Here is a 288,358-nt window from a genome sequence, read left to right as displayed (position 1 = left end):
GTTGTTAATTAGAATCATGTCAATGCTCATGTGAACGGCGATAGAGCTCTCACCGACATTATGCAGACATCCCAGTATTATCATCGAATTAACATGAAAGAAAGTGATTCATCTGTATATTAAATAAGGCGTGATAGAGAGGTTAGTGTGGGCCAGCGTCGGAGAACCAATCGTTCCTCGCAGTGTGGAAGAAATCATCCTGTGAATTCCCGACAGGTGAAGAATAGGAACAGAGGTAAATTTTTCCGTGTTAGTGAAATCAAGTCTCTTACAAAGTTTAGTGGAAGATCTGATGATATACCAGCTAGTACATTTATAAAGAAATTCGAAGATAAGTGTGATTTAATGGGGGTGGATGAATCTAAATTCTTAAAAATTCTGCCACACGTTTTATTACCTCCCTGTTCAACTTGGTTTAAGGCTATCAAAGTTAACCTGCGTAATTTCTCTGAGTTTAAAGAACGCGTTATTATCCAACTTTGAAAATGACTATCTTAGCTAATAGGGATGCATTAATTCGTAATAAGCATTATCATCCTAAACTAAACCGGAGTATCCCTGACTTTGTAATATCTGCTTATAATGAGTTGAAATCAATTAATCCTTTTCAACCTGAATCTAGGATAATAGCATCCATACGTATCTTATTAGCCTTTAAGCTACAACTAATGTTAATTTCGGCTCAGTGCTCTTAACTTCAACCATCTCATTATGATTGTTCAAAATTTTGAAAGCCCATCTATGATGCAAAATAACAATAGAGGGCAGGCTAACCCTAATCGTAGCCACGTTAGTTATAGGTCTCTGTCCGTAATATGAATGTTCAAGAAGAGGGTATTTCAAATGTGCGAAATAATAATAGATTTCATTCTAAAGGGAGAACAAATGAATTAAATTTTACCGGTACTCGAACCGAACCTAATTACAGGAATAGCAATAGAAATAGTAATCGTAACACGTTTTCACGAAATCGATTTCCTAATAGATTCACAGGTGGCAGGAATTCGCAATATAGAATTCAGAATACCGATGAAGTACGTAATAGACAAGACTGTACACAAGATTTCGCTACGCAATGTAACTTAACTCAATCCTATGGTAACATAATTTAAGCTAATGTTGTGGCGTCCGAGAAAGAATATATTCACTTGATTCTTGTTTTATTTCATTGTAAATACCGTTATGATTTCGTTTGGTATTTGTATTTTATTTGAATTCTATGAAGATAATTCAATGAATCAATAAATGGAACAATTCGTACATTCATGATCTTGATAAGAACTTCTGTTGTTCAAACCGTAATGCTAATTTTTGTTGTGATGTTAATTATCGTGTTTTGTTCTGGATATTGTCGATATTTCAATTTTAATTAGTATTTTGTTTGAATATATCATATATTGAATCCTTTCATGTTTAAAAGAGCAATTATGTAAATGTCATAATAGTGTCTTTTTCACAATCTTCTTAGTTTTGCCCGATAAAATAAAATAGATTTCGTTAATCTTTAACTTATAACATGTATCAATGGCCTCAAAAGGACCTAAAATTAAAACAACTTTTATGCCGTTATTTGAATGTACCTCTTGTTATCGACGTTGAAGAGTATAAATATTTGAAATGAAATTAATTAAGAGAATTAAGATAAAATATGAAAATAATATTGATATAAAAATAAATATGATATATGATTATATGAATTGTAATTTTTATATATACGAGGATTATTAAAAGACTTAAGTAATTACTATGTAAAATTTAACGGTCCAGAATTTCTCTTTTTTATTTTTAGAAAAAAGGTCCTATTGTTCGGGCGCCACATACAACAATACTTGTATTCTAACATCTTTGTTATATCTTTATTTGTATTTGTGGACAAAATGTATTTTTTTATTATGCCCAAGCTGTTCAAGAAAGGAAGAAGAAGAATATGAAAAGAGAAATAAATGTAATTTCTTTTATGGTTGGTATGCGATTATATTTTGTTATGATAGTGATTCGACGATGTGAGTTAGTTGTCATGGCAACGAAAAATAAATAATGCACAAGAAAGAATCCATGTCGTGAAACTTACATGTACGATTTTTAAAGAGTGTATTTGTTTAACTTGTTTAGCACTACAATAAAAGGTAATATCTTGATGAAGTGTGTAAAATGGATTTTGATATATCAGTAGCCTTGTTTATATATATATAAGAACTGTGGTCGTTATAGTCCTTGGGAATTTTAAAAAAGCGACTATATTTTTTCTCATATCTGGAGAACTCATTTTCATTCGGGAGACCAATTTGTTGCAACAGAAACTCCTCATGATGGTAGGCTTGTACGTAACTGTAAAAGTTATAAAATTAATGCACATCCACAAATAAACGACATAACAGAAATGAGTGCAAGCTATTAATTTTCAACTAACTGAACCCGCGCACTCTACACAGCACATCATTTACATATGAGCATGAATCTTCATGTCATTCCTCATATTTGTACATATCCTTTTACAGATAAACCTGAAGGACGTCTTCATAAAAATCGGCAAGGGTTATTATAAAGGGGATTTTTTCGATTATTTTTTTTCAATATCTCACATTGTTACCAAGATTTGAGCCCACTTCTAGTTTTAACTTTTAATTCATAAATGACCAGTGTTTTCTTTCCCTTTGTATGCAGTATGTAATAAGTAACTAAATTACAGTCATTATCTCACTAAATTACAATTAATTATGTCAGTGTTATACGGTGTTCATTGGTCAAAACACTCCAAACAATGAAGATTCATCTTAGACTGGAGAAATGGTTATCCTTCATTTTTCATTATCATTCGGCTATGAAACAAACACCAGATAGATACACAACCACTACATACAACTATGTGATTTTGGAATATATAACACGTAGGGTTTGATGCTTTACTTTTTTTTAAAATTTCAGTACTTCCAGTGTACCCTTAAGAATGTAATAAAAAACTAATGGTCATGTTTTTTTAATATTCAATTAAAACTGGACAAATTACACAAAATTTGGAATCGACCAATGAAAACGGCATGTTTTTAGCACTTGTGGGTTTCTAGATATCATTGTCGAAAGGATTGGAGACAAACATATAATTTTTTCTATAGGGACAGACATATAAACCTAGTATTTTAATCTATAGATAATAATTATTTTATTTTTGAGTGTTTTTTTTTTAATATTCGCAATATTGAAATTTCTGAACTTATATTTTTCACGCGTTTGAAAAACAAGATTCCATTACTAGTAAAAATACCCTAATACAAACATTTTAATTTCTTTTTCAATTTTTCCTGAATGAAATAAAAAAACGGTTTTTTACCAGCAGGTTCAAAATTTCCGTAAATCTTACAACAATAGTTCAGACACACTTGCACTTTGCCCAGCATTAAACTCCAATGTTAGTTCCGTCACAGTTCGCTGCCTGTCCTATTTTACCAGTCTGCCCAGCCTACGACGTCCGAAATCTGTAATGAGGTGGGGGCGGCCAACCCCTCGACGTTTGGACGTCGTTTCCCCTTGGTTTCGGCACTTGTAAAAGAAACTCACCACAGCACTCCTCGAACACCCGACAAGTCCTGCAATTTCCGAAATTCTCGTGCCGAGTGTTTCTGAGTGAATACTTTCTTCAAAATAATATTAAAAATTATAGAAAATTTTTTGAGACATTCGAGTCGAGTCTAGATTTTTGGGAGCTGTCTCGACTCGTGCGCATCCCTATTTGAAACTGGACTGGAATTCGAGTCGAGTTTTAGCTCGACTCGTGCCCATCGCTATCCACGAGATACAAGCGAGTTAGTGGAGATAAATATGCGGATAAACTAACATTTCATTACTAATTACTGTCACTATAGCTTTTTGAAATTATCTAGTATTTATGTTTCCCACCTGTGATTGGTATGCTTATTACCAGACAAATTCATGCACAATCTTACTACAAGAAATCAGTACTATATCCTCGCATTGTTTGCACCTAATACAGTGCTTTGGTAGACTACATTTAATGCAAAATCACCTCATGTAATCACTATTTGCACTGGGATATTATGGAAAACATATGTTGGCAACAAAGGGTATACCGAAAGTTGGACTCGTCGATATTTGTATATTTGTCCATCTGAACGTCTGTTCCAAGATAACTCTCATAAAACTTATACGATTTTATTGAAACTTAAAATTTGTCTTTTCTCAACGTCCAGAAATAATCATACTGTATAAGGTTGCAATCTACCAACAGTATGGAGTAAACAGGAGTAACAATCACCCTATGTTGGAAGTTTTCACAAATGCATATAGAATAATTTTCCAGGATAAACTACAAAAAAAAAAAAAAAAAAAAAAAAAAAAGATTTTGATAAAACAGTCTATATTTTCATTACGACATTACAATCAGTCGAATATTTATATGGAATATACCGACTAAGTTATTTTTAAATATATATACGGAGAAAGGATTGTAAATTAACTGCCTCATTCTTGAGCAATTTTAAACCCAAGCAATGATGATTATGAATTTTCTATAGTAATGGATAAAAATGACACAAAAATCGAATATCTTTACGAAAGCTACCGTAAAACACCTGTTAAGTTGGACGTTAATATTATACCCTCGCGATGTAAATTCGCCCTTAGTTTAAAAAACAAATATGTAAAAAATGTGAGCAACAAATCAATCATCTTCAGGTAGCACACCCTCATGGAAGTTTGCCTTTATTAAAATATATATAGTAAAAATTAAATCTTAATATTTTTGTTTCCATTGAAACATTTCGCCTAGTATCTTTGCTGTTGTTGTTGTTGAAAAATAAAAACTCTAATTTCAGATGTTCTTGCCACATTATTGGTGTGTTTGGTACATTCACGGTGATAATTTTGCCTACTTATGCAGATGCTGTAAGCAACTACATGTGGTACAGAAAGATTTGAAAGGGTCTGTAAAAATTACACATTCCTTTGTAACTCGTAAAAGTTATTAACTTTTAATGAAGTACATATGTTGTTGAAAATTTATACACAGTTCTCATTGCTTAAGATTGAAACCTTTAAATTGCCTAGTAGTGAATTATTCGGAATTATTTATAAAATATATTCCAAGGAAACTCTGATTTAAAAAAAATAATAATAAGATTAAGAATTCCTTGTGTTAATTTGCATTTAAGTTGTTGAGATGTAAGGTGATAAAAACATTTAGGGTTAACTGGGGTATTCGCAAACACTGGGGTAATGCCATACACCCAAATTTGCGCCCAAGGAAGTGTGTTAGTTACCAGACTATTTTCCTGTATGCTAGCATAGAGACCTATGTAGCATAAATTTGGTGACAGTCAGTTGAATGGATTGCCAGGAAGAAGATCTTTTGTTGTTTTTGTAGATTCACTTATAACGTTGTTTCAACAATTTAGGCAAGGTAAGTTGGCTCTCATCTTATCTATATTGTTACAGATAAGGATATTTATTCCCCTATATTTGAGCATTAGTTCTTAGTAATCTTACTAGCCTGTATACAGTCATAAGTTTCAACTTTAACAATAAAATTGTGTGTCATGGGGAAATGCCGGACAGAATATTTACCATACCCCGGAGTGTTCAGGATTGCCCCATGGTGTGAAATAAATTATCATTTTTTTAAATAGTTCTTTTTTCTTGAAAAGTAAATAGTAAGTTAATAAAGTTGGTTTGGAAAATAGATCATGTCTTGGTAGGTAATAAGAGTTATTAGCTTTATTAATTAGAATAGTTTGTTATATTTATTATTTTAAACCATAAGTAGCATACTTCATTATTCTATAGTCAGTAGCCATATTTTAGATATCTGATCCTTAATCATAGGCTTCATTTTTTCCAGGTGTCATTCCGAGAGTTTTACAAGTTTATTTAGCCTATTAGCGTCCATTAGTAGTTATCCAATTTTGTACAGCATATTAACTGCATTTGTACATTGAACTATTAATAATAAAGAATATTGTCCTTGGAAGCAAAACATTAATGCATATATATCTGTGGTTTCTACAATTTCAAATAATGTTTTCACTTTAATGAATATTTTACTTAATTCACGGATATTTCTGAATTTGTTTCTTAAGAGTGAATGTTGTTTAGCCTATTACATATTAGCTTTCATGTATAATAGTTTCAAAGATGATGAAGTCTGGTCATGCTTCTCATTAGCCTGAGTTATGTTTGAAATTATAATTCTTATTAAAGATTTAAATACTAAATAACGGTATAATTTTAATGTATTTTAATGCATTTCGCTTCTTTCGTAAAGGAAAGTTTAAAGTAAACAGTATGTTCGGGTTTACCTCGACCACTGGGGCACTCCCGAACATAGGTACATTTTTAAAACATTTCACTGATTTGTTGAAAAATGTTACTTTTAACTTTCCTCTGCACTTTAGTAAATAGGATAAACTCCAAGCTTTCTATACATAAGAAACCTTAACTTTATCTCTAAAAACAAAAGAGTTATTTATAGTCAAAGCTTAAGTCTTCGTGAATACCCTGGTCTCCCCTAATTGATTACAAATATTTCGCTTCTACAATGTATTGGTTTATGTATTACTAGCTGAAATAGCCTTTCTTTGCATGAAGAAGATAGGTTTGTGGAAAATATTTGAGCTGAGTCCCATTCTTACGACACGCATTTCAGCGAATGTGTAATCATACAATCTAGTTAGATACTCTTTTGGTATAACTTTTGAACCCTTTATAAGTTAAAGATATACCCTTTAATCAATGTCGCATGATGAAACTCAGTGTGAGGTAAGTACTGTTTCGAATTTCACTTCAGAACAGATCAGTCTTTTGTCGCGATGCCAAATTAAACAACAGAAAAGTTTATATTAATGTGGTAAAATAAAATTTAGAAATTATCCCCCTCCCTCACCCTAGAATTGATATTTTCGAATACGCTGTTACACTGGTAATTTTATTTGTAATGAGAAATGTATAAGCCGAGTTTCATCTTCCTAACTTGATTGACTCATGCGCCAAGTGGGCTTTATGGTGGACAAACATCGTGTTCGTGAGTATTATTGGGGTTCTCCTGTTTCCTCCACTTTACTTATTCCACCACTACATTCCTTTCAACATCACCGCCTCCTTTTGCCTAGCCGGTATAACTGTGGAACGTGAAACTGAATTATTTTATTTTATCTTTGATTGGCTCACGAGATATAGTTTCTTGTGCAATATTTGACTCCCTATCTCACTAGAGTACGCATTTTAATCGAAGTGACACGACATAAAACTCATTTCCAGGTACGTCATAACTATATGTAGAAAATTCTTTTCATACCGTTCAACCGCTTCCCCGTGATTTGATTCCATACAAGGCAATGATTTCTCTTAAAAGAGAGAGAGAGGGAAGTTAAGAAAACTGTACAAATGAAACGAAAGTAAGAAATAGTTGACTTTACTTGTGTTTCTGCAGCGTGGCCATATGAGACGCGGACCTACTGATTAACGTGGAATCCGAACCACTGAGTTCACGCCGGGAATTAAATCCGGGTCTCTCTCACGCCTAAGACGCGTACGCTAACGCTTACCCACGAGGAAACTAAATGTAAGAAAGAAAAAAATATGTGAGGGAGATTAACAAAAAGTATTTATTATTATTATTATTATTATTATTATTATTATTATTATTATTATTATTATTATTATTATTATTAGTAGTAGTAGTAGTAGTAGTAGTAGTAGTAGTAGTAGTAGTAGTAGTAATAGTAGTAGTAGTATTAGCAGTAATAGTAATAGTAGATGAAGTAGTAGCAGTAGTAATACTAACGCTGGAGCTCAATCGTTGCTATGTGGTTAGCGTATTCGTCTTCAGGGGAAACTCTTTTTACGATCCCGGTGGAAAGTAATGTGGTTCGTATCACATGTTAAGCTCTAGGTTCATGTCTCATGTAGCCTCGGTGCTGAGTGAGACACTAAACCCTAAATCAGTGGCCGGGAAACTTATAAAGATTCTGATCTACTGTATTGTTTTTAAATCCTACTGTGAGCTACCAGCCAGAAGTAGGTTCATGTCTCATGTAGCCTCGGTGCTGAGTGAGACACTAAACCTTAAATCAGTGGCCGGGAAACAAAGATTCTGATCTACTGTATTGCTCTTAAATCCTATTGTGAGCTACTAGTCAGAAGTAGGTTCGTGTCTCACGTAGCTTCGGTGCTGAGTGAGACACTAAACCCTAAATTAGTGGCCGGGAAACAAAGATTCTGAGCTACTGTATTGTTTTTAAATCCTACTGTGAGCTACCACCCTTGCCTATAAATATAATTTTAAGGTTAGCCAACCGGTGCGTTAATGCGATGTATCGAATGTGTCCCCGCTAGCTACTACTAACTCGCGAATGACGGTTTGGGAATCATTATTCTAAATCAACTAACTAATACATCTATTATTATTATTATTATTATTATTATTATTATTATTATTATTATTATTATTATTATTATTATTATTATTATTATTATTATTATTATTACTTTGTCTCTAATTGTTAAATTTTTAAACAAATTACATAAACCCTAAAAGAAAGCTTAAAATTTTTAATGTTTTAATGAAACTTTTGTACTAACTATTCTTTCCTAATTACATGTTTTCCATAGCATTGTATACTTATTCTAATACTGTTTCCACGTTGTTGTTGATTTGTAAATATTAGATTGTATTAATATTATATAGTGTTTTTTTGTGTATCCTTCATATTTGTATCAAAATTATAAATCAAGGGGGAAAACTTTAAAAAAACGATACTCTATAAGATGCAAGAGGTCTAAAAAAATAATATAAATTACCTTAACTTAAAGCAAATCTTCCCTTCAATGTGTAAGAATATCATCAATCAGAGCAGAGTCATACAATTTAGAATTCTCTTCATTTCTGGTAAACTATTATCCTGATAATGCAATTAAATACATAAATGAATACATAGTTACAATACTCTCTACTATCAATGATTTTATGATTCAAATACGGGACTAAACCTCAAAACAATAACTATATTTTGACTTGTCGTTAATAGTAGGGAAAATCCCGATATCTGAGTACTTGATTTCAGCTATTGGCTCTTTTATATTTTGACTTTCGCTTTATTTGACAAGCTGTGTAAATTCATGAGCAGTCAGAATGAGGAAGAAAACAGCCTTTCTTTAAACTTTTAAATTACTAACATCCTTTCAATACATACCTGATACAACAATTTCTTCTATAGTATATCGAATAATCAATTCACTGTGCTCCAGCAAAAATAGCTTAATATAATTTGTGTGACCAGTTCAGAGCAAGGCGCATGCTTATTCCTGTTTCATATCGGACGGGAAATATGATTACAATGGAGTAGCTCATTTTCCGCTTCCTCTTCAACTATACACAATAGAATAATAATATATGACTGCAGCATGAATTTTAACACCATTTTCCGTGTTGATTCCAAATTAGTTGCTTTAACAAATTAGCGTATATTTAGGTTTCTAAGAAACTCTTAATTTAACGAAATTACCTTGCGTTAAAAGTGTTTTCCACCAATCTATCACACAACGAATACTTCACTATGCTGCCACACTAACAACGAACTTTTATCGATTTTCTTGAATACCATAGCGTCACGAAAAAAGAAGTTAAAATCACATAAGTACACAACAAGTACTCTAGTAGTAAATATGTAATCACTAACACACATTGGGGCAATAAAATATATCTCTACCCTAATTGCTTCAAAAAACATTTTCGAATCATTGACAGACAGTTAATGTAACTAAGACACTTCATTATTGCTTGCTCGGTTGTGTTTCATCATATTATAAATAAGGACTGTTATGCATGGCGCTCGTGTACATGCAAAAACTTTGTAACATGTGTTATGCCTAAGGTGTGGTGGGACTAGTCATTATCTTATATATATATATATATATATATATATATATATATATATATATATATATATATATAATTACAATCTTGCATGTAAAGTCTCCGAGTGTGTCCCCTAAATTGTATGAAACGGAAGTCTGCGCGTACATTATCGGTGCGGAATTTTCACATGCTTTTTCTAAGTAAAAAAAAAAGGAAAAAGAAAAGAAAGGAAAAAAAGCCAAATGTTTGATTGTTGTTTGTTCAGATTTCTTTCGAATCAAATGTTACTCCTATTGCTTTTGTCTTCCAGAAAATTTTATGTCAAATAGATAAAATGTCTTAGTTATTAGTATTAGGTAATTAGTTTGAAGCAATTGAAGGGTGATTCGTACCACAGTCAACACTAAACAATCAGTTTAGTAGATTGTCTAGACCAGTGGCGGCGATTGGAGGTTGAAAGTGGGGGGGGGGGCAAAACATGAATATTTGTATATCAAAGTTAGTTTTCCTGGTTGTTTCTAACACTTTGACGAAAGGTTGTATAACTAATAGGATACTGTCTTTTTTAGTTAAAATACCGTATATCGTATTTCATATTTTATTAAGTAAATTAACAAGAGCAACGCAAGTGGATACTAGCCCTTTGTATTCTTCAACAACGAAGGTGTAAGAAGAGATTTGATTCCTTGCTCATGAACATCTTTCAATTATATCTGGAAAATTGTGATAGATTATTTAATAAGAAATTGCAAAATAAATGAATAGAAAGGATAATGTTAATAATAGTAATGAATAATGAGGCCTGTTTTGCAAAATTATATTTAAACTAGGGACTAATGAACAACTTACATCTTTAATTTCACACATGCTATTAAATGTATGTTATTACTCTTAGAAAGACAGCAAATGCTACAAGGTACGCTACGATATTTAAAGAAATATTTTTGCAGCTTCCCGAAACATGTTCGTTGCCATTAGGTGGAGTTTTCACTTTCTTGAAATACAGCAAAACTTAACAAACCTTAGAAACACTCCATAGTTTTACAAAATAATCCTAAACCTTAGAATTATGTCGAATTCACTAAATTTAATTATATATATACACTCGTACACCCCTAAACACACCACTGCACTCGTATATGACACTACAAAACAATGAAAAAGGTAGAAGTTGTTTCTTATTACTCTCTTTTTAATCATTTGGCGTGGGATACCTGGGTTCGATTTACGGTGGGAGCTCATGTGGTTTGGAGGTCCCGTTTCATATAGCTTCAATGCTGAAATGGACGTTAAACTCAAAATCAACTCTCTTTATAATCAATACTCCATACTACTAGAAAGAAGAAAAGACATTTTAGGAACTATCGGTTTTTTGTAATTAAAGAATAACTTCTGAAAACCTTTATTTATTTATTTATTTATTTATTTATTTATTGCGAAATGTTCTCTTAGTTAGTTTCAAAGAGCCTGATTAACATATCGAACCTTTGTGAAAGTACGCTGGAATTGTTGCGTCCAATAGGTTAATTTTTGGACCGTTTTCTGTGGCAATGGAAACACAATTCCTGTAGCTTTCTTAATTCCACCGGAAGACAACCAATACGGACACACACAACGGCAAATATTATATGAAACTATTTTTTTTTCTATGAACCAGTTATACGTACAAAAATTTTACATTTCCAAATGAAACTATATTCATTAGTGAGTCACTTCAAAAAAGTGGGGGGGGCAACTGCCCCCCTTTGCCCCCCCTAATCGCCGCCCATGATCTAGACTTTGTTCACGATGAACTGACAACTGCAAAACGAAAAAAAAATGTTGTGAATAAATTTTCAACATTGCCAAAAGTAAACTCCGTTCCTAGAGTTACAATTCTTAGTGAACTGATGCTGGCAAGCTAGATTTTAAGCTTCGTTATGTGTGACCTTCAAAATCAGCTCTCATCGCAGGTATTTCTAGTCTTTTACACCGATGTTTGCTACCATATAATGTAAGTAGCTTCTCAAATGCCTCTATAACAATACTGACAATAATGAACATTCTGTACTCCACCAGAAATCAGATCAGAGACCACGCACAAACATCTCATGGACTCTAGAAACATGTTATTATTATTATTTTATTGAAAAGTTTTACATTTATGCTACGAGACTGATCACATGTGTCTCCTATATCTTAAATAACAACTTTGAAAAGACTCAAGGAAAGCAACATTCTTTTGTGCTTCAAATGATATACTCACGCGTGTTAGGATAATTTCATTTCAGTTCACTTATTTTAAAACGAAGTCCTTCTGTGTAACTTATTTTTTCATTATCACAAAATTCTTCATTACTGTAGTTACACTCTTCCCGCAGATCTAATGGCAATCGTTTACACCATTGGTGTAAGTCGTCTAAGGGTTCGATTTTCGGATGGAAAATCTTAAAGTTCGAACGCATTACAGTGGTTCGGATTAACCTTAAACTGTAGGCCGGCGCTGAAAACGAACGCTAAATTTCAGTTAATTAACTAATCCATTATTCCAGCAGGAAAGTAAAATATACCCTACATGTAAGGTACACATACCTGTAAGGGTGGTAAAAAAATGAAATCTTTAAGACGAACTCAAAGAGATATAAGGATTATAGAACTATTAGTATCCTAACTCATGTAGCAAAACAATTGCTTCGAATCCTGAACAGCCTATCAGAATGTTATATAGAAGTGCAAATGAGAAAGTTGAGAAGTAAAAGTTCGGGTTCAGGAGAGGTAAGGGACAAGAGATGAAATTGTATCATTAAAGGTGATCGGTGAAAGATTTATAGAAAAGGGGAAAGAAGTGTATGTTGTATTTATTGTTCTAGAAAAGGCTTTTGTGCGAGTTAAGTGGGAATTGTTTCCTGTTTCCTGTTTCCTGTTTCTTATTGAACTTGGCGAGGTTGTCATCTAACGAAGAAAACTCAAATCTATCTCCACACTGCACCGCACCTCATTCCAATTGTAAGGTACTTGAAGCATGGCCGATATTACTCCGGATGAATTTAAACAAGTAAATATAGTCCCACAAATCTCCCATCCTTCCTTGATCATTTGCCACAAACCGGTTGAAAATCGGACTTCAGTTTGAAATTCTAGACCCAAATGAAATCCGTGAGTTTTTTTTAAAAAAATCAACCACATTATTACTACTATGATACGTGAACGTGAAATAAAAGCAAGGTTAAGAATAGTGAAAGAAGTCTTTAGAAAAAAGAAAATACTATTTTGTGGGACCTTGGATAAAACGTTAGGAAAAAAACTCATAAATTGCTTCATGTGGAGTTTTTTATTGTATTGGTCAGAAACATGGACATTACGGAAAAATTATGAAAAAGGACTAGAAGCTTTCAAAATGTGGATGTGGAGAAGAATGGAAAGAATTTGCTGGGTCGAGCGCAAAATGAATCAGAGTGTGTTACAAATGGTGGAGGAAAAGACAAATTTAAAATATTATTAAAAAGGGGGAGAGAAACTGCTTGGAATATCGGCTAAGAAGGAAATTTATCATGAGGGACGTGCTAGAGGGTATGGTGGCAAGAAAGAGAGGGAGAGGGCGAAGGAGACTACAATTAATGGACACGAAGAGGTTAGCTAAAGACCATGGAGCATGATAGCTTTTCAGTTGCAGCAAGTGTCCTGCCAATAATGGCAGAATACTTATGATGATGATAGAAGTATACGTTCTGTTTTTCCTTCGATAAAATCACATGTCATATTCTACAGTTTTTATTAAATGCATCCTATGTTGTACACCCAGCCACAAAAGTAATCGTCCTCCCCTAAGCGCTCTAATTCCATTACTTGGGGTCTAGGTCATTTGCGGTTGTGAGAACGCCTAGGAAGATGCAACCCAACTTACACGTAACTTTTCTCGTCACTGGCAGCAGTTGGTAGCACTGAGTCAAATCTGTATGGAAGTAAAATTATGAGTAGATGACGCACGAAACACTTCTCCATTCTAAGATCAATCTCTCTGGTTCAGAGCGTGTTGTCAAATGAACATCATATGTTAATCTCAATATTGCTGTGTATGTAATGTATTTTTTTCATTATATACTGTATATTCAAAGAAATAAAAACACTGATCACATATAAACCGGAAAATGCTTGAAAGTAGCTGAAAATATCAAATCTAGAACAACTACTGGAAATAACTTTGTAAAGATTGCCTCCATTGAGAGACCTTCTCCATTTCTCCTGATTTCAACATCATCTTCTTTCTGGAGGAGAGATCTTGCTTATCACACTGAGCATGCATTGAAATTGAAATTGAAACAAGAGAACTTGAAAAAGCTTCAGCCTAGCCGGGACTCGAACCCGGGTCCACCAAATAGAACAGCGATTCCCAACCGGTGTGCGGCGGTACACTGGTGTGCCGTGAATGCGCCTCTGGTGTGCCGCGAGGAATCGAAACAAAATTATTAATTTTATAGGAATAAAATTGCAAAACGTAGGGAAAATGTATATTTGTATTTCACATTACTATGAACCTCTACTATGAAACTACAATTTTAAGTTTCATGCCGAGTTAAGTTCTGTACATTTCTAATGTTGAGAAAAGTGTTTGTTATCATTGTTATGACCATTATTGCTTCTTTATTGTTGCAGACTGTTTCCTGACTTGAAAATTTAAAATATCATTCAATCCTTTCGACAAATTACCTACATTTGTGTTTTAAAGGTAAAAGAGATATGTTTTTTCGTTCCTTATTTAGTAATCTTCCTTCTTATTAAAAGGTTGGATACAGTTTTTAAAAAGAAAACGCATATTTAAAAACCTGAGTCCAATATTTGATTGCAGTTGTTTTCTATTTTTAAATTAGAATGAAAAATAAACATAGTGATTTACCACGGGGAAAACCCAGTGATAGAGCTTTCTTCTCTGTGAAAAGATGAACAATTATCACAGAAAAAATACCACTGTGCTTAATGTTACAAATAATAATATCTATAAGTGTGCCACGAGAATCCAAATAACACTCGTAATGTGCCGCAAGTTGAGAAAGGTTGGGAAACGCTGAAATACAAGTTCAATGCGCTAACCACTCACCCACGGTGCCATTTAAACTTCCACCCAAACTGATACATGGTTAAAATCATTTTATGGAAAAATATAACTATATATATATATATATATATACAATATACAGATATTCAAGTAAAACAAAAACAAACAAATATAAACAAAATATATATAAAAATATAAATAAGAAAACGTACGCAACTTGTATGAGTGTCTTAATGAGTTACACGAGATTTCTTTGTTTAACTCAAAAGCAAGTTATATAGACATTCCTCAATGAGGAAAATATCACGAAACGTTCTACAAGTTGAGGCTACGCCATTGGAGGGACATAACTTGTGGGGGAAGGGGCATTTGCCCCCCCCCCGAGAAGTTCCCCGCCATTCGGAGGGGCCCGTTTTGAGTCAACATTCTCTTACCCCATATACGATAGGAACATAAAATTAGAAATAAAGCATCAAATAGTGTCGCCGCATTACACAAACAAAACAGCACGCAAAAGGTAAATAGAACAAAAATGAGTCTTGTACCCATTTAAGTAAAAAAAAATGTCCACTACTAGGGGCTCTAGAAATAATATTTATTAGTATGGCTTTGAGATTTATCAATATTGTCCCCTTAATAATTTTGTCATGTATGGAATGGGAGTAACTAACGGAACCGCAGAGCTTGCCGTGCGGGAGGGCCCACAGGCTACGGGAGGCCCATAAAGATTAAGAGAAAGTTGGAAAGAGGGGACCCAAGAATCAGATGAACAACTTTTTCTAGGAGGCCCAAATAAGATTATTAGTGCTTCGCCCCCCTCAAAAAAAATCTAAGTTACGGCGCTGGTCATCGGTTGCAAGGGACTGTCCCGATTTACATTACATTTCTTCTTTTACATAACTTCTAATTTCCAGAGAAGGAAAGACGACAGAAATTATTTTCACACTCTTTAAATTGCATCAACACGTGTAGAAATAGACAGTTCTATGTTTATGTTCCATAACTACTAGTTTATGTTTTTATGTTCATATGAGGAATTTGTGGCAAATTGAGGCCACATGATCATGAGGCGCAATCCACTAGGGGTTCGAATTCCTCTGACGAGCAAGGACGGAATTTTAACTGTCCTCAGTATTTCTGTGTTCGTGTTCCTGTAGTGTTTGGAATACGTCGAAAGGACATGAGGTGCCAGTGGCGAACAGTACTTCGGTTGGGGCGATTTGTTTAAAAGAAATTGTGAAAGCAGTAAACTCTCATTGCAGCTACTTGGGTTCAAATCCGGTCGTAGCAATTATTTTTTTCTGAATGGGAAGATAATGTTTATGTAATTGGTATTGTAATTATGTCATTCCTTTATTATTATTATTATTATTATTATTATTATTATTATTATTATTATTATTATTATTATTATTATTATTATTATTATTATTATTATTATTATTGTTACCACAATGGAAAGAAGAAGTAACATAGGCGAAGGTATACATAGGAACAGAAAAGATATAGAGTATGTCAGATGTTTCTTAGGTTTAAACATGAACGGAATAATATTATTACGTTCATAATATTATTACGTTCAGTGGTAGAGCGTTCACCTCTGGTGCTTGGGGTCCCGGGTTCGATCCCAGCCCCCGCCAAGTGAACTTTGTGGTGGACAAACACCGTGCTCGTGGGTTTTCTCGGGGTTCTCCCGTTTCCTCCCACTTTCTTAATTCCACCATTTCACTCATCTCTCATAATCACCGTCTCCTTTAGCCTAACCGGCATAATCGTGGGACGTAAAACTTAAAGAATTCATTTCATTTTTTCTTTTCCTCAATTTATTGCAAGTTCTATAAATGACGTTGATGTAATACGTTGGATATTACGTTGATGTAATTTATACGGATTTTCAAAAAGCAGTTAATAAATTAAATCACACGGGTTTAATAAATAAGCTTCTGGCTATGGGACTTTTAACCTCTTTGATAAATATTATGATCTCTTATTTGTGAGGTAGAACATATTTTGTCAATTATAATTTTGTAAAATCTTTTATTTACGTAGCTAATTCAGGTATACCACTAGGATCAAATTTGGGCCCATTGCTATTTTAATTATTCATTAATGATTTACCAAATGTTGTAAAATATAGTAATTGTTTATTATATACCGACGACATGAAAATATTAAAGCTATAAAAGTGAATAATGATCGACATGAACTACAAAGAGATATTAATAGTTGTCTGCAATGGTGTATCAGAAACAACTTATATTTTATCATAAAAAATGTAATGTTATAACGTTTTCAAATAAAATTAATTGTCCATCTTTTGAGTATAAGATTAATAGTGAAAAGTTAAAAACAGTATATTCTGTTAATGACTTAGGTGTATTACTAGATCATAAGTTTGCACTTAATTGTCACATAAATAAAATTATTGCAGAGTCGTACAGGGCACTAGGGGTTTTAATAAGGACTACAAGAGACCTACATAATATCCAAGCTTTAAAACACCTTTTTGTAGCGATGATAATTTGTTATTCTCCAAAAACCCTAGTGCCCTGTAGTGGAGTTGGTTATTCTACAACGGTGCGATCCGCTTTCTGCACGTGTCCTAACCGTGTATCAAATACCCCTTGATGTTGCGTTCCTCGTGGTTTTGTTCGGCTAAAGAATGATAACTTAGGAGTCCAATGAATCGGGAAGTATCAGGCTATACTTGAAGGTATGCGGAAAGGTAATAAGGAAGATAGTCGAGTTTATTAACAAAAATGTGTTTACAACAGGTGCCTGAGAATGTACAATCCTGATCAAAGTTTTCTTCCAATGAATTTTCAAGAGTTCGTGATTCTGTCGTTGATAATGCAATTTAATAAAATAATCGAATTTAACGAATTAAGTTAAGAGTTTACACAATTATCTCATGGTCACTTCACATCTAATACACAGCTACTTCACAGAAGTAAGTTGGAATACTGTTGTGTTCTTTGGGATCTTATTCACAAATTACAAGCAAATAACATAGAACGAGTCCAATTTAAATTTTTGAGTCATCTTTATTTCAAATTGTATCATATATCAGCAACTAAAAATAAGATCTTTTATTGTTCTCTTTTACTTAAATTTGATATGCATTCTCTTTACAGTAGACGTTTCCTTATTCAACAAACATATTTGTACAAGACAGTAAACTCAGTAACAGAGAAATGTAATTTGCTATATTAATTTCAATATACCAAAACGACCATTGCGTAAGAATTTAGTATTTAACATAACGAGACCTCATATTACAATTCACCAGGAGTCATTCATAGTCAGAGCTTGTAAGAATTTCAATCAGCTGGTTTCATCAGATTTGGATAGTGACTTCTGTTATTCTATCTCTGTATATTTGCGTATACTCAAAAATAATATTTTGAAAAGACATTATGTATGGATTAATTAAATAATTAAGAACTGTTATCTCTATGACTTGTCTCTATGAGTTGAACCTATGCTGGAAACTTTTTTATTCTTCATATTTTTCATTTTCTTTTAAATTTATACTATTAATATTTTAATTTGTTTTTATTATTTAACTTGTATTTTTCCTTGTTTACATGTATTTTTATTTCTTTCAGTATATAGATATATATGTATTTCATATGTAATTATGTGTGTATACATATGTTCCTGTGTAAGTGGAGTTTGGCTCTGTAGAGGACTAATATAAATAAATAAATAAACCTGATAATTTAATGTTGTTACTACGCAAAGTTCATTGATCTCAGCACTTATTCACTTACTCTCTTATGATCATCACACCTCTTTAGGGTGCCATCCAGTAGATATAGAAAGGCGAAATGTTGTATCCAGGCTTGGTGTAGCATGGAAGTAGATAAATAAAAAGCAACAGGATGATATTTCCCTCCGCCAAGTCCCTTTCAATGGAGTGTGTTGTTTATTCAACAAAACGACGTGAAATCCAATCAGAAAATTCATAAAATATAAAATATGTAGTCAAGTCTCGACTTTGCAATAATAATAATAATAATAATAATAATAATAATAATAATAATAATAATAATAATAATAATAATAATAATAATAATAATAATAATAATAAAGGAATAACAGAATTACAATATCAATTACGTAAATAATACCTTCCAATCAAGAAAAAATAATAAATGCGACACCGGGATTTGAACCCGGGTGACTCTAATGGCAGTTCTCGCGTCTCACACTTTGCCATCAATACCTCAGACAAACATAAGAAAATAAACTAGTAGTTATGCTAGATAATCATAGCACACACTATTTCTACACGTGTAGATATAATTCAAAGAATATGAAAATAATTTCTATCGTTTTTTCTTCTTTGGAAACTAGAAGGTAAAGAAGAATTGTAGGGATGGGCCGAGCGAGCTCGAGCGAATTTTTACTCAAGCTCGTCTCGACTCAAAACAGACATCTTTGAGCTCGACTCGAGAACTCAACTCGAAAACTTTCCTTCAATTTGACTCGAATTTGATTCGAGTCGAGTCAAAACGAAGAAAATCGAGCCTAATGCTGTGTGTAGTTTCAAGTACTTTCTTTAAATATCCTATATAAACAATATAACTATTATCAATAATGCTACTACTACTACCACTATTACTTCTAATTATTATTATTATTATTATTATTATTATTATTATTATTATTATTATTATTGTAGTAGTAGTATGGGCCCCACCCTATCTTACATTTGATTATCTTCAATGAGGGGCCTCAAGGCCAGGGATCAATGACCTAGAGGTACTTAGGACCACCCCCTCTAAAATTTGGTAGTGGTACCTTGGCCAACCCCTAAATTTTGGCAGGGGTACATAAGACCACCCTCCTTAAATTTTGGAAATTCCCAAATCTAAAAATTTTGTGTGGTAGCCTAAGACCATAGTATGTACCTCTATCAGTATTGGGGGTTTATGTCGTTCCCTTTCATGGCTAAAAAATTGCCAAAAAGTCAAATTTCGGGGGTTTTTGACCTAATTTATACCCTTTGATGAGGTGTTATTACCCTATATGGTTATATGGGCGTATACAGGGGCCATCACCTTTCATAAGATATGGGTATATTAATGCACCCCTTAAAAAATTTGGGAGGGGTACCTTGGCCCACCCCTTAAATCTTGGAAATTGACCACTTTAAACATTGGGTATTATAGTACAGGACCCTAATATGTATTATGATAAATTTGGGTGGTCGACCTCGTTCCCTTCTAGGGGTACAAAATTGCCAAAATATAAACGTAAGCAATACGTTGTACCACGTGTTTGTTCTTTTGGCCCAATTTATTTCCTTGGCTGACCTCCTATTGCCTTATATAGTTATATGGTCCTGTATAGGGGTCCATTCCCTTTCATAAGACACAGGTATATTAATGCACCCCTTGAAAAATTTGGGAAGGGGTACTTTGGCCCACCCCTTAAATCTTGGAAATTGACCACTTTAAACATTGGGTATTATAGTACAGGACCCTAATATGTATTATGATAAATTTGGGTGGTCGACCTTGTTCCGTTTTAGGGGTAAAAAATTGCCAAAATATAAACGTAAGCAATACGTTATACCACGTGTTTGGTTTTTGGTCGATTTTATCCAGTTTGATGAGGTGTTATTATCCTATATAGTTATATGGTCATGTATAGGGGTCCATTCCCTTTCCTAAGATATGGGTATATTTGTGCACCCCTTGAAAAATTTGGGAAGGGGTACCTTGGCCCACCCCTTAAATTTTAGAAATTGCCCAATTTAAACTTTTGGTATTATAGTACTGGAGCGAAACATGTATTATGATAAATTTGGGTCGTCGACCTTGTTCCGCTTTAGGGGTACAAAATTGCCAAAATATAAACGTAAGCAATACGTTGTACCACGTGTTTGTTCTTTTGGCCCAGAGCTCGCTCGTGGCTAAGCGTTTAGCGTACACGCCTTTGGCGTGGTAGTCCCGGGTTCGATTGCCGGCGGGAGCTCATGTGGTTCGGATTCCACGTTAATCAGTAGGTCCACGTCTCATATAGCCTCGCTGCTGAAAGGGACGCTAAATTAAAATCAACTAAAAATCAATTATTTTGGCCCAATTTATTTCCTTATATGGTTATATGGCTATGTATAGGGGTCTATTCCCTATCATAGGACATAGGTACATTTGTACACCCCTTTAAAAATTTGAGAGGCGTACCATGGCCCACCCCTTAAATTTTAGAAATTGCCCAATTTAAACATTTGGTATAATAGTATAGGACCGTAATATATATTACTATAAATTTGGGTGGTCCGCCTCGTTCACTTTCATGGGTACGAAATTGCCAAATTTTAGTACAACCACGTGTTTCGTTTTTGACCTAATTTATTCCCTTGGATGAGGTCCTATTACCTTATATGGTTATATGGTTATGCATATTGGTCCATTACCTATCATAAGACATAGGTACATTTGTGTAACCCTTTAAATTTTTGGGAAGAGTACCTTGGCCCACCCCTTTAATTTTGGAAATTACCTATTTTATATATTTGGTATTGTAGTATGGGACCCTAATGTAGATTACTATAAATTTGGGTGGTCCACCTCGTTCCCTTTCATGGGTACAAAATTGCCAAACTTTAGTACAACCACGTGTTTGGTCTTTTGCCTTAATTTATCCTCTTGGATGTGGTCCTATTACCTTATATGGTTATATGGTCATGTATATTGGTCCATTTCCTATTATAAGACATGTGTATATTGATGCATCCCTTTAAATTTTGATTTAAGCATTCGCTATCATAGTACATGACCTCGACATGTATCATGATAAATTTGGGTGGTCCACCTTGTTCCCTTTCATGGGTAAAAAATTGCCAAAATATAAACATAAGCGATATGTTGTACCACGTGTTTGTGTTTTGGCCCAATTTATTCCCTTTGGCGCGGTCTTATTACCGTAAATGGTTATATGGTCATGTATATAGGTTCATTTTCTATCATAAGACGTGGGTACATTGATGCACCCTAAAACAATTGTAAGGGGATATCATCTTGGCTCATCCACTCAGTTTTAGAAATGGTTTAATATAAGCATTTGGTATCATACTACAAGTCTTCAATATGTATCACTATAAATTTGAATGGTCCCTTTATTGGGTAAAGAACTACCAAAAATCAAATTTCGGAGGTTATTGACCCCTTTGATAAATATTTAGCACATTATATTGTTTATTACCTTTAAATGTGTATGTTCCCTTTTAAACTTGGGAATTATCAAATAACAAAATTCGGTAAACGTTTTGTAGGACCCATTGTAGATGTTGGTGTTCCTCTTATGGCCAAATATTCAAAATTTAAAGGTTATTGACCTATTTTTGATACGGCTTTATTATTGAATGAGTACAGGATTTATTGCTTTTTCATAAAACAAAGGTGTATTTGTGTACCAATCTTAAATTTGGGGAGGGGTACGTTTCTTATTGTCATATCAATAATTGGTAATTGTTAGAATTGGGTGGTATCTCTTTCTTTGGATAAATCATTGTCGAATATGAGTATGATCACGTGATCAGTTATTGACCTATAATGGGATTAGGAGTCCAGGACATTGGTACATTAAACTTTGTAGGATAATTTGAGAATTGTCAAATGAAATTGCGTCATTGGTTTCGATTATTACAGCCAAATATAAAAGTAAGCAATGCGATGTACCACGTGAATGATCTTGATGAGGTAGTGTACAGGGATACATACCTAACCTTATTGAATCTTATGACTCATAGTCTTAAGGGAATACATGCTACAACACTGGCAAAGTTATTCTTGATGCAATTTGATTGGTTAATCACTATCTTTCGTGCAATCTGATTGGCTGATAACTATCCTTCTTGTAATCTGATTGGTTGATGAGTTTCAAATCTTTGATGCATTCAGTTCTGTTTTTAACATTTAAAAAGTTTTTGAAATTTTTGTTTGAAACTTTAGTTAGAAATTTTTTCGTTTGAAATTTTTGTTTGAAAATTTTGTTTTAAATTTTTTTTGAAATTTTTTCGTTTGAAATGTTTAGATTGAAAAATTTGTTTCGAAAGTTTTGTTTGAAATTTTTGTTTGAAACTTTGGTTTGAAATTTTTTGATTGAAATTTTAGTTAAAAAATGTTCGAATTTTCTTCGGTTTAAAAATTTTTGTTTGAACAATTTTTGTTTTGAAAATTTTGGTTTCAAATTTTTAAGTTTGTGCACTCATTAGTAAAGAACCGGAACTGTTTAGAAGAAAATTTGGTTTGAAATTTTTTTGTTTGAAAATTTTTGTTTCGAATTTTTTTTGATATTTTTGTTTCAAAATTTTGGTTTGATATTTTTTTAAGTTTGTGCACTCATTAGTAAAGAACCGGAACTGTTTAGAACAAAAACATCTGGGATCATTGTTTATCATGGTGCAATAGTACACGTCAGAACATGGGGTTGTATTTGAAATGAAAAAACACAAATCATTGAAATGGATCATTTTATTACACTCCCAGATATAATATCTGGATATTGTCGATACAATGTATTTTGAACTTCTTGCACTAGTTTGTCATTAGCGTATAATTTTAATTCCAGTTGAAGTCTTTTAAGGTCTATATCAATTTGTGGAAACTCAAAGTCCATTTGATCACAATCAAACTGTTTATCAATACAGGTATGCACCCACGAACGATGTTGACAACCATCACAACATCTAGATACATGTTGTACAATATGCATGACACATTTTTCAAAATATTACTTTTTCAGAAATATACCTGTTTTGTTTCACACTTCCACTGCATGTTTCACACACTGGAATACGTTGATGCATTTGTTCCATTCCGTTTGCGTTAGATACACCATGTTGCGAGGGACATGCAATGTACTTTTTTTACGTAACAGCACCATCTTCTCTTGAAGGACTGTACGTAGCACCACTTCATGATTTGAGCCTAATGATTTGACTATGGTCACATTTAGCTCATCATGAAAATAATCATTCCTTTGGTCGATTCGTGAACATAATATTAGCCATTCTTCAAAGTTCAGTTGTACTCCAAATTGTTCTGCTTTGCCCAATCAAATCACTGGTTCAAATGTTCTAGCACTGATACCAATCATCACGTGTTTTGTTTGAAATATATTTATTGGATAATAGCTTGTGAAGAGGAATTCTTTATCGTTAGAAGTACACATCTTTTCTGCTGAAACGCACTTGCTCAAATGATTTCATGGGCTGACACTGTATTTGCTCATTTCATAGTTATTGCTAACGTCACTAGAAAGGAATGTGCTGACGTTTGAATTCATGATTTCATCACAGTTGCTGACGTCATGCTGACAAACTAAATTCATAGATCGCATTCTGTATACAGCTACGTCTGACGTCAAGGGAATGTGCTAACGTTTGAATTCATGATTTCATCACAATTGCTGACGAAACCGGCTGTGTACTAAATTCAAATTGATGACTTCGACCCAATAATCCTTTGTAACATAAAGATACAGATCCAGTATTTAAGAAACGCAGCAGTTCTTCTTGTTTTGATGCTTCCATGGGTAAATATCTTGCTGGTAGAATTATATTTTTTTTATCATTTTCAAGCTTCACTAGGATTCTTAATCCAAACTTTGTAGGGATTTTTTGGCTAGCTAAGATAATATAAGATACATTCTGTTGTAAATCAGTAATCTTGGTAAATGATTTCATCACATCACGTGTATTTAGAAACTGCAGACAAGTAGACATGATGATGTTATCATGAATACTAACTTGAACGATACTTATATATGATGGAAAACTGATGACGTTGCATTATCATGTTCTGACGTGTACTGTTGCACCATGATAAACAATGATCCCAGATGTTTTTGTTCTAAACAGTTCCGGTTCTTTACTAATGAGTGCACAAACTTAAAAAAAAATATCAAACCAAAATTTTGAAACAAAAATTTCAAACAAAAATTTCGAAACAAAAATTTTCAAACAAAAAAAATTTCAAACCAAATTTTCTTCTAAACAGTTCCGGTTCTTTACTAACGAGTGCACAATCTTAAAAATTTGAAACCAAAATTTTTCCAAAACAAATATTGTGCAAACAAAAAGTTTCAAACAAAAAATTTCGAACATTTTTTAAACAAAAATTTCAAACAAAAAATTTCAAACCAAAGTTTCAAAAAAAATTTTGAAACAAAAATTTCAAACAAAACTTTCGAAACAAATTTTTCAAACAAAATTTCAAACGAAAAAAATCAAACAAAAAATTTACAAACAAAAAAATTTCAAACCAAAGTTTCAAACAAAAATTTCAAAAACTTTTTAAATGTTAAAAACAGAACTGAATGCATCAAAGATTTGAAATTCATCAACCTATCAGATTACAAGAAGGATAGTTATCAGCCAATCAGATTGCACGAAAGATAGTGATTAACCAATCAAATTGCGTCAGCAATAACTTTGCCAGTGTTGTAGCATGTATTCCCTTAAGACTATGAGTCATAAGATTCAATAAGATTAGCTATGTATCCCTGTACACTACCTCATCAAGATCAATCACGTGGTACATCGTATTGCTTACGTTTATATTTGGCTGTAATAATCGAAACCAATGACGCAATTTCATTTGACAATTCTCAAATTATCCTACAAAGTTTAAATGTACCAATGTCCTGGACTCCTAATCCCATTATAGGTCAATAACTGATCACGTGATCATACTCATATTCGACAATGATTTACCCAAAGAAAGATATACCACCCAATTCTAACAATTACCAATTATTGATATGACATTAAGAAATGTACCCCTCCCCAAATTTAAGATTGGTACACAAATGCACCTGTGTCTTATGAAAAAGCAATAAATCCTGTACTCATTCAATAATAAAGCCGTATCAAAAATAGGTCAATAACCTTTAAATTTTGAATATTTGGCCATAAGAGGAACACCAACATCTACAATGGGTCCTACAAAACGTTTACCGAATTTTGTTATTTGATAATTCCCAAGTTTAAAAGGGAACATACACATATAAAGGTAATAAACCATATAACGTGCTGAATATTTATCAAAGGGGTCAATAACCTCCGAAATTTGATTTTTGGTAGTTCTTTACCCAATAAAGGGACCATTCAAATTTATAGTGATACATATTGAAGACTTGTAGTATGATACCAAATGCTTATATTAAACCATTTCTAAAACTGAGTGGATGAGCCAAGATGATATCCCCTTACAATTGTTTTAGGGTGCATCAATGTACCCACGTCTTATGATAGAAAATGAACCTATATACATGACCATATATCCATTTACGGTAATAAGACTGCGTCAAAGGGAATAAATTGGGCCAAAACACAAACACGTGGTACAACATATTGCTTATGTTTATATTTTGGCAATTTTTTACCCATGAAAGGGAACAAGGTGGATCACCCAAATTTATCATGATACATGTCGAGGTCATGTACTATGATAGCGAATGCTTAAATCGAAATTTAAAGGGATGCATCAATATACACATGTCTTATAATAGGATATGGACCAATATACATGACCATATAACCATATAAGGTAATAGGACCTCATCCAAGAGGATAAATTGAGCCAAAAGACCAAACACGTGGTTGTACTAAAGTTTGGAATTTTGTACCCATGAAAGGGAACGAGGTGGACCACCCAAATTTATAGTAATCTATACTAGGGTCCTATACTATAACACCAAATATATAAAATGGATAATTTCCAAAATTAAAGGGGTGGGCCAAGGTACCCTTCCCAAAAATTTAAAGGGTTGCACAAATGTACCTATGTCTTATGATAGGTAATGGACCAATATACATGACCATATAACCATATAAGGTAATAGGACCTCATCCAAGGGAATAAATTAGGTCAAAAACGAAACACGTGGTTGTACTAAAATTTGGCAATTTCGTACCCATGAAAGTGAACGAGGCGGACCATCCAAATTTATAGTAATATATATTACGGTCCTATACTATTATACCAAATGTTTAAATTGGGCAATTTCTAAAATTTAAGGGGTGGGCCAAGGTACGCCTCTCAAATTTTTAAAGGGGTGCACAAATGTACCTATGTCCTATGATAGGGAATAGACCCCTATACATAACCATATAACCATATAAGGTAATAGGAGGTCATCCAAGGAAATAAATTGGGCCAAAAGAACAAACACGTGGTACAACGTATTACTTACGTTTATATTTTGGCAATTTTGTACCCCTAAAACGGAACAAGGTGGACCACCCAAATTTATCATAATATTTGATAGGGACCAGCACTATAATACTAAAAGTTTAAATTGGGCAATTTCTAAAATTTAAGGGGTGGGCCAAGTTACCCCTCCCAAATTTTTCAAGGGATGCACAAATATACCCATATCTTATGAAGGGAATGAACCCCTATACATGATCATCTAACTATATAGGATAATGACACCTCATCAAAGGGGATAATATCGACCAAAAACCATACACGTGGTATAACGTATTGCTTACGTTTATATTTTGGCAATTTTGTACCCCTAGAAGGGAACGAGGTGGACCACCAAAATTTATCATAATAGATATTAGGGTCCTGTACTATAATACCCAATGTTTAAATTGGTCAATTTCGAAGATTTAAGGGGTGGACCAAGGTACCCCTTCCCAAATTTTTCAAGGGTGCATTAATATACCCATATCTTATGAAAGGGAATGGACTCCTATACATGACCATATAACTATATAGGATAATGACACCTCATCAAAGGGGATAAAATCGACCAAAAACCAAACACGTGGTATAACGTATTGCTTACGTTTATATTTTGGCAATTTTGTACCCCTAGAAGGGAACGAGGTGGACCACCCAAATTTATAATAATACATGGTTTGGTTCTGTACTATAATACCCAATGTTTAAATTGGTCAATTTCCAAAATTTAAGGGGTGGGCTAAGGTACCCCTCCCAAATTTTTCAAGGGGTGCATTAATATACCCATGTCTTGTGAAAGGTAATGGACCCCTGTATACGCCCATATAAGCATATAGGGTAATAACACCTCATCAAAGGTGATAAACTAGGTCAAAAGCCCCCGAATTTTGACTTTTTTGCAATTTTTTACCCATGAAAGGGATCGACATAAACCCCCAATACTGATAGAGGTACATCCTATGGTCCTATGCTACCACACAAAATTTTTAGATTTGGCAATTTCTAAAATTTAAGGAGAGTGGTCCTATGTACACCTGCCAAAATTTAGGGGGTGGGCCAAGGTACCACTACCAAATTTTAGAGGGGGTGGTCCTCCGTACCCCTAAGTCATTGATCCCTGGCCTTGAGGCCCCTCATTGAGGATAATCAAAAGTTAGGTAGGGTAGGGCCCATACTACTATTATTGTTACTTTTACTATGGTTCCGTATACAAGGTCTGTATGATAAGTAATGAGACTCGCCGCGCCGCGGCGCGCGTGTCGCTGGAGCGGGTTTGTCGGTGATGGAGGATGTAGGGGGGGGGTCCTAGCAAAGCAACGCACCGCGCGTCAGTTGGCTCCGAGCCTTAGTGGAGCGCGGACAAGCCTTGGACAAAGCCCTTGTGAACATTCTTGTCACGGCGGAAAATCAACAAACATGGAGGGTTCCATCGAACAGCGTTATGCGATCAAATTTTGCGTTCGCCTGGGGAAAACGGCTACTCAGACGCTTTCTCTCATCACGGAGGCCTACAAAGAGGAAGCCCTATCCAAAGCCCAGGTGTTTCGTTGGCACAGTGCGTTCCGGAACGGCCGGGAAAGCGTTGAGGATCTGGAGAGGGCTGGACGCCCGACAACAGTGACTACGGACGAAACTGTGGCAAAAGTGAGGGATCTCCTGAACTCAGACCGTCGATTATCGTTGAGATTGATTGCTGATGAACTCGATATGAACCACACAACAGTGCACAAGATTGTGACGGAACAATTGGGAATGAGAAAAATCTGTGCGAAACTGGTGCCGCGAGTGTTGACTGACGAACAAAAGCAACGACGTGTTGATTGTTGTCAGGAACTGTTGAACCTCATGAACAGTGACCCTAACTTTGAAGATGACGTCATAACAGGTGACGAGTCGTGGGTGTTCCAGTACGACCCTGAAACGAAACGTCAAAGCGCGGAGTGGCACACTCCTGCGTCCCCGCGCCCCAAGAAGGCCAGAATGTCGAAGTCAAAGGTGAAAACAATGTTGATTGTTTTTTTTGACAATGTGGGGGTGGTCCACAAGGAGTTTGTACCCCAAGGACAAGCCGTCAACGCCGCCTTCTACAAACAAGTCCTTGAGAGACTGCACAGGAGCGTCAAGCGGAAAAGACCGGCGATCGCTAGCCGGTGGAAGTTGCATCACGACAATGCCCCTGCCCACACCGCCTTCTTAGTGACCTCCTTTTTGACCCGGATTGGGGTGGAAGTCCTTCCACAACCACCCTACAGCCCAGATGTGAGCCCGGCCGACTTCTTCCTCTTCCCGAAGCTGAAGCCACGCTTGAAAGGAACCCGTTTTGCAGACGTCACAGCCATCCAAGCAGCCGTGACCACATTTCTAAAGGACATGCCGGCTGCTGACTTCCAGGGGGCGTTTGCAGCGTGGAAACATCGATTGCAGAAGTGCATCGACGCAAGAGGAGAGTACAGAAGTGCAAGAGGAGAGTACTTCGAAAGCTTTTAAGTCCCTGTACAGATCAGATCAATAAAACAATGTTTCCAGACCTGGTCTCATTACTTATCATACAAACCCTGTAGTACAACTGCAAGCTTATTTTAATGAAGAAAGTGTTATGAAAATTTAAAAAATCTTTGAGCAAGGTTTGAACTCACACCAAAAAGTATTTTCATTCCTAGAACTCTTTTTTTTTAAAAAAAAGAAATCTTCCTGACTATTTTTTTTCTATTGTAACCACTTCTCAGGACTACTAGCCACGACAGGGACACGAACACAGAAACATCGAGGACAGTTAAAATTCCATCCTTGCTCTTCAGAGGGACTCGAATCCCTCAATGGGCTTCAAAGTTGATCATCAGCCTAACGACTCAGACCACTCGGCTACACCCACCGGCTATGAACACTTGGCCATGAACATATTTGTATCAACCTTCATAACTGTCTGGCAAGTAATGTGTTTGGACAAGAATTCATGAACACATAAGGGCTAAACACGTCCTTACTGCTGTAGTATGGGCCAAAAATGAGTTCCAAGAAATTGTTTGTAGCTGTGCATAAATTGCAAATTGTGATCGAACTTACAACGCTAGTCACGGGAATGATCCTATTTAAGATGTCACATCACCTTTCTACCTAGAAGAAGGTCGAAACAAAATGCGTTACTGTTATCAGCTAACAAATCTTTATATTCCATTTCTTGTTGTCATAAAATGATAATTCTATCTTTAAATCCATATATATTATGAACGTAATAATATTATTGCGTTCATGTTTAAACCTAAGAAACATCTGACATACTCTATATCTTTTCTGTTCCTATGAATACCTTCGACTACGTTACTTTTTCTTTCTTTCTGTGCTAATAATAATAATAATAATAATAATAATAATAATAATAATAATAATAATAATAATAATAATAATAATAATAATAATAATAATAATAATAATAATAATAATAATAATAGTAGTAATAATAATAATAATAATAATAAAGGAATGACATAATTACAACACTAATTACATAAACATTATCTTCCCATTCAGAAAAATTAATAATTACGACGACGGAATTTGCACACAAGTAACTGCAATGGGAGTTTCCTTCTTTCACAATTTCTTTTAAACAAATCGCTCCAACCAGAGTATTGTTCGCCACTGGCACCTCTGTGCTTTCGACGTATTCCAAACACTACAGGAACACGAACACAGAAATACTGAGGACAATTAAAATTCCGACCTTGTTATTCTGAGGAATTCGAACCCCTAGTGGATTGCGCCTGATTATCAGCAGCCTCCTGATCACGTGTTTCTACACGTGTTTATACAACTTAAAGAATGTGAAAATAATTTCTGTCGTCTTTTCTTCTTTGGAAATTAGAAGTTATATTAAAGACGAAATGTAATGCAAATTGGGACCATCCCTGCAACTCATGACCAACGCCGTAACTTAGATTCTTTTCTGGGGTGGTCTTTGGCGTGGGATACCCGGGTTCAATTCCCGGCGGGGGGTCATGTGGTTAGGATTTCACGTTAATGAGTAGGTCCACGTATCATAGCCTCGCTGCTGAACGGGACGTTAAACTCAAAATCAACTCAACCCTTTTCTGGGGGGGGGAAAGCATTAATAAGCTTATTTGGGCCCCTAGAAAAATTTGATTTCTAATTACTGGTCCCTCTGTCTCCAACTTTCTCTTAATCTTTATGGGCCCACCGGAGCTTGTGGGCCCTCCCGCACGGCAAGATCTGCGGTTCCGATAGTTACTCCCTGGGCCCATTCCATACATGACAAAATTATTAAGGGGACAATGTTGATAACTCTCAAAGCCATACGAATAAATATTACTCAAAGGTCCACGACTCATGTTTGTTCTATTTACCTTTTGTGTGCTGTTTTGTTTATGTAATGTAGCGACCCTATTTGATGCTCCATTTCTAATCTCATGTTCCTATCGAATATGGAGTAAGAAAATTTTGTCTGAAAATGTGCCACCTCCAACGGCGGGGAGCTTTTCTGGGGGGAAATTGCCCACCCCACAAGTTACGGCGCTGCCGATGGCGTAGCTTCAACTTGAAGAACATTTCGTGATGCTTTCTTCATTGAGCAACGTGGTTATAACATGTTTTTGAGTTAAACAAGGAAATTAGGAAGGAGTAAGTCATTAAGACACTCACACAAGTTGCTTATATTTTCTTATTTATATTTTTATTTATATTGTGTTCATATTTGTTTGTTTTTGTTATATTTAAGTATGTTTTTATATTTTTCCATGAAACGATTGTAAATAGGTATTAGTTTGGGAGGAAGCTTAAATAGTGGTTAGCGTATTGAACTTCTATTTGGTGGTCCCGGCGAGGCTGAAGCTTTTTCAAGTTTTCTTGTTTCAATTTCAATTTCAATGCATACTCACTGTGATAAGCAATATCTTCTCTCCTCCAGAAAGAAAAAAGATGTTGGAATGAGAAGAATTGGGGAAGGCCTCTCAAAGGAGGCAATCATTTACAAAGTTATTTCCAATAGTTGTTCTAGATTTGATATTTTCAGCTACTTTCAAGCATTTTCTGGTTCATATGTGTTCAGTGTTTTTATTTCTTTGAATATACAGTATATAATGAAAAAATACATTACATACACAGCAATATTGAGATTAACATATGATGTTCATTGGACAACACGCTCTGAACCAGAGAGATTGATCTTAGAATGGAAAACTGTTTTGTTAATCACCTACCTTACAATTTTACCCACATAAACACCTGGATCAGGGCTACCAACGGCTGTCAGTCCCGAGAAAAGTTACGTGTAAGTTGGGTTGCATCTGTCTAGGCGTTCTCACAACTGTAAATTACCTGGACCTCAAGTAATGGAATTAGAGTGCTTAGGGGGGTGGAATTACTTTTTGGCTGGATGTACATGGAGCATGAACTAAATCCTTTGAAGTGTTTTCGAGAAATCGTAATAAATAACTTTTTGATGGATAGATTGTCATGAAACTTGTAAATTCGTTATATTTTGGCATTCTTTTCTTTCTTCAGGATCACAAGCACTGGTGCCAATTTAGCCTATTTCAGGCTGAAGCTGACATACTTGGAGAGGCATTTAGTGTGCTATTCCCTAGCCAGCCCTCTCTCTTCTTTCCTATCCATCCGCCACCTTTTATACACAGAAGTAACAAGTAAGGTTAGAAGAGAGGCTTAAGCGGGAATCTTGCTTCTTTAGCTCTCCAGGGGTATGTTAAAATAATAAAAAAGTTTAACTAGTCAATAAAGAGTTATTCCAAGGCAATTTCAGGTTGTTATTTAAGCTGATACTCTTTGCCGACCTTAGTTTATAATTTTTTCCTTCATAGGCGACGAAGGGGGAGGTATTGCTCATGTAATCTATGAATCTTGGCTTCTTTTTTATTTTATTTTTTAAACAAAATATCTGTACCGTGGGGTTACTCGCTCTGTAACCGAAAGCTCTCCTAAAAGCAGAGACTTACACTATTAGGCCTGCTATCTAATAACGAGATCCTCTAATTTCCCTAAAGATCCTTAATTATTATGGACTCGAACAAGAACAAGCCCCACTCCAGCGTTCGTGAATTCCCGAGACCTTAAAATCATTTTGAGAACCTCATTAAAATTCTCCTCCAGGCGAGCTCCGAAAAGGTAACTGCCCAAGTCACTCTCTCAGACAGAACCAGTGCCAGCTTTAAAATCTAAACAGAAACCCTCATTACGGGATACTCTGGCCTATATCTCCCCCCAAAAAAGAAATCTAGCTATCATTTACGAAGTCGCAGGCTTCATCACTTAGAAACCTGCTTAAAACTATCAGGAGCAGCTCATTCCGCCCGCTCCGTCCAAAAATACTTAAAGTAAAAAAAAGTATTCACCTATGTCTGAACATAAAGACAACTCTCTTACCGGAACAAAAGAGTCCCCGAAGAAATTCTTAAAAGAAGTGAATCCTGGCCGAAGCGATGGGTTGACTTATATAGTCTCAAGCCTCTCGCCAATTGGTCAGCTTTCCACACAATTTCCCCCTTCTTCCCTGTAAAAGAAACAAGCAAACAATAGAAAGCGAAGATTCCCACGGCGTATAGGGGAGTCAAGTCCAGAGCTCTTTCTGAAACTTTCTAAAACTACTAAATTAAAAATTATGTTAGAGGCATAATAAGATTTCATTTACACAAAATTCAGAACATTTTTAAAATATATAAAAGCAAAGCAAAAAAATAAAAATAACACTATGCATAAGTACCTTGGCCAAGATTTTCTTATACTACTAAAACAATACTAATATTATATTAAATACTAATTTTATTCCAAAAAAAAAATATACAAATGAAACAGCTATACACCAAAAGTGCTATAGCAAGCGATTCAAATCTACGAAATGCTTATAGCTTTAATAATATAGCTTATTTTATGAAACTCTTTTTCCATTTTTTAGCCGTTAAATTAATTCTAAAAAATACGTTTTCTTTCAAAATAAAGTGTATTTAAAAACATTGCCTATTTCTCATTATTTATCGTATTAATTGATTTTTCTGGACAGAAGATTCTTTATAACGCAACAATAAACTCGTTTTTCATTCTTCTCTCTCCCCACCAACAGACTTACAACTACTTAAATAGCTATCAACTCAGAAATAATTTTAATATCGATCCCATAACGGGCCCGCTTGCTAGTTTTTAATTATTTTAATTTTCGCATTTCATTGCAATAATTAAAGTTTTCTAATACAAATCTAGTAAACTGTTGGGTTCTTCAAGCCACAGAGATCGTTTTGTTCATCTTTGTAGGAAAGAGATAGGATATCTAATTACCTTGAAAACTCTCAATGCAATCATGATGATTTATGTGGGTGTATGGAGAATTAAGAAGTGTTTGTAAGGATAATGACTTGCCGATAGAATTACTGAAAATTGGGACAATGAGTCGTATAAATAAAAACAAGAACTTGCTCCTGAGTATTTGCTCATGAACAAGCTGCTCATCGATCTCCTAAATTACCCATTTTCCCTCGCTGGAATTTCGATAATTTTTGTACCGTTGTGTTTGTCTCGTCACATACTACAAGAATCAAGCAAAAAAGATTGGGCCCAGTTTTCTCCCTCCCCTTCATTATCCATATAAAACTACAAAATTACCCAATGTACCCATGTTCCCAAGGTGCAATTTCGGTAATTTTGGTACTGTCGTGTTTGTCTCGTCACATACTACAAGAATCAAGCGGAAAAAAAAATGGAGCTTAGTTTGCTTCCCTCCAACCGAACATTTTTCTCAAACAACACACACACACACAACTGCACAAACACTCTTCAAAGTACAGTAGCTAATAGGGAACTGAGCTCTTAAGTCGGGACTATATACAGTGTTGCCACACTTGGTATAATTGTACCAAATTCAGCCCTTTTCGTCATTCATCGGCCCGTTGGTACCACGCTGACATTTTCAGCCCCTTTTGTGAAAAGTTGCTACAATTCTACCCAATTCGGCACCATTTAACAAATACTTGGCACATTTTCAAAAATTTCAGTAAACCTTTTCTTACTTCTCACGTTACTCATACTGTGTGTTGGACTCTTAAAATGCTGTTGAACATTCATTCAGTGACGTTGTACTGCATAACGCTACAAACTTTGTTTGGAATATTCGTAATACAAACTGCACTGGAAAACAACGCTAGATGGGCGCATCCGCGCCGCGCATGAAGGAGACAAAAATTTTTAGCTTGAAATCTAAAAAAAAAGGGGGGGGGGCACATACAAGTTAAATTAAGTGTTGAATATTCTGAAGAAGACCAGTGTGTGCTCAAGTACGTATAATTTATGTGTCGTTGCAAAGATTCTACACTAAGTTTGTTCGGGTCCTCCTATTTGGATGTTTTTAAAAAGTAATTTTTAAAAAGAGCACTTTCTTGATTTAGACTCTTGGAAGACAGAGGGGGAGTATTCTAGAATTTTACCTCTTTTAGTTTCGTGTTATAGAGCCATATATCACACTGGTATAAAATAATGAATTTGGCCCTTTTTGTTTCAATTTGGTACTATTTTTCAGCCCACTTCAGAGCTAGGACTGTGGCAACGCTGGCTGTATACCACTGCGAAGCGGGGCAAGTCTGGACATGAAACACTTCTATCTGAACATGAACGCAGGTGTGACTATCCAATCGTTCCCAACGTTAATAATTACTTCTTTGTAGGGCGGTATGTTTATTGTTATTAACATTTGTTGACAATATTGAAAATTGGCCATTGTTTAAAACAAGAATGCCAACGTTCAACTTTTAAAGGAAAATTTTTCTTGTGTCACAATGAGCACAATACTGCTTATACATTATATCTTCATTGGTTTATGTCTCACTGTCTCAGTGTTCTTGTATGGCTTTAATTTCAGTAGAATCACAGAGCTAAAGTATACTTTAACATAGAATTAAAGGATACGTTCGAATTATTGCAGGCTGTAAAGTATTATAAAACTGAATGGGCCCACATGTATTTTACACCTTTACATACTAACGTTTTTGCGCCCTGGACTTATTTAAATAACAAAATATTTGTTAATAGGTGCTGTTTTGATGCTTACGTCATTTATTTGCACCCCACCCTCTTAGGCATGCGACTTGTGCAGTCCATGGGTGACTGCTCATTGGTTGATATGAAAGTAGATTGCAATGTATTGTCTTTAGTAATTTCATTGATAATCAATGTCTTTTTCGTGTTTACCAGTGTGATTAATTTTAATAGAAATTTCATTCTTAAAAAAAAACTCGATTATGTTAAAATTTCAAAACATGGTAGCGACACCTAAAACATTTTTTTAAAAATCTGAAAAATGTTAAATAGTAGATCAAAATAAGAGTGTGCCCCAGGTAAATTTTAAAAGTTAGTTTTCAAGGATTATCCAAATATACTGTATACATACAGAACCGGATGTTAAAAATTAGAATAGCACCATTGCCTATAGATGCATGAAACTGGTTTATGATGTGAACTGACCTGCATTATTATATCTTATTATTCCAACAGAAGCTTAATTACAAAATATAATGGAAACAGGAAGGGGACGTTTAGGCAACCATTGTAATCTAGAAATAATTTTACTCTTATAATGCTTCTGTAAATCGATATATATTTGTGAGAAGTAATAATCATAATTAGTGGCGTATTTAGGCGGCTTACGAACTTAAGACCTCCTCCAATTGTATTTACCATATTACAGTAAATGAAACATCTTACATAATTTTCACGTTTCCAGTAACAAAATCAGCAATGCCCCCCGAAACAAACTCGTAAATACGCCACTGGTCATAATGGTGAGAACTATGAGATTCATGAATACGTGAGTAATTCCTTAGAATCAACTTTTACTCAGTTTGACAATTTACGAAAAATTCTCGCAACAAGCAATAGTATAAAATTCATAGTGCGAAAGAAATCAGCAAGACTGAAACTACAATGCAAAAAGATAACAAGAAGATAAAGAAATTCAACAAAAGAAAGGGAAATTGTATGTATTTCGGTTATATCTTAATATAATTTATGCCCAAATAATGTTGGTAACTACAGTATTTTAATACTAATGAAGATAGCGTTCAAAATGAGCTAAAAGCAGGATCTAGTTTGTCTGAATATACGCTTTCTCGGAAATTCTTAGTGAAAGAAATAATTTTTAAAAAATATATATTGATATAAAGAGATGCATAGCTGTATTTGTAACTAAATAGTCACTTGTGGACATGGACGCATAAAATTCCTTTATAGCAGTAAATAACTTACAAAGAATCGAACTTATATTCTTTTTATTAGGAGAACCCTTTGTATTTTGTTTCCATTTACACATATATTATTAGTTGTATATGAGTATTTGAATGTTATTTTCCGATTATTCCTATGCAAGATTATCTCCTTGTTTTTCTCACAAAACAGTTATCAACACTATTGGATAAAATTATTTCCAGTTAGTATTTTAAAGGAATATCTTCCTTAAATAAACTATCACAGTTGGACAGCTTCTGCAGTGCATCCTGTATTCTCAGTCTTGAAGTTATCTGAAACTTCCTCTGTATAGCACTAGTGATAAAACCATACTTCCGCTTACAACTCAAATGATTTAAAATAAGTCATCATCGGATGACATAAGTACAATATTTGTCAGACCTAGATAACTTTAAGTGCAGTCTCTAAGGAAGCTCACATATTCATTTTTATGTACAGTTGGGAACCAAAGAGTTTCCTTAGTTTCTTTTCTCAGTCACGATAATGGTATTTTCATAGTCAACTATTTGTTACAGAGCTCTGTGCAACAAAATAAGGAATTCAACTAGGGGCTCACCCACGGGGCTGTTTACTGGATTCGACCCCTCCTAAATAGCTTCGTAACTTCATATGTGTGTACACTTTCTTAATAAATCTGTACTCCTTTAGCAGAGAAATAATTGATATAGACTACAGATTTCAATTTACTTACGATCTGTACTGATAAAACAATATACTTTTATAATTTTCCTTCAGAATATAGGTGTCAGTACTTAAAAATTACTTATCGTTCCTGTTTTTCTCCGTAGAAACTACTTAAACATAGTGTCTTTTATTATCGGACCCCCAAACCTTGGGCCCCTCCCAGTAAAAAGTTCTGGATACGAGCCTTGTTTCAACTAATAGAAATCTTTCACTCAAAGGTACAGGTTGGACCATGTATCTTGATTCGCCCTCGAAATTTTTAAACTAATAGATACAAAACGTTTAAATTTTGTACCAAAGACATATCGCCAGGAGGACACTGTTTGACATACTCTTATTTATTACAAGGTTTACAATGTTGGCAACTTGACATAAAGTTATACTTCATCAAGTAGCACTACGTCAGGTTATTAGATATTTCAAAATTTGGATAAAAAAACAATAGATACAATATTACAGTTGTTCCACAGTGTTGCAAATTAAGTGTAGCATCATAATCATCTAAAGTTTGGTGGGCATTGCAGCAGTAATGACGTAAATGAGAGCATAACACATTCAAAGTACTTCAGCATCTAACACAATGATCATGATATGATTAATTTAGAATAATCAAGAAAGAAGTTACAGGGAATTGTAATTTTGACTTTTTCAGAAGCCATTATTTCCAAAACTTGCTTAGATAAGTACCTCTTCCAATTGTATATGATATTGCGAAGATCAGAATGCTATATACGGAATTTGATATCTCAAACTGTTCTGGAAGAATGGTAAAAATTTTGAAGTTCGCAACACTGCTGAAAATTATATAATTCCTAGAATATGATGTGTTTATACTTATCAAAAATATTGTTGTATGCCACAGAAGTAAAGTAAATCAAAAAGTGTCTTACAAAGTTCCCACAAATACTCCATTTTAAGCAATATATCACAATTTCACTATTTTTCATATCTCCCGAATGGTTTGAGAAATTAAATTGCTGTAAACGGCATTATGATTTTTATGTCTATTCAAAACCATCTATGTAAACAGATATGACACTCACATGAACACTTTTTCGAAATAAAATACTTTGATGAAGTAAAATTTTTAATTCCTTTGTAACTTTCTACTTGTTTGAAATACGTCATCTGATGAACGTAAAAAATGAAGTGAAATCTTTCAGTTTTATATCCCACAGTTATGCCAGTTAGGCTAAAGGAGACGGCGATTATTAGAATTGAATTAAATGGTGGAATGAATAAACTGGGGGGGGGGGGGCGGGAGAACCGCGAGGAAACCCACGTACACGGTGTTTGTCCACCACAAAATTTACTTGGCGCGAGCTGGGCGCGAGTAGGAACCCCATACACCAGAGGTGAACACTCTACCACTGAGCCACCGCGGCCCCTCTGAGAAAAAATCAAGGTTTCTTGTCTGTCGGTTTAAAAGTTACAAGTGCGTAGCAAAATTAATTGTGCACCTTATATATAGCCACGGAGGTACACCTTAGCAAAGATTCTTTGACAAAGAAAATCATTTAGTTTAACATTCCAAAATTATGCCCGTTCTCCAAACTGAGATGGTGATAAAGGCAACTCAATGATGATGGAAAAATTGATGGAATGATAGTGTGAGATCAAACGAGAATACTTCGAGAAAACCCTCAGATACGGTATTGTCCACCACAAACTTATTTGGCTAGGGGTCGAACTAGGGAACCCATGCACCAGAGGTAAACGCTCTACCACTGAGCCACCTTGCTCTTTCTATTTTTCCCTTAAGGGAGAGAGAGAGAGAGAATAGAATGTATTGGATTTTATCTTTGTTTCACGCATTCCGTATCTACTTTTTGGCTCTCCTGCTGGACTAGTGGCTAGTGCGCACGCCTTCGGTACACGGAGCTCCTGGTTCAATTCTACTCGGTGAAGGAGCTTTATACGGACTACAGTGGTTAGATTCCACCTTAAACTATAGGTCTAAGTCTTATAGACCTTTGTAGCTGAAACAAGTGCTAAACTTTAATGAACAAAAAAAAAAAAAAAAAAAGTTTTTGCCTTTTATTCTAACAGAAACGATTAGGAATTAATCACCATAATGAAATGAATTATGGCAAAGGGAAAACCAAATGCGCATCACCCTGTTATGGGTGGGATTCGAACCAACGAACGACCGCATATCATTTATCAACCGTCATCTGAATATGAACATAAAATCAATGTTAGTTGCTGATTCGCAGGCACAAACAAATCAGCTATAATTGGCCCACATGAAGATGGCATCATTATTATCATCAGTGGCGTATTAAGGGGGGTGGCTTCGGGGCTTAAGCCCGCCCGAAATTTACTTAGTATAATAAAGTAAATGAAGTATCTTGCAGAATTTTCACATTTCCAGGCAAGGCCCCCCCCCCGCGAAAGTTAGAATAGCCCCTCCCGAAACAAAATCGTAAATACGCCACTGATCATCATCATAGATATTCTGCCAGTATTGGCAGGTTAATTGCTCCAACTGAGAAGCTTCCATGCTCGACGGTCTTCCGCTAACCTCTTCGTCTTCATGTGCGATTTTTCTCTTTGATACCGTCTACTAATTGTAGTCTCCTTCGTCCACTCCCTCTCTTTCCTCCAAGCATACACTCAGGCACTTTATTCAATATACAGTTCCTTTTTAGAAAATGTCTCAACCAGTTTCTGTTACTCTTCTAATATCAAAAATTGTTCTTTTCTCTCCCACCATTTCTAAGCCTCTCTAATTCGTTTCCCGTTCGAGTCAGCTAATTCTCTCCATTCTTCTCCACAAACACATTTCAAAAGCTTCCAGTCGTTTCTCATCGTTATTGCGTAAAGAACAGTCTTCTTTAATTACGTGTCGAAAGAAACATTTTGTCGCACCTGTGTACAAATTCTGAAAGTAGTTGGTAATATTTCCGTCTCTTCTTGAAATTCCCTCCCTTCCTCAGCCACTTCTTTTCTATCTGCTTGTAAACATTTCTTTGTAAGCCCTCTGTTTTCCACCAGTTTCAAAGTGACCACCACAAGCTTTCTTTTATAAACGGTTTCTTTTATAGAGGCGCTACTAATGGCAAGGAATTTAAAGAAAACGGCGTCTGGCGGTCAGAAATGTGTAATACTTTTGCCGGAAAAGAAGATTTATATACAATCTTAATAGGGGTCGGTTCTGTTAATTAAGCTTGGGATCATTGGTTAATTAAGCTTGTGCTCATTCATATACGAGCTCATATATCGTGGCTGCACCTTGTAAAACTGTTTGACAATGTTCGTGGAAAATCAGTTCCATACTACAATATAAGGTGAAAATAATGTTTCATTTACTCTTATGTCTCCATATGTGAATTTTTATTAAGTGTGATATTTAAACCACTAAGAATGTAAAAATCTGATGCTTTTTATCTCCTTTGTGACAAGGAAATATCGGTTATTAAAAAATAGTATTCCAGTATAATTAAACACCTGCCAGCATGTGAATACATCCTGTAACACAAGATATACAATAATAATAATAATAATAATAATAATAATAATAATAATAATAATAATAATAATAATAATAATAATAATAATAAAAGTTGTTAACAACCTTCCTTCAAACAAATGTGACAGTATTGTCTGTTTACTGTAGCTTGGCGCTGTGTTTTGACACAAAACTGGCCAGCGAATCTTAGCAGCCTTCCCCTACTTTCCCCTTATAGCAGTGGTAACAGTGGCACTAACTCATCAATTTTAGCACTAGTAGTGTTTGGTATTTGCAAGTTGCGTAAATTTCTAGAGTTTACTTTTTCTCTAATCAGGACTGTAACTTGTGTGGGGCAGGGGAGGGGCAACTGCCCCCCAGGGAGGTTCCCCGCCGTTCGCAGGGGCCCATTTGGAGACAAAATTTTCTTAATCCATATACAATACGAACATGAGATTATAAATGAAGCATCAAACAGTTTCACTATATTACATAAAGCAGCGCACAAAAGGTAAATATAACAAGTGAGTCCTGGGCCCACTTCAGTAAAAAAAACGTCTATTATTAGGGTCCCTAGAAATAACATTTATTCGTATGGCTTTGAGATTTGTCAATATTGTCCCCTTAATTTGTCATGTATGGAACGGGCCCAGGGCCGTAAGTAAGGGTCCTGCAGATCTTGCCGTGAGGGAGGGCCCACAGGCTCCGGGGTGCATAAATAGTAAGAGAAAGATAGAAAAAGGGGGCCCAAGAATGAGAAAAACAACTTTTTCTAGGAGGCCCAAATACACGTATTAATGCTTGCCCCCCAGAAAAAATCTAAGTTACGGCGCTGCCTCTAATGAAAATTTATTGTTACAGTTCTGCTAATAGTTAACTATATCAGGTTGGTTTCTTTAAACTTTGGGCCGTGGAGAGAAACAATCTTACAGGAGGATAGTATTCAAATTTTAAGAACATGGGGAAAGGAGAGTGAGGATGAGAAAGATGAGAAGAAAGAAAGAAAGTAAATGAAACACTTCTACATTTACTTCATAATGAATTTAAGCACATATAAACGAAAAACGGATATTGGAAACCACTACGATAATATTTGTGGAAGTGTTGGCAACATATTCTGAAGGAATATATTTCCCGCCAATTCTGGGGCCTCAGTGTTTGGCCCAATTCTGGCCTTGCAGCAGTGGCGGATCCCGGGGGCGATCGTGGTGATTGCCCCCCACCCCAGGAAAGGAAACTTTCTCATTTTATATATTAAAAAAAAACAATCCCAGAGTTTGGAGCTCTTAAAAGTAGCTCTAAGTAGCAGTATTAAAACCTACCGCCCCCCCAGAAGTCCGTCCTGGATCCGCCCCTGCCTTACAGAAGCTACCATCTGGGCATTCATCTCATGGGACTGAGGAAAACCTTAATAAGGAATACCGGCCAGAGCCGGGTTCATGCCCACGCTCGATCTACCTATTTTAATGCCTTTTTTGTGTTGCACAGTGTCTGGTAAGGGCACCCAAACAGGGCAAATGTGTACAACTTTAAAATGTTTAAATGTTAAAATTCGCTTTATACTGTACTTTGAACACGTAATTCACTGTGTATTATATTCTTCTTACAGCAGCATGGTTTATTTCCTAATACTTTAAGTCTATGGTTTGTAGTATATAATTATTGCATCATACTAATCCTTCTCAAAGCTCGTTCAATTAGTATGAAATTCTAGACTTAGCAGTTTGCAACATTGCAAACATTCACCAACAGGCAATATGTGGCGAGAATATATCCACCTATACTCGCATCGAAATTCCCAACCCTTATTTACAATCAGCACAGTATGTTTCTGTCGCCTTTTCATGAAAACAACGCTGTCCAGCGAACCTAACGGTCTTCTCTCTCTCTCTGTTTATTGTTTACAACAGAAACTGCCATCTTCCAATATTGCCAGGCGTACAAGGTTTTTTCACACTTTCGAACAAGAACACTTGTTCAAAATTGAGTTTGCACTATATGTAAGATTGTATTACATAATCACTAACTCGATTTGTCATAACGTTAATATCTCAGTCATCTCAAAAGCAGCAATTTATGTAGTAATAGCACTTGGTCCACGACTGTGCAGAAGTAGGTACATTCGGTTCGGCGATTCATGTGCCTGGCAACCATGAATTAACCATGTAGTGGTGAGAAGCTAAGTTTTGACGCTCGCACTACAATTGTTGTTTGTAAACAATCTTCCATCCTAGAGTGAACGAACAATACAGCATCCCATCTCCTAGCTCCTTACGGTTCTATTTTCGAACAACAATAGTTCTTATGATGCTGAAAAAAATTTATATTTGGCAAATTTACATCCTTCATGTCTCCTAAGCGTCAAAACGTTATTTTTGGATGTCCATTCGTCCCAGGGTGTATGTACACACGCCTACAGATCATAAACGTCAATATATCTCGTAAACGTTTTAGATTTATAGCTTTTATTATCGAGACATTTCTCTTCTGCCAACATTCTATAAAATCCTTTCAAATCTTCAATTAGCAAGACTGACCCCATACGCAGATGAAATTATTGGAGATTATCAGTGCGGATTTAGACGAAATCGATCAACTATCGACCAAATATTTACCATTCGCCAAATACTCGAAAAAAAAAGTGGGAATACATTACCCCGGCACATCAACTATTTACTGATTTTAGAAAGGCGTACGACTCGGTTAGGAGAGAAACATTATACAACGTTCTTACAGAACTTGGAATACCGAGAATGCTAATTAGATTAATTAAGATATGTTTAAATGAATCCCAAAGTAAAGTCCGGGTAGGAAAATTTTTGTCCACGAGCTTTCACGTCGAAAATGGCCTGAAACAAGGAGATGCGTTGTCGCCATTACTATTTAACTTCGTTCTGGAATACGCTATAAGGAAAATCAAAGATAGCAACCAGGGTCTAGAATTGAACGGTATTCACCAGGTTATGGCATATGCTGATGATGTAAATTTAATAGGGGATGATAGAAGAACAATAGAAAGAAATGCAGAGATTGTATTAAACGTTTGCAGGGACTTGGGTTTAGAAGTAAATGCAGAGAAAACTAAATACATGGAAGTGCGTCGGGACCGGAATACAGCAAATTATGGATGCGTTAAAATATTAAATAATACTTTTGATAAAGTGGATAGTTTCAAATATTTAGGATCAATATTAACAGAGGAAAATCATATTCACGGAGAAATTAAATGTCGACTAAAAGCAGGGAATTCGTGTTACTATTCGGTTCAAAATCTCTTGTCGTCGCGAATTCTGTCGAGGAATTTGAAGCTTAAAATATACAAAACGATAATCATGCCTGTTGTTTTGTATGGCTGCGAAACATGGTCACTTACTCTGAGGGAAGAACATAGACTGAAAGTATTTGAGAACAAGATCCTGAGACGAATATTCGGACCCAAGAGGAACGGGAATGGGGAATTTCGGAAACTTCATAACGAGGAACTACATAATTTATATGGTTTACCCAACATTGTTAGGGTCGTCAAGTCTAGGAGGCTTAGGTGGGCAGGTCATGTAACTAGAATGGAAGAAAGGAGAAACGCTTTCAAAGTTTTAACTGGAAGACCAATCGGGAAACGACCATTAGGAAGACATAGGCGCAGATGGGAGGACAATATTAAGACGGATCTCGCAGAGATTGGAATACATAGTAGAAACTGGATGCAGTTAGCTAATGATAGAAGTCAGTGGAGAGCTTTTGTGAACGCGGCATTGAACCTCCGGGTTCCATAGGCCATACAGTTAGTTAGCTTTTATTAGGTTCTTCAATGGGGGAGTTCAAATTATCCTTTTGTTCTGAAATTAAAAGGAGCGTACTTGAGAGTGTAAAACGAACAATTCGATTTCTCAGAAACAGTTCAAAGAATTTTGTTGATGTTTCAAATACATCAATATTTCATGATAAACTATGTAAATAATATAAGATATTCCTTTGGGAAAAAGACACAAGACTTTAATTTTGGGGTTGTTTTTCCGAGTGATCATCTCAGAAGGCTCCTGAGATATTGTTTCAATACTACATATGGGAGATTATTTAGTAATTAACCCTAAATATGGAGTAAGATCACCATCATCATCACCCTTATGAGCAGGTCAAGTATCGTAGCTGAGAAGCTTCCATCTCTACGGTATTCCGTTAACCTCTTCGTCTTCACGTATGAATCTTCTGCCTCGGTTACGTCATAAATTGTACCGTCATTCGTCCCCTTCCTCTTTTTCGTGCCACCATAACCTCTAGCTCGTTCCTCATGATATAGTTTCTTCTTAGGCAATGTTCCAACTAATTAGGTTCTCATCATCTTCTCAATAATATCTAAAGCTGTTCTCTTCTGCCTCACCATTTCTAACACTCCCTCTCGACCCAACTAATTCTCTCCGTTCTTCTCCACACCCATATTTCAAAAGATCAGTCGTTTTTCATATCTTTTGCATAATGTACGTGTTCTGACCCATTTAGTACAACATTCTACAAGAAGCATTCTACGAGTCTTTTTCTCAATTCTTTATTCAATGTTCCACAAAATAGACCTCTCTTATTCCTAAAGGCTACTTTCACCATTCCTATTCTTGCTTTTATTTCAACTCAGGTATGCAAAACTAGTCAACTATTCTATTTTCTCTCCTCATGTTTGTATATTTGACACTGAACGCTTCGTTCCAACTATCATGGCTTTTGTCTTTTCTAACATTTACTTTTACCCCATATTCTTCACTGCCTTTTGTCGTTTTCTAACATTTTACTGATTTTCTTTTCAGATTCCGCCATAAGTACCATATCATTTGCAAATCATATACATTTAATCATTCTGTCTCCTTCCGAAATGCCGGTTTTATGTTGTAGGCTTTTTTTCAATATCTCTTCTACATAGATAGAAAATAAAGTTGGCGAGTGACAGCACCCTTGTTTAACTCCCCTTCCAATTGCACTTTCTTGTATCATTTCCTCCTCTGTTCTAACACTTACTGGTTGGTTCATATGTAAGTTCTTATGAATCTTCTATCTTTCCATTCCACCACAACTTTCTTTAAAACTCCCAAAAACAATTCCAAATTCACACAGTCAAAAGCCTTCTCTAGATCAATAAATATGACGTACATCTCTTTCCCTTTTTGAATAAATAAACTTTTCACCGATGATGCTCAATAATCCAATTTCATCTTTACAGAGTACAAGCATGTTCTAGAAATATACACAAGTAATAGTTTTCTCTTGGACTCGAAAGCAGATCAGAAAAAGTAGTCCCTATTGCGAAAATAAATACGTGACATGAGTAGCGTGTATTTATTAACCTACTACCCCACATTATAGCATGTTATTTTCTGAGATAAACAGAATATACTTTACAGATAGAATGAAAACTTTACTTTTCTGCAGCAATAACACGTTTGTATATTTGATTGGAATTTAGAGTCCCTTTTCAGAACTGATGCTCTGTGTACCTACAGTTTAAGGAGAAATCCGAAGCACAAAATATTATTACTTAAGATATAGGAGACGCCTATAATCGGTCCCGAGGTACAATTATAAAATTCTTCAATAAAATAATAATAACAATAATTTGCTCCTTTTGAGTTATGATTTCGCTCTGCGTGACCCCTGATCTGATTTCTTTTTGCTGTTAGCCCAGTATTTACCAAAATGCATCAGTGGACCTAGTTATATTAAGTACCGCGAACACCGGTCTCAAAGACTAGAAATAGCGATGGGAGCTAATTCAGGGAGAACATGTCACAAAGCTTAAAAGCTAGTTGGTCGGTATCAGTTTATTGAAGACTGTAACGGCGGGTTGGAATTTATTTCTAACACTAATGAAGATTTATTCATAGCATTTCTTTTTACGTTTCTTGTCAATTTATTTACAAAAAAGTCTAGACAATCTACGAAAAGTGATTATTTAGTGTTAACTGTGGCACAAATCACGTATTACTGTAAGTGATAGATTGAAATTAGTCGTTTAGCAATACTAATAACTAAAATTTTCTGGAAGACAAAACCAATTTGTTTGAATTTGATTCCAGCAGAAGGGAAGCAAACTACAATCAAATATCTTACATAAAAAAAAAAATAAAAATAAAAAGCATTTGAATTAATCACGCACTGAAGCTATCATATTCAGCACCGACTTCCGTTTTATACTATCAGACGACACAATCAAAGAGTTTACACGCGAGTCTATACTTATGAAAAAATAAGTTGACTATCTCCATTACACTTCATGCGTAACACATGTCACTAAATTTTGCCATGTACGCTAGTGTCTTGTATAACAGTCCTTATTTATAATACGATGAAGCACGACCGAGCAAGTAATAGTGCAGTATACTCGCTACGTTAACTGTGCATGATGTTTCGAAAATATTTTTCGAAGCAATTTCAATAGCATTATTTTTTAGTGAACCAATGAATGTAAATGATTACATACTCAGTTATAGTAGGGTAACGTGAACTTTTTTCTGTGACATTATGATATTCTGAAAAAAAAAAAACATCTATGACTGTTAGTTGCTATCCTAGCAATATTGTAATATATCCATCGTGTGATAAGTTGGTGGATAAAAAGTTTTGCGGAAAGTAATTCGATTAAGTTAAAAGAATTGCTCAGAAACCTAAATATACGTTATTATACTAAATCAACTATTGTCCACACAATACAGAAAATGGTGCTGAAGGTCATACTGCAATCCTATACTATTATTCTTTTGTGATAAATAAAGCGGAAGGTGATTGGCTACTTCCATTGTAATCATATTTCACATCCGATATAAAATATAAGACTACGCATGCGCTTTTCACTGAGCTAGTCTCGCAAAGCAAACTGAACCATGTTAGTTCACGCAGAGTGAAAATATTAGTCGATATACTGTAGAAGAAATTATTGTCACAAACTATTATATCGGGTATGTATTGAATGTGACATTGCTAATTTATTAGACTAAGTTTCAAAAAACTACTTTCTTTCTCGTTCTGTCTGTTTATCAATTCACACAATTTAACTGACCTGTTAAAATAACCAGAAGTCAAAATACAAAAGAGCCAGTAACTAGAAGCAAGTGTTTAGATATCGGGATTTTCCCTACCAACGGCGATAACTTCCCAAAATTTATCAATGGATAATAATAATAATAATAATAATAATAATAATAATAATAATAACAATAATAATAATAATAATAATAATAATAATAATAATGTTTATTTCTGTGTCATGAAAAGCCTAACGGAAAAATACAGCATACAAAAAAAAACATGTTGCATACAGTGCAACCTACCTGCTGAAATTATGAAACATAATGATAAAATAGTATTGGATATTGGATTAAAAATTCTTTGTCAAATTAATACCAAATAATTTTAGTCTCAAAATAGATACACCGTCAAAAATATTAGATATACTCTTTGTCAAACTCTAAAACTTATGTTTCTGTACTGATAAAAATAAATTAAACAAAATTAAAAGAATTCGTCATTTTTCTTAAAATTACAGATTTTGGATTCAAAGAAATTAAAGCTGATTTCTCGTGTTATACATTGGTACCCTTATGTCTATATTATGCAGTCAATCTATATGTATATAAAATTGAAAATCACTATGTTTGTGACTCTAAATCTCCTGAACCACACGAGCGATCTTCATCAAATTTGTAATATAGATGAGGTTCGAGGCTGGGCTAGTTTTAGGCTATTTATTTGATGTTAGAACTGAGGATATGGGGGAGGGGGAGGGAGTGTAAAAATAAATGATACGTAATAACTCCTGAACTACTCAACCGATCTTGATCAAATTTTCAACATAGATGAGGTTCAGACCTGGGATCGTTTTTATGATTTAAATTTGATGGAGCAACTTATGAGGGGAGAAGGAGGGGGAGATATATAAAAGTCAATTTATGTAAGGCTGAAAGTGACTATTTTTGTAACTTAATAACTCCTGAACTATACGACCTATCTCAATTAAATTTTCAAGGTATACGATGTTCGGATCTGGAAACATTGTGTAATTTCACTTTAACGGTAGATCCTAGGGGAGGGGGATTTGACATATAAATAAAAAATAATAAAACCTAATAACTTTTGAACCACATAACCAATCTCGATCAAATTTTCAATATATATGAGGGTCGGACATTGGGTGTTTTTTGTCGTTTCTAGTCTCAAATAGGCTAGTTGTCACCCGAAACAAAAACTCGCCTTGGCACCCCCTTCCTGAACAACCAAACCAAAATGCTTCCCTACTACACCTAATATTGGTATCACACTGTAATTCTCCTATTCCATTTTTTCTTCAAATGGTAAATTACAGTAATATTCAATTTTCAAAATTACAGTATATATATTTCAATTTTTAGTAAAGATGAAACACCAAATTAATATTTGATTTCCAAATAATCTTAGAGTAAGCATGCCTGACATATTCTTACAGTCTTATCTTAATAACTGCAAATAAAAATGTTTTTAAAATTATGTCGGGATGTGTATATGTGTAGAATGAATCAACCGTCTGTTGCTTTAGAAAAAAAAATTAATTATTACAGTCAAGCTGTTGTTCGTGTATTGTACACAGACAGCTTATAATTCTCTTAAATCGTTCTAAGTTTAACGAGGGGGGGGGGGGAACGGAAGTAAAATTTAACATTGGGGGCTTTTTCGGTTTCAAAGGTTTCTGTGCACCTCAAACGGTGCCTCTGATGCTAACTTGTGCTGTATGCATATGATCCTAACTTGGTGATTCGTTGTTGTCCTGTTAAATTTCTGAGATATTTTTTATGATCTTAATTTGTTTAAAACTCCTTTCCTTGCCTTGTAGTGAAAACAAATATTTGTCAAATTTTGCGAGCCCTCAATCCGGCGCCCGGGACAAAAGCCCCGTTTGCCACCCTTAGTTACGTCACTGAGCATGAATGAAGAAATACATACGTTCCGTTGCCTATACTCGCCGCGACCTTATCCTGATAGCCGAGATACGCAACTTCAATTCGGACGACTCCGCGAACGTTACATAGTTCTTCACGTTACACATGTAAAATATCACTTACATGATCAATTCAAAGAGCTAATTGAGTTCAAGTATATAACAATGTTAATACAGAAACAATATTTAAAATAAAAGGTACTAGATTTATTAGTAACGGATTATGAAAATGACGTCACGACTCAGAATCGGAAAGAGAAGGAAAGAAAAGAGTGAAAAGCCAGTAGCTAAGATGCGAGTCTCTTGCAAGTGTTGCAAGATTATAAACTTGAAAAACCTTATATCAAAAATAGAAGACCAGTAAAATTAATTAATTGATCAATGTTAGAAATCGTCCACAATGGATAGGAAATGGCTTAATATTTTTATATGACATAAATTAAATAGAGTTGTTACCCCGTAAGAAACTTCTATGCCTGCTGATAAATGAAACAAAAGAAAGAACGGGACTCACATGTAACTTCTGCAATTTTTGTGCAGAGAGTAACACTGCTCTGCCAAGTATCGTCTTCGCGCGTGCGTTAGTGTGGGTAGTGTAGTGAAACTGAAACCATGGAGAGTGTTAAGCGCGAAATTGAAATCTTGAATGAATCCGAATTATTATCATCTCAGTATTATCGTAAACACGAGGAAGGGAAACCTCTTTAAAGTCAAGCAAAGTAAATTGTCATCAATGTGTCTGCTCGACTAAGAGAAAAATATGCAGACAAAAAAGTTGAAGAAATTGTTGATATGATTGTTGCCGGTCCGCAGCTGGTTTACTCATTGCTAACGTAGAGTTGCCGTGCTTTGAGAAAAAGAAAATTGTATTTTTAATTTATTATGTGGGAGGGTGGCTGCTCGTCTGTTTCTGTTCATGATTGACCTTTTACAGGTAGATATATAAGAATAACTTCATTTCTTATCCTTTCTTACCTTATTCATTTGAAATGAATAATCAAAATAGTTTTCATGCTCTCGAGTTTTAATTGTGAGGATTGCAAATACATCACTTGCGAATTTCCAATACATTTATTACTATTGTCGTGTCTTCATGAATTATTAAAAGCAAATAGACCAAGAAACATATTTTTCGTTAGCGGCAGAAAAAGGACGAGAAATCACCGCTCAGCGCATATCAGCTGAGACTGAGACCCAGAGCAGCGCCATTTGAATCCCTGGCGATTGAGAACCCAACCAAAAAACACACACACACATACAAAGGCTTCCCTGCGAAAAGGTTCGCGCGCCAACATGTATTAATGCGCTTGTGATTCGGCTCTCAAGTTAACATTGCGTTTAGTATAGTAGTGGATTTGTAAAATGGACGTGCGTCTCCCTTAAGGAAAATATAACCCTTCCTCTGTTACTTCCAGAGATGAGAAACAGTATTTTCTTGTCAACGTATCAGGTCAATGCTCTCAATCTATAGTTAGTATAAAGTAGCTAATATCCCCAAGTGTTACAGTGAATAATATTTTGCGCCCCTCCAAACCTTTCTCCATTTGCGCGTAAATGATGAAATATTAACTCTGTGACCTAGCGATGGATCTAGATGTGTTTGCACTCTCCTCCATAAAGCGAAAATAGAGACCTATTTTTTGTGTGTGTTTTATCTATCAATGTGTAAAATTAATCATCCGGTCTCAATCTAATATTAGTAAAAAAAAAAAATATATCCTTAAATGTTACAGCGGGTAATATTTTACGCCCTTGTCAATGCGTTATGAAGAAAACATTAGATACCGGTAATCTCATTTCAAAAGTTCTGGCGCAACTCCTTTTAAGCAGGAACATGTAGCTGAAAACACTGCCTGCAAGAAGCTGAATAGTATTAATAATAATAAAAAAGTGGTGAGGAGACTACCCTGGATATCAGTTACTAAAGAACAATCCAACACAGGAGTAATATGCAGTTGCAATTTACTTTACCTTATCTCCGGCGAAGAGGTGAGGGACCCATAGATTGTGTCCCTGGAACAATATAACAGCTGAAGAATTTAATGCTTGTCTCGTTATTTCTCACCGTCCTTCATTTCATTTTCTCTTTAAAAAAAATCAGGACAGTATATGTTGTACATGATCAATGTAACTCTTTCGTTCTTAACAAAAATTGGAATGGAGATAAAACTTCATCAGTTTATTTATCGCACAGACGTTTATTTCTTGAGTTATTTGCCATCGAATTTGAGGTTTGACTTAATGAAAGGCTATTTATGCGGTATATAATCAACAATATTAATCTGATCTTCACGAAATTCAGTATGATTGTAGACCTAGTGCAGCTTAGTACCTATATAAAATATTGTGTTATACAGATCATTGATTCTCGACTTAATGACCACCAGCTTTGGGTTTGGTCTTTGGCGCAATGAAGAAATTTCAAAAAATCACAATGCTAAAACGCATTTGATCTTTACAAATCTTGGTATGGTGGCAAAGGTTGACGAGCTATGTAAACATTCGAGCATAGTGTGAAATATTACGGTGTATAGATCTTTAATTTTCGAGTGATACTTGTCATTGAATTTTGGCTTGGAACTCAATGAATTCACCAAAAATTGACTAGATTGCGATTGATGGAACGCATTTGATCTTGATCAAATTTGGTATGGTGATAGACATTCATGTGTTTACAACATGATGAAATATATGTTGTGTGGATCTTTGATCGTAGAGTTATTAGCTATTAAAGTTCGGATTTAAACTTACTTGAATCGAAACCCTTAGTTCGATAGTGAACGAATCAATCAGACGCCTGCACGGCTTTCACAAATATATTTAGCTTAATAAGATCTGTCAATATTTCAAATTTTGGCTACTGGCTGCCTAGTTACCTAGTTACTGGCTACCAAGTTTCACACTTGGGCTTACGTAGAAACCTGTTACAGGAAATAAGTGAAGTGTGTATTTATAAAAATGAAAAAAGTGCTAAAAATCACAGAGGTACGACTTTTTTCTGCTATAGTGAAATTTACTACTGTACAGAGCGGAAGTTATAAGGGAACAAGAGACAAGATCCATGTGAAATGCAAAATATTTGTGTTATACAAAATTGCACTTGTTTTGTCAATTAGTTCAAAACAGTGGTTGCCAAATTTATGAAGCTTCTGGCTACCGTATCATTTTTAAATCCTGATGTGAACTAGTGACCAAAAGAACTACAAACTTTTTTTTTACTAAAAAAATCTTATTTTTGTTTATGGAGGAATCAAGGTGAGCCAACCGGAGCGTTAACGCGATTTACAGAAAATGTCCCTGCGAGTTACTTGTAGCTATCAATCAACGGTGTGGCGATCACTTGTTTAAAAGTTAGTAGGGCCTTTCAAGACAAGTGGTCCACTGTAGTGTTCTGAAAATGGCGCCTACAAACAACAGAGGTCAAAATGGCGCCAACGAGGTCTAGAAATAAGCGAAAATGCTATACCTAGGTATAATGCTATATCTCCAGAAGTCCTTCAGCCTGTATGGGGAATCAAAAATTATACTATCTAGCAACATCGTAAATTAACTTGGAATGAGTAACGTTGCTGAACGAATCAATCAACCAGTTACATCGAATGTTCCAACAACCTCTAAGGAAATAGGCTTGATGGCCTTCAGAAATAAGTTTTTTTTTACGCAAAAATGACTAGATTTTAAGCTGCTAATCTATAACCACATTGAATATTTTAAACCCTCTCTTTATGTGTAGGATTATAAATGAGTTATAGTAAAATTTGAAATGTTGAATTTTATTCGCTGAAGAATAACAAGCAACGTACATGACTTTAAATTACAATAAAATCCATCAACAACTCATCTGATTTGTGAAAGGCAACAGCCACATTATAAGTTAAATTGAAATACGTCATCATCGATGACGTCGAAGTTAGCTGAGGCGGTGGAACTGGATGTACAATCAGTGGATTGTGGACTGGTTGTGTTTGGGTAGAGTGCCATTGTCCTAATTTTCAGTAGTACTCCTTTCGGCAGGTAGTCCTTACAAACACTTCTTACTTCTCCGAACACCCACACGAATCATCACGACTTCATTGAGAGTTTTTAAGTTAATTAGATATCTTATTTGTTTCCTTTAATAAACTAAATCTCTGTGGTTTGAAGAACAGAACAGTTTAATGAATTTGTATTAGAAAACTCATTCTTGCAATGAAATTCGAAAATTAAAATACGTAGCAAACGGAGTCGTTACTCGGAGTGACATAAAAACTCTTTCTGAGTCGGTAAGTATTAAGTAGTTGTGAATCTGTGTATGGGGAGAGAGAACAAGAAGGAAAAACAAGTGTTAGTTGGGTAATAAACATACCTATCTAGAGAAATCAATTAATAAGATGTAATAGGCTAATTTTTTTAAAAAAAATATTTTCAAAGAAAAGGTATTTTTAGAATTAATTGGTAATGCTAAAAAACCTAATAAAAAGCTAAAAATGGCAAAAGAGTTTCATGAAATAAGCTATATTTAAAACTATAAGCATTTTATAGATTTGTACGGCTAAATGCCTCTCTAAATAAGCTAGATTCACCCAAAAATAGGCTAAATTGGTATCACTGCTTACATCGATTGTTACACTAATAAGTGGGGCTAATGTCAGCGTCTATCGATTTTAACTGCCATCTGGACAGAATTGATATAACCATTTCGTTGATTGGCATCTCTACTCTATGGTTTTTCATCTTCGACGTTGCTATATATTTCAATTCAAGTCTCCAGACGAGGACTAGAAGAGTATACAATCATATATATATATATATATATATATATATATATATATATATATATACGTGTAGCGAGCGTTAACTTATCTTTATACAATCAACACAACTAACCCATTGCACGCAATTTCGTGATTATGAAGACTGTTAACAATAGTCTCAATTGTATTATAGCCTTCCCACCTGAAACTGGTTTTCACTTCGATTCGGAACATGAAATATATTAAACCGCAACACTAGCTAATTGACCACAATTATAAGGCGATGTGTACGGTTATTGTAAATTAAAGAATCTCTCTTAAATGGAAGACGATTTTAAATTCGCAATGTAAAGTCTTATGCACAACTAAAAGAACTGTAGAAAAATTTTCTTACCTGATTAAATAAAAGTTGCATTTGTTTTGACTTCTATTTGCCTTTTAGTCTTCCCAAACTATGCTGTGCATTAGTGTCGGAAGTCCTATAGAACGGATTTGTCCCTCCAATCAATCGCCCATCAATCGACAAGTATGACATCAAAAATCGTGATATATATTACAACGATTTTCTTCAATCTTTTCAGAGTTCAAAGAATTGGTTTCATTTCCTTCATGAACTCTCTAATCGCACCAAATTGGTTCAAATTAGAAACTTTCGGTTTCAACCTTTATCGCCATTAAAAGTGAAAGGCAACACATAGTGAAAACCCTTTTCTCGCAAAAGATTCACCATCTCATTCCAATTCATCATGATTTTCCCAACACTATACCAAAACAGGAAGTAGTTCCAATTCTTCCTACTTAAGTACTTTATTTCATAAAGCAAAAACAGTGAAAGATATCCCAAAGAGCTTTTCTTATTCATTAAGCATCCCAAGAATAGGTTCTATCTCCTCTGTTAATATTCTATTCAAACCAAAATCAGTTCAAATTAACTATTTCCGCTTTTAACATTTATTACCATAGAACGTAAGTGGTAACAGATAGAAGCATTTTTTTCGAAATCAACTCAAGTCTCAGTAGATCACGTAAATACAGCCGATAATACTTTACCGAAATTTGAAGTGGTTGAAATTAGTAGTGTGTACGGTTTTAATACTAATTTCCATAGAATAAATTCAGTAAAAGACATTAAGAAGCTTTATTTTTGCTATCGACTAGGACCCCAAGATTAGATTACATTGCCTGGCTTAGCCCTCTATTCAAACCAGAAGTGACTTAAATTAACACATTCTGGTTCGAACTCCGGTCTGCATAGAATAAAATTATAATGGATAGCAAGATGGAATTTTTTGCTATCAATTCAGCGTCTGAAGAGAAAATACAACCGCCATCCAGAACAGTCTGCCAAAGCCGGAGGTGGTTGACATTTATTAGTACTTCCGGTTTCAATACTTATTTTCATAGAGCAAAAATGGTAGGGATTTTTGACACAGATTCAGTGTCCAAAGAATGTCCTTTGTATCTAGTTTTATCTACCTGTTCAAGCCGAAAGTAGTGAACATTTATGGTTTCTGGTTACAACACTGATCTTTGATGGATAAAACAGAAATAGATAGCGACAAGAAGTTTTTGGTACGGATTCAGTAGCTCAAGAATATGTATCGCCTCTGATTTTATTTTTCTATAACGACCTTAACTCATAAAGATCAATTGGAACTTCCATTAATGTCCATAGAGCAAAAGCAGTTAAAAATACTGAATAATGTCTTTGTGACATGAACTCCTTCGATCTTATTCTTCTATTACAACTACTAGTTATAGATGCACTATTTTAAATTTGAGTAATGAATTCGCAAAATTTGCAAGCCTACTGAAATTTCATACTGGAAAACATAAGTTTCGTTTCTTCTTCTTTCTTCTACATGTCCTTCGTGTTATTGACTATCTAGGAGAAGAACAGTTTATTGGAGGGTGGAATCCAAAGTTGCGATTTTCTCCAGAACGGTTCTAAGACTTTTTTTTTTTTAAAATAATAACAACAGTAATGTTAACAGGAGTAACTACTTGTAATGTTATATATTTCTTTGGTAGTTCTACAATATATCACATTTTTCTTTGGATTAAGCGACTTGCGAGCGACAATAGTAATGAAGAGTCTTTTGATTTTGAAAAGAAATGTAAAAACAAGAATTTTAGGAATGTTCCACAAAAATGGATCAAAAGATTGCGATCTTGGCGAAGAATTGCGATCTTGGTGAATAATTAGTTTTTGGATCAGGGTTCAAAAAATTTTTGACCGGTCCATGAATCGAGTTATATTTCTTACGGAATAAGAACATTATACTGAGTTAAGTGATAGTTTTGATTTGTCTACATTATATGCTATTCTCCAGATATAAGACGTGCAAGAAACTTTTTGAATGAATCATATTGGATCTTTTGATTCAATAAATAAACTCAAGATTTTAATGAATTTACAAGTTTCACTTTCTGTAAAGTTTTAGATAGTGGATTTATATTCTATTTCTCTTTAGTTTCTATGTAGAGATGTCGAGTAGCCACTCACTCATTCAATATTTCAGTATCACATTTTAAAGCACTTTTATTAAGGAAGATTCTACAGGATGGTATTACGAAATTTTCTATTCATCATTTACTGGTGCTTTGCTGGAGACTGAAACTTAAAACTCGTAATTTTTCATAAACCAGAATTATTACGCTTGTATGTTATAGATATTTTTTATATTTCAGTAAATGTTCACAAATAATGTTGTACGGATAAGTTAATTTTATTATTATTCTATTTTAAAAAAATAGTAATTGTAATTTTTGTTATATTTCGTAAAACAATATTTCCATAAAACGTTTAGCATGACGTGGTTTAATTTATGAAATGGTATTGAGAATTTTTAGTGTTGTGGTTTGTATTTTGTACTTGTTTCCTCGAATGCGAATAAAAATAGATTGATCAATACAGACACAAAGGATTGCATGTTCTAAAAGTGACTTTACATAAATTTTTAGTAACAATAAGTGGAAACAAATACTAACAATATATTCCATACAATTAGAAACAAACTCTCTAAGTTTGAGAAAAAAAGTTTTTCCTAAATACTGAAACCGAAATCGTGTTCTCGAAAACACAAGGCTTAACAAGAAGTTTTTTTTTTTTTTTTTTTTTTAACCATTGACTGGGTGTGCTGTACTCTTACAATATCGATTCCTGGTACCTGTTAATCTTCGATAAACTTTGGGAAGACATCATGCAATTCTTGGTTTTATTCGTGTCCACACCAGTGCAATTTGCAACACGAACTAGGCTACGAGAGCTACCTAACAGGCAACTGCAACCAACAGCAAACCAATGACATACTGTTCGATGTATATTTGCAGTTAGTAAAAGATAAGAGTCATCACACATAACTTTATATCCCCAATTTCTTAAACTAAACTATTTTTGCTGCAGTTATTACTGAAACATTTATTTGTGGAATACAAAGTTGTAAGGCTTTTTCGTAAAGCTTTATCCGAAAGAAAATCATTCCATATACAAATTTTCATGATAAATGATTTATGCCATATATTAGGGTTTTTAATGAAATATTTGTTTTTGAAATATCTACAAAATTTCATGAGTCGCATTGGAAGAAAATGTACGTACTACATGTTATTGTTTCTTTCTTTCTTTTTTTTTTTAGGACAAATAAATTATACAATATGGTCAGGTTATTAATGTAACATTTATTTATGGAATACTAGCATCGATTACCCTATGGATTAAAACTAAAAAAAATAAATAAATGCACAACTCCTTATCTCATGTGTTTGGTACTCATGCAATATGCTATTTTTGCTTTAGTGGCATGGATTTAAACGGCATCGGAAAACTATGGATTCGACAATAGTATCGGTCATTTTCGATGATTTTTATATATTTCAACCTCCTCCCCCCGTAAGTTGCGTTGCTGGATGTGGAAAAATGAATTGAAATGAAATCTTTGAATTTTACGTTCCACGATTATACCGGTTAGGCTAAAGGAGACGGTGATGATGAGTAATGAATGAAATGGTGGAATGAAGAAAGTAGCAGGAAACAAGAGAACCCGAGAAAACCCACGCACATGGTGTTTGTCCACCACAAATTTCACTTGGCGGGGGCTGGGATCAAACCCGGAACACCAAGCACCAGAGGTGAACGCACTACCACTGAGCCACCGCGGCCCGTTGCTAGATTTGGATTTAAAATGCATTGGAAGTATCTCTGTTCATCTAAGCGACCCCGATAACTTTGGATTCGGCCCTAATATCGGTCACTTTCGATGATTTTATATATCCCCTCTCCATCCTCATGTTGTGAAGCATGGCATTGGAAGTGTCACTGTTCATCTCAGGGGCCGCGAAAACTATGGATTCGACACTAATATTGGTACTTTTTTAAATGATTTTTATATGTCTCTAGCTCCTCCCCCAAGTTGCGGGGCTGAATTTGGATTTAAACCATATCTGAAGTGCCACTGTTCATCTCAGTGACCCAGTAAAATAAATAAATAAATAAATAAATAAATACACAAAGAGTATAATCTTTTTTGGGCACTTTGCATTGTACAAGTCATTTTTCCTACAAGCAAACTTTCTTTATTTGCGTATATTTTTACTAGCATTTAAGTAATCAAGTATAAAATTTACAGCAGTTCTTCCAAATGAGAGTTACAATTTGTGAGAAAGCACAAAGTTTAATATATTATACTATCAAGGATCAATAGTTCCAAGGAAATTTTGCATTTTTACTGTTAAAAATTTTCTACAAAACACAGAGAGGTACATAATAAGATAAAATTGCATCAAAAGAAAAGAAGGTTATCTCGATCTATATAAAATTAAATATAGATCGACCCATGGCCGTCAAGAGCAAGATGCAAGGGGGCAGTTGCTCCTCCTAGATTTTCAAAACAATGTTCGGGTTTTGGAAGTATATTTCAAGATATACTAACTTGCTTATTCGCTCACTATAGTACTTCATATATTTATATCAAATACACAGTTTGTTTCTTCAGTTAATAAGGATGTGTGTGTAAACGATAATTGTTTTCATAGCTGTATTATATGCACACGTATAAGTGTGTGTACCAGTCTTTTTGTTCCCGTAGGAAAAAGTTCAGCGGGCATCCCTCAGAATACAAATATATATATATACACATAAACACTACGACCCTTTTAATCTACCATGCCCGTAGTTAGTAAATTTTATCGTTATCTTGGGCAACTGTTCCAGCTTTCCGAAGACTTAAATTTTCTATAAACACTATTTGAGACTTCAGGAACACACTGTGATCACAATATATATATATATATAAGTGCTGTCGAAACCGGTTTTTGAAAAAAGTGAAATTTTATAAAACCGAAATGTCAGTTTTGAAAACCACATGTGGGATTTTCGGTTTTCAGAAAACCGGTTTTCTCGAAAACCGAAAATGTCACAAAAATTTGACAGCACTAATATCAAGTAACGGCGAGAAAACAGCAAAGAATCTTTCCCATCTTCTGCTCACAGTTGCCAAATGGAGGGAAATTTCCCTCTGCTAGGGAAAAAATGCTCAAAATTTCAGAGGGGAAAAATATATTTTTCTTAAAACGTCTTAATGTGTAGGGAAATCCTTGTTGAGTATACTTTTACAATTGGCAGAATAAAAAAAAAATAGTTGTAATTTCTCACAAAGAGGCACGGCTATCGTTATTGGGAAGTAAAAAGATAAAGAATAAAATATGGCTGGTGTTTCCTTAACGTATAAACTATTGCAGGCGTCTGGGACTTGCGATAAGAAACCAGTCAACACATGCAAAAGCGCAACATTCACATTTATCGGAGTGGCAACAAATCAACAATAAAATTGTTTATTGTGATCTAAATTTTCTTTCCTTTCTTTTTTTAAGGGAGAAAGGTGGTGTTTTTTGGTTAACAAAAGAAAGAGTGGCAGTACTATTTAAAAACAAGGTGAAAGAGTAATGATAATATAAAAGATCTCAGTCTAAGTGGATGAGATTTCAAATTGAATTTCATGAGTTGCATGTGTAGTGATCTTAAATAGGGATATACCTTATTTTCTATTTAGCTTAGTGTTGTCATATTACCCAATTTTTGCGGGTACCACCCGATTTTCAGGTTCTATATTCGTCCCTCGCTTAAACGTATCTTAATCACGAAAAACCACCCGCTTTTTGGGAATGGAAAAAATCTAAGACGACTTACAACGATTTACAACGAAACGACTTAGTGGATAAAGTGTTGGTATATTCAACGTAAACCGCTACATGTCTGACAATCTTAATCGCGATTGAGTTAAATTTGGACTCGTGCTCAGGCTCAGGCTGTGGGCTATCTGAGCAGTGCGCGTGTGTAGGGCCATTTGCTAATAAGAGATCTGCTCTAATGCACAATGGTTTTCTTTGTGTAGTTCATGCGTTTTTAATGTAATGTATTGGAAGTTCTATACGAATGAATATTCGTTTGTAGATGTTGTGACAAACATACTTGAATTATTCATGCCTTCATAAGCTACAAGAAGGCCGAACGACAATTTCAAGTGTAACTTTAACGAGTCTTATAGAAGCGAATTTACGTATGTTAGCCAAAGCAGAATTCAATTTAAAGCAAAATATACACTCTGGAAAGCTGTTTCGTTTGAAAAGTAGGCTGCAGAGAAGCAAACTGGACCCCACCTGATTCTTTATGCATTTTGTAAATTAGACCACGAGAAACACAAATCTGAAGGAATTTTGACATTCCGAATTTCGGAACTCGAGATATTCAAACATATATAAATATATATAAGCCAGATTGGCTCCAGTTTCCTTTCCTGCACCCGAAAAGTACATTGGAAGAGTCATTAAAGTAGTAACTAAACAAAATGTGCGAAGGATCCCAGGTCAGTATTTGTAATACACAAGTTCACATCAGTACTTACGGTTTAAAACCCCCCACTCCTGATTTTAAAATATTGCAACCCTAATTTAGCTGTGACTTGAACAGCCATCGAAATATCCCTTTGACACAGTGCTGCATATATTACCATAATAGTCTTGGAACAAATAAAAAAGTTAAAACACAGACATAAATCAATACAATTGTCTCGATCGATAGATACTTTCACAATTGTTAAAAGGTGTAATTAAAAAACATCAAACATTGTTTCTGCTTGGAAAACGACAAACATGGTTTCGCTTATAAAGCCGCAAACACGGTTTAGGGCGGCTTTCGCTTTCGAAAATAGCTTTTGCGGTTTCCGTTTGCAAATCCGCTTTTTCGGTTTCGGTTTCGAAAACCGCCTTTGCGGTTTCGGTTGTAAAAACCGCATTTGTGCTTTCGGTTTTGAAAACCGCTTTTGCGGTTTCAGTTTTGAAAACCGCTTTGAGGTTTCGGTTTTGAAAACCGCATTTGCGGTTTTGGTTTTGAAAAACGCATTTGTGGTTTTCAGTTTTCAGAAAACCGGGTTTCCCAAAAACCGAAAACCGTAAATATCACAAAAATTCGACAGCACAAATATATATATATATATATATATATATATATATATATATATATATATATATAGAGAGAGAGAGAGAGAGAGAGAGAGAGAAAGAGAGGCTTATACACATGTCTCATTGAATTATAATAATTCCTGAACGATTGAGCACAGGTCCAAAAGTGAGGGGAAACGCCGGAGGATATCATTCACTCACTGCCAAAAAATATCTATGGCGTTCCTCCACTTACTATAAACACTACAACGGGCAAAGATAGGAAGGGGGACGGCGTGAAGTCATACATTCCCCCTACCTTATTAGATCTACTTTTAGCTCTGATTGAACTAATCAGCTAAAATTCCCTTTATTTTCTCAAAAAACGATCGGAATGTGCTAAAAAAAAGCCACACAAATTGATTCATGAAACTTTATATTTCAGTATAGGAAACAAACAAATCTATTAGAGTGCAAAAGAGTAAAGTAAAAATATAAAAGTGAAAACGGCCCTGTAGTGGCCAAACTACCAGTGGTTGTGCCTATTTTTTTCTCATTGAGAGTTTTTATCAGAAGCACCATATCTACAGATTATCACGGTTTCAAGCAATTCCACTGAAATCAAATTTCCGCAAGGATTGTGCAGAGTCCTATGTCATTTCGAAGGGGCATATTAGCCCCTGCCACCCTTCTCTCGCTAAAACGACAGAATCCGTATTTTCTACTTTGAAATCATCTTTGCATCGGCAGAATTTCGTTTCTTTAATGTGTCCCTTTTAATCTAGGGGTTCCTTTTTTGAAAACCGGCCCTTTCGCCCCTTAACCTACAATGTATACCAATTTTCCGAAAGAAACAAAAAATACGTGTCTATTTATTGTTGATCTACTCTATATGTGCCAACTTTGAAGGAAATCGGATGAAGAGAAACTTCTGTGAAGTTATCTCGTTTACACTTTCACTTTTTGGACTTAACGGGTTTTTTCCCCCAAAGTCTTCATATGAAGAATTGCAATTAATACTAGAAAAGGAGAGCTTGGAAAATGTTTCATTTTCACAAAAAGGATACTAAAGAAAATAACCGGAAATCAAAATAACAAAGAACAAATAAATGAGCAAAAAAAATTATAGTAAAGAAGACGAGAAAAGTAATAAAGAAAACCAATGGAAATTGAAATAGATGTAAAGGAAAGGAATAGGAATTAAAATAAATAAGATCAGAAAGTGTATAATCAAAAATTAAAATAATTAGAAATAGAAGATGGAACAATTATAAATTAAAATAAATAAAGAATAAAATAAGCAGCACGTCAGATAACTTATTCAGGAAGTTCAAAAATTCAAGAAAAATATGCCTGCCCCAGAGCATATAAAAACGTTGTGATCTGTGAAACACATAACATTAGTTCAATTTTCCGAGGTGGTTCTAACAAGGTTTTGTTATCTTGTTGTATTTTTACCAAACGCATGTTGCTAAGGTGGAACCTTCATACTTTTGTACATTGTCAATCCGTTCTATACTATTCATAATTCATCATTCCGGTTTTTGGAGATAGCTCAAGCTTCCCAAGCATTTCTTACGGTCTCCACCATTTCCTAGCTTCTCCAGGACAAATTGCAATCTGTGGTCAAGATGGATGCAAGTTGATTTTCTAGGCTTCTCCGGGTTGCAATATAAGCCTTGTCTCGCAAAAGCATAAAAACTAGACGTCGCATCTGCTTTTAGTACACTCGCAAGCTTCGAGATATCGTATACTCTTAGATATGCTGCTGCTCAACTTACAAGGAGATTTACCGAAGTGTATCGCACCGATTTAAATGAAACTTTGCATAAACGCAGAACATAGAAAAATAATCGACACACATTTTTTTATTTCAAAAATGGTGCGGATTTAAGGCTAGAAAAAAACCTTTAAACGTTAGGAATGATCTCCAAGCACAGAGAGAAAACCATCATTTAATGTAGAAAAAAATATGCTGCCAGCGGGGGTGGGGGAATTAGAACAGCTAATTCAGAATCTAAAGTCAAAATTACAAAATTCAAAATGGGGAATTCAATATAGTAATTACAATTACAAAATGTCTTCTTGTTTTTAATGCTCTGCAGTTAGCCAAGTACAATTATATTTGGCAGGGGTTACTGGGAGGAGGAAGCAGACCGATTTGAAACCCTTTAATGTACTTACTTTAACGGGATGCTTGATTAAAATCCGTCTCTGCACCTTTTACTATTGGGTGCTTATTTATAGTAAATCCCCTAGTCTCACAATATTCGGTATGTTTATTTACAGTAAATTCCCTTGCCTATAACTATTCCGGGTGCTTATTTATAGTGCATTCTATCGCCTTTCACTAGTCGGGGTGCTTATTTATAGTGAGTCCCCTAGAATCTCACTACGTCAGAACTTCATATGTCTTCAATTGTTATAATTATGAATTTGTTGTGAAGATATTTTGCAGTAATGATATTCCGTAAAAAAATGTGTGTAATGCGTAAAGATTGTTTACACCAAGCAAACCTTATTACAGCAATAGCTGTGCACAAATCGCAAAATACTGCACAATCTTTGAAACAAAATGTTACGGGATTTTCAAACGCAGGTGTTTTTTTCTCCCAAATTACCGCTTTTGTATATACCTCGCATATCTACAAGACGTCGGGATATACAAGAAGTCTCATAATCATCACGATCTCAAAGTCTACTTGTTCACACGTTTTCAAATATACCCATTTTGCATAGGTTGCGTGAATCACAAAGCAGCATTAAAACTAGGGTAGAACGCGAAATTATTACCAACGGCAATCTGATAAGGAGACCTCTTACCGAATACGTCACTGCTGTTCTAGTCATATATCATTTCTTTCTTAATCAAGGTAATCTATAGATAAGTAGAAATCAACCTTTGTGTTCTCTAGTTACCTCACTTCAAAAACGCTGTAGTTCCGGATAGTTATACCTGTACTCTGTATAATATAGGGTCTACTCTTGGGAAACACAATTCATAATTAGTCTGATAGATAAGAAATATCAATTGCAACCCATACTGCCAAGAGAAATAAGTCCATGCAAGAATAAAATATATAAATCCATATTTTACTGATCATTAAAATGTTGAAATTGGAACAGAAAATATATCATTCAATTAAGACATACAATAAAAAATAATTAATTGTATGGATAATAAAAATATAAATTAATAGATTTCGTGTATTTGATTATTCAAAATTTGCTATGCATTTTATGTGTTTACTGGAAGGAGTTATGTCATTTCTATTAAAAAACAATTCACTAAGGAGCAGTAGTGTAACACAAAAATGGAATACTACCAAATTCGTAGACTAATATCGGTAGTATAGTGTGATTATAATGCACTGCCTGTTACATGGAGACCTATACCCAAGTGATCATGACATTTTCGTTCAGCTATGACAGATGGGAGAAAAAGAAATTGAATAAAATAAGAATGCATAATGAAATTAGTTAATATTCTGAATAAAATAAACAATTGAATATAGTCAAATACTCAAATAAAATATTAAAAGCTAGAAACATTCAGCTATTACAAAAATATGCATATTGTCAATGGATATACTAGTCGTCATATAGTTACTATGCTTTGATACTTAGTTATTTTTTCCTGACTTTATAATTAATGTCCTGGTGGGTGTTACTGAGAAACTACTAAATTATCATGTCGAAAGTCTGGTTGACAAATGATCGACTGAGTTCGAATGATGGATAGAATCGGGATGGTGGTTTGGTTTAAAATTTTGGTTGTTTTATATGCACTATTGTTTTTACGTTTTCTATTATTTTTTGCTCTTTTGAAAGTTTTTGATAGTGTATTTTGAGTTTAGAAAGTCCAAAATCTTTCGAAACTAAATATACATGTAACACAAACGAAAGTAACTTGTGTATTTGTGTGTCTGTGAGTCCGTCTATCTGTTCCACCATAACTTTCCTAAAATTTATTTGACCTTAATGAAACTTGGAATGCCTTGGATATTGCAAGAATCTATCAAAAATAAAGATGACAAAGAGAATAAAATATTACCCATGTTCCAAGTTTCTACACACAGAAAATCATTTTCTGGTAGGAAGTATCAAAGCATAGTACGATAACTAAGTAGCGACTAGTATGTCAATTGGCAATATGCATATTTTTGTAATAGTTGAATGTTTCTAGTTTTTAGTATTTTATTTTAGTATTTGACTATATGCAATTGTTTCTCTTATTCAGAATATTAACTAATTCCATTATACATTCTTATATTATTCCATTTCTTTTTCTCCCATCTGTCATATCTGAACCAAAATATCATGATCATTTTGGTATAGGTGTCCATCTGAGAGGCAATGCATTATAATCACACTATACTACCGATATTAGCCTACTAATTCAATAGTATTCCATTCCTGTGTTGTACAACCACTCACAAAAGTATCTCAACTCTAAGTGCACTAATTCCATTACTTGAGGTTCAGGTCATTTTTAGTTGTGAGAACGCCTAGACAGATGCAACCCAACTTACACATAACTTTTCTCGGCACTGGCAGCAGTTGGTAGCACCGAGTCAAGTCTTTATTCAAGTAAAATTGTGAATAGATGACGCATGAAACATTTCTTCATTCTGAGATCAATCTCTCTCGTTCAGAGCGTCTTGTCCAATGAACATCATATGTTAATCTCAACATTGCTGTGTATGCAATGTATTATTTCATTATATACTGTATATTCAAAGAAATAAAAACACTGATGACGCGTGAATGAGAAAATGCTTGAAAGTAGACGAAAATATCAAATCTAGAACAACTGCTGGAAATAAGTTTGTAAATCAAACGATTCTATTTATTTCAACATCTTTTTCTTTCTAGGGAATAGAAGATCTTGCTTGTTACACTGAGTATGCATTGAAATTGAAATTGAAACAGGGACACTTGAAAAAGTTTCAGTCTGTCCGGGATTCGAACCCATGTGTACCGAATAGAAGTTCAATGCTCTAGCCACTCACCTACCGTGCCACTTAACCTCCCACCCAAACTAATACCTAATTAAAATCGTTTCATGAAAAAAAATATAAGAAGATACTCAAATATAACAAACACAAACAAATATAAACAAAATATAAGTAAAAATATAAACAAGAAAATATAAGCAACTTGTCTGAGTGTCTTAAGGACTCACCCGAGATTTCCTTGTTTAACTCAAAAACAAGTTATATAGACGCTCCTCAATGAGGAAAATATCACGAAACGTTCTTCAAGTTGGAGCTACGTCTTCGGCAGAGCCGTATCTTGTGGGGAGGGTAGGGGCAACTGCCCCGCCCGCGACAGAAGCTCCCCGCTGTTCGAGGGAGCCCATTTTGAGACAAAATTTTCTTACTTCATATTAGGGTGGGTTGAAAAAGCGATTTCTTTTAAATCGAATTCTAATAGTGCCGAAAAGTTGGACCATCTATCGAAACGTGTAAGTGTATTCTTTTTGAAATCGCGTAATATCTTCAGTTCGCGCATCCAGGTTAATGTTTTACCAAATTGTCAAAATCGAACTTTTTTCGAACACCCTGTATAGTACACAGGTTGTTTCTGATAGTTGTAATAGCTTTAATTCTCAAGTAGGCATGTAAAAATACACAGAAGTAAAGAAAATCAACGTCGGATAATATCTTCAGTTGTTGCTCTAAGGTCAAAATCTCGTGAAATTGTAAAATATTGTACTTTTTCGGGACACGCTGTATAAAATACTTTATGTTATTATAGTTTTAATATGGCTGTTATATTTTTCCCAATCATGCGGGAATATTCAGAAAAGAGAAAATAGAAATTTGATAGTATCTTCAATTCCTGTATTGGAACTTAAAAATCGAAAATTTTACAAAAGGAATCATTTTCTATGTTTTCGATCTGAGCATGCAGCTCTTCGCTCATTTCTGATCTTAGAAATGACCCAGAACTCACCACGAGGAGGTGCCTGCACTTCGAGTTCCACCCACACCCTTCCCAATCACTCTACCATTGTAGAAGTTTCAAATTTGTTTCTTTTGTATTTCGGGCATAACTTTAATATCAGACTTCTTACTAAACTCTGGCGTTATAGAGCGTGACAAAAGTGTGGTCCGAATAAAACCGTCTCTGTTTAAGGAGCCAAACACTTTTGTAGCAGGTACGGTTACAAGTTTAATACATCTTTCTACAGACTGTGTGTGACGGAAATTTTATGTAGTCAAACTCTGGTAGTTCTTTTGTCTTTAGAATTGACAAAATACTCGCTGTTGTTACATGAGCCATTATTGGTGGCGATGAAAGCTTACACGTTGACCAATCTATCAATTCGGTATAGTCAGTTGCTTCAAAATTGAGATCAGGTGGTAAGAAATTTCTCACATTTTTACCTGATGGTGGTTGATTTCTCTATTTCAACAATCTTCTGAAAGCTATTTCTCTTATGTGTTTCCGTTCATCCATCGCCATGGCCAAAATAAGGTTTTCAGGGTGCGCAAAAACGCGTTTAGCTGTATTACCGGATCGATAATTTCTAGTAAACTTTCCGGTAGATATCGTGATGTCTGAATCAATTTAAACACATGTTTTGCATCATCTTTCACAGAAGAATTTTGTTTAATAGCAAATCAAGCTGGTGTATATGTTTTTACAATGTAAGTCGCCAATGTCTTCAACTCAAATGAAGGATCTTCCGTCGGAATATATAACCTTAAAATGCAATTCGCTACAGTAAGCCACCTTGAATGACTTATTGGGCCTGGATCACTTGGAGATCACTTGGACACTCGCCGCTGTTTATAGCTCTAACAATATCAAGAAGATATTTTTGGTCTTTGCTCAGGTCATTTTCTTTTACGAAGATATCTTCGGTCTGAATATTCTCATAACCAACAACAGGAAGCTGCTCACAGTGTTTCAATTGTTTGCCGATAGTTCCAGAAAATGATTTGGGGCCTGAAGTGTCACCATCTAGGTACTCGAAAAGATGTCTGAATAGTAACTCATTATAATGTAATAAACAAATGAACCACTGGAGTGTTCCTGACCTCAATATTATGAATAATCCCACTTTTCCATCCAGTATTAACCACTGTCCCATTAAAGCCGATAGCAACAACATCATTTAAGTCCACTCGGGTTCAAACAGTGCTCCCGCCAAGTGATCGTTGTGGTGGAAAACATCGTGTGCGTGGGTTTTCTCGGGGTTCTCCCGTTTCCTCCCACTTTCTTTATTCCACCATTTCATTCATCTCTCACTATCACCGTCTCCTTTAGCCTAGCTGGCATAAACGTGGGACGTAAAACTCAAACATTTCATTTCATTTAAGTCCACGTCTTTGTCACATAAATATGAAAGTATCCTCTTAGATATATCCTTTTCAGATCCAGTTCTAGGCGTTATATGGCCAATGAACTGACTATCAGGCTCCTAAAGTAAGGATATATGATCATCTTTTCTTATTCTGCGATACATTTTATTGCTTATCTTTTCTTGTACCAGAGTTTCATCCTTCCTACCATCAAAGTATATAGCTTTCGGACACATTCGATCTCTATTTTGTAATACGCTTCTAATTTGCTGCTTTTCTCGTCTAATTTGACTTTTGTCTATAACCAAGGACTTGTCGCATTCTGTAATTAAACCACCGTCTTGTAGGACACTAGAAGCAACTGCTGCGGTCGCTCTGTGCGATAAACTGAATCAATCACTTGCTAAGGCTGTAGCAGTCAGTTTCAATCACATCTGCTGATGTGCTGAGGAATACCAGTATTCTGCCTGCACACTTTCTTCACTGTTATGTTTCACTGTCTCCGTATTCTCCTCGTCCGAACAAATTTCAGAAGAAGTAGTGTCCTCTTGATCATGAACAGTAGCAATTGCAGCTTCGTGTTCCTTTCTCTCTTCCTTCTTCCTAATTCTTGTAGTTTCCTTCCAGTCGATGTTACCAATGGAACAAAGTCTTTGCGTTCTTTGATCATGAATAAATTTTCGTTCGATAACGGGGATCTTATTTTCCTTCTTGCAATTACAGCCCATCATAATTGGGCATATGTAGAGGCTTTTTCTTCTGTTACAAGAGCACTTTAACGTCATATCGCATTTGCAGGAAGATATATCAAGTAGTTTACTGTTTGCATGAATGGTGAACTTTTCCACTTTATTTCTAAACGAATCTTTCCCTACATCACAATCGTAAGATTTTCTTAGTGCGTAGTATTTATCGTAGTAAGCTTTTATCATTTGAACCACTCGAGTATGTATCACAGTTGGAATAGACGCCATCTTGTATAATAGTTCAATTTGTGTAGGAACAGCTTCAGACACTGTGGAGAAAGAACATTTTTTCCCGACGCAGAAGCTACAGATAGTTTATATGATTCTTCAAAATATGACTTTAACACATGTGCATAAGTTGGTAAACTATTTTCACTTAGTATTTTAGTCAATCCAAATATAGGACAGCTATTAGATTGTCTTGTTAGCAAGTTTTTTCCCGCTCCATTTCGGTTCTAATACGGTTTCACATGCACAGTGCACACACAAAAAGACACTGATAACCTCGAAATAATGCCAATTCGTAATACTAAACACACCCACTTGTACAAGCACAAACCAAACATTCAAACAACTCGACAAGAACTGCATGAATGAGACTTCAAAGCATAGACCAGCACATTGACGACGGTTTGCGCGCCGTATTGTCGCAACAAATAAATCAACTTGGCGCCAAAAGTGTCAAATGATCTTGTACAATTAATCAAGGCGAGTTTTAAAATCCAAGGTAATACAATTATTTCGATTAAAGATTAGTAAGCAGAAATAAACTGATTTCTGAAGAGAAAAATATACATTTTACACTTTCGATAGATGATCCAACTTTTCCGCACTATTATAATTCGATTTGAAAGAAATCTTTTTTTTTTTTTCGGCCCACCTTACTCCATATAGGATACGAACAATGAAATTAGAAATGAAGAATCAACTAGGGTCGCTACATTACATAAAGAAAACAGCACACAAAAGGTAAATAGAAAAAAATGGACCGATTTCAGTAAAAAAATGGCTCTAGAAATAATAATTATTCGCATGACTTTGAGATTTATCAATATTGTTCCCTTAATAATTTTGTCATGTATGGAATAGGCCCAAGAAGTAACTAACGGAACCGCAGACCTCGGCGTGCGGGAGGGCACACAGGCTCCGAGGGGCCCATAAAGTTGGAAAGAGGAGGCAAAAGAATTAGAAAACAATTTTCTCTAGGGGGCCCAAATAAGCTTATTAATGCTTGCCCCTCCCCCAGAAAAGAATCTAAGTAACGGCGCTGGTCATCGGTTACAGCGATGGTCCCGATTTACATTACATTTCGTCTTTACCATAACTTCTAATTTCCAAAGAACAAAAGACGACAGAAATTATTTTCACATTCTTTGAATTGTATCAACACTTGTAGAAATAAACAGTTCTATGTTTATGTTCCATAATCACTAGTTTAATTTCTTATATTCATATGAGGAATTTGAGGCAAGTTGAGCCAGTGGCACTAGCGGAGTGATCTCTGGCGTTCGGCTTTCTGATCATGAGGCGCTATCCACTAGGGGTTCGAATTCTTCTGAAGAGCAAGGTCGGAATCTTATCTCTCCTCAGTATTTCTGTGTTCGTGTCCTTGTAGTGTTTGGAATACTTCGAAAGGACATGAGCTGCCAGTGGCGAACAACACTCCGGTTGGGGCGATTTGTTTAAAAAATGTAAAAGCAGGAAACTCCCATTGCACTTACCTGGGTTCGAATTCCGTCGTGGCAATTATCAATTTTTCTGAATAGGAAGATAACGTTTATGTAATTGGTATTGTAATTATTGGTTTATTATTATTATTATTATTATTATTATTATTATTATTATTATTATTATTATTATTATTATTATTATTATTATTATTATTACCACAGAAGGAGAGAAAAAGTAACATAGTCGAAGGTATTCATAGGAACAGAAAAGATATACAGTATGTCAGATGTTTCTTAGGTTTACACATGAACGCAATAATATTATTACGTTTATGGATTTACAGATAGAATTATCATTTTATGACAACAAGAAATGGAATATAAATATTATTTAGCTGATAACAGTAATGCATTTTGTTTCGCCCTCCTTCTATGCAGAAAGGTGAGGTGACATCTTAAAGACGATGATTCCCGTGACTAGTGTTGTAAGTTCGATCACTATTTACAATTTGTGCACTACAGCAGTAAGGACTTGTTTAGTCCTTAAGTGTTCATCAATTCTTGTCCAAACACGTTACTTTCCAGACAGTTATGAATGAAGTTCATTCTGATGACGTCATTTTGTGCTGTTGGCATTTCACCTGCGAAGGAAGCCGTCTAAACTTTTAGACCCAGAGAAATTGAATATTTTTCTTGTTAGTATACATCAGAAGTGTCAGTACTGCAAATTATACAACAATTGCTGAATTGCCAAAGCCGGAATCAAACTCGCGTCCCCAACATTATGAAACTAACGCTTAAGCCGCTACTCTAAAACATCACTGTTCTGTGAGAAGGAGCTGCATTGAAATCAGTAGTTACACACTTTTACGATTCCAGTGTAATAATGCTGAAACTTTCTGATTTCAGTCATGATAAAATAATAAAGTATTATGCAGAAAGAATAGTCCAGAGAAGTCAAATTAAATTAACGGCACTATCGTATGCTCTCGCCTCGAGTCCTGATTTTTCACGGCATGGCATTGGACAGATACTCATATTGATTGGAATCTGGTGTTTGAGGGCACTGGATTTTTTTTTAAGTTAACTAATTTAACGAACCTTCCTCAGTATCTTGGTTTCTATTTTGACGCGGTTTACTCACTTCTACAGTTTTTCCACTAATTCTTTAAGAACAGGGACAAAAACATAGAAATGTTGAGGAAAATAAAAAGCACAAACACTATTCATGTGTTCTTCCCTTGCCTGAAGTACAACAATAAAATATGGAGAGCATGCAATTTTTTATCTTCCATCTTTTATCTGTTTTCAAATCTTTAAAACCTAACCAAACAAAGAACAATATTAATACACAAAACGCTCATCATCTTAGCTATTATAACATAACTATTGGATGATCCGAGTAACTCCAGTATATCCACAAATTATCATTTGTCATCTTTCACCGAAAAACGTCATGACTTTTCCGACGGCCTGATACTTTAAATGTTGTTAATACACAAAGTTTTTTGATCTCATCAGTTATTCACTTCCTCTCTTATGATCATCAAAAACTTTAGGGTAATTCCCTTAGATATAGAAAGGTGAAATGTAGTATCCAGGCTTGTTGTAGCGGGCAAGTAAACAAATAAAAAAGCAACAGGATGATATTTCCTTCCACGAAGTCCCCTTCAATGGATTGTGTTGAATATTCAACAAAAAGTCGTGAATTCCAATCAGAAAATTCATAAAATATAGGTAGCCAAGTCTTGACTTAGCAATAATAAAAATAAAAATAATAAAATAATAATAATAATAGTAATAATAATAATAATAATAATAATAATAATAATAATAATAATAATAATAATAATAATAATAATAATAATAAAGAATAACATAATTACAATATCAATTACGTAAAGAATACCTTCCAATAAAGAAAAATAAATGCTACGCCTGGATTCGAATCCGGGTCTCTGTAACTGCAGTTCTCTGCTCCCACACTTTCCCATCAATTCCTCAGACAGAGATAAGAAAATAAACTAGTAGTTATATTAGATAATCATTGCACACACTATTTCTACACCTTTTGATATAATTCAAAGAATGTGGAAATAATTTATATCGTCTTTCCTTCTTTGGAAACTAGAAGGTAAAGAAGAACTATAGGGATGTGCATGAGCGAGTTCGAGCGAGTTTTCACTCAAACTCGACTAGACTCGACTCGAAACAGACATGTTTTAGCTGGACTCGAGAACTAGACTCCAAAAATTTCCTCCAACTCGACTCGAAGTTTACTCGATTTTCAGTTTGACTCGAGTCAAAACGAGGAAATTCGAGCCAAATGCTGTGTGTAGTTCCTAGTACTTTTTTCTAGTATAGTACATAAACAATATAATTATTATCAATGCTACTACCACTACTACTATTACTACTACTACTACTACTACTACTACTACTACTACTACTTCTTCTTCTTCTTCTTCTTCTCCTTCTTCTTCTTCTTCTTCTTCTTATTATTATTATTATTATTATTATTATTATTATTATTATTATTATTATTATAACACCATATATAAACAAGAAAGATAGGTATATCTGAATACTAAACACTAGTTGACTGCTGACCTCGGTACTCGTGAAGTCTAGGAGGCAAGGACATCGTTCACGAGATTCTGGATTTGAGTTCCGGAGAAGCAACCTTCCGGGCTCAAACCAAAAATCGTTACAAATTAGAGGGTCCCGCCCGAACTTGTTCAAAAATGCTTGACCCGGGTTTAGGGTTCTCAACGGCTCGAACGGATCGGCTCACAGCTCATTCCCTATCGAGCCGACCCAGTAGCTCACCCACCCAAGCCTGCTCGAGCCGAACCAATTCGAGCTGATGGCTTACTCAAACCAAGCTGGCTCGAGCCGATGGCTCACCTGAGCCGAATAGGTGCCTCATCTCAACCGAGTCGGCTCGAGCTGTTCGCTCAGTTGAACCGAGCTGAGTCGGTTAACATCAGTACCCGAGTTTTGCTGCTTCGGCTCAAATCTTCGACCGTGCAGATCATAGCCTTGGTGGTAAGAAATGCAGTACACACTTATGTTAGTGCCTGTATTAGAGGCTGTCTAGATATAAAAATCCATTGTCGTGTTGTTAATCAGGACGAGACGAAATGCGAGCAATGTCCCGTCTCACGAGGAACATTAAAAATATTCCACAATACGCTTACATTTCTCATAGCTTTCGCTTTCCAGTCTAATCAGGTAATGATTTCAAAACGAGCTAAACGAGCGAGCCATTTATCAAACTCGATTCCACTGAAACTCGAACTCAGAACATTGATTCTACTTGGAATTCCACCAGAGAAAATTACTTTTGACTCGACTCGAAACGACCTCGAATTCGCTTCCAGTTTCAAGTCGAGTCGAGTTTTAGCTCGACTCGTGCCAATACCTAAAGAATTGTAATGTATATCAGGACAATCGCTGAAAGCTATGAGGTAGCCTTAACTTGAAGATCGTTTTCATGATATCTTCCTCATTGAGGAACGTCTATATGTTATTTTTGGTATAAATTATGAAATCTCGAGTAAGTTATTGTGACACTTACATAAGCAACGTCTCCTTATAGAGGGGTAAATCATTGAGTCCTTTTAATTTGACCAACAGAGTGCTCCTTTAACCGTGTATATTCGACGATAACTGTTTGGGATAAGATAAAATGCGTTCGCCATATAATTTTATAATAAAATTACGCGCGCAGCTATTTACTTTATTTCATAGTTCTCCTATATTCAGTTTCTAATATTCAGCGTCAGTTGCCATCGAAATTCATATAATAATAATAATAATAATAATAATAATAATAATAATAATAATAATAATAATAATAAAATCAATTACGTAAACGATACCTTCGGATAAAGAAAATATATGTCACACTGGGATTCGAACGCGGGTCACTGAAATGGCAGTTCTCTGCTTTCACACTTTGCCATCAATTCCTTATACAAAGATAAGAAAATAAACTAGTAGTTGTGTTAGATAAACATAGCACACACTATTTCTACACGTGTTGATGCAATTCAAGGAATGCGAAAATAATGTCTGCCGGCTTTTCTTCTTTAGAAATTAGATGTTGCGGTGAGGAATAATTGCAATAATGTAAATCGGGACCAGTTAAAAAAGATGAGGTAGCCTCATTTTGAAGAATGTTTCGTGATATTTTCCTCGTTGACGAAGAACTATATCACTTGTTTTTGAGTTAAAGAAGGAAGGCTCGAGTAAGTCATTGTGAAACTCATAAGGAACGTCCCCTTATACGAGTATTAGTACGATTATTTTGTGTATAGTCTTGCATGTAATGCTTTTAACTAGCTAATACTTTAGATGGAAGATGAAGTGACGCGCTGGGTAAGTGGTTAGCGCATTGAACTTCTATTCGGCGGACTCGGGTTGAAATCTCAGTCAGGTTCTAACTTTTTCAAATGTTTCAATTTCAATTTCAATTTCAATACATACTCAGTGTGACAAGCAAGATTTTCACTTCTCCACAAAGAAACAGATGGTGGAATGAGGAGAATTGAAGAAGGTCTCTCAATGAAGGCAATCATTTACTAACTTATTGCTAGCAGTTGTTCTAGATTTGATATTTTCAGCTACTTTCAAGCATTTTCTGATTCATGCGTGGTCAGTATTTTTATTTCTCTAAACGTAAGTTTGTAAAGACATAATACATTACATACTTAGCAATATTAAGAAAAATATATGGTGTTCTTTCAAAAACACGACCCCAATTAAAGAGATTAATCTTAGAATGGAGAACTGTTTCGTTAGTCACCTACTTTACAATTTTACCTGGATAAACACCTGGATCGGGGCTACCAACTGCTGTCAGTAACGTAAGTGCCAAGAACAGTTACGTGTAAGTTGGGTTGCATCAGTCTAGGCGTTCTCACAACTACAAATGACCTCACTCCAAGTTATGGAATTAGAGCATTTAAGGGGGAGATACTTTTGTGGTTGGGTGTACTAATGGTCCTTACTGAATTGTTTTTCAATAACTCCTTCCAGTAAACACATAGAGTGCATAGCATATTTTGAATATTCAAATGCACGAAATCTATGAACTTATTTATTTATTATCCATTCAATTAATTATTTTTATTGTATGTGTTAGTTGAGTGATATATTTTCTGTCTCTACTTTCAACATTTTAATAATCACTAAATTTTGGTTTTATATATTTTGTTCTTGCATGGACTTATTTCTCTTGGCAGTATGAGTTGCAATTGATATTTCTTATCTTTGAGACTTATTATGAATTAAGTTTTCCAAGAATATATTTTATTTTTCTTATATTGAAAGGTATAACTATCCGGAAATATGGCAAGTGACTTATCAATAATGACAGAATTCCAATGATGATGGAGCTCCTCCCTGGCTAAGCGGTTAGCATACACGCCTTTGACGCGGGAGACCCGGGTTCGATTCCCGGCCGGAGTTCATGTGTTCGGATTCCACGTTAATCAGTAGGTCCACGTCTCATATAGCCTCGCTGCTGAAAGGGACGTTAAACTGAAATTCAACTCAACTTCAATGATGATGATGATGATTGATTTTTTCTTACTTGCATCGTGAATCGAATGGATCTTAGAGATGTTTTATCGATTTCTTTCGCTTCCTCTATCTCAATTTCGGGGATGAATATTCCGAAAATAGACTTCAAAGTCTCTTTTCAGAATCAAAGATAGTATCTACACTCACATTGATACATACTGTGGTGCTTACCTGATCGTAACAGACAAAAAATAAGAAACTGAGAATAGAAATCTTTTCAGTAATGATATTGCAATAATGATGCGAATCTGAACCTTACTATATAGACCTATTCCTTTCTTCACTAGTGAAATTAAAAACTCTATCACATATTCGTAGTCAACCTGCCTTTCTATATCTAATTCATGATCACATAGTCGTCGAACGGAATGGGTGGGAACGCACTTTTGATCGTGAGGATACAATAATATTAACAGCAGTCGGTTAATAACGACTTTTAGTAGGAGTGTACTTGATTCTAAGACGACTGGTGGTATTATTCAGTCACCACTACCATTTTCTCAAGACTAGGTGGCTATGTATCACTGTCTGGGATGAGAGTGATTTGAAAAATATAAATCATACATATGACAACCACACAGTTGAACATTGCCAGTCTTTGCTATTATTTCGTGATGGGGACAAATAGTGTCCCCGCTGACACGTCCATTGGTTCATAATCATTCATTTATAAGCTCAACACTAGTTATCCTCTCGCTTGTGAAAATGCTTAGTGAATTAGTGTTCTTTCTACTATTGAAGCTGTAAGAGACGTAGAACTATAGTTTAGGTGAAATCTGAATTACCGTAATGCGTTGAATTTTCAAGTTCCTCCCACTGTGAATCAAACACTGATATTCATGCGTAAAAGGCGCACCAGGTTGCCACTAAGCGGGCTTGAAGGACAATTTGATTGCAGCGAAAATCGCCCTTCAGTGATTTTACCAAAGTTTAAACTGAAGCTAATGTTTAGCAAGTTCGTCTGCAAATCTTCTCCCGTTTTACTTATAAATAGAAATATAACAATATTTCTTGATTTCTAGTTGATATAAGTGCCCAAAGTCTTAAGACGAAGTCGAAATTCGCAATAACTTTCTCTTCACGATCGTCAGTTTTCCGCTTCACACCACTCGGTTACTCACACTGGTACCACTAGACCGATACAACGGCTGTATATGGTTTGAGTAAAATGTAAAGATTAACATAGAAAGCAACATATATCGCAGAGCAGTGTTGTTTCTAAGAATATGGTAGTGAGTTGCATTGCATTTTATGTGTGTTCCCGCGTAATTTAGTTGCTAATGTTCTTGCTTTTGGTGCGAGAGGTCACAAGTTTTATTCCCAGTGGGGATACTCGGTCTGAAAGGTATATTAAAAAAAGCCTTTTCAGGCCATCTGTCCTGAAAAAAGTTTTTTAGTTTTCTTCATTCTATTAGGTAAATACTTCGTAGTATTAAACATAAAGGTCCGAAACAGCTTCCTTCCGCCCTTCTTCATTTTCCCGGATGGAGTGATCGCCGAGAGACGTCATCCCTTATACGTGGGGGCTAAAAAGATTATAGATATCGAAAGCTCAGTAATATAATTCCTAATTTCTGTTATTTGATGTGCGATTGAATTACTTCCAATATTTTGTTGGATGACGATCCTCAGGTAGAGTGTTAACTATTCATATCTAATTCTTTTAAAGTTTTGCATTAAGTTTCAACAATACGAGATTATTGCCAATATAGTCACAGTTTGACTTTACGAGACTCTGGATACTCCTTATAATAGTCTAATAAAGTTATGAGACAGATACTAAGGAAGTAATTTGTGCCCGAGAGATTCACTATGGTTAATTTCATAAAAATCAAATCTACAGAGTGGTAAAAATGGGAATAGTAACATCAAAAAATTTAAACGTATAACTTATATTTCCAATTTCCATAGCACCCGGGTTTTTCAGTCACTAGTTGTAAGGTTTTAGGTGATAACAAGTGTTTCTTTATCATTTTCTTTTCAGATAGTGTGTGAAATATGCAAGCAAACATTTACATAGTACATCCTTCGTGATAGGTTCATTTGAGAGAATATATATAAGCCAAACTGATGGAGAAAAGGGACAAGAGTAGCAAAAATCTCCCCCATGGTATGAATACTAGAAAACGTCAGGCTCCATTTAGTACCGAAGCCAAAAAATCAGCGATAGAACATACCAGTAATAGGAGCAAAGATTCTGGAAATAAAAGAAAGAAAAAGAGCACTGTTGTAAGTCTATTTTTTAATTTGTCAAATTATATTAGTAGGTGTAAGTTAGTAACAACTCTTGTTTATTCATCACAGATTTACAGCATGAAGGATAGTTTGGATGTAGAACACGCCTATAGAAAGAATTTGGTGATGAAATGTAATTCTAAAGAATTAATCCTGAATTTGGTATACATAGAACAACGGAAGCCAATCTTTATCGTAAGAGATAAAGAATCATCTAGGTCTGAGGCAAATCCGATGCTTAAGCACTTGTTATAAGCTAAACAGATCAATCCTTAGAAAATATTACTAAAACATCGCCAAACATTTTCAGTATATGTATTATTAGTAAACATTTTACAGTGTATGTTATCCTGCCATAATCGTCGTCTACTCTTTATAGAATTTTCAATATAAAATGAAGAAAAAGCATGTGGGACGGTCTACTGAATTTATATTTCAACTCCTCAGCCACATTTTAGCGGAAACAGTACGTACCATCAGTATGACATTGATAAATATACTCTTTCTGTGAAGAAATACAAACACCTGAAAAGTATGAAGCATAACGTGTGCCGTTACTAGTTATACTTAAAATACTTTAATTTTTGTGTGTACTTTAAAATTAACGAAGCTTCACCCATGATCAAGAGTAAATTCTTTCAATAGTATTTCCATTTTTGATGGAAAGTTTCAATTTACGTCCCATAGTGAACATTCTGAATAACATCACATCAAAGAAATGTATAGTTGATTTAATATACTAGTTTATTTTTCAAGAGCCATAATTAATTCAAGTACTGTCCTGTGATCAAGACGTTATGATATTTTGACAATAGTGTGGTATAATATACCAACTAGTGTATATGTTCTGACAGTGTGAACATATGGAGATATCACTTTCAAGACACAAGAAATCTTCTGTAGAGTTTTGTCGTAGTTGTGTTATTGTATATATATCTATGTGAAAGAGAAAGAGGAAGAGAGAAAGTATACACCAGTTTCTTATTTTCAATAGGGCCTAGAAGTTCTGAATTTGTTATATTCCGTGTTTTGTGAAATTATCAGTATAGTGTTTGGTTGAATGATTGTTTCTGAAGACAGTGTGATGTTTTCGAGGAAATCTGAACATCATCAACACCACTTCTCAACACATGGAGAACACACTATGTCAAACCTTGTATTTCAGTTTTGAATTTTACTAAAACTAGTTTTGTAGATTATCAGTTACGTGTGTAAAACCTGAATAACAAACCAATTCCACTGTTTTTTTCGTATTTTGCGTTTTATTTTTTGTTTGCAGCTTTATGTTTTAAGGGCTATTCACTTGCGTAATACGCAAGTCCGAATCAAAACCTTTTTTTAAATAAAAATACTAAATAATCTCAGCTAAACAGAATTGCATGCCAGCTATATTCTTCTTGTCTTTCTTCTAAAATCACAAAAGTACTCCGGTGGACTTGGGATGTTCTGCAATTCAGGTATTCAAATCTAATCTTAAGTCAGACATGCTTGAATCTTGCGATTGATAAATAACAAACAAATATTTTGAAGTGTTATATTTCCCTACATTATTCCAGAAAGTTCGTATATGGAAACCAGTAGTTATAATAAACAATAATTTAGTACTATTGAAAATTCAAAGTTACGCGAGTACCTTCTTTGGAAAGTATTAGCTTCTTAACCTTACGATGCCAGCCATTCGAAGTTTACGTTAATGCCAAATTGGGGCCCGTGCGGACTCCAATAAATAATATTGTTAGTAGGTACTTTTTCCTTAGTTATTGTTTCTATGATATTGTAATACAGTTGCTGACTTTTATTTATTTTAATACAGTTGAAATAAACATATTATATACACATATGTATGTATGTATGTATGTATGTATGTATGTATGTATGTATGTATGTATGTATGTATGTATGTATGTATGTATCTATCTATCTATCTATCTATCTATATATATATATATATATATATATATATATATATATATATATATATATATATATAATTACACAAACCAATTTTTATATTTATTCATCTCATGGTTTGAGATCCAATGTTTCCCACCACATACACACCAACGCATCCCATGTATATATATGTACTACAAAACATTTTGCTAAAATTTTGTGTACTACACTTTAACTTTTCTTTACCTGCATTATACTGTAACATAGTTTACATCAGAATTCAGGAACACATGTCTTACACAATTTTTTTTAAATGTCCCCGGGAAAGCTGGATTACCACAATTGGTGCATCATGTTTTCACTACTCTGTCCTTATTCCATGGACACATAATTCATCTCAGCTTTTGTAGTGGTTGGTTCAAGAATGTCCTTCAATATCCTTTACGACCCCAATCGGAGTAATTGCTTGGTTTACACTACTTTGTATTTCTTGCGGATTTTCAAGGTATCTCTGGATTTCGGTTTGCACCAACTGACGCCCGAGATCTGGCATTCTTCTCATATGAGTTTGGTAGCAATATATTGTGAGAATGTCTACTCCAAAAGAATCATCAAACCAACTCCTGCAGAATTAACTACATTGAAAAAGAGAACCGTAGACCAACGTTTGACTTTTCTTTTGCACGTACAGAATGTGCAGAGATGATTGAGTGTATTAACACTGGACTTAGTTTTATTATACGTTATGATGATATACGGTTTATTTTTTCGGAAAGTACAGTGGTATCATATGAATTGAAGACAGCAGCAGGACCGAACTATTCTTCTACGAGACATAGCTCGCAAAGGTCAGCTGGCTATCAAACCAAAGCGCGGATTTCAACCATTTCCTTAGCAATATTCCATACCACTTCTTATCGTACCAACAACTGCTACTTTTATAATATTATAAAACGTACTTTTTCCTAAAAAGCATAAATTCAGCATTGTACAAAAGAAACTGAAATTTCGAAACCAACACCATTTAAATATATAGCGCACGAGATATCTACAACACCTAAGTACATTTTCTTTAATCATGGTTGTAATTCCCAAACATATAATGAGTAAGTTAATTTTCCATTTTGTTCCATTGTTTTAATGCTCAACCTATATTGTACTTCAAGGTATGTACAGGAGCGCGGCGTATGTAGCAAAACTGAAGTAACACCTGTAAAGTTTGTCATAATACAAAAAATACTTTACCAGTTAATTTTGTTTTATTCGCATCTCTCACCGTTTTATCATTGTCACTTGATACAGAAAAATAAACGATGAATCAATTTTCTGAGGAACACTGTCATCGTCACTGATTCCTTCTACAAGCTAAATTTCATTCCCCAATTCACATGGTATAGCTGTTGTATTTATTTTATTCCTAACACAACACCTTCAGAATCATGAGTGACACCGTCGCTATTACCCTATAATGCCTCGTCTTGATAACAACCGTTAATTGCGCCTCGTACGATATTTTTACGCTGGTATCTGGACATACATCGGCGCTTGTTCAATGCTCGGATTCTAAACCTTTCAATAATATACTTGGAACAACATTCTTTCTTAGTTTGCGTGTAAATCATTGTCCTGGCATTAGCTCTTCTTTCAGTAAACATGACTTCTCGAAGTCGGATTCTTCAAGATGTTTGGAAGAAACACGAGTGTTCTTGTTTGTCACAACATTTTTAATATTGATTTTCTTTAGCCATAATTTACATCGATCTGATGGTTTCTCACGACTTGGAAACGTAAAAAGGATACTTTATGTCCCTCAGCTTTAATCGCACGAGAATTACAATCGAAAACACAGCACGTGTGAGGCATTTCTGCCTCACTTTACAGGCACAGCACACGCTGTACTAACACTTGTTTTCTACTTCACTCCAGGGGCACATATTTTCACAAAATACTGTTAAATCGTTATATTACACACGTATTATTTCGGGCACTCTGAGAGCTTCAGGAAACAGTGCTTTTCCAAAAACATGTCTGGAAGAAACGCTGCTTTGCAAAGCACTACGTAATCACTGCTCTCTCTGTATATTGTTTTATACTAATGCTGTAAGGAAAACAATTAACAAAAACGTCCCTCAAGAACTGAACACAAAACAAGACTGCTAAAGAATCCAACGCAATCGACTAAATCCGTTAACCCTTACCGGATCCTGGCTTTTTGGGCTATTTTTTAGACTTTCAGTCAAGCAGCTACTGTATCGTCACTCTTTATCCTAGGATCATGGTTCATACCTCATTCTCTTCAAAATAGAGCTGGCTTTCAAGTGGTACCACTTGCATGCTCATACCATATACCAGAAGCGGGAAAAATGTCAAAGTGAAAATTTCGGAGGGAAAATTTTTTCTCGAACTTTGGCTCCCCTGGATCCCCTCTGTGTGAACGTAGCCATCTAAAAAAATCTGATAAATAGTACTTGGTATACTGAATGTGTGTGCCAAATTTCAAGTTTCTATCTTGAATAGTAAGGGCGGGAGAATTTTTTATCAAAAATTCCCACAATGCCCCAAATTACCATAAAACACTATGATCTCAGGGGAAAAAATTCCTGAGACATCCCTATTTACCCTAAAACTATAATCCGCCAATCATTCTCTTCAAAATAGAACTGTCTTTCAGGCGGTACTATTCACATGTCTCAATCATGTATCTAAGGCGGGAAATTCCTGAAAAAAGGGATTTTTTGGAGCTAAATTTAGTTTTTTTCAACTTTTAGCCCCTCTGGCCCCCTTGTTTTAACGCAGAAATCTGAAAAAATCTGTTAAATACTACTCGGTGGACTGAATGTTTGTGCACAATTTCAATCTTCTAGGTGCAAAAATAAGCCCGCCAAAAAATTCAGAAAATCCCCCATGTTACCCTATACAGAAGTATATTTTGAAAAAAATTCACTGCGACGTCCCTAATTACCCTACAATAATAATTCGACCGTCATTCTCTTTAGAATGGAACTGCCTTTCAGACGGTATGACCCACGTGTCCCCATCATGTATGTAAGGCGGGAAAATGACGAAAAACGGGATTTTGGGGGTAAAAATATCCCTTTGCCACTCTGGTTTCCCCCCTGTTTTAGCACTGACATCGGAAAAAAAATCTGGTAAATACTACTCGGTAGACTGAATGTTTGTGCAAAATTTCAATCTTCTACGTAGAAAAATTAGCCCGCCAAAAAATATTGAACATACGCTTAGAAAATGAGAAAATAAAGTTTTGACTTATGACGTCATCACCTCCTATGTCTGGACGCAGGACTGTCTGAAACAATACGTAATGTCTTCTACGAGGTCTCTGGACTTCGAAAACAAAAAAACCCGGACGAAAAAGCTCAAATAGAAGAGAAATAACGCAATGTACCATGAAAAATGCGTATGGTACAAATTGTACCATAGGATCCAGAAAGGTACAAGCAAGGGAGTTTTTGTTGATTGAGTTCCTTCCTAGCCGTAGGATGACGCCAGCATTTGCAATTTATAAAAAATAAATGCCTACAGAAGCTGAACGAGACGGTCTATCAAAATTTGATAAAATAAGTGTATCTTATTTTGAGAATTCTTTCTATTGCGCCAAAATTGCTTTTATCCCGAACTGCTCCTTTAAATGCTCTTATGATTGTTAAATACAAAAGCGTACAACAAGTAAATTGTTATGAGGGAATTGAAGATTTCAGCTGATTCCGTTGATTTTGATTTAATAGCCAATGTAAAAAACAGGTAATAAATATGTTTTAATACTACGCTATGTCAAGTTATTATCTGTTCACATTGATCATAAACACTACCTGACATAATGTTCGTAAATGGCTCGAAATTCTCTTTAAACATATTTGAGATTTTTACTATTTTTTTGCTGAAGTAAATAAAAATTTAAATACTTATTTATTTTTGTTGAAAAATAAATAATGACTTAACTAAGTACTGCGTTTCTTTATAGCATAAACGATTTTCTTATCTGCCTTATGTTACAGGTCTTTTGCTAATTGTTTCTTCAATTTACTTAATACAATAAATATTAAAATCCAATTACCGCTTTAAATCCTTACAATGAAAGAAATCTGGTGCATGGCTACACGCTACACAGTCAAAAAATATTGGAACTTTCTTAGACAACAACACATTTCAAGTTTGTGTCACTCTACGTCTCGGTTTAAATATGTCTCACAGTTTCGAATGTACATGCCAAGAACAGGTTGATGAAAAAACTTACATGCACTAAGCTGTTCTATAAGTGGAGGACGAAATATTCATCATGAAGAGCTGAATAATATAATGAGATGAGCTCCTGCCAGCATTGTTGTTCCAAGTATTTTTGAACCATCTTAAATGTCCAAAGATGATGGAGAAATGATCAGATGGAGTCACAATTAATCCCTTGGAAAATGGGGCAACGACTTGTAATGCTTCACATTGCTCATCTTCCGGCGCAGCGGTCATCCATTCCATCGACCGAAGGCAAATTATGACAACTGAGCCGTTTGGCCCTTGCAGGTAAACTGAGTCGCCACCACGTATAGAAAAACCGTGGAAAATTTTATTTATTTCAGATTCAAGTTCGGTGATGAGGATGTAAATGCAATCATGAAGATTTCTCAATCACGCAGCACGGGCTAAATAACTACTGTGACTGACGATATGAATGAATACAGTCATTGAAAGAACTTTTGATTTTTCAGAAATTAAACATAAGTAAGAAGACAAAATTTTGTTTTAGCTTGTTTATAAAGATGAGCAATTAACTCTACAACGGACTGTTTGGGTCTCTGAGACCCGTACATACGCAAAACTGCTGCATTTCGGAAGAATGTTTCAGCTAAAATCAAGCCCTTCTCTATACCTTTCAAGTAATGTCACTAGATGTCAGGGGTATGCACATGTCATTTAAGTTGTCATTAGGCTGTGTACAGCAAATGATTAAAGTTGCTCTGGTTCCGTGAGACCCAAACCGTCCCTTTACGTCAGTCGTTTGGAATCAATGCCAGATACCAGGACGAAACTTTACTTGTGACATGTTGAGTAACGTTTCTTGTAAATGCTTCATCTAGTTTAAAGAATAATTTTCATATCCTGTATATCTGTATGTGGATATTGTTTGCAACATATTATTTGAGTGTTTGAAAATGTCTGAAGTGCTTGTAAATGATGACGAAATACACCATGAATTGGAAAGAGAATATAGCAAATTGGATGGGTGATGCAGATTCAGATTTCCAGTTAGAGAGTGAACATAATACGGATAGTGATTTAGAAAATGATTCTGTTGAAGTGTTACCTGATAGTCGTAAGCATTTTCTTTGCATGGACAAATGTTGCATGTTGGTGTTGGTGAAAATTAAGTCGGTTTTGAGAGCTGTTATTCAGCATCAAATACGAGATAAACGAAGAAAATGGAACAAAATCGTTTTACCTATGAATTGTCGAACCAGAAGTCACAATATTATCACTCATTTACATGCATACGTCGTTTTAAAAACAAACAAAGCACTGGATCCTTAGTGTCACACGCCGTAAATTCATCAAAGAACTTGCATTGCTTTTAATTAGACAAATGGAGACAAGGGGTCAAGATGAAAGACTACCAATGCATATTAGGGAATTGGCCGAAAGGATTAGTGATGCACGTGTTAACACCAGACACACAAGTGAAACTTGTGATTCCAAAAGAGGAGACTAACAAGTGTCTAGAACGCAAAATCAAATATTTTTCCAAGTATTCCAAAATATGGCTATGTCAAAAAGCACACAAAAATTGTATGTGGAAAATTTGTTGAACTTAAAAACTAAAACAAAGAGTACAGTATAAATTTAAGTTAGAACACTCTCAAATACAATAGTTTTAAAATTCATGTATACCTTTTAGAATTTTCTATATATTTGTAATAACGGGAAACATTAAGTCACATATCTAAGTTTTTTGTAAATTTACTATATAAACAATAACTCTCATCTTAAAAGTATTTTATATACCATTTTGGGAAAAAGAAAAGTACAATGTACACTTTGGTTCAAGAAATAAATAAATTTAACTGTAGATGTATGTTTAAATAATATTTTTTTCTGGGTCCCGTAGACCCAACCCGTCCCTTTCATGCAACTTTTTTTCACCCGTCCGTTCTAGGGTTAAAACAACGTACATAGAATTAACTGTAGAAATGAGAATATAATTGAGTAATGAATTCCAATATTACATATACATGAATTTCCTCGGTCATATTTTATAGTATGATAAATTTGAAAGTATTAATTTATATCACGTTTTCATAAGAAATCGCAGACCAGATGAATTAACTTACTTGTAGTTATAACTGCGTGATATTTATTTTAAATATTATGTCTATGAATAGTGTTTATATGATGATGTAGTACATATATTGGTCTTGTTTCGATATTGCATGATATCTACATATAGAGAGATTACCAGATAGATTACCAAGCATTAGAAACCAGCACATTGTTATTTATAATAATGTTAAAATTCTTCTTTCAGCTTCCGTACATCTGTTTTAGTTAACATCGTTAGATTACAACAGTTCAGCAAAATACAATATTCTCCACACGGGACATATTTATTTGCTATATAATAAGAGCATCATTTTATGTTCTCTTTAATACATATATATTTAAATTATTACCATATTCTCGTATATTAAATCAAGCCTTCTGCCTATGTTATAAATATCCTTACCTCGTTGCCTAATAGACAAGACATGACTTCAAAACTGCACAGAGAAGAAATGTTTGGGTAGTTGGAATTTACAACTTAAATAGAAATAAACAGTGCTGTGTTGCTGTGCGCTATGGATATCTTACTAACCAGAAATATTATGCTGATAAATTGTCATAGATCTTTCTGACAATAAATATTACACAAATGAAATATATTGTAGGTTGAATATCATCCGACCAGCTTTCGTGTTGACCAAACGATTATTATAAAATACTAGAATTTAGCTAATGATTATTGCTTAATTTGTGAAGTTAAATTTTCATTTATTTGGCGGCATAGCAAAGAGTAGAAGGGCTTAAGCCCCCAGAAGAAACTCTTTAGTTAGCCATACTCGTTATTTTCTCGCTCCCCGTTTCAAAATATATCTTGTGTATTTTAATTAATATTTACTTAGAATAGCTGCTATTAGAACTAATCAATTATTTATGGTTATTTTTTACCAGAGCAAGATATCGTAGATCCTTATTTTCATACGCCTGCCGTTCCAAATAACGTATTTTAATCAAAATGTTTATGAGAATATTAACCTTTTTAAAAATCTATTGAATTATATTGTCTCTTTTCTTTTGTTTTAAATAAAGAATCTCTATATATTTTCGTTTCCTTCTTCCCCTTCTTGTTATGAAGTACTCTATTAGATATAAATATTAAGAATGCAATTCATAAAATTGCTTGGCACAGGTCCAGAACAGGTTGACATTTTAACAAACATTTAAATTACAATTTTGTAGCAAATTGAACTTGTAAGAAAGATCATTAAATTGATTTTCAGAACAAACCCAAGCAAATCTATACTTTCACAAACAATAAATTATGAACAAATATAACAAAAAGCAACAAAGCTGTTATGGCGAATTGCGGGTCATAACAGACTGGTACGGGACGTCACCTGTGTAGACACATTTGCACCATCCCATTTAGCTTCATCATGGAAAGAGGCCGGAAATGCTACTGAGACAACCTGTAAGCGAAAAGACAAGAAATATTCAAAATTAAAGGAAGATCATATCTTCATTGCCTTTGTTACGGAAACAATGGTAGTTTTTAGCCAGGAAACCAGGGAATTTCTAAATAAGATTTGATCGAAATTAAAATCTCAAGACGTGAGATCCAAGAAGTGCACAATTTTTATTTCAATGCATTAGTTTAGCAATTCGGCAAGGTAATGCAGTTAGCATTTTAAGTTCCTACCGTTCTTCCAAAATATAAGATTTTTTAATTTGAAATGAACCAGAATTTACGAAAACTTTGGAGTGAAAATTTTGTAAATTACTTAAGTTTAGTTAAGTCTGTGATATTTGTCATGCTACTTCCAAAGATGAATAAGATGGAGTTACTCGCTCCTCTCAATTACGAAGTTACTTGTTCTATATAAAAGTTGTTTATTAAACTATTGTTAGAAACGCTGCTTTAGAAAACAAACTGTTGTGGTATGTTAGCACAGAATGTGAATGACTAATAAATTTAAAAATTAGTCTACAGTCATACTGAATGTATCAGAAACCAGTGTGCACCCAGTTTATGATGCCTTGATCGTTGTCTTCTATTTATCAGGTATTCTATTTTAGTGAGAGACTACCTTTAATAGTTACGTTACAAGTTTAAAATTTCGGTACATTACGTATCCTCTAAATAACAATAAATATCTTTCTTTCTTAAAAAAAGAGAAGTAGGAAAATGGTAATAGTTGTACGCAGATTTTGAATTAAACTATGTATGTTTTTGGTATTACAATGCTGTACTGTTGAAAATCAATCTAATGAAATTAAGTGGAAATTACACATAATTGAAATAATATTCTGTATGTTGAAATTTCACAAACCTTTGGTTTATTTCCAGAGAAGCTGCCTATGCTGAGAAATTGGTCTTGGTAAAATTAAAATTTTCTATTTAGAAAAGTTTGTTTTTAGTTCAAAACCTTATAAATAGGCTCATATAGTGTTCTTCTACTACTTCTCTATCAATGAAGATTTTTAGGATAATAGAATAATTATACATCAAATTTTGTTTGTTTCTTCAAACATACTCAATATTAATGTAATATTTGTTTCATTTATTAGGATGAGCAAGCTGAGCCTTTCTCCAGTCTACCAACACAACAGCAGAATGTTTCCGAAAGAACATTCTCAGAATTACAAAGAGAATCCGAGAGCGGAGGATCTGAGACACAATCTAACATTGAGGTATGTATAATACTGTCACACATATTAAGTACATGTAAATAGACTGATGATATACTTTTGTCTCTTTGTTTCAAGTTAAAAGAAGTACATGCATTACAATGAATACCAACGAACACTTAAAAGATGTACTGGCTTTCTCAATAAGGTATACAAACAGCTTAAAGATCTTTGCAATTTTTTTAGAGGAATCAAGGTATAATTAACATAATGTTGGAGAAAATAGTCTAACATAAAATATATACCTAAGGCATGTCATTGAAACAAACAAAAAATTGAAGTTACATTCTCCTCTTGATGTTCATGTTTATTTATTTTTCATCAACACAATAGGCATAAGTCCAATTACAGTGTTGGTGTGTTAAAAATAAATTTACAATAATTTTCTTAAACATATAGTTTGTATAAAATATGCCAATTTCTTTGTGTTCGACACATATTTTGCTATAATAAGAGCATATTCTCCAGATTGATGATTTTAATAATACGATAAACTTTTCTACTGCAATAGAACAGGTCTGAGTTATCAACGTGATTTTTAAGTGTTGGGATATGTAAATTTAGTGCCGATATCAGATCCGTATAATTAATCTCATTTGTACTATTTTATGAAGGAAAATTAGATCTATCACGCTTCGCCTTTGTTCAAGTGTAGAGACACAGAAGTTGTATATTACTGTTTGATAGTTTTTACAAGATGAATAGATTAGAGTTCTCTTCAATGTAAAATATTTGATTAATTTAGATTGGATTTTATGGTTCAATCAGTTGGTGGCGGTATTATGTTGCTATGCGTTCCAGATCACAGCAACATATTTCAGTTTTGATCAGAATACGAATAATACATATTTGTTAGTATGGTAATATTGTTAAACTACTTTCCAGTTTCAATTATGAACCTAACTATGCATTAGCTTTGTTGTTCAGAGATGCATTAACTACTGTATTTTCACTATATATTAAATGTTAGATCTGTATCAAACGTAACTCCGAAATTTTTCACTGAATTTCTTCTATTTAGCAAGGTCTGATTAATTGGATAATTAAACTCTATTTCTTTTTGTTTATAGTAAACGATAAGATGTTACATTTGTTTATGTTTACACTAAGTTTATTAAGAGAACACCAGTTAGCAGCATTTTACGCTCATGTTGTAAATTGATACAGCCATTGATGATCTTTATCATAACGTATATTTTGAGATCATGTGCAAGGAACAACTTGTTACTTGATATATAATCAGGACAATCGTTAATGAAAAAAGGAACAATAACGAACCTAGGTTAGAGTCCTGTAAAATTCCAGAATGTCCAAAAAAATCAGTTGATTTATATTCTTTGTAGATAACAATTTGTTTATGTTTGATTAATATGATGAGAACTTGATCAAAGGAGAAGAGAAGTTATACTTACCTAGCTTATGCAATTATACTTTGTGATTGACACTGACAAACAGCTTTTCAAAATCTATATACTGTATATTGGATCAATCTGACATCCAACATGTAACGAGTTTGATATATAGTCTGCTAATTTCCAAGTTTGTTGTTGTTGCTGATTTGTGTGTAATAAGTCAATGTGTGTATGATGAAATTACAGGTTGCATATGTTCAATTATCCGTCCGTATAGGATTTGCTGAAATATGCTCGTGAAAGTAGGTGAAATTTATATGGGGCGGTAGTTATTTATCACATAGTTATTATTGATCTTTGGTATTGGGCAACTATAGATGACTTCCATTTATCTGCAAAGATGCATGCTTTTAAAATGAGGTTGAATGCAATCCATAGCGGATATGTAAAAACATCTATACACCCTTTTATAATATACGGAGGTATTCCATCAGGCCCAACAGCAATTCTGGTCTCTAATTTTCTTGATTGCCATTTCTACATTAGATTGAGTGATTTTCTCTACGCTAAGAGACTCTAGTTTTTCTTTTATTTACACCATTCAATAATTCGTTTGTAGCAATATTGATCATTTCTATGTCAGACACAAATACTGACCAGAAATACTGTGCAAATGCATTGATTATCTGATCATTATTGTAAAGTTCATGTTCCTCACAGTTCAATTTTCCCCAGTAAGATGTTTAGTCTTATTTTTATAAGGTTCCACAATTCATTAGTATTGTTATTGATGTTATTTTCTGATCCTTGTATGAAGTTCTGAACGACAACTTAATGTATTTCTTTATTTCCCAACGTAATTCATTGAATTTATTGTGATAATTTACTCCTCTATTACGTTAGTATTTTTTATGATAGATTGCTTTAGTTTTCACTTTTCTAAAGTTTCATTTGTAAGCCAGCACGGATAAGCTGTTCGCTAGTTGTTTTCAAGTGGCACCCACTATAGATAATATTATAGAGATTATTAACTAGGTCGTTGGCGTTTCCAAAGTTCTTTAAGCAGTTCTAATAAATATACAGAAATTCAAGAAATAGCCCTAAAAAGTCAGCTTTCCTAAAATTGTATCGTGATATATTGGTATATTTTAATCTTCGCTCTTATTTGCTGCTTCATGTTTATTACTATGTAATGATGGTGTACATCTTCTGGAATTAGTCGATAACATACCCTACCGACTTCTATATTTGTTATATTAGGTAGAACCATATCTATCGAATGATTATTTAGTGACTGTAAATTATAATAAATCAAAATCTTATAATTTGTTGCATTTAGAAGAGCTTGTTTCAAAATTAAATCCTGGACCGTTTATTTCCGGTAAATTGAAATTACCAATCAGGAGAACAGGAGTTCCTCAAGAACAATTAATTTAGAATCAAGCAAATAAATCATTGGAAATTTAAAATTAGATCCCGGTGAGAAATACACAACACAAATATATGTGGTTTTCCCCTCAGTGTTTATTTTGACAATGAAAGAGTCATAATTATTATCACACCTGCCAATAAGCATAAGTAACGTTTAGTTAGCGCTTCAATAACAACGCCCCTACCCTTTGTTTTACAAGTTTTGACAGAGTTTCTGTCTTGTCTCAAGACAGTATATCTGTTATCGAGCAGTTCAGGATCATGATGAGATTCGTTAATCCATGACTCAGTGATTGCAATTAAGTCGTTATTGTTAGATAGTATGCACAGAAGAATTAAGATGTTCTATCACGTAAGCTACAAACATTTTCATAAAATATTTTTAGATATTCTTTATGGTTTGTAAGACCAGTTTCTATTTTTGAACAAAAAAAACACGATTCTTCGAGATCAGAAGTAGTTCCTTTGCATTCCTTTTTTAAATCACACTCTGCTTCTTTGAGGGTGTGTTAAGGTCGCCCGGGTACTCTTCCTCTCTCTTTACCGGAAGATGGAACTTCAGCACCGGTAGGTGCACTCATTGAAGCTGGCATTTGGTTACGCACTTGTAGTGTTCCAAGTTCAGCATTCACATTACTCGGAATTTCCTGTTTTTCTAATAGCGTTGCACTGAGTTCAAATCTGACAAACTTTATAACACGTTCCTGCGATTTTTTTTCCAAAACTCGACACCTTCCCACACGCCAATGTTTCGAAGTATTAGATTATTTCTTCTTGAATAATTTTCTAATTTTTTTAAGAGTACACTGTTAATAGCCAAATGAGTTTTGAGTTCTTCATTCTCTTTTTTTACAGCATTGCGTTCTTCACCACTACTTGCAGCTGATTATTTAGGTAGTTAATTACACTTTAAATTCCATTTATCTTTGAGCCCATTTGTTCCAATTGTTTGTACAAGTCATTTAATGATTTGGAACCTGGATTTACTTCTAACGAATTAGAGCCTGGACTTACTTCAGTTCCACCAATTACAAGTAGCACTGAAATTATTAAACCAAACAAGAGAGTTTACGCAAGTAAGCACAAATTTCAGAATTCCAACAACATTTGAAATAGTGCCCCCTGATACAAAAGGTACAACACTTCATGTTTTCTTCCTCCAAAAAAAAATCACTTATTTAAACATTCCCTTACGGTAATTATTAACTATAATATAAACAAATTAATTCTATACCCTATACAATAACATCAATTAAAGTTGATTCGCTTAGCCTCAATATAAAAAATGATATGTATAAGTACATCCTTCAATCAAAATAATCTGAATTGCACAGAAACCTTCTCGATGTAAACGAATAGCTCAACTAACAAGCTCTATTTTGCTATTAATTCAATCTAGGCACACCTTCCGGTACACCCACTATGTTACGACTTATCTCACCTAAACAAATGAGAGCGACGGGTGATGTGTACACATCTTAGAGCCCTACTCATAATAGCAACATAACTAACATTACATTCAAATCCACCTTCATTTAAATAATTTCATAATAAAATCCGTATAAACATTCCATTGTAATCCATCTCCTCTTACTGATAAGCTGCACCTTGACCTGAAGTCCCCCTCAATAAAGATAATGAAGGTCTCTAACCTCTCCTTAATACCTTCAACTACGGCGGTATACAAACTGCCAAACAACAGTAAGTAAAATATATCGTGGATTGTCGATTACGGGACAGATTCCTCTGAACAGCTTAAAATACCGTCAAATCCTTTGAGTTTCAAGAAGATAACTACTATTACCCAGGTATCACACTTTACATTAAAAATAATAGGGTATCTAATCCTAGTTTAACAAATAATTTCATAGCCTCAAACATAGAACTCATTATTTTAAATAATAATTTCACCTAAAAATAAATAAAACAAAGCCCTTTAATTTAAATTTATAACTACAGCTTAACAATCACTACTTCTTCCCTTCAACCCCCTCGTCTCACCGCGGCAGCTGGCACGAATTTCGCCGGGTCTTCTTAAACCTTAACTGCTTCAAACATTAATCAATAAACAAAAACAAGTACTGCGACCAATTATACTTCATTATTTACCTTTAAGATCAATAATATTTATTTCTTATCCGGAAGGTTACATGTACAACTAGATAAATAAGAGAAGAAAAGCCAGGATAATACTTTATTATTAATTTATAACGCTAAAATAAATAATTATTAATTATGTATTTAATCTAATTAATAAAAATTAGTATTAAATAAACCCTATTTCCCCCTTGTCTAGGGTACAATTTTGTTTTTTTTTCCCTCAAACAAAATTGTATCCTATACATGTATATTTATTTTCTCCTTACACATATGCTGTAAAAACTAGCTTATACTGGATACGTTAAGCTTATTAATATACCTTTAGCTGGTATCTCAGGCTAATTAGGAGGATTTAATAGATTTTCAAGTTTTAATTATTATTAATATATAATATTTCTAAATTTAATTATTATAACACAATATTGATCTATTTAAATTCTCATATACCACTATAAATAATTATTAAATAATGATAAGATGCCTGATTAAAGGATTATCGTGATAGGATAAATCAAGTATTTCAATATACTCTTATTACACCTAAAAGAATTAAACTTTCACCTTTGACATCAAAAATCAACGTGCGCCGTACACTAAAGTGTAGAAAGATAAGCTAAGATAAGCTAGTGGGCTCATACCCCGCATATGAAAATTGTTCTTCTTTTCCTAATGCTCACTAATCCTAAGACTCTTTTATTCTCTACAACCCTTGTGTTAGGAACTCTTATTTCCCTAACTTCCTCATCATGATTTGGTACTTGAATTGGTCTTGAAATTAACCTCTTATCATTCATCCCCCTGATTTCAAAGACCAACAATCAACGTCACACCGAATCTGCTTTAAAATACTTTTTAGTACAAGCTATTGCAAGATCCTTACTTCTAATAGCAATTATTTTACTGTACATAGGACTGCAAACTACATACTATTTAATCACTATTTCCTTACTTTTTAAAATAGGCGCAGCTTCCCTCCACTTCTGAATGCCCGAAGTAATAGAGGCCATACTTTGAACAGACTGCATTATTTTAATAATATGACAAAAATTAGCGCCCCTTGGCTTACTTTCTTACAGCTTAAAACCTACAAATCTAATCTACCTAACCTTAATTTTATCTTTAGTAGTAGGCTCAATCGGAGGTTTAAATCAAACATCACTACGTAAAATCATAGCATTCTCATCTATTAATCACACTGGCTGAATACTTATAGCCCTACTATTAAGTGATATAGCATGATCCCTCTATTTCCTATTTTATGCCTTACTTTCAGCAATAGCAGTCACTCTTTTCGCAATAAACAAAATATTTCATATTAATCAAACTTTTTCTAATAAAATTGTTGTAACAACAAAATTAGCTGTTTTTACTAGTCTTTTATCTTTGGGTGGCCTCCCGCCATTTTTAGGATTTTTACCTAAATGAATCATCATTATAAAAACTGCCGAACAAATGTCATTTATTACTCTCACCCTAATAGTAATAACAGCACTAATTGCTCTTTTCTATTATATGCGAATTGCTTATGCTGCCTTCATTATTAATCATCATAACCAAACCTGAACATCCTTAATGAAAAAATCAAGAAACGTCAATTAGATCAATATTCATTATTATTTCATTAAGAGGCATAATTATTTTACCTTTAACTGTCAACATTCTTTAAACAAAGACTTTAAGTTAAAAAAACTAATGGCCTTCAAAGCTATAAATAAAAGGCAATCTTTTAGGTCTTAGTATATTAACTACTACTCCGGAATTGCAGTCCGATATCATAAATATTGACTATAAAACCTAATAGGAGGTTTATTAACCATAAATAAATTTACAATCTATCGCCTAATGCTTCGGCCACCCTATTTAATTTCACTTGCAACGATGATTATTTTCTACAAACCATAAAGACATTGGTACAATATACTTGATCTTTGGGGCTTGAGCAGGGATAGTAGGAACATCACTAAGTCTTCTCATTCGAGCAGAACTTGGTCGACTAGGTAGCTTAATTTGTGATGACCAAATTTATAACGTAATTGTTACTGCTCATGCTTTCATTATGATTTTTTTCATAGTTATACCAATTATAATGGGGGTTTTGGTAATTGATTAGTACCTTTAATATTAGGAGCACCTGACATAGCATTCCCCCATCTAAACAACATAAGATTCTGATTGCTACCACTCTCACTAACTCTACTATTAACAGGAAGAATTGTAGAAAGTGGTGCGGGAACCGGATGAACTGTATATCCTCCTCTCTCCAGAGCCATTGGTCACGCCAGAGCCTCTGTCGATCTTTCTATTTTCTCCCTCCACCTAGCTGATGTATCCTCAATTCTTGGGACAAACTCCCGGAATAACTTTAGAACGAATGCCATTATTTGTTTGATCTGTAGTAATCACTGCTGTATTACTTCTTTTATCTCTTCCCGTATTAGCAGGGGCTATTACAATACTTTTAACTGATCGAAATCTTAATACCTCCTTTTTTGGTCCTTCAGGAGGAGGATATCCAATTTTATATCAACATCTATTCTGATTCTTTGGTCATCCCGAAGTTTACATTTTAATTCTTCCGGGATTCGGCATAATTTCACATATTGTAACCCACGAAAGTGGTAAAAAGGAAACTTTTGGTGTCTTAGGAATAATTTATGCAATACTAGCAATTGGATTCCTAGGATTTATTGTCTGAGCTCATCATATATTCACTGTTGGTATGGACGTTGATACTCGCGCTTACTTTACCGCAGCCACAATAATCATTGCTGTTCCTACAGGAATTAAGGTATTCAGATGAATCGTCACACTTCACGGAGCACAAATAACTTACTCACCTTCAATCTTATGAACTTTAGGTTTCATTTTCCTATTTACCGTAGGGGGTCTCACAGGAGTCGTATTAGCAAAATTAATCTTTAGATATTGTTCTCCACGACACTTATTATGTAGTAGCGCATTTTCATTATGTACTATCTATAGGTGCTGTATTCGCTATCATAGCAGGACTTATTCATTGATTACCCTTATTTAGAGGAACATAAATCCTACATGACTAAAAATTCAATTCTTAGTAATATTTATAGAAGTAAATATCACATTCTTCCCTCAACATTTCTTAGGTCTAAGAGGAATGCCTCGTCGGTATTCAGATTACCCTGACGCCTATACTACATGAAATATAGTATCAAGTATTGGTTCATTCCTCTCCTTCGTTGCCGTCTTAGTGCTTGTAATTATTATATGAGAAGCCTTTGCAAGAGCTCGACCAGTAGTCTTTTCAGATCTACAAACAACATCTTTAGAATGATTTCAGAACCTACCGCCAGCAGAACATAGTTATGCAGAACTTCCCTTACTAACAAACTTCTAAGGTGGCAGATAAGTGCATTGGGCCTAAGCCCCAAATATAAGAGTAATCATCTTCCTTAGAAATGGCCATTTGAAATCAGCTAGGTCTTCAAGATGCAGCATCCTCTGTAATAGAACAAATAGTATTTTTTCATGATCATACAATACTCATTGTAACCATAATTACAGTTCTTGTAGGTTATCTACTAACCTCTCTTCTACCAAACACATATATTAACCGCAACTTATTAGAAGAGCAAACCCTAGAGACTATTTGAACAATCCTGCCTGCTATTACACTAATCTTCATTGCTCTCCCATCCTTACGACTCCTATACTTACTAGACGAAATTCATCAACCAGCAATCACTCTTAAAACAATTGGGCATCAATGATACTGAAGTTACGAATACTCTGACTTCTCCTTAACAGAATTTGATTCTTATATAATCCCTATCAATGAAATAAACCCTAATTCATTTCGTCTACTAGATGTAGACAATCGTATTGTATTGCCTATTAATATTGACATCCGTATCCTAATTACCGCTGCCGATGTTCTTCACTCATGAGCTATGCCCGCCTTTGGTATTAAAGCAGATGCTACTCCAGGACGTTTAAATCAAGTAGCAGCTAATATTACACGTACAGACCTATTCTTCGGCCAATGTTCAGAAATCTGTGGTGCAAATCACAGTTTTATACCAATTGTTGTTGAGGCCTGCCCTCATTCAGTATTTATTAAATGAATAACAAAAATAATACAAGAACTTTCATTGGATGGCTGAAAGTAAGCAATGGTCTCTTAAACCAAAAGATAGTAAAATAACAATTACTTCCAATGGAAAAATTAGTTAAATTATAACGTAAGCATGTCAGGTCTAAATTACTACTCAATAGTATTTTTCTATTCCACAAATATCCCCCTAAAATGACTCATACTATTTATTATATTCTCTCTATGTTACCTTCTATTTGCATCTATTATATATTTTAATTCAAATACACCTGATCCTTCTTTAGACAGCACTAATATTAAGAAAACAACCATAAATTGAAAGTGATAACAATCCTTTTTTCAACCTTTGATCCCTCTACTTCAATTATAAACATATCATTTAACTGACTTAGAACGGTAATTGTACTTCTAATTATTCCAATTCCATTCTGATTCTTACCAGGACGACCAAACATTTTATGAAATAAAATTACCCTAACTCTTCATAAGGAATTCAAAACTATTCTCGGTCCCACTAGTTATCAAGGAAGAACCTTCCTATTTATTTCCTTATTCTCCTTCATCTTGTTTAATAATTTTATAGGTCTATTCCCTTATGTATTTACCAGCTCTAGTCACCTAACCTTTACACTAACTCTCGCCTTCCCCCTTTGAATAAGCTTCATAATCTACGGCTGAATCAATCACACTCAACATATATTTGCCCATCTCGTTCCTCCTGGAACTCCGGCCCCTCTCATACCATTCATAGTGTGCATTGAAATAATTAGTAACATCATTCGGCCTGGAACCTTAGCTGTTCGACTAATAGCAAACATCATTGCAGGTCATCTCCTCTTAACCTTACTAGGTAATACAGGCCCTTCCTTATCTCTCTCCATACTCTCATTACTAATAATTGGACAAATTACCCTCCTAATATTAGAATCTGCTGTCGCAGTAATTCAATCATACGTATTTGCAGTCCTAGTTACACTATACTCAAGAGAAGTTACTTATGTCAGCACCACAAAATCATCCCTACCACCTTGTTGATCAAAGCCCCTGACCACTTACTGGGGTCCTAGGAGCCTTAATTACAACTACAGGGCTCACTAAGTGATTCCACCAATATGACCCTTCCCTATTCTTCCTAGGCATACTAATCACATTACTAACTATAATTCAATGATGACGAGATGTAACTCGAGAAAGAACATATCAAGGATTACACACTATACAAGTTACATTAGGTCTTCGGTGAAGTATAATTTTATTTATTATTTCTGAAGCATTCTTTTTGTTTCATTTTTCTGGGCCTTCTTCCATAGTAGACTAGCACCAACAGTAGAAATTGGATCTTTCTGACCTCCAGCAGGCATTGTACCATTCAACCCAATACACATTCCCCTTCTTAATACTGCAATTCTACTCACCTCAGGAGTTACTGTAACATGAGCTTATCACAGACTAATAGAGGGTAACCACACTCAAGCCACACAAGGCCTACTACTCACAATCCTCCTAGGCCTATACTTTACTGCCCTACAAGCATACGAATATTATGAAGCCCCATTCACCATCGCAGATGCTGTCTATGGCTCAACATTCTTCATAGCGACAGGCTTCCATGGTCTTAACGTTATTATTGGTTCCACATTCCTAGCCACTTGTTTATTACGCCACCTTTTACCACATTTTTCTCCTATCCACCATTTTGGGTTTGAAGCCGCTGCTTGATACTGACATTTTGTAGATGTAGTATGATTATTCCTTTATATTTCTATTTATTGATGAGGAGGCTAGCCTATTTAATATATACAGTATATTTGACTTCCAATCAAAAGGATCACTTAAATGAAATAGGCAATTAATACAGTTTTGACAACCGGTCTATTAACTATTATTATTTGCTTAATCGTTATAGCCATTCCAACCCTTCTTTCCAAGAAAGTTATTAATGATCGAGAAAAAATTCCCCCTTTGAGTGTGGATTCGACCCTAAATCATCAGCCCGAATTCCCTTCTCTCTACGATTCTTCCTCATTGCCGTAATTTTCCTCATCTTCGACGTAGAAATTGCCCTTCTACTCCCAATAACAATCACTATTAACAACATTAATACACTATCCTGATCTCTTGTCAGACTAAAATTCTTAGTAATTCTCCTAATAGGTCTTTATCATGAATGAAATCAAGGGTCCCTAACATGAGCTGACTAATGAAACGGGATAATAGTTAAATATAATATTTGGTTTGCATCCAAAAGGTGTTGCTGTCAACTTATCTCATAAGTAGGAAGCAAATAATTGCACTCAGTTTCGACCTGAACCTTTGGTCTCTTGACCCCTACTTGTTAGTTGAAGCCAAAAAAGAGGCATTTCACTGTTAATGATACTATTGGGATTCCATGCCCCAACTAACGAGATGTGAATAATCAAGAAGAAGCTGCTAACTTTTATCTTTAGCGGATTAGACCGTTAACATCTCTTAATGTAAAATGACTATAACCCCCTTAGTATAAATATTACATTACCTTTTCGAGGTGAAAAAGAGAGAGTGCTTCTCAGGGAGTATTATTTAGGGAATATAATTTTTTCTTAGTATCTTCAATACTATGCTTTCAGTATAAGCTACCTACATACACAAATATAAAGAAACAAAGGAAAATTGTAAAGATTAAAAAAATTAATAAATACATTTTAAATAAATTGTCCTGCGATTGTTGAATTAATATTGAACCATCCTTAAAACTACTATACATGCCTTGAGCACCAAGACATTCTCTCCACCCTTGATCAATATTATTATAATATGCACCCCCTACATATAAAGGTAATTTAATAATATAATTTCTTGATAAGTAAGGTAAAAATCATATACTTCATATCATTGTAGAACTAAAATTAAACTTCACACACATTAAAGACGGCCCAATAGAATAACTTGATAATAAAATGCCAACCCACAAGCCTACTACACTTTCAAGTAGTGCACCCGTTTTTAAGTGTAAAGGTAAAACAACACAATTAACAGTAGGAAAAATCAATCAACTCAATGTTGCACCCCCTAAAATTGCCATCACTACTAATCCTAATATTCCCTTGCACATAGTCCCTAATATTCCCTTCACTACTAATCCTAATATTCCCTTCATTATCACTAATAGAATGAATATTAGTACCTCCAAAGCCCTTACCTGTTAAATAAAATCTTAAACGTACTGAATAACATACAGTTAGGCCCGTAGAAAAACATAATAAGAAAAAGCTGACTACATTAATTAAAGACAAAGAAGAAATCTCCAAAATTAAGTCCTTAGAATAAAACCCAGCTAAAAACGGTATTTCACATAAAGCCAAGTTAGCTACATTTAAACAAGACAAAGTAAGAGGCATCTGACTTACAAGTGCTCCTATTCTACGAATATCTTGTGTATCTCCCACACCATGAATAATTGCTGCTGCACATAAAAAAAAGTAATGCCTTAAACAAAGCATGCGTCAATAGATGAAAAAAGCTAATACAGAAAATCCCATAGACAAAATTATTATTATAAGACCAAGCTGACTTAAAGTAGATAAAGCAATAATCTTCTTCAAATCATATTCATAATTAGCACCAATACCAGCTATAAATATTGTCAATCCTGACAATAAAAGTAAAACATCTCCCGCATAAACACTCAATAAAACGTCTCTAAAACGAATTAGCAAGTAAACTCCAGCAGTCACAAGTGTAGAAGAATGAACTAATGCTGATACTGGTGTAGGAACAGCTATTGCCGCCGGCAATCATGCAGAAAAAGGAATTTGTACACTTTTTGTTATTGCTGCCAAAATAATCAAGCTATAAATAATTACTATCTCATTATTATTTAAAACTCTATGCAAATAAAAGACATAATTTCAACTTCCATAATTCAATATTCAAGCAATAGCTAATAAAATTGCTACGTCTCCAATACGATTAGAAAGGGCGATTAACATGCTAGCATTATAAGACCGCACATTTTCATAATAAATAACTAAACAATATGAAACTAATCCTAGTCCATCTCACCCAAGGAAGATTCTAATTAAGTTAGGAGAAACAATCAATAAAACTATCGAAAGAACAAATATTAATACAAGTATAATAAACCGATTGAGATATCGTTCAGATCCTATATACTGTCCACTGTAATAAATTACCATTCTAGAAATATAAAGTACAAATCTTATAAATATAAACGATATTCAATCAAATAGAAGAGTTATAATTTTTTATTTCTATTAAAAGAAATAACTTCTCACTCAATAAATACACTATATCTATTGATTAAAAAACTCAAGCCTATTATGAATAAAAAAAAACACTTATTCTATTTAAAAAGGCAAATCTAGTTACACAAATTGAAAAAGGTCAAACCATGGCTTAAGGGCAAATAAACCTTCTTTAGTTCCACAAACTAAAATTTTATTCTAAACTACTCAAGCAACTACAATCATAAGAATCTCGGCCCCGCAAAAAAGATCAATAAATTTAAAGGCAATCAGTGTAATATCAATAATAAATATTCTCGCACACTTCCCCCCCCCCAACAAGAATATAAATTAGAATAAGGCATTCCATGTTGAGTATATGAATATAAATACGATCTATAACCAGCTCTAAAAAAAAGAAAGTAAAGCTAAGCCTAATATACTCAACCAAGATCAACCAACAATTCTATTTAATAGACTAATTTCTCCTAATAAATTTAATTTTGGCGGCGCAGCTATATTAGCAATTCTTAATAAAAATCATCACAGCCCTAGACTCGGCATAAAATATAATATTCCTCGATTAATTAACAGTCTTCGACTTCCTAAACGTTCATAAGAAATATTTGCAAGGCAAAATAATCCTGAAGAACATAGACCGTGGGCAATTATTAATGTAAGGGCACCTCTAAATCCCCATAATCCCATCGTTAGTAGGCCCATCAACACTAAGCCTATGTGAGCAACAGAAGAATAAGCAATTAAAGACTTTACATCAACTTGTCGTAAGCATAATAATCTAACTGATCAAATACCTACAACTCTAATACCAAATCAAATTAAATTTATATTTACAGCTACATTTTCTATAAAATATAGAATACGTAATAGTCCATACCCTCCTAGCTTCAATAAAACTCCTGCCAAAATTATTGAACCACTTACGGGTGCTTCAACATGTGCCTTAGGTAATCAAAGATGAACTAGAAATATCATCATCATCATCATAGGTATTCTGCCTTTATTGGCAGGTCACTTGCCGCAGGTGAGAAGCTTCCATGCTCCACGATCCTCCGCTAACCTTTTCGTCTTCGCGTATGATCTTTCTGTTTTAATATCATCCGTTAATTGTAGTCTCCTTCGCCCCCTCCCTCTCTTTCCCGCCACCATACCCTCTAGGACGTCCCTCATGATACAATCTCTTCTTAGGCAATGTCCCAACCAGTTTCTCTTCCTCTTCCTAATAATATCTAAAAGTGTTCTTTTCTCACCCACCATTTCTAACACTCTCTCATTCGTTTTCCGCTCAACCCAACTAACTCTTTCCATTCTTCTCCACACCCACATTTCGAAGGCTTCCAGTCGATTTTCGTCACCCTTACGCAATGTCCACGTTTCCGCCCCATACAGCACAACACTCCACACGAAGCATTTTATGAGTCTTTTTCTCAACTCTTTGTTCAAGGTCCCACAAAACAGACTTTTCTTTCTTTTAAAGGCTTCTTTCGCCATTCCTATCCTTGCTTTTATTTCACGTTCGCATTTCATGTCATTACTAAGAACACTACCCAGGTATCGAAAACTATTCACTTGTTCTATTTTCTCCCCTCCTATTTTTATATTTGACACAGACCCCTTCGTTCCAATCACCATGGCTTTTGTCTTCCTAACATTTATTTTCATCCCATATAGGCATTTTAATTAAAAAAAGCAACAACTAAAGCAAAATATCATATATAATATGTAATTCCTAAATCTATTACTCTTCTCATATTAATCATCAATAAGCTACACTTAACATATTCCAAATAAAAAATACCATTCAAAAGTGGCAGCGAAGAAAACGAGGTATAAAACAACAAGTATGTCCCTGCCTGCACCCGTTCGGGTTGATAGCCTCAACCCAAAATTAAAAATAATGTAGGAATTAATGAGCCCTCAAAAAAAAAAAAAATAAAAAAAATAAAAAATAAAACATAAACAATCTAGAAGAAGAAAATCTCAAGTAGAGTAATACAAGTAATAATAAAACTAAACTAATAAAACTCGTACTATAAAATGAACTTCTCAATACACCTTCTGTAGCCATAACTATAAGAATAACAATTCAAATAATTAATAAAATCAATGAATATCTCAAACTATTTCTCCACAAATAATAACCTACCTCCCAAGGAACCAGCCCTATACTATTTCTTATTATAAATAAAAAAACAAACTCTAATAAGAGAAAACTGAACAACTCACCATAATTTAAAATTAAAGCCTAAAGGTATTAAAAACAACATAAGTATTAAATATTTTAGCATCGTAATACAACTAAAGAATTCAAGTAATCACCTCCATGAGTTCGGACAATAGACACAAAAATTGACAAGCCTAAGCTACCCTCGCAAACACTAAAAGTTAGAAATAATAAACAAAAATAGTTTTCAACATACAAACTGCCTAAAGAATAAGATAGAAGTAAAAAACTTATCAACACAATGAATTCAAGTCTTAATAAAACCATCAGTAAGTGCTTACGCTGAATAACAAAACAAGCTATTCCTAAAATAACTAGAAAACAAGAAAACAAAATAAATAATATTTTCATAAGCTTTTATAGTTTAATTAAAACGTTGGTCTTGTAAACCATTAATGAATAAAATTCTAAAAGCATCAAGAGAAAGAATAAACTTATCTTTAGTCCCCAAAACTAATATTTTAATAAACTACCTCTTGAAATTAAAATAACCTGAATATTACTTATAATTTTAGTAGTTTTAAGATTTATTCTAATTCAAATATCTCACCCCCTATCAATAGGACTAATGCTTATTGTCAACAATATTACTACCTGCTTAACTATTTCAACTATAAGAGAATCTCCTTGATTTTCTTATATTCTCTTCTTAGTTTTTGTAGGAGGTATATTAGTTTTATTTATTTATGTTACAAGACTAGCTTCAAATGAAATATTTACTTTAACACCTAACCTTTTCCTACTAATTTTCCTAGTTCCATTCCTCTTAATTCTTATAATAATTATCGACCCCCTTCTACTCCCCAACATAATTTCACTACCAGGTCCACACCACTATACAACTAATTATCAAGAAATCCCCGGTATAAAATTTTATATAACATCAATCTTAATAAATACTATTATATTAGCGACATATCTATTTATTACATTAATAGCAGTAGTAAAGTTCACTTCATTATATCAAGGCCCTCTTCGGCCCTCTAAGTCATATGTCAACACCAATTCGCTTACATACCCCCTTTTTAAAATTGCTAATAACGCCTCAGTAGATCTTCCAGCTCCTATTAAAATCTCATATTGATGAAATTTTGGCTCATGTTATGTTATGTCATCGGCTTATGTTTGATTATTCAAATTGCTACAGGCCTATTTCTAGCAATACATAATGTATCAAGTATTTAATTAGCCTTCAACAGAGTAATTCACATCTGCCGAGATGTAAATTTTGGATGGTTTTTACGTACTTTACATGCTAATGGAGCATCATTTTTCTTCATTTGTCTTTACTTAAACGTCGGCCGAGGAATATACTATGGCTCTTATCTTTATCTTCATACTTCAAGAGTAGGGGTTGCTATTCTACTCCTAGTGATAGCAACTGCTTTTGTGGGTTACGTCCTGCCCTGAGGTCAAATATCTTTCTGAGGTGCTACAGTCATTACAAATCTATTATCAGCTATCCCCTACCTAGGAAAAATATTAGTACAATGAATTTGAGGGGGATTTGCTGTAGATAATGGTACTTTAAACCGATTCTTTGCCTTCCATTTCCTCTTACATTTCATTGTAGCTGCCATGTCAATAGTGCACCTCCTATTCCTCCACCAAACAGGATCTAACAACCCTCTTGGCCTTAACAGAAACCAAGATAAAATTCCTTTTCACCCTTATTTCTCAACTAAGGACACTATTGGATTTCTAACAATAATAACAGCCTTAATATTACTTACCCTCTGAAATCCCTAGATACTAGGAGATCCTGAAAACTTCACTCCAGCCAATCCCCTAGTTACATCAGTACACATTCAACCAGAATGATACTTCTTATTTGCTTACGCCATTCTTCGTTCCATTCCTAATAAGCTCGGAGGAGTTATTGCTTTAGTAATATCGATCCTCATTTTAATAATTATGCCATTTTTTCATACTAGAAAAATACGAGGCTTACAGTTCTATCCTATTAATCAAATTATATTCTGAATTATAGTTAGCACAGTAATCCTTTTAACTTGAATTGGAGCCCGACCAGTCGAAGATCCTTACATTCTAACAGGCCAAATTCTGACAGTTATCTACTTCGCTTATTTCCTATTTGTGCCTTATCTCTCCTCCTTATGAGATTTCCTACTAAATAAGACTTAGTTCTTTGGCTGAGAATAAGCATATGTTTTGAGAACATACAACAGAGCAAAGCTCTAAGAACTTATTCTCAATTTAATACACTTAAATTAAATGAGAAATAAAAAGAAGCTTTATACCCCCTAAAAATAAAAGATAATTAAGAGATAAAGGTAAAAAACACTTTCAAGCAAGATATATTAATTTATCGTACCGAAACCGTGGTAACGTTCCTCGTACTCAAATAAACCCAAAAGAAATAAATACTACCTTACAAAAAAATAAAACCGAAAAAATATCATGCCCTAAAAACAAAATTCTAAATAAAGCTCTTATAAACAAAATACTAGCATATTCGGCCATGAAAATAAGAGCAAATCCCCCTGCTCTATACTCAATATTAAATCCAGAAACAAGTTCTGATTCGCCTTCTGCAAAATCAAAAGGAGTACGATTAGTTTCAGCTAAACAAGAAGCAAATCAAACTAATGCTACAGGAAACGTGATTCATAAAAAACATAACTCTTCCTGATAATAACCAAAATTCAACAATCTATATCTCTCAGCTAAAAATACAAAAGACAACAAAATTAAGGCCAAACTAACCTCATAAGGAATAGTTTGTGCTACTGCTCGAAGAGCCCCCAGCAAAGAATATGAAGATTTAGAATATCAACCAGCAATTATTACAGTATATACGCCCATACTTGTACAACATAAAAAAACAATAAACCTAAAGAAAAAGTCAGTATAACACTTAAATAAGGAATCTTAATCATACCAACAAAGATAAAAATAAACTAAAAACAGGAGCTAGATAATAAGGATAATAATTAGACATAGTAGGAAAAACTTGCTCCTTAGTAAATAACTTAATTGCATCCGCAAAAGGTTGAGGTAAACCACAATTACCTACCTTATTGGGCCCTCGACGAATTTGAATATATCCTAAAACCTTCCGTTCTAATAAAGTTAAAAATGCAACCCCAATTAAAACACAAATAATCAAAATCAAATAAGAAACCACACCTATAACATAATCATAATACATTATTACCTGGACTCGATTCATCCATTATTAGATCCTAAATCTAATGCACTTATCTGCCAAAGTAATGGTCCATTATTTTTATTCTCTAATAATAAATGTTATTAGTACTTGGTCCTTTCGTACTAAAGTACTATTTTCCAAATAAAGGATAGAAACCGATCTGGCTCACGCCGATCTGAACTCAGATCACGTAAGATTTTAAAGGTCGAACAGACCTATACACTAAGCTTCTGCACCTAGATAAAATCTTAATCCAACATCGAGGTCGCAATCTCTCTTGTCGATATGAACTCTCAAAAAAATACGCTGTTATCCCTGAGGTAACTTGTCTATTAATCATTAATAAAGGATCATAAAAATACTTAAAAGTAATTATATTAAGAAGAGTTTATTTTATCTTCTCGTCGCCGCAACGCAACAATTAAATAGCAAATTTATTCATTACCAATTACAAAAATTACTACTTAAATATAAAGATCTACAGGGTCTTATCGTCCTCTTAAATCATTTAAGCCTTTTCACTCAAAAGTAAAATTCAACGTTACGAATAAATACAGTCTTCCACTCGTCCAACCTTTCATACAAGCCCACAATTAAATGACTAATGATTATGCTACCTTCGCACGGTCAAGATACCGCGGCCGTTTAAAGCCTCACTGGGGAGGTCAGACCTTCTATTTTAACAAAAGGACATGTTTTTGATAAACAGGCGGAGGAAACCTATGCCGAATTCCTTTAATCATTCTCTCCAATATACTAATAACACCATTATAAATTGTCTTAGCTAATTTAAGACAAAAGTACAGTAATAAATTAAATGCAATAAAATATGATAAGCAACTCAAATAAGTTATAACAAAATTACAAATGATGACTACTTCTAAGCCCACATCTTTCGTTTAATAAAAAAACCACATTATAAATAATAAAAGTAAAGAGCAAATCCCCTTTACCATTACTCGCAGCAAAACTATAACAAACCAAATTTACAACAAGTCTATCCGCAGCTGAATTAAATTCAATTCTTGTACAACCAGATATAATGGAAACCGAAAGGCATTTCACCAGTAAAATAAAATTTATAAATAATATACTACCTATAATATCATAATATTTTAGCTCTTTCCATTTCGGGAAATAATTATAATTTGAGAGTTTACGCAAGGAAGCACAAATTTCAGAATTCCAACAAGATTTGAAACATTGAAAGTTCTTTCTCAAAGCCAATACCACTATCAGAGTTCTCTAAGTTGAGGTATATACTCCCATCTTGCCACGGATGACTGGCTTCTGGGGTGATGCTAAAGCACGTCCAAACATTTTCGAAATAAGCATTCACACCCAAACAAAATTTTCGGGAACTGGAGTTGAACTTTATTTGTTTGTCCTCACTTGTCTTGTGGTTGCTTCTCAAGTTACTTCACAAATTCCTGTAACAGGTCGTTTCCTTATTCCACCACGCAATGACAGTGACTGTATTTTGCTGCGTTCTCATACAAGGTCATTATTTTTATCTGATATAAATTGCCTTTATTTTGCATATAAACTGAAAAGTAACAATCACCAGCAAATGTAAGCTGTGCTCGTCAATCTACTCCATCTAGATAGAGCATATGTTAGATACAGCAACCTGCAAAATTATGCAACCTAAGTGGTGTAATTTGATTACTTGGAGTCCAGATAATTTGCAGTTGTGAATACACCTGGACAGTTCCAACCCAAATTACAGTAACCATTTTCGCCACTGACAGCAGTTTGTAGCAATGACTCAGCTTTTTATGCAAGGAAAATTGTGAGTAGATGACGCACAAAACAGTTCTCCATTTTAAGATGAATCTCTATGGTTCAGAGTCTTTTGGCTAATGAACAAAATATATTATTTTGAATATTGCTGTGTATGTAATGTATTATTTCAATAAATACTGCATGTTTAGCGAAATAAATATGCTGATCACACACGAATCAGAAAATGCTTGAAAGTAGATGAAAATATCAAGTCTAGAACAACTGCTGGAAATAATTTTTTAAACGATTGCCTCTGTTGACAGACCTTGTCCAGTTCTCCTCATTCCATCATCTTTTTTTTTCTGGGGAGAAGATCTTGCTTGTCACACTGACTATGAACTGAAGTTGATTTTGAAATATTTGAAAATTTGACCCTTGCCGAGATTTGAACCCAGTTCCGCCGAATAGAAGTTCAATGCGCTAACCGCTTACCTACCGCGTCACTTCATCTTCCACCTAAAATATTAGCTAGTTAAAATCGTTGCACATAAGACTATACACAAGATACTAATCCAGGTATAAGGAAACGTTTCTTGTGTTAGTGTCACATCAGTGATGTTCAAAATATGTATGAGGTTGAAAACCGTAACTTTTAGATTATTTAAGAGGAATTATTAGCAGAGTATTAAAGATTAAAACTCGTATGGCAGAGACTCGGTTTAGAATTAAGTCGTGACAATTTTTCTTTATTGGAAGGTATTGTTTACGTAATTGGTTTTGTAATTCTATTATTATTATTATTATTATTATTATTATTATTATTATTATTATTATTATTATTATTATTATTATTATTATTATTATTATTATTGGAAAGTCGAGACTTGGCTGCATATTTTATATTTCATGAAGTTGAATATCTAGTCCTTTTGTTGGTATGAAACGTATTTGAAATGGTGAATTCCTTTAATCATTAATATTTCTAGGAGTAGTGATAGTAGTAGAAGTACTCGTAGTAGGAACTTATAAGCTATTGGTGGGAAACGTTTGTGTTTGTTTATTCGAATGTTTGACCCATAGTAACGATATGCCTCATGTATTCCTCCGTTGTACACTAAACACGTTACATTTCCAGAACATACGAATCAAGGTAAGTACGGCTGACATCATCTTTGTTAATTCAGTTTTCTATTCCGAGTACACTGACGAATGTTGTCCCAACATTAAAACTGAGATAAATAGATTATTTTGCATGTTATCTTACATTGGAAGTATCGATATTAGAAATGATAAAAAGATCTTTTAGAGTTGGACGGGAATCGAACCCACCACCACCGGAATATGAAACTAGCGCTTGTCCCACTACTCTAAGGCATCGCTGTTTATTAAGGGGGAAACTTGGTATGAACTGTCTTCAGCAAATTGAACACTTTTAGAGTTCGAATATTGTAAACCTTCTGTTTCGGTCATGATAACATACAAAGTATTATGCAGGAAAAATAGCCAAGAGCAATCAAATCTAAATTGTCAAAGTAAATATTATTGCAATTACAAAAAATAATATATTAACTACATAAAATGTAAGAGAAATAACACTAGCCTGCGTTGGTTCTGTTTTTCAACATTTGATGCTGGATTGCTATGTATTTTGGTGCGCTAAATCCCAAAAGGACCTTACTTTGTTTCCTCACGTCAGACTCGTTTGCAATTTGCGATGTAGCAAATGTAATATATGTCGGAAAATATCACAAATATAACACAATGGCATAGTTTGATCATGGTTATTACCTTAAGATTACCACACATGACCTTCTGATGATCATACTTAATTTTCGGGAAAACAAATGGTAAATTTTCGTAACATTCTTGTAGGTGAATAGAATGCCCTATGGGTATTGACGCTGCGTTGTGAAGCAGTCTATTTTACAGGCTTCGTTTCGTCGAATCGATAGTCTCCAATCAGTGCTTTCGTTCGGAATGTTCAACGTCTGAGCAGTTCACACAAATCATTGCAGAATACCGATAAGTATTCCATATCATTGCAGAATCTTCTTTTCCCGATAAATCTTTCAGAAAAAAATGTTGTTCTCTGCACCTAATCGAGGAAAACGTGCTAGTTTCGAGCAAATTCTTTTGTTTTTATCTGGGACTAAGTTCTTTGATTAGATATAAGTCGCGAATGGTTGTGGTGCAGACATGCCAGGTTCGTAAGCCTCGTCGTTCTCGTCGGTGTCTTCACGTCCTTCACTTTCGGGATCATCTGCTTCATGTAAATGTTCTGGTTGCATAGATAGGGTCACGTCTGGATAATGGAGACAGGACATTACGCAGATGGCACATTTGGATAGACCATCTTTTAGGCTTGATATTGAAACCGTAAACACTAGTTGAACAAATGTAACAATCACCATTCTGAGTTTGTGGATCGCGCCAGACAAACCGAACGTCAAATCTGAAAGCCTGTTGTACTCCCGTTGACCACCGTCTTGGTCCATCAACACACGTATAACAAACATAACAGCGGTGTGATCAACTACTGTGTTGATGTAATATTTATACACCGAAATACGTGAGATATACCTGCCACACTAACGTTGTTATCTGTCTTTTTTGCCTTGCCAACAAGAACTCACCACAAACTTAACAAAAAAAGTCTTCAGACGTTTTACAGTCTCTTGACGGTACGTTGAAAACAATGTTTGCTACTCCGCCGACAAACAAACACGTTTGATAGCAGAAGATGCGTACGAACTATTGCGCCAACGCTAACAGTTGCAGTGTAGATCACGTTTAATGATGGAAGTGATGTCATCTGTCGGTTTATGTTGTCAAAGATTCGTTGTCATCATAAAAAAAGATGTCACCATTTCCTCTGTCCTGACATCTGTCTGTATGTCTCATATTTGTGATATTTTTAGACATAATACATTGTGACACTTTGCGATTTGCAACCAACTCGATGGACGCAAACTACGACCATTTTTGGATTATGCGCACCAAGATACGTAGGAATCAATCATCCAATGTTGAGAAACGACACAACCAAAATAATGCAGGCCTGTGTAATTAACTCAATTGACTTCGTCGCTAGAACAAACTGATGAAAATCTAAATTCTTTGATTTTTCTTGACTTGTAAGTTTAGTATTTGCTTTAATGTTTCAGTCTTGGCATGAGTAACGACACAGAAAAGCAATATAGTTTGATTGATATTGAAATAATTGAGCAAACCACAGCAAAGCGTCCACTTTTAATTATTTTTGCCTTCCTCCAAGTATGCAACACATGATAACTGAGTAGTCCAATTCAAGTGCAAAATTATAGTGCTCCAAGTACGGATCTTACAGTGTATTCTGCTCTACTTTAGAATTCTGTCGCAGGAGTCCCTAGTATGCAGAATGAGGTTTAAAGGACCTTCTTATCAAATGTGCGATACTCTAGTAAATCCGACAGTTTCTGGGGATTAGACCACCGATCACAGGCTATATTCCTTGGAACCTCGCTTATATGTGGCACCTCTAGACCGATCTTCTTTGCTTCCCCTTCAATTTCCTGAAATTACGTTCCTATCAAGAGCGTTCAAAATATGTTGCTGGGGATGAAAATCTGAAGAGACGCCACTAATCAAAACAAGGAAATAATACTATTAATTGATTACCATCTCAAAGGACATTTGTTTTAGGAAATTTTGAAAGGGCCGTGCTACCCTGCAGGGCCTCGTAATCAGGTGTTGGGTAACTTCGTACAGTTGTATTCAACATACCTAATAAATATGTCGTTGTGGCAGTTCTGCCCTTCGGGATTCATTCTTTTCAAAATAGGCCACTAAACTTCGCTGGCAAAAATGAAGTCCTGTTGTTATTAGTGGACGTCTTTTTAGAATAGCGTAGCCAGGAATTCTATAAAACAAATTATTAGGGCCCATGTGGCCTTGGCCGTACCCAAGGGGGTCCCTTCATACAGAACGTTGGTCCACCTTTGCGAAAATGATTTTGTGTTTCCTATGCTATGGCCGTAATACCGTATTTCTACCAGCGATTGTGCTCGATATGACGACCCTGACTATAAACTATAGCCCCCACACCGAAGTTTCCATTTTTCAACAATTTTTGTCAGCCACTAAATACCATTCATAGAGCCGTTTGAAATGGACCTTGCGTTCCCGGATGTGTTTGGCTAACAGTGTGTGAGCATGGGTTATGCTTTACTTGCAGGCGGAAATTCTGGCTGATTATCCTCTGCGCATTTGATTTGGATCATCTAACACTTCTAGCAATGTTTCTTTGTGGCGGCGGATTCTCCTGGGTCACCAAATTCCGCACTTGTCGAACCACAACCATTGTATGCTGGGGACGATTTTTTCGTGCCAGTCTGCGCACTCCCGTTTCCTCTGGTTGTGCATTTTGGTTGCATTTGAGTATATTGGCAATACCCTAATTGGAAATAATGAAACCTTGGACGAACACTGTTTCACAATTGCACTGCAGCTGTATCTGGTATCGGAAAAGGTGGTGATATACCCCTTCCAAAATGGGGATTACTTTTTCAGGCATCTTTCACTCGGAGGACTTAAATTCCTGCTACCGAAACTCCAGACAACTTGCTTCTGATCACTCTGCTGTGCTTACTGTCTGTGCGATTCTAGTGCCCCTGGCGGCCGTTCCACTTCGTTTCCATAAATGTGGGCCGACCCTCCGTATATATCTCCTTACATAGAATTACTTCTCCTTCACTGATGATATGTGAAAATTCTTCTTCTTCTTCTTCTTCTTCTTCTTCTTATTATTATTATTATTATTATTATTATTATTATTATTATTATTATTATTATTATTATTGACTCAACGGGCTCGACGGGAATCCCTGCCGTCCCGCCCGGGCCATTCCGCCCCTTCATTTTTGCCGCACTCCTCCGATTCATGGCGAAGAATCTTGAAAGGACCAACACGAAATATCGCCAGTCATGTGCATGAGGTTATTATTATATATTAGTTTTCCCAGACGAATTGTTTCTAAAGTAAGCGCAGGGATCAAGAGTAACCCCTGCCTCTATATCATGAAGTGAAAAATCTTGAAACGAGTGCGTATAATTGTATGAATTTGTTTGGCTGCTTTCGCTGATCATTTGAGGGTGATTATGGAAGAACTATGAAATAAAGTAAATAGATGCGTGTAATTTTATTATAAAATTATATGGCTAAAGCGTTTTATCTTATCGCAAATGGTTATCGTCGAATATACACTTTTAAAAGAGCACTGTGTTGTCCAAATTAAAAAGACTTGACGTTTTATCCCTCTACTTGCGAAGTTTAGTTCATCGCCTCCGTCGTGAAGTCCAAAGAACACAAGGATAAAAGTCATAAGGTTAATAGTCCTCGCCTACTTTCAGGTACTTCTTTCTTTGGTCTCATTTTAATGTTAAAAAATCACGCATATAGGAGATTTAAGATATTTTCGGGGGAGTAATTTTGTGGTTCCTTGGCGTTTCGTCATGTCTCTACCACTAGTGGTATAAGTTTCGAAACGGAAATGGGGCTACAGCGGATCGTAGTTGAAATGTCACCAATTTTTGGCAGCATGTCGCTAATTGTCCATCGCTGGTCCACCGGCTCTTTCGGCATTGGGTACAGTGAGTTTCAACTTGTTTAAGTTGTGAGTTCTCTTTTTCTACACTGCACTAAAACAAAACTTACACACTAACACAAAATAACTGCACTAACACAAAATAACGTAATAATCACAAAATATGTATGAAAAGTACGTTTGTGTACGCGGGTCGTACATCATGTTTTCGCGGGCTGAAAGTTAGAGATTTTGATTTCCCCAATATGAGTATACTGGATAAAGTGTTGAACCTCACAATCTGCAATGCATGTTAATGGCTCGTCAAAGAATATAATTATAAAAAATTCCCAAAGAGATATATATAAACTGCTACTTTACATAACAATTTAGCACCGATGCTCAAGCAGGGCGTTAAACTCCCTCATATTTAAATGCTGCAACGAGATTCACTAACACTACAGTTTATAACCTTTTTATTCGTGCACCATAATTTTCGACAAAAATGTAACATATGTGTACTTTGGGTTTATTATCTTTGTATTTACTATATGTGTATTAACAAAGGAAAATTTGTTCACACATTTCAACTTAAAAGCCAACCCAAAGTAGTTTAAAAAACTATCCAAAACAATAATGAAATAAAACACCACATTTTCATGCAACATTTCTATTCGTACATTAATACGACGTGTCGTGTTAATCGTAAATAATATTATCATTCACGACTGATCTTTGCTCTGTATTGAAGCATTGTGGACGGTGTAGATCGCTCTTGTTACTAGTAGGTAAAAGGCGTGCTTTTCTTCGAAAACGAGAGATCAAAATGGGCAAGAACAGAAGGAGCTGAATTCTGACTGAAAGGAGGTAATTATAAACTTAGCACTGAGAGGATATTCTTTACGACAAATAGCACGCACCGTTAATAGCTCGCACTCTACTGTGCAGTATATAGTACAAAACGTCAGAGAGCACGGTTCAGCGAGAAATTTACCGAAGAAACCAACGAAGGTAAGTTAAAACCACGCAAAGAACGTTTCCTTTTTCAAAGAGTTCGAGAAAATCCCAAATTAAATGTCCCCAAACTGTGTTTTGTGGAAACAATGGTATCATGGTCGAATAGCGCGAAAATATAAGTAAAAAATGGCAAGAAGCGCCTTGCATTTGCAAAAGAACACCGTGATAAGGATAAAGAATTTTCGGATAGTGTTTTATGGTCTGCTGAGACGAAAATAATCCTTTTTGGGTCAGATGGGGTACGTATGGTATGGAGACAACCAAATAGAGAGAAAAGTAGAATGAATACACTTTCCAGAGTTAAAGAAGATGGTGGATAACTAGTAGTTTTGGCCTGTATGTCATCGAAGGGAATTTGCACCATTCAGTTCAATGTATATTGTGACATATTAAAGAATAATTTCAAGCAGAGTATGCAAAAATGGGTATGCCCTCTGTCTACAGATTTCAACAGGACAATGACAGTAAACATAACACTCGTCTTAATATGTCTTGGATAATTTGGATCGTGCGGAATTTGCTGGAAACTCCATCACAAAGCCCGGATTTAAAATATATTGAACATGTGTGGGTACATTTGGAAACCTAGTGTGAAATCGAACAAGGAACTGAAACATATTGTGGAAGCAGAGTTGAATACAATATTCGAACCCTAAAAGTGTGCAATTTGCTGAAGACATTTCACCCCAAGTTTCCCCCCTTAATAAATATTTTGAATAATAAATGTTTTTAACATCGCTATTAAAGAAAGGAACGGTATTCCACTTTCCCTCCAATGTTGGAGACAGATTTGCGCCGCTGATTGTGACACTCACATAAGGAACGTCCCTTTATAAGAGGATTAGTATCCTGTGAATAGTCTTACATGGAACGATCATAACTAGCCAATCATTTAGGTGGAAGATGGAGTGACCCGGTAGGTAAATGGTTAGTGCAATGAACTTCTTCTGAGCGGACCCGGGTTCCAGTCTCGTTCAGGGTCCAACTTTTTCAAATATTTCAATATCAATTTCAGTGCACAGTCGTGTTACATGCAAGATCTTCTCCTTTCCAGAAAGAAAACGATGTTGGAAGGAGGAGAATTGGAGGTCTGTCAACCGAGGCAATCATTTCCAAAATTATTTCCAGCAGTTGTTCTTGATTTGATATTTTCAACTATTTTCAAGCACTTTCTGATTCATGCGTGGTCAGTATTTTTATTTCTCTGAACATGCAATTTATAAATAAATAATATATTACATACACATTAATATCGTCCATAATATATGGTGTTCATTATACAAAACGTTTGGAACGACCTAGATTCATCTCAGAATGGAGAACTGTTTCGTGCGTCATCTACTCACACGTTTCCTTCCTAAAGACCTGACTCTTTGCTACCAACAGCTGTTAATGGCGAGAAAAGTTACGTGATATTTTGGTTCAATCTGTCCAGGCGTTCTTACAACTGCATTTTATCTGGACCCCAAGTAATGGAATTAGAGCACTTAGGAGGGAGATACTTTTACTGGTGGTTTGTACATGCTGCTCCATAATGAATGACCGCACTTGTTATTGCTGTTTTGAGGCGGTTATTTTTCTAAGTCCAACTTCGGGAATCTTCGGAAGAAGTAAACCGGGTTCGAACCTTTAAGAAAACCTTTGCGATCGGAAGAAATTGTGCAAATGTGTTTTTCATCATTTAAATATAATAAGACATGTTACGAAGTGTAGAAAAAGCAATATTTATTGAAATATATCGATATGATACAATATTTCGAAACCTCTTATTAATGTGAGCACATGCTTGTTGGTTATTTATTTTTTATACGTAGAAGAACATTTACTTACATAACGAAACCTTTCCATATGTAAAAGAATGCTGAAAGTTAAGATATAGAACATAATTATCGCCTACGTAGTAAAATAAAATACAAAATAGAGTAAAAACAGCGTTTGCAATTGGTATGAACATCGGTGTCTTATCGGTTGTCTTACTACATAGCGTCATATATCGCTGGAACCATTTTGCCAAGAGTGGTTGTGTTAGCTCAGTAGTAATACGTTGGAATTTAAATCGAAAGGTCGTGAGTGTGATTTCCATCTGGGTAAGTTCTTTATTTATGAAATTCTATTTTCCGCAATGCACGAAAAATTATAAAAAATAATTACATTAAAATACATCAGTTGTATATATATATATATATATATATATATATATATATATATATATATATATATATATATATATATATATATATATATTAGGGTGATCCAAATTTATATGGGGAAAAATAAATTTAGAAATTCTTTGGACTCACCCCCTAAAATGGTTCCATATGGAACCAAATTAAGCCAGGAGAAAAATTAGATACATTGAATAATTTTAAATGGTGCCCCAAACGACCTAAAATTTTAAATGCGTTTACAATACATAGTGTATGGGGAAAAACTGGAATAAACTCTCGTAATTTAGAAACGACTCAAAGGAATAAAAAGATATCTTGGATAATGGAACTAGAGGAAGAGACCAACCTAATCTTGTATACGTTATCATGGCGGCCGTCTTGAAGTTCACCATCTTGAATTCAGGTCAAAATTTTTAAATACGCAGAGGGTCATGTGACATATCTTTTTGAGGTAGCATTTCACCAGATGCACAAATCTTGTACTATTTTCAAGTTACCTATATTCATGTAAGAGTTATTACGTGTGAAAAACAAAATGCTTCATGCAATGTTATTTTATTGCAGTTAACACAGATATGTAAGAATTTTGGAAGTCTTTTACATAAACTGATACAAACTGCTTGTTTCGCTTTGAACTACAAATAAGTTTTTTTCCATCAAGATGATTCATATACCATTATGAGGAAAAAGAAAAATTATAACTTGGAAGAAATTGAAATCTTTTTGGTAAGTTATGAATCTTATTTGCTACATAGTTCACTTTGTCGCATATAGGAAAAGATTGTCTGTGGGCCTTTATTATCTGCAAAAGAAACTGTTTGTGCTCCTCATTTTTTCGTAAGAACGTTGTTGTAATCTTGTATTAGTTGCACTCCCCTTTCTGCACACCGTTTGTTACGTAGATGAATTAAACTATTGTCTTTCCGTGAAGATAGTCATTGTTATTTGACCATGAAGTCGGATCACACTTAAGAAACCCTTTGGGTATTTTAAATCTCTCAAAGAAAATTTTTTTGTTGTAACAAAATCACTGATTTCTCTTTCCACAGGAACTTGATGGTATCATCTCTTGCGTCAAGCCTCTTTGTTGCTTCACGGTTTCCCCTTATAGTTTTAATTCTTTCAACCATTTTTGATTTTCCATTATGGTAAATCCATCATCAGAAAACTCCAATGCTACGTGTTCCTCTTCAAACGAAAGAAAACTCCTCAAGGAGGTATGCCACCCAAGAATATGATGATCAGTTCTAAAAATTCCCTGTAATCTTCTCTGCAAAAATTCCCTGCTTCTACAAGTTTGATAGCAAAATTCAACACTTCATTTCTTACATCGGAAATATTGTTTTTTCATCATCATCATAATCAATTCCTGGAATAAAGTTAGTGCAATCTATTCTAGACCACTCGTTCTGAAAACACTTCAATAGGAGAACGTCCGGTCCAGATGCAAACGAAACACAACAGTTATCAAATACACATTTTAAAACTAATTCATAAATTTGGTGTATACAAGGAAGGTATACAAGGTTATTTTGGAGCTACTGCTCTAGCAGAATGCAAGCAGCGTTGACAAGATCCATATTGCAAGGAGTAGTGTCAAAAAAACTGCCTGCACGAACTTGACCAAGTTCGATTCTTCAAGCGAATGTACTATAGTATAATCAATATGTTCTCTTGATGACGACAAAATGGTAACACCAATTAGACTCTCATGACCATTTCCTGTAATAATTATTGATAACCTGCCGACAGTATCTCTGCCAGTCAAATTCAGAAGTAGTTTTCCGTTCCAATGCACAACTAACACACTTGATGCACTCTGAAATTGTTTCTTGTAGTTCTGTGCAACTTCACTACAGGTTTTCTCTCAGCATTGGTGAATGGAAGACCTATTTATTGCTAGTTCTCCTACATTATGGCCTAATGCCTCTGCCGTCGCTGTCAGAATATGTATTGCTGCTCTATGAGTGATTGATCTTTTATCGATTAAGAGCAACACCAGTCTTTGAGTAATAAAATTAGTTTTTCCCCCTTTTACATCTCTTTGACGGTCCGGGCAGACACGCATTCGTATTTACATTTACTCTAACATTCTCAACTGGGTTTTCCTCCGTACATATCAATTTCGTTCTCTTCACGCCAAACTCATGTCTTTAATTTTAGTCGTGTAAGAATTATTATTCTGAAAAGGAGAATTTTTTTCACATTCTTACATGTCTAAAGCTATCTTTAAAATAGTGCCAGATTTGTGCTTCTGATAAAACGATACCTCAAAACGATATGTCACATGACCCTCTTTCTATTTAAAAATTTTGACCTGAATCTAAGATGGCGGATTTCAAGATGGCCGCAATGGCAGTACTATACAAAATTAGATATCTTTTTTTCTCTATTTCTGTTATCCAAGGTATCTTTGCATTACCTTTAGCCGTTTCTAAATTACATGAGTTTATTCCAGATTTTTCCTATATACTATGTACTGTAATCGGATTCAAAATTTTAGGTCGCTTGGGGCACCATTTAATATTATTCAATGTTGCTAATTTTTCTCCTGGCTTAAGTTAGTCCCATATGGAACCATTTTAGGGGGTGAGACCAGCTCGATCTGAAAATTGATATGTATGGACCACCCTAATATATATAGAAAGATAGATATAATCATTGAAAAACATAGTAATTACTATGTTTAAAATATAACATCTGAGAAAGTTGCTCACAGTACGTTGGTATTTTATATGTGAATGTTAAAAGCAAATTAAGAAAATCATATAATAGCGGTTAATAAGTTATGTATTATATTTATTTTCAGCTATTTTGTATATAGAGATTACTTCTTAACATTCTCATTACAGCATACCATTTACATTCTTGAAATATTATTCGAGGCATAAAAGAAGGGTGTAAACAAAGAATATCCAAAGATCGTGGTTCAAGTCAAACAACTCAATGGCACCAAAACGCTCAAGAGAAATTTCCATGCACCAAGGTCGCATGGAGAGACTAAAATTGTCCTTAGAATTGAAAACCTTCACATAGTGACACAGTTCAATACTTTGATATGATTTGCAGCATGGTAGTCACATATGTTTTTTAGCATGGCGATGCCCTGGTCGCTCTGTTCCTTGATATAAATATGTATATCTACTTATCTACCTATCTATCTAAAAGAAACACGTATGTATGTGTGTGTGTGTGTGTTCCAACATAATTCTAATACGTATAGAGCAAAACGAAGGTTATTAGTATCGGATAGATAGTTTCGGAGTCGCTTGGGTAAATAATGTTACTTTCAATTCCGCTTGATTCCAATTAAGCTCCCATTTGCGCCCAGAGTGGTTACGTATGGACGTAATAAACCGAAAAGATCGATATTAGTGTCGAATTCTAAGTTTTCAGCGTCGCTATGATAATTGGTAGCAGATGTAATGCCATTGAAGACCAAATTCACTCCCAGTGGTGGCAATACTTCCTTAACCGTCCTAGGAGAAATAACGGGGGTGACATTAAAATGATAATAGAAGACCGATATTAGTGTCAAATCCATTATTTTCAGTGTCGCTTAGATAAAGAGAGACACTCCGGATGCAATGTAAGTTAAGCCCCCAATAGCATCCTGAAGGAGTGTGTTAAATTTTGACATGTAAAAGTAATTAAAAATGACTAATCATATTAGTGTCGAGTTCATAACTTCCGGGTCTCCAAGTTCATTGGGAGCAGTTCTGATGACTTTTAAGTTCCACTTCCGGTACGGATAACACATGACAAAGTTGCACAAAGGTTTCATGTTTCCGCTGAAACAGTGAGATTGCACCTGCATGGAATAATGAAGTCATATAAGTTAAGCAAGTGGGTACCCCACACATTGTCGGCAGCCAACAAGGAATAACGACTAGCAGTCTGTTTATCCTTCCTCTAACGACAACTGAAAACACACATCTTTGATCGCTTGCTTACTGGTGACGAAACGTGGGTGCTTTAGTATACTCACAAACGCAGTGACTTTCAATTTCATATATTATATCAAATTTTAAAAATTCACGCTTTTAAAAGAATCGTATAATTCATCTAGTATTCAATAGACTATTAACAAGGTATATAAAATAACAGGTAGCCCCAGTTCGCGATTAGAGTTCTGATTGGCTCCCTGTCCGTGACGTCATGTGGAGGTATCGTTGAAGAGTTTTTCGCTTGCCTGCTTGTTACACTTCGCGCTTTATTTGTAAAACTGGATTCAAAACATAATTATGATACTCTTTATATTTCCAAATACAATTAATGAGTTATTTCTACTCACAGATGAGACAATATATTGTAATAAATATATAAATACCGTCATTAATGATTAATTATCTATACAAATAAAAATGAATATAATGTTTACTCGTTAATTCATTCTAGAGCTTTGGATCGATTTTTATAATTTTCAGTACCGTACAAGAGTTGACCTCGTCATTATTACATTGATTAAAGGGCGAATCCTAAAGGGTAGAAGGAGTTCAAAATTTGTACCTAAAATACAGTATCTCGCGAACCTATCAAGTTAGAAAAATGAAACTCGGTATATAAACTCCTCATTAAGCTTAACGAAAAACATGTCCCATTGTTCTTGAAAATTTCCGTTTTAAGGGGAAGAGTGGGCATTTTCTATTTATTGTTACGATGTTTGATTGCTAACTTCTTCTCGGATTGAGTATAGCCCGCTCCCCCCAGTGATTTGTGACGAATCATAGTGATTCTAACGATTCATATTAGTTAATAATGAATCGGAATCGCATTATAAAGATTTAAGCTATAAATCTTGTGGTAAGGAAGCTTTAGTATAAGTAGTAATAGTAGTAGTAGTAGTAGGTGTAGTAGTAGTAGTGGCATTTATTCCGAAGTTGGGCGTCCGCTTTCGCCACGTTTTTTCGCTGTTATATCCTTTCCACATTTTCTGCAATTTGTTATTAGGTTCATTAATCTGTGCTCTTCACAAACATTTAAAAGATTTTGCTCGTTATTAACGTATTGGTTCACAAATGTTAAAACTGTTAGCATTGCCCTTGTACATTAAGCCATGCTGATAACATAAATGCTCGTTATTTTCCCACAATCCAACTGTTTGGTTACCTTGCGCCAAGTAGTTCCCTCCGCTCGCCGTATAGTCCCATGTTTATAACCGCTTATATATAACACATAAACAGATTTTTGGAGACCCTTATATATTATCAATCACATAAAAAGATCAAATTATCCATATCTTTCCTGTAAATTTTAAAAATTTTGCTGGAAACGGACGCCCAACTTTGGAACTTAACCCGTAGTAGTAGTAGTAGTAGGGGTAGTAGTAGTAGTAGTAGCGGTAGTAGCAGTAGTAGTAGTTAGTATAAGAAGTACCGGTAGTAGTAGTAGGAATAGGTTAGAAGGCCCGCGGGGGTTGGTTGGGTTCTGTTCTCGATATAAGTAGTAGTAAGTACTTAGTACTAGTTACTCTTCCAGTTCCGGTGACAAAGAACTGGGGGAGCGGGCTATACACAAGCCTTCTCCTTGACCAACTTTAACGATTTTTGGTACTTTAATGCAGCCAGGACTAACTTAAGATCTTATCATTTTTTCGCTCTGGGGAGCGGGCTATACACAAGCCTTCTCCTCGACCAACTTTAACGATTTTTGGCACTTTAATGCAGCCAGGACTAACTTAAGATCTTATCATTTTTTCGCTCGGGATGAGAGGAGATAGGAAGGAGGTGACAAATAATCAAAAACAGCCGAAATTGGTGTCCAGTACATAATTTTCAGGGTCAGTGAAATGAAGAGTGACCATCCCGATACCGTTTAAAACCAAATTCATCCTCTTTGGGCGTAAAGAAGGGGTGGCATTATGGATTTTTGTCGTTGCACTTTCATTGAAACGTAAATTCTAAGGGAGGAAGGAGTTCGAATAGTTTCCATAAACCAATCCTCTCAATAAGAACATTTCAGGTAGTAAAATACATAAAGCAAACGTTATTCAAAATTTCAGAGATTCCGGGTATGTAATAACAAATTAGGTTAGGTTGTGTTAGGATAGGTTTGTATGTTAGAAACCTAATCTACCCTAACTGGTCAATGTTCCGTTAAGGGGGCCCAGTATTTTGACACCACTTCTTTCTATTGATTTTCGTTTGATTGCATGATATAACGTTATATTAGGTTCTATTAGGTTAGGTTAGGTCAGGTTAGGTTAGCTTTAGCTCAAGAATTTTGGGGGTCCAGTGTAGTTTTGGACCCCCTTAACGGAACATGGACCCCCTAACCTAATATAACCGAATCTAACCTAACCTAATTTGATTAGGTTAGGTTAAGTTAGGTCAGGTTAGAAATCTAACCTAACCCGTTGTATTTAGTGTGTATTAACCAAATTGTCAGAAATCGTGACTGCAAAATATTTCCTTTACATTACTAATATTTGTTTATTACTCAATATAACACATTTTACAGTATGTATTACAGGTTATAGGTTGCACAGATATCTATAGAGTGGTATACATACATAAAAGGACCACCTTCACAGTGGAAAATTTGCAGTTATTTGTTCTACACTTTGCCCTTCGATTTATCGTAATTTAGTTTTTGTGGCTTAGCCCCCTCTCTCGGCCAGCCCTTCAGTTATAAGAATATGGTAAGAGTGCACTTTGATCAGAACCTATGATTTTGTCACACGATGTGGCATTCGAGAAGGAATAAAATTAATGTGATTTGTACGTAACAGGTACAGGTCGGTTAAACAAGATTAGATTAGGTTAGATTAGGTAAAGTTAGGTAAGGTTCGGTTTGTAAGAAGTTCCTATGAATGCACTTTGAGAACTTTGCTAGAATAATGTTTCAGATACTTAACAAAACTTACGAATATAATTTAAACTAAATAATATATGAGAGTATACATTTATAATCTCGTTGGTACCCCCTTCCACTTCGCTTTACGTACATAAACTCCTTAAGCTTCAGGCCCTCAGAAACAAGTGTCATAAAAGTAAAATTAATTATTGTTGTTACACACCTGTTTCTCAATTGACTAGTGTCTAGTTTATTTTTTCCCATGCCAGTTTGGTATCATCAATAATGAAGGAACAGCGTCAGATCTTAAACACTACTTTTGCAGGAAACTTAGAAGCTCGTTTTCTCAAACTGCTTGATAATCCTCTGGTGAAAAGTGAGCAGAACATATTCGTGCGTTATCCACATTAAAAGTGTTCTTTCGCTTACAGCAGGAAATCAATCTTCTTCGAAGTTCATCATTTTTAGGGAATCGATGAAACATTATTTCATTTGTATTGCTTCGTATGTTATTAGAATGAGCTACTGCACAAGTATGATAACTTTTCCCCATCTTGAAACAGTAGTGTTATTGTTTATGCAGAATTTCTCTTATTTTGCAAAATACCACGATACCTCCACGTGACGTCAACGAACGCAAAGTATCCTGGGAAAAATGAAAGCAGAAAAGCTATCCCGAGAGTCCCCTGGACTATTAATTTAAAGAATCTAAATATTATTTTTACGTAATATAAAATCAGCATTATTGTTGCATTTTGAAATGTCAAATTTCTCTTCCTAGTAAAACACAGAATAGTTACAAAACCTAGCTTAAACTATATTGTTGAGTCTTAATTTAAAAATAGAGAAAGCAGACACATTACTATTTTTTAAATATAAATATATATATCTTAACTTTAAGTATTTTAACGTCCTTTATGTAAGTTTATTTTCAACATTAATTACAGTCATTTACAGTAGGACTTCATATACAGTCTGTCTAGTGCGAAGGTGAAATAAAAGGCAAGTCGTTGGTAAATGGTAGGTTACAAAACCATTTATTGAATATTCACATTTTGTACGTCATTATATGCATTGATATGGTTGGAGAACTTAATGAAAATTTCTTGGTACTCTAGTTTCGGAGTTGTTTCCTAAGTCGCTGTCAAAGCGTATTGGATGTTTTTAAAAAAGTGTCGAAACTCCTTCCTTTCGCATCGACCCAAATATGGACATATGAAGCGATTGTGCTCCATGATCTCTTTGTACAATGTGACGTACCATATTGCTCTTGTGTATAATTGCACTACCGTGCAACAAAGAAAAGTTAGTCTTGTGACCGATATTTAAATAGAAATATAAATTCTATCAACAGACGTTACAAAGCACTCAGTTAATAATCAGGTATTCACCGTGTTACCTTCTAAAGGGTATTCTTGTGGATGATCTTTTAGATTTGCATTAACCAATGTAAACAATTCTGATTGGAGTATTGTGCGTGCTCATTTTACTAGCCTTGATCACCCCATTTCAATCTCTGAAGCTTTGTGAGTGCTTACTACATAGAGCGCTCTCTTTCATCACATTTCACAATGTTTATTATCACTCGTGGATTCAATAATCATGTCTTTGTTTTATGTCTCACGGTTAATGTTAATTATCACCATATTCCATATCACTGCAATGTTCTACTCTGCAATCTTTTGCTGTTCAATGAGTGTGTCTGACAAAAAGTGCACACAGATATATTGTTCGCCTAAATTTTCGATTATAATGTCATGGGTAGTGGACTTCGGAGTTCTAGTGAGTACTTCGATGATCTTTGCAGATGCAAACTGTCACTGTTCGGACACCCTCGTTAGTTTGTACACCCACTGTTGATCATGATCGTGTATAGTATTATAATACAATGAAAATCATTCAAAAGCCTTGCATAGTATTTAAAATCTTTTCGAGGCCAATATTTCAGTAAGGCAAAGCATTTGAATCATTTGAAACGTATTTTCTACTTTTACGCAATTTGGAAAATATTTTAATGTTGACATGTTGCTCCGTTGCTTCCTTTCTGGCCGACGTTCAACAGGTACTGTCAGCCACAAGATTAGTACAAATTTACCGTTTCCGCAAGCGCTTTGCAACTTTGACGGAAGATAGTCGAAATGCGTCGTTAATAGTACATATAATTCTTCACAAATGTTGCTGGTAGTTCCAGGACAAAAAAAAGACAACTCTCCCACTGGACAAATAATGTAAGATTTACTGTTATATTAATTGCAAAAAACATTGGTAAAACAAAAAAATCACATCTGTCTTTAGTTGCTTTGCTGAAAGAATTAATGTTTCAAGCGTCCACCTTTGAAAAGAGGAAAAAGAAGGAAGTCTAACTTTCTTATATGCAGCAAACTGATATTGGTTCTACAAACTGTAGTTTAATATTCGTTCTACTATAGTCTAACATAGGAAAACAATGATTTTTCATGAATGTCATGAAGATTTTAACACTGACATTGTAACTAACTGTAGTATTGATTTGTTCGTTCATATTTTCATACACTCAAATTATTACTGAAACAAAAAAAAATCGTGTAAAACAGATGTTTAAACATTGTAGTCTCTTAGCAATTGTGATAATGCTTCTAGTTCCATCGCTCTTTTTCATTCGTTCTTCATGGCTGTTATAAATTCCTTGCTATAGAACAAATAATTATATATATATATATATATATATATATATATATATATATATATATATATATATATATATATATATATATCAAATAATGATATTAAAATGAAATACATTTTACATTCTGCGACGGTCTGTAAATTTTTGGTTGGCAACACTATCACAATGATGAGGTTGGCAACATTGATGACAACCAAGGTCATGAAAATATCTACTGTACAAGAGAAAGCAAAGTGTGTGTGTTGGTATACAGTACAGAAGTCAGGTGTGTTGGTGTAACGAAACTTCTAGACAAATGTACAAAAAAGGGGTGCAAGTCAAAACTTATACAGCCAATACTCCCACACTCAGTAAATATCAAAACGCCCACACAAGCGGTCATAACCCCACACAAATAGACAGATCTCCAAAATCCACGAACGGTCATAACCCACACATCCTAAACTCCGACACTAAAGAAATGTCAAAACGTCCAAACAATCGGTAGTGTGGCGGTTGTGAGAATTTCTGTTTGTGGGAGATTTGTACATTTATGTGGAAGATTTGTCCATTTATGTGTTGATTATGACCGTTACTATATGTGGGTGTTTTGTCCATTTTTGTGGGAGTTACGACCGATTGTGTGGACGTTTTGACATTTCTTGAGTGTGGAAGTTTCGGCTATGGGAATTATGACCGTTAATGCATTTGTGAGATTTGTCCATTTGTGTGGGAGTTACGACCGTTTGTGTTGACGTATTGACATTTCTTTAGTGTGGGAGTTTTCACCTAGACCCCAAAAAAGTACTTCCTGATGTCAGGAGTATAGAGAGTTGGCACAAGTTTCTGGTCACCAGGTATTTTTGTGATATGGAAATACATAATCGACCGACAGTGATCCCTAACACGATGCGAAGGGTTGCCGACAGTCTGCATTGAAATCTAAGCAAATCGATTTCACGGTGGACGCTGGATCTAGGAATCACTGCCTCGACAATACGCAAGATAATGCGTAAACATTTGAAAGCCAAACCGTACAAGATTAAATTTGCGCATCAACTGACAGAAAATGATCAATACACGAGACTGGAGTTCCGTGAACTGGCGCTGAAACGACTAGTTGATGACAGGGAACTTCTGCAACTACTCATGATCTTAGATAAGACAACTTTCCATATTTTAGGAAGGGTAAGCAGGCACAACTGTCTGGTTTGGACAACTGAACAACCTCATGAATATGAAATGCACGAAAGACACAGCCCAAAAGTGAATGTGTGGTTAGCCGTAGCAGTGGACCACCACATACTTCCGTTTCCCTTCGAGGAAAACATTGGAACAGGGGAAACATACCTTCAAATGATTACAAATTTCCAGATGCTCGAATTAGTTAGGTTGGGAATCATGGTTCAAATCCACTACCAGAAAAACGTCCCTTCTCACATTTTGCACAAGTGGTCAGGGACTAGCTTGATCCTGAGCTATCTGACTCATGGATTGGGCGCGGGGAGCTTACCCCTTGCCCCCCTCAGATTATGGGGTCACGTTAAGACAGAGGAGTATGCGGAGAAACCAAAGGACTTGCAGGACCTGAAAGCTAAGATTAGTGAAGTAATCCATGACATTTCAGGCGACGCCAAGCGGAATAGTATTCACGGATTTCGCCTTAGGTTGCAGGAATGTATAGGTGTCAACGGGGCCCAGTTGGAGGTGTGGCAATGATGGCAACGGTGTATCGACGGATGATGATACAAAATATAAGTTTCAGTGTTACCTTTTATTTCATTGCATTATCATTATTTAAAAAGAGTTATAAGCATTTGTTTCATAGCAAGGACTTTATAACAGCGCTTCAGATTGAAAATATATATTATGTATGAAATTTTCTATTTGAAATAACCACAGTTTCCTGTATTGTAGCTATTTTTGATCTACAAAGTAATTACAATATGCATGCAGAAAAAAGCACTGTTTAATTTCCAATTTGTCTATAACGGAAATGCAAGGTCAAAGAGCTACAAATATAGAAAATAGTATGTATCTATAGTCTCCTTTTGAACTTAAACTCTAAAAGGCACTCTAAGTTTTTGTAAACAGAAGTAAACATAAATTGATGGGCTTCTTTTCGAAACTTATCTTATTCATCTGACAAAATTTATGACAATTGTGAAAAGAAAAATATGTTTTTGGAAATATTTGATGTGTAGGTAAAATGAACTTTTGTCATTTTACCCCACATTCACAAATCCTTTTTTCTTATCAATTGCCACAAATTTTGTCAGAACGAAAAATGGCATTTCCAAAACAAGCTCAAATTGGGTGTTGCATAATTCTGTTTCAAGATTCTACATGTAATCTAAGTCCAGTTAATATTTTTGTACCAATTAAGGCAACTCTGCTCCCCAGATCCTTCACAGCATTGTTTATCAACTTCATAAATAATTTGAACATGCTGAAAAAAGAATTATGGAAAAGGTCCTACCTGACCCCCCACCCAATGTTGAGGACAGAATTTTGCCACTTCTTAGCAAGCTTGAGGAACATGGTGTCCTGAAACTGGAAGAAGCTGTAAAGGATCGCATCTAGTATCGTGATCAGAAAACTACAGATATTTTGGATAGACTTGAAGAAGTTGACTTAGAAGCAAAGCGGAATAACACTGTTGCAGCTACAACATATAACATACATATCATGATATTTTTTACCACCTCCGCTGCTATTCTGATACTTTTCTGATATATTTAACAAAACTAATATCAAGATATTACAAAGTAAGTTCGAAAAATGTCACAAAATACCACTAACACCTGCTACCTCAAAGAAGGTACACGTATTAGGAGTTTGTTGGATATCTTGAGGCATTGTTCGATTACAGCCTACAGTGTTTTCTTCATGAACAGTAGCATTTATAATTGGCATAAATCCCACAAATGGTAATCAACTTTTGGCCGAGATAGAAGACAAAGCCTTGAATTCAGTCCACGAAGCAATCTCCTGAGTGTTTCGATCACTCATTCTTCAAAGTATGCAGGCTTCCGCACTTTCATTATTTATGAACCAATTTTACGTCAGCACTCTAGGTGAATATACAGGAATTGGTCGGATTTTCTCCCTATAAGGTGCTAGTATTATTTGGTTAGGAACCAAGCTAGGAATTCGAAGAGTTTTATTCATATCTGCCTTACGTTTCTCCTGTTGTTCTTTCTCTTCAAGAACTGAAGACTTTACTTGATATGCTACCATCTGCATTGCATGAAAAGTTCATGCACCTTCAAGGGTATCTTCAATAATATCAACATTATCTGCTGCCAAGTGTACAAAATTGCCAGCTTAAAGATTGGAAGGAATTCCTATGTATCCATTGGGAGCAAGGTCTTCACTCTCTTTTTTAGCTCATGTTGTGTTGATACACGGGACCTGATCGTAGCTGATAGTATTTCCTGCTTTATGCATTAGATCAACCAGTAACTTTGATTTAGTAGCTTCACGGACTGCCATACTGTCAATGTGTTTTGCAGTTAATATATGACTTTTAGAAATATCCTGACACAGATTGAGTCCACTTATATTTTCTTTGGTTTTGTAGTATCTTCATTCCATGCATCATCCGTAAGAAGGGTATGTGAACAAACATGTCCTCAAATGAGAACCAGAGGAAGGTGACTTAATTTTCGTAGGTTTACAGGCGAGAGGACAAAAATATTAATTTCTTAGAAAGATGATTTTGGTAAGATGGTAATTGAGCTACATTACAATAGTCGATCGACAAAGAGAACATATGCCGTTACGTTCCATTTGCACCATGTGGGGTTTTCAAAATTATGTCCAATCATAAAGAAAACGCTGGTTCTCATGTGACGATGTACAGTATTCCAGGAATCACTTTCTTGCCTTGAGCCTGACTAATATGAGCTTAATTACGATATGTCGGCAATGAATTTACATCTGTTCTAATCTTTTATGCACCATGATATAAACTGAGCAGGGTTTCTGATTCGCTGTTGGTCGTACGTACAGATCTTATGTCTTCTTCAGCTGTAGTTTCTTCACGTGTAAGCAATTTTTGACATTCTGTATTGCAGATTTTTCATCTCTTGGTGCGAAGATGAGTTGTCGTTCATTATGATCAACCATTGAGACAAAGGCAATCTCACCGAACATAAGTTTCGACAATTTTTGTTTGAAGCAGCGTTTTGAGTTATTGTGCATCACTACTGTAATACCTTCTTTTGCCATCAGAAGGTCGTTGTATTTCCTCACATTCAATAAATATATACTTGCCCTCTTGCAATTCTTGCACGAAAAGAATTGACGAATTAGAAAGACAAGATTCCTGTGGATTGTTTAAGACATCACTATTTTGGTACTGTCCGTTTTTCGAGATCAAACCAAACATGCCTGATAATCGACAATAACAGTTTCACCTCATCTAGTTATTTCTAGTATTCTATTTGACATGAGTTTGGTCATAATAATTTTTGTTGGTTTCCCTGTGCCAATTTGACAAAACACACAAAGGTATTTCTTAAACAGTTTAACATGGCTACGGGTAAATACCTGCGGATCTTCTGATGCATGCGCCTCCTTTGAGATAACAGTTGTTAGTTGTGTTTTGTGACATTTTTGGAGCTTTCTAATCTTTTAATATTAGTTTTGTTGTTATGACAGAATAGCTGCGACGGCGGTAAAAATATCTATGTTATTCCACTTTGCTTGTAAGCTATTTTCTTCAAGTCTATACAAAATAACGTCATTATTCTGGCCATGGTACTTGATAGGATTATTTACAGCTTGTTTCTGTTTCAGGACACTTTGTTTCCGAAGCTTGCTATGACCATCACATATTTCACTTTGGCAAATGACGCATCTCTTCCAGTTCAGAGATATATGATCTCGTTTTCTAGAAGATAGAACAATAGCTTGTTTCATTAAATTAAAAATAAAGAAGTTTAATATTTAAAAGTAATTATATAATCGTAAAGTAACAATTTATGCTTATAGACTAACTATTAAGTCCAAATTCTGTATCTGCTCTCATTTGAGTCATGTTATTAATATTTCACTACTGTTATGCATACGATTATCATACAGTGCTATAGTATCAATTTCGGAGAAAAAGCTTTTATTTAAAATTGAGTCAGTGATGCAACATGTGAGGGTTTTAACTGAGTGCATAATTTTAAATTGATGACCAAATATTCATAATCTTGTTTCACATGCTTTTTGCTTCATTTTAAACATCATTGAATTTCGCATCCCTTTAAACATATGGTTTGATATCAAACTTGGCTAGGTTATTAAGGGAAAATACGACGTCTATTTTGAAACCTATTGGCCGCCATATTGAAAATATATTTTATGCGTCCTAGTATCACATTTTAAATATTTTCCTAACTTGTACAACCTCATATCATAGAAACACATACTAAATATGCATATATTGAGCGACTGCCAAGCATATTTACAGATAAAGTAGTGTATTTCTGACAACTGCCTTCATTTTACAAAATGGCTGCTCCTGGCGTAATTTTAGAAATTCAAGAATGAAAAGAAGCTGTTTCATGCTAACTAAGGACCCATAAATCAAAATATATCAGTTGGCACGCGGTAACATGTTGTACCCCTAGCTTAATTTGTAGGCCCCTTTTCAGAAAACGCCGCCAGACTATAAATAAAAAATGGTAACTTAAAGAATTACACCATATAACTGAAGTAAAAATAATTGTCTACATTATAAGAGTAACTTACAATACCTGGACATTAATCGTTTGATCTGTGAAAATAGCTTCAGATAGAGATCCTAAAGATTATATATATATATATATATATATATATATATATATATATATATATATATATATATATATATATATATATATATATATATATATATATATATATATATATATATATACTTGGAACCTTCAGAAATGATTGGCACTACAATTTTTTTCTTTTCACAGGAACCATTTATTCAATAAACGATTATAGTTTATTTTAGAGGTATTTCCCGGCAATGTCTATGTACCTTTGCCACCGTTCTGCAAGCTTCCTTATTTGTGTTACAAACCAGTCTTTGGAGGTATCTCTCTGCCACTGGTTACAAATGTGTGGAGTTCATCATTTGTGTTGAACATTTTACTTCTCATGCCCTCTTTCATTGTGTCGAATAAAGCATAGTTGCTAGGAACCAGATCCGGTGAATATGGAGGATGCACCAGTAACATAAACGCTAATTCATTCACTGTGGCAATTGTCTGGCGACTGACATGTTGTCGTGGATTGTCGTGGAGAAGGCCACGGCCCCATTTTCCTTGTCGGCTTTGTTGGATGCCTCAGCGGAGTGTATGGAGTGAACTACAGGAGCTCTCACTGTCCATGGGCTTATTGGGAGGGAGTCATTCCACCAGCAGTAGCCCTTTCTGTTCCCAGAAAACGGTCGCCATTTGTCTCCGCACCAATAGTACCATCCACCTTCTTGGGACGAAGGCTTCCAGTATGCCTCCATTCCACGGACTGGCGTTTCTTTTCTGGAGTCTCGTAGAGGAACCAAGTTTCGCGGATGGTGACCAAACGCTCAAAGAAGTTCGTCTTATTTTCACTGTACTGTTGCATCAACTGCAGCCAAATCTCCACACGCCTTTGTTTCTGTGCAACAATGAGGTCATGAGGCACCGACTGCGCAACACCTTCTACAGCTTCAAATCCTCCGAATGATAATGTAGAGGGAACCCCGTGATAGAACTGTTTCTTTCTCTAGTTTATCAAAGGTGATTCTCCTGTGCTCCATTATCAAATCATTCACTCGCGCGGCATTGATTGGTCTGCGTACAGTTGCAGGACGCCCAGTGCTTTTGTTCTTGCAGCACTGTCTTTGCCTTCTTTGAATACCGATACCAACGAAACACGGATCTGCGACTTGGTGCTGTTTCCCCACATCTGCAATTTGGTGGTTTTGTTTCCTAATAATCTGTTGCGTATGTCTCAAGTATTCACTCCTTCCCTCCAGAAAAACCACTGTCCACCAGCGTACTGGCAAGTTGGAACATCTGCTGCTACAAAGAGCTACCTACGGAAAGAAGAAAAACCATTTAGTGGGGTTTGATAGTGCTATAGTCGATCTTAATGCATACATCAACACACATTTCAACTGCTACACCAGTTTTAGGGGGAGTGGCAATCATTATGGAACTAACTATATATATATATATATATATATATATATATATATATATATATATATATATATGTGTGTGTGTGTGTGTGTGTGTGTGAGTGTATGTATGTATGTATGTATGTATGTATATGAATGAATGACCAAAAAATGTTGACTTGATTCCGCTGTGCACTGAATGAACTATTAAATAGATAGTAATATATCATATTTTTTGGGTATTTTGCAGACAGACACAGGTCCATCTTCAAGTGGAGAGAGGCCGGCATTTGCTGTAGGGAAGAATTTCGGAATCAAAGTAAGACTAGCTAAGAAGAGGAAAGATATTGGAAAACCCAAGATTCCGGTATGTATAATGATGACACAAAAGTTAAAACGTGAAACACATCTCCCAAAATATTTTAATTCTCTTAAACTATTACAGCACATCTAAAATCTGAAAAATACTGTATAGCATTGAGATATGCCAGAGACCTCTAGCAACTCTTTTTTTGTAAGTCTAGCTGTGTGTTTTTCTTTTTTTTTTTTTTTTTGCGTTTCCTGTAGTACATTCTCTAAGCATAGATTGTAAATGTATGATTGAGAGATTGTTATTTATACATTGTGTTCGTACCAAGAGAAAGATTTCATATTTAAGACATAAAATAAGAAAAGTAAGTTTTAGTATTGATAAATAGGGCGTTCTTAGGGTCTGACTGATAAGGTATCAATGCCGCTTTTTTGTGCAAAAATTGGTTGGTGATTTAATTAACGTGAATTTTGTTTCAATAGCCATCATGAGCTCCGTCATGGCAGTGTGGGTAGCGTACACGTCTTTATCGAGAGATGCCCGAGTTCTACTCTCGGCTTTAGCTCATCTGGATTGGATCCTATGTTAATGTGTAGGTCTATGTTTTATAGAGCGTCGTTGCCGAACGAGACGCTAAACTCAAATCAATCATCAATAGCCATCATATAAAACCTGTAAAGTTGTATGTAATTATAAATATATAGAATATTAAGTGCTACAACAAACGTATTATTTCCTAATGCATTACATTGAAAACTTCCACTGTTTTGCGAAGATAAAATGTGGAGATTAATTTAATTTGTTTTGTCATGTTTTACAATATTTAATGTCTTAGGAGCAAAATATGTTCGGTAAAATCTTGGTCGCATTAAATATTTAGTGAGTCATTACATAAATATCAATTCTGTGTGTAAATTCGTAATGAAGAATTGCAACTGATCTTCGTCGGTAGATGAAACTGTAATTATTTATAGATGTATCGGTGAGTGTTTGGGAGACATCTGGGCTGTCGTGTATATGGTCAAGTATGATGACTATTTCTCTACATTTTAGCTAAGATTTCAGAACTTATATAAAGACAAAAGTTATACTTTGGATTTGGTCGAATTGTGACGTAAGGTACACATCAATAAATTAATTCTAAAATAAATTCCTTTTACGTAGAGTAAAATTCACGAAAGATGCTGTCTTGCTGCAACCTTGCATTTTCCTTGTATTAAAGTCGCATGGTTGATTAAGAAAATAAAAATATGCATTTAAAAGTTCAACATTACAGGTTAGCTTCATCAATTTGATCACAAAATCTTGAAAGTTTTAACATTGACTAAAAACTCCAGACCAATAAAGAAACTTTTTATCAGAGAATAATAAATCCACTCAAGGTCTAGATTCATTTGTTAATGTGGCCTGTAATTTAACTGGCATCAAGTTTCTCTTCTGATAAAGACAAGTATTTCTTGGTGTAGATTTTGAAGATATCAATATTTCCCTCACTTGTATGGCTTTCGCAATCAGTCATTTATTATTATTATTTCTTACTGCATCATTTCTTTTACTAAAAATCTTAGTTCTTAAGCAGTTAGAATCATTAATCTCTGCTTTAATTAAGTTTGTCTTCCCAAAGATTTAGTTCATTCTTATACTGTGATTACGTTGACTGATAGGGTTCATTTACTGTTCTATTGTCAAAACACAACTGAAGAATCTTGCGAATTTTGATATTCATTACTTCTTCCTCTTCTCCTCAACCAAAGATTGTGGGCAACATGGACATCTTAAAAGTTTAGTCTCTGTTGGGAGTGCTGTTTTATAATTTGATAAGGTCTCTGCTTCTTAACCCATTTTCTTCTGATGTTGCACATATGCAACACTAACATGGTTTGTCTTTTTTACTCAATTTTAATGTATCTTTTTAAAATGCTGTATTGTTGGTTTAGGTAGGGTTTGGACCTTATGTTCTTGAACTAAACAATTTCAATACATGCCAGCGTCTTTGCAATTTTTCTTTTTGAAATATTAATTTTAAGGTCAGTGTCCAGTGATTTTTGTATTTCTTATCTCGCAACACTGCGCTTGAAAACAAGTTACTAGTGTTACTCAGTTCTTCACATGAATTCAGAAGTGTTCGGTTTGCTGTGTCTGAATTCACATCTTTCCTCTTCAGTGATAGTGATAATGCGAGTGCTGAATTTCTGTCCTCGTGTGTTTCATACATTGGTGTACTTTGTACACTGCTCCACAAAACTTAAGCAACTCGAAGAAAGTGGTAGAAAATAAAACGACACCATCACTGCACCAAGTATAATGAACAAACTGACGGTCTAGATGCACAATGCAACACAAGTGAAGACGAACAATACAGTTAGGATGTACAGAGTGACCAAAAAGTTCAGCACAGCAATACCTCAACGGGTGAAGCTGGATTGTGCGAGGGCATAGGCAGTCAATATGGCCTCTATGCTCGTATGTGACCACCAAGAACAGCTATACAGGCACGACATCTTTCCTCCATGCTGCAAATCAGAGTGTTGATCAAGTCTTGTGGCAGATGTTGTCACTCCTCGAGCAGAGCTGCTCCAAGGTCAGGGAGAGTGCGTGGTGTTGGACTGTACTGCGCTATTCGCCGTCCAAGAGCATCCAAGTCCTGGATGGGATTCAAGTCCAGCGAATATGCAGGCTATGCAATACGCGTAATGTCTTCGCTCTCCCGATAGTCGGAAACAAGATGTGCATGGTGTGGGCGGGCATTGTCATCCATGAACAGGAAGTCTGGGCCAAATGCTTCGCGCAAATTGCGCACATGTGCATTCAGAATATCATCCCACTTCCGTTCTGCTGTTAAAGTGCCATGTTGCACAATATGGAGTTGCATTTTCCCATTCAGCATAATTCCACCCCACACCATAATTTAACCACCGCCATAGGAAGGCCGTTCAGCAATGAAGTTTGAATGATAGAGTGTTCCTGGCTCTCTCCACACTAAAGTCCGACCAGAAACATACGACAAACTAAATCTCGACTCATCGGAGAACATGGCACGCGCAAACTGGTGTTCCCCCATGCAACATGTTCCTGACACCATGCGTAACGCGCACGTTTGTGCTCCACTTTCAATGGCGCACACAGCACAGGCCTTCCTGCATACAGTCCTGCTCTGTTGAGCCAACGACGAACAGTTTCACGACTCACGCGTTGTTCTGTAGCCTGAAACAACTCATTGACCAGTTGAGAGCGTGACTCTTGACGGTTACGTTTAGCAGAAATTGTGAGAAATCCGTCATGGACGGCCGACGTCTTCTTCGGACGGCCTCCTCCATGACGCCTACTGACTTCACCTCCATTTTGGAAGCGACTCCACAGCCTTGACAACGCTTTAGTTCACGTTGAATTCCTGCGCCACTTCCACTTGCGATCGACCCAATTCCAAACGCCCAATTATTCGCCCGTGGTCAAAGTCACTCAAATGTCGTCTATCAGTCATTGCAAGGTGTGTACCCCACACAAGAACCACTAACACAATGCTTGGAGCCTCGGACACTACTAGGCTGTGGTGTACGCCTCATGGCATAATTTGTTCACCGCCCTTGAAACGATGCTGCTTATGCAATAGAACGTGTGCTCGCCTTACCTGTGTGTCTCTGACGCGTCTCTGTGTATGTGCATGCCACTAACCAGTGTTGAATGGGCCCCACACGTCGCTTATACCACGTTCTCTCGGGTTGCTTAAGTTTTGTAGAGCAGTGTATTTGTGACTTGTGTTCACCTATCAGTTTTTGTGTCGTATTCCTATCTACTCTCTATACTCTTGTTTTCCGCCTTGATGGCGGCAACTTCCAACGGTTCTGTGCCTAACCAGTGCCACTTTGACGACGACTAAATCTACTTTCTCTACAGCCATGGTGATTGATTCTGCTGATAATATTTCAATTCCTGAACCTACTGTTATTACTAGCGTTTATGCAGCTCATCATTTGGGCCCTTATATCGTTCATGTCACGGATTCCGATATATCGGTCGACAACATCCTATGAAATTGGGTCGTTTACTACATATATATGGTGTTACAGACGTACTGGATTTAAAACAATTTGGTCGTACTTTACTTAAAGTTTATTTTCGCACTGGTTTTGCAGCGAACCAATTCCTTACAAATCCGTTACTGCAGGCAAATAATTGGAAAGCATATGTGTCTAACTATCAAGTTTCCGGCACACGTGTCATTCGTAATGTGGATCCGTCCTTCAGTGACGCCGATCTTAAGAGTTCAGCTAAAATAACACATGAGAGACGTATATTTCGTACCAATTCTTCTCCTGTTCCGAGTTTTCAACTTCCCTCTGCAGCGGGCGAGGGGCTCCATCTCCCGCGCTCCCTCCCCGAACCCCGTCTATATCCTCTTCCTCTCAGAAACACCCACTGGTATAGCTGTTTTAACATCCAATACCAATATTCTGCTCGATTATTGTACCTTTTTTATATGCGCCTTCCAGTGACCACTTATGTACCTCAACTGAAACAATGTTATAAATACTTCCATTATGGTCATTATTCACAAAATTGGAAAGGGCGCCCACATTGCGGCACTTGTGGCTTAGGAGCGCATACTTCCTCTGCCTGTACTGCACAACCTCACTGCCTTCATTGTTCCGGTACTCACGTTGCCACATCCCGTACCTGTCCCGAACGGACCCTCCAAACCCAAATGAATCACCTCATGGCCTTGGAAAACCTTTCCTTTCAAGACGCAAAACACCCCGTGCGTACTGCTACACCCTCTCCTGTTCCTTTCACTCATTTCACTTCGGATTCCTCTGTTTCTACTCCTCCTCCTTTTCGCCGCCGTTATCCGTTGCAGACACTGCTAAATTTCTTCCTCCAGTTTTTACTGTTGGTTCCACTTCTCCTGACACACCCGGAAAGAAAATATCTATTGCCCACGTCCCTCCTAATCCTTCTAAGGATCGGGTTCAATCTGTTTCACGACCTTCGTTGCCCACGCATACTTCTCTTCAATCAAATTCTACTTTATATTCACCTTTTCGCTTATCTACTTTCTCCTCCTCTTCTACTACCAAACTGAGTGGAATTCAACCCCATTTCTCCAGTGCTCATAAGACAATCCTTCAAGTTCTGGAAACACGTCCAACACAGTTAACCTCTCACGAATTGAATACGTGTTTACAAGTACTGAAATACTTACCTTCACTTCCACTATGAAACTCTTAGCTGTACCTCTTCCTCCCACACTCCAATGGAACTTGCGTAGTTGCACCCACAAGGTTTACGCTCTGCAAAAACTCTGTACTTACTTTCACCCCGATATTATATTTTTACAGGAAACATGGCTTAAAACTCATTCTCCCCGCCTCCTTTCTAATTATAATTGGCTTCATGAACTTCGTGCTGATGGCTACGTTGGTAGTTCCATCAGAATCCGTAAATCCGTTACGTATTTTCTCCTTCCCACCCTTTTCCCACTCCTAGATACATTATAAGGCCATTCGAGTTGCCTCTGTTACCTTCAGCAATATGTATGTACCTCCTCATCTTCATCTGCTAGCCTGTGACTGCATCTCTCTTTTCAATCTTTACCCTCTCTGTGGTATCTTGGTGGTGACCCTAATTGTAATCATCCTCTCTGGGGGGCTGCATTTGCCAATACGGCCGGTAAAAAATTTATGATGATTATTTTCATTCCTCTTGTTATGTTCTAAATTATGGCATCCCCACTCGTATTCCCCGTCCTTCTGAATCTCCTCCCGCTCCCGACCTCTCTCTCTGTTCTCATTCTCTAAGTCGACTCCTCCGTTGGGAAATCTTCTCAGACCGTTTCGACAGTGATCATTTCCTACTTCTTATGTACGCCTCTTCCTCTGACAGTCTTTTTCCGTCCTTGTCTTCGGCTTTACCTCTTTCTCCACCCTCATTTACTCGCCTTTCTACCTCTTTAGACTGGGATTACTATAGAACTATTCTCCAACATTTACCATCTGCACCACCTTCCACTTCTTCCTACCATCAAGCAATTCATTTTCGCCATAAAATTGCAATCAGCACCCGTCAATCACATCTACAAACTTCTGTTTCCCCTTTTCCTAATCGCCGTTCCGCTCCCCCATCGTGGATCTCCGAATGGATAAATCAACGTTTCCATGCTCAGCAAGGCTATCTCCGAACCCGTTCCACAGCACATTTTCTTTTTTACCAACGTGCACAAGCTCTTGCAAAACGCCATATCCGCCTTTCTCGTTGTTTAGCCTGGGGACGATTCTGTTCTACTCTCTTTTCCGGTACTAAACTTTCTAAACTGTGATTCTTTTACCGTTCCCTTAATCGTTCGGTTCGTTCCCTTATATCTGGGATACATTTTCTTCCTCATAGTTTTCCCATTTTCACGCCCAATGTGCCCCGGCTACGACTATATTACCTCCCATTTGGTTTTCTTTTTCTTTCAAGATCCTACTCTTACTCCACAGGATTTTCCATTTTTTCTCCGTGAATTAACCATAGACCTTTCTAAACCCAAATCCACCACTCCCGGTTAAGACGGTGTCTCATTTAGCCACCTTCAACACCTGCCTCCTTCCTTTATATCAGAGCTTTTACATATATACTACACCGTCTGGACCACTGAACATATTCCTCCACTTTGGAAGGTGTATGTTGTAATTCCTATCCTAAAACCTAATAAATCCGCCGGGGTAGCTAATCATTACCGTCCTATAGGCCTTTCTTCCCGTTTTTAAAAATCTTTGAGTATCTTCTCAAAAATCGTATACAATGGTTTGTGGAACATCATAATCTTCTGTCTCAATATCAGTTTGGATTTAGTGTGGGGCAAAACTGTTCGTGTTTTATACTTTGCAGATGATATTGTCGTGTATACCCCTTCCTCTTCCTCTTTCCTAGCCTCAAATCTTCGTACTACGGCTCTCACATCCTTCGCCCTTTGGTGTGAAAAATATAAGTTTTCAGTTAAGTGGACTAAAACACATCTTTTGGAATTTACCCGGAAACGTTCTCCTTCCCCTCTCCAATTAGTCATCCGTGCTGTTTCCATATCTCAAGTTTCATCTGTTAAATATTTTGAGGAATACATGGATTCCTCTTTGCGTTCGACGCTTCACTTTCGGTTCCTTCAAACTAAAACTGACCGCTATCTCTATCTTCTACGTACAATCAGTAACCCCCGCTGGAGTGTTGGCATTCATAATCTCGTTACCATATTCCGTCAAGTTTATCTCTCTATAATTACCCATGGCCTTTTCCTCCTTTCCCCGAAACCTGTCAAACATATTAAAACCATCCAATCCCTTCAATACCAATACCCTTTACCGTAACACTCTTACTTCCTCCCACTACTGCTGCCACAGCGCTATTTACGGAAGCACATGTTCCTCCCTAACAATGTATGTTGAATTCCCCTTGATATCTTTTCTCTTTCTCGCTTCCCCAGTACCTCCAGAGTTTTCCTACCCAAACTTCAATTGTTGTCATTCCTACATAATTCGTCATCGCCCCTATCATTCCTCCCGTCCTTTTATCTATTACAGTTATGCCACCCTTTCCCTCTCTCTTTCTCCTCCTTTCTTGATCTCGGACTTCTTTGCCTTATTTGTATGATTATTTTTTTCACCCTTAGATCTCAATATCGAACTTCAACCTTACCCTTCCTCTTCGATCGGTCTCCATTATCCCAGCATTTATGTTTCGCTTTTCCATTCCTGGCTTTCTCACTTCCCGCTATTTATATACAGATGATCTAAATGACGTGGCTGTGTCCTTTCGGTTTTCTACGATTCTTTCTTCAATCAATATTTCAGTTACAAATTGCCCTCTTCTACTGCTATCTTTCAATCAGAAGCTTACTCTGTAGCTGCTGCGCTCTTCAACATTCTTATGCTATATTGTATCTTATTACTGATTGCAAATCCCAGCTTTTCACATTACAATCATACCCTCGGACCTCTACAACTGACCGTATTATTTTAGAGATCAAGTCGTTGGTAGCACTACGTGCCACTCGTGGCTTTTTTACTTTCTTTTTATTAGCGAAAAGTCACGTGGGTGTCGATGGCAATGAGTCAGCAGACCGCGCTGCACATGTTGGCAGTTTGTTTGGCCACCCGATTTCTCTCAAACTCACTCGCTCCTCTTACCACTCCCAGTCCCTTTCTCGTCATCTAGAGCGTTAGGAACATTATAACTCCCAACGACCTACAGCTAATTTATACTGGCATCACCCTTTCCTTCTAACCTCCCCTCCTTGGCTTATTTCTACCTCCCTCTCCACCTTTTAAATCCGTATCTCACTCCAACTTCGCCTTCATGTCGCATCTACTGCAGTTCGGCTCTATCGCCTCCATCAACGTCCCTCTCCCCGCTGCGACTATAGAACGGACCTTGGTACATGTAATTATTTGTTTTTTTTTCACTTCCTCTCTACTCCCTCCATCGTTCTCAGTTCTATTTTCTCTTGTATGCTACTTATGGTTCGGAACCTTTCAACTTGCATTCCGTTCTTTTCGCGGCGCAGATTTTTCTTCTCAAATTTCATCTCTTTTATCTTTCTAAAAATAGCATGTTCCCCTGCCGTACACTGCTCTATCTTGTCTGACGCCTTTCTCTTAGTTTTCAAAGAGTTTATTTCCTACCCCTTTTTGATCTATCTTACAATTTTTGTTGTTACTTCTGTAAATTGCCTATAGGTCTTATTCATGACGGTGAAAAATTCCTATGTCCTATCTGGCGCAGCAGAAGTGACGTGAAGTTCTTTAGATGTTATTATATTCATAGTAAGCTGAAATATGCATTTCATGTTTACCATGTTAATGTAATACGTAAAATATTTGTGGCGTACCATATATACAACATCAGCGAAATATGGTATATGAAAATCGGTGTAGTTCGTAATATGGGAGGAGTCGACTTTTTGATAATTTAGTGTCAACCTATAGAATACGAGTTCTTGGTGGAAGATAGTGGTGGTTAATGTTTGTAATCTTCCTTGATGTAGCAGTGGTAAAAGTGTGGAAGGCTTGGCAGATAATACATCAAGATGAAACGATGTCAGTACTGTCCTTTCGGCGATCTTTTGGCACATGACTTCCTGAATTCACCAGGGAAGTTCTACTGGTAGACCAAGCCGGTTCAGATCTGGATCTTTGCTAGCTGGCGTTGTTCAACATTTTTTAAGGAAAATTAACAATGAGAAAAGATGAAGATGCCGAAAATGCCACAGCAAAACAAGATTTGAATGTACAGTTTGAGTACTTCCCTAGCACCAGGAATGTGTAGATTTAAAATTTCAATAATCAGTAAGTGGAGGGTTCTTACTTCGTGGAATCACCTTCATAATAATAGATATATCTACTTACATAATAAATGTTTTGAACAATATTGAGCAGACTATTACACAGGATCCAGAAAAGTACATATTATATACAGCGGTAAACGTGCAGGGAAAGCGGGGGATGGCGTTGTTTTTAAACTTCCAAAAATATCTATGGCGTCCCTCACTTAAAAGAATGTTACAATGGGAAAAGAAAGGCACGTGGAACGTGACGTCAAGAAAGTATGTATTTGTTTTAATAACAGAATTTCAAATAACAATATACACGTTTAATAAAATCAATAAATTTTATTACTTCATTACGCTAACGTTGCATATTAGGAAAACCCGTTTTTCGTATCACCTTTGTATACAGATGATTTTTCTTCCATTTCTCTAATATAAAATAACAATATATGCAAAATTCAGCCATTTTTTAAAATGGATAAAATTGCGGCGAAAAATGGGTTAATTGCATCTTAATATTCCATTCTTGGTTTACCTCTTCCTGGTTTTCCTTCTGTCTTTCCCTCTATCATCAGTGTGATCCAATCAGAGTGCCGAATAAGATGCCAAGCATGCTGTTTCTTCTTTTTATACTATCGTCATGATCTGTGGTCCTTCATTAGCTTTCTTTAGTATGTCTTCATTCCTTTTTCTTTCGGTCCATGATATGCGCAGCATTTTGCGCCAATACCACATTTCAAATGCTTCTAGCTTGGATATTTTAGCTTTTCTCAATGTCCATGTCTTTGATCCGTGAAGCGTCACGCCCCATATCAGAGTCTTAATGAATCGCTTACAAACGTCGAACGATACATTTCCTGCTGCTAGCAGTCATCTTTTCCTATTGAATGCTTGTTTAGCCTGCGCCATTCTGGAACGTACGTCTTTTTCACTTCTTCAGTCCGAGGATATTAGACTTCCTAAATAGGAGGAACATCTTAACATCTTCGATTTTCTATCTAACCATACGTTTTCCCCACCGTTGTTTAATTTATATTATATTTAAATGAATATTCCGATTCAAGTAATGGAATACTGCAGGTATTTGCTATGATAATCTCAAGGCAGAAAAATAATGTTACAGAATCTATGAAATGATGTTAAAATATCTGGCTGCTGCTTGTTACCAGGTTAAAATTATTAACATCAGAATACTCAAACACAGTCGTACGTTATATTTAGATTTGCAGAATAAGAAAAACGTTATGTGTTTTACACACTATATGGGTTTAATCTAGATAAAAAGTGTCTCTTGAGCTAAACATGAACACAATTATGAACTTTATTGAAGTTGTGGCTTTAATCAGCAATGAAAAGGAACGATAAACGAAGGCACATTGTTTAATGTGTATATTGCTTTTAACAACACAAAGTGGAATCGTTAATAAGGAATAGTTAAAAGGGAACTCCTATTACATTATTTTAGGAGATCAATAGAAGTATTAAAATATAGAAGATAGTAATTCAATCTATTTTTAGAACCTAACCGCAAAGACCTTGTGTAGTAGTAGCGTTGCCAGAAGGAGTTGTAGCTCGAATCCTTCTACGTAAAAAAATATCATAATAAATAAGAATAAGGTTTGTGTTTTTTTACTCTACAAATTGACAACGTTTGCTTGGTAAACTTCTGGGTAATTATTGGCAGAGTCTGATGGCTACTTAGAAATGTTAGCGAGTGGTTTACTAATACAGTTGTTTCCTCTGGTGCTCTTCCCGATTTTCCCGAAGCTGTCTTCAAAATAAATTTTTAAAGTAGATATATTAGCTTGTGTATGAAAAGTCTGCAACTTTTTATACCCTGCCAAAGAAAATTCGAATTCATTACCAGCCCTGTGGTTATATTCCTAAAGCATCATGGTTATTAACCTTTTCAGACCCAGGTGGCCAAAGTGGCAAACACGGGTGTGTCACTTTTTTAATCCGCTGTGTGAAAGTAATTAAGATATCGGGATAATTTGTTTTGCAAAATATGGTTGGACCATAGGTTATCATATTAGTTTCTTTTTCTTCTGGGTGTCGCATTTCTTTCTAAAATTTTAGTCCAAATTCTAACATTCGAGGATTTTCGAATTTTCTTTTATATTTTTTTCTCCTAGCTTCCTTCGTTGTACAGAGATCTCCTTATGACTTGGGGGATAGAAACCTTGGATATATACCTAATAGTTTATTTCAATTGGATCGGCTCGCGAGCAGTATTGCCAACTAGGGCAATTAAAATCTTAATATATGTGGGCAAAAAATTGAAATTTTCGAATTTTTTTATAAATACGTACGAACGCAAATCAACTTACGCCAGTCTAACATCTGTCCTTACTCAACAAAAGCAAGTACAGATTGTTACAATTTCATAATTAGGGGCCGCGCGAAAAATTAGGATTTAGATTCTAAACCCTATGTTTTTTTTTTTTACTTTTCTGCTTACCATAATTTATCGTTTAACTATAACCTTCGTTTCTTAGATATTGACATGATACTTGTAACATAGATTATTGGTGCACCAAAGTTTATTTTAAGATAGTTTGTGTCTGTCCCTGAACAGTATTTATAGCCGTTGAAAATTATTATGCCCTATTTTAGAGAAAAATTTAGAAAATCCTTTACTCCCTCTTGTTGGCTTCATTTCCGTTTTGTTGGCTACATCGGACAAACGTACCAGTACCTGAAATCCTGGCTTTGTCCTACACAACGCGCTATGGAAAGTTTGAATAACATAATTACGGGAAGTACACTTGATGTTTACAGTAGACCTTGTTCTCTAAGTGGAAAGATAAATTGTGATTTTCCAAAGATTGAGATATTTTTCTAATGACATGCTTAGTTTCTTAGATATATTCGAGATACTTCTAGGATACATTAGTGTTGTAACAAAGTTTGTTTTAAGAGAATTTGCGCTTGTCTGGTACCAAGGTTTTTAGCGGCAGAAACTTTTTATTCCTGATATTAGGTGAGAAATTCGGAAAATATTCCACTTTTTCTTCTATAATTTCCCTCCAATCCGCAACATTGGAACAAACGTATCACTATCTGAAATCATGCATAACTTTTGATTTTTTTCTTTTGATTCGGAAAAGTGCTAAAATTTGGTGTGTACAATGAGAGGGAATATTTTCTTTCTCTTTTTGTATGGTAGCCAGCAACTTCAGGGTTTTACTGCACCTTGTCAACAAACCAAATAAATATTTTAGACGACTTGTGAGATTTAGGTGAAAATAGGTGAAAATGTTCCAAAATACTTGTAGAATATCCCTTTGCAAGGAATGCATCAAATTATAAACCTACATTTCGTAATAAATCTACCACTAGCTCGGAAATCAAACTAAATTTTTAAAATTCAAGATTATACTACAGTTCTTCATGTTGAAAAAAAATTACATTTTTATAAATAATAGTATACTAGTATCACTAATAGAAAGATTAACGGCTCTCTAAAATAATGAATATTTAAGTTTTCGCTAGCTTATATTATCTTTTCTATAAAATGTCATGCTAGGAATACGTACAGAGTTACGTAAAACAAATTTAGCTTAAGGAAGTTCCCTTTACACTACCAAATTTAGTTTAACCTTTTCGGATCCATGTCATTTTTGGCGTTTTCCTACATTTTCAATTAGTGACTTATTGCTCAAAAACTATTTAACCGTTAGATATGGTTAAGACCTTGCTTTTTACGAGAAGAATGGGACTGTATTTTGGTTTAAGTTACATTGCAGTGTTGCCAATGATATTAAAATTGTTGAGCGAAATGTATGGGTGAAAATTTATAAAAATTCCCTAAACGAATTTCAAGATTTTTTTTTAGCTATTATCACTTTTGCCACATGTGCATGTATTTATGCAAGGAATGACTCAAGCAAGGTTTCAGACCTCCAACTCTGGGGTCAAGTCGGTCTTTTAGGTGGTTCTAGGATTTCTAAAGGAACTAACACCGGCCATCACCTGGTGGAGTGAAAAAAGCCAGTGTAAACCTAGTCGAACCAATGACAGAGTGCCGACATACTACCGCTAAAGTCAGTCTGTGTTCAACTCGGAGCGAGGAAAGTGAGGATCACGTTTATTTTGGATCAGCATGGGGTATTAGTACTTGCTTTCTAAATAAAGGGTACCGCAATTACCAGGGTATAAAATGTCTCACTACTGCGTGATTGGCGGGGTCCTGTGAAGTCCTAGAGCGTGGCATGCTGAAAAAAGGTGTTAACCTCCTGGAAAACAACAGAACCGTTCAGTGATCAAATCTTGGCCAAGGAGATGCACGACAATGGGTTTTGAAATTTGTCATAGTCCGCGTTTTCTCTAGACCGCACACCATCTTTATTTCACCTCTTATCTACCATGCAGTCATTTCCTAGGTGCAAGTTCTTCTGCGATGTTGCTACGCTGCTTTCTGAGTTATAGTAATGGATTTTGCACCTACCTTACTGCACGTTCGGACCTATGACACAGCAACGGTGCAGAGTTATGAGCTGTACCTTAAGACATGACCTACATAAATACGCAGGATTACACACGTAGAATTTGATCGCTCTACGCCATGTGAAGTGGGTCAGGGTAAAACTTTCTCCCGCTCCTGTTGTTAGCCGGCGAATTACAAAGAAATCACACACATGTGCAAGTTACTTAGAAACTATTGATTTGCGAGCCCCGGTTCATATAGCTGAAAATATTCCAATATACTTGTAGAATATACACTTGCAAGAAATACATCGAATTACAAGTCACACTGTATAATTTCTTGTACACCAATTTTAAAACAGGGATAATAATCATTTTTGTTTTAAGTACATTCATAATTATAAAGATTTCTTCACATTCATGTTTTCAAATTTATTTTGAATCCTGCCTACAAAATCTCTTGAATTTGGTCTTCTCAAGAGTTACTTCATATAGCTTATAGAAAGTACAAAGCAACACAGGATAAAGCTCTTAGTTGCTTTACCGAAAGAATGATTGCTTTATGATAAGCTTATTAAGAAGCGAAAGGAAAGTAACCCGACATATTCGCAGCAAAACCTATTAGCAGGTATCAATGTTCTAAGTTTCGGTTTGGTTTCTGTTCTACTATGTTTTCTTAACACTTGGTAACCTTACTGTATCATGAAAGTTATAATATTCTAATATTATAATAAAGTAAATATATTTTTTGTTTGTTTCGTGAGATATACTACCCTTTTGGAAAGGAAGACCTGTTTTCCTCTTAACCTCATATGCAAACAATTGATAGGATGAAATGTATGTTACCTGAAAACAGCTAAATCTGGTCAAATATTTCACCCTGTTATCCAGAGTTTTTCAAAATTAATCTTCGGTCTTGGTTCCAAAGATCTCGATTTTGCACTGAAACAATTTATATCTAATAGGTAATCACTGCAATTTGTATAGTTATGATATTATCCTTACTTCTCCCTACTTCATGATTTGCTTTATAATTAAAATATAAATAATGTGTCAAATTTACGACTTAAACACATTGTGTAATAGCAATACATTTATAGATGAGATACAGTCAATGAAATTTCATTTTACACCTTCCTTTGTGATAAACATGAAGGGAAATGAGTTAGATGTAAGGGAATTCGTTGGGATGAGGGTCTTCTAATTTTACTTCTTTTTTTCAAGACAGACTAGTTTATTTTACAGAAAGTATACAATTACGCACACAATGAATAACTTATTTCCGTAATAGAGAATGGAAAATATTCCAGATCATATTCTGCACTCTAGAACGGATCATGCGTATTTAGAATTGGAGGTCTGTGAAGGTCTTAACTAATCAGCAAAAGACATTATAGTTCAATTCGATGTTGGTAAAATCAGACCTGAACAGCTTAAGATGTGTGAATTAACGTACTGTCGTTATAGACATTCTGTTGTTTGCAAGAAACATTTGTAGCCTATGATGCACGTGTTTGCCTACACCATCGACACAGTCTCTCGTATTACTCTGTACGTGAATTTAATTTTCGAGCAGCATACAAGGAAATTGCAATGACCAACTTCACAGAGTCGCCTACATATTTAATAGTAGTGATGAGGAACTTGAAAGAATAGACATCCTTGGATATTCGTTATAGATAAACCCAACTTGTTTTGTTGGAAATATGCCAAGTGTTGTTTCATCGAACTATTTATGGATCCTCAATGATCGGCAGTTCACTGTGAATGTTCATGGTCACATTTCTTTTCATTAAACCGTTTCTGGCAGTGACTGTTGAGATACAGACAAAATCTCGCGGCCGAAACATCGCCACCAAACTCACTGGAAAAATCTCACCTAGTCAGAATTTCGCGTGGCCAAAACCTCGCAGTCCAAAACCTCGTGGGACAAAGTCTCGTTTAGTTGAAACCTCGCCGTCTAAAACTCGCAGACCAAAATCTGTTTTTGGCGAAAATCTTGCGGGATGAAATTTCTCTACAAAATTTATCCAATGGGTATTTTAATATGCAATTCCATATTACAAATATTATTATTATTATTATTATTATTAATAATAATAATAATAATAATAATAATAATAATAATAGCAGCAACAACAAGAACAATATGAGACTTAAGTAACATATTTACCTTAGAGATTAGAAGCATAAAAATATTGACGAGTTAAAAATGAGTGGATATATACATATAAAATAAACGCAGAATCTCCGATACTTGGATTTGAAGTCCTAGGTGACTACAGTGAATAAAAAAACCTTCAAGTTCCACGTACGTGTTCAGGACCTTAATACAAGAAAAAAAGTTTATATGTGACTTTGGTCGGAAACGCTTAATTATGACGATTGATCTAATTAAAGGTAGTTAGCAAAATTTTTCATAGAGGGACTACACTGAATAAAACAATTATTAAACTTTATGTACGTGTTTTGGCCTATAATAGAAGAAAAATATTTATATTGGACTCTGGTCGGAAATGCCTAATTACGATGATAGGGCTAATTAAAAGTGGGTCTGCGAGGTTTTGGTGAGACAAGGTTTTGCATAAGATGAAGTTTTGAGACATGAGATTTTGGATGGAGAGGTTTCAGCAAGGCGAGATTTAGGGACATGAGGTTTTCGTCTGCGATATTTTAGTCAGGCGAGATATTGGCCCGGTGGAATTTTGGACCGCGAGGTTTTGGGAGTTAAGATTTTGGCTAGAAGAGGTTTTGGCCTGGAGAGATTTTGACCAGTTGAGGTTTTAGTCCGCGAGGCTAGCCTCAAGGTCTTGTACCCAGTTTGTGACCATTGGCTTATAAATTGCAACAATATTGCAATTGTCCATGTTATCCAACTGTTATGAACTGTGTTGGTTGCAATTTTTATTTTTTGGGTCCTGATTAAGTTCCGCATTTAAATTTGCTTCATTGGTTCTGTTTTCCTTGTTGGAAATTCACTTCAATACCAGGAGATCCATGTCACTGAGCCTTTTCCTTCGTGTACTACTTCACCGATCCTGTTCTCATGAGGTTAATATGCTAACAATACTTTGGTCATAGTATCCGATGATATAGCAATCACATTAACCATTAAATACGTTAATTGAACGTGCACCAACAATTTAACCTTCCTGACACAACCGCCTGCCAATTCCAACACATATTTCTCTTTTATTCTGCCTGCTGTTTTACAAATGATCATACAGAAAACCACTAATAACGGCCAGGAGCTGCGCACGCTTCTACAATGTTACCAATTTATATTTTACCCGCTTTACACTACAATTATATTGACAATTTTTTCTGCGTATATACATAGACATTATCAAACAATGTTTATCCCTTGAACATTATAACATTCGTGTTGGATATTGCTTTGAGTTGGTCTTTAACATAAAGAAAGCTAAGCATATAGGTTTCGTTTATAAAATCTAGTGTGCGCCTTAACTTAGGCTAACAAAATCCATGAATCATTTTTGAAATCTTTTGGTAGGTGATTAATCTAGTGATGAATATGATTCCATAAGAAAATTTGGCGCTCTAGCAATGAAATAAGGTTATGTAGGCTCAAAATTGCTTGGAATTTACAAGTAGATAAATGTAAAATTCTTATTGATTTGTTCTGAAATTATACAATAAGGAGTGTTCAAGTGAAAACCAAACTGGTTGAAGCAGGCATATGCCGCAAGGGAAGAACGTAATGCGACATCGAGTGAAGAGAATGTAGTGTTCGGCGTGCATGGTTGTGTGCCTTTGCGGGAGCCTCTCACATTACTCAAGATACAATCAATGATATTTGTATTTCGCCCAATTAACGCGCCAGTGCGTGTGAGGAAACAATGGCGTTCGAATTCACAAATTCGACGATTGAGGAGCAGCAATGTGTTATCAGATTTCCGACTGCGGAGGGTGTTATACTGGTCGATATTCGTCGTCAGATTCGCCGCCAGATACCGGGGAAACTGTGTCCGACAAGTCAGTGAATAAGTGGAGTGGCCATTTTCGTAAAGGCCGGCAGAGTTAGAATTATGACTCGAGACTACCCCACGCAAACACTGTAATCACAGCCGAACACATCGGCAAGGAGAATGACTTGGTGTGAAGTGATCCACAAATGTTAGCAGTGATGGTGAGAGTCGGCGACGACTCAGTGCAGACAATCCTGACGACAGATTGAGTTACTGGAAAGTGTACGAAGTGGGTTCCGAAGATGCTCAGCGACCGCAAACTGCAAACCGTATAAGGCTAGCACTGCACCACATTTTGCAGTATCATGAATAACCCACTTTCTTGTAGCGAATCGTTGCTAGTTACAAGAGCTGGTGCTGTAAGTTCTTGCTAGATACAAAGTAAGACAGCATTTAATGGAAACATGCGTCGTCACCTCCCCTAAATTTTTTAAAGTTGTTCCCTCAGCAGCCAAGGTGATGCTCACCGCCTTTTTCGACGTCCGAGGTCGGATACTTATCGAATTTCTGGAGAACGGAAAACGATTAACATTGACGTGTACTGTGAGACAATCCGTAGCCTATACAAGTCCATCAAGAGAAAACGGTCTGAGCTGAGTGGTTCAGAGAGTGATTCTGTTCCACCATAACGCTCGTCCTGACATCTTCGAGGTCACACAAAGTGTACTAGAAAAGTTTAAGTGAGAATAGCTTGAACGCCCGCCGTACAGCTCAGACCTGTCACCCTTCGACTTCCATCTGTTTGGTCAGTTAAAGATGTCTAAGGGAAGAACTTCAACTCGGACGACGAACTGAAGGACAAATTGGAGGACTGGCTGGCTCACAGGGGCATACATTCTGAGAACAGAGAATCCTTTGGCTCGTGAAACAGCGGGATAATTGTGCTCAGGCCTCTGGTGACTGAATACCCACCACTATTTGCTTGCACTCGCTCTTATTACAGCTACTAACACTGGTTTAGCACTTTCCCTTTACACACCATAGTTTATTCACGGTTTCTATGTGCGAATTCTGTTCTATTCAGTTTGCTGAATTTAATTGTTTTCAAGGTATTCAGCACTCGCCACCATTACTGATTTTCTCTTAGTTCGGCCAAGGTTTTCATTTTCTTAAATTCGCGTCCTATAGTTCATAGCAGCTTAAAAAGTTGTAATATTCATTTCCTTTCGTGCACAATCATATATCATGTGATTAGATCGGATTAGTACTTTAATCATATGCACTCTTACTTGTTACCGCAATGAAAACATTGACAAGCATGATTGTAATTCTAATATACGTCTATATTACACTTTAAAGTATACGTACTATTTAAACATGCACTACGTATTATACTAGTACTATCTATGTTTTATATGTTCTGCAAACTCTTTACAGTGAAAAATAATCCTAATAACACAAATTTCGGATGCAAACAAACACAATTAAAATATGACAACCCTGTCCGGTTCGGTAAAAATACCTGTGAACAATTAAAATATGACATCAAAAGCAATGACATCAAACTAAAGAAAATTTCTCAATAATAAAATCTTATTTTATTAAAGGTTATTAGGGAGTTATGTTAAGCCACGCAAACACATATACTAGGTTGATATTGAAACACGCAGACTTTTCATTCTTTTGTTCACTTTCAATTTCTGATCGATATTTCTCTTTCAGGTTTATCCTATGCATTCCAGGCCAAGAGGAATCGCATTGATAATTAACAATATATATTTCACTAACCAACAATTGAACAGAGAAGAAGCGGAAAAGGACCATTTGAAGTTTAAAGAGCTCCTCGTACTTTTAGGTTATGAGGTTTTAACTAAAGTAAATTGTACTAAGCAGGTAAGGCAATGCCAACTCTATTGAAATGTATGTTTTCTTAAATTACTATTTTCACATTTTTCTCAACATTTATTTATAACTACTAGATGAATAGATCCTGACCTAGGTAATAGTAAGTACCCCAATAGTCCTTCGCGTAATACGCACAGAAACTGTGAAAATGGATGGTTTCTCGTATTGCCGTCTTGTTGCAATGTTGTTTCCATATAACATGTAGTAAAATCCAGATTAGTTAAATTTAAGATAAATGTTCTTTAGCTATCAGCTTTGAAGTGAGGTTCGTTTTAGAACATGTGAGTGAATGTACTTTATTATATTTACTTCATAAATAAATATAATATAGATTATTTTTACTCAAATATTTGTCGTTCGCAAATAAATTTGTAATAATATAATTAGAAAATATAATGCTGTGTCCTTTTTCTTTATTCACTCAACTGTTTCTGTTACTATATTGTAACTATTAAATATCTTGATAAACTAAGGATTGTATAGCAACAAATTCTGATCGTAACCTATAACAAGAATTTCATCCTGTTAGCATGACGTTTCTATTTCATATCAGAGCTACAGCATCGTATCACCGGAAGTGCAAATGCTTCGATTTAAATCATTAACTATTACATAAACGTAGTTTTATGATCCTCGTTTTAACTCATTGATAATGAAAAATACGAGGAACAATACAATACATAAATATATAAATAACGAATAGGAAGGCCACATATAGCAGCAATTTAGAATTTTATTTCTCCATTGTATCCTTTTCACGAAAAAGATGTCACTAATCACAGAGGAACAAATATTTCAGAAAGTGTGATTTAAGACATCTTAAAATGAACTGTAACTTTGGATACAGGAATTCCTTATACCATAATTTGCATCACCTATCTAATGATCCAAATCCATAGTGAATTTGCATCACTATGTATCATATACATACGGAATTTTCTATAATGTGGAATTTCGTATAAATTTAATATTAACTAAAGGGTAACTAAGATATTTCAGATAATTATCAATATGAAGTATCTAGATTTAATGTATCGTATAATATATAAAAGAAACAATTATCGTCGCAAGTACTTTTTTTTTAAATTAGAAACACGTTTTGATGAACTTTCATAATGATTACATCACCCAGTTATATTCTGTTCTTACCACAAAACCTAAATGAAAATCACAAGTTCTAAAGCTGAGCCCATATACTTACCGATTTTTGCATCTGTTCAACATTGAAATGCTGTTTCACACATTTTGTTAAAGCTTTATCATCAACACTACGAACCCTACAAAGACGAGTAAATTCCTGCTGAACAAGTATAGGGACCACGTTCCTGCTGAACAAGTATAGGGACCACGCTCAAATACCGGTATAGTTGATGGCAATTCAAGAGCTGAAAAACTTGATACTGTATAACAAATGATCAAATCATCTAAAAGAGAAAAAGCATTGGAATCTTGAACAAGGGTGTAGTTTCTATGAACAAATTTTCACTGATAAGCTCCAAGACCAGGCCTTGACTATGCAAGCAATTTAATGTTAAAGTTACCAATACGATACTTGTTCCCCTCAGTGGGTTCTCAAAGCTGGGAACGTGTGAGGCTAGGAGAATGTTTCGTTAATCGTTCTTTTATTTATATATTGTTTCCTAGCCCTCTTGATTGCAAATACCACTGCCTTACAAACAAGAGGTTGTTTGAAGTTTGAAAAGATACGATAGGTAGACATCGATCCCCTACTAAGACGGACGCCCGTCTATTGAGAGTTATTCATGTGTGAACTCAGGGTTTTGTTTAAACTCTTCTATAACAATCATCTGAGATGGAAAGCACACAGAATTACAGAGTAGAATATACATTGTAAAAGACGCATTGTTTTAAATTTATGTTTATCACTTTCATGCTTGTGAAGGCTGTTTTTGTTAATTCAAGTTCCTTATTTGTCTACGTTTGTATAATTCTCTTTAGGAGACTTATATTTCGTCAACAGAAATTAGACTTGATAAATCTCCTATTTCCCTTGGCCATATAGGTTCAATTTGATTCAACGCTGAGGGCGAGCCTACAAAATTGCTAAGGGATTGTTAGTTTTCTTTGTGAACTCTCAGGCACTTTTGCAGCAATCACATATAAGTTTTCTTTTACATTGTTTCACACAAATATTTTATATTACTAATAAGATAATTAATTTGTAGTCTGAACTTCCTCTCTAGTTAAAACTCTAATCTCAAGTGAGTCAGGCCGAAGATCAAACTAGTAAAGAGAAAATTATGAAAAGAACAATTATCACAATTCATTTAGTCTGATACTTCGTAATTAGACAAAATAACGCTCATGGTAAGAATACAGAATATATCTTAGCACTATTGATAAAGTTTCTTTATTCTTTTGAATAAAGGTAATTTGTGCACTGCTGAACAGACTAAGGGCATTCCGAAACTAAAAAAGACACATTATATGTTGATATGCGTATAAAGAATCAATTAAAGAAAACTCTTAAAGTAGATCATAGAGGAACACTTCACAGTTGGTAGAATAAACTCACATTTTACATCAACTACTGAATGTCAGTCGTGCTATGGTCTCATGTTGACATTTCCTAAACCAGAAGGCGAGAAGAAAATTAGCTCACAATCATGTTATTTTTAAAACTAAAATAAAGGTAACTAATTCCATAGATTTACTCCCATGATTGAACAAGAAACTACGATTATTAATCAGTTAAGAATCAAAAACAGCACCTTAAAGAAATAAAATAATCAAATGCAAACATATTAAAGAAAAGTAAAAAATATATCCTTAAGATACTGCAATCAATATTTAACCCAAATAAAGGAACGGGAACGTTCCTATATTAATTCACCATTTTAGTCATAAAGCTTATTTACAAGAATGGTTCCAAAATGACGTATATAACTATAGACAAATTTCAATACACAATTATTTTGCAAACTATTTGACAAAGAAATAGATGCTTTTATGAAACAAAATAATACCCTTTCAACCCATTAGTTATATCTGACTAAGTTAATCTCTCTTCAAATTTGTATATATATATATATATATATATATATATATATATATATATATATATATACAGGGGTTACACAAAATACTCTAAAAACACTCCATACAGCACAGACACATAAGTTTGGCCCTCTACTGTACAATACGTGTCGCAGTTGCCGATCTTTTTTTGTTTTCAATGTGTAATGCTGACCTTCCCCTACCGTTAGCAGTAACCAGTTCACCTGTGAATGTCGTAGTGTGAAAGTGGTGCGGTAAAATGGGCGACCTGACAGACTTCCAAAGATGCATGATCGTTGATACCCGTTTGGTTGGAGTTTCAGTGGCAACAGTGGCGAAAATTGTGGGGGTATGGAAAGGCATACATAATTCATGGACAAACAACGTATGCAAAGCACAACAGTGGTCGAAAGACAATCCTGTCAGATAGAGACCGGAGGGCATTAAAACTTATTGTAGCAGCTAGAAAGAAGACCACTGCATTGAAAATTCCCTCTGAACTCAAATCCGGCCTACAGATCCCAGTTTAATCGAAAACCTTGCAACAAGAACTTCATAAAATGAAAATTCATGGCAGAGCCACTATCGCCAAACCCCTGGTCACAGCAGTAAATGCGAAGAGGAGTATCCAGTGGTGCAAGGACCACTACGCGTGGACTCATGAGCAGTGTAAACACGTAATGTGGTTCAATGAATCGACCTTCACCTTGTTTCCAACAACCGGTCGTGTTTGTATGTGGAGAACACCGTCGTAGGCCTATGGTACAGACTGTCTGCTCCCAACTGTAAAGCATGGAGTATGGGCAGTGATATCGTGGTTTCCTGGAGGTCCAATCATAGCTTTGCATGGAATGATGAATGTTAAGGCGTATGAGGCCATTTTGGGGAACCAGGTTCTGCCCATAGCCCAAATATTGATCCCTGATGGGGATGGCATCTACCAAGATGATTTGGCACCCTGTCACGCTGCGAAAACGGTGAAATCATGATTTGAGGAGCATGACCAGGAGCTATCGCACCTCCCCTGGATCCCACAGTTACCAGATCTTAGCATAATTGAGCCATTGTGGTCTGAGTTAGAAGGGTGTGTTCGGTCTCATTACAATCTAAAATGCTACACACCACGATTCAGGAGCTGTATACGTCCATTTCACGTCGGATCCAATCTTTTTCTTAACGCAAAATGATTCCCCACACCATACTAGGTATGATTTTCACACTTTTGCAAACGTTTTAGATTTTCTGTCCGACACCTATATATATCCATAAATTGTATACCGAAATTGCAGTGGGTGTGCAGACCCAATTCTGTAGTAGCTGGTTCCTAACTTATCCAGAGGGAACATCATCTAATATTGAGGGATCTCTTAAAATATCGAACATACTTCTTATTCAAATCACTCGTCATCGCAGCCTTTCACAACATGTTAAATATTGTGTTCCTGCGTCTAGATCACAGTTACAATTTTCTGAAATGAGTTCAATGGCAGAATATCACTTTTGAACAGCAGCATCAGGAACCACTTGATACTCATAACTTTCACCAACAAGTGCCAGGAAAGTAACTCTAATTTTGTATGTACTAGAATCAACTTTCATGTTTGTGGTACGAGAAAGAAATCGGATATGTATTAAGAGTTTCGCGTAAAATGATATACCTTTTTTACAAATTGTCTGGGTTTCTGAAAGCAATAGAAGGTTAAAACTAATATGCGATACAAAACATGCCAATTTTTCACACTAAAATATAAAGTAGTAACATTTTACCCTTGCTGAACTTTACCCGGAAACTGATATGCATATGAATTGTTTGAATGTCAAGTGTTGTAATCTTACAATGAAAAATCTTCAGGATGGAACCTTAAAGTTCTCTGAAATTATACGAAAAAAATCGTATATATTTTATGGTTTCGAACAAGAATATACTAATGAAATTGTTTTAAATGCTAGAAATGAATAACATACAGTCGCGGCCACCAACAAACGGCCCTTACCCATACCCTTCGTAAGAAAGAGCCCCTTTCGCAGGCATAACCACAAGTGACCACAAAAGTCTTTTCCGCACGTGCTGGAGCACAAGGTTGTCACATTTTTTCTTGGAAATGTCTGGACACCATATGTTCTCTTCTAGAAAAGCCGTAGTAGAAACGTATTGATGCGTGAATTGTGTAATAAAAAATGATTTAAAAAAGAAAAATGTTAAATAATCCATTGCCTACAACATAAGGCAAATCGGGTGAAAATATCAAAACTCAACACGAATCATTCTTTTTCTTAAAAAAGAAAGACATATAGAATATTATATAAAAAAGATTAAAATGAGTTAATCATCAATACCTAAGTAAAACTATTATAGATAGGAACATGAATTTGTAAGAATGTCTCTTTGACACAAAATCAAGGACTAAGAATAGATTGTTGTGAAGTATGTCTTATAGGAGAGTAAAGGAGGGATCAAATAGCTTTTGCTAAGAATATAGTATCTCACGAACCCTTGAAGTTATTTTATTTTTAAAATTCCGTTGCTGAGAAGGAGAAGTAGAGTCATTTTATATAATATTATACCTATAATTTTAGTTTTATTGAAAAAGAATCCCTGGTAATTAAAAACAAACATTAGTGCAAAATATCAGAAAATTGCAATTTGATTAGCACTTGGTTGATAAAGCCATTAGTAAACTAAACTTAAAATAAAATTTAAAACAGGCTATTGTGAAAATGATGACTTGTATGTAAATATTTTACTATTGTATTAAAATCAATATAGTTCAGTTGCTTGCAAATGTCTTACATGAAAACGTATCCTAAGGTTAGTGACTTGGGCTGGGTTTATGGTTATCATTGAAGCCACTAAATAGGTGATATTAAATAAATGTTTTTAGATTTATTCTATATTATCCCAATCAGACGCGCGGAAATGATTTAACTCGATCTTGACTAGTGTTGCCCACGAGAAGAGATGTCTTGTTAAGTTTGAAGTAGTCTTGTCTCGATTCTCAAAGAATTATTTTCACCTCATCTCCAAAAAAAAGCTTGTTCAGTAATTTTAAATTCTTGACTTTTGAAAGTAATCTTGGTAAATTTTTACATTTAGCAATAAGAAATGTAAATGCTTTATTGGGATAGATGTTAAATAATTAGTATTAATTAAAGATATATATCGCCCAGGTTTCTTAACCAATGTTCATATCGAAATCAGATCTGTAGCTAGAGTTAGTTCGTCTTCGACTACCTTCAGCCCTCCTGAAATTTTCACTTCTTTGTTGGTTGTATATCAGATAACTTTGCTTCTATGTTTTTTTCGGTCTTCGGGTAATGAATCATAAAGGATAAAAGAAATATATTGTATTACTAGTGGTAATAAAATAAAACTGCCACGTATTACTCTAACTATATTGAATTCTTCTACAAGAGCAAGCGTTATCATATTACAAAATAAAAACTTGCAATAAAATATATCTATATTTTAATTAACGCAAAAATAAATAGGGAAATTATTTTTAAATATGAAGTTCTGTACCAGTAAAAGCATGCAATTATATGTTCGCCCATTCGTGAATACAAATATTTTGAATAAGAAAAAAAAAAACTAATTGAACAGCAACTAACCACTAATTTTAAAAGGTGCATGATCTACGAAAATAAGAGAATATTAAAAATTATGGAGTACTGCCTTCCCAGGAAAATTGCTACTCCTGATCTAAGTCAGAATCGTCTGTTGACAAATCTGTTATTTCTACTAAAACTCTGACTGAAGTTGAGTTGACTGAAGATTTCTGTAACTGTCTTCAATATCCTGTACGTGTCTTATGTAATTTCTCCAATTGTCAACTCTAATTTTGTTGAATGCACTATTTAATAGACACCACTTTTGGTAGGGTGTCTACCGTCCGTTTTAATTGTCACCACATCACTTCAATTGGGTTAATTACGCATTAGTATGGAGGTAATCTTAAAATAACATGCCCATATGATGCTGCGAGTTCGTCTATTGCGTACCTTTTTCTTTTTCCGTTCGCAGGCGGTTGTCCATCAATAATTTGGAGAAGAACAGGTATTATTGGGACCGGACTAGATATGGCACTATTGTGGTTTCGCACATAATTAAGAATAAATTCTTTTCTCCATGAAGTATTAGGCTTTGGATTAATTACACGACTATGAGAAGGGCATTATTTAAATATATAGACGATACCTCCTCTAAGCGTTTAGTATTGAGTCATACCTCCGGGATTTGCGCCAGTGAACTATTGTTGGCTATAAAAATAAATTGAGTCTTTCTATAAGGAACGAAGTTTATTGAGAAAGCATTTTAAGCTAAGATTTTTCTTTCTTTCTATTTCTTTCTTTAATTTTCAAAACAGTAGAAAAACTGTTTTAACTTCTTTGTATGTGTTAAGGCTCATTCATGGATGAAGACGACATAAGTCAAACTTTCTTTTTTTCCTTTATATATAAATTGAAAAAAAAATACGTTTAAATTTACAAGAATATGATTTATTTTATTATGGTTTGCAAAATCCGGAAAACTATAAAACTCAAGAGGAAAAAAGGTAAATAACTCTACTACCTGCCTTAAGTTGTATATTGTAGTACCAAAGCCTCTTGCAGGAATTGAGAATGAATAGTTACCTTTTTTAGAGGCATTTACACTCTTCGCTATTTTTCTTTTTTATATCATTCGAAGGAAAGAAGAACCTTTTAAAAAATGAAACCTTCGTTAGTTCAGTTTAGAAATCTGGCGGCATTGACGCCTTTGCGAACCTCAGCCATGTTTGCGGTTGCTAAGCCACAGGGGTAGACGAAAGAGTTTCCTCTTCCAGGAAAAATAGTCGTTTATCCGTGGCCCCGAGATTACTTTTCATGAAACTTGCATTACAATAAGAAGATTAAAGTTATCTTCCAGAAAATTTTAACTTTCGAGTTGAACTACTTGGTATCTAAACGCCTCGGTAAGAGACATTTCTGACGAAATTGACTTATTAGGTGTAATGTTTGAAACAAAGATGAATACGTGGAAATGCACTAGTAGATAGCAGGGGAACTTCTCCTACCGTCGCTGGACATCGCGAAAAGAGACAAGTTACCAACTAGCGGGAAGATACATAATAGATATGTATTATAAAGGTAACAAAGAATGTTCTGTTGCATTTCCACCTATCATCTTCGAACATTGATATGTCACCTAAGACATACCTAGATCAAAAATAGTTTTCATCAGCATCAACGACCTTCTGCAAACGATTTGGAAGGCCATGGATTCCATCGCATTGAAGCCAAGAAGGTACTAAGTGCATTTTGCACCTCCACTACGGATTTGAACTGGCGTCCTCTAAGGTGGTTGTCCAAGAAATGGAACAGGTAATAATCGGACGGCAGAATGTCCGAGGATATGTTGCTTGCAATAGTGTTTTCAATCCAAAGCGTAGAATGGTGTCCCGGATCATCCTAGCCACGTAGGGCTTAGCGTTGTCCTATAACAGGAGAATCACTTTGCCATTCAGAAGTCCTGGCTTCCGAGTTTTGAGTTTTTCTTGAACACGGCTCAACTGCTGACAGTACACAGTTGCATTGATGTTCTGGCAAGGAGATAACAGTTCCCGATGGACGATGAAGCGAGCAGTCCACCAAATACACAGGAGAACCTTCTTTTGGTGCAGTGCTGTTTTGGAACCGGTTCATGAGATGCTACCCAATGATGACGGAGCCGTATAGCTTCGTACAAGACCCACTTCTCATCACATGTCAACATCCTTTCCAGAAATAGGTACTTCCTCAGACGAGACAACAAGGAAACACAGGTATTTGTTTGTGTTACCTTCTGACACGGAGTCAAATGATTTGGAACCCATCGACCCAACTTGTTGTGCTTCCAGAGTTGATGGAGGTGCTACCGAATAGTTTCTCCACTCACACTGAAGTGTAGTCCCAGTTCCTGAAATATCTGGCCACTGTTAGTCTCAATTGCTGCCTAAAGATATTCATTTTGTACATGTGTTGGTCTTCCAGCACGTGGTACGTCTTCGAGGTTTTGTCACCTTGTTAACCTGTTTCCTTAAACTTGTTAAACCACCGCTACATTGTCCGCATCGTTACGACACCCTCACCAAAGTCTTCACATACCTTCGACTCTGCTGCAGCGGCGTTTAACTCACGTTTACACTGGCACAGCATACCCGCTCACATGACGCTTTATGGCGGCCCCATTTTCACTGTACCCTTACGGAAGTTCACGCTATAACTGAACTTCCAAAAAAAGGTAGTACATTGGATATACTCACACCAAGAACTGAATTTCGCCTTATATCCGTTCGGATTCAACTCATAGTGTGAGTGCCAATGGAATACAGACCTTAACAAAAAGCGACAGAACTATCTTGGTTAACTTTATAGGTATGTACAGTATTAAGTAAAATGGTTGGGAAAGGAATAATGCTAAAATACCAATGTCGGCGTTTCAAAATCTAATCAAATCCTGCTATATTTTTGTTAACAGAAATTACGGGATAAGGGGGGTTGTCCATTTGTGTGGGGGTTATGACCGTTTGTGTGAGTGTTTTGACATTTCTTGAGTGTGGGGGTTTTGGCTGTGGGGGTTTTGACCGGTTCCCTTATTTTTCTGTTAGCTTAAATTGTAAAGTAGATGTTTCGAGATAAATGGCTCATTTATCTATATCTATATCCATCTAAAATACAGTGACTAAATGTTTCTGAATGTTTACCAGTATCGTAAATGTTTCCCAGAACTTTTGACTCTATTTTTTCAACATATTCTTTCAAACATATTTTGCAATGACATTTTGTTTTCCTTTTTCTTGTACAGAATATGGAGAGTTGTGTAAAGGAGTTCGCTAATAGTATGGATCACAAACACAGGGATTCGTGCATTGTTGCTATCTTCAGTCATGGTTTACTTCATGTTATTATGGGAACAGATGGAAAGTATCTTTCTACCGAGGACATAATTAATGAATTTTCAAATGAAAACTGTTCTGTACTTAGAGGCAAACCCAAAATATTTTTTCTCGGTCCATGCAGGTATTTACAATTTTACCCTTAATTAGCAAATACTATTACTTTATATTTAGTGTTTCATGAACTTTTGCTGAATGTTGTAGTATAGGAAATATTGTGGACCGTTGAAAATTCGGACAATGATGAGACAACAATATTTTATTTTCATTTTTGTAACAAATCGCAATCAATGTATTTGTAACGAATAACAAAATGGAAATATTAGGAATATTAGAAATTATTCGAAATATTAGAAAGAAAAACCTCGATCACACTAATAAAAGTGAGAATAAAGCCAATAAAAATCGCATTATCTCCCAAAACCTGACTCACATTTTAAGACATTCTTCATTTTTCTTTTGTCTATTTGGATATTTTGGAGAAATGTGCTAGATACTAAGTGGAAACAAACCTTCTTCATAATACGGATTGTTAAAGCCAGATTAGAATGTCTGACCCCTAAGCTTGTTAGATCGCATTTTTTCGGAGCTTTGTGCAGGGCAATGTCTGGCTTGGCTCAAAACAAGTTTCACTACAAGGAGACTTATGGAAGTGTCAGTGACCTATTTGAATCAAACATTACATAATTGTAGAACATCGAAACATAATCAGCCCGTAATTTTTTATTTCGGCAATAGTGAAGGTTTAAGGGTAGAATACACGGTTTGAACGTTAGGAGTGGTCTACAAGGATAGACCGAAAACAATCATTTAATATAGAAGAAACCATACTGTCAGTGGCGGTTTAGGACAGATAACTCAGAATCTGACGTCAAAGTTACAAAATTTAAAATGGCGGATCCATACAGTAATTACAATTACAAAATGTCTTCTGGCTTGAAATTCTCTGCACTTAGCCGTGAACAATTATAGTTTGCAGGGGTTACTACGAGAAAGTTGCAGACCGATTTGAAATCCCTTTCTATTAATTTGAAACCCCTTTATTTTAACGGAATGTTTGATTAAAATGACTCTGTGCACTTCTCCCTACTCGTTGTAGTTATGTATAGTGAGTCCCCTCGCCTGCCACTATGTCAGAATTTCACATATTCTCAATTGTTACAATTATGAGTTTATTGAGAAAACGCTTCACAGCAACGATATTTAGTAAAAAAAAAATTGCCACAAACATTGGAAAAGGCTTCACAGTAATGCTATTTGGTAAAAGAAAATGTTGGCATAACGATGCGTAAACATCATTTACACCAAGCTCACCTTATTACAGTAATAACGGTGACAAAACCCAAAATGCAACACAATCTCCTTCCAAATAACTGTTTTCCTATCACTCATATCTAATAAGATAGAAAACTGATTATGAATCTGTGATTTGGATCTAAATACATTCTTAGTTATGTTATAGTTGTAGAGGACATATCAGTAAAATGTCTCAAGAAATTTTACCAAGGCCTAAAGACGAATACATCAAGAGGCTGAATCCTACCAGTTGTTAGCGGCGAATGCTTTCTGTTTTGAGGTACTCTTTTGCTCGTAAAATAGGTTGAAGAGTTGATTAGTTGTGACCACTCCAAGAACCTAATAACAAAATGAACTTTGCATTACACCCAGGGAGAAAATACTCTTGAAACCATGATGTCACAATACCTAATTTTCCGGAATTTGATGCTTTCACACTGACATTTTCAGATTAAAAGAGGTTGTTTTGGACTATAGGACCAAATGTTTCATTCTTTTCCTGCAAATTAATTTACAACGGTGATACGTAACAAAATGCAATTTTTAGAAATTAAAAGTGTTGCTGTGAGTCATAGATTTATTGACTGTGCCGGACATTCTACTGTTTGTGTCTCTGTAATCGCCATAGTGAGAGACGCAGAGACTCACTTTAATCATGCATCACATTAAAACGAGTACAGAAAGGGCTTTCAAATTGGTCTGCAACCTCTTCGCAGTAATTTCTGACTACTATAACTCTTCTTGGCTAATTCCAGAGAATTTCAAACTAGAAAACTTTTTTATTGTAATCACCATATTGCATCCGCCAGTTCGAATTTTCTAATTTTGACGTCAGATTCTGAATCAGCTGTCCGAAAACCCCTGGTAATATGTTTTTTTTTCTAAATTAAAGGCTGTTTTTGGTGTATGCTTAGAGACCACCCTTAACGTTTAAAGGGCGGTTTCCACCCTTAGAACTACACCATTTCTGAAACAAAAAATAGTGTCGATTATATTTCGATGCTCTACAAGTGTGCAATGTTTCATTCAAATCGGTGAGTGACACTTCCGTAAGTCTCCTTGTGAGTGGTTTTAACTTTCGTTAGGGAAATTCCAGTCCGTTTGCTTGTGGGAACTCATCCATCAGAGGAAATAGCTTCTGCGGTCAGAGAATGGGAGTGACTGCTGCAGTGCGGTGTTCTTTGCAGCTCTGTTGTTCCATTCATCGCCCCTAGTTCTAACATTTGCCAGCAACAACGAAAATACAACCCTGTTACTCTTGTCGATTGTATCTCACAAGAATACATTGCACTAGGATGTTTAGTAAGGACACTCTGCATGTTTATTACAACGCATGTGAACTAATGCAGATAAGAACATGCAATAAGAAATTTGAAGCTTATGTTTGAGAGCAAGCTTTACTTGTGTTAGGTAACCGTAATAACTGGACTTAGACTCTGCAAACCTAATTTCCGAACTGTCCTCGTATTTGATGAGAAGATAGAAACATGATTCTCATCTTTAGAACCATCCGTATAAAATACTTTATAACACGGTTACTGTTTTGACAGTGCTCCAAACTTTTCTTTAAATTCCTGAGAATTTGTCTACTGGTTGGTGTTCAATGGCTACCGAAGGAATCAACAGCTGAGGCGGAAGAGCAGAAGCATACAGCAAATATGGAGACGGATAGTCAAATCGTCTGCATACAAGGTTTAGTATGTACGAACGCACTATAAGCCTCTGGGTAGGTAGTCTGCCGTAATTCTGTCCACCACACAATAAATAACTCCAGGGATTTTAAAGAACAAAAGAGAAATGTCCTGCATAGTTTCAGGGAAGGCTCTCGAAACGTATGTTTTCTAAAGTTTAATGATTTTTACCTGAGCTAATAGGAAACGTAGCAAAAGGTAACCGATTTTTCAGATGATATACGATTTTTCAGGTGTGAAGCCGTATCAAAAAAGAGGAGGGAGCAGAGAAGTTAACCGTACATTCGTAGTCTAAATTAGATGGATTACACTGCAATAAAATTGTAATAGAGTATTAAGATCAGTACTGTAGATGCGATCCTCTACGAACGTCTACGCAACATTTCTCACCGTAACCTCAGTAATCTCTAATACTGTAGTATTTGCATTTTATTCTGCCCACTAGGACTCTCGGTCTCTGAGGGATACCTAAACACAACTTGGCCGCTATATATAAGGAAAGAAGTTTCATATAAAAGGTAATTGGAAAGTCAAAACTCCAATGCACAATGTTTTAAGCTCTAAATGTTACATAGATGAGTTTTCTTTCATAAGACATGGGTACATTGATGCTCTCTCCGAGGGTACATAGTACCACCATTTAAATTTCAACTCACAAAAAATAAAATTTTACAAATATTCTCTAGAACACAAATATATAACTGTGAAAATTTACGTGGTCTTGCTTATTCCTTCTATGAGTAACGAAATAAAAAATATTAGTATTGCAACGTGTTCGCAACATGATTGGTTATTCATCTAGTTAATCTTCTTTGGTGATCCGTTAATATAACAAGTGGTTGTATAGATTATTACTGGAGTCAATTCTCTTTTCGTAGAACATAGGCGCAATAATGTTTTCCTTTTGAAATAACTTCACACATTGAGTTTTTGTTACAACCTGTAGTTTAACGTTATAGGTACAAACTTATTCCTTATGTCATATGATTCGCTAAACTGTTTCAAATTATCGTTTAAACTTTTCAACAGAAGTTTTTGAAAAGTTTTGTTTAATTTTTTAATCGTCTCTGGAATCTTTTAAAATTTTCTTATTGATTTTTAATCACTGCTTGATTTTCATTTTTTTTTCAAAATTTGAAAACCCTAATATTATAATTACATTTCATAGTCTAAAATCATTGCTGCAAAGTTATTCTTAGTTCAATCTGATTCGCTAATCACTATAAAACCTTTGTTAGAAGTTTTTTTAGTTTATCATAAAATATTTAATTTTAAGATTTTGAATCGTAGTACTATAGTTACGGCTCATAGTCTGTCATTTTTGCAAAATTATTTTTGATCCAAAGTGATTAGCTGATCACTTTCAAATCTTTTAAAATTATTAAAAGCATTTCAAAAATATTCGTTCAGAATAGTTCGATATGTTTTAAAATTTTAGTTAGAAAACTTTTGAATATTACGATTGTAGCTACGCTAAGGCCAATGTTGGAAAAAATTTTGACTTTAACCGAAATACGTGACTAACATGTTTAATATGTAAGAATAACAACTTCATGATATCAACGTTAGTCACAACTTTTAGTCTAAGCCATTAAAAAAATATCCTGTTGCACTATGGTTGGCTAATCACTTTAAAATTTGAATATAAAAATTTTCTAGTTTTGAATACTTTTGTATAAAATTTTCTCTTCTTCTGTTTGAAATTTTAGTTTAAACGTTTATTGAAAGTTAGACTTGTAATTACGACTCTTATTCTAAAGTCGTTGGTGGAAGAAATATCACGTGTTGAAACCTAATAGGTAACTAATAACATCTTTTGATATGTGACTAAAACAATTTCAGATTTTGAACTTTAGCTATAACTCATAGTCTAAGATCATTAATGGAAAGATATTCTTAGTTCAATATGATAGGTGTCTGAAACTTTGAAACGTGTCTGAAACTTTATGATTAAAAGTTCTTGATTACTCTTTCATTTTTTCTTTGAAATTCTCAAATTACACAAACACATTGATTATATTTTATATCTCGAGATATTGTTGCACTCAATTAAACGTTTTAATTATCATTTTTAAAATTAATTGTAAAATGTTTAAGGTTTATAAAAAAATTTGTTTAAAATTTTTTGTGCACTGTTTGTTAAATTTTGTTTTTTTGAAACTTTCAATTTTGAAATTTTGAGCACCCCTTGAATTATTTCTAAATAATGAAACTTTTAGTTTGACACTTTTTACATTTGTCGAAAGTAGTTTTAAAATCTTTCGTTTGAAAAATGTTGTATAAATTTTTCACTACCTGAAAATTTGTAACTCAGAAAAAAAAATACTAGTGAAAGAAAAAATTCAGAACTGTTTTGAACAAAAGGACCTGGCAAGAATGTAGTCAAGAATTGCATCATCAAGATGTAATATTCTCATGTCAGAAAATATTTATGTAAAACGCAGCAGTATTCTGTCACATCATACACGGAAAGTCTGGTTCTCATATGTATGTATCGTTTGAAATAGTATTTAATCATGATACCATTAATGTTACTTCTTTATAGTTTCTAAACACGTGATGTGTTAAAATAATATAGAAAACTTACTAATTTATAATAGAATATACCTTTTAGAATCCGGTCTAGCCAATTTATTCCTTTGAAATTACGATTAATGTTAGTGTTAATTGTTTTAATGTGATAAAAGTATTATTTTACCTCCGAGATATTTACTTATGCAAGTCACAAAGAAAGAAGAGCTTTTGAACTACTCAAACACCAAACCAGTGTACTTATTGTACAAAAGATTGGTTGAAATTGGTCATCAATTTCAATTTAGTACACTAGCTTTCTTAAGTTATGGTGGATCTGAATTGTTTTGATTGGGTTTTACAACGTCTACAACATTCATTTCAATGACAACGATGATGCATGTTACTACGGCATCATGATATCCTCAACATTATAGGAATAGCAATCTCGTTCGTGAAGAAATCACCCAATAAAAGTTTTCTAGTTGGAAAGGTGTGTTTTGCTAACGTTCAAGTTTATGAAAAGTTCCTACTTGCCTGCTACTATCCAGTAAATACATTCAAAATAAAGCATGTGATTGTTGGAATAAGAGCTGTCGCGATGAAACATATCAAAATTTGGCAAACTAAACTGTTTGGTGTGTGTTCATTAAAGAATGGAAAACATTGTTTACCTTAGTTGACGATTTTAGAGATTATTTTCATGATGAAGTGGATGTGATAATTGAGAAAATGTGAGACACAAAGAATGGTATAGGATTACGTACAATACTTGGTAAGAAATGGTGCTTTCACGTAAGAAAAGTACTTGCACATTCCTTCCAATATTGAGTACTTTCCACAAACCCAATGGATCACATTTACAAGTGCATTGGCATGTGTAAACATTCTGCTGAAATGTGTTACAACGCAGGTATATTTCTAAAAATGTACTATTTTGGGAAATGAGTAATTTATATCGTACAATATTTATGTAGGCTGTCTGATTTTTGTATATCTGATTCGACACAGAAAAAATACTGTGTAAAATCAGATATAAAAAAAAGCCAGACCAATATATTGGCTAGCTATGTGAGGCTATTCTTCAAGACATCGTATACTGGTACAGTCGAAACAATATTAGTAGAGTAGTTGTTACTTATGGATTGTGATGGATGTTGATCGGTGATGGATGTCGATTAAACATACAAGTGCGCCTAGAGTCTGGATAAATACACGAATTTCCACTGGCCGTATAAATTTCGCCATAGTAAGCCGTGGCCTTGAAAATTTTACAGATCACCAAGGGTTCTTTTAACATCCACCTACTTGAACAGACATTCGTATACGGGTGAAGTCTAAGGAGAATGAAACTCACTGAATTTACGAAGTGTTGAGTAATCAAGAAACTTCAAATTGAAGTTTAAATAATGATGTGCACTAGATACTATCGAGATATGGTACTATCGAGATATGGTACACTTTGCAAGTCAAAGGATCTGCCAACGACTCACTTCGTAGGGAATGATCAACGCACGAGTAAGTAACGGGTCTAGGAGACAAGTAAGTAGAAATACTGTTATTAAAGATGAGCGTCCCACTCTAATACGTATATTCTATTACCTGATGGTCATAATATTCAGTTCGAATAAAGCACCGACTGCAATGTTATGCATTCACATTTCCAACACTCAACACGTTTGGCAATTGTAAAGATGAATGAGATGGATCATCGTAAAGAATTTCAGTACGAGATATACACTAGGAAAATATTATGTTACGAGCAAGAAAAGAAAGCTCGCACTTCTGTCTGGAATACTGGTTTCTGTCTGGAATGAAATGGCACTATGTTCGTAGGGAGTAATAACCGAAATTATTCAGGACCTAAGAGTAAAATTCACACGTTTTTCTAGTAACAATTTTGTCAGATTTCGCTGTGGCAATGAAGTTTTCGACAGTGTCGGACAGAATCAAGGCTACTAGTCATTAAAAAAGGGGAAATAAGTTGCAATAAGATAAATCTTATTTAATGTTTGATTCATTCTCTAGGTATAATCTTCGAGATATGGTTGATGAAAAAGTCAGCCAACACATTTAAGATAAGTAAGTATGTTTCAACAACAATATTCCTTTAATATTGCTAAATTTACAGACGATACTAGTAATAAAGCATTGACATTATATAAACTAGTACAAAAATATATGTAGTTGGATTATTTGCAGACTCAAGCAGAACCTTTGATAATATGTTGAAATGAACTGTTTTTTCAACTTTGAGATACCTTGAATATGCAGCAGACTTATACACTTAAAATCTATTGTAATGACCGAGAAGTGAAGATAACAGTTGATAGAAAGATACTAGCTACTAACAGCTCTCCAGAGGAGTTGTCTATTGCCCGGTCTTTTAGAGTCTGACTGTGGAAACTTGCTTGAGTAAATTAAACTCAAGACGGTAAATGTTAGGAGTAATTGCTTATACGGATGATAAACTACTTCTTATTGAACGTAAGAGTAGAATAGAAATCTAATTTTATAAGACACTAAAAGCAGAAAATCTTTACAATTTAATTGATCAGAAAATAATTATCTTGCTAATTGAGAGAATACTGCAGTGGAGGTTGTGCAGTTTGTGTGTGTGTATTTTTTTATTGCTCTGACGCACCTCTTCGGTTTCGGCACCTGAAGATTTGAATCGAAACGGGCTATCATCAATGCAATATCATTCTTCAACCTTTATTTCATCATTCATATTTGTATGCATGTGTATGTGTATGCGTTCTTTTTAATGTTCCCTTCTACGTTATTCCTACAGACATTATTTTAAATTGTTTACAAAATCATATTATTCCAGTTTACAGTAATGTGTTAAAGTCTGCTTTATCTCATTACTTTAGGCTAGTTTAGTGCACTAAAGTTTATGAAAAGATTAGTTATTAGCCCAAGAGTATTGTATGCTTTAGGACAAAAGTGCATTGACTGTTTTGTTAAGTAAGTGAGTTTGGAATTATTTCATACTATTTGGTGTTTGAACTTTCAGATATTTAAGAATATCTAGTAGTATTAAAATATCATTGCAACGAGAACATCTACAAATTTTTGACTCCTGAGTCAAATTTACACATCAATGAATGATACAAATTTAACATCTAAAAAAGAAGTTCTTACTGTTTTCTTTCATTGCAGAAAGGAGTTAAACTTAAATATGTGGGACTCCGCTCACTGTGCTGCTAGTGATGTGATTCAAATTTGGCAAAAGGCTAATATTACTATAAGATAAAACAAAATGATAAAGTTGTGGCTGATAAGCAGGGCCCGGATCTTGTTGACCTAAAATTTTCTAAAAACTGACATATAAAATGACACTAAAATTCCTCTAAAATGACCCTAAAATTCACAAAAATTGACCCTAAAATTTGTTTTTTTAAACGTTTATTTCGTTAAACATTGACATTTTTGACTATCTATTAGATTTTAATTACCATTTCTGACTCATTCTCAAAAGTTTTGTTTCAGATGGTTGCATGTTATGGATCAGTGTATTGTACGGCATTGTACGTACTGAAAGCGTCAATTCACTCCCGATTTGTAACTAGGAAACACACTTAAAAAATAGAAGTTCGCAAGTGTACACTGTATACATGAGAATAATAGATAAAAACCCCGTTTAAAATATTTGTACGTCTTCAGGTCCATCGCTAGTTATTCACGTAATCACATCCTATGTGGTCAATGATCTAAAACCATCTGTTTGGCCACCGACCAACCCCTACCCCTAGTCAACCAGCTACAGCTTAGTGTTCATTAGCTTCTTAGGAATGCAGTTTTCCACCCCAATAATCAGGAACCAGGAAAGAGATTTCATATTTTTCAAATCCGTGAACAGTGCTCATTTTAAGATTTCCTTATGTAGAAGAAGAAGACTAAAAAGACCATAAGTGACCTGAAAGTTACCTTAAAATATTCAAAAATGACCTGAAACTTGAAACCGGCAAAAAGTGACCAAAAGTTGACCCAAAAACAATATACTTTTAGAACCTTGAGTTGAAAGATAACGTTTTTATTTGAAGTTGCCTTGTCCTATGCGTAACAGAAAAAAGTTGACTTGTCAACAAGATCCGGGGCCTGCTGATAAGCATCAGATTCCAGTTAAGGGATCGAATTACTCTTAAAAATAGTTTCTCCTTCATGTCCTTGCGTGTTTGTATGTCTATTTTTGTTTTCTAATTTAAATTTAAAATCTCTCGACTATAGTATTTTTTCATGACCGAAATCGGTGTTTCGACGTTATCTTAAACGTGTACAATTTGCTACACACATGAATGTTTTTGACTTTTACTTAGCAGAGCAGTATTAGCGCAGTTGCCTGAGCAGTCGTTTCGTAATGGATGGGTCATTGGTTCGGTTCCCGCTGTGCTAAGTTGTTTTTACCAAACTAGAATATTCATACTTCTACTGTGTATTAAAATGAAAAATACTCAACTTCTTTCGGTCTTACAAGTTGAGTGGAAACGGGTTTCTTCGGAGAGGAAATATTTTACTAGCAATATGACGTCACATGTCTGTCTACAACCTTGATTCGTTGTGTAGGAGAACGTAACGTGTTTACCAAGCAATTCATAAATACATAAGAATCATGCTTAGGGAATAGTATGGGTCATAAATGTGTCTGAAACGATATTGTTTCCTAGCAAATATTCCGAACGTCTTCCACAATTATTAATACTGCTAGAAATAATAATATTTTCCTTCGTCAATTCCAACACGTTCCATATATCCAATTTACCAAAATTTGTAAATAGCAACTATTCTTTTTTATATTTTATGTATATTTTGTTAAAATATCAATATAACCCATATATAATCCAAAGTCTTTTATCCAAAGAAAGCGTCTTACTATGTATCGTGATGAGAACAAATCCTCCTTAGTTTCTGTTTAATCATCCGAAGTTTCGACATTAAATATTGTCCAGGAGCTGACACCTTCTTTCTGCCGCCTCGTTTCCTTTTGTAAACAGATTATTCGAAAGTATCTCTTATCCTTTCTTTTTTTCCCTATCAACTTCAGTATGCTTATTTACATTGCAATAGGAGATAATATTGAGATCTTAAATTTTAAATAATAATAATAATAATAATAATAATAATAATAATAATAATAATAATAATAATAATAATAATTGTATTAAAAGATTTAAAGTTGCCTAAAATTAGACAAAACTTACAGATAAGTGGGATTTCGGGAATTTTTCCGGACTTCCATTACACACTTCTGCAACTACGAAAATTTTAAACGAAAGCATTCCACTAAAGTTTCATATAGAAAGTATGATACTGTACGTTTTAAGGAAACTAACTGCAGTAAAAATAACTGAATATCACTGAACAGTAAGGCATGTAATAAACTAATTTTTAGTATATGCAGAAGTAATTATAAAAGCTTTGCTGCAAAAATAAATACACAGACCATAATAAATTCAATGAGCTCGAAGTACAAAGTAAGAAAATAGCGTATAAGATTCAATGTAGAAACAATTGTTACTTAAAGAATGGACATACACTATTTCAAGAATGGAGGTAAAACGAGAAATGTTTACAATACTTTTTGTCTCGTCTCAATTCTCATCTCCAAAGCGAGACGATAATTTGAGTTAGCCTTGTCCCGTCTCGAATGTACACCTTGTCTCAAAAAGGTTGAGCGCATTCTTTATTGGTGTTTTGAGGCAAAAATTTTCTAAGTCCAGCTTCGGGTATCTTCGGGAAAAAGTAAGCCAGGTTCGAACCTCCAAGCCAGCCTTTGCAATCGGGAAAAAGTTTGCAGATGTGTTTTTCTTCTTTTAAATATAATAAGACTTGTTACCAAGTGTTTAAAAAAGCAACATTGATTGAAATACTTAATGATACAATATTTCGAAACCTTTTTTTTCAATCTCAGCACATGCTTGTTTGTCATTTAGCTCTCCATACGTAATGGAACATTTAAATACGTTAACGAATCTTTCCATATGTAAAAGAATGCTCAAAGTTAAGAAATAGAACATAATTATCGCCTGAGTACTAAAATAAAAGTCAAAGTAGAACAGAAACAGCGTTTGTAATGGATATGAATGTCATAATTATCTTGAGATCCGTTATATATCGCTAGAAGGTTGTGTTAGCTCATTGGTAAGCTGTCGGGTTTCAAATCATAAGGTTGAGGGTTCGAATCCCGTCTAGGCTAATCCTTTTTTTAAAATTATATTTTCCGCAATGCATGAAAAATTATATAAAATAATTACATTAGAATACATAAGTTGTGTATATATAACATAATCATTGCACAACATAGTAATTATTATGTTTAAAATATAACATCTGAGATAATTTTCACAGTAGGTCGGTATTATATATGAGGATGTAAATACAAGTTAGGAAAATCATTTAATAGCAATAAATAAGTTATGTAGTGTATTTATTTGCATCTATTTGTCATACAGATGTATGACAAATATTCTCATGAATGATATCAATATTCTCATTACAGCATGTCATTTACATTCGTGAAATACAATATATTCCTACGGATATAGAAAGTGTATAAACAGAGTATCCAAAGTCGTATCCTGCTTCAAGACACATAACTTTTCCCGATCCCCTTAACGTCACGGGAAGAAACACAAATTCTCTTTAGAACGGAATGTCGTTACTTAGAGTCTCATTCGAATACGTTGAATATGCTTTTGTATATTCATCTCTCTCTCTCTCTCTCTCTCTCTTTCGCTTTGTTTATGTGTGTGTGTGTGTGTGTGTTGCGGAATATCCCAAGTTGAATACAACATTTGCCAAGTATATCAGCATCATATGGGTGATATCAATAAAACGGAGAAGTTACTCATTACGCCCAATTTTAAAGTAGTTACTCGCATTGGTATCAATAAAAAGAGAACTGAGCACTAGTCGCCTCGGCTGACCTCGGAGAAGCCCCGCCCTTTTGAAGTAACCACACCTCTATTCTCGAGCCGAGTAACTACTCCGCGTTTGATATCAATAAAAATCAAAGACTCCTCTGTGATGCTAGTAACTTCTCCAAATTTGTGGAGCAAGCTAAATAGGTGACTCCGTGCGAAATATGGCAGAGTGTATGATTGTTTTACTACGTAGAAAAACTTATAAACTGCATAGAAATGTTGGAAATGGAGATTACAAAAAGCATTATAAGTTTATGAAAGAAAATGTAGTGATTAGCACAACATTAGGTGATATCAATAAAACGGAGAAGTTACTCATTACGCCCAATTTTGAAGTAGTTACTCGCATTGGTATCAATAAAAAGAGAACTGAGCACTAGTCGTCTCGGCTGACCTCGGAGAAGCCCCGCCCTTTTGGAGTAACCACACCTCTATTCTCGAGCCGAGTAACTACTCCGCGTTTGATATCAATAAAAATCAAAGACTCCTCTGTGATGCTAGTAACTTCTCCAAATTTGTGGAGCAAGCTAAATAGGTGACTCCGTGCGAAATATGGCAGAGTATATGATTGTTTTACTACGTAGAAAAACTTATAAACTGCATAGAAATGTTGGAAATGGAGATTACAAAAAGCATTATAAGTTTATGAAAGAAAATGTAGTGATTAGCACAACATTTTTTAAGGAGAATCAACCGAAATTCGGGGTGATGGACTACGTAATGATGAAAAGATGCGGGTTTTCTTCAAGGGCGCCGATCCTGTGGGAGCCCGGGCTCCCCAAAGCTCATGTGGGCCCCCTATTGTATTTATGAATATACAATATTTGGCATAATTAGAGTGCAATTTGTCTTAAAATCCTGATATATATACCTTCTGCATCTGAATGCCCTCCCCCCCCCCCCAAATTTACAGAGAAATCGGTGCCCTTGGTTTTATTGCGTTACGTGAGTGATCCGGGATTCCAGGTCGGAATGTCAGGGGATTCTGGTGTGGTTCACAGTACTGTCTATGACTACCTGAAAATGGATTGTTTCCGGAAGTGTGCGTAATATACAAACAGCAAAGGCAGAGTGGCAAGAACAATATACATTTCCGGGTGCTATCGAAGCACTTGACTATACACAAGTGGCATTAAAGAAACCTAGTATTTTGGAGAGTAATACGTTAATAGGAAGAGCTATTTCGTGGCTAAGCGGTTAGCGTACATGCCTTTGGCATAGGAGACCCGCGTTCGATTCCCGGCAGGAGCTCATGTGGTTTGGATTCCACGTTAATCAGTGGGTTCTGTCTCATATAGGCACGCTACTGAAAAGAACGTTCAACTAATAATCAACTCAACTCAACGTTGATAGAAAGGGTGTATACATGAGAATGTATTTTGTTTATGTCAAGGCGAAAGGGGACACGTATGGTGTGGAAAACGCAATCAGATGGACGTGATTTATGACGTGGGTGGCTGGACTTTTTTAAAAAGAAAACAAAGGAGCCAAGTGTCTGATTTCGTTCTTAAAGCTAAACAATCTACAAAGACCTTGGACAACACGTGATATGCGCTTGTCGTGTTAATCTTGATATTGCTGGATTCCAATCAACATCCATCAGCTCAAATAGGTTCATTCCCATGGTTTCAGTATTACTTTCTTCTTTCCCGGTTTTATTATTATTATTATTATTATTATTATTATTATTATTATTATTATTATTATTCTCGCTCGAATATTAAAAGATTCTCTTTTGAATTTGTGTCTCAGTCGTAGATGTATTTGATATTTCGTTGCATTTCACTGTAATTACATTCAAAGTTTCGGCTTTCCTTCGTTTACTTTCTGGTAGCTGTGACTTTGAAAGTACCACTGGAAACTCTTTTACAATATCCACAAATGCACTTTGATTGAAGCTATCGTTGCTACTTGCCCCTTCCATGGCTTTTAAGATACTACGCCATAGATTAAAAACAACGAAATGACTGCGCGATGAATGGGAGAAATGAGTAATCACTTCTTTTATTGATACGACTCAGTGCTACGTGCAGAGGAAGCGCGAGTAAACGTTCATAAATCTGGAGCAGACTAGACCTGAGTAGTGGCTTGTTTTATTGATACGAAATTGAGGGAGGAGATTACTCCAGCTGTAGTTACTCCGATTCTCGAGCAGGACTTCTCAGGAGTAGTTACTTATTTTTATTGATATCACCCATTGTCATCGAATACCAGAAATTGAAAATCGTGTTTCTTCAGATTGGGTTTGCGTGTTCATGTTAGCTCACTGGTAGAGTACGGACTTGCCAATAAAGAGGTCTTGAGTTCAAAGCCTACAGCTAATTATCATTCTTTTGTTGGTAGGATTGCACAGAAATCGGATACAAGGAGTGGTTTACTTCTAGAAATATTTTCAGAAGCGTTTAAGTAGCCCTGAAAAGGGCTGTTTTCGGGAGTTAAGGCGGGGACATTAATATTGTGTCCAAGACCCTTCTGAATTTATTACACGCTCCATTCTTCTGGGCATGGAATCTATTACATGGGTGACAAATCTATCTCCTTCCCCTACCTCCAGCCATGCTTCGGAAACAAGATGCCACAGGTCATCCTGAGTTCTTGGTGGATCTGCCTCAGGCCAACTTTCCCTTAGAGTACGCTTCACTTCTGCCCACATATTTTGCATGAGATTGAGGTCTGCTCCACGAGCGGCCAGTCGATTAAATCAATCTCAGGGTGCCCTGCGAACCATTCCTGAATCACACGGGAAGTATGTATTGGCGACTGGTATTGCTGGAACTGAATTACACCATCAGGCTGAAATACTCGTACAGATAGCACCATGATATTACTGATAATGTCTAAGTACTGAGCATTGTCCAGATGTCCTTCAATTCTATGAAGCTGTCCTGCTCCGCGACTAGAAATCCAACCCCAACATAAAATAGATACATGGCCACTGCGATTGCAAGCAGCCACATATCCATGGTCATATCGGGTGCCTCTCGGACGATACACAAAACGGCGTCCCTCCTTTGATGTTGTGAATATGGACTCATCTGAGAAAACTACGTTTTCCCAATTGAGACCCACATTCGCCTGTGCAAACGCGAGACGGTAAATTTTGTGGTCGCCTGAGAGTTTTTCCTACACGGCAGCAACACGGCCACGTAACCCAGCATGAAGAAGCCTTCGCAGAGCTGTATGCTTACTACCAGGAAAGAGAGAAACTTCCCTTAGCTGTCTAGACGTCCTTAGTGGGTCTAACCGGGCTTCGTTTACTAATCTCGCATCTTGGGCTTCGGTTGACACATGCGGACGACCAGGAGATCGTAAATTATCAGTCTGACCTGTAGCACCATATTTCCGAATCCATCGCCTTCCTGTAGAGGCCGGGACACCTACTCGCTTGCTAGCTGCAGTTGCAGAATAACCTTCCAACTCCATAAAGTAATTACTGCTGTACGTCTATCCATAGTTACCAATGTTCTGAGCTGTGAGAAGGAAGCAATAGGTAAAAGCTAGTACCTGACGTGTGATTGGTTACTTGCACGACACGCCTATTGTGGGGAATAGCGTTGCCAGATCTAGCATAATGATGCTAGATCTAGCATAATTTGCATGTCTCTAGCATCTAGCATTTTGCTTTTAGCATCCTGCCCAAATCTAGCACAATTTCAGCAAGTTTATCGAAAAGCCGTAAAACCTGGAGATGAGAAAGAAGTTGGTCGTGGGAAGAAAAAGAACGGCAGAAATGTATCCTCTTCCATTGATTCATACAGTCGGTAAACCATACAGGCAGTCTTATTTTTCGAAGTAAGTTCGAAACGTCTTTGGGCTTTTTTGTGGCTCCACCCAGGGTTTTCTAATCCTTTAACTCCGACGCGTGGGCGGAGCTATGGGGGCCATTCTCCCCCCAACTTTTTGACAACTTCATCTTTATTTCTGACTTCATGATCATATTTATTCCTGAAATGACAGCTCCGAGACCGACCAAAAATCTGCCCCCCCCCAGCAGACGATTCCCAACTCCGCTTATGCTGCGAAGTAATTTTCTTTCAAAATATGTAAACAAAAACTTTGCATTCATTTATACGACATATACGCCATTGAATCTGGCAACGACTGCATTAATTTAGTTGAGTTAAAATTTTGGTGCGTGAAGTATTGAGTTCTATCCATGCATTCTTGCTCTCTGTGTATTTTAAGTTACGTTATCGTATCTCAACTTCGTTTTTTCAAACTCCTGAATTAGTAATTATGAGGATCTAGCATAATTTGACCGAATCTAGCATAAGTTCGATCAGGTTTTGGAATAATTCCGAGCTGTGAGTCTGGCAACGCTGGTGGGGAACGACTTGGTCAACGACTCGCGAAAGAAATCTGAAAATGGTGCGCCGTAATAATAATATTAAAAACAGTTTTTATAAAGAAATATTAATACATACGAAAAGCTGTTTAAAGAATGAATTGTTATACTGACTTTACACGTATAAAAACATATACCATATACCAAACAGATTGAGCAATATGATGATAGCTGTTTTGAGACAAACACTTTCGAAGTCCAACTTCGGGTATCTTCGGAAAACAGTAAACTAAAGCTGCTGGTTCGAACCTCCAAAGCCAACCTTAGTAATCGGGAAACGATGTACAGATATGTTTTTCCTTCTGTTAAATATAATAAGACATGTTGAAATGGTATTAAGTGTAGAAAAAAGTAACATTGAAATACTTAATGATACAATATTTCGAGACTATGTATTCACACTCTCGTTTCGTCATTGTGATTTCCATACGGAAAAGAGCATTTACGTATGAGCTCAGTTATATTTCAGAAGCAGCTTCCGAAAAGCGGTCCTGTTAGCTCAGTGGTACACCACCGAGCGCTAAAATCGTGAGTTCGATACCCGTTCAGGTGAAATTCTTTTATGATATTCTACTTTCCTCAATGCATGAAAATTATGTAAAATAGTTACATTACAATTCATCAGTTGTATATATCAGTTGAATATATATATTCATATCATCAGTTGTATATATCAGTTGAATATATATATTCATATCATTTCACGACATAAGTAATTCTTATCTTTAAAATATAACATCTGAGGTATTGACAGAACGTCGGTGTGTTATGTGTGAATATTGAATACAAATTTAAAAAATCGTGTAATAGCAATAAATAAGTTATGTAATGTATTTATTTGCAGCTACTTTCATCGCAGATAACTTCTCAATATTCGCATTACAGCATTTAGGTAGAGCATATCGAAAATCGGATCGTGGTCCAAGACAAAAAACTAGCTAGCCCCAAACTGTCACGCAAGAAATTCGCGAATCGCAAAAGTAAAGCGGCAATTCCTTAATCGCTCTCTCTCATCTCTCTCTTATCTGCATTTATACACATAAAAGTGTATGTATGTATGTTCCAACATAACTCATGTATGCCTAGAGCAGGGTATCTCAACCTGGGAGTCGCGGCCCCTAGGGAATCGCGAAGATAGGCGGAAGAGATAAATGTAGTTAGAATCTAATACCAGAAATTATTTTTAAATATTATTTTTAAATATTATTTTTAATTTTGTTCTGATAAGCATACTTTTATTTTTTATACACACTGTAAAGAACAATAAAAAATAAGTCTACTGAACATTTTCAAAGGGTGTAGAATTCGTGTTACTATTCGGTTCAAAGTCTCTTGTCGTCGCGAATTCTGTCGAGAAATTTGAAGCTTAAAATATACAAAACGATAATCATGCCTGTTGTTCTGTATGGTTGCGAAACATGGTCGCTTACTCTGAGGGAAGAACATAGACTGAAAGTATTTGAGAACAAGATCCTTAGACGAATATTCGGACCCAAGAGGAACGGGAATGGGGAATGGCGGAAACTTCATAACGAGGAACTACATAATTTATACGGTTTACCCAACATTGTCAAGTCTAGAAGGCTTAGGTGGGCAGGTCATGTAGCTAGATTGGAAGAAAGTAGAAACGCTTTCAAAATCTTGACTGGAAGACCAATCGGAAAACGACCATTAGGAAGACCTAGGCGCAGATGGGAGGACAATATTAAGATGGATCTCGCTGAGATAAGAATACAAAGTAGAAACTGGATCCAATTGGCTAAGGATAGAAGTCAGTGCAGAGCTTTTGTGAACGCGGCATTGAACCTCCGGGTTCCATAGGCCATAGAGTTAGTTAGTTAGTAGAGTTGTTTAAAAATGAATTTAAATCAAAGAGGTATGATATAAAACTAATGAGAACTGTATATAGAAATACTAGAAAAATACACATGCAACAAAACCTGCACATTGAAATACAATTAAAATTAAAACCTAATGAGATACCTAAGCATGGTGTAATTTCACTAGTGCAGCAATGTCCGGTTCAATCTTCATGACGAACATTATCAAACCATTTTCAACTGATAAGCGATTTCTTATCTTTGTTTTAATGTTTACCATAAAAAACACACTTTCACACAAGTGCGATATAGCAAATGGAATTATTACTTTTAAAGCAGCAATCCCCAGACCAGGATATTCTTCTCTCCTCATCAGGCAGAACTTGTCCAAGTCTTCGTTACAAAAAAGTCCAAGTCCTCGTTACAGTTGCAAAGACTTGTCGCATGATCATTCTATTATTTGGTCAAGAAGTTGTGGGCTTAGATCGGATACGTTAATGGCCTCTTCAATGAAGGAGTTTAACATCCATCTTGAACCAGCACCTTCGACATTGGGAATATAGATATTACAGTTACTGTATCCACTGTCAGTGCCGGGCGCCGAAAAAAGGGGCCACACATTTCGGAGGAAGTGTGTTACTCATGTTAGGAAAGTACATGTGCACATGTGTAAAATAGAAGGAAAAACGTAATAAAATGTGCTCAAAATTAAGGAAAGGTAGGGTTTATTTTGAAAATGTTATTGAGCTTCGTGCCAACCATGGTGGCGCTTCGTAGCTAGTCTGTCGACGTCACTCATATATACGGTGACATCGTACTATACTCTCGCCCCGGGCACTGATTTTCCATGGCACTGTTCACTATAAACAAAAAAATGGATTCTTCCATTATAGAAATAGGTAAAACAAATTATAAAAGGGTCGCTGGCAAGAGCGTGTGATAAAAGGGGATCGTGATAGGAATTAGATTGAGAACCACTGGTCTAGAGTAATTTTAACCACATTTCTTATAGTTTCAAAAAGATTGCTGTCGGGTTACCTATGGTGAATGGGAGGGGGATACATATAAAAGATTGCTAGAAAATGATCGATATTAGATTCATAGTTTTCGGGGTCGCTTAGATAAATAGTGAGACTTTCAATTTCGCTTAACTCCGATTAAGCTCTCATTAGTAGGGATGGGCACGAACGACTTTCCTTTGAAACTCGACTCGACTCGAAACAGACATCTTTGAGGTCTACTCTTGGACTCGGCGCGAAAAATATCTTCCAACTCGACTCGGATTAGAGTCAAGTCGAACCAAAACGAGCCAAATCCTGTGTGTAGTCCTACCTAGACAATACATAGACAATAATTATTCTATCATCAATTATACTACTATTACTACAAATAATAATAATAATAATAATAATAATTATTATTATTATTATTATTATTATTATTATTATTATTATTATTATTATTATTATTATTATTATTATTATTATTATTATTATTATTATTATTATTATTATTATTATGACAACACCGTGTACAAACATGAACAATAGATGGTTAGTAAAGGAATACTAAAAGCTAGTTGACTGCCGACGTCGGTAGTCATGAACTCTACAAGGCAAAGACATCGTTCATTACTCTAAGCTGTAAGCGTCGGTGGACTACAGATGGTCAACTATTGACCTCTCGCCACAAATTGGTGGCCCCGCAGCGACGATCCGTGGTGGCCCAAGTTCCATTTTGAAAACTTTACCACCAGCAGCAGAGACGCGATGAAACGCCAACGAACCACAAAATTACTCTCCCGAAATATGTCAAAATGCCTATATGTGTGTTTTGTTTATATTTAGCTGAATCAAAAAAACACAAAACAAATACCCGGGGTGGACGCAAACTATCAATATTACGATTACTAGGCACGTGTTCTCCTGACTTCCCCACGGAAACGATCATAAAAAGCTTGGTTGTTGAAGGATAAATCATTGACGTCTTAATTTAGCCAATCAGACAAACCCCTACATCTCGAGTTCTAGAAGGTGATACCGTGAACCGTTTCAGATTTATTGCTTCCTGGTGGAGTACTATCCATGAGCAAAATTTGAGCATAATAGCCGACATACATCTTCGGTCCCTCTTATCTTTAGTACAATTTTAACCAGAGATGGTGTGGGTCAATGAAAATTTGATCCACGACCCACCATGACCCACTATCACCCACCACCCAAATGCCCCATTGGCCCACTCTGACCCATCAACCATCGTGATCCACTCTGACCCACCACCAACTATGAACCACTCTGAACCATTGCGACCAACTCCGAACCACCAAAACCCATCGACATCAACTCTGACCGATGGCCCACGTCCTCTTCTCCATTGACTAAAGAGGTTACACTTGTAATAAAACAAGACTGTGAAATTATCACTTATCGGAGTTTGAATTTCTACCGTCAATGGCTCAAGCACCTCTCTGTTACAATACTGGTGGGTCTGACCTTTACGATATATAATGGCAAAGTGTTTCTCATCTTCCAAATTAAAATGAATTTAAATTTATCATATATATATATTTCTTTGTTGCCTTACAGACACATTTCAGTAGAAAATAGGGTGAAATTTGAAAGTTTCAAATCAAGGAAAAGTAGACCAACGTAAAAAAAAAAAAAAAAAAAAAGAGAGAGAGAGAGAGAGAGAGAGAAACTAATTTTCTATATAATTAAGCATGCCGTACTAATTGAAAATGCCAATGTAATTAAGTTTAGAATACAAATTTTATGGCCATTTTTCTCTAACTTTATGGCACCAGCTTCAGCAATTATAAATAGAAAGCAGTGGGTATAAAATTCAAAAAGAACTTTAGTTTGCATTACTCAATTCGTTTCTCAACTAATATCAATCGTTTTCGATTATTTTTACAAATCAACCCACTACCAATTTCCAATATATAGAAAATGCACCCCCGTCCCCCCGCTCATAAAAGATAATTTTAAAAAATGCCAGGACATATTTTCTTTATTTTTAATAAAGAGTTATATGTTGAATTTCAGCTCTCAGTTGAACGGCTTGTAAGATACTAAATTTTTCGCAAAAATTCGGACTTCTACTCCCCCTAAGGATATGTATTATAATGAAAGTGACACGCGTATGGTAACTTCCCAGTTGGGAATGGAGCCTGATTATATACCAAACGTCAATTCATTTGACTTTGCAATTTGACCGTGATGATTACGCAGACATAGTTACTTTCAATTTTTTATGATACATATCCTTATTTCATATGTTACAGATGATTCAAAAATATTTTTTCAAGCAGTTAGCTCCTCTAGAATCTCACAGGCTGCATCCCAAAATCCAACTCCTACTATCCTATGACAATCCAAAAGTGACTGAACTTTTTTTTATTAGAAACAAATGACAAAAGAAAAATGGAGATCTTGAAAGTAAAATGTAGAAAAGCTCGGTGCCCCCAATAACTACATATTTCTCCACCCCTTCATCCCGAACTTAAAAATAAAACTTAATTCGAATATGGTTAATTAGTGAATTTATTACAGTTAAATTCCACTCACTACATGCTACAGCTACAACTATGTAACAAAAAATAACAACTGTGAAACATGTTCTGAATTACTATTAGATTTCTTATGCTATTATTAAACATATTAAAATAGTAAAAGAGGATTGTTCGTGAAATAATATATTTGCTCTTGATTTATAACTTTTTCATACGGAAAAATTAAAATATTATTCAAGTTTTAAACTTTGCACTCTGCAAATATGTTGCCCTCTAGGCAATGGGACTAATGTGAAATGTGGACTAATGTGGACTAATGGGAAATGCTGCACTGTTAGCGGCGCTGAAAACTTACGATTCGATTCTAATATCGAATGATTTCGATATCTTTATGTCGCTACGTAACCACCCTGGGTGCTAATGGAAGCTTAATTGGACTTGAATTGAAAGTAGAACTATTCACCTAAGCGACCACGAAACTATAGATTCGATACTAATATCGACCCGTTTCTAGCATTTTTGATATGTATCCCGACAGTACTCTTTTTCCAGACTGTAAGAAATATAGTTAAAATTGCTCTAGATATATCAGAATTATGTTGAAATACACACATAAATCCACTTTTATATTCTGTATAAATAGAGAGTGAGCGAGCGAGCGAGCGAGAGAGGGCGACTCAAGGCATCACCACCTCCACATTGCAAAAGCATATATCAGGAATTGAATTGAAAATCTATGTAAAGACTTTCTGCTGTGGCATGCTTCATAAGGACAATTCCAGTCTGCTCACGTGACCTTTGGGGTTCATGAATTTTTTTGCGAGCGTTCCGACTTTGGATTCTCTGTTTATACCTTCTGTTTATGCATCCAATAACTTTTCAAAAACATAAATGACATTCTGTATTATGAATGTTGAGAATTACCCTCTATATGACAAATAGCTGCAAATAAATACACTACATGATTTATTTATTGCTATTGAACGAGTTTCTTAACTTGTATTTACATCCTCATATATAATACCGACCTACTGTGAAAATTATCTCAGATGTTATATTTTAAACATAATAATTACTATGTTGTGCAATGATTATGTTATATATACACAACTTATGTATTCTAATGTAATTATTTTATATAATTTTTCATGCATTGCGGAAAATATAATTTTAAAAAAAGGATTAGCCTAGACGGGATTCGAACCCTCAACCTTATGATTTGAAACCCGACAGCTTACCAATGAGCTAACACAACCGTCTAGCGATGTATAACGGATCTCAAGATAATTATGACATTCATATCCATTACAAACGCCGTTTCTGTTCTACTTTGACTTTTATTTTAGTACTCAGGCGATAATTATGTTCTATTTCTTAACTTTGAGCATTCTTTTGCATATGGAAAGATTCGTTAACGTATTTAAATGTTCCATTACGTATGGAGAGCTAAATGACAAACAAGCATGTGCTGAGATTGAAAAAAAAGGTTTCGAAATATTGTATCATTAAGTATTTCAATCAATGTTGCTTTTTTTAACACTTGGTAACAAGTCTTATTATATTTAAAAGAAGAAAAACACATCTGCAAACTTTTTCCCGATTGCAAAGGCTGGCTTGGAGGTTCGAACCTGGCTTACTTTTTCCCGAAGATACCCGAAGCTGGACTTAGAAAATTATTGCCTCAAAACACCAGTAAAGAATGCGCTCAACCTTTTTGAGACAAGGTGTACAATGTTAATTCTTGTCTCAATTTTCTTTGTTTTATGTAGAAACGAGGTGAGAAATTCCTCTTATTGTGGGCAACACTAAACAAAACCGAAATATTCTAGTCAAATATCACGTTTCTGGTTGTAATGTTATGCCCTGATTGATAATAAGCTCCTAACTTTTAATCTTCAATGCGATAGTAATAATTATTATTAGTTTATTATTATTACTATTATTATTATTATTATTATTATTATTATTATTATTATACCTAAAGATTTGATAGTTCAAGTATTGAAAAATCCGAGTATTCAAATATCTGGAGATAATAAACCATGTGTCATCGCTAATCAACCGCCACCGAAAATTCTAAAGTAAAAAAAAAAAATGTACTGGTCGTTCGTGGATCCGAGTCGATTACCTTCAGATTACTGGTCAAGCGCCTTGACCACTGAATCACAATTACTACTCAGTTATTGATTTTTCTTTGTTTTGTTTATGAATATAATATTCGCGCCGTATTTCATTCAAAATAAACAAATTTTGTATTTTGCTTTTTAAAAATCTTAAATGTTAATAATTTAGTGAATACAGTGATATAATACCCTCCGAGTTCTCTACTACATATTCCTGTGTTTTGAATTTGACTATTAACAAGCTACTGTTTTGAGCGAACAGAAAACGCTCTTTATTTAATCGCGGCCAAATAAGTAACGCTTTAGGTGAATGGTTATCATGGTGGTTTTCTAAACTGGTCATCCGAGTTCGTTTCTCCTCTTCGGCTTTTACAACTTTTTAAAATGTTTCATTTACAAGACTGAGCTCCAGTTGGATGCTGCTGAATTAAAGATAATCTCCACTGGAGAAATTCAGTGATGATGTAATCCTCAAAGTAAATGAAGAAAAATCAATAGATAAAACGAGTTACAGAGTTAATTATATTAATGGTTCTATATTTGATATTAACCGTCAATTTCGTGGATTTTTAAATTGTTGTTTATTGACACTATTTCAGCGCTTTTCTCTTTGTGTTTCAATGTATAAATTTTCAGAAATATTACACAAATCAAAAACCCTCAGTTATATTTGCAACCTAAGGAAAAGTACGCTTATTACGGATAAGTTCTCCAACTCGTTTTAGTGTTATCGAATTTGGCATTTTTAATATTTCCAAATAAATTATTGCATATCAATATTTATCATTTTCAAAAATCATTTAATGAATAACAAAATCGGACAATTTCGTCTTTCGAAGTAGTATTACGTGTGAATTAGTGGCGCCGAAACCAAGGACTTCAGGCCCTGTTGGACCACCAAAATTTTTATTTTTGGCTAGATCCTTCCCCGCAGATGACCCATCCATAATTTTAATTAATGTGCATTTAGGACTACTATTAAGAGTTTCAAACCTCAGGTCAAAACTTTGTATTTACTTAAACAAATAACCTAATAGGTATACTGCATAATCTACCTAAATATCATTTAATACGCAGATATGTATAGTTATTTGAACTAAGTGAACTTGTTTATATAATCCTCATTTGGGTTAATTATATGATTAACCAAGTCCCACGACTATCATCTTGTCATCAGCGGCTCTGATATCCGTATATTTTTTCAGTTGGCTATGTATAGTTTTACGAGTATATCGTACAAACAAGACTATATTATTGTGAGTACAGGTATCCAAGGACTTCTTTTTTCATTTCTTCAGCCAGCGTTTCTCTCCAATTCTGCGCAAAATCACTCTTTACGATTTGTTCGGTTAACAGTTAGGGGCCTCTTCATGTTGCTGTGCTAGCTACTACCAGGTATAATTAATCTGGGAGCACGCATTAGTTGTGTTGCCTATCTCGCGGAATTTGTACACTCCGCATCAAAAATGTTGCGACAGATAACGCATTGCAGTTAGGCCACCCAATATACACCTTCTAACCCATGATAGTGTCAGGTAAAGAGATCCCCTCTCTATCCTCCTTTTCCCACTCCTATACTAAAATTAGCTAACAACATGAGCGCAATTCTTATTGCAAACTACACGTGTATTAGTTTCGATAAAATAAAATAACAAAACCGACACAAAACAAGATTCATAAGTTGATGTAGGCAGAAACTGAAACACACACAAAGAATAATTGAAACCAATTGATATCTATTACACAGAAATACATACAGAATACAGAAATGAGGCACAGAGAGAGAAGAGAAGAGAAGAGAAGTGAAGAAGAAAAAGGAAAGGGAGAACAGATAAAACTGTGGAATTCAAACGTAGTAAGAAAAGAACCTAATATTATAAAGTTCCGTTTACAGAAATCCAACAGTAATATAGAAATAACGTTTGTATTTACATATCTTTTCAGAACTATTGGAATGTATAGAGGATGCTTTAAACATTCATTATGTCACTTTCATAATGGATAGCATACTCAATTTCAAGTAGAAGTGCAGAACTCCGAGACACATCTGGGATAATGTCAAAAGTTAATACACATGCATTGTTTTCGCGTGGTTTGATTGCAAGTTCGGTAGTGTTCATTGGACATACTGTTCCAAAACACATTCTAATATACCCAGTCGATAGCGATGGTCATATCCTCCATTTCAGACTACAAATGCAAACTGAATAAAACAGCAAAAAGGAAAAAGAACGAAAAGAAAAGAAAAGACAAAGAGAGAAAGAAAAAATAGAAGACGGTTCTATTTACTGTTAAATTTCTATCAGAAATTCTCTATATTAAAAGTCCAAACTGTAACGTAATGAAAACTTACAAATGTTTCAAAGGAAAAGTTTATATTCCTCATAGATGTAGCATGTTTCAATTCAACGTGAAAAAATTACATTGAATTATAGGATGAGAACAAATTTTGCGTCGAATTACTATAAATAAAATTTTGTTTTCAAATAACCAAAAATTTATTATTTTCTAGTCTTATCCGAAGCTTTATCTGTTCCAAACATCCAGCATTGATTTCACCTCTTCTGAATATATCGTAATTTGCACAAATAGAATGAACACGCTTAGAGCTCAAACGGATTATCGTGCCAGTCGGATGATGGTTGCTAGGTTATAGACCACCACTGTGTCGAGGATTCAAATCCGTAGTGACCCGGTAATTTCGTAGCTTACGAACGTAGGTTCATATCCTGTTCACGCCAAAGTTAAACTTTTTACAAAGTCATTGTGAAAAATCGACTTATCATACTGGACAAGAAATACATAAGAATGTGGAAGCAAGCACCTGTATCATGATTGAGACGATTTACGAATGCTGGTTGGGAAAAGGCAAGGGAATTACCAGATATTCCAAAGACATCATTGGTCTGCAGTATACACTTTTCGTGTTATCGTTTTCAGAAACAAACACTACACCATTTGTTAAAGTTTGGCTAAAGCACTCGGGGTGTACTGGTAACGTGAACGACTTCCAAATAGAAAGTCTAGGTTCGATTTCCCATCAGGTATTATGATTTTTTCGCATAAAATAATGGCTGCAGAAATTTATCTTCTAATGGAGAATTTACAATGCATCACTGGCGATAATTCGAATAAACAGTGTGTGCGTTCTATTTCACACACTGTAATGATAAGTATGTTTCATATTTATATTCGTCCCCCTCTCTCTCTCTCTCTGTCTTGACGTTTCCATATCCTGTATTTGCATCTTTCACTTCTTCTCCTCTCTCCCTCTCTCTCACACACGCACATCATATTCCAAAGTTAAAACGGAGGAAGAGCCCGATATACCTGGTCTGGAGAATCTAATTAACTGTTAACTTCGGCGTCGTGTTTTTCGTGCTCTGGGGACAACATCTCGAGTCCTGGTCATCTCTGACAGAAACACTGTTTAAACGCAATGGAATACGTGAAATCTCTTTTTTATCCTCTGGGTTACCGTCTCTCAGTCGAATTACAGGGTCACTACGGATTTGAATCCTCGACAGTGTTGGTCTATAACGTAGCCTACATCATCCGACTGGCACGATGATCCGTTTTAGCTCTTAGCGTGTTTATTCTATCTGTGCAAATTACGTTATATCCGGAAGAGATGAAATCAATGCTGGATGTTTGGAACAGATAAATCTTCGGAAAAGAATAGAAAATGGTAACTCTTTGGTTATTTGAAAACAAAATTTCATTTATACTAATTCGACGCAAAATTTGTTCTCATCCTATATTTTAAAGTGTTTCTTCTCGTTGAAATTTGAAACATGCTACATCTATTAAGAATATAAATTTTCCCTTACCAACATTTTTAACTTTTCATTACGATACAGTTTGGACTCTTAATATAGGATATTTTTGATAGAAATTAAACAGAAAATAGAACCGTCTTCTGTTTTCTCTTTCTTTCTTTGTTCTTTCTTTTCTTTTCGTTTCGTTCTTTTTCTTTTTGCTGTTTTGTTCAGTTTGCATTAGTGTGTTAACTTTTGACATTATCCCAGATGTGTCTCGGAGATCTACACTTCTACTTGAAATTGAGTATGCTATTCATTATGAAAGTAACATAATGAATATTTAAAGCATCCTCTATACATTCCAATAGTTCTGAATAAAATATGGAAAAACAAACGTTATTACTATATTACTGTTGGATTTCTGTAAACGGAACTTTATAATATTAGGTTCTTTCTTACTACGTTTGAATTCCACAGTTTTATCTGTTCTCCCTTTCCTTTTTCTTCTTCACTTCTCTTCTCTTCTCTTTTCTCTCTGTGCCTCATTTATAAATTTCTGTGTAATAGATATCAATTGGTTTCAATTATTCTTTGTGTGTGTTTCAGTTTCTGCCTACATCAACTTATGAATCTTGTTTTGTGTCGGTTTTGTTATTTCATTTTATCGAAACTAATACACGTGTAGTTTAAAATAAGAATTGCGCTCATGTTGTTAGCTAATTTTAGTATTTTAGAGAAGAAAGGAGGAGAGATAAGGGGGTCTGTTTATCTGACACGATTATGGGATAAGAAGGTGTATATTGGGTGGCCTAACTGCACAGCGTTATCTGTCACATTTTTTATGTGGAGTGTACATCAAGAATTTCGGTGGTCCCGCTGTACAAGTGAACTTTGAAGAATGGAAAATATTATGTACCCGAATCGACCAAGTAAATGATTATTTTCATGATGAGCCAAATGTGACCACAGTCAAATCATTAGGCCCCAATCATAAAGTTGTGGTACGTACAGTTCTCGAGAAGAAGATGGTGCTGTTACGTGAAAAGTGTACATGTATTAACACCGCAACATGGTGTATCTAACGCAATCAGAATGAACGAAATTCATCAATGTATCTGAATGTGTAAAACATTCAGTGGAAGTTTGCAACAAAACAAATATATTCTTGAAAAAGTACTATGTAGCAAAATGTTTTATGCATATTGTACAACTTGTACATAAATGTTGCGATGGTTGCAAACATCGTTCATGGGTGCATAACTGAATTGATAAACAACTTATTAGCGATCAAATGGACATTGAGTTTCCACCAATTGATATTGCAATAGAAATTAGAAGTTTTCAATAGAAATTAAAAGTATATGGTAAAGAGAAACAAATGCAAGAAGTTCAAGATATATTGTATCGACAATATTCAGATCCGTCATCTGATATGGATGTACGTGATTAACCAGTGCATTGTATTAAAATGATTAATGTCAATGATTTGTTTTCACTTCAAGTACAAATCCATATAATGACGTGTACTACTGCATCATGATAAACATTTTTACCAGATGGTTTTGTTCCAAACAGTTACGAAACGGTTCTTTACTAATGAGTCCAAAAACACGAAAATTTTCAAAAGAAAATTTTGAAACAAAAAAATTCAAACAAAAATTGTCATACAAAAATTTCAAACGATAAAATTTCGAACTAAACATTTTCAAAAGCAAAAAAGTTTATAAAAATTGAAACAAAAATTTTACAAACAAAATTTTGAAAGGAAAAATTTCAAAAGAAATTTCAACTGAAGTTATTTTACGTTTCACGATTAACCGTTAAACGTTTTCCGGTTTTCAACTATTATATTAACAAATAAAAGGTTTTGCGTTTCTTTGCCAACACTAATAAGTGCAAGAAATGAAATGAAACTATTCTAACTAAAACTAAATTTTCAAACAAAAAAATCAGTTTTCAACAAATTTTAAAAAGAATAATTTTGAAACAAAATTTTAAAAAAATCCAAACAAAAATTTAAAACGAAAAACTTCGTACAAAATTTAAAAAGAAATTCAAAGAAAAGTTTTGAAGCAATAAATTTATCAAACCAAATTTCCAAAAGAATGAAAAAATTTCGACCATATCCAGATACGTTATCTGATATGGATGTATGTAATTAACCAGTGCAGTGTAATAAAATGATTAATTTCAATGATTTGTTTTTTTCATTTCAAGTACAACCCCATGTTCTGACTTGTATTATTGTATCATTTGTAAACAGTGTTGTCAGATATGTTTTTGTTCTGAACATATGTGAAACGGTTCTTTACCAATGAGTGCACAAACTTAAAAAAATTTAGAGGAAAAATTTTAAAACAAAAAATGAAAAAAAAATCAAAAAATATTCACACAAAAGTTTCGAAACAAAAATTTCAAACGAAAAAGTTTCAAACAAAATTTTGAGACGAAAAAAGTTTCAAACAAGTTCCTCAAAAAATATTCAAAGGAAAAATTTCAAAAAATGGAAAGAAAAAAATTTCAAATTATATTTTGAAACTACAAATTTTCATATGTTTTTAAAAAAATTCAAATTTAAAAATTCACGGTTAACCGTAAAACTTTAGTCTGTTTTTAAGTATTCGATTAACAAATAAACGGTTTCGGTCATATTTAGCAGTGAGTGCAAAATGTTGAACCAAAATGTTCAATCCAAGATTTTTAAACATTAATCGATAAATGTTAAACAAAACTTAAAACTGAATGCAGCAAAGATTTGAAAATAATCAACCTATTAGATTACATGAAAGATAGAGATCAACCAATCAGTTTGTACGAAAGATAGTGATCAACAAATCAAATTACATCAACAATAACTTTGCCAGTGATCAGACTACTTCACCTTGTTACTAAATTTCAGTGTTGTAGCATATCAGGTATCATGTATTGCCTTTAGACTATGGGTCATAAAATTCAATAAGGTTACCTATCAAATTTCTAAAACTCGAGGTAAACATCAACCACCACCAAATACGTTAGACTATGAGCTGTGACTAAATTTCAAAGTATTGTTTCAAATTTCGCACCTTAAACTAATATTTTGTTCATGACAATTCCCAAATTTAATGAATGATCCAACGTACATCTCTCGATATACTTAAATCATAGAATTAACTATACAATTATATGTTGTAGTTAGATCTCAATGAGTCAATAACCTAGAAGGAAATATGCAGAACCAACTGCTGTTTAGAAACGTATTATTTTTTAATTCCCAAACTTAAGGAGTACCGTAACATATTTTGAAAGGAAATGAATAACTGCTCACTACCGTATGTTCATAAACCTCATCAAGGAGAATAACACATTGCACATGTTACATCGTATTCCTTATGTTTATATTTTGACCCATAGGTGAGAATAATCAAGGTCAATGACGTAATTTCATTTTGACAATTCTCAAATAATCCTTCAAAGTTTAAGAGGAACGTATCAATGAAACAATGTCTTGGCAAGTAATAACATCATGGCCACGTGACTATTCTAATTTTGACAATGATTTACCCAAGCTGGTTCATCCATTTTAAGAACAATTATCAATTATTGATTTGACAATAAGAAATGTACTCCTTCCAAAATTTAAAATTGTGCGCAAATATTCCTGTGTATTATGAAAAAAGTAATAAATCCTGTACTCATTCCCTGAATTAAGTCCGTATCAAAGAAAATAAAAGATGTTAATAACCTTCGAAATTCGAATTTTGGACATTTTTACACCCACAAAAAGGAACAATTAAAATTAGTCCTAGAGAACATTTACCCAATTTTGTTATTTGATAATTCCCAACGTTAAGGAATTGTAATATGTGCACCAAACAAACTTTGAAAGGGAACATAAAGGTATACATGTAACCCCTGTACAAACCCATACAACGTGTTAAATCCCTATCAAAGGTAATAAATTCGGTCAATAATCGAACATACGAATTTCTGGTAATTTCTACCCATGAAAGGGAACAAGATGTAATACCCAAATTAATCATGATACATACTGAGGTCCCGTACTATTACAACAAATGCTTAAATTTGACAATTTTTAAAATTGAAGGGGTGGGCCAATGTACCTCTACTAAAATTTAAAGGGATGAAACGATGTATCTACATCTTATGATAGGGAATGGACCCCTGTACACGCACATATAACCATAGAAGATAACAGCAGCTCATCAAAGGGAAAAAAGGGCCAAATCCCGAACACGTGATAAAACATATTGCTTACGTTTATATTTTGACAATTTTTTACCCACTGAAGGGAACGAGGTGGACCACCCGAATTTATAGTGGTATATACTGAACTATAATAATATACCAAATGTTTAAATTTGGCATTTTCCAAAATTTAAGGGGTGAGCCTAGGTACCCATCCCAAAATTTTAAAGAGATGCATCTTGTGAAAGAGAATGAACCCCTGTATACATCCGTATAACTATATAAGATAATTAAATCTCATCAAACGGGATAAATTAGGTCAAAAACTTCCGAAATTTGAATTTTTGGCAATTTTTTACCCATAAAAACATTGAGGTGGACCCCAGTACTGAAAGTGGTGCATACCCCGATCGTAGGCTACCATCTTCAATTTTTAAATTTGTCATTTTCCAAAACTTAAGGGGTGTGGACCTATGTAGCCCTGCCAAATTTTAAGGGGGCCAAAATACCCCTGCGAAAATGTAGAAGGGGGTGGTCCTAAGTACCCCTAGGTCATTGACTGGGCCAAGGGCATTGACCTATGACCTCTTACTTCACAAAAATTTTTGCTGACTCGACTAGATATACGGGGGGCTTATTACTATATTATACAACATATATCTAGATTGTGTGATGGTTGTCAACATCGTTTGTAGGTGCATACCTGTATTGATAAATTGCTCATATCTGATCAAGTAGGCATTGAGTTTCCGCCAATTGACATTGCAATAGACTTTAGAAGACTTCAATTGGAATTAAAATTATACACTAAAGACAAACTGGTGCAAGAAGCACAAAATAAATTATATCAACAATACCCAGATGCTTTATCTATAATGGATGTATGTGATTAAGCACTGCAGGGTAAAAAAAATGATCAATTTCAATGATTTCTCTTTTTCGTTTCAAGTACAACTCCATGTTCTGAGGTGTACTATTGCATCATAGCAGTGTTACCAGATGTCTTTGTTCTAAACCGTTCCGGTTCTTTACAAATGAGTGCACACATTTCAAAAAAAATAAACAAAACGTTTGAAACAAAAAATTCAAACAAACTTATGAATCAAACATTAACACAAAATTTTTCATTAAACATTTCAAACAAAAAAGTTCCGATTCTTTTCAAACAAAAATTTCAAACTAAAAAGAATTCAAAGAAAATTTTAAAAGAAAAAACATCCAAACAAAATTTTCAAACACTTTTTTTTCCAAATTAATAATTTCAAAAAATTTTGAAAAAAAATCAAACTGAAAAATTTCACCTTTCACTATCAACCGTCAAACTTTGACCCGTTTTTAACTACTTCATTAAGGAATAAACGGTTTTGATCATATTTATTATTGAGTGCAAAATGTTGAACGAAAATGTTCCGAATAATTTTTTAAAAGAGTAATCTATAAATATTAAACAAAACTTAAAACTGAATGCAACAAAGATTTGAAAATCATCAACCAATCAGATTGCACGAAAGATAGAGATCAACCAATCACAAAGATTTGAAAGTCATCAACCAATCAGATTGCATGAAAGATAGTGATCAACCAATCAAATTGCATCAACAACAACTTTCCCAGTGATCAGATTGCATCACCGTGTGACCAGATTTCAGTGTTGTAGCATATCAGGTATCATGTGTTGCCTTTAGACTATGAGTCATAAGATTCAATAAGGTTACCTATCAGATTTCTGAAAACTCAAAGTAAAACTCAATCACCAACAATGATCTTAAACTATGAGTTGACTGAAATTCAAAGTATTGTTTTATATTAATCAGATATTGTACATTCAAACTTCGCACCTCATACTAAAATTTTGTTGATCACAATTGTCCAATTTAAAGAATGGACCTAAGTACGTCTCTCGATATACCTATGTCTTAGAATTAACCATATAATTATACTTTGTACTTAGTTCTCAGTGAGGTCAATAACTACCGTCAATTGTTTACCTTAGCAGAACTAACTGTGGCCTAGAAACGTGTTATTTGATGAGTCCCAAAGTTAGGAAGGACCACAACAAATTTTGAAAGAAAATTAATACCTGTACACTACCATATAGCCAGAAACCTCATCAATATCAGTAACACATTGCACATGGTACATCGTGTTGCTTATATTTATATTTTGGCCCATAGGAGGGAATAATCAAGACCAATAACGTAATTTCGTTTTGACAATTCTCAAAATATCTTACTAATTTTAAGACGGAAGCATCAATGTACCAATCTCGTTGACCCATAACCCTATCATAGGTCAATAACTGACCTCATGTCCATACTAATATAGGACAATGATTTACTCAAAGAATGGGATACTACCCAATTCTAAGAATAATAACTATTTATTGATTTGACAATAAGAAATGTACCCCTCCCAAAATTTAAGACTGGTGCATAAATACACCTGTGTCTTATGAAAAGTAATAAATCCTGTACTCGTTCCCGATAATAAACTCATGTCAAAGAAGATAAAATAGGTGAAATACCTTCAAAAATTGAACATTTGACCATAAGAAAGATACCTACATTTACAACGGGTCCTAGAAAACTTTTAGCGAATTTTGTTATTTGATAATTCCCGAATTTAAGAAATGGTCCTATGTACCCAACATATTTTAATAAGTGAGCATCAAAGTACAAGTGAAATGGACTCCTGTACACATCCATCCTAATTAAAGGGTTCAATTACTTCCAAAATGTACATTTTTGACAATTTTTACCCATGAAAGAGAAATAAATTTATAGTGATATTTGTTAGGATCCTGTACTATTATACCAAATTGGGCAATTTCTAAACTTTAAGGGGTGAGCCAATGTACCTCTGCCGAATTTTAAGAGGGAAGCATCATTGTACTCATGCTTTATAAAAGAAAATAGACCCCTAAACACAGTCATATGTTCATATAAAATATTAAGGCCGTCATTAAAGAGAATAAATTGTGTCAATAAACTCCGAAATTTAAATTTTTTGCAAATTTTTATCCGTAAAAAGGTAATAAAGTTGATCAGCAAAATTTTTTAATAATATATATTAAGGTCTTGTACTATTATACCAAATGTTTAAATATGACAACTTCCAAAATTTAAGGGGTGAGCCAATGTACCCTTCCTAAATTTTCAATGTTCCTATATCATAAGAAAGAGAATTGACCTCTATATAGTCAGTGAACCATATAAGGTAATAAGACAACTTTAATGGGAAAAAATTGGGTCAAAAACCGAAGACGTGGTCGTAGTAATTTTTAGCATTTTCTTTAACCATAAAAGGGAACGACATACACCACCGAAATTTATAGTGCCATATATTAATATACTATACTATTATACCAAATGTTTAAATAAAACAATTTCTAACATTTAATGGGAGGGCCAATGTACTCCTCCCAAATTTTTAAAAGGATACGCAAAGAATCTATATCTTAAGAAAGAAAATAGACCCTTTTACATGCTCATATAATCACATAAGGTAATAAAACTTCATCAAATGGAATAAAATAGGCCAATAACCTCCGAAATTTGAAATTTTGGCAATTTTCTACCCATGAAAGGGAACAAGATGAACCATCCAAATTTATAGTGATACATATTAGTGTCCGATACTATTATACCAAATGCTTAAATTGGACAATTTTCGAAACTGAAGGGGTGGGTCAAGGTACCCCTTTCAAATTTTTAAAAGGGTTTACCAACGTACCTATATCCTATGATAAGGAGTGGACCCCTATGCATGCCCATATAACCATATAGAGTAAAAGGACCTCAACAAAGGGAATAAATTGTGGGAAAAATACAAACACGAGGAACAACATTTAGATTTTGGCAATTTTTTACCCATGAAAAAGAACGAAGTGGACCATCCAAATTTATAATGACATATATTAGGGTCCAGTACTATTACACCAAATGTTTAAGTTGTTCAATTTCTAAAATTGAAAGCGTTGGCTAAAGTACCCCTCCCAAAATTTTAAAGTGATTGTCATATGAATGGGAGTGGAGCCCTGTATACACGCATATAACTATATAAGGTAATAAGACCTCAGAAAAGGGGATAAATTAAGATAAAAACCTTTGAAGGTTGAATTTGTAGCAAATTTGTATCTATAAAAGGGAACAAGATTGACCCCCAATACTGCTAGAAAATCAGCATGTCAGGAAAATAAATGTACACATGTTTTTTGAGTCTTGCATTACTGCGCTCTAGCTATTAAGAATATGAGAATTAAATAATCAAATATTTACTGAGGGGAAAGAAGAAAAGTCTAATCTGAATAAAACATTGCAGAGGGGCACAAGCTGTGAATACGACTAGTGCATAGTGTAAATAAGGGACGACACCGAAAGAGAAAGCCACAAAGAACTGCTAAACGGAGAAAAAAAGGTTAAAAATTTTCGAAAAGGAAACATAAAATAAAAATACAAGCGAATACGCAGATAACTAAACGTTACCAAGCAATGATCTTGGTGTAGTGGTTAAGGTGCTGGCTTATACATGCAAAGGACATCAGTTCGAATCACATGGATGGAGATTTTTAAAATTTTTGATAATAAATCATTCAGCTCATGAAAGATGGTAAAAGAGGTTGAATTTAGTCTTTCGTAGCAATGATTATTGGTAATGTTTAGTACAGACAATCTTTTATGTCTTTGCGTATTTCTTTAATTCTTATCTTCATTTCAAAAGAGAAGAATATTCAAACAAATACTACCAAAATTCCTTATTTCAATGTAAGCGCCATTTGCAATTAGTAAAGAATAAAAAGTGAACGTTCCGACGTAGCTGCAAAAAGTAAAAAAAAAAATGGAAGGAGAGGGCTCGAACCCATACTCATGGTGATTAAAAATAAAATCACTAAATGCCTTAGACCTTTCTACTGCGATTTCTACGTTGAGTACTGAGAGGCTTGTTTTAGGTTAGGCTGGTCAATACGTTTTACAAAGAGGCCCGGTTCAGCTCTGACGCAGCACGGGTGCGAGGCACTTTTGCAAGCATCACCCTCTGAGACCAAAAACAATTTCAGTTCGAAAGTATCTCTGTCTCTGTGTGTCTATCTATCTATCTATCTGTATATCTTACTAATTTTAAGACGGAAGCATCAATGTACCAATCTCGTTGACCCATAACCCTATCATAGGTCAATAACTGACCTCATGTCCATACTAATATAGGACAATGATTTACTCAAAGAATGGGATACTACCCAATTCTAAGAATAATAACTATTTATTGATTTGACAATAAGAAATGTACCCCTCCCAAAATTTAAGACTGGTGCATAAATACACCTGTGTCTTATGAAAAGTAATAAATCCTGTACTCGTTCCCGATAATAAACTCATGTCAAAGAAGATAAAATAGGTGAAATACCTTCAAAAATTGAACATTTGACCATAAGAAAGATACCTACATTTACAACGGGTCCTAGAAAACTTTTAGCGAATTTTGTTATTTGATAATTCCCGAATTTAAGAAATGGTCCTATGTACCCAACATATTTTAATAAGTGAGCATCAAAGTACAAGTGAAATGGACTCCTGTACACATCCATCCTAATTAAAGGGTTCAATTACTTCCAAAATGTACATTTTTGACAATTTTTACCCATGAAAGAGAAATAAATTTATAGTGATATTTGTTAGGATCCTGTACTATTATACCAAATTGGGCAATTTCTAAACTTTAAGGGGTGAGCCAATGTACCTCTGCCGAATTTTAAGAGGGAAGCATCATTGTACTCATGCTTTATAAAAGAAAATAGACCCCTAAACACAGTCATATGTTCATATAAAATATTAAGGCCGTCATTAAAGAGAATAAATTGTGTCAATAAACTCCGAAATTTAAATTTTTTGCAAATTTTTATCCGTAAAAAGGTAATAAAGTTGATCAGCAAAATTTTTTAATAATATATATTAAGGTCTTGTACTATTATACCAAATGTTTAAATATGACAACTTCCAAAATTTAAGGGGTGAGCCAATGTACCCTTCCTAAATTTTCAATGTTCCTATATCATAAGAAAGAGAATTGACCTCTATATAGTCAGTGAACCATATAAGGTAATAAGACAACTTTAATGGGAAAAAATTGGGTCAAAAACCGAAGACGTGGTCGTAGTAATTTTTAGCATTTTCTTTAACCATAAAAGGGAACGACATACACCACCGAAATTTATAGTGCCATATATTAATATACTATACTATTATACCAAATGTTTAAATAAAACAATTTCTAACATTTAATGGGAGGGCCAATGTACTCCTCCCAAATTTTTAAAAGGATACGCAAAGAATCTATATCTTAAGAAAGAAAATAGACCCTTTTACATGCTCATATAATCACATAAGGTAATAAAACTTCATCAAATGGAATAAAATAGGCCAATAACCTCCGAAATTTGAAATTTTGGCAATTTTCTACCCATGAAAGGGAACAAGATGAACCATCCAAATTTATAGTGATACATATTAGTGTCCGATACTATTATACCAAATGCTTAAATTGGACAATTTTCGAAACTGAAGGGGTGGGTCAAGGTACCCCTTTCAAATTTTTAAAAGGGTTTACCAACGTACCTATATCCTATGATAAGGAGTGGACCCCTATGCATGCCCATATAACCATATAGAGTAAAAGGACCTCAACAAAGGGAATAAATTGTGGGAAAAATACAAACACGAGGAACAACATTTAGATTTTGGCAATTTTTTACCCATGAAAAAGAACGAAGTGGACCATCCAAATTTATAATGACATATATTAGGGTCCAGTACTATTACACCAAATGTTTAAGTTGTTCAATTTCTAAAATTGAAAGCGTTGGCTAAAGTACCCCTCCCAAAATTTTAAAGTGATTGTCATATGAATGGGAGTGGAGCCCTGTATACACGCATATAACTATATAAGGTAATAAGACCTCAGAAAAGGGGATAAATTAAGATAAAAACCTTTGAAGGTTGAATTTGTAGCAAATTTGTATCTATAAAAGGGAACAAGATTGACCCCCAATACTGCTAGAAAATCAGCATGTCAGGAAAATAAATGTACACATGTTTTTTGAGTCTTGCATTACTGCGCTCTAGCTATTAAGAATATGAGAATTAAATAATCAAATATATACTGAGGGGAAAGAAGAAAAGTCTAATCTGAATAAAACATTGCAGAGGGGCACAAGCTGTGAATACGACTAGTGCATAGTGTAAATAAGGGACGACACCGAAAGAGAAAGCCACAAAGAACTGCTAAACGGAGAAAAAAAGGTTAAAAATTTTCGAAAAGGAAACATAAAATAAAAATACAAGCGAATACGCAGATAACTAAACGTTACCAAGCAATGATCTTGGTGTAGTGGTTAAGGTGCTGGCTTATACATGCAAAGGACATCAGTTCGAATCACATGGATGGAGATTTTTAAAATTTTTGATAATAAATCATTCAGCTCATGAAAGATGGTAAAAGAGGTTGAATTTAGTCTTTCGTAGCAATGATTATTGGTAATGTTTAGTACAGACAATCTTTTATGTCTTTGCGTATTTCTTTAATTCTTATCTTCATTTCAAAAGAGAAGAATATTCAAACAAATACTACCAAAATTCCTTATTTCAATGTAAGCGCCATTTGCAATTAGTAAAGAATAAAAAGTGAACGTTCCGACGTAGCTGCAAAAAGTAAAAAAAAAATGGAAGGAGAGGGCTCGAACCCATACTCATGGTGATTAAAAATAAAATCACTAAATGCCTTAGACCTTTCTACTGCGATTTCTACGTTGAGTACTGAGAGGCTTGTTTTAGGTTAGGCTGGTCAATACGTTTTACAAAGAGGCCCGGTTCAGCTCTGACGCAGCACGGGTGCGAGGCACTTTTGCAAGCATCACCCTCTGAGACCAAAAACAATTTCAGTTCGAAAGTATCTCTGTCTCTGTGTGTCTATCTATCTATCTATCTGTATATCTTACTAATTTTAAGACGGAAGCATCAATGTACCAATCTCGTTGACCCATAACCCTATCATAGGTCAATAACTGACCTCATGTCCATACTAATATAGGACAATGATTTACTCAAAGAATGGGATACTACCCAATTCTAAGAATAATAACTATTTATTGATTTGACAATAAGAAATGTACCCCTCCCAAAATTTAAGACTGGTGCATAAATACACCTGTGTCTTATGAAAAGTAATAAATCCTGTACTCGTTCCCGATAATAAACTCATGTCAAAGAAGATAAAATAGGTGAAATACCTTCAAAAATTGAACATTTGACCATAAGAAAGATACCTACATTTACAACGGGTCCTAGAAAACTTTTAGCGAATTTTGTTATTTGATAATTCCCGAATTTAAGAAATGGTCCTATGTACCCATCATATTTTAATAAGTGAGCATCAAAGTACAAGTGAAATGGACTCCTGTACACATCCATCCTAATTAAAGGGTTCAATTACTTCCAAAATGTACATTTTTGACAATTTTTACCCATGAAAGAGAAATAAATTTATAGTGATATTTGTTAGGATCCTGTACTATTATACCAAATTGGGCAATTTCTAAACTTTAAGGGGTGAGCCAATGTACCTCTGCCGAATTTTAAGAGGGAAGCATCATTGTACTCATGCTTTATAAAAGAAAATAGGCCCCTAAACACAGTCATATGTTCATATAAAATATTAAGGCCGTCATTAAAGAGAATAAATTGTGTCAATAAACTCCGAAATTTAAATTTTTTGCAAATTTTTATCCGTAAAAAGGTAATAAAGTTGATCAGCAAAATTTTTTAATAATATATATTAAGGTCTTGTACTATTATACCAAATGTTTAAATATGACAACTTCCAAAATTTAAGGGGTGAGCCAATGTACCCTTCCTAAATTTTCAATGTTCCTATATCATAAGAAAGAGAATTGACCTCTATATAGTCAGTGAACCATATAAGGTAATAAGACAACTTTAATGGGAAAAAATTGGGTCAAAAACCGAAGACGTGGTCGTAGTAATTTTTAGCATTTTCTTTAACCATAAAAGGGAACGACATACACCACCGAAATTTATAGTGCCATATATTAATATACTATACTATTATACCAAATGTTTAAATAAAACAATTTCTAACATTTAATGGGAGGGCCAATGTACTCCTCCCAAATTTTTAAAAGGATACGCAAAGAATCTATATCTTAAGAAAGAAAATAGACCCTTTTACATGCTCATATAATCACATAAGGTAATAAAACTTCATCAAATGGAATAAAATAGGCCAATAACCTCCGAAATTTGAAATTTTGGCAATTTTCTACCCATGAAAGGGAACAAGATGAACCATCCAAATTTATAGTGATACATATTAGTGTCCGATACTATTATACCAAATGCTTAAATTGGACAATTTTCGAAACTGAAGGGGTGGGTCAAGGTACCCCTTTCAAATTTTTAAAAGGGTTTACCAACGTACCTATATCCTATGATAAGGAGTGGACCCCTATGCATGCCCATATAACCATATAGAGTAAAAGGACCTCAACAAAGGGAATAAATTGTGGGAAAAATACAAACACGAGGAACAACATTTAGATTTTGGCAATTTTTTACCCATGAAAAAGAACGAAGTGGACCATCCAAATTTATAATGACATATATTAGGGTCCAGTACTATTACACCAAATGTTTAAGTTGTTCAATTTCTAAAATTGAAAGCGTTGGCTAAAGTACCCCTCCCAAAATTTTAAAGTGATTGTCATATGAATGGGAGTGGAGCCCTGTATACACGCATATAACTATATAAGGTAATAAGACCTCAGAAAAGGGGATAAATTAAGATAAAAACCTTTGAAGGTTGAATTTGTAGCAAATTTGTATCTATAAAAGGGAACAAGATTGACCCCCAATACTGCTAGAAAATCAGCATGTCAGGAAAATAAATGTACACATGTTTTTTGAGTCTTGCATTACTGCGCTCTAGCTATTAAGAATATGAGAATTAAATAATCAAATATTTACTGAGGGGAAAGAAGAAAAGTCTAATCTGAATAAAACATTGCAGAGGGGCACAAGCTGTGAATACGACTAGTGCATAGTGTAAATAAGGGACGACACCGAAAGAGAAAGCCACAAAGAACTGCTAAACGGAGAAAAAAAGGTTAAAAATTTTCGAAAAGGAAACATAAAATAAAAATACAAGCGAATACGCAGATAACTAAACGTTACCAAGCAATGATCTTGGTGTAGTGGTTAAGGTGCTGGCTTATACATGCAAAGGACATCAGTTCGAATCACATGGATGGAGATTTTTAAAATTTTTGATAATAAATCATTCAGCTCATGAAAGATGGTAAAAGAGGTTGAATTTAGTCTTTCGTAGCAATGATTATTGGTAATGTTTAGTACAGACAATCTTTTATGTCTTTGCGTATTTCTTTAATTCTTATCTTCATTTCAAAAGAGAAGAATATTCAAACAAATACTACCAAAATTCCTTATTTCAATGTAAGCGCCATTTGCAATTAGTAAAGAATAAAAAGTGAACGTTCCGACGTAGCTGCAAAAAGTAAAAAAAAAATGGAAGGAGAGGGCTCGAACCCATACTCATGGTGATTAAAAATAAAATCACTAAATGCCTTAGACCTTTCTACTGCGATTTCTACGTTGAGTACTGAGAGGCTTGTTTTAGGTTAGGCTGGTCAATACGTTTTACAAAGAGGCCCGGTTCAGCTCTGACGCAGCACGGGTGCGAGGCACTTTTGCAAGCATCACCCTCTGAGACCAAAAACAATTTCAGTTCGAAAGTATCTCTGTCTCTGTGTGTCTATCTATCTATCTATCTGTATATATATATATATATATATATATATATATATATATGACGCATTTTGTGAAAGCCATAATAAGCGTAATTTTCATCGGATAATTATTATTATTATTATTATTCAACGCAATGTCTTTCTCAATTTTTCATCAAACGTAATGACTTAAACGCCATATCTCCTTACAAGCAAAATATTAACAATTTATATCGAGAGAACGGGAAATGATAGAGTGATTGGAGCAACGTTAGACAGTATGCACTCATAGTACTCAGAAAAATAAGCAATTTCAAGGCAAAATGAACTTGTTGTAGGGTCGGATACAGAGCGTGTGTCCTGATGATGGTGACACTGCTCTCCAATTCCGACAATTTTGTAACTTTTGCCTAACGCTAAGGGCGATTTTATAGATTGTAATACAATCTGTCCTCATACGGAATTTATATTCTATATTATTATTATTATTATTATTATTATTATTATTATTATTATTATTATTATTATTATTATTATTATTATTATTATTATTATTATTCCTAAATATTTGAGACCTCAATATTACGTCCTATTAAAATGCAAATAAGCGTACTAAAGTTAAGAAAAGTGAAAAGAAATTTTTGGACCCTCTATAAGGATGAATTGCCTTATAAGAGATACTTTGAAAGGAAAAGAAGGGGAGAAAGGTGTCAGCTTCTGAACACTATTTTCCAACTTTTCAGAATATTCATATAGCTATATTTTGTAAAAGACCCAAATGATATGTAATGGTTTCGTTTTAGGTTAAGGTATTATGAGTCTGCTGTTACACTTTTGAATGGAACTACGATTCGCAGTGTTATTTCTTCTATATATTTTTTTGTGAAAACACGTTAATCAGCAAAGAAAATACAACTTTTTCGGTTGGGATTGGTTTGGGTTAACAGCTTGTAAATGTAATCTTTACTTTTAATGTCCCACGATTACGCCTGTTAGGTTGAGGAAGACTGTGACTAATCCAAATGAGTTATGATGTACGAATTGGCGGAATGAGAAAGTGGGAGTGTGCTATGAAAACCCACGCGCACGATGTTGTCCGTCTCAAGCATACTTGCCTTGGGAACGAACCAGGTACCCCACCCATCAGACAGTTTAGTAGGCGGGGTCTCAGTTTCGATTGCCGGTGGGAAATCCTTTGAAATGTTAAATGTCCTCGATGTAACTGTGTTCGTGTCCCTGTCGTTCAAGTTTACTGGAAAGAACTGTAAAACGAGAATAACCGAATATAATAGAGATAAGTTACGTAGATACTTTCGATGAATCAGAAAAAAGAATGGGCTGAGGCTCCAGGTTGAGCATTCGAATTACTCTTAAGACCATATTCTCCTCCATGTTCTTGCTTGTTTGTAAGTCTTTTTTGATTTAAATTTGAATTCTCTGGACTATAGTATTTTAACATGACCGATATAAGCGTTTCATCGTTAATAAAATATTGGAATCCTGAACGTGTGCAAGTTGTTACATAGACGAGTGTTTCTTGACTATTACCTAACACAGAGTCTTAGGGTAGTGGCTTGAGCATTCGTTGCGTAACTTAGGGGTCGGGGGATCGATTCCCTGCGAGGAAATAAGAGAAAACTATCATTTACAATGTTGGTATTTCTGACTTATACTGACATGAAAAATAGTCAATTTCTTTCGTTCTTACAAGTTAGAGTTGAAACGACTTTCTTCACAGAGGAAATACTGACAACATGACATCAAAGTCTACAATCTCGATTCGTACTCTCTAAAACCTTAGCGTGTTTATGAAGCAATTCATGAATACACAAATAGGAGTCATAAATGAGTCTGAAACATTATTGTTTCATTGTGGAAATATTTCTAAATTCTTCCACTCTTACTAGAAATAATAATATTTTCGTTTGTCATTTCCAACACGTTACACATTTCTGTTCAACCAAAATTTGTAAATAGGAACTATTCTTTTTTATTTGTATGGATAATTGGCTAAAATATATCAATATAACGAATACATAGTCCAAAGTCTTTTACCCAAAAAAGGGCGTTACAATGTATCGTAATGAAGACAAATTCTACTTAGTTTCTGTTAAGGCATCCGAAGGTTCGATTGTCGTATTGTCCAGTAGGCAACACCTTTCTCCTCTTCTTTTCCTTCCAAAGTATATCTTATAAGGCATTCGTCCTTATACAGGGTCCAAATATATATTTTCATTTTTTTAAAGTTCAGTGCGCGTATTTCTATTTTAATAGGACGTAATATTGAGGTCTCAAATATTCATTACTACTACTACTACTACTACTACTACTACTACTACTACTACTACTACTACTAATAATAATAATAATAATAATAATAATAATAATAATAATATAGAAGATAAATTCCGTTTAAGGCAGATTGTATCAAAATCTATAAAATCGCCCCTAGCATTAGGCAAAAGTTACAAAATTGTCGGGATTGGAGAGCAGTGTCAGGATCATCAGGACACGCGGTCTGTATATGTCCCTACAACTAGTTAAAAGTTAAACGGAATATTTCTAAGCAAATTTCATGTAGAAAGTAAGACTACTGAACTCACAAGAGCATTAAGAAATTTTGTTTTTAAGTAATGGTTATGCCGGCTAAGCTACATCAATGATGTGACTGAAAGAACTTTTGGAATAAAGAAAGTGGGAGGAAGCGGAACCCGGAGAACACCTACACACACGGTGTTTGTCCAGCAGAATGCCTACTAGGCAGGAGCTGAGTGGAACAGGGTGAACCATTCAATTCACAACGCTTCATAATAATAATAATAATAATAATAATAATAATAATAATAATAATAATAATAATAATAATAATAATAATAATAATAATAATGGTATTAAAAGATTTAAAGTTGCCCTAAAATTTGGCAAAGCTTACTTAAAATAGAGATTTCGGGGAAAGGGTTCCGTACGTTCAAGACACACCTCTGCAACTACCCATATTTTAAACTGAAGCGTTCAACTAAACTTTCATGTAGAAAGTTTCCCACTGTATGTTATAAGGAAAATAACTGTAATAAAAAGGAAATGAATATCACGCAATAGTACGGCATATAGTAAACTTTATTTTAAGAAATGCGGAGGTAATTATAAAAGATTTTCTACAAAAATACCTATACATACCATAATTCAATGAGCTCTGAAATAAAAAAAAAAAATACAAAATAGCGTATAAGATTCAGTCTACCGAGCAATTGTTACTTAAAGAGTGGGCAGACACTATTTCGAGAATCGAGATAAGACGAGAAATGTTTACAATACTTTTCATCTCATCTCGATTCTCTTCTCCACAGCGAGACGATAATTTTAATTAGCCTTGTCCCCTCTCGAATGTAAAATTTTAATTTTCAAGTTATTTTTTTTGTTTTAGAAACGAGATGAGAATTCCTATTCTCGTGTGCAACATTAAACAAAACCGAAATATTATTTCCAAATTTCACGTATATGCTTGCAATAGTGTGACCTGAGCGACAATTAGCTCCTAGATTTTAATCTTCTACAAGATAATAATAATAATAATAATAATAATAATAATAATAATAATAATAATAATAATAATAATAATAATAATAATAATAATAATAATAATAATAATAATAATAATAATTATTATTATTATTATTATTATTATTATTATTGCTGAATATTTGGTAGTTGAAGTACTGAAACATCCGAGTAGTCAAACATCTGAATATAATAAAACGTATGCCATCGCTGGCCAATCGCCATTAAAAATCGTAAAGTACAAAAAATGCCCGATGTGGATTCGAACGAAGGACCTCCAGATTACTGGTCAAGAGCCTTGACCAATGAACCGCGATCACTACTCGGTAAACGATTCGTCTTTAGTCTGGTTACGTTAGGTTTCTTTGCCTCCGCTTGCAGAGTTGTATGTTATATTTGTTCGATTCAAAACGTCTTTCGTATTTCTTTTATGATGATATAAGTGAATAATCTTCGGCAAGATATATATTAATAACTTGTGTTGTTCTTAAACTTTTGGTTCACAAGTTTGTCTCTTGTCCGCACGAAACTACAGATATGGCAGATTTAATTATCAAACTCTGCCTTTCTTGCAAAGCAGTTGCGGTTACCTGGTCAAAGACAAATGTCCGCTACGGTACATATTGAACAAGATAAATACATTTTTCGGAAGCGGGAATTTCACTTTTCGGATTTCGGAAAATTATAGAATTTAAATATTATTATTAAATTCGTCCGTATATTTCGCACAATAGAATTTTATATTATCATGTGGAAATAAGTAAGGCTGGCAGGCGCAGCCTCATACTTTTTTGGATGCGCCTTATGGGTATACTTTGTCCAAAGTTGGTCCCATCCCACTATCACCTCCTATTTCCTCGATATAAATAATCGAGATTTTGCCTAAAGAGGGCTCTGCCGCGGCCCCAAGACTCCCCATGACAATGCCTCTTCGTTCATTTTGCATTGAAATCGCTTATTTTTATGAGTACTATGAGTGCATACTGTCTAACGTTGCTCCAATCAGTCTACCATTTCCCGTTTTCTCGATATAAATTGTTAATATTTTGCCTGTAAGGAAGATATGGCGTTTAAGTCATTACGTTTGATGAAGAATTTGGAAAGACATTGCGTTGCAACAAACAACATCTTTTCGTAATACACATAATAATAATAATAATAATAATAATAATAATAATAATAATAATAATAATAATAATAATAATAATAATAATAATAATAATAATATTATTATTACTTTACGTACCACTTAAGTTGCCTATTAGTATTTACAATGCAATGTATTACCAAAAAGCATATGAAATAACACTCCTCGCCATTCACGCTCCTGGATACGAAATCAGAGAATCTTTTGAACTGAAAGTGTTTTTTTTCTCCGAGATTGATGATCACAAAAGTGCCTCGCACCCTTCTCGCTACTCGCACCCGTGCTGCGTCAGAGCTAAACCGGGCCTCTTTGCAAAACGTATTGACCAGCTAACGTAAACACAAGCCTCCCAGTACTCAACGCAGAAATCATAGTCGAGAGGTTTAAGCTTAGCTGGTGGCAATAGCCGTGTGGTCTCGGGCGTTCGGCTTCGGATCATGCGGCGCAAGCAACTGAGGGTTGAAATCTCTCTGAAGAGCAAGGTCGGAATTTTAACTGTCTTGGATCTGTATGTGTTCCTGTCCCTGTCGAATATGATAAAGGACGAAGAGGCCTTTTATGCGAGGAAATTCGGGAATGATAAATGAATGGCGAATAAATAAAGAACTGTTTACAATTAAGTAAGTATAATAAATCACCCCTCTTATATTTACCCGGAATACAACATTGGGAGATAATACGTTGTTGTTCATTAGTGGACTCTTTATGCTTAGAGTTGTAATTACTTGTTTTCTTATAAATTTAAAAAGTGGCACTGACGAAATCAATTCTTAGTATTATTTGCTGGGTTAGTATAGATACTTTAGTTATAAAAGATAACTACAAGAGTCTAGGGACACCATCTAAGAAGAAGCAGTGGTTAGGAATACTTTTGTATGCCTATCCCCTCAAAATCTGTAGAACCTTATGAATATCAACAATCTTATTTTATTTTCAAGCAAAATCGGCGTCTGACATTTTTCCGATCTACATACATTGCTGGAACAATTCTTTATTTAAAACTTAACAGTATTGATCCCATTCGTCTTTATAACACGGTATAAGACAGAATCAGTCATATTGTGTCAATCAGGAGTACACTAAACTCTCTCTCTTACAAGAAAGGTATTCATACCTTAGTAGGTAATGTGTTTTCATTGTTGAAACTGTCTCTCTTTTAGTTGAGGTGAGAAATAAACGTACAGAAGTTCAGCAACACTCTAATACGTAGACATTACTCGTGTTTCTTATGAGCAGCCCGTTGTTCTTACCTGTGCAGGAAGCTTTTCCTTATCCAGCTTTCCATAGACCAGAAACGTATTGCAAGCTTTCCATGAGTAGAGAGCTTCCTAAGGGGACTCACTACAAGTTAAATCTATATCGGTACAAGATCAGATAAATGTTATGTATCAAATGTTATTAACAATTGGCATTAAAACTGTAACTTTGATTTCCCTCAGGGGTCATCACTAGCCAATGATAATGTTAAACTTTTCCTGAATTGTGAGATTCTAAGTATTAGTTCTAGGTACTAGTTTTGGGGCGCTTTAGAGAGGTACAACAAATGAAATCTCATATATCAATCTTAAGAAAGTTTTAATTGAATTTAATTTTGAATATGAATTTATGTGTCTATTAGTGAATTGTCTTATTCACTGGAAAGTCTATTACAAACAGATTTATCTGGCACATACCTGGTATATCTTGATGATGATGAATATTCAATTCCTTGCAATTGAACAGATCCGGTCATAATATGGTTTAGATTAGCGGCGGATTCTTTTCTCAGAGACGAAGTACTCATGTCTAATAACCATTTACTAGTCCAGTAAAGGTGATGCTGAACACCCTCTGTTTACCAGTGTTAAACATGAAATGAATAGTGTTTAGTTTGAAGCCAGATAAGCTAAGAGTAGGAACTATAGTTATGTCCATGATGACACTGGACATAGATCTTACGTCGCTCGTATTCTGAGTAGCACTAGTTGAACTGTCCGTTCTTTAAAATTACATAATATTTTATATCATAATTTTGTTGAGGTTCATAACCTAAACGCTCGTGGACTTGACGTAAAGACACGTGCTGTAATAAAACTTTTCCGAGTCCAGGTCCCATAAGTTCCAGAACAAATCTCAAATTTTGGAATTCAAAAGGAAACAAGTATGTCTATCCCAGTTTTTCGTAATGAGCTTAAATCATTTTAAAATAACGCTGTCATCAGCGCATAAGACGAATGATTGTATATCAGAGTTTACATCATGATTCAATTCTTTACATCCAGTTGTTTACAAGTAAACATAATTCCCTATTTTTTGATGGTTCGTAAACTAAAATGAGAAATAGATTTAACTTGTAATAAAATTGAGGATTGCGATTACCACAGTTACAGGTATTCTTTAAAGTTGACATTTGTTCTTTATGAAATGGATTCTAACACTTAGGATGCTTTCCATGGTATCACAGATATTCTGCGCATATACTGTGTCAAAGGTAAGATTAATTCCTAGTCTCCAATTGATTCACATTCCTGATATTAACCACAGTTGTCAAAACAAAATATCCCCACGAATGTCTTAAACTGATAACGTACATCGGAAACGTTTTCATTACGAACTGACATAATCCACTTCACACCTCTCAAAACTAAAGTAAATTATAGAAGAGTAGTGTGTGACAGACAGTTCTAAATTTTACTTCATATACTTAGAAAAAAAACAAACGGTGACTTATTACAGTTATAAGAGTTGACTTTTACTTATATATCTTAAAACGTAAATTTACTAAATATGTAACATTTTCTTTAATTCAAAAGAAGACAAACATTTTACCCATCGCATCGGTTTAGAAATAAATTAAATTTTATATAAGTTATACAAGTACCTACAATATTTCATGTCTGATATCTAGATGCTTGTGTTGTTACTCATGTACACTTCTTTCTTTCAACAGGGGAACAAAATATAACAAACTTATTGAGGATACAGCATCAGTAGAGGGTGTTGATGAAGGTCAAGTGCGTTTCCCGTCTTCTGTTTCTGACACATTAATTATTTACTCTACTTTGCCAGGTGAGAAGGGTGAGAATACATAAGTTAGTCTTGCATGCAATCTTCTTATAGATGTAATTACCTTTCTTTGAAACTCTAAGAAAATTTTATGTATAATAATACTAATACTAATACTAATACTAATACTAATAATAATAATAATAATAATAATAATAATAATAATAATAATAATAATAATAATAATAATAAAAATAAAAATATGAGTTGCGTTTTTGGAATGTTTGAAACAAACCGAGCAATTTGGTAAGAATTAGTACTTATGAGATGCAGTTATTTATTTTCTTCTTCTCATTATCATTCATAAGGCATCATATTAATTTCAGTCCGGAAAGATTTATTACCAAGATCACACATCAATTTCTGCTGAGTTTTAAAGTTGCCATGCATTGGCGGCGATTAGGGGGCAAAGGGGACAGTTTCCCCCACTTTTTGAAATAATCCATTAATGTATACAGTTTCATTTGGAAATGTGAAGTTTGTATATATATTACTGGTTCATAGAAAAAACGGTGCCATATAATATTTTCTGTTGTATGATTACGTACTGGTTCTTTTCTCATGGAGTTCAGAAAGCTACAGGAATTGCGTTTTAATTGCCACGAAAAATAACACAAAAATTAACCTATTGGAGCACAACAATTCCAGCATATTTTCACTTATAGTTACAGGGGCTCGATATGTTAGTCTGCCGCTTTGAAACTAATTGAGAGAACATTTCGCACAAGAAGATGTCTTTCACAAGTTATTCTTTAATTGCACAAAAATTGACAGTTCCTAAAATGTCTTTTCTTCTTTCTAGTAGTAAGAAATATTGATTGAAAAGAGAGTAATAAGAAACAACTTGTACTTTTCTCATTGTTTTGGAATGTGATATACGAGAGAAGTTATGTGATAAGGGGTGTACAAGTCTATATACTATATGCCTATAAATATACAATTAAATTTAGTGAATTCGACATGATTCTAGGTTTTAGGATTATTTTGTATAGTAGAGTGATTCTAAGTATTGTGTTTTGACGGGTTCCAAGAAAGTGAAAACTGTACCTAATGGCAACGAACATGTTTCGGGAAGCTGCAAAAGCAAATATTTCTTTAAATGTCGTAGCATATGAGTGTAGTATTTATTGTCTTTCATTTTCTAAGAGTAACTAGTAACATACATTTAACAACTGTGTGGAATTAAAATTTAAGTTGTTCATTAATCCCCAGTTTGAATATAACTTTTGCAAAAGAAGCCTTATTGTTCATAATTATGATTAATATTATCAGTTTTATTCATTTGATTTGCGAAATTGTTATTAAATACTGTGATCATACAATTTTCCAGACATAATTTTAAGATACTCATGAGCAAGAATCAAATCTGTTTGTACAAGTTCGTTGTTTTAGAGTACAAAGGGTAGTACTTACTGCCGTTGCTCTTGTCAATTTACTTAATAAAATATGAAATGCAATATACAGTATTATAACCCACAACGTTGAGTTGAATTGACTTTGAGTTTAACGTCCCGTTCAGCAGCGAGGTTATATGAGACGTGAACCTACTGATTAACGTGGAATCCGAACTACATGAGCTCCTGCCGGGAATCGAAGCCGGGCCTCCCACGCCAAAGGTGTGTACACTAACCACTTAGCCACGGAGGAGCTCGATAAAAACATAGTATCCTATTAGTTAAACAACCAGGAAAACTACGATTGATATACAAATATTCAGATCATGTCTTACACTCCCACTTTTAACATCCAATCGCCGCCACTGTATGCCATTGGATTAAGTTTTGTATTACTACTTTGTTGTTGTTGCTGTTAGAAATAAATTTAATTCATCAGGTAGTTATACGCAATATTATACTTTTAGTTCCTTGTCTGTAGGAATTTTGTGAGAATATAGACTAACTCGATATGTGTTTATGAAATGAGGAAACAACCGATTTCTTAATACACCAGATCCTCTATAGGTGCGAACTCAATAATACACGCATTGGGGTCCCGGGTTCGATCCCTGACCCCGCCAAGTGAATTTTGTGGTGGATAAACACCGTGTGCGTGGGTTTCCTCAGGGTTCTCTCGTTTCCTCCCACTTTCTTCATTCCACCATTTCATTCATTATTCATCATCACCGTCTCCTTTAGCCTAACCGGCATAGCCGTGGGACGTAAAACTCAAAGATTTCATTTCATTTTCAATAATACACACAGACTGAAAAAAGATTGACTGGACTCTGACACAAACCCGGGACTTTCAGCAAACCGTAACCATGCGTTAATATCTATACCATCCAAACCGCTCTCCAGAACAGCCACTAATTCTCTCACTCTCGAGGTCGACGTTCTCATCTCGAATCACATGGGTTAAACGCTTCTGTTAAGAGAAAGCTAGAAACCGTTTCAGAGATTAAGTCCAAGAAAGTGATGCTAGACCAATCACAATTCCCACAGTGATCAAAAGTATCCTTCGAAACATTTCTATATTAATATATATATATATATATATATATATATATATATATATATATATATATATATATATATATATATAGTATTAAGAAACACATCTTTTGTATCTCGAACGTGTTGTTCAACACATTCTCTAAGTCACAACAGCCTGATCTTCACGATGTAGTCCAACATTGCGCATGAATAAATTAGTGACTATATGTTAAGAGATACGTCAGCATCAAGCGTATTTTTTCCCGTTACGAGAACTATAATCGCTTGTTGGTCATATATAATACACATTGATAGTAACAATTATGTATAAAAGGGAACTTTAAGTGCATATTCATCAAAATAATACATTAAAACAAAGAAACTAAGATTCAAATCGGAAAGATAAAAAAGATAAAACAAATATCAATATGTAAAGTACATTACCCATTCCTATCTCAGGATAAAGGTTATAAGGTTTGAGCTTTCTATACATTTTACAATAATGTACTGAATACTCAATGGGAGGATATAGTCTCTACAATGCAAAAGATTAGCGACCTGCACTAGATAGGAATGAATGAGCTACGTGTCAAACACAGAACCAAGTGAGGGTCACAACGTCTCAGAGATTACTATGCAACACGTGGCGTTGTTTGTCCTTTAAAATGGTAGCGCTTGGCATTATAGAGGGGCATCTCACTCTCTTTCATAGCTATTGTGAACCAGGATGCACTCCTGTGGTTCTGTTTAATGAGTGGAGTGGATCGCAGCATTTTAATATTCTTTTCCAAGAAAATGATACAATATCTTGCTTTTTTTCAGTTGCCATTGCTACCAGTAAGTTCTCGGGAATATGAAGATATAGTCAAACATGACTAAGAAAATGACACCTAGAGGATGATATGAAAGAGTATTTGGATCAAATCCCAAAAGAATTTAAGACAAAGCTTGTGCGCCAATAAATGTTATGTTGGCAGGATTCTGCTTTGAATGTGGAGAATCTGTAGTGAACTTTTTCACTGAAACAAATTGCTTTCCTTGTAACAACCTAATTCACAAAAATTACCTTATCCCAAGCACTAGTGTTTGAGTAAATAATTGCGACAAATCTTTCTTCTTTTACGTGGTGTACCTTAACGACAACTCAAACGAAGTCACTGAAGTAGACTTAAACAGTAAAATTCTTTGTTATTCGAACTAACACTCAGTAATTTTGATTTTTACCTCATTACTTCATGAGGTGTAGTAGTTGCAACAAATAGCTATAGCCTACATATTTCAAAATAATTTGGATTTGTTATTTGATAGACCTTTGTAGTAGCGTATTACTTATTTGCTTTCGGCTAGATTTATTGGTGAAAACATAGGAGTGGCCATTATTGTGTTGGTAAGCCCTCATTAAAATCATAAGTGCTCTTTACTGCAATAATGAATACTTTTGTCCATTATCAGACTCCCAAATTATGCTATGCAAAGGTATGGGAAGTTTAATATAAAGATCATTCCCCCAGTCCATCCGTCCGTTGTTTGGGAAGTGTCAGAGCATAGACGATAAGAGAGATCGTAATTTTGTATCCTTGCGTCGTTTAAGGGTCCAAAGAATATTTTTCGTCTCCTCTAATAACCCTCTATTCAAATAACAAGTAGTTGAAATTAACCATTTCCGGTTTGAATGTTTACACTGTAAAACAGAAAAGGTAATAATAGGTAGCGTCACATGGTATTTCCAGTCAGTTAAGCATATTAAAGGAACATGCGTCATTATCCAAAAACTACCAAAAACCGAAGTGGTTGAACTGTAGACAAATAAAGGTATAATATATTGAGGTGCATTATTTGTAATGGATTCAGCATACAAGGAATAGGTTACATATACGAGAGAATACTGTATTTGAACTCCAAGTGGTAGAAACCAACTGTTTCTGATTACAACGTTTATCGTTATAGGACACAAATGATAACAGTGAGAAAGTTTATTTACTCAGTTCAGGATCTTAAGAGGACATATCGTTGCAACAATTTATCGAAGCCGAAAATGATTAAAATTTGCTTGCACTTCCTATTTTAAAAACTTATTTCCATAGTGAAAAATAGTCAATTATAACGAAATATAAAATATTTTATATTTCGTCTATTATCACTCTATTCAAACCGAAAGTTCTATAAATCTCGTATTTCCGGATTCAAAGTTATTGCAATAGAACAGAAGAGAAGTAAATTTCTGCAGTCTATTCAGTGTCTGACAAGAATATACAGTTGTCACCAGCAACACTCTACGAAAGCCGAAATTTGCAAATACTTCTGGTTCAATACTGATTCCTATAGAACAAAACGGTAAGGAATATCAAAACGTTGGTTTGGCCGGATTCAGCGAAAATCCAAAAAAGGAGTTTAGTTTCGCCTTTTGTTTATTTATTAAAACCCAAAGTAATGAAACAATATATTTTTTCGGTTACATCATCGTTGATCATAAAATGGATAAGACTGAAATAGTTAGCGACAAGCAATTTTTGAAAATGAATTCAGTGCCAAGAATGTTTATAATCTGATTTGCTTCTTTTATTACACCTAGAAGTGATAAACATCAATTACTTTGAGTTTTATTCTTAGTCTCCATAGAGGAAAATCAATAAGAGATAGCAGACAATGACTTTCTGATATGGATTGCATATCAAAGGAATAGCCTAACCGAAGTAGAAATCACCATGAAAAAAAAAATAAAGAAATACAAATCTCCGAGTATAGACGTAATACCGGCTGAGTTAATTTTAGTTGGATGGGAAAATTGTGGAATATGTTACACAAACTCATTCTACTTGTCTGAAACAAGAAGGAATTGCCACAAGAGTGGAAAGAATCATTGTTCCAATTCACAAGAAAGGCGACTAAACTAATTATAATAATTATCAAGGCATCTCTCTTCTGTAAACTCCCTATAAAATCCTCTCAAAGATTCTGTTAAAAAGATTGATCACATACACAGATTAAATTAGTGGAGATTTACGCAAAATTGATCAACTTTCGATCAGATATATACCATTTGACAAATACTGGAAAAGAAATGGGAATACCATACACCATTACATCAACTATTTATTATTGATTTTAGAAAGGCTTAGGACTCGGTTAGCAAGGAAACACTGTAAAACATTCTTTTAGAATTTCGAATACAGAAAAGCTACTTAGATTATTTAAAATGTGTTTAAATGAATCCCAGAGGAGGAATATTCTTTCCCACGAGCTTCCACGTCGAGAATGGCGTGTAATAAGCAGAAGCACTGTCGCCATTATTATTGAACTTTATTCTGAAGTACGCTATAAGGAGAATCAAAGATAGCAAACAGAGCCTAGAGCTGAATGGTATTCACCAGGTTATGCCGTATGCTGATAATGTAAATATAATAGGAGATGATAGAAAAACAATAAAAAGAAATGCTGAGTTCTTATTAAATAATTGAAGCGATATTAGTATAGAAGTAATGTAGAGGAATGAAAGTTCACCGGGATCGTACAGCCCAAATTATAGATGAGTGAAAATATCAAATAATACTTTCGACAATTGAATACTTTCAAATATTTAGGATCAATATTAAGAGACCAAAATTTTATCAACGAAGAAATAAAATGTCGACTGAAAACAGAGAATTCGTTTCATTATTCAGTACAAAATATTTTGTCTTCGCAAATTCTGTCGAGAATTTTAATGTTTAAAATATATAAAGCAATAAGCAGGCCTGTTGTGCTATATGGTTGGAAACATTGTATATTACTCTGAGGGAAGAATGCACACAGAAAGCATTTGAGAATAAAATCTTGAGGCGGATATTCAGACCCAAGAAGAATAGGATAGCAGAATGGCTGGAACTTCATAACGAAGAACTTCATAATTATACTGTTTACCTAACATTGTTAGGGTCTTCTGGTCTTGGAGACTCAGGGAGGCAGGTCATGTAGCTAGAATGAAAGAAAGTAGGAACGCTTTCAAAGTTCTAACTGGAAGTACAATCGGAATAAATAATGAATATTATTCATTTACTAAAACAGTACAGTGGTTGTACTTGGGCGTGTTTTTGAAATACTGCGCATGCGCAAACTGTTCCGGTTTCTGTTCTAGTTACGATTCCTGGTTGGACCCCTGTTCCAACTGCAGTTCCAGTACCAGTTCCGGTTCCGGAGCAGTCTACATGCAACGAGTAGACTGTTACAACCACTTTTTTCAACCATTATCAAAGACTATGACCTTTTTTCATTTTTAAAGAACATAGCATACACATTTCGTTGCGCATGCGCAGTTCCAATTGAGTAGAAATTACAGTTACAACTCTCACTTACGGATGCGATTGAACACAGCAGCAGTAGCAGCAGACTGCAAAGGCTCAACATAAGACTATGAACACATATTGCAACTCCTATTGAACATAGTAGAGCAGTGGTTCGCTCCCCACTTGCGTGCGGTCTCCTTTCCAGCGCTTTCCTTCTCTCTCACACACCACATACTTGGTTTTTGGAGCACTTGGTAGCGCATGCGCAAACTGTTCCGGTTCCGGAGCAGATTACGCGAAACGAGTAGCTTTTTACGACCACTTTTTCCAACACTTAAAACAGACTATGACCTATTCTTCTTTCCCTAAATAACAGAGTACACACACAGTTTTTTGTTCATGCGCAGTTCAAATTTAGTAGTTCCAATGTTCGAAAACCCTTATATACCGAGTTGCATCCAAATCGGTTCAAATTGTTATAAAGGACCGTATCCCACATAAACTATAAGGTAATATATAAACCATACGTCATAGTCATAAAAGAATGAAAAAACACCGCCCCCAACTCGTGCATTTCCTATGTGCTATTCGAACCTGAACTGGAACAGTAGTCTCAATTGGAACTGTAATGTTTCTGCGCATGCGGGTTATTTCTTCTCATTTCTAACTTTAATTTTATTAGGCATACACTACCAAATGCACCGTGAACCGTGTGTTTGTGAATATCTGTTTTAATCTCTGCTTCAATATTTTCTTTGTAAAGGAGCAAACGAGTAAACCGAGTATACATTTATGTGTTTTAGCGAATGCAAAATAGGCCATAGTCTTTCATAACGGTCACAAAAACACACCCGCCGATGTCTTACTCATTCCTCTATGTTCGTAGTCTGATGGTGCTCCTCTGTGTTATCTTAACCGGAACTGGAACAGGAGTCGGAATTGGAACTGTATTTTCTCTACTAAATTGGAATTTTAATTTTACTGTGCATGCGCCATCAAATGCTCCGTAAACTGTGTATGTGTGTGTTTGTGTTAATCTCTGCTTCACTAGTTTCGTAGTAAAAGAGTGAACGAGTAATACGGGGAGACGTTGTATATTATTTAGGACACATGATAGCGCTGTAGCTCAGTGGTACAGCGTTCACCTCCGGTGCTTGGGGTACTTGGTTCGATCCCAGCTCGAGCCGTGTGGATTTGGGGGTGGACAAACACATTTCTCATGCTTTTTCTCGGGGTTCTCCGGGTTCTTTCTACTTTCCTGATTCCACCATTTCACTCATCTCTCGTCCTCGCCGTCTCCTTTAGCTTAATCGGCACAACCGTGGGAAGTAAAACAAAAATATCATTTTTAATATTTAACACATAGTCTTCAAAAATTGGTCGTAAACGGCTACTAGTTACATAGTCTGCACCGGGGAACCGAAAATGTTACTGTAACTTGAGTCGGAAGAGGAGTCGGAACAGGAACCGGAACGCAAACCGTGAGCGACCCACTGCTCTACTATATTCAATAGGAGTTAGAATATGTTTTCATAGTTCTATCTTATCATTTGTAGTCTGCTGCTGCTGTTGCTGTGTTCAATCGTAACCGGAAGTGGGAGTGTAACTGTAATTTCTACAAAATTGGAACTGCATATGCGTAACCAAGTGTGTGTACTATTTTATTTAGGGAATGAGAAATAGGTCATAGTATTTTATAATGGTTCAAAAATAGGAGTAGTAACAGCCTACTCGTTACGTAGTTAGCTACAAAACCGGTACTGGTACTTGAACTTGAGTCGGAATAGCTTGCGCACACAGGTGCTTTCAGCCTTTCTTCTTATCACTGCAATAGGTCACAGTCGTAAAAGGGAACTCGTTGCGTAGTCTGCTTCGGAACCGGAATCTGAAGTGTTCAAACGGAACCTGAAGTGGGAGTTGGAGCAGTAATTTCTACTAAATTGGAACTGCGCATGAACAACAAAGTGTTGTGTACTATGTTATTTAGGGAAAGAAGAATAGTTCATAGTCTTTTGTAAGGGTTGAAAATAGTGGTCGTACTAGGCTACTCGTTGCGCGTAGTCTCCTCCGGAACCCGAAACGTTTGCGCATGCGCTACCAAGTGCTTCGTATACCAAGTGTGTGGTGTGTGAGAGAGAAGGAGAGCGCTGGAAAGAAGACACGCAAGTCGGGAGCGAACAACTGTTCTACTATGTTCAAAAGGAGTTGCAATATGCGTTCATAGTCCTATGTTGAACCTTTGTAATCTGCTGCTGGTGCTACTTTGTTCAATCGCAACCCTTAAGTTGGAGTTGGAACTGTAATTTCTATTCAATTGGCTGCGCATGCGCAACCAAGTGTGTGTACTATATTCTATAGGGAATGAAAAAAGGTAAATCTTTAATAATGATTGAAAAAAGTGGTTGAAACAGGCTACTTGTTGCGCATAGTCTGCTCCGGAACCGGAACTAGTACTGTAACTTGAGTCGTAATATGGATCGGAGCAGGAACTGAAACTGGAGCCGGAACAGAAACCGGAACAGTTTTCGCATGCGCAGTAGTTGAAAAAACACGCCCAAGTGCCACCACCCTATTTCGTAGTATATTTTGTAGTGTATTTCCATTATTAAAACAAGGTTCAAAAACTGTTGGTAAAGTACTGTTACGTACATGTATTAAGTTAACGGGAGAAGTATTGGGTGAAAATAGACCTATTGATGAAGCTTGACAATTACAGTGGGAGAAAGCAAAAAGTAATTTAAAAAGAAAAGCTCAAAATAAATTAAATCAGATATTAGAGGGATCAGGTAAGAGAAAAAGAAAAATTAAGTTTTGACACAGGTGGCAAGAGCAGGAGGAATAAGAAAAGCAGAAAACAGATATTTTTAATTAACATCTGGAGCAATGTAGTTTTTATCTCACGCTTCCCTGTAACAGTTCTATGGAATATTTTCCACAAAAAGCTTTTTCATGTTATACAACCAAATTATATCATCTTCTTTTACTGGAGAAAGGTGTGTTCGAGATAGCAGTTGTTCAAGTACACTAAATAGCTTCATTTCAGAATATTCCCAAATATACTAATAACATTTGTTACCGTTTAACGGATAAAGAAGACTGGCGGATAACTGCCAGTTTGCCAGATCACTATTGTCGCGTTGACGATATTCTTTTGCAAATTAATTATAAAAGCGATATATTGAATACAGATGCAAAAAAGCCGGCTTTCTCGAATCGATGGTATTTTTTCACATAAAAAGCCGGCTTTTTTGATAAAAACGAGAATTTTGGAAATTTTGGCTTTTTTCATTTTCATGATTTTTCTATCTATATAGCTTTCTTATAGTATATTCTATAGTTAGATAAGAATTCCATGACCTAAATGCCATATTTCGCTCTAAAATTCACCATCAAGAAGGTTGGAGCACATATTTTATGAATTAAAGCTAACATGAAGAATGTAGTATTTGAGGGCAATTTTAGAGGCTATTTAACTTTATTTTAACTTTTGAGTTATCGACATTTTTTTCTTCTCGGCATCATTTTAGTTTGTCGTCTTTGTTTCATTTCTAAGAGCTTAGTACTCTAGCTTCTAGCGCAAAAGTTAAACTTACGTTTTTCTATATATCCGTCAAAGCGTACATTTTTCAATATATCCGTCTAACCGTACTTCCACATTTCTGTTATACTGTAGCTATGCAACGATTTAGCAATAATTTTCCGGATAAATAATTGAATACTAATTTTTACAAATAATCAGTAGCGGTTTTAGAAACGTATTTTGAGATGGGTTTCTCTGATTGCTTCATTTTCTAAAATGTCCTAATTTTATTTGGGAGGAGCTTGAAGTTTATGAGTACATGCATAACTAATATTGTATTTCGTTTCGTTTATATATTTAGCGATAATCTTCCGGATACAGCCTTGAAGATCATTTCACACTGAGAATCAGTGGCGGATTTAGAAAAGTATTTTGAGAGGGATTTTTCTTACTAATGTTTAGTTTTTCTAAACATTTGTAATTTTTATTTGACGGGAGCTTAAAGTTTATGAGTAAAGGCATAACTAATAGATATTTCGTTTGTTTTAGACATTCCGTAATTTTGGGGAACAGGCCTCAGCCCGAAAGACCGCCCCCCTAACCTTCGCAAAACCATCACTGCTGGTAATTAGTAATAATAACGATTTAAAAACAATAAGAAATGAAGTTGGCCAACTCACAGTACACGCACTATTTCTACTTCATAGATGGAATGAAGAAAAGTTTTGTCAGAATCGTTGAATGCTGAGTTGAATCCCGGATTTCCCGATAGAAGCGCAAACGCTCCACTCAGTCACGTTTGTTGTGCAGTTGTATTTATCTTAACTTAAACATATTCCGTAATTCTTGTTTTTTTTTTTTTTTTTTGGTGTTGGTGGGGTGGGGAGAGTTCCATAATGATATGAAGGGTGTGAGCCAAGAACATGGTAACTAACAAATTTTCAATTGCTGAGTTATGCAGCACCAGATATACAGCAACGCAAAACGCTTCGTTTAATCCTTCATGTATAGTGTTATGTGAAAAATCAGCTTTCCGTCTTTCAAAATGGATTGTGCAGCACAAAATATCTAATTTCTTAAAATAGTGAAACTGTGGGTTGCCATGTTCTTACCTCACACCCTTCATATGTTGAATCCCTCTTGTTAAAAATACAGAAAACTTGAGGACTGAGTAAACCGTGATGGTGCTTATATAAAACTGTAGAATTTCAAGATTATACAAAACCAAAAGCTCTAGATGTGCAGCCTTTAAGTGTAGCATATAAATCTAAGTATTTTTGTTATGTTGCATTTTAATTTTATTTTGTTCCAAAAAGAGGATATGGGATATTTTGAAGTAAAAATACTACATAGAATTTTCCTACTTATTTGAGTATTTTTTTAAAGAAGTATTTACTTTTAGGGTTGGCTGGTTTACACCAGCTGTTTTTTTCTTTTTTAAATAAACAACTGGTTTAAACCAAAAAATAAATAAAAAGAACGAAAAATGCGAATCGTGTGAACTTCATGATGACATTTCCACACATCAAACCCCTGTATTAGTTTTATTTCCTTTTCACCTTTTAATCAAGGTGTCCCATGTTCAATACTCGGTCGAACCAATATCTTTCTTTCATGCGTAAACAAAGTAGCGGTTAGGATGTAACTTTAAGCGAAAGTCTGCTCCTATATAACCTCGGTATTACGTAAGGATGTTAAGCCTGAACATACGTAACGAAACTAAATATTATATTTCTGCATGCCTGAATGCATGTTGTTTTATAAAGAAGAGACGGTTGCTTAAATATATTGATATAAATTGACAAAATTTATCGATTGCGTACGTAGATTCCAACATTAGCTTGGATTGTACCTTCAATGGTATATACGTACTAAATTTGTAATTTAATACCTCAGTTTTAGCGTACTGATCATGATACTTTGACCTTTAAATTTTACATGCAAAGCAATAACAGGATTTTTCCGTTATTGTTTCACATTTAGAGTAATGACAGGATTTTCCCTATGGCTAGGGCGGGAGTTTCTCAATTTAAGAAATTTACTGATCGGACTTCTTTAAAGTTATGGGACCTCTTCCAGAATTACCCTGTTGTTGCATAATAACACCAAGGCGAAACAAACTTATTTCTGTCAATATGTCATATAAGTACATAAAGCAAAATATCTAAACCCAAATAACCTGGTTTAAACCAAGAAAACCTAGCTTAAACTGCCCCCCAAAAATTGGGTTTTGGCATTTTCAAAAACAACCATTGTTCTTGCCAACCTTGCTTACTTTTGTATGTAGGAGGTTTAAAAAAATCTTATTATATACATTGGTTAATATTTTGGAATTCATAATGTAAGTATGTTGAGAAGTAAAACTGTTTGAAATATATTTTCGAAATTCATGGTTTATTTTCGAGGTTTTATATTATTATCGGCATCAACCACTAATTAAATGACTTTTTGTGTTGTAGAGAAGCGAAACAAAATCTGGTTTATCAATTTAAAGCAGAATTTTTAAAAAAGGCCAAAATTTCCCCAGCAAAAAAGCGAAGCAGATAAAACCAAGTTTTTTTTCCAGAAAAGCCGGGATTTTTTTCGAGCCCTTGCATCTCTAACATTGAATGTACATTTGAAGGTTAAAGCATAGGTAAAACGAATTGAGGTTACCAGAGTGAGAAAAGACTTGTGTGAAAATATATAAGAATGGCTATCTCCAGAATTAGCCCAAATACTAGGTTTTCATCGTGTACAAAAAGAAAATATTACTCTTGTCCATCACGCGCGTTAACATTTATTTACAAAAATAACTACCCGTAAACATGTATATTTATAGCGATATTGTAGAACATCAACTTGTACCCATAATGTTGCTCCACTTTTACGTATTATAACTACAAATGTTAAAGAGTACTGTGTTAGTAATGCGCATATCTTTGAAAATCCTCACTATATCACTGCAGCGTAAACAGTTTGATCAAATTATTATTGATTGAATACACGAGATAGTACAGGTAATCCACTTCCCTTCCCATATGGCTATGTATATGTAAAATTACATTTTCGACGTCGTGATTAATAATAATAAGGTATTTAAAAATAAGCTAATGAAATTATTAATAGTAAGAAAAATGCTGTGTGAGTGTACGAAATCAGAATTAGATTTATTTCTGGGTTTGCCCGCTCAAACAAGTATTATAGGTAATAAAATAGTACCATATAAACCGGTGGCGTTATTATCTGATAATGGTCCAATAGAGTTTGTAGTCCCCGATCAATGTGATGATTATATTGATTTACCGTACACTATGTTACATATTAAAAATAAAATTACAAAACTGATGATTGTAATTTAACGTCCGCCGATAAGAAAATTAGACATATAAATGATTGTCTCAGTGAAATAGTCAGTGAGGTACAAATATATCTGAATAATCAACTTATATCCTACTCCTCGCATACATATCAACATCGATCCTATATAGAAAAACTATTAAGTTATAATTCCAATGCAAAAATAACACATTTTCAGACTGCTATGTGGTTTAAACTTACTGCAGGTCATATGGATAGAGTGGCCGATAGTAATGTGGGATTTAAACAACGTCATCTTCTCACTGGGTTAAGTCAACCATTTGAATTACTGGGTAATATTCACGGTGATATATTAAAAAAAAATCTATTGAATTATGTACAGCTGCGTATTAAGCTAATTCCCGTCAAAGCGGTTTTTTGACTAATGGGGAAAACAGGCGCAGAGAGAAAAGTTAAAATTATAGATGCAACACTACTGGTGGGAAAGGTTATTATATGCACAAGAATAGCACAAAGTATTACAGAATCATAAATTTAGAGTGAAATATCCTATAAAAAAGGTGCAGGTAAAAACAGAAACTTTACCACAAGGTGTTATGGATAGCACACATACAGATCTGTTTTTTGGAATAGTGCCTAAACGTATTATTATTTTTTGTTACTAAAGTTGATTTTAATGGTACATTTACGACAAATCCTCTTAATTTTCAGCATTTCAGTATGAACTTCTTTACGTTGTATGTTGACGGAATACCTGTTCCACCCAAACCATTACAGCCATATTTTGATAGTAACCTATACGTGCAAGCATATTCTACGTTATTTAAGGGTCTGGTATTTATTATTCTAATCAAGGTAATGATATTTCGCTTGCTGAGCATCCTAATGGTTATACTTTACTGGTATTTGATTTAACTCCTGATTCTAGTGCTAGTGCGGCATTTCATACTAGTCCACAACGTCAAGGAAGTGTACGTTTAGAGGTTCATTTTAACCAAGCAATTATTTACGGCGAGTTCTCTTCAGAACTAGAAATTGATTTTCAAAGAAAAAAATATATATATATATATATATATTGATTAACATGTTAAAAACACTTCAACTTTATGAGACATTACAACAAAATCTGTCTAACGATCATTTTATCGGTGTATACGCTGCAGACCAATTACCACGTTTCATTCACACATTTCCTGCTGCGATAATTATAAACACTGATTCTAGTGATAAACCAGGTGAACACTGGAAAATTGATGAATATTTTGATAGTTACGGTCTTCCACCGTATATATCATATCATAGAAGGTTTCTAAAACGTAACTACTTATTTTATACATGGAACAATTAACGCATTCAAAATGATTTATCTCAACATTGTGGACATTACTGTTTTCTGTATTTAGCATGCCGTGCGTCTGGTTATTCATTACAACATTTCTTAAATAAATTCTCAACATCCAGTGTTGATGCTAATGATATTATGCTTTACACCTTTATGGTCACTGGAGCGAGATTAAGTTCTCGTTAACCATGTGTGTTGGTCACTGGAGCGGGATTAACGTCTCCGTAAACCCCGTGAGTGTTGATCACCGGAAGGGTTTAAGTTCTCCGTAAACCGTGTCTCTCTCTCTCTCTCTGTGTGTGTGTGATTAGCTAGACTTGTGCTTTAATGTTAAATGGTGTTATCATTTTTACTTTCTGTTCTCCTACTATGTTGCCATAGGTAATCGTAAAAGGCTATACAACCTTTTTGCTGTTCATAGACTGCTACTGGAACCGGACTATTAGCGAACGTGATCATAAAAGGAAACGAATAAAGTATTCGTACTCTTCTTTCCCTGTAAAAAAGTAGTCGTAGAAGGCTACAAAAAGTTTCTAGATCTGGTTACAAAAATGATAGGAAACTTGGTACAAAAAGACCCCAAAGTGCCACCACCTAACTAATAACGTTTTCTTTACTAAAGGGAATTCGATGTGTTTCTTGTTTCTTCATGATTGCTTAATGTTCTCTCTTTTCAAGCTACCTCTACTGCTAAGGTAGTATTAAGTATTTCATATTTTGTTTTAAATGAAAACACAACTGTTATTTATTTAATTCTTCTAAGTGTTCGCAAATTATTTCGTTAATGTAAGGGCTGCAAATAAAATAATTGAAATGCCTGTGGCCTCTTTTGAACAATGACTTTTAAGAGAAAAGAAGCATGATGGCATAACTTCAAAATGCAACTAAAGTGACATAGGATTGATAATTTCGCCCTAATTAATATACTATCGATACACGTAGTAACCCACATTTGAATTAGCTCATGAACTTTAGGTATGGCAATACTCGGTAATAAGTTAAAGCGGCACTGTCCACCTATAAAAGAATTTCCTGAATACGGTCTTTATTTGTATGAAACAGCTCTAGTTTCCTTCTCTTTAATGTAACAACTGTTGTCATTAAGAAAATGTAAGATTTATTTGATGTAAGGTCAATTCAAAACAATTCAATATTTTATAAATCCTGAATATTTGTTTTGTTTTTTTCTAAGTTCACAGAAGATAAAAGAGGCCCATTATTCTCAGAAGAACAGGTCGAAACAGGAGTACGGACATCTCAGTCACTGTAAATTTTCATGAGTTAATTCTTTCCTAGATTACTACCAACTGCTCCCGAGTTTTGATGCGATTTTAAAGCCTGGAACAGCAGTTGAAATGTATGCAAATCAACAATAAATGAGTGAAATCAGTGAAATATAAAGCTGTTCTCTCATTTCCTTTGACGTATGTTGAAAACCCGTTTTTTGAAGGGACTCCAGAATATTCGGAGTGTTTCCTATCGTATTTTACATATGATGTGTAATACAATTCAGGTGATATAAAAATGCATTAAGTTTTAATAATCTTGTTCTTTATCACTTCTAAGCTCACCATTCTTGAGTATTTGACTTAATGGTTCAATGATCAAGTCAATGTGAAGAATAGCTACCATTTAAATAATAATGCTGTACGAAAATCGAACTGAATCCCAGAAAAGTCACACGTTCCTAATATGCTATTTCCCACACTTTCCCAGACTACATATTATTGCATTAATATGCATGTCTTATCCCAGTGCTAGCTCAATTATGTTGCTAGCACCACACGTTTAGGTCAAACAAAATATTAATCTGTTTAAATTTAGATGGCGATCTTCAATATAAACATCTGTGTATGGGCGAGACTTCTGTGTCCATAACATCTGATAACAGAGTGATACCAAATATAACTTGGGTAAATCAATTTTCTTTGTAAGAAAGAATTCTACTAATCACTCTTGTTGGAATTTAGTACCATTGGTTTAAGGTTTCCCATCTTATTTCTGTACTTCGGGACAATATGAATTACATTGACATGTATAATATCAAAAGTGAAAAACTTCCTGTTATGCTTTCAAAATAAAAATTATTATTGCTTTTTTCTTATTTAGTACCTTAACACGATCAACTAGATACCATAATACTCATTACTTCTTCTTCATTAAATTAACTCAGACCTTTTTCAAATAATCTTTTATTTAACCTAATTATCTTAAAACATTTCATCCTCAGTACCTTACTGTTTCAATTATCCAAATTCCATCAACTCTTGGTACATTGTTTACGCATAAACTCATTGCCAATCTACTCAAACATTCACCTGCATAAAACCTCAATACACAACAATTTCATAGCAACGCTTTCTTTTCTTATTTACAAGGATGTTACAAACTAAAAACACTTCACTCCCAACGTTCTTCCCGGGTACCAACAAGAAAAAAATGTCTATTAGCACCGTACACTTTAATCTCATATTTTCTTTTCTTTTTCTTCTTTTATACGTCAATTACCAACTTTGCTGTTCTTACCTGTACATTTAGTTGCGCCCGATTGTTTCAAACTGCTCTCTATTTCCGTCATTATATCCCACCATTCAAGAACCTTTCCTTCAGAATTCCTTAGATCTTTCAAAGTGAACTAAATTACTTCCTTTTTCAAGCTCAGAATATATTTCTTAATATCTCATCATTTGGATATTTGACGAGATGTATATTTCTGATATCTCATCATTTGGAAGTTTCTCTCTTGTCTTATAGTACTTCCGGTCGTTATTGTGTCTTCTATTTCTGCCTTTGTAATTATCTTGTTCCTGTTTCGTAGGTGAACTATGTCGTCTTCTGTAAGTATAACAAAAATCTCCTTCTTCAGAATCTGTCAGTGACTTGTAATCACTAGTATTCACTAAACCAGTCTCATTTTCTTTTTCAGATTTACTTCTCTTATGTGTCTTCTTCTTTTTAAGTCTAATTTGGGGTACTTCTTCTTCATGTGCTAGGTTACTACTGAAATATTTCTGTGTTTCTCGACAAATCTTCGTTGGCACAGTTCAATTTTTGATTGCCTAACAAGTGGCGCAGACTAGAAAAATAAACTACGGCTCTCAACTAATGGAAAAGGTGATTGAGGTATGAGTAAAGTTCAGATGGACCAGTTGGAAATTAGTAACCAGAAACCTATAAGGGTTGAAGTGCTGATAAGGAAAGAATCTTTGAATCCGATATGGAAACAACTAGTATTCTAAAGTGTGAATGTTGTTGTTCAATACAAAACGATATACACAAGAAAATGTCGGAAAAGGTTATTGTTAAAAAAGAATAACAAATAAATAGAGTTAAAATGAATTCAAATCAATTCTATGCGGTATAAGGTCAAGTATTTTGAGGTGTTATAATCCTCAATAATTCCCTAGCCGCGGTTTTGTAATAATGGAAAAATATACGCAGAAATCATGAATTTGTTGTATATTATTTTTCCTTACATTGGTGTGAAATGTACGTTTTATTTAGTTAGTTTTATATTGCATATGCTTGTGATACGTAGGCGTACTTTAAATGTACATATGAATATCACGTCAAAGTAATAAATAGTTGGCTGATCAGAAATTTTTACAAGTAAGGGCCATGTCTATGCTGGTCAAGATTAGAAGAAGAAGTTAAAAAGACGCTGTGGTTACATCTTGGGCTAGAATAAGCCGTTATGTAGTCTATATGTATTCGTTTATTTGTATACAGTTTTAACTTTTAAGAGAAGAGTTATATTGTAACAAGAATACATATGTTTTATATACATAGTATATTTTGATTCTACATTTACGCATAAACTCATTTCCAATCAAACATTCACCTGATTCTACCTCAATACATAACATTTTCATAGCAACGCTCTTCTTTTTCTAACAAGCATGTTACAAACTTAAAACAATTCACTCACAACATTCCTATACTTCATTCGAAGATTGGTAATGTAGTGTGTCCAATGTCAATAATTGATACAAGTCTTGCACTTGACTCTTGTCTAATACCGAAGGCATTTCCTGTACCTGTTGTGCCTGTTGTTTCAATTCTACTCCATTTGCATTAACTTGATCATCTATTTGGAATTCATTTATTTCTGTATTAAATTGTTGTAATATACAAGCATTAGCGAAGTGATGCAATCATGTGCATTTAAAACATCTTTTCTCGTAAGCTGGACAATTATCTCTAGCAGGTAAACGTTGAGAATTTCGGCATGTAATGACCTCTCCTTCACCCTTATCTGATGATTCTGACGATATTGAATAACTTAATTTCTGCCTTGTTTTTCGTAGTAACTTACTAGTATTTGTAGAACACCATCTTGAAGAGTTACTAGCACTTGTAAGATACGGTGACCTTTGCATTTCTCTTCTTTCTCTCATTCCTTTAGGTTGCATTAGGTAAAGTGGAAGTTGATTTCTTTAACTCGCACTGCTGAATACCGTCATCTGCTCTTCCGTGTTTTCTACAGCAGTAGCAATATCGACTACCTGTCAATATCTGTCTTCGAGCTACATTATTTTTCATTCCGAACACAAACTGGTCCCGTAAAGAATGTTGTAAATACGCATCAAATTTGCAGTAAGCAGCTTAGTTTTTCAAACAGCATCACAAATTGGACAACCGTCTGATGTTCTAGTTACTTTAACTTATGAAACTTGAACCTCTCAGGTATTTCATTAGTCTTATCATAATATAGCTGCAATATAAGTTTTTTTTTTAATTCTTCATATGACTTTTGTGCAGGTTTATTTAGAGGATACATATTTCTCAATTCTTCGTAGACATGTCCACCTATAACTCCCAAAAATTTGCCACCTCACCTGAATACAACCTCAATACAAAACATTTTTATAGCAACGCTCTTCTTTTTCTTACCTACAAGCATGTTACAAACTTAAAACACTTCACTCCCAACACAATGTCCAATGGCTTTTGAATTTGTAAAAATATTACCTTTCTATTTTTATACGAAAAAAATAGTTTTTTTCTTTGCCAAAGTTTGCTGTATCGACTTTAAGAGAATGTGTACAATTTAAGAACACCATGGTAGATACGTAACCTTCTTTACATTAGAGTAATATTTTTAATAATAATAATAATAATAATAATATATAATACAAATTATTGTGAAATTTAACATTCAGCTTTATATGAAGATTACTACGATTATATTCAATTTGACAATAACTGTTGACTTTATTTCTCTATATAAAGACTTTTCAATTGTCATGTCAGCAAATTGTAGTTAATACATAGTTACGAAAATCCATGCCGTCGGGTGTGCAGTACTCGATGTATCTCCATTGATTCTGAAAGATCACCCCGCAACTTAGTTCCCACTGTAGAAGACGTAACTGAAGACGTAGAAGGGGAAACTTTCTGCTCTTTTTTTATAGTTTTATAGAGCCAACTCTTAATTATCACATGCTTCCTTATCTAAAACCTTCCCAGTTCAAATGCATTAAAATCCATTGAACTTAGGTCTGGAAGTTTTATAGATATCCCGTTCAAATACATGGCCTGTATTTCTCTAGCTTCCTTCATGATGAACTTGCAAGAAAGCCTGAGTTCATGCTGATATTCATCACCACGAGAAAACTAGTTCAAATCTTCCCAAGGACACCAAGCGCCAAACCTAAGTTTTTAATTCTCTTTATTTAGATTTAAGAGCATTTTCTTGTACTGCAAAATTATTTCTAATCTTTTGAATCACTGCCAATAAACGCCAAGAACCCACTAAGCATATATGCTTTTTTTTGCCAAGTGAAGCATCTTCCTCATTGAGTTAATCATGGCCACTCGATATACTCTTTTAATAGGAATATTAATCTACTGAACAACATTCTCCTCTAATACATGATAACCTTAGATGAAACTACTATCACACTAAGCGTTGGCCCCTAAGCACTTTATGCCTCTATAACTTAAAGGACAAACAGTGTGGTCGTGGGTTTTCCATTGGTATTCCCGTGTCTTTCCACAATCACATTTCACTAATTATTCCATCATCATTCAGTTGCTTTAATCATCGTATCCTTTAGCCTAGCAGGCATAAACGTAGCACGTTAAACTCAAAGATTTCCTTTTCGCCTTGACTAATCTTTATCCTATCTAAATGAGAATAAATCTGTCCAGACTAGTTTATTTGCCTTGGTTCTGTAATGTGGATGACTAGGAGGAACACTATGCTCCGTTATTTTTATACTTTTTTTTATTCACAGTTCTCTTCTCTGAAATCCAATTCTAATACAGTACATTCATTACATTTTCTGGTACGTATTCCCTACTCGATTGTGATTTGCAACAATTTGTCCTTAAAATTGCCTGATTATTGTTTTCTACCGAGTTACTATTATAATTATTTTTCTCATTACATTGAATACCCATAGCAATTTGATTATCCATCTATGAAGGGAACTTACTTTTATTCTTTATATGAATATCGTTCTCTAACTTTAATTCGCAGCTTTCACAATAATTCTATACCTTAGGTTTCTGTGGTCCGAGTTTTCTAACTTGTTCATGATTATCTCCATTATAGGTTCAAATACATTTAGTTCTTTTACAATATTAAATCCACTTCCCTCCACCTCCTTGGAATCCCTGATATTTTGTTTTACTTTTAGAGCAGTTATCATAAATTCGTGTACTTTAAGAGCTTCCAAGCACTTTAATTCGTAACATTATCTTTAGTCCACATCTTGGTGTAAATCTATACTTGGATTACGTTTTATCCTCTTGCTTAACAAAATCTTCTCATACGGCAACATTGTGCAAAATGAATCAAATAGACATAGCCGTCATTGAACTCCATATACTGGATACCTTCGTTTTGGGTGGTATTTGTACATGCTGCACAACTTTTATGCTCATAATCCTAATGCTCAATATCTGTAGAATTCACATTCTGTCTGAAGTTCTTTTCTCATTTTAAAATAACTTACCTAAATTAGACTTATGTGGACGATATACATTCACTTATTGACCTGAAACTCAGTCTAGTTTATTACATCAATAACTTTGTCTAATTCTAAGGAAGCATTAGCCAAAATAATCATTGTAGCTTTATCATTTAATACACTCAGAAAAATCTGATCATTTAGTGATTCAAATAGAATAGACCCTAAAGCACACTTAATAGCCTGATGTTTTAGTTTCAAAATAAAATTATTAAAAGTCAGCTTACACTGCTATTGAAGGAGATGAAGATTATGCCTTTCTTCACAATATTAAAACTACGAAGTCAATAGTTGTTTAGTCTGTATAAGAAAATTTTCAGAAATTTTTTTATGAGCAACTATGCACTTTAAGAATACATGTATTTGGGCACCAATCACTAAAATAAAAATACTGACCCTTTTAGAATCTTCGCATTATGCACAGCACAATAGTGTTTGAATCTTTCAAAATAATCAACGATATCTAATTAATTTTTGCAAGAGAGTTCAAATATGGTGCCTGAACATCACGATGCATTATACCCATGTATTTAAACAAGCCTTTTTGCCAAGCTGATTAACTTGGAAATTTTGGTTGGGTTTATGCCGACGAGAATCACTACAACATAATTATTATAAACTTACCTATGAATAAGCATCTGACCTCGGTTTCTAATTCTCATTATTTAGTTATAACGCTTTTTTAAATATCTCAATAGTACTATACACCTTGGAAGCACTAGTAATAAATTTTAACATCCATTTATGATCTGATTTTTTGACATATCAACAAGCTCAAGTTTCACTTTAAAACATTTATCTTCTTCATTAAGAGAAACATTGCCATTAGTTACTGTATCACATTTTAACTGCAGCATTAATATGTTCAGCATTTCCCATCTTGTTAGAATGTTAGGGATTACCATCAGGTGTGTGATGAAGGTTAGTCTTTATGCATGTAGGCTATGTTGATCTCATATTCATGCATTTTCGGTAAGGAGAGTTGTGGTAGCAGCTCCTGCTAGTAGCGTAGCCTCATCTCTCCTACAGTACTAGTAATACTACTGTTGATTTAGAAGTTCTCCGTCACCTTGAGAATCATCAGTTTGCCTAATTAGGTCCACCTTTCGTTCCATGTTCCCGCTTATACAGCTTCCAAGCAACAAGCGTCAGTGGGGATCGGTAAGGTGATGATCACTAAAGAGGAACATTTTTTTTTAAGATTTAGTGGTTGGCACAAGATGCTGTTAACAGTTTAGTTAGACACATTAGCACAATCCGAACATTTCATTTGAAATAAAATATTTGAGTTTTACGTCCCACGCTTATGCCGGTGAAGCTAAAGGAGACGGTGATGATGAGAAATTAATGTAGAAAGTGGACGGAAACGGGAGGACTCCGAGGAAACCCACTCACACAGTATTTGTCCACAACAAAGTTCACTTGGAGAGAGCTGGGATCGTACCAGGGATCCCGTGCACCAGAGGTGAAAGCTCTACCACTGGCCCACCGCGGCCAAACATTTTTTTTTTGGTAACGGACTATTTTGTATGGCCATGCTCCAGAGTCTCCTGCATGCTGGTAATGGGTTGTGGACATGAAAATCCTCCCTTCCCCTTTGTTGCAAAACCAAACGCTTGTTTCACAAACTCCTTGTGCTTGAAGATTTCATTCTTGAATAACAAAATTAATATTAATTACTTGCTCTTACACTGATCCCTGATCATTGAAACAAAACGTTGCATTGTAAAGTTCTACAACATAATCACCTAAATGGCAAGTTAGTGTTTGGTGTCATTTTCGACTCAACCAGAAAACACACACAATTGAAAAACTTAGACAAAATACTCCTTCAGAAAGAGAATTAGCTACATGGCATTTTCAGCTCAAGGAGGAAGCACAAGCATGTGATTGGACATGATAATTACAAAAAACCGAAGGAATCGCATATCGTCAAATATACGGAAAACAGCCTTCTGCATTATGATTTTTAAGAAACGAAAGTTATCATCGAAAATTACTATCTTCAATATCGTATTTAGAAGTTCATCGGTTTAGTGGCTTACAAAAGCTTTACTGACAATCTAAATAATATTTTCCTTAGCAGCATTAGTAATTATCTTTTAGGAGCTGAGTTGTTAAAATCTTAGGAATAGTATTACTATGGTTACCTTTGCTCACAATTATTCATTTTCTACATTATCTTCGTGACAAGCTTGTATGTACCACGGTTCTCAGCCAATCTCTTTGCCTAAACGTAGTTATTTTCTCCTTTAATATTGTTAATACACTGTTGTCAATTTTTCTTCTTTTCTGCCACCAGACCTTCTAGTACGTTTCTCTCACTACAGTTAGTGGGGGCGAGGTGGCACAGTGGTAGAGCGTTCACCTCCGGTGCTTGAGGTCCCTGGTTGGATCCCAGCTCGCGCCATGTGGACTTTGTGGTGGTCAAACACAGTGTTCGTGGGTTTTCTCGTTTCCTCCCACTTTCTTCATTCCACCAATTCATTCATTTCTCATAATCACCGTCTCCTTTAGCCTAACCGGCATAACCGTGGGAGGTAAAATTTAAAGATTTCATTTTCATTTCTTTCATTACAGTTATTTCCTAGTTAATGTATTAACTAAATAACTACCTAGTATTCCTAATACTCCATATATCTTCACTACTGAAAAGAGTCGCTAAACTTAACTGCATAAACCTAGCGTTTGTTTTCCGTTGAATTCAGCTAATTGTTCTCCAGCTCCATAGAGTGCAATAATTTTCGAGTAAAAAAATGGAGTCTTTTTCGTGACTATTCATTTCTATTTCATGACTTTATAGGTGCAACAAAGTAGAATTTTCTTCTTCTCAAATAATGTTCTTTCACTGTTTATAACACTTCTTTTGTTTCACGTTTACACTTATTATTAATACTATACAGGTATCAAGAATGAGTGACCTGTTGTATATTTTCCCGTCCTACTCCTATCTTTGTGTCGAAATTTATTGTTTTAATTGTTTTCCTTAGAAACTATCACAATTGAACAAGGAACTCCACATTATAAAGTTTAACTCGTAGATGAATTAGATGTGTTGATTCCGAGAAAATTATCAAATTTTCTATGTACAAGAGATACTCATGCTGTATTGAAACTTTCTGTTTGCCGAGAATGGCAGGTTGATTGGTGCCGAGACTTGCTTCTAATACATTAAACATTATTTGATATATCAAATGTGCACAGTGTGTTCAAATATTTCTGTATGCAAAACTCTTTATATCTGCAATGTTAGGATGATGTAATCGACGCTAATTATTGGATTGATTAACTTTGAGAGTGAACGAGTATATGCTGCGAAGTGTTGAGTTTGTGGCGCAGGCCTCCTGATTGTGTACGTTGTGATCGTGGTGTACATTATACTGAAATAAGATAAATAAGGGTGTACAGAACACATGTTGCGATTCTCCCTCTTCATATCTCATAACATGTAGATGAGACTATTTTAGACCGGCCTGACTGATAAATTGGTAATTGCTAGTCCATTCAGATTTACCATCATTAACAGTCAGAGCACAAAGCGCTAAAGTATTAGTTGTTGGGAACACGTGTAGGGTATGTTCCTTGCCTTCCAGTCACACGATTATGTGTCATCCATATGATTCAAATTTAGTTGAATAATTTTCTGGATCCCCTCTACGTACAGGAAAACGCCTCTCCCATTTATAATCTACTTAGGTATACACGTTCTAAGCAAGTATGTTACTGGGTGGGAAATCAAGACGGCAAAGTGGTAGATAGCTTACCTCTGGTGCTTCGATCCTCGATCCAGTAAGTATGTGGTATACAACATTGTATCCGTGGGTTTTCTCGGATATTATCTTTCCTCTCACATGTTCATTCCACCAATTATTCCATCATGAATCTCTTGCATGAATTACCCTTAGTCTATAAGGCATAATCATGAGATTAACTGAAAAAAATTGCTACCAAATAAATACTACACTATCTGGAACTTGTAGAATCTTGATTGCTAATCCGACTCCGTTAGAAATTATTCAATGGATACATTTAGAACTACAAGTGAAATGCTATCCGCCAGACAGACACTGCGCATTTGTACGACACGATATCTTTAAAAACAATTACCTGTGTTGTTGCTATGACAGATTATTAGTGTTATTAATATTTTCACTGTATGTTTCTTGAGCCGCCTGTACGCGTATAATATGCTGCGGATATGCCATTTGTGCTATTTTCGTATTCTACAATCAAATTTTTCTTGAGTATCAACTTTGGTAACTAAATCTTAAACTCCTAGTGAGTGTTGTTCATTCCTTCTTCACCATTATGCATTATCATTAAAATATACATGTTAGAGCAATTATAATATGAATTTCATAGTGTAGATTTAGAGTAAATACCATAATGAATCTTACTGGTATTTTCATTCTATTCTTAGAATATTATGCACATAGGCCAAATAGCAGACATAAGGAACAAGGAGGTGAAGATGGAGCATATTTTGTGGATGCCATTATCAAAGTATTTTCGGAGAATGCGCATGATACACATATAGAAAACATGCTCAAATTGGTAAGAATAATATATTGAATTTACTGTTAGATTTAAATGTATTAGTAGTAGTCAGACGGTTTTCAAGTATTCTTATTATAATCGGCTTTTACACTGCAGAGTAAGTAATACATAATAAGTCAGGTTTCTTATTATTATACAATTATTTTATTGTTACGTGACTTGCATTTAAAATATTTGTTCTAGCACTTCGCATACCTGATAACCACATAGAAAGAACTACAAAGCATAAGAAATTACACTTGAGTTGAGGGAAAACTTACTGTAGCTGTTATTCGCGATCCTGTATGATATTTATAGACGATGTAGTATTACGTAGCTACATCTAAACGTTTATATCACAAAGAAAAATAATTTAGTGCATTGGATTATGTATGTACACAGCCAATCACATGTACTTGTTCATATAAGTGTAGTATTTGGTTTTATTTTAAATTAATATTTTGATTATATTAGCAGTTTATATAAATTTATTACTTGTTGATTCTAATTGATTATTCACGTTTACAGCACAAAGACATCTACTTGTGCAGAAAAATATAATGTATATTTTCCTATAGAGATACGTACTGTTATTGAAAAAAAGGTAGTGGGAAATTCATTTCTCTTACTTGAAAATGTTAATTTATTGAATTTTGTGTTCTCTTCCAGTTAAAAGAATTCACTGTGCTTCCCTCACTGTTCCTTATTTTATCTTCAAAATTATCCAATAACAATAAAACATATTATACTGTTTAAAACTAGATTATTTAATAAATAAAATATGATTGAAATAAAATAATTGTTTCCAAGACCTTTTATGTACGCCAAAAATGATTTTTCAAAGTCGCACGTTAATAAAATTAATTTACTTCATAGCGTCTTGTTTATATTCGTTGTTGTTTATATTTATTGTTCTCAATATTGTTAACTTGCCTTTATGTTATTTAAAAAGTACTGAGAAGGTTAACGATAATCCATAATAGTGCAGTCGCTTGGTACAAATTTCAATAAGAATATTTCTTTTCTGGATACCAGAATAAAATTTGGCATAGTTATTTAGATGGCATAGTTTTTTATTTATACACAATAAAAAACCACCGGGACACAAGTCATATGAGCTTCTATAAAACGAGGGGAGGGGGATAATGATTGCAATTAAGTTCTTTGGCAGTAGGGTGATAAATAGAAAGTAAAGGGAGTAAAATTAAATAATATGGGAGCATTTACTAAATTATGCTTTGAATTAATGCGTGTTAATATAGAACATAGTGTCCCTGGTGGATGAATGGCTCCACTCGTCGCCTTGCAATCAAGGGGTTCCGAGTGCGATTCCCAGTGGGGACACAAGTGGTTCGGATCCTTCGTTAAACTGTAGGAGCCGTCCTTAGAACGTCGTCATCATCCCATGGAAGGCAATGGCAAGACCACCATGGGTTCACCTTGCCCAGGGACCTTCGGTCCAACTACCTGCCCTCGGACAGAACACCCATTATCATCATCATCATCGTCATCAAGTAGAATATTTAAAATAAAATTATATGTACAAAAGTGTGTTTCAAATCTATTCTTTTTTATTTCGAAAATTGCAAAAATAAGAATATAACTTTAATGAATATTCCTTCCTTCCTTTCTTTCTTTTTTTAAAAGAAATTGCGAACAATTTTAAAGACTACTATATTTTAATCGTTCTGTACTAGAGAAGTCTCATCTATCAATAACTCACTCATTGTATACATTGTCCATCACAAGAGCATAAGGCGGCACACTGCATGTTCAAGGTTTGACATTTGAATTTATTCATACACATGGTTTTGCAGTGGCAGCAGGTTAATTCAGAACATTTCATTGATACTTGTGGAAGAACTGTCCATAATGGTGTAATTCCTGGAGGGGAATCTGAGACTTTCCATCCCCAGTCGGTAAAACCAGGAATAAGAATGTCAAGCTGACACTGTAGACACTGTCTCCAAACACTGGTTTGAAACTTTGTTGTTTTCAAGTTATATCTTAAAGCATCTTCAGTAGGGGGTATATTTTCAAGGAATCTATTCTTCTGTGTGAAAAGTATCCTTCTGCATTCATTGACTGTTTTCGTTGCTCTCGTTGTGTCATACAGAAGTACTGTAAAATAATGTATCATATCAAAATCATCATCAGATAAAATGAATGAGGTAGACAAACGAATAAAGACTTCCGTTAGTTCTGGCAGTGTCTTCCACACATTCGAAGCTTTAGTTTTACTAACCCCATGAAAAGAAGATACTGTGTCAGAACCCGTGTAAGCATGAAAAACGGCAATGCTTCACAAGTTTCAGGACATAAATTTTGTAACATTTCACAGAGTGAAAACTGTTTTCTGTTTTTCCCGACACCGTAAATAAAGTACAAGTTCTGCAAATCGAAAGCCTGCAACTCCTTCAGGGCCGCTGCAGCAATTATTATTACATCTGAATCTACTGTTGAAATTGCAACATTTTTGTGGCCACATAAAACTGCATCTTTCACATGTAGAGGAATTCTTGTATCTGCTTCTTCATGTGAACAAGAAGACAGTTGGTTGTTGTTATGGTAGGATCCTACGCAAATTATTAGGTCTTCAGCAGTACAAATAACAACCTTACAACCAACTTGCAGTGATTCAATTTCAGAAGCAAGTAAGTGGAAAAGTTGCTTTTTATTTTCTTCAACTTGCAAACATTTCCTAAATACCCTTGGGAATGGTGTTGTTCTTTTGATTAACATTTTTTCTCCAGAACCTCGTTTCAAACGAATGTCACCCTTACGACTTCTTGCCAAGTATCTGTCAAATGCTACATCAACTCTATAAATTTCTGCAGGTGAGATTCTACGGCAGGTCGAAATATTTTGGTTGCAAGTTCTCCAAATGTTTTAGATGAGCCTGGAGTAAGAGAATGTACAAGAGCAGCACCATCTATAACAATAGCCGAGCAAAATGAAATACTACAGTCACTGTCATGATTCTCACAAACATCTGAAGATAAACAGGTAATAATGCCAGACTTTCTTGATGGTTTGTGGAGTTTGCCGAACTCGCTAATGGAGGGAGGATATGGGTGAGTTTCGTGAGAAAAAAATTTAAAGTCAGGTTGCCTAATCTGACTAGCCACATACAATTTGCATAATATATTTGCGTCCTTTCTAAGGGCTGTTGTTTGCATTTGAAGTTTAGGTTTCCCCTTTGTCATTCTGTTGTTAAATAACACTAAATTACACCTTTTAAATACTGAATGAATTGATGTTTTCCCCTCAATCAACCTCTCTTGTACAAAATTTTCATACAGACATCTTCCAAAATTCCTGGCTTCTCTGACCGACTTCAATGCATCTTTTGTTGCACATATTTTGCTAACTGCTCTTGTTAATATATCTTCTTCAAATGGGTTACCACAGTTTCTAAAGGAAGCTACAACATCTAAAACGTGTTCCTTACGTCTCTTTTCAAAAGCTTTGCTGCTTTTCTTATGCTTTACGTCATTTTCATCACCTGCATCTTCTACACCATCGAAAACTGAAAACTGTGCTTCAAAGTCAGATATCATTTTTACATCTGGCCCTGCAACTATCCATTTCAAAAGTGCAGCAGGTTTGTCAAAAAGTCCTAGTGCTCCACCAATTCCTTTAACTTGTTTGTTATTTTGCTCATGCAAATGGTCATCCGCCATTGCTGAAAATGGTCGAATGCTCTTCTGACTTACGAATTTGCCTTTCATGAATTCTTTACATATAAACGGATGGCACATCTCCAGTTCTTTCAGTGTTTTGATGAAAACTCGCAACCAGCGGGCATAGTTTGTGTGATCTAAAACAAACATCCAGGGACATATATCTTCCAGGATAGTTTTGAATTGTACAAAATTTCCTTCACTCACACTTTGTAAGAAAGAGAGCAATAGAATCTGTAGTTCCATAGTTATTGACCAGAAAATAAATTGCGGAGATTCTTCATTGCGTAGATTACACAATTCGTTAACATCTAAATGCGACATTCCTTCAGAGATATTGATATATTTATATGCTTCGTATGCTTCTGTTTTCAAAATATATAGTACAGACACTGTTACTTGGTGAGCATAGCGAGAGCGCTTGACGTGAGATCACTATAGAAGCGATTCAGCTCGTCCAGTTGATGTTACTCTAGCATCAACTAATATATCAGTCCACCCAGATCCTGTAAGCCAACTTCCTATCATATTCATTACAGCCATTTCAATGTGCAAACCTCCCATCAATACTACAAATTTGTCTTCACCATATTTACTAGGATATTTCCATTGAATCTGTTTTGCCAGGGCATGTATTGGTTAGTCTCCAGTGAGGATTGGAACTCCATCATACAAACAGAGTTTATCAAAAATATTGAAAAGTACTTCCATACAGTGTGCTACCACAACTGGGGATTGCACCTTTTCGCTTAACAATGGAAGTAAAACATTATTAGATTTTGAAAGTGTAGGTAATTGTCTATGTTCTGATACAAACGCTGACCAAGAAACACGTAAATCTGAAGAGACATTGTCACAAGTAAAATTGCTCTCGATGCGTCCTTTGACTGATTCTAACCAAGTTATATCTGTGGAATTAGAACCTTCAAATTCTTGTGGTGTAATAACAGTTGAGAGGGGCATTTCACAGTACTTTGTGTTAAAACGTATTGGGGATACGGTTGTGTAGGAAGAAGGTAACGCATTCTTTACCTCGCTGGTCCATTGGGAAGTAGCAATATGCAAATATCTTTTCTGTGCTAACGTGCTATCTGGATGCTGTATCAAGGTAATGCTTGTGCCATGAAATGAGTCCCTAACTGTCACAGAAGAAGGATTATGATCAATGTTATCAATTACTGTTGTTGTAAAAAAAATCATGTAAGTATTCAGGAATTACTCCTCATAAATTGTTATGCTTTTCACATGTAACATTTGCTGTTGTTGACAAAACTATTTGAACTCTGTCATAAGAAACACATAAGCCAAGAGCACGGAAGTTAATCAATAAGATTTCTGGTTCTTATACTTGAATACAATTTGAGACCAATATCTTGTGCAGGTCCTTCTAGGATCATTTGTTACAACAATAATAGAGCTTCATTCACTGACTCTTTGGCAGTAAAACCTTTTGCAAACGAATCCTCAAATTTTGGATATTCATTGAATAAATCTCTACGAACTATTTGAGCAGCATGCGCTAAACACATTAAATCACTCATGGGATTATATGCAATGGCATCACGTATAGCCTCTCCAGTTACATCCTCAAATTACAACAGTACTTCTCCTCCAGACATAGTGGCAGTCAAACCTGGAATTAGCTGCTCTTTTAGTTTTGACCGATTCACTTGTGCATTTGGAATTCCTAGATTGCACATTTTCCATTCCATCTGACTCGTAAATGTTGCTAACTTAAATACAGGTGAAGTATCACTGAGCAAAAAAAATGTCTTCAATATATTCTACCATTTGAGCTAACGCAGAACCATAAACAAAGCTGTTAATATCACTTTCACTTTTGGGTCCCTTTTTTTGTAGTTCACTTCTAACTTTGTTCCTAAATCGCACGTAACACAGCTTATGGTATTTTGCTTCCTGTGCCACTAAATCAGTTGAAGATAATTTCATTAGTATTTTGTCATCTTGAACCACTTTCCTAAAAACATGATTGTTGGACCAATTTCTAGTGTTTGCGCAGATACTAACTTGTCTTCTTCTTCCGCTCCATCAGAAAATAAACACGTATTTTTAATGTTCACAGTTGGTGTACTTGATATTGTTTTAACTTCCTGAGATGTCCCAGGAGGTAACTCAACTATTGTTTGCTGCTTTTTTTCCTCAGACGCTCAAATTTCTATTTGTCAAATTTTGTACAACATGACTTATGAAATTTTGCTGAATTTGACACTAGATTTTGAACAATACCACCACTATCTCGTAATTGAACAATTGGAACAGATTTCGGCTAAGCTCCAAGGTTAGAGAATTCTATTAAGTCTTCACCAAGTTATTTCAGTCCACCTTCCGTTGCATTTACGAGAGGGGATTCATTTTCTTCATGACAGATTATACATTGTTCCCATTTAACCTCCGGATTGGGCGGAACAGTCGAATCAAACTCAATTAATTCCAGTTTTCTCTTTTGGTATTTCAGTTCAATCTGCAAGAACAAAATAATAATAAGAAGTTGCTAACAAGCCCTATAAATAACAAAACATTCGGAAAATATCAAACTAGCAAGTATTTATTACCTATAATATAAGTGTTCTACAACATGAGATTACTTAGAAACACATAGTTAACACTTAATTACAATAATACCTTTGAATTTACTTATAAGGTCTGAACACGTTATTCAAAATTTTAAAAACGATTTTTTCGTTGTTATTACAGTAAATAGCATGTTTAATTTTGCATTAAAATGGATGTAAATATGCCATAATTCTTTATATTTGTACATCTATTACCTTAATATTTGTAAAAGCGCGTTATTTGAATTTAGCATGCCAATGAACATATAAACTGGCCCGAAGAACGGAAAAATGGAGTATTTTCAGTTTGTGCCGCCATTTTGGACGCCATCTTGAATTCTGTCTGACGGGGTGATCATCGCTTTTGTGTCACGGCGGATTTTTATTCAACATGTTATAATTAATAAATGTGCTAAGTTTCATACTGGTATCCAGAATAGAAATATTTTTGTGCGAAGCGACTGCACTATAAACTTTAGTTGAAAGTACATTGTTTTGTACATAACACTCTGAACAAATCAGTTTAATTTTAGGTTGTTCCTCTCCATGATCTTTGTGTTCCCTCTATCTTTCAGTCTGCATTAGCAGTGACGTGTTTGAGATTTAATTCTATATGTTTTAATATTTGATTATTTAGAGAAAATGATTTTTTTCTGTAATCTGGGTTTTACAGATTTCATGATACATTACGTTAATATCAATAAAAAGAAATATATGTACAGTTTTCCTTAGAATTTCAAATAGTTTCCATATCATATATATATATATATATATATATATATATATATATATATATATATATATTAACTCGTATTACATTTTTTGATTTCATAAAGATTGAAGTGTTTGATAATTTTCATTCCATTCAGTTTAAAAATTTTGATAAAGTGGTTATATATTTATATCAACAGAAGGGGTAGAGTGTTCAACAAATATTCTAAAAAGAACTAGCGTATGCATCTTGGAAATAAGGGTAACGATTATATGTATCCTGATTCCCAAACATATGTAATATTGATACTTATATTGAGAAAGAGAAGACTGAAATGTGAAATCAACATTAACATATGATTTAAATAATAATAGAAAAAGAAACGAAGTTATACCATTTAAATGTGACAAGCAATTTTCTTAATTTCAGAAAGAAAAATACACTTGAATTAATAGTAGAGAGGTATTTTCCTCTACATATTGATTCTGCAACTCTTACATACAGGTTTTAAAATAATTCTAATATCGATCAAAATTCAAGAAATAAACTACATCTAAAAAAGAAGTGAAAAACTTACCTGACATTTTTCAGACTGCCAGACTAGGATGCAATAGTAGAACAAACCAGACATTAACAGTCTAATTAGTTCAACAGCCAATACACGTGCTTTCGTGGTCCCGTAGTCGATTCCCCGCTAAGGAACGTTTTGAGTAATGATTTCAACTGCAATTTAAACCCAAGAACTCATTTCATAAGAAATCTGTATTAAAAGAAACTTACTGAAGCCATCATTTATATTTGGAAAATCAAGAGATTGGGGATAATAAGTATACTGTAAACAATTATGGTCACATTTACTGTCCGAATACTGGCAATTTTTTCTACCAATGGGTTAGCCTAAAATTTACGGTATTAAAGTTATTATAATAGGGTAAGTACGGCACTTTTTATTACCTATAACCATCAATTTTACAATAACAACGTAAATTCTAGAGTAAGAGTAATTTTGGGAGCCAGCATTGAAGGGAATAGGTCACTAAATATGGCCTATAATTTTTACGGTGTAGAATGTAATTCTTGAATAAGATAAGAATTTGCAATATAATAACTGACAATTGCAAAAATCGAAATTACTGTAGTCAACGAAGAAATGATTGTGTTTAAAATATTTTAATCTGGTTTAAATAAGATTTAACACTCACAATTAGGTTCTATTTTAATGATACAGAGAAATTACTCGTTTTGGTTGTCAACATACACCAAGAAAAATATAAACTAGAATATCTAGTAGTACTTAAGATATGCTATTCACAAATAGTACAGAATAATCTAGTGGAGGGCTTAGGAGATATTGTGCCATATGGCCGCTATCATAATTTGAAGAGTGATCTTTGATCGAAAATATATTCTCAAAGGTTAGAGACTTATGCACCTTGCATGTGGTGGAGGGAAGGGAATTAATTGCAGGATAGAAAATAATGTAATTTATTCATACTGGTTAAATGTTTTGAGACATTAACAGAAGATTAAGATATTTTATTATAAGTTTAAGATTTATGCTTAAACATCTCAGTAATTACAAACTAAAATCTATAACTGCAATATCAAACCTTGTAATATTACAGTTATAGATATTTTATAGGGTTTTAGAGCAATAACAAAGTCACTTAAATATAATGCACTATGATACAGTTATGTTAATTTTCGAAGTGAAATCTGTAATTGCTTGGTGGCTTCCTTATTAACATTTTTTGCTGCAAATTTCAAGTGAATGCTCTCCATTCTTCTCAATTCTATCTGTTTTCCTACTTGTTTAGCGTAAATATTTTCCTATTTTAGAAATAACAAGGAATGAAATGGGACAAATTTCCATATTGAATACAACACTCCTATATAGTGCACTCGTAAAAATTACAATTATGTGTTAATCAAAGATAAAAATTGAAATTCGAATATTTCCCCAAATGATCAAGAGACTTGTTTATCAAGAAAGAAAAAGAACCAAAGGATATGCCTCGATCTCATTAGAAGCGGTGGCTGTCATTGTGAAATTTGCAAATTGTGTGTGTCTTTTATAATCTGATATATTAGAATGTTCGTAGTTTTTGAATGTTACAATATTGAATTCTAATTACGGATTACGAAATTTTGTTTTTATGCAATACATTAGGAGTTACGAAGTGTAAAATACAGCACATTTGAAGTGTATGCTACACTAGTGCACGAATACACCATGTAAGAGTGTAGGGGAACGCGGTGGCTCAGTGGTAGAACGTTCACCATCGGTGCTTGGGGACCCTGGTTCGATCCTAGCTCGCGCCGTGTGGACTTTGTAGTGGAGAAACACCGTGCTCATGGTTTTTCTCGGGGTTCTCCCGTTTCTTCCCACTTTCTTCATTCCATCATTTCACACATTTCTCATTATCAGCGTCCCCTTTAGCCTAACCGGCATATTCGTGGGACGTTAAACTTAAAGATTTCATTTCATTTTCAAGAGTGTACATGTGTTTGGTAAAAGTATTCTAGACAACGTTCTTTGAGGTTGGTATGGGACGCTTTTCACTATCTCTTGAAATAAGTATTCACTCTCCCATCTACACCATATTGTGTCAAATTTTATGCCATGGTATTGCTGTATGTGATTAAAAGGTAAGAAACAGCACCGACGAGTGTCTGCGATGTTGGAGGAAGTAGAGTCGACCTTTGAATTGCACATCTTTAGGTTATTTAGAGATGTCTTTAATAAAGTTCGAAAATCGTCTGTTCTACTCCTACTCAACCACACCATGTTAACAAGAATGCTTCACCATAACTAGCTATAGTACAAGGTGATGTTTCAGAGTAATTGAAAACACAAAATTTCCAACTTTTGTTTATAAGTGCTAAAACTATCATTAAAACCAAAGATCAGTATCTTCACCACTCAAAACTACTTCAAATACGAATCCATCTCTGCAACAGCGATTCAAACAACAAGTGACGAAGAGTGTTGTAAAACATTTGGTGCGCACACTGTATATTGTAATATCCTGCATGGTTGTGTTTACAAACATCCAATGTGTGCTTCTATTTATAAGCATCAACCATGTGCGTCTTACTATGGATTTCTATGACTGCAGACTACAGAGAAAACACCACTGGCCACATGACAAAGAGAGAACAGCAGCACCTCCGCCTCATCTGGACCACCTATATAACCGAGATGATTGCAAGGAAATGCATCAGTCTGCGAATGGTGATCCTCTCCTTTAGCTTACTCTAGAAGATACATAACTCAAAGCCTATAATTTGGGAAACTCTAGGGTTTTCTCTTTCCATGCATCCTATTCGGAGCTTTGTTGAGACTCCTAACCTCAGTCACCTAGGTTGCTTCGGAGGTCTGTGGAGATCCTGCCCTATGCTGCTTTGGCCTTAGGTCACCTCTTTTTACCCAGTATTAGAGAATTTACATTATAGTAACATTTTTATAATATACTGTTTATAGTCGATTTTGCAATGAAAACCGATAGTGGGAAAATTATTCCGGACTGTAATTAGCTTTATCTGTGCTTTACCTACAACTGCACAAGCAAAACGTAGCATATAAGACCATTCCCCTATGTGTCTTACATCACAATTCCTACACAAAGTGTTGGGGTATAATGCCCTTCATTTCTAATACGTGTGGTATAGTCCACAGCAAAAAAAAAAAAAAAAAGAAAAAAAACTGCAACATAAGAATGTAAGTTTATTGTGAAACGACAAAGACTTTTGCTTAAAAAAATAAGTGTGCAGGAGACGACGCCGAGATTTCTCCTGACGTGATTCGTGTCACTTAGACGTTATGTAGATGTCCTGCGCTGTTAGTTTCACAATAAACTTACACGCTCATATTGCAGTTTTTTTTTTGCTGCGGACTGTACTATTTTAGAACTTTGGACTTTGGATGAAGAACACACTACTTTAAACTCAAAGAGATGAGTAAATATATATAGCAAAACGATATTGAAAACTCAAGACATGCAAGATATAATAATTTTTAAGTATGATCAGCGACTGTCTTTGCATAAGGCGAACTAGTCAATCACCTGGTTCTCCATTTCAGAGTACTACTCTTGATTCATTTATCCCTAGATGGGTAGACTACGAAAATTTTACGCATTCACCTTATGTTTATGTATATCACTGCGCCACCAGCTCGCGCAGAAGGCTTTACCGCCAGGAATGCCTCCACTGTAGCAATCTCTATCTGCAGCCAAGAGAACTTGCCAGCCTTGCTTCAGCTGCTGCCCTCGCTGGGTCTCTTGTGAAAAAGAGCGAGTAAATTTTACGCATATCTACCCATACACGAATACATTTATCTACGTATTTTTTTCGCGTGTCTACCTTAATCCGAGAAAAACGGAATGGAACGTGTGCCTGACGAGAATGTGTTGGCGATATTATTTGGCGAAGATGTTTTTGAAGAAGAAGATAACGTTATTAATGACCTAAGAGACGATGATGTGGATGATCCAGATTACGAAGCACCTGATAGTCGAGCAGAGGACGCTGTCGAACTTAATGTAGAACAAGGGGAAGAAAGGTTGTTAGAGACTGTCTTCAGTGTAGAAACAAAGGGGGTAAAGAGGGAAAGATCAAATACTAATCCTATTGCCACAGTAGACGAAGAGTACATACTAAAATTTCCGGATTCCCAACTTGTAGGAAGAAATAGATATGTATGGAAAACGGAAAAAACTCGAGTTGCAGGCAAGGTTCCTCAAAAGAACATAGTCCCCTCCCGACCAGGCTCCACGCAGGATGCACAACAAACTAAGTCGCCTAGTGACTGTTTTAAGTTATTTTTATCAACTGACATCTTAGAGAATATTGTGCGCTATACAAATCTTGAAGCCGAAAGAAGACGTCAGTCATACTCAAAGAAAGATGACCCTTCCATTGCCGATATGACTTTGGATGAACCGCTTGCCTTACTGGGTTTGCTTATATTATCAGGAGTAACAAAAAGCAATCACCTGTCAAGTGAACTGCTGTTCAATTCTTCATACTGCGGCTCACGATATAAATCAACCATGTCTGAAAAAAGATTCAAATTTTTGATCAACACACTGCGATTTGATGATAAAAGTACCCTAAACGAGCGGAGAAATCTCACAAAATTCGCTCCTATATCAGAAACCTTCCAAATATCCATTGAAAACTGCAAGAAAATGTACCGACCCAGTTCTTACCTTACCATTGACGAACAGCTCATTGGATTCCATCGCCGGTGCCCCTTCAAAATTATTTGCCAACTAAGCCAGACAAATACGGACTTAAAATAGTCGCAATATGTGACAATGCTACAAACTACCTGGTAAACGCCATTCCATATCTGGGCAACGGGACGGAGCCTCCTAACGAACCTGCTGGAGAATATTTTGTCAAGAACTTGGTGTCACCAGTGAGCGGAACTCATAGAAATATTACAACCGACAATTGGTTCACCACTATACCATTGGCAGAGTCTCTCCTTCGTGACCATAAGCTGACTACAGTGGGTACAATCAAGAAAAACTAAAAAGAATTTCCCGCAGAGTTCAATGATGTGAAGTATTTGGGAAGAAAAGTGAATTCATCTGCTTTCCTCTTCAGTGAGAACGTCACTGCTGTTTTTTACAAGACAAAGCCCAACAAACTCATCAATTTGATTTCAACAATGCACGGCAATGGAACAATAAACTCAACATCAAAGAAGCCGGAAATTGTCATGACCTATAACGCCACGAAAGGCTCGGTGGACACTATGGATCAAATGTGTAAAAGCATGTGCTGTAATAGGAAGACTCAAGGGTGGCCTATGTGTATATTTTATAATATGATCAACATTGCGTGCATTAACGGTTTTGTAATTTACGTACATAGTTACTACAGGGAAAATGGAAACAAGAAACCACTAAGTCGCCAGAATTTCATGTTGCGACTGCACGAGGAGTTAATCGAAGAAAAGCAGAAAAGAAGATTGGAAATCCCAACTCCCAGAACGTCATTGAGAACTTCCATAAAGGAGTTCCTTGGTATACCTGGAGAAAACTCCTCAACAGCAGGATCCGAAGCTGAAAGCAACGTCTCCCTTGAGAAACAGAAGTATTGTGCTATCTGCAGTTACAAAAAGCGGAGACATACCACTACAGGGTGCAAAGTCTGCAAGACACCTATATGTGGTGAACATCAGCTGAAAGTGTGCTCTAAGTGCGGCATTAAACTGAAGATGTAAAGAAAAAAGGATTGGACTGGAAACCCTTTGTGGACACTTATCTAATTTCTGCCATTGTAAAATTGTGTATACGTTTTTTCCTGCAAGAATGATATATTTGCAATTTTAGAGAAAGTATGCTGTATGTGCGGTATTAAAGTGAAGATGTAAAAGAGACTGGACTGGAAGTCCCTTTGTTCACGATTATCTAGTTTCTGCTATTCTAAAATTGTGTATTTTATTGTTGTGTATTTTATTGTGTATTTTATGTATTGTAAACTAAATGTAATTTATTTTGCAGTTGTTCATTTCTATAATACATTCAGCATATTTGAAAGTATTGTATTATTAAGTTTGACTTGTGTAAGCTCAAAACAAAACAACAAACGAAAAATACGTAAATTTTACGCATCTCTACCCCTTACGTGATATTTATGAAGTCTACCCATTTAGGGTTAAATGTTTAAGGCTACGTGAGTCATTTTATAAAATTACGAAGTTTAAAAAAAGGTAATCAACTCAATTACAGAACTAAAAGTAACCCATCCAGGACGCCGCAACATGCACCTTCCATAAAATTATTCCCATTATTCCCTTCATTAGCGTAAGATCTCCAGCTGGGTAAACATGCCAAATTGTCTAGGACAGCAGGGCTTAAGCAGGGGGCGCAAAAGAAAAATAATCTTTTCAAAGAATTTCATTAGTGGACATCTTATCACGGAGTGGTATAGTTGCGGGTTGCGGGCGAGAGGCCGCAGGCCATAAATTGAATAGAGCCGCAAGATGACTAAGTCCGCCCCTAAACTTCATCTACGTGTGTATTCAGTGCTTTAGATAATCCCGTTGTCATTTAATGTATCCTGTAATAACGTTGTATATAGATGGGTATATCATATTTTCAATTCAAAACATATTTTCTGATCAGCCTTGCGTGACACCTATCTGCAAATGTACCGTATAGTAAGTATAAACTAAAATAAACAGTTAATTTTTAACATTACTCAGGGTGCTTTGGTATCCATAGAATAAAGTGGATAAGCATCCTGTTTGCAAACATCAGAATTTGCTAAAAATTATTCTACCATAACCTATTAAAAACTATTCAGTGACTTGCAGCAATAATAAGGTAGTTTCTTTAAATAAGATGCTAACGAAATTTTCGAAAGAACTCTTCCTGTTGATACAGTGGTTAGGACGTACTCCTTTGATGCATGGTTCCGGCTTCGATTAACACTAGGAGAGCTTTAAAAATGTGAATGCATTAACGTGGTTGGAATTTCACTTTACTCTGTAATTTCATGTCTCATATAGCGTCGTTGCTAAAAGGAACACTAACATCAAAGAAATTTTCGAATCATAGCGCTTTCATAATTCAGTTAGGATCGCCCGCAGGAATATTTCGAAACAGGGATAAAAGACTGGAACATTCTTGAAGTCGCAAATGTACACACTTTGAGGCACATCATTCTTAATGTAAAACAATTATTTTTATCAAACATTGCATCAATTTATTAATTACAGAAATATGTTTAACAATGTAGTGCATGAATAAGAAATTTTGAATATGTTTTGGCATGTAGTATATCGAAGAACCGAACCATTTTCGAAAATCCAGAGTCAATAATTGCTCCCTTTTGCCATCCTCTATGGGAGCAATGGATACATCCTAATGTAGACACACACACACAGAGAGAAAAAAAGAAAAGTCGCGAGAATCATCTTATTTCTAATTATTACTCTCGCAGAATACAAATAGTAATAGAATTTCCAATGCAACTTTTGAACTTTTCAATAGTCTTTTCATATGGTGTTAAACACAAAACGTCAAAATATGTTTTAAAAAAACGTTCTTCTAAGGCACATTTTATAGAGGGCGCTCAAAAAGTAAGAGAAACAATAACTAAGAAGTAGCGGAGATTCTACATTTACAAATCTACCTTAAAATAAAGTAGACTGGCAACTCTGTAATAGACAGAATGTCGACCGTCTTTCTAAGAATTCTACAATGAGTGTTTGGTCCTTCATTTCGCTCGTAGCTGGTGCTCTTACTCTTCTACAGGTTGATGCAGGAAATATGGTTCCAACACAGGGATATTTTTCAAGGTTTTGCTAGACGCTGGGTGATCTCTACTTAGATAGAAGCAGGTTCTACAGAAGCATCTAGTTTCAGCATATAAAAAAGGACAAAGAATTATCGGACATTTTAAGTTAGGAAAAAACTTACGTAAAATTGCATATAAAATTGTAAAGAGTAGATACTATATACCCTGTCTCCCCTCAAGCCTCATCTTGATCACAACTATCACATTATCGTCTACCTCAACAAGAAATACCCTCCATTCTGTTGTTTGCAATGGTTGTTCCAAAGGAACATAAGCGGAAAACAGTTTTGCTGTTTTAAAACATTCAGCTTACACACAGCAAACTTTCCACCATTGGCACAGACGTTCTTCATCTTTTGTGCTTTGACCTCGATCATATCCATAAAATACTACAAGACCATGTCCATTATGTCTAACAGCGTATAGTATATATCATTGGCATAGTATTTTAGAAATGTCATACAATCATACAAGGTGCGGCAGCGTTCATAGTAGGATATTAAAAACACACCATCAGGCAGTAACTGTAATTTATTTATTGCCTCTTATGTCAATTAATAGTTACAGATATGCCATTTACTAATGTTAAGTAATTGTCCATTGCGTGGATTAGTTTTTGAATATGACTCCTGTCCCTCTGCACAACATATTCATCTAGGCGGCGTTGGAAACTTTCCATAACTCGGCATAACGTATTCCCTGGGACATTGCCGACGGCAGTTCTGATACGATCCTTCAACTCAAGAATGGAGGCACAACGTGTTCGGAACACTTCTTGCTTCAGGTAGTCCCAAAGGAAGAAGTCTGCACATGAAAGATCAGGTGAGCGAGGCGGCCAGGAAATGTCACCAAAACGGGAAATTACTCTACCTGGAAATGTCTGTCACAAGAAATCCATGCAAATTCTGGCTGTATGCGAGGTCGCTCCGTCTTGTTGAAACCATAATTGTTCCACATCCACATCGACCATTCCTAATTGGGGAAGAACGAAGTCTTGCAGCATCTTTAGGTAGCGTTCACTGGTGACAGTTACAGCCACACCGCTGTCATCCTGAAAGAAGTACGGGCCAGTAATCCCAAAGGAAGCAACTCCACATCACACTGTGACACGAGAACTATGCAAGGGCTTGATGTGAAGTTCATGCGGGTTTACATCACTCCAATAACGCATATTCTGTTTATTCACTGAACTACATAACTTGAAATGAGCTTCATGTGACATCAGGATGGTGTACAACATTTGTGGATTTTGGCGAAAGAGATCATGCATGGTTAAGAAGAATGTTTCTCGTGAAACCCAATCGCAAGGACTAATTTCCTGAACAATCTGCAGCTTATATGGGTGAAAATGGAGGTCTTCGTGCAATATTCTCCTGATTGAGCGATCGAACATATGCACAGTTTGCGAGTGACGACGAACAGATCTTTTTGAGCTACGGAATATTGCAACACGAACATTTCGACGGCTTCTGGTGTCCGCACAGTTCTTCCACTTCTTCCCGGTTTTCCATTGCAAACAGAACCTGTTGTTCGAATTGTATGTACCCACCTTACAATGGTCCGTCCATCGGGAACTTTTCCATGATGTCTCAAGTTGAAATATTGCCGAAATAGATGCTGGGTAGCAATAACAGAGTCGTTATTCTTAAAATAATTTTCAACAGCAAAGGCACGATGCTGGGCACTCCACCGCTCCATATCAGTGTCACACTCGAAATGGCAGCTCATTAGTAGACGAATGTGTCACGAGCTGGCGCGCATTCATGCAGAACGTAATTGTACTACTCAAGTCAAGTTACGCTATGAACGCTGCTGCACCCTGTACTTCGAAGTATCGTTTAAAATAGAGAGGAGAAATAAACCAGTTAAACAACCAACTTTATGTGAAGACAATAACTTTGATCCCATACTAATAGCAGCTCATTAGCGCTCACTGCGAGTCTTAAGTACTATTTCTGTTAGAAAATTTTGTGCAGGAGGCAAAATAAAAATGTAGAGTGCTGCATTTGAGCACTCTTTGCTAAAGGACGAACGTACTCTGCACAAGGATGACATGTAATTTCACGATTTAAATCATCTTTGCTGTAAGAAGCGAGTAAAACCATTTCGGAAGTATTCCTCCTGAAGAAAACACTGTTTAACAGGAGAAACCTCAACCAGTTCGAGGTACCTGTCTGGGAGGTTGAACATCATGAGGTCCGCAGGTAAGGGGCACAAATCTGTTCTGGATCTCCAGGGATTCCTGTACAAGAATTGGACTCTGCTGGACTGTTGTTATGATATTTTGAGATTCAACTCATTCATGTTTCGGTAACAAGAAGAAGATGAGTCTGCTTTAGCACTCAGTGCAGAGACTCCATTTTGCTAGTAGAATCAGCTCGACCAGTACACATAACTAGAGAAAACTCTAACTTCGGCCTCTCTTGAAACGGGTGTATTCCATATCCCTTCTTGTGGACTTGAGTTAGTATTTATGTTATAGGAAGTGGTTTGTAACTTTGAGAAGCTTACTCATACCAAGAAATAACGTGCCGAGCTAAAGGAGTAAGATACGGAAGAAAAAGAGGGACACGCTACCTGATCCTCTTACGAGCAAAACCAAAGTATTAAACACTATCTTATCTATCTCTAAGACCGTGTAAATGTGGAATTGGTATAAAATCCTGAAGAATGTGTGTAAACTGCGTTCAACATGATACACGGCGGATGAAGATGAGAATAGAGACATAACGTAGAGAACAAGAAGAATCAAATGTAGAGCGTACACTCCAAATTGCCAAGTGGTGGACAAACACCGTGCTCATGGGTTTTCTCGGGGTTCTCCCGTTTCCTCCCACTTTCTTCATTCCACCATTTCACTCATCTCTCATCATCACCGTCTCCTTTAGCCTAACCGGCATAACCGTGGGACGTAAAACTTAAAAGATTTCATTTCCAAATTGCCAAATACCGTCGTTTGGAGTACCTATGTAGAGAAAATACTAAAAGGGAATACTATAAAACAATTATTCATTCTAGTGGATCATTTCGTGTATTTTACACTTCATAGCTGCCAACGTATTATACAAACATAACATTTAACAATCACAATGATAATCTGTCATTTTGAAATTAACTTTCTAAAACATTAGATTAGATAATTAGCACTAAATTTTACAACTTTCAAAATGGTAGCCACGTACATTCTAATGACACTGACGTAGATTTGCTGGGCCAATTTCTACTTTGAGAAACAATTTGTTAACAATTCGGGATACTATGGAATTTAATTCCTTAAGTTTGATTAAAAAACACTTTTACTTTCTACCTGTTTTTTAAAGAGTATTCTTCCCTACGTCAAAATTTGTCACGTTGCATTACTTGTTATACATTCCATGCACAAAAAAAAAAAAAAAAAAAAAACATAAATTAGAAAGGATAAAGAAAACAAATAGGATAGAGAGCAATGTAGAGTTTTCAGTTCAAACAGCTTAATGGCAGCTGCGGTCAGAAAATAGTAAAGACCCCATCAAGAAACTACAGATTTCACTTCAAACATTAACGTATCACTCTCACAGTGCCTTATATCGAAATAACTTTGATATCACTCTGAAGTACTTTAAACAATCTATCATTACAAAGTCAATATCTGTAATATCATTTTATAATCACTAAGATATTTCCACTTGGGAGTTAAAATATATAATAGGCAATACAGTTCTTCATTTTCCTTTAATATTATTTTAAAACGTGTAACTGTTATGAATCAAATATCACATTCTTAAAGTTCTACTATCAATTCCTTAGCATACGGTTGAGAAAGGACGTTTCTATCTCTCTCTATGAAAAGTTTTATACCTTACTAATTGTGACAAAGGTCACGTTAATGACGTCATATTCCCTAAACCCTCCACTGGCTTGGTGTATCTAGCTATTTGTGAATATATCTCTTATGCAGTACTAAATATTCTAGAAAGTCCTTTCTGTTCTTTTTGTGCCTAAGGTGGCACTAAAAGCACCGAAATTCCTTGTATTCTGAAAGAGGCGTATAGCACATTCGTCAATTGATTGTGATTCTCCTTAAATAGAATTCTGATATTAGGATCTACATATTAGGTATGTTAACATTTTTATCAGGAGCCGCGGTGGCTCAGTGGTAAAGCATTCATTTCTAGTGCTTGGGATCCTGGGTTCGATCCCAGCCCAACCCAAGTGAATTTTGTGATGGATAACACCGTATCCGTGGGTTTTCTCGGGGTTCTCCCGTTTCTCCCACATTCTTCATTCCACCATTTCATTTATTTCTCATAATCACGTTCTCCCTCAGAATAGCCGTCATAAACATGAGACGTAAGACTTAAAGGTTTCATTTTCATTTTTAACAGTCGTACCAGTAATTCTAGATCTAGTTATTCCTAGTTTTAAGTCGTATTTCTGGCTTTAATTGTGCTTGAAAACGTTATTATATCATTGTAAACTTGGATTATACAACAGAACTAGGTTTAAGATTTTTTCATTCTTGGAAATGAGTGAGCGTACCTAAGTCTTACAAACATGGTTCATAATCGTAAAGATGAACCGTCTATATCCTTCCTTAACGTCTTTTCAGAAATCAATGGAAAGCAAGGAAATATGTATTGCTTTAGTATCCCATTTCCCAAGCAAGAAGTTCGAAATTTTATGTGTTTTTTGTTCAGAGTTAAACTTTTAAAATTATTTACGTATGGTGCGACCTATAAAGGTAACAATGAAAGTTCTGTCGCTTTTTCACTCACGAATTTCCAACATCGATAAGTCACCTAAGACGTACTAGAAGATCTAAAATAGTCCCCATCATCATCGACGATCTTCTGCCAACGTTCTGGAAGGCCATGGATTTCATTGCGGTAGAACTTGGTGGACCGTGAAGCGAAGAAAGTATCAAGTGTAATTTGCTCCTCAACTAGAGATTTAAACTAGCTTCCTCTAAGGTGATTATCCAAGGAATGGAACATGTGATACTGACTCCAGAGATTTGAATTTTTCTTAAACATTGCTCAACTGCTGACAGTACGCAGTTGCGTTGACGCTGTGATCAGTTGGTAACAATTCCCGATGCACAATGCCCCGAGCAGTCCACCAAGTACACAGGAGGAGCTTCCTCTGGTGCAGTGCTGGTTTCGGTGGTTTTGGCACTGGTTCATGGAATGCTAACCAATGATGATGAAGCCGTATAGCTTCGTACAGGACCCACGTCTCATCACATGTCAACACCCTGTCCAGAAATTGCTCCTTCCTTAGACGAGACAGCAAATAAACACAGGTATGTGCTCGCTTTGCCTTCTGTCTCGGAGTCAAATCATTTGGAACCCATCGACCCAAGTTGTAGTGCTTCCCATGATGGAGGTGCTGCCGAATGGTTTCTCTATTCACATTCAATTGTAGTTCCTGTTCCTCACATGTCTGGCCACTGTTCGTCTCAATTGCTACTTGAAGATTTTCATTTTGTACATGTTTTGGTCTTCTGGCACGTAGTGCGTCTTCGAGGTTTCGTCACTGTCCTTAAACTTGTTAAACCACCTCTGCAATGTTCGCGTAGTTACGACACTCTCTTCAAAGGACTGGTATATGTTCCGCCCCACTGCAGCGGTGTTTGATCCCAATTTGAACTCGTACAGCGTACACGCCCTTGTGACGCTCTGTAGAGGTCCCGTGTTCACTCTGTCGTTACGCAAGTTTACGGTGTAATTGAACTGCCACAACCAGACAGTATTTTGTATATACCTACACCAACAACTGGCCTTCGCCTTATCTCCAGTTGCATTCAACTCATGGTGTGAGGCCAATTGAACACAGCGCTCCACAGAACTTTCTTGTTTATTTTTATATAATTTACTCCAAAAACAACTGCATCCAAAAACTGCATATACGCAATAGTGATTTCTGCTCATGCAATTAGAGATTTCTAATACTATAACGAGTGTGATACAATAATGACACTCAAAGGATTCAATATTCTTTTAAAGCGAAGCCGTCGTATATAATGTCTTCTATGAAGCTTTAATTACGGTATTCTTCCTTCCTCACTAAATTGGACTACTGTTCTCTGGCTTGCTGTTAGCAGTGAATGCAGTGATGAACATACTCCTCCACATCATTTGTTAAACTTCCTTTCAAAGTTTGCATGCTGACAACGGTATGAATGCATGTACTGCTTCTTGTTACTAACAATAAACATCAGATGAAAATAGAGGAAGTAAGTAACTAAGTATTTCTGATCAATGAATACCAGGACCTCAGATTATACCGTGACATATTTAGGAATATCAACTATATTTAACGCATCATCAAACTTACCAGAGGAATGCCTTTCATAAATCACGAAGCTTATACTCTAGCAGTATGTCACAAAAAATAGTACCACTTTGGAAATAAGTGCCACATTGTTAATGCTGGCACTATTTTACACACCTTGTTGATCACATACTATTCAATTGATCTTTTTATAGTTCCCTAATGTTTATGTTGTTCTACTGTAGAATATATATGAACATTAACTGAAAACACCGGGCGTTATACATTAAATGACCTTACAATCAAGAATCATTTAATGCATATTTTTTAATATTATCATATTCGAACAATGTTTATAGCTAAACGTTGCGGAAAGGTTTGAAAGTAAACGAAAAGAAGAAAATTGTTTACCCCACATTCTATATGACATTTCAATATTTTGTTACAGCGGCACGAGCAGCTCTTAATTCTGCAAACCGATGATGCAGCTGTGTTTCGCAGTGAGTTGTCTCCTAGACTGATATATCTTCTCATGTGGTTTTCGAGGCATAATATGCCATACATTCTCAATGAAATTCATATCTGAGGAATATTTTAGCTATCACAATCTTTAGAAACCCATGCTTGAAAAAAGTTTGTTACACTCTGTGTCCTGTAACGCGGAGCATTATCATCTTGAAAAATAAAATACATTAAATTCGGACCTGATAAATAGTCAGCAGCTCGTTGTAGTAACGTTTGATTCAGAATATCAATGTAATATGCCCATTAACTTCTTTAATGAACATTTCAATTCATTTCACTGCCTTTGACTTATAGCACCACCACAACGTGACACTTTAATCAAATTTCCTTCTTTCGGAAACGCGTTTTTGCTTCATACTTTTTCTCCTTTGTTCATCCACAATTTCACTCCACTGGCATTACCAACAATCATAAACTTCTTATCAGGGAAAATTAGCTGCCGCCACTTTTCATAACTCAATTGTCCGCTCTACTCACGAACTCTCTTCTAGCGTTTATATGTTTATCACATAAAAGTGGTTTCTGTCTTGGAGCTTTTTTGTAACACTTTATCATTCAGTAGTCTGACAACAGTCATCCCGCTTTATTTTGTAACCTGCATTAGAATAGACAGGTGCTTTGATTTCCCTGGAGCGAGAGGCTCTGTAACATACAGCCTAGCGAATAATATCCCGATTTACTCTCGCAGTTGTTTTCATTTTCTTACACACCGTTATTATTCTGGTTATACATTATGCTCTTCTTGCTTCTCTATGGTTCTGCCAACAATAGTATGATGCATACTTAGAATTTTGGCGATTTGTCTATTTGAGTAGCCCTCACCTTGTAGTGTCAGCACTCGTCCTTGTTTATGAAGGCTTATGTTAAACACGCTTTTCTCATATTGAGAGTTTCAAAGAGAGGATGATAATCTGCAATGCATTATAATGTACGCGAAGCAATTCCGTCTACAACATGAATAAAACAAGCAATCAATAATACAGTTTTTTAAAATACACTTTACATTGATCTAGAAAGCAAACAAAAAAAACTATATTGAGTCTCGACCACACTCGTGTTGAGTACAAAGATACAAAACGGAGACCATCTGTATTACTGTAACAAACAAAATACTGGTATAATCTTCCTCAAACGTAAGAGTTGTTGCAGACATCGAGTAGATACCATTGTGTCACGGAATGAATTATTTAAACAGCAAATATAAGGAAACTCGCACGGTTGTTCTCAGGATTTGAAATGAAATGTTTGAGTTTTACGTCCCATGGTTATGCCGGTTAGGCTAAAGGAGACGGTGATTATGAGAAATGAATAAAATGTTGGAATGAACAAAGTGGGAGAAAACGGAATAACCCCGAGAAAACCCACGCACACGGTGTTTGTCCACCACAAGGTTCACTTGGCGGGGGCTGGGATCGAACCCGGGACCCCAAGCACCAGAGGTGAACGCTCTACCACTGAGCCACCGCGGCCCCGATCTCAGGATTTATTTGACTGACTGACAAGGGAACATCTTATAACGATGCCCAATCAAACAATGCGCAATCGATAGAGAAGTCAAGAAAACGGATATATCCAACGTTTTACTGGCAGACACCCAGAAACACAGGAGATGCAGAGGAAAGAAAGATCTAGAATAATGTAAGATGGCAACGCAAACGATACGCTGACACAGAAAGAACTTCAAAATGACGTTTACACAACAGTAAAGTAAGCAAACATTGTACCCACACACATGCTTAATAACATCATATGTAATGCAGTGTTGCCAACTGACAAGTAAACCTTACGTTTGGGTGAATCGAGTTGCTGACTGAGACACATATGAGAAAGTAGTACTAAATGTGGTCAGTATTTCAGTGAAGTTGTAGGTGCGAAGCTCAAGGGGTTTAGGAGATACAGCTACCAGAACATCACATGGAAGTACAGAATAGTCTTCATACAGTTGGAGGTAAAAGTCCTGTAAGACCTCTTGTAACGACAAAAGGTGAATAACAAATATATGGGTACATATTAGGACTAGGGGGAAGTCATATAGTAAGGGTATGCCTGACGGCGGCCATCTTGAAATCCGCCATTTTGAATTAAGGTTAAGTTTTTAAAATAGGAATAGGGTCATGTGATACATGATTTAAGGCGCAAATTTAATCAGAAGAACAATGGTGACGTTAATTTTAATTTACGCGCAATTGGTAAAAAGTTACAGGGAAATTAAGTATTGTTGCTGCATATGTATTAGTCCTTTACCCCGCCTTGTAAATTTTGTGTTAATGATAATAATTAAATAAAGAGCAGGTGGATAAATATTAGGTCTATGGTAAGAGTTGCCTTGATGGCGGCCATATTCAAATCCGCCATTTTGAATCAGATAAAAGTTTTAAACAAAACGCATTAACACGGACACGTTGGATTTATGGTAAAATTTGCTATTAATAAGGTGTCAATGTTATGCGTTTTGTTTAAAACTTTTGTTTGATTCAAAAAGGCGGATTTGAACATGGCCGCCATCAAGGCAACTCTTACCATAGACCTAATATTTATCCACCTGCTCTTTATTTAATTATTATCATTAACACAAAATTTACAAGGTGGGCTAAATGACAAATACATGTGCTGCAACAATATTTAATTTCCCTGTAACTTTTTACCAATTGCGCGTAAAACAAAATTAACGTCACCATTGTTCTTCTGATTAAATTTGCGCCTTAAATCATGTATCACATGACCATATTCCTATTTTAAAAACTTAACCTTAATTCAAAATGGCGGATTTCAAGATGGCCGCCGTCAGGTATACCCTTACTATATGACTTCTCCGTAGTCCTAATATGTACCCATATATTTGTTATTCACCTTTTGTCGTTACAAGAGGTCTTACAGGGCTTTTACCTCCAACTGTATGAAGACTATTCTGTACTTCCATGTGATGTTCTGGTAGCTGTATCTCCTAAACCCCTTGAGCTTCGCACCTACAACTTCACTGAAATACTGACCACATTTAGTACTACTTTCTCATATGTGTCTCAGTCAGCAACTCGATTCACCCAAACGTAAGGTTTACTTGTGAGTACAAAATGAAGTTTTGTTGAATGGAAAGGAACACAAATTATAACATCTGGCAAATCTAATTGTATGTAGAATCGTACATGTGAAGTCGTGGTGTACAGTGTTGTAAGGATGGAAAGTAAGCCTAAATGAATTTCTATATGAATCTCGCATATAGTAGATTACGTACAGTACACGATTCTTACTAGTTGAAACCAAAATATGAGGCCACAAATAAGAATATAATAACTGAAGTACAAAAATAACATATAAAGCACAGTGTCGAAGAATTTTGCCAAAGGAAAATATCAGAATAGTACCAAAACACAGCACATAAGCTGAAATGATCCAAGATTCAAATAGGAATTCATATAGGCATATTCTCAAAGTTTGCTAACACTGTACATTAATACTTCATAGGTACGGTTCTACTCATAATTAGATTTTCTAGATGTTATAATTTGTGTTCCGTGCCATTTAACAAAACTTCATTTTGTACTCAGTTGGCAACGCTGCATTACATATGATGTTGTTTAACATGTCTGTGGGTACAATATATGTTTATATTACTGTTGTATAAATGTAATTTTGATCACTTTAATCATTCTGAAGTTCTTTCTGCGTCAGTGTAACTTTTGCATTGCTATCTTCACACGATTCTAGATCCTTGTTTCCTCTGTATCTCCCGTGTTTCTGAGTGTCAGCCTGTACAATTTTGGATTTCTCACTTTTCTTTACTTCTCTATCGAATGCGTATTGTTTGATTGGGCAATGCTACTATCAATATAAGATGTTTCCTTGTGAGTGTACAAGAAATGTTAACACTAATGAAGGTATTGTATCAATATTTGAATAGAAATAAGTTAGTTGTGTGGGAAACTAAATTCGTAAAATTTGGTTTCTAACTGGTGGAATTCTCCCAACCAACATAGCTTTTGCCTGACTGGTCTCCTGTTTTATGGTTGTCTTTGTTGATGGTGTCAACATCGTGGTGTTGATAGTAAGTGTTCTTGTATGAAAAGTTTAAATAGGATGAATGGAAAAGATATAGTATTCTCTGGTTCTTGTAGTGTTCCTTGACACACATTGGAAAAGTCACTCAAGTCATGTAACCATCAATCCCTACCAAAACTTTGGAGGCAGACATTCACCGAGTAATTTCAGCGCTACCTTAGTAAAGTTATGATAACATACACTGATATGGCCTTTGTCCATTCGAATCAGCTTAAGATCATTAATTTTTGATATCATTGTCTTTTAAACATAATAAAAGGCTAACATGTGGTTGTAATGTGTGATGACGTCACATATAGATTTCAATCATATAAACTCATAAAGTTTGACCTGTTAAGAAGTTACATGCATCACTCAAATGAGTTAAATATAAAGAAACACCTGGAAAGACACAACACCAGTGTAGAATGTTGTATTCAATAAAAGTGAAAAATATAAAGGTAACCAAGAAAGTTCTGTCACTTTTTCACCCACCAACTTCCAACATCGATATATCACCTAAGACGTACATGGTAGATCAAAAATAGTCCCCATGAGCATCGACGACCTTTTGACAACATTCTGGGAGGCCATGGATTCCATCGCGGTAGAATTTGGTGGTCCATGAAGCGAGGAAGGAATCAAGTGTATTTTACACCTCTACTAGAGATTTGAACTGACGTCATTTAAAGTGATTATCCAAGGAATGGAACATGTGAATATCGGATGGTTCAATTTCCACGGAGTATGGCGGATGCAGTAGTGTTTTCAATCCAAGGCGTAGAATGGTATCCCAGATCATCCTAGCCACGTGGGCTTAATGTTGTCCCGTAACAGGAGGACCCCATTGTGATTGAGAATTGCTGGATCCAGAGATTTGAGTTTTCCTTTAACACAGCTCAACTGCTGACAGTACACAGTTGCATTGATGCTTTGATCAGCTTGTAGTTGTTTCCGATGCAAATTGAAGCGAGCAGTCTACCAAACCCACAGAAGAACCTTCTCCTGGTGCAGTCCTGGTTTTGGTTGTTTCGAAACCGGTTCATGGAATGCTAACCAATGATGATGGAGCCGTGGGGCTTCGTACAGGACCCAGTTCTCCTCACATGTCAATACCCTGGCCAGAAATGGTTTCTTCCTCAGGCGAGACAGCAAATAAAGACAGGTGTCTGCTCGCGTTGCCTTCTGGCCTGGAGTTAAATCATGTGGGACTCATAAAACCAACTTGTAGTGCTTCCCAAGTTGATGGAGGTGATTCCGAATGGTTTCTCCCTCACACGGAATTTTATCTCCTGTTCCTCACATGCCTGTCCACTGTTCACATTAATTACTGCCTGAAAATCTACACTTTGTACATGTGTTTGTCTTCCGGCACATGGTGCATCTACGAGTGTTTCGTCACCGTTCTTAAACTTGTAAAACCACCGCTGTATTGTTCACGTGGTCACAACATTCTCTCCAGAGCCCTAGCATATCTCACACCCAGCTGAAGTGGCATTTGATACCAGTTTGAACTTGTACAGCATACATGTCGCTCTGTGGATGTCCCATGTTCACTCTGTCCGTACGAAAGTTCATAGTGTATCTGAATTGCCACACGGAAACAGAGTGTTGGATATACCCATACCAACAACTAGCCTTCGACTTATCTCTATTCGCATTCCACTCACTGTGTGAGGGCCAGTGGCCTCCATAAAAGGCAACAGTTTCTTGGTTACCTCTATAGTTAGAAAGTAAAACTGATTGAAAAGACACCAGGCTTTCCTATTACGAAGAAAAGGATTTCTTAAAAGAATTAATTTTGTGTGCCTTATCTATATTTTATTTAGTTCATTTTTTCAACCCAGTCACTTTTTGAAACAGACGAACCGTTTACAAAACGTTAGTGGTTCAGCATAAAACTAAGTAAAATGCAAATGATGTACCATACACATCCCTGTTACTCATATTAACAATCAAAATAAACCTTTTTCAAGTGATTAATATGTTTAATTTATGTAACTATATAAAATGTAGAGCATTATTTGAGTTCAAACAAGCACTGAGCAACGTTTGAACTAATAAGGTTGAAAAGAAATATTATTGAAATAATACGTAGTGAATTTATAACAGTTAGACCATATGGAACAATGTTCTAGTCAAGAAACATTTAGATCAATGGCCAATAAACGCGACCATTTTCAGGAATATGACAATATGCCTACGGGAAATAAACAAGCGTGTTTTGTTTCCAATTATAAAACAAAACATAGCATGGCTATAACTTTTAGATGCAACCGGAGGAAAAAATTGAAACCGAATGTGGTAGTTGATGTCTATGAATTCCACTTACGTGAAAGTTATCATGGCGGTATTCAAAAAGTATTCACTAACCCCCAATTTATAAAAAAAAAACACTCATACTCTCTATTATAATTTTTTTCAGTACGGCAAATGCTGACAACGGAAATTGTAGATTTTCCACAAATTTTGATTCGACTAATCTGAAGAATCCTGAAACCAAAGTTATTCCCGACTTGATTAAGCCATAATAAATAGCCATTTCTTGTTTTCTCGAGACGCTGTTGCTCTGTGAAAATTAATATTGAATTCGGGAGCGATAGTGGATATGTTTTACTTTCCTTTTTTAGTAGAGACAGAAAGTTCTCGATAAAATGTATTCCTAAGACGCTGAATGAATTCAATATAAACGATTCTTCCTACCTAGTACGTTCTTTGTACTACAATGATCAGTGTTAAAACTAAAAATGATACATTTCTAACACAATTTGAACAGAGATTTAATTGAGGAGATGGAACGTGTTCTCAGAAAACCCCTTTTCCAAACCGCTTCTAGTCATATTCTACTCGTTTTCTCATATTTGTAGGAAGAAAAACGGACTTAGCCGTTTTTTAAGACTACTTACAGTTATGTATAATAGTTTGAAAGTCTGAAAAAAAATGAAATTTATTACATAAATTGAAATCGTATTAAAACGGATTTAAAAAGACAAGAAAATTAACTTTTGGTCGTGCATGGATTATTCTAAAGTTAATTAATTTTCAGGCTTGCACTAGTGACTTTGAAAATGAGAATTAGAATGGCTATAAATATTCATAACTGTTGTACATAACTCAATAGAACACAACACTAATCCTTTATTTGTGTATTATACACCATTTCAGAAAAATGTTAGAAATATTCTGAATGTTTTTCCTTCTTTTTCTTTCAGGCATATAATGAACTTGTCTCAAAGGACATCTACTACCATCCCCCAAATACACCGGAGAAGATTAAGGTTACCCAGTGTCTTTCACATGAAGTTAGGGGCTTCGAAAGAAAACTATACTTCAATCCAGGTCTTTACGTCAATGATGGTGAGCTCGAGGCAGAGTAACATATATGACTATAACAGGACACATAACAATGCAAAGGAAAACTATACATTTCTTTCTAATTCCATCCTAGCTGTAGCGACGTGTCTATTACTGTCAGTCATTGAGTTTTAAGAAATTATTAAATTTACTATCAACACCAATGTATAAGAATAGAACAAAGGATGAATATAAAATAAATATACGGAATGTAAGAAAAAAGAGAATTACGCACCACGAACTGCAAGTATTGAGAGTAATGCATGTAAACTTCCATCCTTACAGAAAATATCACGGAAACCTATAACACAAACTCAGTAAAGATTTAATTTCACAGATACTACATAGTTTTAAATATATATTATATACTCCTATATATATTGTATATTACGCGGCAAAATTACACGTCATTGCAATGACCTGGAACCCAGGATTGCTAATGCAAAGTAACAGCAATTTAGCCTTTTTAATAATCTGTCAGACGACGACATTTATTATCGTTTGACATCAATTTACTTATTTTTGTTCTCAAATCTCACTCCACGCGAGTCCTATGAAGTAAATACACAGTTAAGATTGAAAGCCCTTGTATTACATACCATACATTACATTACTAAAACAAATTGAAACGTTTTAGAACTTTGCATTTACGTATTAAGTTCCAATGACTACTGAGTAACATAAATTAATATCAATTAATGGTAAGGAATTATACAATTTATGATATTAGTTTCCGAGCTGATAGTTTGACACTCATAATTAGGCATTGTATTGCTTCGTAATTAAAATATATTAAGTTATATGTTTCGTAATTTAAATTAAAAAATGTATGATTTTTATTTAAATTCTCATTTTAATATACAGAGAGAAAGATTCTTAGGTATGAAAACAGCTGATCTTGAGACAGAAATTTCTCAGGAGATATGCATAGTTCCTTAGAATAATTAAACAAAATAATATATAGGTTATTCCTTTTCTTAGGCGACAAAACTGACTATAATAATTATCGAGGCATTTCTCTTCTGTCAACAACCTCTAAAGTTCTTTCAAATATTCTATTAGCAAGATTGATCCCATACGCAGATGAAATTATTGGAGTTTTCACAGCGGATTTAGACAAAATCGATTAACTATCGACCAAATATTTACCATTCGCCAAATACTCGAAAAGATGTGGGAATACAATACCCCGGTACATCAATTATTTATTGCTTTTAGGAAGGCCTACGACTCGGTTAGGAGAGAAACATTATACAACGTTCTTACAGTACTTGGAATACCGAGAAAGCTAATTAGATTAATTAAGATATATTTAAATGAATCACAAAGTAAAGTCCGGGTAGGAAATTTTTTGTCCACGAGCTTTCACGTCGAGAATGGCCTGAAACAAGGGGATGCATTGTCGCCATTATTATTCAACTTTGTCCTGGATTACGCTATAAGGAAGATCAATGATAGCAACCAGGGCCTAGAGTTGAATGGGATTCATCAGGTTATGCCGTATGCTGATGATGTAAATTTAATAGTGGATGATAGGAGAACAATAGAAAGAAATGCGGAGATCTTATTAAACGCTTGCAGGGATATGGGTTTTATAAGTAAATGCAGAGAAAACAAAGTACATGGAAGTGCGTCGGAACAGTAATACGGCAAATTATGGATGCGTTAAATATTAAATAATACTTTTGATAAAGTGGATACTTTCAAATTTCTAGGATCAATATTAACAGACGAAAATCGTATCAACAAACACATTAAATATCGATTAAAAGCAGGGAATTCGTGTTGTTATTCAGTTCGAAATCTCTTGTAGTCGCTAATTCTGTCGAGGAATTCGAAGCTTAAAATATATAAAACGATAATCATGCCTGTTGTTCTGTATGGTTGCAAAACACGGTCGCTTACTTTGAGGGAACATCATAGAATGAAACTATTTGAGAACAAGATCCTGGGACTAATATTCGGACCCAAGAGAAACGGGAAAGAGGAATGGCGGAATCTTCATTACAAGGAACTATATAATTTATACGGTTTGCCGAACATTGTTAGGGTCATAAATTCTAGGAGGCTGAGGTGGACAGGTCATTTAGCTAGGATGGAAAAAAGTAGAAACGCTTACAAAGTCTTAACTGCAAGACGAATCTGAAAACGACCATTAGAAAAACATAGGCGCAGATGGAAGAACAATATTAAGATGGATCTCTTAGAAATAGAAATACAAAGTAGAAATTGAATCTGGTTGGCTAAGGACTGGAATGAGTGGAGAGCTTTTGTAAATGACGCATTGAACCTCCGGGTTCCATAGGCCATAGAGTTAGTCTAGTTAGTTATTATTTTTTGTTTATGAGTTGAATCCGTCTTGTAATTTCTGATGACATGGTTGTAGCCCGTACACCTCTGCGTTGGAGACAATGTTGGAGAAACATTCAGCCCACCCTGGTAATTTTATTGCGCGGAAACTTCCTGTTGGGCAACATAATTTTCAAGAAGTTTCGACTATTGGATTTTAAAACGCAATTAACTCTTGTTTGATGCAAAGTATCGGCACAAATTGTATGCTTTAGAATACACGAGCCGGTCAAGACCGGTTTATACCCCGATCAGCTTGGTGTTTGTATTCCTAATGGTGGCGAGGCAGCTGTTCACGAAACTCGAATTTATTTCTCTTCCGCTCACAGTGCTGCTAAAGTGGTCGTAAAGTTGGATTTTCGTAACACATTTAATGAGTGCTGAATGATTCCCTTCGATTTATCCGTATGTCCATCAATACTATGCTGAACCCAGTGATCTATTTCTCGACGGAAACACTATTTCTTCTCAGAGAGATGTACAACAAAGTGATACCCTGGGCCCAGAACTTTTCTCAATAACTATTCATTCTTTAGTTAAATCACAAGACACCGAACTAACATTTGGTACATGATAATAGGAAAATTGGTGGTGAACCCGAGGTGGTTCTTTCATCCTTAATACAAATAAATGAGAAGGAATCTGCTCTTGGCTTAGGACTAAACTCTTCAAAATGCGAGGTTGGTTGTCTTCGTTGAGATGAAACCACACTCAACAAAATCTTTACAAGATTTAATAGGGTTGCTCCAGGCATACGCCCTCTCACATTCCAGAATGCTTCTCTTCTATGTGCTGCTCTCACTTCGGAAGCACTTACTAACCTGCTTTTGAATAAAAGATCTAATTTGGAACTGTTCTTGTCTCGACTTTCCTCAATTTCAGCCCATTCAGCCTTTTTCCTTTTACGGGCGTCTTCAGCAATCTCTCGCTTAACCTATTATTTGTTTCGATGCTTTCCCTCTTGGCATGAGAATTCGTAGCTGGAAAAATATGATATTGTCCTCAAAAGTGGTCTTGAATCAATTTTGAACTGCTCCTTAATTGATGATTCTTGGATGAAAGCATGTTTAAATGTTGACTTGGTTGGTCTTGGTATTCGACGAGCTGTGGATATGGCGATTTCTGCATTCTTAGCGTCAAATTACGAATTTTTCGTTTATTCGAGGCTCCCTTCCTCAGGGTTATTGTTTGGACTCAGATAGTTTAGTTCAGGAAGACTCTAGTAGGTGGGCCAGTTTACCAGACACAAACCTCCCAGAAATCAGTAAAAGGTGTTATTAATCATCTTGGTATACACCAATTGCATCTCACTTACATAATCATCTGTTACAATCTGTTGGTGTTCTGGAAGATAAAGCCAGGCTCCTTGCTGCCTCATCACCCGAAGCTAATGCATGGTTGATTGTAATACCCTCCATGCCTTTAAGCCTTTATTTGTCAAATGAAAGCTTTCGAATTGCTATTGCTTTACGTTTAGGTTTAGCCATTTGTGAGTCTTTTCGCTCTCCAGCTTGTGGAGATCAGGCTAACCAACGTTGCCTGCATGGTCTTTCATGCATGAAGAGCGCTGGTAGATACACCCGACATTCCTCCGTGAATGATATACACTAGACTCTCGCTAATCCGGCCATTCCTTGCACTTATGGGTGACGGATTCGCGGAAGTGCCGCATTATTGAGAGGGTAGGTAATTTAGACACATAGGGAGTATACTGGCTGTACTTTACTAAATACAAAGACTCTGTTTATTCATTTACGTAGATAATTTAGTCGTTTAGTGTGTACTTATATAGTAGTATCACTCACTATGAGGCATGTCATGAATTTTTAGTTCTAGCAATGTTGATACGCGAGGTCAATCGTAACATGTGTCCTTTTAGAAGAAATAGTATATACTGAACTTTACTGTAAGAAAGTCTATTTGTAATATGTATAGCATTGTTTAACATTTTTTAATTAACAACATTGTTGCACACGATAATTCTTTCTCGTGCGTGCCATTTCTGCTTGACCGGCTAGAGTCAGGATGTAAGCCGAACTACTGAGAGGCCGGGCTATTGAGGGTCGGATTAACGAGATTCTGTTGTAATACTACGAGGCCTTAACACTACTGGAATTCCTTCAATATGGGAACCTTCTGGTTACTGTCGTTCGTATGGAAAGCGACCCGATAGCATAACAATGGTTTTATGGATGACAGGTAAATGCTTATTATGGAACTTCACATGCGCTGATACATATGCTTATTCAAATCTTACTCTATCTCTAATGAACGCGGGGGCTGTTTCTAATAGCAGAGAAGCTGAAAAACAAAGAAAATACAACAACCTTCTCGAAAATATTGATGTTTCCCTCCAATTACTATTCCGACTAGTGGCGCTTGGAGTGCAAGTACTCTTGAATTTATTAGGGAGGTAGGAAGACATATTTCTCTCGTTTCCGACGACGTTCGTTTTACATTTTTCTAGTACAGTGCACACCCGTTTCTATCCAACGTGGTAACGTCTTGTCGGTCCTTAGCACTTTAGTACTTGGAAAGGAACTGGTTAAGTGTTTGTTTTGTAATAAGCATAGACATTTAATTTAATTTAATGTCTTTTGAAAACTTGGTTGAAATAACTTGCGCTGTTTAATGCTGTTCATACGAGATTTCGAAATATCGCTGAAGAAATTGTTCTTCGTACAGAGTTATCGTTTACTTATAAGAAGATTTGTTAAACGTTTTAAGAAAAGTATGTTTTGAAAAATATATAATGTGTAATGTATATAATGCAATATACTTCGTTAGACATTTCTAACAATTACAATAAAAAGTATTATTGAATTCTCGGAAGTAAATTTAAAGACAAAGTTACATGCATCTATGTATTTATATGCTGTTGACATAAGCTTACATTGAATTTAAACTAATCTATTGATCCATTTATTTCAAATTATAAATTGAATAAATTAAAGCATGTCTTGGAGGAAGACCTTCATGCACTTGAACGTCTTGTATATTGTTTCTTTACATAACTGAATCAAAAGGTTTTACTTGCAATATTAATGAAGGATTAAATATGTAAAGAATAATTACGACTTTGTAATTTAGTCAGTTTACTAAATTGACGACACTGAGAATACTAACTATATCGTCGCTTTTGATCAACTGTACGCTTTTGATCAGATCTGTCGCTTCTGACCCTTGTTTATTTTGTGGTCAGTTTATGTTTTCCTGTCTTGGCTTTTCTTCTGTATGAGTCCCTTGTTTGTTTCTATATTTTGAGTCTGTCATTCTCGTTTCTTCGATTTCACTTCCTTGAAAATGAATTTACTTGCTTTTTGTATAAATTAAGCCTGTTGCTTTATATTTACAACAAAAATTTTAATATACACAGATATGTATATACATATATAGAATTACATCACATTATTATCTAATGGAGACTGCAACGAAAGAATAGAAAGAAAAAGAACGAAGAACAAAGTAGTAGTAGGTAGTAGCACATACTTTATTCAAGAAAAATAAGAGCAGGATTTATACGTAGGAAATACCAGAAGATTTACAAAGGTACAAAATAGATCTCGTTAAGAAGAGATTTAGAAACCAAATGAAGAACTGCAGAAGTAAGCCAGAACAGGATATGAATATTGACCACAAATTAGTTATGATTACGAGTCAGTTGAAATTTAAGAGGTTAGAAAAGAAGGAAAACAAAATACTCGATACTGACAAGCTAAAGAACAAGAAAATTCAAGAAAGTTGTGAGCAAGACTGTAGATAAGATAGCATAAAAAACAATGAAGGGATAAATTTACGAGAAATTGTCATTCATAAAAAATGGACTGATTACTACCCCAAGGGAAGCATTGGGTCACAAGGAAAATATACCAAGGGAAAGATGGATCAACAAGAAAATTTCGAACTGAATGATGAGAGAAGGAAATTGAAGAATATGAACAATAATGAAGCTAAAACGGAATATAAAAGAATAAGAAATCAGATTATTCGTAAATGTAGTCTTGCCATGGATGAGTATATAAGACGACAATATGAAGAAGGAAAAATTGGATATGAACACAGGAAAAGTAGATGTAGTTTATAGGAAAGTTAAGTTGAACTTGAAACCACAGAGATCAAAAACCAAAGTACTGAAATATAAAGAAGCATGATACGTACCTAATTGCAATCATTAAATTTTGAACAAATTGGCTTAAATGGCATAGAAAACGATTGTAATCACAGAAATCAGGTAGTACAACCAGTTGGTGTAGAATACGTCCAAACAGATATTAAGCACTTGAAGAACGACGTGTTTGAACGGATCAAATGCTTGTTACAAGAGCAACCTATTCTATTTGCTAAATCTGGGAACCAAATGTTCGACTGAAGCACTCAACTCACTAAATTTCCAAAATCAGTAACCGGCAGATATACCAAATTGACAGAATGAACGGCAAACGAATCTGTTAAATTTGAAAACAGTTTGGACCAAATTAAAGATAATATTACTCAAGTAAAAAACGAAGTTCAAAAGAGTTATTTAAGAATAATCGAAGTGTTAGTGACCAAAGCAGAAACAATAGGTATTTAATCACTATCTTTGTAATTTGCTATTTATAGCACCTAACCCCAAGTAATGCTATACTATTTGTAGATACGAAGACGAAAACAGACATTCTATAGGTGTACCCATACTTGTGAATAGCATAATTTGGAAGATTAAAAACAATTTATACTTAAACATGTATTAATGTTTACCAGATAAATTATAGGGATATACAATATGTTTATTCTAAACTGCTACTGTAGAAATGAGCAACATTACCTTAAATGGTAAGAACAATAAATAAATTATACTAAATTTTGCTCAATTTACATGCAACATATCTGATAATGTTGCTGTCACTTATGTTCCGCAAGAAAAATGAAACCCACGTCGTTATCAATGTGAGATCTCAGCTTGCAATATCGAGGTATCGTGTTGTAGCTAGTGAAGCGTCGTCAGAAGTAAAAAGTTACAGGAAAGGATAATCCATGGTTCTTTTCTATGTTCATTTCCCGTGTAATCATATAGTGAAACCATGTCAGTGGTGTTACTATTGGGGTGACAAGAACAACTAAGGAAACACAAAGATACTATATAGAAGCATTCACTAACAAAATTGTTACCCTATGTAGGTTACCATCAAGGGTGTCGCCTAAGGCTCTTTGAGAAATTATTCGATTGGTAGGTCAGAAGGATCCACCAACCTAATGTGACATAACCGGGGATTGAATCTGACTTAATTTACTCATTGCCAGCAAAATTGTTAGTCCTTGAATGTTGTGTGTATATGTGGGCAAAATTGCAATCTTCTCCTAGGCAACATTGTTAAACGTAAAAAAAAACTATTGCAAATTGTATGAAGCACATTTGGAGGGAGGTCAAGATCTAACACTTTTGGATATTTATACTTATTATATGTGTAATGGTACCATCCGTTTAATTACATACTATTACATCTCTGGCAGAGACGTGCCCAGTTTTACCGTCAGTGCTGAGAATGGTTCCCTTGAATATACCGTACTGATTATTTCCGTATATTGTTACAAGAGAAAGTTACAGAAATTTAAGATGAACTGGATGGAAAACTCAATGTTAACTATCAGGAATCCACTATCATTCCAACAAATGGGAAAAAATACACTTGCTTTATCGTAGCCAATAATTACCGGATGCAGATGGAGAAATCGTCCAGCCATATCTCAAGTTGTATCTGGACATGGAGAAGGAAATTTTAATTCGTGTTGGTCTTTTTAAGACATCCTTTTAAAAACACTGCTTCAATACAATGCAATTTTGTGTGTTTTGACTGTTAGGATATGTACAAAAGCAGAGTACTTAGTACTTGACTATGAATAAATTCGAGAGATGAGTGAGGCGTAAAAACTAAACGTGTGTTACGTGGTGTGCACACAGTGATAATTGTGTCGTCGAGCAATAGTTGATAATGTTAGTAGGTCGACAGAACACAAGTATTAACTGTGTCATTACAGCTTTTCGTAGGATAAGTGAGCTTTAAAATCATTGCAACATACCTTAATCTGTCTTTGTGTAACATATGCTATTCACAATACTACGAAAAGTTTCTTACCTTATCTTTCGTGGTGTGAAACTGAATAATATAAACTGCTACTAGTAAAATGTTATGTAAAGTAACACCTTGTACTGAAATTTATTGTATTTCTAAAGACTATTTTTGAAAATATTCCAAGACAGTTACAGTTACAGTATTCAAAATGTTTTTACTTAATTAATGTGTTCATATACAAATTATTGGGAAACTATTTTCTCCAATTGGATAATGTACTACATAAACATCATGTGCATGTGCATAACGGCCATCTCCCATATTTATTTTTTTTCTTCGTTCCACTATGTCGTTTATTGTACATTGTCACTGAGCTTTAGATATATTTCTGTACTTTCAGGTATAACCCTGAAAAATCTTGTTTTACATAAAATTAAATGTCAATTTCACACCATATTGTTCAAACGCAGACACCAAATGCGAGTGATTTGTTTGCAAAGCACTGTACGAAATTGGATGGAAGAATAATTTTCAGGGGAAATAATTTAAAGGATTTCATCAATCCGAATATCAGCAAATATATTATTATTTAAAAATAAGAAAATATAAATTACATACATCTAAGAAAATATCACAAGATTTCTTGTCGTTTCCAATGAACAATCTTGATAGAAGTAATACAATTGCTTTTTAAACTCATGTACCTAGTACAGCCACTTACAAAAGTACCTCTCCCCTAAGTCTTCTTATTGTATTACTTGAGATCCAGGTCATTTGCAGTTGTGAGAACGCCTAGATAGATACAACTCAACTTGCACGTAACTTTTCTCGGCACTGAGAAATCTTGTGCAGCAGTTGGTACATCTAATCCAGGCGTTTATGCAGGTAAAATTGTAAAGTAGGTGACTAACGAAACAGTTCTGCATTATAAGATGAAGCTATATGGTTCGGGTCGTATTTTCCAAAGGACACCATATATTAATCTCAATATTGCTGTGAATGTAATGTATCATTTCTTTATATACTATATGTTTAGAGAAATAAAAATACTAACCATGCATTTATCACGCAATGCTTGAAAGTAGCTGAAAATATCGAATCTAGAATAATCGCTGGAAATAAGTTTGTAAATGATTGCCTCCATTGAAATAACTTCTCCAGATTTCCTCATTCCAACATTTTTTCTGGAGAGAAGATCTTTCTTGTCACACTGAGTATGTATTGAAATTGAAATCGAAACCGAATCATCTGAAAAAGGTTTAACCTGGCCGGCATTCGAACCCGGGTCCGCTGAACAGAAGTTCAATACGCTAACCACTAAACTACCGCGTCACTTCATTTTTATGTGAAGTTTTAGCTAGTTAAAATCGTTGCATGTAAGACTACACAAAAGCGGGCAGCATTTACGCCGATCACAAAAGTTTCAGTGTTCGCGCGCTACCCTAGCCAGCTGTATGAAGTTGGTCATGTAAAATGTACAGAAAAATTTCAGCAAGAGAACAGGACCTAACCAACCCTTGCGGGGCTTCTAACCAGTTCCTCCTCCTCCTCCTATTACTACCACGACCACTATAACTACTACTGCTGCTGCTGCTGTTATTATTATTATTATTATTATTGTCACGATTATTATTAGTAGTAGTAGCAGTAGTAGTAGTATTACTTTTAATATGGATCCGTATAGTAAAACTGCAAGCTTATTTTAATAAAAAAGTGTTATGAGAATTTAAAAAAAGTAATCGGTAAATCACTTTTTTGAGTGTTATTTTCAATCCTATTTTAATGAAAAATGTGTTATGAAAATTTTAAAAATCCTTGAGCTGGGTTTGAACCCACAACCAAAACTACTTTTATTTCTAGGATGTTGCCCTAGTACGCTCGGCCACGAGGGCCGACATCAATTGGCCTTAATTTCTGCTATATTTAGGTCATGATTCTTGGTGTCCTATCTGTATCGGCCAATATAAGATCAAAGATATCTGAAAGTCTTGGGATCCGCGAAAATGCAAGCCGGCAGGAATTCGTAATAGGTTATCCGTGACGAAATATTGAGGTTATCACTCCAGAGGCTGGGTCACTCTAAACTATTTACTGGGAAAATATTTTGTTCCGTTTAGCCAGAATTTTGTAATGGAGGGGCGTGACATGAAATATTGTGGTTACCCACAAGTGGCTCGATCAATCTAAACTATCTTAATGACAACGTACCCATATTGGTTTGTTAGGACAATAAAATGAGGATGTGTGTTAGGAGCAGAAACGGGACAGAATCTGTTTTAAATTAATACACATGCCGTTGATATATATACAAAAAAGAAGAAAGCTTGACTTGTTAGAAGTTTTTGAATTATGATTTGTGATACGTAATCTGATCATGGAATGAGATTTATGTTAACGATGTAACCTGTAATAATGATTAATTGTTAAATATATAGTAAAAATTGAAACGTTGCCTTTTAAGCGATATTTAGATTATGCATTTTTAGCATTGCTGAAGTATGTTAGTAAGTATGTTAGTAAGTATGTTAGTAAAAAACTATGAAGAAATCTCGAGTAAAAGGATATTAAAAAATGAAAAAGATATAATCTTCTGAGGTATTTCGAACTAGCTTCTTCTTGTCTTTTCTTCCTCTTTTTCTTGTCTTCGTTTAATGCCGTTAAGTGTAGCAACGAGATCTCTTTCGGCAGTGAACCCATCCTGCCGCGAAATGGATTAGTATTGCCAAGAAATTGAAAATTTCTTTAACAAGTGTTACTGGAATCCATGTTGCCAGGCTCATATTATTGGGGATTATTGGTATTTCTTAAGTTCTACCTGAGAGTCTCTCTGATCGTCATTTGTAATCCATAGGATTAGCATAGAGCTAGATGGAATTCCGTATGCTCCGTTATAATAATATTCATTAAAACTTGACTCCGCCCTGTTTCCCACACACAACGCTCCTCACAAAAAAGAGTAACCAAACGCTTGCTGTGGCTTTATATTTTCGACGCTGATTTTTCTAATTTCTTTTTTTCACCTTTCCTTAAATTTTTCACTTCTGGTCTCTTAGGGAAGAAGGGGTCCGGAACCCCGGACCTACACCTTGGCTATGTGCCTGCAGGAGACATTATTTTCGAATTCTTTGAATTGCACCAACACGTGTAGAAAAAGAAAGTTTTATTTTTAACTTGCGTAACTTCTAGTTTATTGTTTTATCTTTGTATGAGGAATTTGTGGTAGATCATTATTATTATTGCAAGGTCGAGTCTTGGTTACATATTTTATATTTTATGAATTTCTTGATTGGATTTCAAGCCTTTTTGTTCAATAATCAACACCAGTGATTTATTAAGAATTTGAACTTAGGAGGGGTGTTCAAAAAATCTAGGAGCGTGCAATCTTGCGTTATGGTCATGAAGAAATAGATATTCTTCTTAGAGCCTCTGTTAGAATTACCAAACAGATTATTATGAATGCAGGACAAGATTTAAGAGGACAAACCTGAAGGAAAATTTAGACAAAACGGACTAAATTCGAGCAACAGAATTATAGGTGCAGATTAATAAAAGAATGATTATTTTTTCTTCAACTGTAATGCATCTAAAATGTTATCTGAAATTCTTCACTTTTAATATTTTTTAAATGCGAAAAACCCAATAAAAGAAGTAAAACTGTTATAATAAGTATATATTGCACATTTTGATCTTCGCTAAAAAAAATTGATCGGTATTTCAGAATTAAAATCAATATCTATACCAGGGTTGCAAATAACCACTCGCCTGCGGCGAGTGGTCCATCGGTGCGGGTGCTTATTTAATATCATATCAAAAGAAAGTAAATTATTTTTATTGTGGGATGTGGGGTGGTAGATTTTCACTTGGGCATTAAAATTTTGTTGCTTATTTGCAGCCCTGATTTATACATTACTCAAAATTAAAGACTATTATATGCTACCACACAAGAACGACTTTTTAAAAATCAAATAGCATAACAGTTACTATTCGTAATTAAATGAATGGTCCTTACTGTAATACGCTAAACGCATTTCAAATGTGTTAAAGATATAATAAATAGGAATACCCATAACTTTTCATATTGGTATGTGTGAAAGTAATTAATGCTCTCAGTTTCTTCGGCTGATAATCGGATCTGTTAGTGCAACCGGCTCAATTTGTCACAAATTCTACATAGACATATAAGAAAATAAAGCAGTAGTTATGGAACCTAAACATAGAACTGCCTGTTTTTACAGGGGTTCATACAATTCAAGGAATGAAAAAATAATTTGTCATCTTTTCTTCATTGGAAATTAGAAGTTATGGTACAGACGAAATGGAATGGAAATCGGGAACCATGACTGCGACCGATAACCAGCACCGTAACTTAGATTCTTTTCAGGGGGACAAGCATTAATAAGCTTATTTAGACCCCTAGAAAAAGTTGATTTTCTAATTTTTGGGTCTCCTCTTTCTAACTTTCTCTTAATCTTTATGGGCTCACCGGAGCCTGTGGGCCCTCCCGCATGGCAAGTTCTGTGGTTGTGTTAGTTTCTCCCTGTGCCCATCCGATATATGACAGGATTACTAAGGGGAAAATATTGATAAATCTCAAAGCCATACGAATAAATATTATTTCTAGAGTACCTAATAGTAGACATTTTTCTGAAATGGGTCACGACTCATCTTTATTTTACTTGCCTTTTGTACGCTGTTTTCGTTATGCAATGTAGCGACCCTATTTGATGCTTCATTTCTAATTTCATGTTCATATCTCAAAATGCCCCCCTCAAATGGCAGAGAGCTTACCTGGGATTTGCAGTTTCCCCCCACAAGTTTCGGCTCTGTAGATGACGTAGCCTCAACTTGAACATTTGGTGATATTTTCCTCATTGAGCAACGTCTATATAGCTTGTTTTGAGTTAAACAAGGAAATCTCCAATAAGTCATTAAGACACGCACACAAGTTGCTTATATTTTCTTGTTTATATTTGTAATTATATTTTGTCTATATTTGTTAGTTTTTGTTATATTTGAGTATCTTTTTTATATGTTTCCATGAAACGATTCTAACTAGGTATTAGTTTTGGTTTAAGGTTAAGTTGCGCGGTAGGTGAGTGGCTAGCACATTGAACTTCTTTTCGATAGATGCGGGTTCGAATCCCAGCCAGAATGAAACTTTTCCAAGTGTTCCTGTTTCAATTTCAATTTCAGTACATACTGAGTGTGGCAAGGAAGATCTTGTCTTCCCTAGAAAGAAAAAGATGTTGGAATAAGGAGTATTGGAGAAGGTCTGTGATTGGAGACAGTGATTTACAAACTTATTTCCAGCAGTTGTTCTAGATTTGATATTTTCGTCTACTTTCAAGCATTTTTTGACTCCTGAGTGGTGAGTGTTTTTATTTCTTTGAATATACAGTATATAATGAAATAATACACAGCAATATTGAGATTAACATATGATGTTCATTGGACAACACGCTCTGAACCAGAGATATTGATCTCAGAATGGAGAAATGTTTCGTGCGTCATCTACTCACAATTTTACTTGCATAACGACTTGACTCAGTGCTACCAACTGCTGTCAGTGCCGAGAAAATTTACGTGTAAGTTGGGAAAAAGGAAATAAAAATTTATCTTATTGTACTATGACAACTATAATATATTGCAATAAGAAATTGAGAAAATAATTGAGAATAACATGTGTGTTATATCCTATATTGTGACATGTGTTGAAGGTAGTAAAACCCAGGATAATGCAAAATATAATGGAAGTTTTACCATTAATTTTAAAGTTTGAAAAAACATAATTTAACACCCTGGCACGAAGCAATGAAAAGAGACCAGTCAGTGGAACTAGAATTGTTTAAATTAGTACATTTTGTTCAGTTATTAGGAAGGAAAAGATCAATAATATACTTTCTTCTTTCAGGAGACATAAGTGAAGACCATGGTAGTCTAGAAGGCGACACTGCAAACGAACTGATTGATGAAGTTAAGGCACAAGAAAGAACTAAAAATCCTCAAGAATTGCAACGTTTGTTTGACTTACTTTATTTTCGATCTTCTATGGAATATTTGTCCCAATGTATGCAAACACTAAATCCTGAGGAGAGAGAAGATTTTCTATCTGAAACCCATAAACGACTGCGTGAATTGCACTTGTATAAATCTTAATGTAAAGGTGTAGGTACCTGTGTATTATACACAGAAGCATTTGGTGATTATTAAACATGATAATTCTTGTTTCTCTTGTTCTAGCATATCTTTTTTATGTGTATGTCGTCCTAAGGTTTAATAGCACTAAGAAGTGATTTTGTTAAACACATTTTAATAGCAGGTACACAGTATCTAAAGTAATTTCTTTGTGGTTAGAATAAAAATTTTAATAGTAAGTTCTACTTATATTTGTAATATTTTGTTGCTTTTTTTGTTAGTTTTGCTGATCTATAACATATATTGTAATCTTCATTTTATCGATATTATAGTGTCAAGGCTAAAAATAAGTGCAACAGCTGAAATTAAATAACCTGAAACAAATACTTCCGTTCATTTATTAAAATGTTTAAATAACGAGACGGGTAAATAGTCAGATATATCAAATTAATAATTAATAAGGAACTATTATTTGATGCTTATCTATGCTAGGTGCATCCAAGAAACCTATTTCTGGGTCATACCATTAAACTTTCGCAACTTGGAACGCCGGTGAAGCTTTAGGGCCAGCTTTGTTAACCACGGCAAATCAATCCGTAGTGTCTAGAATTAACACTGAATTAACTATCTTGAACTTATATGATGGGACTATAGCTGGAATCCGTACACTGTTAGATGTGAGCTACTATGGCAGCAGATATTAGATTACATTTAAATTTTATGAATAGGGCAGTGGTGTGTCAGTGGTAGAGCATTCACTTCTATTGCATGAGGTC

The 288,358-nt window shown here is 35.0% G+C and overlaps 1 protein-coding gene across 1 annotated transcript; it reads left to right on the top strand.

The window, feature by feature from the left end:
* The first annotated feature begins 79,938 nt into the window (after positions 1-79,938).
* On the top strand, positions 79,939-287,922 carry LOC145662184 (caspase-3-like). The gene is made up of 9 exons (XM_081727516.1): positions 79,939-80,162; positions 90,894-91,016; positions 136,937-137,053; positions 156,374-156,544; positions 166,398-166,612; positions 217,108-217,226; positions 243,477-243,610; positions 272,904-273,048; positions 287,359-287,922. Exons 1-9 carry the CDS (start codon positions 80,004-80,006, stop codon positions 287,601-287,603), a joined length of 1,428 nt encoding a protein of 475 aa, XP_081583642.1. The 5' UTR covers positions 79,939-80,003; the 3' UTR covers positions 287,604-287,922.
* The last annotated feature ends 436 nt before the right edge of the window (positions 287,923-288,358 follow it).

The sequence above is a fragment of the Thermobia domestica genome, chromosome 10 (genome assembly GCF_964235325.1).
Source record: "Thermobia domestica chromosome 10, izTheDome1.hap1.1, whole genome shotgun sequence".
Classification (NCBI taxonomy): Eukaryota; Metazoa; Arthropoda; class Insecta; order Zygentoma; family Lepismatidae; genus Thermobia; species Thermobia domestica.
Note: the sequence above shows the minus strand (reverse complement) of the source record. Positions and strands in the feature narration are given on the sequence as shown.

Bases quoted from the DNA above. Each gene is read 5' to 3' on its own strand.
- LOC145662184 (XM_081727516.1), top strand. From the start codon at position 80,004: ATGGAGAAAAGGGACAAGAGTAGCAAAAATCTCCCCCATGGTATGAAT. The intron at 217,227-243,476 runs GTGAGAAGGGTG...TTCTATTCTTAG, and splicing joins TATTTACTCTACTTTGCCAG to AATATTATGCACATAGGCCA. The intron at 273,049-287,358 runs GTGAGCTCGAGG...TTCTTCTTTCAG, and splicing joins AGGTCTTTACGTCAATGATG to GAGACATAAGTGAAGACCAT.